The 257,011-nt window shown below is 33.7% G+C and overlaps 14 protein-coding genes across 19 annotated transcripts; 8 read left to right on the top strand and 6 right to left on the bottom strand.

Moving 5' to 3' along the window:
- The first annotated feature begins 14,823 nt into the window (after positions 1-14,823).
- LOC129803128 (monocarboxylate transporter 7-like) lies at positions 14,824-26,667 on the top strand. Its single transcript, XM_055849479.1, has 7 exons — positions 14,824-15,111; positions 23,291-23,789; positions 23,856-24,100; positions 24,168-24,775; positions 24,844-25,163; positions 25,227-25,352; positions 25,936-26,667. The coding sequence occupies exons 2-7, from the start codon at positions 23,315-23,317 to the stop codon at positions 26,091-26,093; spliced, it is 1,932 nt and encodes a 643-aa protein (XP_055705454.1). The 5' UTR covers positions 14,824-15,111; positions 23,291-23,314; the 3' UTR covers positions 26,094-26,667.
- A 4,428-nt stretch (positions 26,668-31,095) lies between these two features.
- On the top strand, positions 31,096-46,785 carry LOC129803127 (major facilitator superfamily domain-containing protein 6). Its single transcript, XM_055849478.1, has 9 exons — positions 31,096-31,389; positions 31,570-31,752; positions 41,802-42,151; positions 42,217-42,701; positions 42,758-43,126; positions 45,126-45,751; positions 45,809-45,855; positions 46,329-46,432; positions 46,504-46,785. The coding sequence occupies exons 3-9, from the start codon at positions 41,866-41,868 to the stop codon at positions 46,684-46,686; spliced, it is 2,100 nt and encodes a 699-aa protein (XP_055705453.1). The 5' UTR covers positions 31,096-31,389; positions 31,570-31,752; positions 41,802-41,865; the 3' UTR covers positions 46,687-46,785.
- A 4,302-nt stretch (positions 46,786-51,087) lies between these two features.
- LOC129803093 (histone deacetylase complex subunit SAP130) lies at positions 51,088-65,263 on the bottom strand. Of its 2 annotated transcripts, XM_055849432.1 has the most exons (7): positions 65,002-65,263; positions 64,809-64,915; positions 64,636-64,743; positions 64,412-64,564; positions 56,840-57,837; positions 55,322-56,767; positions 51,088-51,445 (listed from the first exon to the last, which is right to left on the bottom strand). In XM_055849432.1, the coding sequence occupies exons 1-7, from the start codon at positions 65,127-65,129 to the stop codon at positions 51,191-51,193; spliced, it is 3,195 nt and encodes a 1,064-aa protein (XP_055705407.1). In that variant the 5' UTR covers positions 65,130-65,263; the 3' UTR covers positions 51,088-51,190. The 2 variants fall into 2 exon arrangements, with proteins under 2 accessions (XP_055705407.1, XP_055705406.1); XM_055849431.1 differs by having other exon boundaries at positions 55,322-57,837.
- Positions 65,264-65,294: 31 nt separating this feature from the next.
- On the top strand, positions 65,295-78,078 carry LOC129803092 (uncharacterized). The gene is made up of 5 exons (XM_055849429.1): positions 65,295-65,528; positions 65,812-68,316; positions 68,385-68,469; positions 72,936-74,274; positions 77,433-78,078. Exons 1-5 carry the CDS (start codon positions 65,414-65,416, stop codon positions 77,589-77,591), a joined length of 4,203 nt encoding a protein of 1,400 aa, XP_055705404.1. The 5' UTR covers positions 65,295-65,413; the 3' UTR covers positions 77,592-78,078.
- Positions 77,603-82,447, bottom strand: LOC129803125 (uncharacterized). Its single transcript, XM_055849476.1, has 3 exons — positions 82,161-82,447; positions 81,059-82,102; positions 77,603-77,986 (listed from the first exon to the last, which is right to left on the bottom strand). Exons 1-3 carry the CDS (start codon positions 82,353-82,355, stop codon positions 77,603-77,605), a joined length of 1,623 nt encoding a protein of 540 aa, XP_055705451.1. The 5' UTR covers positions 82,356-82,447.
- Positions 82,448-86,902: 4,455 nt separating this feature from the next.
- LOC129803108 (uncharacterized) lies at positions 86,903-183,444 on the top strand. Of its 2 annotated transcripts, none has more exons than XM_055849454.1 (6): positions 86,903-87,244; positions 98,341-98,577; positions 165,566-165,789; positions 176,739-176,883; positions 177,929-178,213; positions 180,746-183,444. In XM_055849454.1, exons 2-6 carry the CDS (start codon positions 98,445-98,447, stop codon positions 180,928-180,930), a joined length of 972 nt encoding a protein of 323 aa, XP_055705429.1. In that variant the 5' UTR covers positions 86,903-87,244; positions 98,341-98,444; the 3' UTR covers positions 180,931-183,444. The 2 variants fall into 2 exon arrangements, with proteins under 2 accessions (XP_055705429.1, XP_055705431.1); XM_055849456.1 differs by lacking the exon at positions 86,903-87,244 and adding an exon at positions 94,965-95,229.
- A 4,693-nt stretch (positions 183,445-188,137) lies between these two features.
- Positions 188,138-195,710, top strand: LOC129803109 (mitochondrial uncoupling protein Bmcp). Of its 3 annotated transcripts, none has more exons than XM_055849457.1 (3): positions 188,138-188,335; positions 188,401-189,224; positions 195,642-195,710. In XM_055849457.1, the coding sequence occupies exons 1-3, from the start codon at positions 188,269-188,271 to the stop codon at positions 195,693-195,695; spliced, it is 945 nt and encodes a 314-aa protein (XP_055705432.1). In that variant the 5' UTR covers positions 188,138-188,268; the 3' UTR covers positions 195,696-195,710. The 3 variants fall into 3 exon arrangements, with proteins under 3 accessions (XP_055705432.1, XP_055705434.1, XP_055705433.1); XM_055849459.1 differs by lacking the exon at positions 195,642-195,710 and adding an exon at positions 193,344-193,468 and having other exon boundaries at positions 188,139-188,335; XM_055849458.1 differs by lacking the exon at positions 195,642-195,710 and adding an exon at positions 193,315-193,468 and having other exon boundaries at positions 188,139-188,335.
- On the bottom strand, positions 193,477-208,222 carry LOC129803096 (coiled-coil and C2 domain-containing protein 1-like). Of its 2 annotated transcripts, none has more exons than XM_055849435.1 (5): positions 207,971-208,222; positions 206,984-207,826; positions 202,527-203,770; positions 194,003-194,138; positions 193,477-193,930 (listed from the first exon to the last, which is right to left on the bottom strand). In XM_055849435.1, the coding sequence occupies exons 1-5, from the start codon at positions 208,028-208,030 to the stop codon at positions 193,811-193,813; spliced, it is 2,403 nt and encodes an 800-aa protein (XP_055705410.1). In that variant the 5' UTR covers positions 208,031-208,222; the 3' UTR covers positions 193,477-193,810. The 2 variants fall into 2 exon arrangements, with proteins under 2 accessions (XP_055705410.1, XP_055705411.1); XM_055849436.1 differs by having other exon boundaries at positions 194,003-194,093; positions 207,971-208,159.
- On the bottom strand, positions 197,521-198,713 carry LOC129803114 (S-methyl-5'-thioadenosine phosphorylase). Its single transcript, XM_055849464.1, has one exon. The coding sequence runs from the start codon at positions 198,558-198,560 to the stop codon at positions 197,736-197,738; it is 825 nt and encodes a 274-aa protein (XP_055705439.1). The 5' UTR covers positions 198,561-198,713; the 3' UTR covers positions 197,521-197,735.
- On the top strand, positions 208,195-209,090 carry LOC129803120 (PRADC1-like protein). The gene is made up of 2 exons (XM_055849472.1): positions 208,195-208,391; positions 208,467-209,090. The coding sequence occupies exons 1-2, from the start codon at positions 208,307-208,309 to the stop codon at positions 209,018-209,020; spliced, it is 639 nt and encodes a 212-aa protein (XP_055705447.1). The 5' UTR covers positions 208,195-208,306; the 3' UTR covers positions 209,021-209,090.
- On the bottom strand, positions 209,056-210,844 carry LOC129800283 (alpha-L-iduronidase; the record flags this gene model as incomplete). The annotated part of the gene is made up of 2 exons (XM_055844561.1): positions 209,056-210,628; positions 210,690-210,844. Coding segments are annotated over 2 exons (1,728 nt in total), but the record flags the coding sequence as incomplete, so codon positions are not given.
- A 347-nt stretch (positions 210,845-211,191) lies between these two features.
- LOC129803122 (M-phase phosphoprotein 6) lies at positions 211,192-211,712 on the bottom strand. The gene has a single exon (XM_055849474.1). It carries the CDS (start codon positions 211,710-211,712, stop codon positions 211,248-211,250), a length of 465 nt encoding a protein of 154 aa, XP_055705449.1. The 3' UTR covers positions 211,192-211,247.
- A 16-nt stretch (positions 211,713-211,728) lies between these two features.
- Positions 211,729-213,041, top strand: LOC129803111 (proteasome subunit beta type-7). The gene is made up of 4 exons (XM_055849462.1): positions 211,729-212,023; positions 212,088-212,267; positions 212,326-212,473; positions 212,529-213,041. Exons 1-4 carry the CDS (start codon positions 211,962-211,964, stop codon positions 212,982-212,984), a joined length of 846 nt encoding a protein of 281 aa, XP_055705437.1. The 5' UTR covers positions 211,729-211,961; the 3' UTR covers positions 212,985-213,041.
- A 3,342-nt stretch (positions 213,042-216,383) lies between these two features.
- On the top strand, positions 216,384-248,045 carry LOC129803112 (phosphatase Herzog). Its single transcript, XM_055849463.1, has 5 exons — positions 216,384-216,712; positions 236,862-237,103; positions 241,464-241,645; positions 246,270-246,423; positions 246,526-248,045. Exons 1-5 carry the CDS (start codon positions 216,640-216,642, stop codon positions 246,697-246,699), a joined length of 825 nt encoding a protein of 274 aa, XP_055705438.1. The 5' UTR covers positions 216,384-216,639; the 3' UTR covers positions 246,700-248,045.
- The last annotated feature ends 8,966 nt before the right edge of the window (positions 248,046-257,011 follow it).

Raw genomic sequence — 257,011 nt, 5'->3', positions numbered from 1 at the left:
CATTTTAGACAAATGAACTCTTTAAATGTTAAAATTATGTTTCAGTTTATTCTTACATTTTATTTTATATCTTTTCCATTGAAATATGATTTACGAAAAAACACAGAATCTTAACTTAAATTACAAATTTAAACACTATTATGAGGTCGTAAAACTTCTCAATGAAATAAAAGAATCTTAAAAGTCACTTTTTTTATTAAATGCAATAAAATCCAAAAACTGGAAAGTAAAAGTGCTGAAACAATATGAAAGCTTTGCTTATATTATATACAAAATTATGAAAGAGTTTGGAGAAGAAATTTTTTAAATATTTATCTCGTTTATCTCTAAATGCCTTTTTTTCCTTTTCTATGAATAAAATTTCTAAAGAATTGTCTATAATTTTATTTAAAAAATAATTGAATTGAATTATTCCCATCTCAAAGCATTTTTTTTTAAACACTTATAAACCCCTCGTGTAGCGCTATCTTGAGTTTGATAGTTCGAAACAAGTTGAATTTCATACGTTACTCATTGTACAAACATCAATCATTGATACTTGGTTGGAGAAGATAGAAGGACGCGGACGTAACAAATAAATTGAGAAGAATTTTCAACAAGCCAGACAAAATAAATTACGCTAATATTAGTCCCAGAAATAGCCATATACTATCACGAGATTTAAAACAAACCACGCCAAAGCGACGCTTTTCTACTCAATGAACAGTATACTGATTGTCTCAGTGACACCAGCAAGAAAAGCATTTTATTTCAATTTTTTCTTCAATTTTCTTTTAGTAAAAATAAGATCAAAATAAGGTAAAATACCCTGTAGTCGGCCGGTTTCTCAACTCGGCCAGTGCGACTCTTTATTCAATTTACGATTTGTTATAATATGGTCTTACCGATTTAACATTATAAGGTGTGTATTGTATTATATATAACGTAAATCAGTGAAAATTTCATAGAAATTGACTATAAAACGTTAAAAAATTGGTTAAATAATTCAACTGGCTGAGTTGAGAAACCGGCCGACTTAGAGGGTACTTTACCTTATAAAGGATTTTCCTAGAGTGATATTTTACTGCTTATGCTTTATAAGCAGTTTTTAAATTCTGTGGAATAGTGAATACCTTTTTGGAGCCTATATGACAGTCCAGAATAAACTGCTTTACTGCAAAATTTTACAGGCCAAATATTTTCGAGGTTCAGCCTGGGTATATTTTAACCTTTAGGCTATCCTCGAAAACATTTAACCCGTGACTGTATATACGATCTTGTAAAGGAAATTTTTGTAAAGATCTTTTAATTCCTGATTCTAAACTCTCAGATGTGGTAGGGTAAAGTGGTACAAGTTGGACAGTGGTACAAGTTGGACAATGGTATAATTTGGACAGCGCTTTTTGTCTTGATAAATTTAGTACTTCATTTTTATTTGTATATTTTTAATGCTTTAGTTTCATAATTTGGTTCCTTGTGCTTCAAAACAAATTTTGTACTATATTTATCAAGAAAAAAGCCATGTCCAACTTGTACCGGCGAATTGTCCAACTTATAACACTAATTCCAAATTATACACTTTACCCTACTTTGTGATGGTCCTTTACTACCATTTTTTACGAAGTATATATCGCGGACTAGCCTGAGTTTATTTGGAGCTTAAGACTTTCTCGATCACACTATTTCAAATCTGCATTGAAATACATTAAGGTAAAATGCCCTCGAGTCGACCGGTTCCTCGACTCGACCGGTGAGTCAATTTTTGAATGTTTGATGGTCAATTTTTATGAAATTGTCACTGATTCGTATTTATTTATGGAATAATTGACCTATTAATGTTAGATCATACGCCAAATATTAGTGCAAATATAAATAAATTGAATAAATAACTCTACCGGTCGAATTGAGGAACCGGTCGACTTGAGGGTACTTTACCTTATATTTATTTTTATCGGAAATTATAGGGTATAATGGCCTAATTTTGAACAGAATTTAATTTTGAGGTTTTAACACTACTGTAGGGCAAATTTATTTTGGAAAGTCAGTCATTAAAAAAAAATTTTAAATTCAAATGCATTTTTTTAACAATAAAATTAGTGTGTTTTCGGAGAGGGAAACTCCGTCCGAATGCGGCAACACTGTTTGTGGAGTTTTCAGCCCAAGATCAAAATCTACCTCTTCTTCAGAGCTTTCGACACGCTCCGTGTCTTCCTCAGTGATCGAGTGTTGTCAGAGATCTGTGGGTTTCGTTGGGTAGGGGACGTTATGCATTGGTGGGAAGGTTCCAGGATGTTCACAAAAGATTTCAACGGATGCACCAGACACTCTTCGGTCATTCGGGGACAACTAGTTATCCCCGAGGTCATCAATAATCAGCAAATTTTTCAGCATTAAGGGTTAGCAAATTTATAATTTTATTTGTATTCTTAGAAGAGTATAAAATCGCCGTATCATCTGCGAAAAGAGAAACATGGCAATTCTTGAATATAAATGGTAAATCATGTACGAAAATGTTGAATAAGGTAGGACTTGAGGGTACTCCCTTGAGGAACATCTGCTGAAATCATTTGCTTAGACGATAGGGAATCTCGAACTTTAACTTGAAAAGAACGATCAATAAGAAAAGAATGGATAATTTTGATTAAATAAAAAGGAATTTTGAGTTTTCACATTTTATAGATCGGGCCCTCGTGCTATATGGTATCAAAACACTTTTCTGAATCGAATGACAACATCCCTGTAGACTTTTTATCTCGAAAAGACTTGGGAAATTGTATTTTTCACTCGAGTTAACTGGTGAACAGTGGAATGATTTGGCCTAAATCCAAACTGCTGATTGGGAATAATATCTTTATGGCTCCGGCATACCTTTTAGAATAGGATAATTTCATAAAATCGAAATTCGCATCCTTTTCATTCTCACATGTTTTGTATATGTCTATCTCATTCTCTCGCACTCTTCTTCTTCTCTTAAACATCACTCCAAATTCAATTTAGCTCAATCAAATTTGGTACGAGAAAGAATGAGATAGTCATATGCAAAACATATGAAAAAGTAAGGGTTTCGAATTTCGACTTCATGAAAATTTCCTGATCTAAAAGGTGTGCCGGAGCCATTACTATCAAGAATTAGCTTGAGGCGATTTAGTAAGACTTTTTCAAAAAGTTTACCTAAAGAACTTAACAAACTGATTGGTCTATTACTAGTTAGATTTGAAAGATCCTCCCCAGGCTTTGGGATAGGAACAATCCGATGGAACAAAATGCATTTGAATCCCTCCTTCTCCACCAAAACTATGTTTTTTAGTTTATTTCGAAAACGATTTCTAGATTTTTTTCATTTTCGAATATTTTTTAAACAGTTGAAAATTGTGCTCTCCTTTTTCTGTTTTTGTGGTTTATCTGAAACAGTGAAAAAAACCTAAAGTTGAAAAATAGGTTCTGTTCAAAATTACCCTAATGTACCCTATGTGTGCGATGTTATGCTTATGTTGTCGTATTAACAGATGAACGTCCATGTTATTATCAATTGCAAGAAAGTTTTATTTTTGTTGCGACTACAAGAAGTAGTCTCTGTATAAAAACTAGTAATTATGTTCATAGTTGCTAAAAATCTTATACCATTTAATTTCAATGGCTGCGCAAAATATTTTCAGTGTATTTTTGTGAATGACATCTAATGATCGGCGCGGTCGTGAGAATATGCAAAGTCCTAAGTATTCCACTCAAAAAAAAAAACCCCAGATATTCATACCTTTGTGTCTCACGCCAAAATCATCTATTTGGACACTTTGGGCTGCAAAAAAAGCTCTTTCTTTTTCAAGAGCAAGAACAGTCTAATTGAGCTCAATTGGTTCTATAGATTTTTCGGCTAAGGTCGTATGATGAAACATCAAAGAGTGGTGTCGTGAGAATTTTTGGCGCCAAAACTCCATATTTTCTCTGCAATCGGGTTGTTCCAGTGAACAATTTGACCCGCCTGAATAGTGGGGGTTAAGTATTTGAACAAGAAATCCGCATGTTTGTGACGCCAACAGTCAACAACTATCGCTTTCGTTGGAATCTTGTTGTATGCTCTGTATTTGGCACATTGCACTTGCTGATTGTTTTCAACTTCTCCTTGTTTGATTTTCTTTTGGGAAAAATTATGCATTCTGCAGAAATTTACCAAGGGGCAGCAATTTCACATGGAGTAAATCAAAGAAATTAGTCAAAAATCATATTTGTTTGAGGAGCATTATCGCCAAAAGAGGGAAGTTCAAGGACAATATTTGTGTGACAATCTCGGGGGAAAGCAAAAAAAAAAATCAATTTGTGTTGTTGACCCCTTGAGGGTGCCTCTTAATCTTCCTCTCCTTGAGATGGCGAGTAGCTCTAAATCTTTCACATGAAAACGCCTTGATAACTGTTGTGTAATCTCGAAAAAATTGAGGAGGAAAAAAAGAGATATACAAATATCAGGTCAAATGCAGAGACTGAGGGTTATCTGGAGGCATAAATACTCTTCCAGAGCTTGCGATTAAGTTTGCTTCATTGATGCCCTCGTTGGCGCCTTTTTTTTCAACATCCTCTCTCCCAAGTATTTTACCCCCCTCGATGGCTCAAGAAGCCCTCTCAATTGGTCCAATGTCTATTTCTGCGTTGTCTTGAAAGTCATCAACTTCTTTAGAAGTAGAATTGTCTCTAATTAAGCTCCAATTCAGCGAGAATGGCAAAATGGTTGTGTCTTATATCGCTTCTTCATTGAATTAATCACATATCGCGGGCTTTTTCGTATCCAGACACACGCTCTCCATTGTCTTCCTCATTGCGATAAATCACCATGAGAGTGAAAATGGCGCAGAAAATCAATTTTAATTCCACGCCAAATAGTAACGAGAGGAACCTTGTGTACATTTCATAGCATTGGATCTATGCGAAAATAAGATCTTTTGTAACATACAGTGATCTTGGAGTTTGGTTTTTACTATGCAAGGCTTTGCATTTCTTTTGAAAAAAAACAAATTGCGAAAAAAGTACTCTAAATTTTATTGAGGACATACTTTTTATTAATAATTGTGTAGTAGTTTTTTTATATAGAGAATTTTCTCAGTTAAATAAACTGAAAGATTTTTTCACACTGTTAATTTAAACTGAAAACTCTAATAATCTTCTTTATGATCCTCTGAGTTGTCTTCCACTGTACATTACTCATATAAAACTGTTTGGTTAGTAAAAACCTTATATCTTTACAAAAATGGATTTAATTTATTATAATTAATAGATAGATAGATAGATAGATAGATATTTATTCATCAGCAATGCTTATAAGGAACATTACAAGTACATTGTAATTATTAGCGGACACCGCCGTCTTAGCATTGATAACCAACCTCAGGAGTGAAAACGGTGGAAAATTCCATCACAGGTTGTATATGCCAATCATCCATAGGATGTATAATTTCATACAGTATTTATTTCAAATTTACAATGAATTATGTTAAAAAAAAGAATAAAAAACAGTTAATACTGCTCTGTATGATAGTGCCCTAACAAGCATTGTAAGAGGAAAATGGCTAGCTCTGACTGAGCTGTGAGCCATTGATTGGGACATCAGCCCCAAAGTGGACAAAAGGTCACACTTACAATAAAAAAAGTATATGTGTATATTTAAGAATAAGGCTATTTATAATTAAAATTATTCAATTTCTACATCAAAAGAGGGTTAATCCAAAACAATGCGAAAAAAACCAAAACCTGAATGGAAAAATCACTATTTTTACTTGTTTCCTTACTTGCTAAATTTTACTGTTTTAGTCTTCATTTGAACAGTTTCAAAGTAAAATAATGTTCCTATATCTGGTATATTTGGATTATCGAAATGGAGCTAAAGGAATATACATAGAAAAAATATTTTGTAAAATTGAATTTTCACTAGGGACTAACTAAGGGACTAACTAAGAAGTTCGTAAAAGTTTGAACTTTTTCCACAAACATTGTTTGTAAGATGATCATTTGACGAGCATTTTTGTGCTTCTACAAACATTTTGTCCGTGTATGTTCGTAAACATACAACAAATGTTCGTTAAATTTTATCATTTGTTCGTAAATTTTTGTTTGTTTGGCAAAACTTAACGAATAAATCCCCAAATTTTACGGAGATTTTTTGTGAGTTTTCGATCATTTAATAACAAATGTTTGTAAAAGTACAAAAAATGCTCCTCAAGTGATCATGCGAAATGTTTGTGAAAAAGAGTACAAACTTTTACAAACTTGTTTGTGGGTTATAGGATTTACAAGCATTTCGTAAGTCCCCAATAGAAATTATTATTAATTAATTATTTATATTCCGAAAATATGTTTTATTTTTCATGTTGGAGAGGGCGGGAATGTTTGGAACACTCATGTTAACGAAATATTTTATATCCTATTGAGAATTGAGCTGAACTAAATATAATAAACAAGAGATGTAGGGGAATGCTTTCATATTTCACGCACACACTCTGACTTCGAACATTTAATATTTTTCCCATACACTCAGTCCCGGCATTAAGTCCTTCGGGATTATGCACCTGACGGAAATATGCACATAGAATTATGCAAGTTTGCCTACCCTTGGGAATCAATTCATGAACTCATTTTTGAAATACGCGCGAGACATTTGAAAACATTTTGCTACTTTTTTAGAATAAAACTTTAATTTCTTTCATTAAGGTAATTTTTTTTTTAATATTCTAACCATTTATTGAAGAACTCTGGCCAAAAAGTACTGTTTGTTAATCCATTTCTATTAAACAATTGAATCTTTTTGTTTGAACTATTTATACTCCGCGTGAAATTCGTTCTACGCCCGATTTATTCAAAAGAAAGTCCCTGCGGTTATGCAAATTTTCGCGATGCATAATGCCATTTCGCGCGTTTTTTTCGGTCCCGAAAATGTGCATAATCTCGGGACTGAGTGTATTCTTTCAATGAATCTGACCAACTTTTTTTTTTAGAAAATGTGTGACTTAAGGCTATACCTATTAAAATACAATTGCCATAAGTTCAGATTCATTAACCCTTTAACGACGAGGCAGTTTTCGCTGACCGAAAATCAGCAATAAAAGTGAAACCGATAAACAAAATTTGTAAAAGGTTTTACATCTAACCCTAGAGAACATTCAACAGAGTCTGATTTGGTGTATTTTTTTATCTCTATGAGCGATAGGGACAAAAATAGCCTAAAAATTTAAGTAATTTTTCTGACGATACCAGTGACTGTTAATTTTCACTCTAATGAAAAATATTATGTTTGGGTATTGTAGTTTCTTTTTCCAAAACGGTTTGACTTAAAAATAAATTAGAAGTATAAAAAATAATTAAATAAAATTTCAATATGAGAATTTAAAAATTCATCATTTTTGAGCTTAAAAGTTTACTAGCAAATAGCTGAAGACTTGCAAAAAATATCCTAGATTCCTTCAACCTTCTACTTTATGATTACGTACTAACATAAAGAAGAAATAACTTTAGTTAGTCAGGAAAAATTATTTTTTTATGGGACACCGGTGTTCCAATCGTCCTTAAAGGGTTAAAAGAATATGGGAAAAATATGAAATGTTTGAAGATAGAGTGTGTGCGAGGCTTGAAAACCTTCCCCTATTCTGAGTTTAAAAAATTGTTCTTTTGAAAAACAAATTATAGAAGGTTGATGTGTCTCCAGTATGATGCAAGTAAGTTTTACTCCTATTCGCTTACGATAAACCTTTTGTTGTACTCAATCAAAAAGTGATAAATGATTGTGCTATTTCATTGGTATTTTTTTAACTGAGAAAATGGATTTTACAAAAGAAAATAATAAAAATAATTACGCTGGCACAATATCCCATAGGAAATAAGCCTTCTTTAAAATAAGATTTTTAGACATTAATTAATGTATTATAAATGTCGGATAATATATAGGTCAAAGAGGTCAAAGATGATATATTTTGTAAGAAATATATATCAAAAAGAGAAATAGGGTTATAATATCGATATTTTTTCCACGCACAATAACCATTTAGGGAGATAAATGAAAGCTATTTTGTGTTATGTTATGTGCTGGACACACTTACGATTTAAGCTGATAGACGGTTTAACATAATTTATTATAATGACTTGACTAAATTCTCGGCTTAAGCCGAGAGATGGATTATAGTCAGAAACTGATGGAAATGTAATCTAATCATTATTTTGATTATAATTACGTCAAGCCGTCTCTCGGCTTAAGTCGTAAGTGTGTCCTGTCGGTCCTGTCCCTTACAATTTTTAAGTTCCGGCCTTTTTCAATTTAATTTTGAAGTAATTTTTGTGCTTGAAATATTTTATTTGAGGTTACCCTAGAAAATAAAGTGTTCTTTTTGAAATTCTGTATAATTTTAAACATTTTTTTGAAATATTCTTTTTTAACATTTAAGTTTTTTAGAAAACTTTAAGATTCCCACAAAAAAACACTCTTAAAAAATTATCTACACATGCTATAAAATTTTATTCTTGTCGAAAGGTCAAAATTGGGGGGTCGTCTAGTGATAAGTAGACAGAGCAGAGTTTATCGTATAAGGGGGACAGAAAGAAACCGAATACCGAAGTGAAAAATAGCTTGAGGAAAATTACAGTGAAATTTAAGAAAAATCTGAAGTCACATCTTCCACGCGTCTGACCCTGACTTTGTCCAAAGGTTTTGGGGTGAAAGAGTCATCAGCTGAATCAGTTATTTCTAATTTAGGAATAGATTATATTGATATTATTGCGAGAAAATAATCTTAAACACATGGTTGTTTTCGCAAACAATCGATTACAACACGATTGAAATGATAAACAACAAAATATTATCATTGAAATGGTAATTAATGCAAAAAATAGCATAGAATGACAAGAACAATTTTCATTTTGATTAATTGACTCAGCATCTCCTTGGATCATTGGCAAATATTTCGCATCAATTTACTATACAACTTTGAGGTTGATTTTAAATGATCTAAAAATTTTATTGTATATACAATATTATAGAGAAAAATCCACACTATCCCAAGGCGAGAAATATACGAATATCTTACGTGGTAATTTGCAGGAAATTTCATAAATCATGTTTTACAGGTAATACAGTAAAGTGCTTCTAATTCAATCATTAGTGAAATGTTGCAGAGTTTTCGTTAACACGCTCAAAATGAATGTAGTCGGATCACCAGCTGAACAAGCTACACCACTCTTTAATAGAACAACATCAATGAAGGTCAAAAAAGCTCACGAGTGCGCATTGAAGTTTCTGTTGGTGCTTTTTCCGCTCTCTTTGACTGTTGAATTAATTCAAGTTCAAGTTGATAGACACGATTTTTAGTTTTGCCCAACGGCCACCGGAAATTCTTCTTTGATGGACAATCTAATGAAAATATGGGCGTAGAAAATTTCCATGAAAGTCTCTCTTGAATGGTGAAAGATCGAGCCCCTCTGCACTGACACTCGTCGCCAGAAATAAGACAATTTTGAGTTTATTTTTCTCTGAAAGCGTAGGCGGATGGCAGTCAATCAATTTTTGGCAACTAGTGAGGCATCTTTGGAGGGTTTCACACATTTGAAGAAAAACTAGAAAAGTCAATTGGCATCTTAAGATGCGGAAGATTTTGCCTTCAGTCGCACAATTAGCTGAAAAATCTTGGTGCTGACGTCAATTTGCGTCGTGGCCATCCAATTTAACCATAGTCTCCTCCAATTGGTCAGACATTCGGGGGCTTGTCACACTCGCAAGCTTCTCTTTTTCTGGCAAATTTTTGTGCGTTTTGAACATCTCCATCAATTGGAAACGCAAATTGATCGGTTCTCCTCAATGAATCCAAGGACAGCCAGTTCAAGCATGACTGAAAATCGTGATATTTGAATTTCTGACAAAATGCTTCTATGACGTTGTCAATTTGAAAACAGATATGACAGCTGTCAAATAAAGAAGATCATAAATGTCCCTGATTAATTTGTTTTTACATTATACTTTATAGTAAAAGCCAAATTGTATCCAATGAACAGCAATAACAGTACTTTTGCACGAATAATTAACTTTTTATTGCAAAACTTTGATGATCTTGAAAGTTTTCTAAAACAAAAACTTACAATTCTAATCATTCAAAATAAGCGTGCCTCTCCAACGGCTAATTAGAAAAGAAAAAAAAATTTATTGATGTTTACAACCGTGGAAACAAATAAAACATAAAACAATTCTCTCGAGAATATGAATGAGAAATTCAAGGATATTTTTTTTTCTGAATAGCCATAAAAGACATTCGACCTGAAGAAAAGATCTCCAAAATGATCTTATTTTTTTTTTTTAGAATTTTCTCTAGTCTCATCGACGAAATGATTTGCATAGAAACATCAACATAAAAATCGAAAGTTGATTGCTGAGCTTCAAAATGTTGAAATCACCAAGAAAATATTTTTTTCCTCTCACTCTCTTGCTTAAGAATTTGGCGGCTTTTGATTGAGAAAAAAGGACAGAGAGAGGATGATTCTTGAAGGTCAGACAAGTGTCTTCCCAAAAAGTAATATTTATGAGACAGATCGATGATCAATTTATGCGAATTTTAGTCTCTGTGGCGACTTAGAGATTTTTAGAACGTGGTCATCACGCGATAACACGGTGACTCTCACCTGAATACCTTGCCAAAATCACATGAAATCGCAGATTTGTCTTGCATAATGTCATCATCTTTTGCCTCATCCTCAATGTTAATTTCCAGGTTAATTAACTTATTTTGAAATAAACTGCGTTTGTCATAAAATTTTCTTCACACGCGATATGTTTTTTTTCGGTTTAAGAAAAAACTGAAAGACATTCCTCTTAGATTTAAAGTTTTTGCTTACGATCTTTAAGATAATATGCTAAATGAATAAGAAATATCGAATTCTGGACTTCAAAGTCCCTATACCCTTTAGTTGACATGTCCAAGACTCAATTAGTTATTACTCTTTTTAGCTTTTATAATTTTTTTTTAATTCTTGATTTATTATTTGATATTAGTGATATCAAATAATAGTAATCTTGAATTAGCCCAAACCATTTTAAAAGGCATATTTCTTAACGGAATTAATCAAATTTGAAAATATTGAACAATAGGAATACAAAAGCTATTAAAATTTCCAATAAGAATTTATGAAGGAATATTTGATTGAAGTAAAATATTTAAAAAAAAAACTTATTGGTCCAAATCTTTATATTTGCTCCAAATTTTCCCAAATCCCACAATCCCATATAGTTTCCTTGATAACAAGTAGGTATCTTTATTTTATAAATTCAGACATAGATGAGATAAGAGGTACAGAAGGTCTCGGAATTAGGGGAAACTCATCATCATCATCATAACTCCTAGTAGTGTAGACGTAAATTTCAATTTTTACAACTACTCCGTGTTTACTACTGCCCCAGTTTCCCTTATGCAAATTTTCGGGACCGAAAATTCCTTTATGCATCCAGAAAATTTGTATATGGTAAATTTCCTAATTCAAAACCATTTTCAGACGCTTTAACTTTGACAGAAGATTCAACACATTAACTTCAATTTTTTCTGATGTGCTCCTTGACTCTTCTAGAATGTTACTGTTTAGTGAAAATTCTTTAGGTATAATTTAAAAACTTCTTAAATAAAAGAAAAATACGCGAGTGTAAAATGCTTCAATTGAAAACAAATTAATCCAAATGGAGACAAGGGAAATTTTCTAATTGGAGACAAACAGTGTAAGTGAAACCGCGACGAAAGGCTTCAAAAACCTTGTTGAGTTGCTCTTGAGTGCAGGATTTGTTCTTATTCCTGGTCTTTTCCCCTTTCCCATCTAAAACAATAAGAAAATCACTTAATTAATTTGGGCACTCAATGGGTCAAGTGCTAGAGCACTCGCTCTACAATGCAAGTGTCCCGGGTTCGAATCCCCTTTAAGTCACCAGGAATTTTCTGGCGCTAAAGGTGTTCGGATTGCATACAATGAGCTTCATTGCACTTGATTCCACTGGCATGGGACTGATAACCTCATCCCGTATAAGAAAAAATAATAATGCATGTCTAGAAATCCTTTTGCGGGAAGGCCCTGTTCCTTCATGGAATGTTGTGCCAGCATTCATTCATTCATTCATTTTCAACCGCTTATCCCTATTGGGGTCGCGGGCCCATGACATCCAATCTAGCAGCCCACGCCTGTCGGTCCTCCGCCACTTCAGGAAGATGTTCGAGTTCGATCCCGAGGCGTTCCAAGGCAAGATTCTGAATTTGATTCAGCCACCTTGTCCTAGGTCTGCCTCGAGGCCGAGGTCTCCTCACAATAGCTTGCATAGCTTTTCTGGGGAATCTTTCATGTTGTGCCAGCATTATTATTATTATTATTATTATTATTATTATTATTATTATTATTATTATTATTATTATTATTATTATTATTATTATTATTATTATTATTATTATTATTATTATATTTTATTAATTTTAGTAGAGAAAGATGATCATAAAAAAATTTATAAATATTTAAGATCATTTTTTGCTCTGCTATTAGTTAAAGAAATAGTAGAATTTTTTCTTTAAGGAAAAAAAAACGAAAAGCGCAATATTCTAAAGAAAAACTAAGTATTTGGAATCTGAGACGGAATGATAAACCTTCCGATGCTGTTGAAATCGGTAGTACCGATAGATCTATTACATTAAGCGAATGTCGACTGTTAATACATTGCTGGACCACTTATTGTGATATTCTTTGAAGACTGTGACTGTTGATAAATATATCTATATTGACTACAAAAAGTGCAGTCATCGTTTAAATTTTTCAGAATCAGCAGTTGATACCTTCGAAAATAAGTTATCAAGACACACCTGACTTCCTTTCCCTATAGAAATTTTGAGTTTTAAAAGTTAACCAAAAGCAAGCAGAAAGTACTTAATTAATTGCAATTACATATGAAATTTCATTCGGAATAACGCAATTTATCAACGTTTTGCGAAATTTACCTCCAAAAAGCTATACAAATAGTCCTAGATTATTTTTTCTTAAATAGGGAAAACTGGGGCACCACCAAACACTAATTTTTATTTCTAAACTACTTGGACTATCTCGACCATTTCTACAGTGGACAGCATCCTTATAATGCCTATAAATTTGTATTAGTCTTGTCCTCTGAATTTGTACATCCGACTAAAAAAATCGGAGTGTTTGGTGCTACCCCGTGTGTAGTGGTGCCCCAGTTTCCCCAAATTATTTTCGAAGTGAAAATAGCTCAGGATAGGATGGTGCACAAGGAAAATTAATGAAACTACGTACCACTGTTCTTCAATTCCGCGCATCTAATGGACCAATGCACTGGTCCTCGACGTTGATTAACATTATGTAGGGAGAGGTTAAATAGGAAAGATTATTAAGTAATATTCCACTTAGGGCCCAAATAGACCCAGGGTGATCTTTCATATTAAAGGCTGATTCTTTAATTTATATCCTGCAAAGGTTCAGATAAAGAGAATTTATGCAATCGACTTCTAATCGATGTTCCTAAGCCCTCAGTGTATGACAGTTTGGGATAAATATCGTCGGTTCCGAAGAAGACTATTGTAAGTCCAAAATGTAAACTTTACAGGAAAGAGGTTTGAAGTTTGACAGCTAAAATTTATTTTCATTAATTTCACTGCAATTTGTATACTTTCAGCTTTTGAAACTATTTTATCATACTTACGCATTGAATATCTTCTAGTTAACACTACTTTTAAATTAATTATAGCAAAATTGTGGGCAAAAAACTCAATAATTGGGCACGCTGATTTTAAGTTTTTTTCTTGTAACTTTTGCAGGAATATCTTAATCAACATAACATTTTGTAGGGATATAGATCTAAGGTTTCTGCATCCAATGATACCATCTTTTTATACTATTGTAAGTAGACTTACAATAGTCTTCTTCGGAACCGACGATATTTACTGTGAAATTTTACAAGCTAAAGATTCTCGAGGATCAGCTTAAGTTTAATATGAGAATATTTAGCCTGTAAAATCTAGCAGCAAGGTTTTATCCTAAACTTTCACACACTGAGGGCTTACGATTATTTATTAAAGACCCTTGTGTAATTTTTTTTAACTTAATTCTTTAATATACTAGAGGACCAACCTCAGTCTATTTAGGCCCTAAGTAATGTTATTTCTGTAAATATTTCATATTAATTCTATACTATTTTGAATTGCATAAAAGTTTATAAACGTATCTGAGAATTAAAAGACAATTATTTTCTTCTATAAACGATTTAGAGACAAAATAAAAAAGAAATCACTTGGTAATACAGAAAATTCTAAGTTCCATTTAACCCAAAAAAAACTAAAGTTGCATTTTTCCATTAAATTGGCTAAAATTGGTTAATTGACCATAATCAACTAAGGGTTTTTGACACAGAATAAAGAAGGAAGTGTATGGGAAACATGTGTCAGTTGAATAAAGTTCAAATTCAAGAAGGAGCAAATAAAAAAAAACTCCACACTTATTTCTTATTACAATTTTGTATTTGTTTTCTACTAGAATTTTCTGATCTTACCTGAATTTGCATTGTTGTAGCAATTCTTTGCACGTGTCTAAATTACAGCAACAAGAATGTATATAGCAAAAAATAAATAGATTCAAGAGAGACTTTCCTGTGACTCAACAACTCTCCACTATAGATAATCTCGCTCAGCTCAAAAGCTCCCGGAGCTTTGCAGAAAAAAAGGTTTGCGTGTCAAAAGTCGTAAATGGGTGATCTGTTTCGCGGGGAAACACGAGGGCATTAATAATGACATGTGATTTGCTGGCTTTAAGCTCTCTCTCTCAAGTGTATGTCTTTTTTTCTTGTCTTCATTCTATATCAGTAAACAACCACAAAGCTACCAGGCCACAAAGCTTGTATTGGAACCCCATTGAGTCAGTCACTCTCTGGACTCCTTCGTGTTCGCACGAGCTTCCAATTTTGCTCTTTGCTCGCGAGAAATATTAATATTCTTTTGAGAAATATCGTGAGGTGCTGTTTTAAGTTCTCTATCAGTGCTTTTTTTCTTGCTTAAATCCAACAAAAAAGTGTAAAGTGGAAATAGTGAAGGTTTTCAGTGGGTAAAAATCCCCAAGAAAAAGAAAACGATATTTGGCAGTGATCATGTACGTAGAAGTATTTTAAATTAATTTGCAAATACATTTATACGCACAAAGAATCCGTGGTATAGAATGAGTCCAAAGAAAGAAAACGTGAAAATTCAAATGATAAATGCAAATACTAAATATCAGAAAATAAACCAATCTATACTGGCTTAGCGATAGCAAGACAAAGGGCACAAACAGTTTTTTTTTCCTCGCCTTTATCTTGAGCAAATGATCATGCTGAATGATCTCTATTTGAAGAGGATCTTCAGTATAATCATAAAAATGCAGAGTGCCTGAATGATTGATGGTTTTGCGGATAAGATATGATTGCGTGGGAACTATCGGAGTTTTTTTTTCCAATGATCTTCAGTTAGATTTTCACAGCGATTTGTCGGCTAAAGTTTGCTGGAGAGAGCAATATAGAGTGTCCCAAGAGTGCCTAAATGAAATATTCTAGAGAGTGACTCAGGGCTTATAATGCCACTACACACTGATAAAGTAAATTGCTAATCAGCGATAATTGCATAAGTTCATGATCTCTTGTCAAGTTTTGCTAATTTTTTCATACTCATAATGCTGCAATTAGCCAATTGCAAGTGGCCCCTTGGCATCTAAACCTTACAAAAGGGTATTTGCAGTCAATCAACCATCAATTAACACTTCAATTTTTTAATTGATGTTTGTTTTTTGAAGTACGCCTCGTGCTCACTAATAAGCTCGGCAATTTATATTGATCTCCAGGCGATAGATTTGATCCAGTTTTTCATAATTATTCTCAATTGATCTGCAGGCATTTTGCTAATTTACATGCAATTTTAGGACGCTAATTGAGACATTTGCATATTGTTCATGGTTAAGTTCACTTTTCATTTCATCGGGCAATCAGCTGAGTAAATAATGTGAAATATTGAATATAATTTATAAGGTGTATTGAGATGAGTGATGGATTTTTGATCTTACAAAAAGCCATTAACAATCAAATTATAAAAAAATATCCCATAAAATTCGTTATATTCAAATTTTTAAAAATCTGAGCAAAATGTCAAACCTATAAATTTGACAGTTGTTTAAAATTTAAAAAGCGGTTTCTAATCCTCCAAATTTGATCTATAAGCAAGGTTATTGTAATAAGCAAAAAGTGCACATGCTCCACACACGCTTTCATTTCCTAAACACCCAGAAAATTGCCAACAATAAAAAAATGGTGTCATAAAAAGTCAAGATCACGAATGTTTATCTTTTTTTCCATTCGATAAAAAAGCATGTTTGTAGATAAACTAATGTGTAAAAGAATATTAATTTTTGGAGGCTCGTCTCTTGCTGTCTTATTAAATTTTCCTCTATTCTGTGTTCTTCTTGGCTACTCAGCAAGAAAAAAGAGATTTAATAATTCCAATTGAATATTCATACGATCATCAGAATATCTCAATATACAACACGAGAAGATATCAATGTAAGAAAAAAATAATAACAATATGATTATGGAACAACATGCGTATTTGATATTTAATCCCAAAGGCATTTGTCTTCTTATCTCGTCGCTCATTTGTTCTATTTTAAAATATTTCTCTGTCGTGTTGTGAAAAATAGAGAGACACGAGATCACAATGGAAGTGATTGTTGGAAAATGCGATGCACTGAGAGAAAATAGTCATGAGAAAATAATGTCTTATCTGTTTGCCATTTAACTGATGACGTGCGGTTTTCGTTAATCTTTCGTTATATTATTTGCCATTCATACTTTGACTCTTTCATTACGTTCGTACGGAATGTATAAATAAACATATTGGTTTTGCTTTTTTATTAAATAAAGTGTCAATAATGTTTCACGACAAGGGGTGTATTGAACTTAATGACCATCTTAATCTTAGTTTTCGTAAAATCACGTCTTTACGGTCAATCATAACGTTTTATGATCCTCACTATCATTTACTAAGTTTAAAATAGAAAACTTAGAAAATGATTTTTTTAAGAATCAATATAAAAGTAAGAGCTAAGTTAAGCCTGGATCAGCTTATTGTGTGATTCTTAACCTGAGCCAATTGGGATGTCATCGAATTCAATTTGGAACTAAACTTAGAAGACATTTTGGAAATATATCGGATTTGAATAGATTGGAAGAAAATTGATTGAATGAAATAAAGGCTAAAATAATTTAACTAGAGAGCTTGCGGCTATTTTCGATTATTTATAAAGTTTCAGTCCGATCGGGTTATATAGTTTTGTGAGGATTATAGTAGATGAGATTATTCAACATCTCACCTTATAATTTTTTGTGAAGTTTTAATTATATTAAACTTTTAATTAAATTTTTATAGAGTGTAAGGTATTTTTCCCATGTTCCTTAATGAATCTGACCTATTTCTTCAGGAAATGTGTAACAAAGTAGAGTGAAAGGAACACCTATTGACACCTTACTCTGTATCATTTGGAATACAAAATTTGAACGTTTATCTTTATCGGAAAACGTAGATTAATAAGAAAATGTCATTTACTTACATTTTATGAAATACATTAAATAAATTTCCACATTTTGAGAAAAGTGCCAATAGTGGTTCCCTGTCGAAAATGAGTTCCTTTGACCCTATTATGGTAAAAATATGAAGTGTTCGAAGCCTGAATTCCTTGTCCTTTAAGAGATTTTTGATATTTTAAGTCTTATAAATGAAGGTATTTGTGCGAAAAATAATTAAAGAACGTTATTGATATCTTAAACTTTCCATATAAAATTTTGTACTCTGTGGTTTAATGTTTTGAAGAGAATTTGTTAGTTTTGAATTTCTTTGCAATTTCAAATAATGTGATAAGCGGCGTGATACAATCGCCTTTGTAAATTGTGACTGAATCGGATTGAAAAGATTATCCAAGTTGAAGACTAATCGCTGAAATATAAATATATAGTGAATATTTCCATAATGGCTCCGGTACACCTTTTAGGTCAGGAAAATTTCATAAAGTCAGAATTCACATTCCTTTCTTTCTTACACGTTTTGCATATGTCTGTCTCATTCTTTCGCACTCCAAATTCGATTGAGCTAAATCGAATTTGGAGCGGTGTTTAAAAGAAGAAGAAGAAGAGTGCGAAAGAATGATTAAAATCCCTAAAATGGAGTGACTATATATTTGTGTTCAGCAGATCTGAATTATTATGGTTCCGGCACACCATTTAGATCAGGAAAATTTCATGAAGTCGAAATTCAGACCCACTTTTTCTCAAACGCTTTGCATATGTATATTTCGTTCTTTCAAACTTCAAATTCAATTGAGTTAAATTTAAGGTGATAGTTAAAAGAAGAAGAGCGCGAAAGAATGAGATAAACATATGCAAAATGCGTGAGAAAAAAAGGGATTTGAATTTTGATTTCATGAAATTTTCTTGATCTAAATGTGTGCCGGAGCCATAATAATTTAGATCTGCTGAGCACAAATATATTGTCCATTTTACGGGTTTTTAACCGTTTTAGCATTATCCGAATGTTCTTTCGAATCGTATCCAGTTCACCATTTCTGTCATTGCTAAACTATCAAAGTGATTTATGATAACTTCGTAACATTTAGTGGACGTAAAATTTCTGTTGCCGCATTATTGAATTTAGGATCGTATAATCTGAACTGACGGTTTTGTTTTAAAAAACGTTTGCTCTTTTTAGACCATTGCATATCTAGCAAAGGGATGTCACGATTTTTTAATCAAAAATTTCTTAGCTCGGGAATAATTCTGACCTTTTAAAAAAGTATCCTGCATTTGGACATCCTTATAGTTTGTAATCATCCACAAGAATCATATTTTTATAAATTCAAAATAGTTCAAAACAACTGTTTTTCCCGGGTTTTTTTTTGAGTATCTAGAGTCCCAAGGAATCCGAAGAGTTAAACATCGTGACTTATCTTACGGACTTATGCCCTTATAGATATTCAATAAAATTTTCTTTGTTTTCTCTGAGTGATTATACCTCGTGAGAAAAATTGACAACGAAATGTTAAAAAAAATGCGCCACAATTTATCAATCATTGCGTATGGTGTGAAAGAAAATTGACGAATTTTAAAAATATAAATGAACAACCTTGTGGGAAAGTCAGCAAAAAAATGTAGACCCCTCAGATATTTCTAATCTCTAGCAACTTCTATGTCAAATACTTGAAAAAAAATGAAATTTCTTATCATAAAAATTGTGGGGGATTAAGCTTCCAAAGATTGATAAAAAAAGTACTGAAAATGATTATTTTACAATACTCCCACACTCTGTGTGTAAATTTTCATATAAATTATCAGTGACACCGATTGAAAAGTGCAAAAGTTACTCCGAAGTATCTTGTTGACTTTATCAAGTCAACAACTTGCTTGAGAATTTGTCAAAAATAAAATACTATATGTTGCTAATACATGCTAATTAGGCATAGTTTGAGACATCAAACCGGTATTCTCATTGCAACAATTCTTAACCGAGTTTACTTTTTTTTTCAATCACTCTGGAAATGCCCATGGATTGAACCAATGGGATTTTCCCCTGGGGCAAACACCGCGAATACTTTGAATCATCCTCACAAGTATTTCGAAGAAATAACCTTCAATTAATCAGTAAATATTTTTGTTTATACCTCGTTGAGACATTTTTAGAAAAAAACCCACCCTGACTGGAATGCATTTAAAATTGGCGCATTCCAAAGTGTTTATCCCCCAGGGGTCAGTGAAAATCAATTTGCGATTTATTGCCCAATAAATGGGTATTATTTTTTTTTGAGGAACTATATTAGTAAAATAAACAGTAAACACGGAATTACTCGGTTGACTAATCTCCCATTTCAAGGTTTTATGTCGCATTTAAGTTAGAAACAGCGAAATTTCGATGATTTGCTGCCTATCTTAGTAAGATTATGAGATTCATCTCACAGATAAACCATAGGATTAAATCTAACTTCCAGTTAGATAAGTTGTTGCAAAGCTAGAGTTACACGGAAATAAATTTAAAATGCAATCTAATGGACAACGTACAAAGATTTCTGATTAAATATATTTCCAAAAAAATAAAAAATAAAATGACATAAAATAATTGTAATTCAGCTAAAAACAAAATAGAAAAGATTTAAAAAATAATTTGCGATTAGTAAAATACTACATTTTGTTCAGTAATCACTGATTGATTACTGATTTTCTGATGATTCTGGTGATTTCTGATGATTGATCAGAAATCACTTTAAATGACTCATATGCCAAGATATTTCCAAGAATATTTCATTATTGTCATGCATTAAAATTTTCGATTTTGAATTTGATTTTATTTCTGATGAAATGCAGAACCTAATTCTAAAATTGTGATTGTTCGAAACATTCTTGTTTTTTTTTTGTATTTCTGAGCTATTTATATTTAAGGATGGAATTCTACCAATTGTATTTCTCAATTTCCAAAAGATTTAAGGAAAAGTTTACCAATTTTGAATTGCGAATGTCTTACTGATATATTGTCATGATTTTCTCTATAATTAATTGGCAAAAGATTAGTGAGAATTATGGTGCACTAATGATGGTATTCCAATGAAAAATGCACAAGCTTTTTAAACAATTTACTGTTCTCAAGTGCCTCTGCATTATCGACTTTTTTTGTGTTGGTACCTGTCCCAACTGTTTTCTTCAGCCCTCGTCCTGTTCTAAAACCACCAAAAAGTCGTATCAGAAACAAAGAAAAGTCTATTATGTAGAAACATTTCAGAACAACAGTAAGGTCAGGGGTATGACGTTTCCTATGTTTCCCATATGTTTCTAGCGTGCCGAAAAATTTTTGGAGTTTATTCGGTGTTTTCTGTCATTGTGGAATGAATTAGCAAAAAATACAAATACAAAATAAAAGCCAATTTAATATGGAATGGGCTACTGAAAACCCCAAATTGGCAACCTACGTACTTTCGGAGATATCGCGTGAAATGTGTACGAAAACAGAAAAAAATTTACACTAAAACTGGTTGCATTTTTCAGAGCAAATGTCACCCCCGTGAGTAAAGTACTAAAAAACATGTTCATTTTTAACTAGAATAGCATAATGGTGCTGTTCCAATGAAAAATTAAAAGGGGAATTCTTTCTCCTGAACATTCTAAAGTGCTTCTGCATTATCGACTTTTTTTGTGTTGGTTTCTGTCTCGACTGTTTTCCCCATTCTCGTCGTGTACCGAAACTACCTTAAAGTCATAACAGGAACCAATACAGAGAAAAGTCGCTTATGTAGAAGCATTTTAAATAGTAAATTGTTAAAAAAAACATGTCCATTTTTTCATTGGAATAGAAACATTACTGGAGTATCATCATTACTCGCGGCGTGTTCCAAAAGCACAAATAGTCATGACAGAAACCAACACAAGAGAAGCCGATTATATAGAAGCACTTATGTTGGTTATCTTATTATGAAGATTTCCCATTTTCATTTTCCATTGAAATGGCACCATTAATTCTCCTTTCTCTTTTACATTTTTCCTGATCTTACAAAATTTGTAAAATCGACATTTTTTCACAAAATGCGGATTGACTGGAAAATAGAACCCAGGAATATTAAGTTGGTCAGGCTGCTTGTGATAAAATAACTTAATAATGTTTCCCTATCATGAGGGGAATTCTGTAATGCTCTGGCAATGCTATAAGACAAATTGGGTTCGAATCTTAGGAGATACTTTTCAAAAATGCGATTCTGTAGCCGTGACATTGCCATTTCAGCTCATATGGCATTGTCAGAAGTCACATATTTGAGATTTCTAGCAATTCAAATGACAATGAATTTTGTTAAACAATCCAACCAAGACGTACTGTATTTTCATAAATTCATCAAGTAAAAGGGATTTCATTAAAATTCAATGAGTTGCATTTTCGAACTCATATGATATGACAAAAAAAGCTCGAATCGCATTGTCAGGTTTCGAACTCACGCGTGACAATGCCACGAAAATTACAGAATTCCCCTACAGGATATATACCTAACTAACCCTAGTTAAGAGCTTTTAAGCAACTTTCATAAAAAACTGGATTATCATTTGAACTTGACACTCAATTTTGCGTTTATCTTTCATGTGAAAAACTGAAATGGGAAAAACTTGCTTTAGATTGAATATAAAAATACTTTTAACACCTCTCTCTTTACATTCCAATGCAATTTATTATCGTAAAATAGGAATATTACATTCCTTATGTGTGGAATTTCTATATAGAGAACCTCGCACGTGACCACGGTTTCCAATTTGTTTTCCTTGGCATAGTCGAGCCCCCAAGAATTGTGGTTTTAACACAAAAAAACAGTGATTTTTTATGCCTTCTAGGAGTTGAGAATGTCCAAAAAATTGCCTTATCAGTGAATCTGCATTGCTATCGTGGGTTTTTATCAAGAAAAGGTCGATCAATCACTGAAATGAGATCCTCACGGGCTTTTGAGAAAAAAAGACACGTGCTTTGCCTTTTGTAGAATGATAAGAATACCTGTGTAAATTAAGAGTTGGACACTCTTATCACGAGAATTTGGCGGTCACCAATGAAAGTGTTAATTTTTACGCTAAATACGTGGAATTTCGCAAGCATGTTCAAAAGCTCACTGCCCAGGCAAGACTTTGCTCTGCAATAAATGACAAAAAATCCAGTTGAAGCTAGATTCCTTACGAAAATGACTATGCGATAAGAATCAATTGTATACCTCTTGTACCAATATTTTAGAAGAATATTTTACATGCCGTTCATATCACTTGTTGCGCAACTAATCCACGAGAAGCGTGAAGAAAAAAATTGTTTGAACCGTGTCAGGCAAGAGATGATCTTGAACTTATTTGCGTATGCCAATCATTGGGAAAAGTGTATTTGTAAAACGTTGAAAAAATGGAGGAAAAACTCACACTTTGCAAGTGATTGAGATAATGGGAACTACTTGTTGATCAATCTGTTGACAAATCAATAAAATTATACCAATACGCCACTTTTTCCCCCTTTGCATGGTATTTTTCTCATTTAGAAAATTGCTTGTTTGTTAATATTTTACATAAATTGATAAATATCAACCTCATACGACCTAATCAATTAAAATAGTTGCATATTTTCCTCCTTGGGAAAGCTTACTGAGAGCTTTTGAAACATGTTTCATTGATGTTTCATGTCCCTTGAGCAGATATATAATAATTTAAATTTTTAGTGGATATACAGAATATATTCTAGAACTTTTTATCCATTAAAAGATCTATAGGGATACCTGAAGCCCAATGCCACCACAGAACACACTAGAGCTGGCAGAGAATGGCGCCAATGATGCCCAGAAGGAGACCAATGGGGCTTATGTATCCAATGGCAAGGAACTCGTAAAGGCACCCAGTGAGGATGTCCAGGAAGTGGCCACAGTTCCTGTGGTTGTTCCACCGGACGGTGGCTGGGGCTGGGTAGTGATGATGGCTTCCTTTTGCTGCAACATCATCGTTGATGGTATTATCTTCAGTGCTGGAAGTCTCCTGAAGCCTGTCAAGGAGGAATTTGAAGTAAGTGATGCAGAAGTGGCTCTTGTGACATCCCTTCTTAGTGGGTTCTACCTCATGGTGGGCCCCTTTGTCAGTGCACTGGCCAATCGATGGGGCTTCAGGCCAGTCACAATGATGGGAGCTGTAATTGCTGCTATAGGATTCAGTACATCTTACTTTGCGTCCAACATTGTCTTCCTCTACGTAACTTATGGTATCATAGGAGGTGAGAGGTTTTTTTTTCTTAGACCAGCTCTCAGTGAAAGTTTATTGGTGCATTGTGTGATTTCAGGGATTGGCTTTGGCCTCATTTATATGCCATCTGTAATCACCGTGGGCTACTATTTCGAGAGATGGCGCGCCCTGGCCACTGGACTTTCCCTCTGTGGCTCGGGTATTGGTACATTCATCTTTGCTCCGCTCACTGCTTACCTCATCACCTCGCAGAGCTGGAGGATCACTCTTGTCATCCAAGGGGCTATTATTTTGCTATGTGCTCTCTTTGCCATCTGCTTCCGGCCCATCAAACCAATTCAGGTGAATTTTCTTCTTCAAATTCTGCTATTGGAAAAAGTTCTGAAGTTTGAATGAATTATCTTGTTAGGTTCCTATTGACCAAGTAGCTGCATCTGAGAAGGAGAAACTCCAGCAGGATGCTCTGGAGAAACGTCTTGGTGACTCTGTGCACAGTAGTGCTCAGAACACCTGGATGGGCTCCAATCGCAACACCAACTATCCCACAGCTTCAGAAGTATTCCGTGGTAGTGGACAGGATCTCAATGGTTCCACCAAGCGCTCCTCAGAAGACAGAGAGACGCAGGCTCCATTAATGCCTGCAGCTCTGGAGTTACGTCCAGTGGGAGAGACAGACGAGGCTGATGAAAATGGAGCTCTTCTGGAGGGAGAGACACGGCCGGTAATTGTTCCAGCTAGACGTCATACGGTATCTGAGAGGGAGTCTAGTCGACCAGGAAGCAGGAGAGTATCTACAACTGATAACCCTAGGCCATTGTACAGAGATGACATCTTCTTTAGTGGTTCTGTGACGAGATTGCCACAGTATCAATCACAAACTTCCCTTGGCTATCACATGTCGGTGACAAGGCTTCCCACACAACAGGATGTACGTGAAGAGAAGGAGATGTCTTGCAGATTGTGCCCACAGATGGTCAAGCGAACACTCGCGACAATGCTGGACATTTCTCTGCTTAAGTGAGTAACTAAAAGATCCAATTTGTCTTTGGGATTCTAAATAAGCGATTCCTTGGGTAATCTTCCAGGTCTCCGACATTCTTGCTCCTGGCCCTAAGTGGTTTTCTTACCATGATGGGCTTCTTCATCCCCTTCATGTATATTGTCGCTCGAGCTGTGGCTCGAGGGATGGACCAGCAAGTAGCTGTCTTCGTGCTTTCCTCAATCGGCATTTCAAATACCGTTGCTAGGATTGGATGTGGCCTTATCAGTTCAATTAAAGGTGTCAGTTCTCTCCATGTGAACAATATTGCCATCATCCTGGGAGGTGTTGGGACAATTGTCAGTGGATATTCAATGAGTGAAGCCTTCCAGTTCACTTATGCTGCCGTCTTTGGAATTGCAATTGGTAAGATTAAATTCTTGAAAATTTCCTAATTTCAATGAAATTAAAACTTTGTTTTTCTCGTAGCCTGCTTCTCTGCTCTGCGTTCGATTATTGTGGTGGATTTTCTGGGCTTGGAAAAACTAACAAATGCCTTTGGAATTCTGATGCTCTTCCAGGGAATTGCAGCTGCCATTGGATCTCCAATTGCCGGTAAGTCCTATTGTTACCAAGTAATCTTTTTGTCATGATGACGCCATTAGGTACTTAAAAATTTCCCAATCATTTGAGATAATCTCTCACGTTTGCTACCCTTGGTGCTTCCTCTTGTTCAACTACACTCCAATGTTTTACAACATGTTTACACGAATTTTCCTATCTCGCGGTGTATTTGATAATCCAAAAAATTCCTCAATTGCTACCATTCTTCACAATAACGGTTGTCTACCTGTTTTATTGTAGGGCTTTATCTATGGAAAACAATAGACTTGATAGTTCCCATCAATTTCTTTTTTCGGTGGACAGCAAACATGTGCTTAAAGTGCCAAGATTAAGAAATTGTTAATTGGATCAGCAATTGTCGTAACTTACTCTTTACATCTAAATCAGAAGGATTAAGTTGAGTATTATTGCTGATTTGGCGATCGAGTGAGTTACGACAATTGGTTATCCAAGCAACAGAATGGAATTTGAGGGCTTTCTGAAATACGATAAAGCTCTTTAAAATACTTAATTTATGAAGTAGAATTAAGTATATAAATTGCTGATAATTGCAAGAAAAACATATTATTTGCAGGAGCATTTATGGGTCTGACTCAGAGTCACGATGCCGCCTTCTGGCTATCTGGAGGTTTAATGACCCTCTCAGCTTTGATTATTGTACCCCTGAACTACATCAAGCGCTGGGAGGATGCCCGAAATGAAGCCAAATCCTCATCAAAGCCTTCAGCATAGAGAGATAAATGTGAAAGCGATGATTTTTCCATCGAGCCAACAAGAATTTAGCCACTATTCTGTGATATCAGCATGAAAATTTATCAAAATGGATTTGTTGATATTTTCAAGAGATATTTGAGAGAAAAGAGCACCATATTACTATTAAAGAAAAATAATGTTTAAAACTTATTCTAGAATATTTTGTAAATATCTTTAGAATTTTCATTTTTTGTATCTCTGTGTGTAAATTAATTGAAGACACGATGTTAGAATTTACTGTAAAGACTTTGTAGTGAAATGTGCCTTAATTTTATATAAAAAAAATAGAAAAGAAAAAAAATATTCTATATATTTTCTTGTGGATATTTTCCAAAATAGGCATTTAAAAAGAGGAAAGATTTCCTAAAGCCATTAATTTTCATTGGTGTAGTAAAATTGCTGAATTAGGTGTAAATATCAAGATAGAATTTTACGTAATTTAACTGAATCCCGTGAAATATGCATACTCGTAATAGTTGATATTTTTAGACGAGGCAGAGAATTTTTGTTAATCAACATAGTTCAATAAACTTTGTTAGACCAATTAGTAAAATTAAATGTGTTTGATTTTCCAAAAAATGTACAGCTTTTGCAATTCCGAAAGGTGGGAGAAATCGCTGAGACTTATTTCGGATCAGAGGTAAAGATAAGTCTTTTCCTTTCGCAAAAAAAACTTAAGAAAAGCATAAGTAATAGGTCTTGGCTTGGGTAATTTTTCATGATTTTTGTGCTTGGATTCATAAAGAAAACAATAAGTTATCTTAAGAAAAAAAATCGGAAAAATAATTTTTTTTAATATATTTAGTTATATTGTGAAGATCACGTTGCTTGATACGATTCTTTATCTCAAAAGTTCAGCTTAGAAACAAATTTGCAGGTTTTCAGAGAAGCTTCCACTCTGCGGTTGCCTAAAAAATCTCAGCTACCATAAGCTTCTCTGCGCTAATCATATTTTTTTCATTTGTAATCTTTTTTGGAATTACTCAAACAGTTGTAAACTCCAATGAGTCTCATTCATTTAGGTCTCAAGGGGTTAAACGGATTCTTGCTCTAGAAAAGATTTACTAGAGCTTAAATAAATATTAAAAAAAAAAGAATCCCAATTTATTTTTTAAAGCAAAACTTGATGTGAAACCAAAAATTTGGGGATAAAATGGCCAAAGTTTTCAATTTTGTTTTGTTTTTAACCCTTTATTTAAGGACAAGAAATTCAAAAATTGGAGGCAGAGAAAATCACTTTTTCTGATTTCTTAGAGAAAAATATAACTTTAAAAGACCGTAGGATTTTTTTTTTAAGACGTCGGTGTCCCTAATTGTCCTTTAAGGGTTAATACTGCGATTAATATTGAGAAATAATACAAAAAATGCCAATAAAAATTATTATTAGGGTAAGTGTGCCAAATTCCGGCCAGCTTGCAATTCCGGCCACTTTTTTGTTCCACGAATTTCCATGAATTTTTAGTTTTTGCATACACTAGAGCTTATACAATTAAAAAAATAACAAAAAAATGTCGCTTCGACGAGCAAGATGATATGAAAAAGACATTGAAAGAATTCTGGAAGGGAAAGGAACTATGAGAATGAAGGTGGCCGAAATAGGCCACCAATGCTATGTCTACATTTTTATTCATTTTAAAATGTATTAAGAATGATTTTAGAGAAAGTAAAGATGATAAACTGTCTGCAAGGTTCCAAGCAACACTCCTTATAAAAGAGTAACATAAATATTCAATTTTTATTAAAAATATTATATTTCAAACTTGAGACCTTGTCGCTTGCATGCAACTATGCTGAAATTTCAATTCAATTCAATTCAATTCAAATTTATTTCAATCAACTGTTTGCGGCTGCCGACCGACTTCACAACCGGTCTCCCCAGGTAAACGGCAGAAACCCTGGTTCACTGACCGTATAAGCCATAGAGATATATACATATTAAATTCAATAGATCAAGAAACAAAGCTTTAGTGAAGTGACCGCGACTAATCTCACTTAGTTTAGGAAGGGAAATCGGAGACAGGTCCACAAATTTGGCACACTTACCCTATTATTATTGCTCATCTGCTGACAGAAAAATAATATTTTGTTTTTACTTTTATTTTAAATATCTTTGATAAGTTATGCCGATAATCGTATTATAGAGATAGCTGAATTTGAAACATTTTAGAATCAAAAGTTTAGGAAAGATATTCTTGAGAAGTCTTTATTTTATATGTTAAAGTAATTATATAAAACAAATCATTTGGTATACTAAAACCAAAATAGAGAAAACATGTTTTTTTTTCTTTTTTTTTTAGCTTTTCAGTTCATGTAACCCCTTAAATCTCTCATCCCTTTGTGTTTCTGATACCCAAAAGAAAACAATTTTTTGAGCTACATATTTATAATTATAAAAAAAAAAAAACGGTTTTCGTGGATAATCGTAAAATAGAAGAACATTTAAATCGATGATAATTTTTTCAAGGATCTTGCTAAAAATTACAACACTTTTTAAAAATTTTTCTTTGACAAGTAGATTTTTTGAGCTTTAACAGAATCTGTCCTAATTCATTAAAATTTTCAAGTTCTTTTAATTTATAATTTTTATTAAATACCACCATATACCAGATATAAAAAAAAGAAAATAGAAAAGCTAAATCCCAAAAAGTCAAAATCCCGAGTTGGTCAAAATTCCGAAAAACCAAAATCAGGAAAAGCCAAAATTACGAAACCACAATCACCAAAAATTTAAAATCCCAAAAGGAATGAAATTATACGGAGAAAATTTTAGAAAATTGTAGGAGAAATTTTTTTCTAGGAATAGCTGTAATACTTTGAAGAATTCAAAGTTTTGGCTTTCAGGACTTTGAACGTTTTTTTTAACGTGATTTTAACGTGACAAAAAGAAATTCTAGGCTGTTCGGACCTACCTATACCCACTTCATTCTCCCTCTGAAGTGAATTTCATTGGGTCCATATAGTATGTATATTTTATAGAATTAAACAAAATGTTCAAAGACAAATTTATAAAATTTATTACTTAAAAATAGAAAAAAAAACACAAAATTCTTTTCAGTTTTGTACTCCAACAAAAGATATGAAAGAAGATATCTATATAAGACGAAAAGATATAAGGAAAATATGTATTATTTAGAAGTTAATAAGAAAGTTAATAAGACTAAAATTTGCACATAGGGGGTAGTGAGGAACCTTTGAATTGGGAAAACTTTGAAATTGAGCTTTGTCTCCTATTTTTAAATGAAACTGGACCTTGTTATGATATAATTTAGCTCAAAAAAATAATTGCGAAGCAAAGTATAACGAAATAAAAAAAAATTAAAAAAAATAGGAGAAAAAGCCGAATTTCAAAGCTGCTCTAATTCAAAAGTGCCCCATTTTCCCATAAATTGGATTTGAAAGGAAAGGATTACAGCTCCTACATCTACATCAAGTTTATAAATAATGTATTCACGGTGTCATTACACTTGTTAAATAAAATTTTAATGCGTTTCCCATTAATTGTCACTCATGAACGTTCAAATGTGTGATTTATGTTTTTGAATAACCTAATGATAAAATATTTTGTGTATTTATTGATAAAAAGCTTACTTGGTTCGATAAATTGGTTTACATTGACTTTAAGAATTATTGCGATATCATTATTAATGAGAAAACATTATTTATTATGACCAGCGCACAATAACTTTTGTTTGTAAACATGTTTTCAAGGTTTCCCATGAGAATGAGCGAGATGACTAGATCTAGATCTCACTCATTCTCATTGAAATAGCAAAACCATGTTTACTAAACAAAAGTTATTGTGCGTTGGGCATTAAACCACCTTTTGCAAACCATCCAAACATTTTCAAATATATTCAAAGATACAAATCAAACATTTGAATGTTCATTACCTACAATTAATGTGAATCGTTCTAAAATTTTAATGAGCAAGTGGGATACGAGGGTTATACTACTAGCATAACTGTACCAAAATCCGGCCAGCTTGCAATTTCGACTACTCCTCTTGTTCCTAAGATTTCCGTGAATTTTTAATTTTTGCATTCTCTAGAGATTATACAATACTAAAAATATAAAAAATGTCGCTTCGCCGAACTAGATGATGTGTAAAAGACTTTGGAAGGATTCCGGAAGGTCAAACAACAATGAGAACCAGTGGCCGAAATATTACCCAAAGCTATGTTTGTATTTTTATTTATTTTAAAATGTATTAAGAATGATTTTAGAGAAAACAAAGAGGATAGAACGTCTACAAGGTTCCAAGCAACACTTCTTAAAAAGAAGTAATGACAAATTTAAGTTGTAATAAAAACATTACATTTTAAACTTAAGACTTTGGAGTTTGCATGCAATTATGTCGAAATTTAGTACAGTTGCCCTAATCTTTTATTTTACAAAAATTAGAGAATTGTAAAGGTGAAAATTTGGTAAACCTAATTTACATAATCTAAGGTTAATCCTAGGGAATATTTAGCTTGTAAAATTTGGCAGTAAAGATTTATCCCAAATTGTCGTAGACTGAGGGCTTAGGACCATCGATTAGAGGTCCTTTGTATAAATTTTCTTTACCTAAAATTCTTTACTGCCTTTTACGAAGATCAATCTGAGTCTATTTGGGCTTTAAATCAGATTTAGATCTTGTAATCTCTTGGAGAGTTAAATCGCAGGGCATATACATGTAACTAAAAAAACGAATCAATAAAACTTTTGCTTTGAGAGAATTCGTTAATATATCTTCATATTAAATTTTCTTTCCAATAATTTAGAGTTAAGATTTAAAAGTTTTTTTACACAACACACAAAATAATTTTAATATTTCTGTAAATATTTAAATACAACATTCAATATCTTGCCATTGGTCAGCGATTTTATCTAAAGCTCCGAAGTGAATGAAAATTCAAAAAAGCAACCCCAAAAAGCTGAGGTGAAGAAAATTGGTGGTGAAGCACGCGCAGTTTCATCCTTACTTTTCCATAAATTCTATCGATTCTTTCTACATCTGTCACTCGCAATTGTGGTGCCGTTGACTAAACTTGCGATTTTGCCTCACATTCAATTACACAAAATCCACCTTAGGCTTTTTTGGTTCATTTTGGCTTTCTTAGAAAAGTGTTGGTGTTGCAAAAGTTTTTTGGACTTAAAGTACAGAAAAGCATTTGAAATTTCCCTAAAGATTTTCCTCAGGATATTTTCCTTCAGCTGTGATTTTTCTATTATTTTTTATTTAAATCAACTTCCTTTTCGCAAAAGAGCCATTTTTGTGTGTGAGTGAAAAGTGGTAAGTTTGCAGACTCCTTCAGAAATATTTGATGTAGAAAATTTTCTGTTTGCGTAACAGTCTCCATTTTTTTACTTTTAATCTTATATTTTATTAACCCTTTGATAAAGACAGTATTGCAAGGATACTGCACTATGTCTACGTTTTTATTCACATATTTACTATATGTCATCTCAAAAGTGATTTCTAGGAAAATTTACCTCTATACTACTCAAGCACTGTTTGAGTCAAAGGCGAGGATAAAAAGATTTCGGAACCAACTGAAAGCTGAAAGGACGACTTCTATGACCACACACTATTTCACGATGGATGCCTAAAAGCTTCCTCATCTTCCCATACAGAGACATATAGAGCTCAGCAAAAGTGAGTAAAGATATACCTATCAACTAGTTGGTATAGTTTCAACGCATGGGAATCTCAAAAAAGCACTCTGTAAATCTGAAAAGGATTTCTGCCATTGATTCTAAGTCAATATGAATAGTGGAATTACATGGAAAGTAATCAAGTTAATGCACATTTCTTATTTTTATTAAAAAAAAAGAACACAATTTTGAGAATTGTTTGAAGTGCGTAAAATAAGGACACATTGGGAGGAAATGTATCAATAGAGTTAGTGATGTTGTATTTGCAAAGGTCATCACCATTATCTGAATTCCAGTACGTTCGTTTTTAGGCTTTTAAATTTCTATATAAATTCTAATAGTTCCTTTTATATACGAAACATATGTATTCAGTTAGACAAAAATTCTGAAATTAACGAAAATGAAAATTGTTTTTCAATGGAACTAATGAAATCCTTACAAAAGCGACATCTCAAAACTTTAGATATTTTGTTTCATATGAATCGGAATACCCATCTATCATAAATTAAATAATAAATATTACCAAGGATAGTGAACTTGAATTTTGTAATTAATTGCAAGTTTGTCTGAAACTGATATTGTTCCATTAACAAAAGCCATATAAACTAATGTAATTTAATTGAAATTAACTTTCTGAGCATAGAGATTATATTAGTACTTCAAAAGTTTATCCCAAAACCAAGATTATTACAATTTAGTATAATATTGGAAATCATATTTTATAGAAGGAATTTACTTCAACTATTTACCTTATAACTTTACAAATTATCTGTTAACGAAACCTCTTTCATGGAAAATATCTTCAAAGATTCTACGTCAGAAAGGCACTTCATTCTTCTTTGAATGATTAGTTAATATTTAAAATTTCTCATCTTTTTAAGTCTGAGGTAAAATCGCTTTTAGAAACACTGTTAATATACTTTTTAAATGAAAGTTTTCTTTATTTGAAACTATTGATTTTTCGAATAAAATTTAGTTATTAAAAAATTAAAAACAAGTTTTAACTTATTTCTCTGAAGACTTTTTTCTTTGTATATGGTCTTTCCGTAATCTTTCTTAAATATTTTATTTTTATAACTGAAAGAGAAATCAAAATAATCCTGTTGGTTTCTTATTGTAATAATCGTTTCGGTCAGTCAACTATGTAAATTTATTCTTGGTAGTTTTTTATTGCATAAAATCTGAAAAAGAAACTACATAATCGATCGATTTATCGATATTTCGGTATTTCCACTCTAATACGGCCTTCAAACCTAAGGTTTATCCATATGGTTTAACTTCTCTAATTTTTGTAAGGAAAGAATTTTTAAAATTATAGTCTTAGAATTGGATACTAAGAACAAAACACAGTTGTTTAGAATTTCGAAGTATTCGGTAGAAGTGGGCTAAGACTCCAATTTTAAATCCATGTAAAGGTGATTCCTTGACATCATTTTTAGACATTTATGTTTTATAAGAAACATCGTCACAATCTAGGATGATTAACTAACGGATGAAGCATTTTACTTCACAAATGGTATATTTTTCTTAAATTCTTTATAATTTTTTTAAGCTTTTTTAGATGCCACAAAAATAAATATAACACGAAATGGAAGTCACATATACAGAGAATATATTTTTATTGAATTTAAAATTTTACTGGTGTTACAGATAGAAAATTTTTAGGAAAAAATCAAAAAAATGCGAATTTTACGTATTTTTCATAAAGGTTTTAGGAACTATTATCCTCGTACAATCATTATAAATTTTGTGCTAATAACATAACATTAGAGACTCTTTCATTTGGTAAAAGTTTTAAAATGATTGCATTTGGTTTTATACCAAAACTAAAAAACCACTTAAGAAAAAATATACCACATTTTTGTACGGAAAATGTATGAGAATGCTCTGCCCTGGTCACAATGCTTCATTGTCCAACCATATTTAGATTAAATTAAGATTATTATTATTTGTCTTTTTCGGAACCGCTGCAACAAATCTACTTGCATGGTCTAATATACATTATTCCTTCGTTCAACTTAACCTTTAACCCTTTAAGGACGATTGGAACACCGGTGTCCCATAATGAAAATAATTTTTCCTGACTACCTAAAGTTATTTTTTCCTTATGTCTGTACATAATTGTAAAGTAGAAGGTTGAAGGAATCTAGAATATTTTTTGCAAGTCTTTAGCTATTTGCTATGTAGTAAATATTTAAACTCAAAAATGGCGAATTTTTAAATTCTCAAAATCATAATTGATTTTATTTATTTTTTATACTTACAATTTTTTTAAGCAAAACATTTTTGGCACTAAAAACTACAATATTCATACGTAATATTTATCATTAAAGGTGTCTACACATTGGAGCTGATTTCATCAAGAATTATTTCAAGAATTTTTTAAAGAAAAATTCATATTTTTGAAGGAATTTTTGAAGAAAAATGCCTCCACATTGGGTTTTTTATTTTCCATCAAAAATTTTTTTGACAGATTGCCATCATTTCCAAGTCTCTACCTCTTCTGACTGTTTTTCACGAAAATTTGTTGTTTCACTACTGGAAAAAGTGAGAAAAGCGTTTAGTGAAGTTGCTTGGGATAGTATTTAGTGAATTTGTGAAGAAAATCTTCTAAATATGCAAGGGAATAGTGTTTTTCTGGAGATGTCGTTCCTGGTGGAATCCAGCCCAGCCTTTGAAGGAACATTTCCTGTGATTTTCCTCCAGAAATTGCCGGAAGTTAATCCATCTGTGTATTCTTGAGGTGTTCCACAGTACAGTGGCCTCGTACTCCATGGATTGCAAGATGGAGGGAAAGGAGAAAATTTACGGGCACTTTGGAATCTCTGCCTTGGTTACCAATCAAAACCAGAGCTAACCAGAGCCACCGAGGAGATCTCAATGCAAACGAGAGCTGTCCGGAGCTACCAGAAGCCATCACTTGAACCCCCAGAAGAACATCAGAATGATCTTTTATATCATTCACTTTCTCAACCACTAGGAACTCTGTGGGATTGCTTCCTTTCGAGAACATCAGAACTGGATAGCCACATGCCTTCAATTCCTCATGTCAATGGAACATGGAACCCAGTAAATAAATCAGTAGTGGAATTATTTTGGAACATCCATGGAATTTTCACAGGAATATTCTTCTATTATATTAATTTTAAAAAAACTACATTTTTTACATAATAGAGATCCTTTATGTAATTTTTTTTATTTATTAAGGGGTCCATCTGGAAGATGATTGCCCCGCCTTTATGTAATTTCTAATGATTATTTATTAAAAATTCCTACTTTTAATAACATAATGCAATGTAAAGGACTTTTAATTTAGAAGATTACGTGGATTTTTAAATATTTAGGTTTGCTTATTTTTAGTAGTAGAAAATATATCTGATGTGGGGATGTTATAATATAATACAAGCGGTTTAAAATAAATGAACTAAAAAAAATCTAGTATAATATCGACCACTCAGAATATAATCCGACTATCTCGATTTTTTGCAAAATTCGTTTTTTTCGCTTTTCGGATACTCCGTGAAACCCTCTACCTTCCCTGTGAATATTATACCTGAATATAAATTATTTCCAAATTTATAGCGCTTTTTCTAAAAAAGCAAAATCTCACTCATTTTTCAATTCAGTCAGGATAAGAGCCGCATAATTCGACCGTGTGACGTCATCATTTTGCATGTCAAAAGTATTCCGGCTGATTTCACGATAATAGATAAGCTATTATTTGGCTGCAAATATGTTTAGTTTTCAATTTGGTAATATCTAGTTAATAACCAGTATTGTTAATAATAATTAATAACTCTTCTATAAAATTAAAAAAATGGATCAAAAACTAAAAATTGGATATTGAATACGAAATAGGCGTAAAGTGCTAGTATTTTTTATATGGAGTTTGACAGCTGTAATGGACATTTGAATGGCTTATATTTTATAAAGATCAAAGAAAATTTCACGATTTAATCCAGAATATAAATTTTGCGAATATTGCAATTATTTATGAAATATTACTGATATCTTGATAGTTTTTTCAGGTTCTCTAGTATTGCAAGTGTTGCAAAACCTGGATAAAAGTAATAAAATGCTAATTTATTATGCATCAAACTTCTCTTTGGCGCGAGAGCTCATAACCTATTAACTTTTAAGGGGTTTTGTTGCTTGATAATTGGTTAGACATAATAATAAGAAATATGTGAAAAAGTGAAAATAATAAAAACTAAATAATATAAGACCTATAGGGGGTGTGGTTACCCGTCCTACTTCACTGAAACACTACTTCTTGTTTCGATAATTATATCTTTTTATTAATCAATTTTCACATGAAAGTTTTCTACATTTTCTTTCGGATAATTAGCCGTCATTCCACACTTCACTTCTTCTTCTTCTTCTTCTTCCCCTTCCAGTTCCCCATCCTAGACACACACCAACTGATTGACATTTTCCCATCACTACAGTTGCCACAGGGTAAATTCTGTAATTGCCGTGGAATTTTCACGCTTTGCGTTTGATACCTGTCAATGCCAATCGACATATCACATTTGTTCGATTCGAAAATTGAATGAATTGATTTTTTCACACTTTAAAACCCAAATTGACATTTTACTTTAATTTTAAGTGATAACACTAATGTATAGAGAATTTAATGACCTTTCGTTTAGTAGAAAAAAATAGTTGATAACTTTTTTATTATGTTAAAAATTGAAAAAAAAACTAAAAAATGGGCGTAAAATACCAAATTGGCGTAAAATGCTACCTTTTTATACGTAGTTGGCATCCGAAATGGACATTTTCTCTATTATGTAAAAAATGTAGTTTTTTTTAAAATTAATATAATAGAAGAATATTCCTGTGAAAATTCCATGGATGTTCCAAAATAATTCCACTACTGATTTATTTACTGGGTTCCATGTTCCATTGACATGAGGAATTGAAGGCATGTGGCTATCTAGTTCTGATGTTTTCGAAAGGAAGCAATCCCACAGAGTTCCTAGTGGTTGAGAAAGTGAATGATATAAAAGATCATTCTGATGTTCTTCTGGGGGTTCAAGTGATGGCTTCTGGTAGCTCCGGACAGCTCTCGTTTGCATTGAGATCTCCTCGGTGGCTCTGGTTAGCTCTGGTTTTGATTGGTAACCAAGGCAGAGATTCCAAAGTGCCCGTAAATTTTCTCCTTTCCCTCCATCTTGCAATCCATGGAGTACGAGGCCACTGTACTGTGGAACACCTCAAGAATACACAGATGGATTAACTTCCGGCAATTTCTGGAGGAAAATCACAGGAAATGTTCCTTCAAAGGCTGGGCTGGATTCCACCAGGAACGACATCTCCAGAAAAACACTATTCCCTTGCATATTTAGAAGATTTTCTTCACAAATTCACTAAATACTATCCCAAGCAACTTCACCAAACGCTTTTCTCACTTTTTCCAGCAGAAAATAACAAATTTTCGTGAAAAACAATCTTGAATCGTGATGGTTTCCTTCAAGAATTCTGTCAAGAATGACTTTGATGAATTTTATTCCAATGTGTAGCCGATAATTTCTTTCAAAAATTCTTGATTGAAATTTCCTTCAATTGGATATGATTTTTGAAGAAATTTGTCTACACATTAGACAAATTTTCTTCAAGAATCCATCTTTTTGTCAAAAATTCTCACCAATGTGTAGGCAATTTTCTTGAAGAACACTTCTTGAAGCTCATTTTTGATAGAAATTTCTTATAATGTGTAGACACCTTAAAGCGAAAAATATTATTCATTGGTATTGTCAGAAAAATTACTTAAATTTTTGGGCTATTTTTGTCCTTATCGTTCATAGAAGCACAAAATACACCGAATTAGACTCTGTTGGACTTTCCAAGGTTAGATGTAATACTTATCATTGATGTTTCTCAGTTTAATTTTTATTTTTGAGTCCGTAAAAAGTGTCTCGCCGTTAAAGGGTTAAAGCAGTGAACATTCTATATTCCGGTATCAATGTGCCAGAGTAGAAAGTACACACATATAGTACCGCTTTATATCACGGTAGACTTCCTCGGATTTGGATCAGTACGTGAATGTATATTTATATCGATTGAAATCTTCATGTCGAAATTCGTTTTTGCATCAACATTTTTTCATTCATTCACTACACGAATTTACTAAACAACTATATACACTAAATGTTAAACAGGAACCAAGGTTCTTCATTGTTCACTATGTTTTATTAAACGTGGTACAGAAAAACATGTGCCCTATATACGCCAATGAGCAAAATCATTTACGAACTTTACGATTAAGGCATGACTTTTGATACTATTCCGATAAAGAATGAACATGTTTTTAGCACTTTACTGACAGAATAGAACCAATATTCACATGTTTTACTAATAATAGGGGAGAGCCTGCATGTCTGAGACGCGGTGGATTATTCTTTGATTATTTAAATAAATGTCACAGTTATTTTAATAAAGTCTATGTAGTGAGTATAAGGGAAGAGCACCAGCGATCGGCAGTGTTCCTCGGATCGTCAAGTTATTGTCATATAATTGCACCAATTAAAATAAACTTTTAAAAATTATTAGCTACTTCTTACCATTTAATTCTTACAAGAATACAGTGCATTAGTGTAGATTTAATTTATAAAACCAATTTTCCGTGAGACACCTGATTAAATTCGTGACGATCCGAGGTACAGAGTACACATTAGCAATTACATCTATTTTTTATTAATTTATAATAAAATTTTAAAGTTCAAACGCACAGATATAGTTAAATGGATCACTAATATATCGATTAGCATACACAAAAATACCAAATAGTATTTTGAGGCTTATATTTTTAACTAAATATCGAGCATGTCTCTTAACATTCCGATCCTGGGTGCTTTTCCCTTACTAACTAAACAGTATAGAAAATTTCAAGATAATTATCTGAGTTTTGAAAATAATGCCTAAAGTTAAAACATAAAAAGGTGTCTCAAACATGACGGCTCTTCCTTATTCTGCTTTTCAGGTTTCGCAAACGTTTTTTTTATGTTTCTTGGGTTTTCGGATTTCGTGAAACATTTCTTAGTTCTCTCCCATTACGTAAGAAAACGTTAAATATTTCTTGATTTGTCTGGTTTCGTGAAACGTTTCGAGGATTTTACAGTTTCGTTAAAAGCTTCATAAATAAGTATAAAATGGTACAAGGTCTAAGTTCTTTAAAAAAATAATTTTCCGAACTAATTTTTGTCAAGTTTGAATTCATTTGAAAACTCGTGATACTTACAAAAATCCTAACTGGTTCTAATCGCTATTAATTCCGTAGTTAATATTTTATTTATTAAAAAATCAATCTGTTAGAATAACCTGCGAATTGTTCTTTGGGTTTTTTTTTAAATAAGCGATACGAAGTATTTTACACAAATTATAGAAACATTCTTTTTTAGTTTGAAATCAAAGAATTGAGAAATCTACGGTGCTATCACACTAGGATTTTTCATGTTTTAATTTTAAATTCAATTGAGCATTGGTATTTCTAATTACTTGATATTGCTCATAGCGGGGACACATTTTGCAAGAAATTTGCTCAATTTTAAATAGTGCCGCGAGATTTTCTATTGTAAATGACTCCGGAAAATGTGTGATAGTACATAAAATGTCTTATAAGTCACTTATCTGTTATGCAGAAGGATCCTCAAGGCCAGAAGAAAGGGTTGTAGGCAAGGGGTCTCATGAAGAGACTCTCATACAGTCTTGTTGAAAATCTATATGAAGTCATACAAACTGGAGATTTCTGGGCACAACAATTTCCTTCGAATGGCTTTGGAGGAACTTAGCAAATTACTCCCGATATTGAAGTTCCATTCCCGTACATGTTTATCACTAAACCACTGTACTTATTTTATTTTTTGGCCACAAATAATATTAATTAATTACAAGTAAATAAATTTAATAAGAACAATGTTCTTCAAAAGACTACTTGTTTAACTACAATAAATTTGAAATTAATGAACAATTTTAACCATGGGTCTCTCGACATTTCATTTTTCCATACGTTTTTGCATAGAGGCACTGAAGACTATTGGCAAGTTTTTTCCTAAAGAGAATAGACTTATTAGTCTGATATATTTCGAAATCGTGCATAAAAAGCCATCGAAAAATACATATTTCATAATGTTCGCCGAAATAATACAAGAACTATGAGCAAATTTGTTTAGGTCGCAGTGCAATATCTGCAAAATTTTTACAAGGAAAAGTGAAAAATAGCTTCACTTTTTATTAGGCTTGATGGGCCCCTGATTTTAACATTTTAATTTGCTGAATTCAAATTAATTTGAGCAACCACATTTATGATATTTTAACATATTTAACCCATTCAATGTACCAGAAATACTTGAGATAAAATATTCATATTTTGGGATTAGTTTCCTACAGATTAATAGATGAATTTTTTGAAAAGAAAAAAAAATTATCCATTATGGGGGTATTCAAACAGACGTCTTAACGGACACTGAATTTAAATTCTGTACATTAATTCATTACAAACTGTATTGATTTGGATAGAGTAACTATCCAAGAAAACACATTCTCAACCAGAATTCAAATCAGGAAAGAGGATGAAGGCCAATTTTAACAAATTTGACGAAATGTCGAATTTTCCGTCCGCCTTTTTGAGGAAAATTTTTGCATGACTTCACGAGAAACGAGAAAAGAACAACAAAATGTATTCCCATCTCTTTCAGGCTATTTTTTCCAAATAACTGAAGGACTAAAGTAACTAAAAGTCCATTCCCGACTTAAATTCGAATATCAATTGCCCTGGAATAAATCATCTAAAATAACTCAAATCGCGTATGATGTATAATACCATGGTAAGGAATGGGTTAAACAGGTTTTTGAGGACCAAGTAGTAGCTTATATTATTAAATAAATAAAGAGCTAACAATTTAATTGGTTTTAATGTAAAATAATGCACAGGAACGGTTCATCTGAAAATTAAATTGAATTTACAAATTGAAAAAATCCTAGTGTGATAGCATATTAGTTTTAACTCTTTTCGAACCGTAGGATATCCATTAATTGGGCTCCTGCAAAAAAATATCTTAGATTTGGACATACTTGTAAATTTGTAATAATCCACAAGCATTGAAGTGTTATCGATTCTAAAGAGTGCAAAAAATAATTTTCCCACTTAATTTTTTGTGCTTACAACTACCCTACATAAGTTTCCCCTACACAGAAAAAAATATTTTATAAGATTGTTCGTAAATGTTTGTGAAATCCTGTGGCAGACTTACGAAATGCTCGTGAATCGTATAACCCACAAACAAGTTCGTAAAATTTTGTACTTTTTTCACGAACATTGTTCGTTAAATGATCATTCGACGAACATTTTTTGTACTTTTACACACATTTGTTCGTAAATGTTCGTAAACACACAAAAAAAATGTTCGTAAAATTTTGTCATTTGTTCGTATTTGTTCGTAAATTTTTGCCAGACAAACAAAAATTTACGAACAAATGACAAAATTTTACGAACATTTTTTTGTGTGTTTACGAACATTTACGAACAAATGTTCGTAAAAGTACAAAAAATGTTCGTCAAATGATCATTTTAAGAACAATGTTTGTGAAAAAACTACAACATTTTACGAACTTGTTTGTGGGTTATACAATTCACGAGCATTTCGTAAGTCTACCATAGGATTTCACAAACATTTACGAACAATTTTACAAAATATTTTTTCTGTGCAGAATTTTCATATTTTTCTTTGGGTAAAGTCTCAAAATATATGAAAAACTTATACGGGCTTCAGACCTAAGGCTTAGCCATCTGGCTTAACTCCTCTAATTCCCTATCAGGCACGATTTTTTTAAGAAATTGTTGTTTAAAATTGGATATTAAGGGCAAATGATCCAATTGATTTTGACAAAATCATTAAAATTGCTTGTTATTTAGATTTTTGAGACCTTCGGGAACTGGGCTAAACCTCAAGTCTGAAGCCGACATTAGAATCAAATTCTTCAATTTTTTCTGAAAAATTATATCCATTTATTTCTAATAACAATAATTTGTACCTCAATGCCTTTCAGACATTCTGAGAATAATTGATAGGAGAGAGATTTTCCAAGTAGCTCTTAACGAGCCAGGTTCAAAATGCAGCAGCTGAACGATGGCTACGGTGATGACTATTCTGATGGATATGGGCAACAACGTCCACCGCCGGCTCACTATCAGTCAGCCAGACCAATGGTTGACCCTGAAGCCGAAGGCGAGGTTGATCCCAATCTATATCCACAGCCGAAAGAGTCCACGCATAAAATTCGTGGACGCTATGATATCATCGAGATGATCTGTGGTTCTGTAGATCAGGAACTACTTTTCGTTAAGACTTTTTACTTCTTCTTCTATGCTGCCTTTGGGTCCCTCTTTCCTCTGATGGGTAACTGATAAAACCTTCTCGACACCTAATGACCTTTTCTAAAAAAAAACAACTCTCCCAAATAGGCGTTTATTTCAAGCAGATGGGAATGAATCCTGGGCAGTGTGGCCTATTGATCGGTATTCGTCCTTTTGTGGAATTTCTATCAGCGCCATTTTGGGGCAGCTATGCAGATCGCTGCAAAAAAGGCAAGATTCTCCTGCTGGCTTCTCTCTCGTGTTGGATTCTGTTCACTCTTCCGCTGGGATTTATCCAGCCACCAGCCACCAGTTGCCTGGAAAGACGCAATGCCTCTGACTATGAGCTAAAAGTCCCACAGGTGCCACGTATTCTCAAGAGATCGATCACTGATAGTTCTGCCGATGAACTTGAGGAGAGTTTTGGGACATTTGCTAAATCTCAGCGATTTGAACGCATCACCCGATCCGTCAGACCTTATGCCGAAGCTGGGCAGTCCCCTCTAGATGTTCGCTATGCCTCGAACTACAATGCAAAGATTCATGGAAGCTGGGTCTCACCACTTTTCTCATCAATCGTTTACAGAACAGAGGTTGGTAGTTGAGCTTGCAATTGACTTCAATTGTACATTACATGATTTCTTTACAGGACATCCAAAAAGCTTTCTTTCTCCTGATCTTATTGGTTATCATCGGAGAGTTCTTTGCAGCTCCAGCTATTACACTCGCCGATTCTGCCGTTATTACAATCCTAGGCGAGGAATCAGATCTATACGGACGACAGAGAATGTTTGGATCACTGGGCTGGGGATTGGCGATGTTCTTTGTGGGAATTGCGCTTGATCATTCAACGGCCTTTCCTGATCATCCCTGTGGGCCCGAAAAGGAGGAAAAGAACTACACTATCTGTTTTGCAACCTTCTCAGTTCTTATGGGGGCTGCCCTCATTACGGCTACGCAAATTAACTTCAAGTACGACTATGAGGAGCCTTCTGCAACTGCAGAAGCTCCGAGTGATGTAAGTTTAATGGGAATTTAATTGAAGCGATTGACGGAGAAATTTACGAATGATACTATTTTTGCATGGCATTGAATAAACGAGCAGTAAAAAGTCAAATTTGGTCAGCAAAAAAATCGAAAAGATCAGTAAAAAATAAAAAAAATGGTCAGTAAAAAATAAAAAAGGGCAGTAAAAAGTTAACAAAAGGCCAGTAAAAAATTAAAAAGGACCAGTACTTTATTAAAAGCGGTCAGTTAAAAACGAAAAGTGGTCAGCAAAAAATGAAAAACGATCAGTAAAAAATAAAAAGTGATCAGTAAAAAATAAAACATGATCAGTAAAAAGTAAAAGATGATCAGTATAAAATTAAAGTGATCAGTAAAAAATAAAAAGTGGTCAGGAAAAAATTAAAAATGAGCAGTAAAAATATTCAATTTGGTCAGTAAAAAATTAAAAATGATTAGTAAGTTTTAAAACAGCAGTAAAAAATTAAAAATGAGCAGTAAAAAATAAAAAGTGGTCAGCAAAAAATTAAAAATGAACAGTAGGAATATTCGAGTAGATCAGTGAGAAATAAAAAGTGATCAGGAAAAAATTAAAAACTAGCAGTAGAAATATTCGAGATAATCAGTAAAAAATTAAAAAGTGATCAGCAAAGAATTAAAAATGAGCAGTAAAATATAAAAAAATGGTCAGTAAAAAATGCAAAGTGATCAGTGAAAAATAAAAATTGGGCAGCCAATTATTAAAAAAGAGCAATAAAAAAATAAAAAATGGTAAGCAAAAAATTAAAAGTGAGCCGTAGAAAATAAAAAGTGGTCAGTAAAAAATAAAAAAATGAGCAGTAAAAAATAAAATGTGATCAGTAAAAAATAGAAAGTGGTCAGAAAAAATGAAAAGTGGTCAGTAAAAAATAAAAAATGAGCAGTAAAAAATAAAATGTGATTAGTAAAAAATAGAAAGTGGTCAGAAAAAATAAAAAGTGGTCAGTAAAAAATAAAATATGATCAGTAGAAAATCAAAAGTGGTTAGTAGAAAATAAAAAGTGGTCAGTAAAATATCAAAAAATGAGCAGTAAAAACGAATGTATGTATGTATGTACAAGTCCTATTTAGTTTTTCGAAGTCAATCAAGATTCACTGAGGCTCTCAGAAGGGAATTTGTGTATAAATTTCCACCAAAAGGCTGAAAGCCACTTTGTTTTTATTTCATTATTGCTGACCGCTTTTAATTTTTCACTGACAAAATTTTATTTTCTAATGCTCATTTTTAATTTTTTACCGACCACTTCTTATTTTTTAATGATCACTCTTTATTTTTAACTGACCACTTTTAATTTTTTTAATGACCACTTATTATTTTTTACTTACCACTTTTAAGTTTTTACTCACCTTATTTAATTTTTTACTGCCCATTTTTAATTTTTTTACTGACCACATTTAATTTTTTACTGTTCACTTTTAATTTTTTACTGCTCAATTTTAATTTTTTACTGATTATCTCGAATATTTCTACTGCTCGTTTTCAATTTTTTTGCTGACCAATTTTTTGTTTTTTACTGACCAATTTTTGTTTTTTACTGACCAATTTTTATTTTTTACTGCTCATTTTTAATTTTTTGCTGACCACTTTTCATTTTTTACTGCTCATTTTTAATTTTTTACTGCTTTTTTAATTTTTTTTTTGCTGCTCATTTTTAATTTTTTGCTGATTAACTCGAATATTTTTACTGACCATATTTTCTTTTTACTGACCATTTTTATGTTTTTACTGATTACTTTTTAATTTTTTACTGAGAAACTCGAATACATCTACTGATCAATTCGAAGATTCTACTGACCAAATTTAACTTTTTACTGACCAAATTTAACTTTTAACTGACAAAATTTTACTTTTTACTGACAAAATTGAAAATTTTTACTGATTATTTCGAATTATTTGCTGATCAAATCTAATTTTTTGCTGATCATTTTTGACTTTTTACTGACCATTTACTTTTTTCCTTTTTGCATCCCAGGTGAAACCGAGCATTGAGGATGAGATGCAGAATCAATTGGCTGCTCAACTTCAGCTTCCTTCCCTAGCAGCGCCCCCTAAGAGTTCAGGACCTCTACCAGCCGACTTGGGAGCTCAGACAAAAGTTTTTGCCCAGACAACACGCGAGATGCCCGAATGGATGACTGTTTTGAAGCAATTTAAGAATCTCAAATGTGCCAGCTTTCTCTTCGTAGCATGGTTCATGGGATTCGGTATTGGGCTGATTTTCACGTTCCTGTTCTGGCATCTGCAGGATTATGGTGGTTCCCCGACTCTCTTCGGTGTGGCTTCAGTGATCAATCACATCAGTGAGATCTTTGCCTATTGCTTCAGTTGTCGCTTTATCGCTCAAATTGGACACGTAAAGGTGCTATGCCTGGGCTTGGTTGGGAACATTTTGCGCTTTCTGTACATCTCTTACCTCAAGAATCCCTGGTGGGTGTTGCCCTTTGAGTTCATGCAGGGAATCACACATGCTGCTGTATGGGCTGCCTGTTGCTCCTACATTGCACACAATACTCCCCAGCCACTTCGATCTTCTGCACAGGGTGTTCTTCAGGGACTGCATCATGGATTAGGACGCGGCTGTGGAGCTGTTATTGGAGGGTGAGTAATAGCCCATTGGGATGTTGAATCCTTCAATCTAAGACAATTTTCTTACAGGATCTTTGTGACTTATTTTGGAACTACGGCTACTTTCCGAGGCTATGGTAAGATTCCTCTGAAGTTTAACTGTGTTATCACACTTGCACATTAAAATTTTAATATGATTCACATTAATTGTCGCTGGTGAGAGTCCAAATGTGTAATTTGTGTGTTTGAATCATTTTATATTCAAAATTTGATCTATTTGTTGATAAAAAGGTAGACTTTGCCCGGAAAATTTGATATAAATTGATTTATAGCATTAATGCGAAAAATTAATGCGATTTTCTCTTTAATTTTTTAATGTGAAAAATATTTATGCTTTAGTTAAATTTGAACTTATTTTTTGCAGGCCAAGTCCACTTCTTTATCAATAAATAGAAAAACTCTAAATATTAAGTGACTCAAAGACACAAATAACATATTTGAACGCTCACAAGCGACAATTAATGTAAATCACATTAAAATTTTAATGTGCAAGTGTGATAACGCCGTAAAGATTGCAGAAAACTTAACAGTTTGCTTTTATATCTTTAAGGAATCTGCTGCATGTTCATCCTTGCTGCTTTTGTCTTCATCAACTTCTACCGTAAGGAACAGGGATTTGTCTCTGACATTCCCATGACTGAGGATCCTCGCCAGGTAAATCCCCAAGGGCCCTAAGGTAATTCCAAATGCCTAGTGATTCTAACTTGTTTTTGGATATATATTAGCTGGCCGAGGAAGCTGCCCATTTGGCCCCACATGGAGTACCCAGCAATCCTCTCCCACGTGCCCTGTCTAGCACTCGCCTCAACGAAGTTAATCCTAATGAAAATTATGGTTCCTCCTATCAATCTACTGGAGGCAACTTGGATATTCCCGGCGGTGCTCCTAGGAATCCCTTCCAGAATTAAACGGACATCCCATCAATCACCCCAAAAACTCGCATTATTTTTAACCACCAAACAGGCAGATTTCACTAATTGTTTTTTAGGGAAAAATAATATCCAAAATAATATTGGAAATATTATTAAAAAAAATATTATTGAATGATACATTGCAAGACAACTTCAGAACATTGAAGAATGTTTGTATTATTTGATTAACATTCTAAAAACAGCATAATTAATTGCATTAGTTGAATGCTCGAAGCACAAGCTCGAGAGCACGTTAAATCGACCAGAAGGAATTTGAAGAATATTTTATTTATTGAGACTTTTTTGTTCCATTTGTAGATATTTACAAAATAGGATAATAACATTTTAATGTTAGATATGAATTTATCTCAAGAGAATCTCAAGAGGTTGTTACATAATTCGGTTGTATTTTAATAACTTGCAATTGCTTATAAATGATAATAATATAACTTTTGTGTTATCAATCAGATTTGAAAGAAATGCAAGAGATAAGGATCATATTTTAGTCAGAAGGATTTTGCATTTCTGAAAATTAGAATGAACAGTTGATGAGATCATTAAGAATCTTGCCTAAAAGCGATTTTAGTGTCTATCCGTGCATCGTGTTTTATGCCTACACAGAAAAAAATATTTTGTAAAATTGTTCGTAAATGTTTGTGAAATCCTATGGAGGGCTTACGAAATGCTCGTGAATCGTATAACCCAAAAACAAGTTCGTAAAATTTTGTACTTTTTTCACAAACATTGTTCGTAAAATGATCATTTGACGAACATTTTTTGTACTTTTACGAACATTTGTTCATAAACACACAAAAAATGTTCGTAAAATTTTGTCATTTGTTCGTACATTTTTGCCAGATAAAACAAAAATTAAGAACAAATTACAAAATTTTGCGAAAATTTTTTTGTGTGTTTACGAACATTTACGAACAAATGTTTGTAAAAGTACAAAAAATGTTCGGCAAATGATCATTTTACGAACAATGTTTGTGAAAAAAGTACAAAATTTTACGAACTTGTTTTTGGGTTATAGGATTCACGAGCATTTCGTAAGTCCTCCATAGGATTTCACAAACATTTACGAACAATTTTACAAAATATTTTTTTCTGTGTAGAAAACAAACGGTGAGAGATAGCAAGTTTAGGTTTTTGTAAAATCCGGTCCACGATCGTGGTGAATAGAATACTACTTTTTTCTTAATTTTCTTCATTTTCTGCGTATTTGCCTTATTATGGGTCCAGATTGAAATGAATTATGATGATCTAAAATTATTAAGGGAATGGTTCGCACGTAGGGTAAGATAGGGTAATTTTGAATCATGTCTAATTTGGAACTATGAGATTTCCTGACAGTTCTAGATGGCAAAAGGAGAAAACAACGAAGAAGTGTGCTCGTCCAATGTACTTCTTCGTAGTTTTCTTTTTCTCTTTGACTAAAAGAAAAAATCACATTGTTTGAAGGCTCTCTGTGTGCAAACTACTCTAATAATACTTTTATAAGCAGATCAATTTAGAAGATTAAATAACCAATAAATTATAGGTCGATTGAAAGGTTCTGAGAGCGAACATTAAAGAAAACGATACATGATTCAAAAATAATATTAATCATCTACAATCTCCCTTAAGGCCCAAATAGACTCAGGCTGATCCTCGAGAATATTTAGCCTGTAAAATTCGGCAGTAGAGGATTAGGTTAAGGAATTCGTTCAGATTTCGAACTAGATAGAAGTCAATGGGATCTAAATTAGGTCAATACACTCAGTCCCGGGATTAAGCACATTTTCGGGACCGAAAAAAACGCGCGCAATGGCATTACGCATCGAGAAAATTTGCATATCCTCAGGGGCTTACTTTTGAATAAATCGGCCGTAGAACGAATTTCGCGCGGAGCAAAAGTAGTTCAAACAAAAAAATCAACTGTTTAATAGAAATGCATTAACAAACAGTACTTTTGGGCCAGAGTTTTTCAATAAATGGTTAGAATATTTAAAAAATTTACCTTAGTAAAACAAATTAAACTTTAATTCTGGAAAAGTAGCAAAATGTTTTCAAATTTCCCGCTTCGCAAAATAGTATACATTCAGGCATATTTCAAAAATGATTTCATAAATTGACTCCCAATGGTAGGCAAACTTGCATAATTCCGTCAGGTGCATAATCCCGAAGGATTTAATGCCGAGACTGAGTGTACAGTAGACTCTCTCAAATTCGGTTATTTGGCATTGAAATATCATCCGAAATACAGAGAAATTCGGGTGTGAAACTGTTTGAAATGCCATGATTTTTAGTTCATCTACATATTTTTATTTAATTTACATACATATTAATATTGAAATTCCACGAAAAAGTATTGAAAAATCACAACATAACTAAGAAAAACAACAATGGCAAATTTCTGCATATTTGTTTCAGTCTATAATCATAATCAAACTTGAAAAATGTCAACAACTTTTTTGGAACATAACTGCCGCTCGAATTACAAAGTAGCCCGAAAAAGTTAAAATAACATTCCGGAAATGTTAATTTTACCCTGCAGTATTGATCGGAAATCGGTGTAAATGTTATGCTTTTTAGGTGTATTAGGGGTTAAAGTTACCCTTTTCCATGTTAATTTTACCCTTACAAAAGGTGTAAGATTAACATAAAAAAATTTTGAAATATTTTTACGCCTAAAAAGCGTTAAAATTATGAGGAAAAAAAGTTAATCGAATCCCCTTTTTTTCTCAGTCGACTTAAGTCGATAGAGGGCTTAATGTAATTATAATTAAAATAATGGTTTCACTAAATTCCTATGAGTTTCTCATTAACTAAACAATTTCTCGGCATGAGCCGAAAGACGAATTACTCAAAAACTGATGGAAATGTAATCTAATCATTATTTTGATTATAATTACGTTAAGCCGTTTCTCGGTTTAAGTCGTAAATGTGACTAGGTCTAGGGCATTATATCAAAAAGCTTGATTTGCGTCCATCGCCAGCTTAGTGTTAGTAACCTCTGTAAAACGTTTGAAAAGCTCATGCACGGATATTAAGCAAATTGACAATGTAAAGAAATATTGCAATTAATGCTTCTACGCAAATACAACATGAATTATGGATCAACCTCAGTAATATGATTGAAAAAGATATTTTAAATGACGTCACAACTTTTAGTATGAGACCGGAGAGAGCTCTATTTTTTTGAGTCATTTTAAATAAATCTAGATTTAATTCACAAAGTGATGCAAGAGTGATTGATATAGTTATCTAATTCTTTAAGCTACGAATCATGAATATTGAAGTCTTAGCATTAAAATAATAGCTATTTTTTAGCAAATAAGAGCTATAGACAAACGCCCTCAAAAAAAAATTAACCTCTATCTCGATCTACGTAAAATAAATGCAATAATCTTTATTTGAATAAAAAAGAAGCTATCTGCTGTAAGCTTCAGTGAATGATGTAAAAAGCACAATTCTAAATGACAAACTGACTTGCAATAGACCATTTTTTGTCCAGTTACAGCAACGATTAACAATGAATTTTTTGAGAAAAAGTGCTTCAAAAGCCAACAACTAAATATTTTTGTCCACAATAAAACAACAAAAAAATAACTATCCATCCATTTGCTAGCCATAATGCTTTAAATTGCAGACAAAATATCAAAAAGAAATCGAAATAGAAAATTTTCCTCCATGTAATTCGTGATGACTTTCGAAATAAATTATCAGAAATATCCTTTTTCTCTCAAGAAAAAACCAAAGTTTTACCAAAAAAAACAAAGAAAACACTAAAGAGGGACACTTAAAATCACCACAAATCGCTTATCAGTATCATATCATATTGAATAGGAAGTAAAAAATATATATATTATATAGAATATTTGAATTATAAAATATACAAAAAAAAATATTGAAAATGTTATATTTATTGAAGAAAAAAAAATTATAAAATATTTATTAAACGATTTAGGTTTAACAAATTTATCTGAAAATATTTTTAAAAGAAGCGCTCTCAAAGAAACAGAAGTTTGCGCAAGAACTAAAAAAGAAAATATAAAAATCTCTGGAAACATTTAATAGGTAATATTAATATAAATAGGAAAAATATGACTAATGTAGTATACTAAAAAAGAAAAAAAAAAACATAGAAATACAAAAAAATAAATTTAAAAAAATGGAATGTATGAAATATCACTCTTGTTTTCACACTAATCTAACCTCCTAAAAAAAAAAGTATTTGTGTAACAGCTGAAAGAAAAACCTTAATCAACATGAAAAACTTATGGTAAAAAATCCCAATTGTTGTATAAATGTATATTGTAAAACTGTACAGCACCTTGAAGAAAATTTGAAGAAATAAATTGCACTATGAAATGTTACCAACTGTCTAAAATTTAGCAGCAAAGAAAACGCTTCATAAAAGATTCAATCATTTTATTTAGATGATAAAATCCTCTTTTTTTTCTTTAAATTTATAAGTAAAATGTGTACAATTTTATTTCACACATTTAAGAGTTTTCATTTAAGTTTTCTCCCTTTTCTTGAAGTTCCTCTTGGATGCACAGCGATGGATGATGTCTGAGACATGGGATTTGTGATCAAATATCTTCATTATCTGCCCTCGAGCCTCATTGACGCCATCTATGATCACTTTACTCCTTTGCATGTTTCCTTTTAGGAGATCATTAACACGATCAACGTCCGGACTCTGCTCATGAGCCTCCATCACTTGCAGCATCGACGACAATTTGTCGTACACTTGAGACTCCAACTCACACTGAAATCAATTACCAAAAAGGAAAAAGAAGCCTTGAGTCATGAGAAACTCTCTCACGGATCGTCTATAATACAGTTTTCAGACAAGAGGTTTAGCCCCGTTTCTGAAGGTCTCATAACCGTAAATAGCAACCGATTTTATTACTTTTTCAGAATCTAATAGATCACTTGTCCTTAATAATGCAATTCATTTTTTTCCAAAAAATCGTGATTGATAAGAATTTAGAGCAGTTAAAGTTAAACCATAAAGCTAAGTTTTAAGTCTGAAGCCCCGTATAACCGGAGATTCTTAAACTAAAGAATAAAAGATTTCCGACTTGTGAACTGTTTAATACTCTTTAAAGTCCAATTTAGCGAAGGGTTAAGTGGTTCACGACGGCATAATTTCGGTTTTGCGTGTTTTTCCTGTCTCCTGACCCATATAAAATTCAAACGGTAAGAGATATCGACTTCTGGTCTTCGATGACCCCTCCTAAAATTACATTTTCTCGAGACTAATCCATTTCTTTTCGTCCCTCCATCTTCATTCATTTGCTATCTTCCTGATATAGGGGAAATGCTTCTAATTTTGTCCAGTTTCTTATTTTGGACACTTTGAGGATAACATTGGACACTAAAAATAAATTGATTAAAATGATGGATTTTTATTCCAATATTTGATGAATAATGAATTCTATCTAAATATTTGTTCTTTTTGGAATATTTTAACACTAAATACGTTAAAATTTGAATATGATTTGAGTTGAAATTGCTTCGTTGAAAATTCAGTGTGAGCAATTGCTTACGAGAAATATGACAGAACTTCGTGGCTTACTTCAGTCTTATTTAGTTTTGGTGAAGTACTAACAAAGTTTGTTCGCTGTTTTTGAGTGATATTATTGAATATTGTGTTGATTCACGTTACTGATGATTTGTACATTTGACCTGAAGTGAGATTTGCCTTGTGAATTATATTTTTCGTGTGAAAAATGGGAAATTTTTTAAGACATTCACCAGTGAGGTGATGATTCTTATTTTGGACAGGTGTTTTTCTCACGAAATTTCGTGAAGTTTTAGCTTTTGTAATGACTAGGTTGGACAAATGCCTGGAGAAATAAAGGAGCATCATCTCTACGAAAGAGATGCAGTGAGAAATGCCTTGAAAGGCTCCCGGAAAGGGCAGGGAATGAGCGAATCCGCACGTACTTGGAGTACCGAAGTCAACTCACTTTAATGAATGATATGGAAAGTTTCTGGGCTTCTGTGACATTCTACGTTTCCCTTACATGAACAGGAAGAGGACTTGGTAAGATTGGTTCATAAAATGAAGAACAATGGGCATCCTGTTGAGGCGGATTATCTGTCCAAATTTACAGACAAGTTGTAAAAATTAATAACCAAGTTGTCCAAAATAAGAGTCAAATTCACCTCTACATATCAATTCATTTTTAAACGTATTAGAACTAATTTTAGTAAAAATGAGATGATAAATAGCTTGCCAAGTTTCTAAACAATCCTTCTGAAAAGAGAGTAACAAGAAAAGTCAATTAGTATTGAAAATATGGCACTTCAAACTTAGGATATCGATGCTTATATGCAGACTGTCCAAAATTATAAGCACTTCCCCTACATAAAAAATAAGGTTTATCTTCATCAATTAAATCGTTTTCTTGAATTACACTATGCAACACGATTTTTAGCACATGGATCTCACATAGTACGTTTGGTAGAGTCGACTCGCCTGATCAAGAATCTGTTCTTGGTTTTTCTCCTATACGTCATAATTTTATTTAATTAATTTTTTTTTTGTTTTTGCTGTTTTGTCTCAAATTATCAATTATTCCTCCGGTTCTAGTGTACAGAACTTTATAAATGAGCATCCGTTGGAAAGGTAAGTAGTTGTGCTTCAACTTGAAAATGATTTGATATTTTTTCAAAAAATCCTTAGGGGCGGAAAAACAAAATCAAACTGAAATTTCTGAAAAATGACCTAAGAAAGCAACCTTTGAAAAATCATATAAACTAAACTAAACTAAATATTAATGTACTCTCTTCAGTACACAATAGATTCCACTTAGGACTACATTTTTGCCGTAGAAGACATTCAGCTACGATACCTCTAAATGCCTTATTTTTTGATTTTCGTCATTTTCAAAACATATGAAATCTTGCAAATTTTTGCCAAAAAACTTATTTTCTCAACAAACTGATGATGATATCGACTTGGAAAAAGGTCTCGCTGTTTTTTTTGTGAAAATCCAAGTTTTATTAAAGAAAATTAGAAAATTATTTTTATTACTCCTAAACTATTTTAGACGATCTTTTGAGTAATTCATAAATGTGTTCAAATAAACGAAAAATCGGTTTAAAAAAGCAGAGTGGGAATAAATGAAATTCAGGGCAATTTTTTAAATAAATTAGCAAAAAAATAAAAGAAGAATCAGTAAGATATTCAGTATTCACTTCCGATCAGTAATTTGTCAGAAGTGCTAAGTGGAAAATATCCAAAATAGTAAAATTGATAAATTTCCTTCTCATTTCTTAAATAATAAATTCTAAGATTAGAATCGATGAAGCGTCGTTAGCCTTAAATTCAGAATGGGAAATCTTTAATTTTTGCACTATTATTTAACTTTCGGCTTTTTTCTTAGAATTCAGGGGTTGCATCTGCTTTTTTTTTTATAAATAGATGACAAAATGACCAGTAAAAATAATAGATCTTTAGAAAATAAAATTCTGATCAGTAGCAAATCAAAACCGTATTCATTACATTTTCAAATTCAAATTACATAGGGTAAGTGTGCCAAATTTCGGCTAGCTTCTAATTTCGGCCACTTTGAGTGTAATTTCGGCCATGCAAATAAATTAATTAAAATTATGTATGTTATCTTCGAATGGTCAATGAATTCATTTTGCTTTTAAATATTTATTCATTTTAGGATGTATTAACATAAAGACCGTTAAATTTTAGGTTTAATTTGAATTTAAATTGCGTTATAAAAACTCAGTGTGAAAAGTCTTAAAAAAATGTGACAGAATGTAAAAAAATGTAAAAATCGATTGTGTTTCTAGCAGTCTTGTGGTTTATGGTGAAGTACAAAAGGCTTTCCTTCGGTGTTTTTCATGAAAATTGATTAGTTTTCTTTAAAGATTGTTTCTGTTTATGTTAATAATGTTAATAATGAATCAATCTTTAAATTTCGGGTAAAATTTCGCAGCTGGATCCTGTATTTCGCGTAAAAAAGTATATACTTTGTGAGCGTCTATTCCGGCAACATCTTTTGCTTTCCTAAATTTCTTATTCATTTTGTTTTTTTTTTTAATTTCTGAGTTCTACAATGTCCAGAGAAAAAAAACCATCGCTTCTATGAAAATAATGATGTGGAAAAGGCATTGGAAGAGTTCAGGAAGGGCAAATTGCTACGGGAATCTGCGCGTAAATTTGAGATGCTACTCTTCAGGTCTTCAGGACAAATTACACGGAATTATATAAACGTATTAAACTAAATATTAAACTCGTTCCGTTTTGAAATCTTCTATCCGTTGCTTTACAAAAGGTGGTAAGAAAAAAGGTGGCCGGTATTTCACACAAAGTGGTCGGAATACTACCCAAAGCAATGTCCATATTTTTATTAATTTTTCAATATTTTAGGAAGTGATTTAAAGAAAACAAAGACGATAAACTAGTCTTCAAGATTTCACACAACCCTCCCGAAAAGGAAGTAACAAAATTTCAAACTTAGGACTTCGGTGCTTATATGCGACTATGCCGAAATTGGGCACACTTACCCTAATAAAAAAAGATTTTACAGATGAAATAAAATGAAATTATAATAATTAAAATCTATTGAAAAAATATGGCTGAAAAGTGAAAAAATAAATTAAAAATTCCACTCACCAGATCCTCCATTTGGGCGCTCAAATGATAAATTTTCCATCCATTGACTTTCTGCAGCACATGAGCTTGATTCGCCAAGTCCATCACCGATGGTCTCCTCTCCTCCCTTGGCTTCACATCCGAATACCGCTGGAAATGATTGTTGGCTGCTTTCCAGTTCTGCTTGTATGTTTCGAGCAGTGAGCACGTTCGTGGCTTCTTAATGGTCACTTCAGCCTGATTGTTGTTCTCCTTGTTGTTAACCTGAGTTTGTGGTGGTGCCTGCGGCGGTTTTGTCTGTTCCGCCGGCTGACTCGTGGTGGCTTCTAGTTGCTGCTTTCTTGGTTTTTTCCTCGGTGATGCCTCTGCAGCTGCTTCATTTGTATTGTTTTGCTGATTTACCGATCTACTGTCTACACTTGCAAATGCTGCACTCATTGTCGTATAGGCCAGCTCACTCTGAACTCTCAGGGCCATGGAAATCTCCTCGGGATCTGGCATCTGTTGCTGTTGCTGCTGTTCGAGTCCTGGACTCGATGTTGCACTAACAGTTGTCGAACCATCCGTTGACGGTGGTCTTGGTGATGCTGGTTGTTCTAGCATCTTCACCTCTTTTTCCTTTTCTGGCTCTCCAGCAACTGCTGCTGTCACTGATTTGTTGCCTCCCATTGACTGCAGAATGGGCACAAGATTCTTTACGCCCTTAGGCTGCAAACAGACTCCTTCGTTGTCCCTTTTGCGCAAAATGCTTGGCCTTGGGCTGGTAGATGGCGCTAGTTTAGCCGGCACGGGAATTATCATATGTTGCTGCTGCATACTAGATGGCGGTTGTGTCATTGTTATAATTTGATGCTGTGGCTGTCCTGGAGTTGAACTGTCTACTATTAGCTGTGGCTGGAATCTCACTGGCACCGTCTGAACACTTGTCACTTGACCACCAGCTCCAGAAGTCGATGGCACTAGTCCGTGAATCTGTCGATTGCCACCGACGACAGCAAAGGAGCCCCCTGCTGCCGAATAGCTGAGACTCGTTACAGTGCCGCTGCTGGAAGATGTCAGTGCTAACTGTACTCCAGTCACTGTACCGGGAACAGTAGCAGACGGAGTAACTCCGGCTGATGATGCTGGACGTTGGATGAAAACACTCGGTACCTCAGCCGAAGACACCTGCTGCTGTTGCTGCTGTTGCTGCGGCAGAACCTTTGCAATCGGTGGTACGGTCACCAATTGATTCACAGGAGTTCCACTGACTGATGCTGCACTAGAAACCCCAATTCCTGGTACACTTGTTCGTACCAATCCACCAGCCTGACTCGATACCACCTGCTGCACCGTTGGTCCCTGACCCTGTTGCCCGCCAGCTGCCAGAACATTGGATCCCGGACGCGTAGCAATGGCCAGTGGAACGACTGTTGGTCCTCCCGAATTGGGATTCTGCGTTGCAGTGAGAATTTGCTGTTGATTAACCTGGAAATTAGGTTTAAATCCTTCGAGCTCAGAGAAGAAAGCCTCGGATATTCTCTTGGTATCTCCACTCACCGCAACCAACTGATGAGCCTGTCCCGTAATAGCCCCCTGTTGATTTACACTAACAATCTGGGCTATTGACTGGTTTCCCTGATTAGTCTGACTGGTCAATGCCATTCCCCCGGACACTGTATGATGGCCACTTTGTGTACCACTAACTTGTGCCAGAGCCGGTGCTTGGGTACCCTGAGTCCCGGACTGAGGTGGCAATTTCCCCAATTGTGTAATTGTCAGAGATGGCTGTACTTTGCCCGTACCCAAACTCGTAGCTGCAGTACCTCGTTGAGTTCCCGTCGGTGTATTCATGATGACCGGATGCAGAGTCATGAGATTCCCCGTCAAACGACTGGCATTGATGACCTGGGCCGTTCCTCCAGTTGGTGGCTGTTGAACCTGAATTATTCTCGTGGCCGGAAGTGTTCCCGTGGCCGTCAATCCAGCTCCAGCGGCTGCCTGAGATGTTCTAGCCTGGACAGCAGTGGGAATCGTGGTGAGGACACTCGATGGCGCTAAAACTGGTACACTAGGTGCACGGATGCTGATATTGGCAGCACTCACCCTAACACCAATTCCAGCAGCTGACAGTCGAGCTGTATTGAGCTGTATGGGACGCACTTGTCGTGGACCACCCAATGAAGTGGCCACAGCCAGCCTCTGACCAGGAAACTGCTGCTGTGGATTGGAGACATTGCTGTAGACAAGAGTGGCAGTTTGCTGACGCGGAGCACACTGCACAGCTGCTAGGGTAGCGAAAATCTGCTGTTGCGAGGCACCAGAGACATTAACTGTCTGACTGGCACTCACGGACTGTCCGGAAGCATTTGGGGAAGCAGCCACTACATTGGCCGTGAGGGTATTGGTAGCAGTTGTACTGACGCTACTAGGGACGCTTCCAGGCGTCAACATTCGCGGTGGACGTGGAGGTTGGCTGATACTGGCACGAATCAGTTGAGCCGGCACCTGCACTTGCACAGCTCCCGTTCCGGACATCCACGTTGTGGCCCCTTGAACTGCAAACAACGATATATCCCCATGAGCAGTGTCATTAAAAACACAGACAATACCCTTCTTTAAACTTATGGGAGCTGTGTGTCTTTCATTAGCAAAGGGGAGCAATCCTCTTTACTCAAGATTAAACAAGTTAAACCCCATTAGGAAAGCCAGTGGTAAGCCCAGATAAGCTTATGGTAACTGAGATTCTTTACAGGTGACCTCGAAATGCGTGCAACTCGGGGTGCTTGCAACTCGGAATGCGTGAAAATTCGATTGTGAGTTGAATTTTGGGGGTAAAGAATCACGTCGAGCAAACGGTTCTCGGACACCGAAATGGATAAAATTGGCTCGACCCGATTTTTTACCCCCAAAATTCAACTCACAATCGAATTTTCACGCATTCCGAGGTCACCTTGACATTTTTGGTTATAGCTCGGGTCAGGGAACATCTAGGGAGGAGTGCGTTGGAAAAGTCTCGACCTCAGCTACAACATACTAAAATTTAAAGAAAAAGCATCGTCTAGTTTTCGAAATATTCGAAATCGATTAATCGAAAATCGATTTTTCGATTAATCGGACCTTCGATGAAATCGGAATAAATTGGAATGTTACAAGGGTTTGTTGCGGTGCGGTTTGGGATGCGCGAGGATGGGAAAGAAAGGAACTATATTGAAAGGGAGAGCAATTAGAATTGAACCAGTTAGGTGATAAGCTGATGAGTTAGCGGGATTGGGAGAGATTGAGCAGGAGGTATAAAAAGGGGAATTTTTGGTCAGGGGCCAGTTTAGTCTTTGCTGTCGTCTTCTGTAGAGTGAAAGTAATATTGTAATATTGTGATCTTGTGCGGTGAGAACGTGAAGTGGTGGTGTGCGTCTTTTTTTTCTATTTTTAGTGTTAATTATTCCTGGTGAGTCCTTTCCAGCTTGTGGAGAAGGAAGAAGAATATTTTCTCCCCCCCCTACTCGCGAAATTAGTGAGTAAAATTCTCTTTTGAGAAAAGTCACCCACGTGGTGCAACAAATTGGCGCCCAACAAGCTCATATTCTTCTTTTTTCTCCAATATTATGTTTTTTTTGTTTATAATCTGAGCACCACACATTATCCCACCGAGCCCACAAGACTTCATAAAAGTAGTTTTTTTTATAAACGCGAGTTTTTTTTAAGTTTTGCGCGAAAAGAAAATCTTGCATTCTATCAGCATGGAATTTTGGATATTAAAGAAAATACCCCATAGGGAAGTCCAATGGAAGCTAAAAGTACGCAGTTTGAATGAGCATTTTAGTGAAATCCAATCTCATGCTTAATTGCATAATTTCTTTAAAAAAAGGGATTATTTTGCAGCACATTAAGGGATATCTTGAAATTATTAGTAATGTGATTGTGAAAATTTTCCAAATAGTTGAAACGAGAGATTCCAAGACGATGATTTTTTTTTGTTGAGAGAGAATTTCATGTGATAAGAGGAGTTTATGAAGATTTTAATCGGTGATAAATGCTAAATATATGGAGTGATAATTTAAAATGATGAATTTGAACAGTTAGTGAGACAAGGGGAGTGATATAACCGTTTGAATATTCCATAAAGTGATAATGTGGTGTACATCAAATATACCAAATATGCTTGATTTGATATAATTGTGTTCTATTTCATGTAGTTTTTCGTTGAGGGTTTTCGTAGAATATTTTCAACTTCCTTTAGCATGTCACGATTTATTGATTAAAAATGTTGCAGGAATTTAATTTATTAAGATATTATATAATAATTTCTATATAGCTATTATTCGCATTTTTCAATTGATTGAAGCTATAACTTTTGAAGAGAGAATGCAAGATCTCCGTAAATCTATAAAGAGTGTTAAAATTCGTCTTAAAGATAGTCTTATGATTTCAAGGAGACGATACTATTTAAGAAAACGTCTAGTAAAATATCTGTAGGAGATATATGTTTTTAATGCACTTGTGGTCAAATCGCAGAGTAAGTAGGCGTACTTTGCTTTGTTAATAAGTACAATTATTCCTTTTTAAGAGATAGTTATAGTGTCTTGATAGCTAGGAAGGTAATAGATTAATGAATTTCACGCTAAAAATTAAAATGAGTTATGTTAAATAAATTCTATTTATTTTCAGAAATTCTTTTATTGTAAAATTTAATTATTGGGAATAAAATCTTGAGAAAGTGCATCTTCAATAATTTTTTTTTATTGTTTTTTTTTGCGATGAGGAAATATGGGTTGTTAATTGGTTAGATTAGAATAAATACATCCTTATGGTCATCTCATGCTCGCAAATTTTTAGACTGCGCCCAACATGCATCAGATTATTTTTTTCTCTTTGGAAAGCAAACAATTATTAAAGTAATAAATAACAATTAAAATATAAATAAATAAGTAAATCTATTAAAAGATTAAAGAAAGTATCACATTGATTATTACAGAAAATTTGGGTAATTTTTTTTTTTTTTGTGATTGATGATTTGCTTGGAGCTATATGCTGCACTGTTTACACTCAGGTGTTGTACAGCATTAGAATTGGTTAGGTTGGTTTCAGAATGGGACTCAAGCGAAAGCTGTTCTATTTTGAAATCTGTTTTTGATCCTATTTGGGTATGTTAGTAGAAGCTCAGTGAAAACTGTTCTGCTGTCATATAATTTTCTGTGTTTTAGTGGACCTTTAGCATATAGCTATTTCACTCTTGCACGGATTCTCTGGGTAGGAAGTCAGATAATTGAATTTCGTTTTTTTTGGTTAATATTTGGATGGTGCCTTTTATTTTTGCTTATACAAAAGATTTTTTACGGTGCTATTCCATTATTCCATATTTTTATCGAAATTCATATTCTTTTATTAATTTTCCTGAAGATTTCTGCTCCTAAGTAGCCACTAATTACTATTTTCTTTCCAATGGAGTAATATGTTTAGAGCAAGAAGGATAGTTTCTCCGGTGTAGGCAGCCACACTTTTTCTGGAGACTGCTAACTTCCGTTTGCACGATCCTTATAAATTCGTAATATTATTTCGTTGCGTTCTTGGGAGTGTCAGGCGGAAAAAATCCTATTGGGGTTTCTTCTCACTCTTCAAGTGCTTCTTTCCCCAATCATAAATTGTACAATGTTTGTGATCTGCTGAGACTTTCCAGTTCGCGTCGAATTCGCGTGGTTTGTCAGCATGATTATGCTCATTGTCGATAGAATTATAATGGTGCTGAGCCGGTGGACTGAATTTAGTTCTGAATATTATTATTTCCATTCATTTTAATTTCTTTTCTGCTTATTTTTCGTTTGTTTACGAAGAGTACATGTAAAACGCTTTTCTTTTTTTTTTAAGTTTTTTTTTCTTTTTTCAATTATGGGAGGTATGTTGCGGTGCGGTTTGGGATGCGCGAGGATGGGAAAGAAAGGAACTATATTGAAAGGGAGAGCAATTAGAATTGAACCAGTTAGGTGATAAGCTGATGAGTTAGCGGGATTGGGAGAGATTGAGCAGGAGGTATAAAAAGGGGAATTTTTGGTCAGGGGCCAGTTTAGTCTTTGCTGTCGTCTTCTGTAGAGTGAAAGTAATATTGTAATATTGTGATCTTGTGCGGTGAGAACGTGAAGTGGTGGTGTGCGTCTTTTTTTTCTATTTTTAGTGTTAATTATTCCTGGTGAGTCCTTTCCAGCTTGTGGAGAAGGAAGAAGAATATTTTCTCCCCCCCCTACTCGCGAAATTAGTGAGTAAAATTCTCTTTTGAGAAAAGTCACCCACGTGGTGCAACAGGTTGTAGTACTCTACGAGAGCTTTTCAAAAAACCAACATTTTTCAATTTCCGATAATTAGAAGCGGAGATATGACCATTTGAAAATTGAATTTTTGACCCCCTTTGGTTGGGGAGCAGGGCGTCGGAGGGGGTTAATTTTAGTATCGATCGAAAGCTCTTAGGCCCAGCCATGACACACTAAAATTTGAGCCCAATCGATGCCATAGGCGCTGAGTTATTGAAAAAACAAAATTTGGGTGTATTCCAATATGGCGGAAGGGGGGGGGGGGTGGGGGGGTGGATTTGACATCATCAACTTCTAGCGGCCCAATGACTTTAAACCTTTGTCGAAAACCGCTTGTCGATATCTCTTTCCGTTCTCTCTCCAGAAGTCGAAATGTAACGGACGGGACGGGACGTCCACGAAAATCAATTTTTAGCGCACATGATTTTCGTGATCTATGAGTGTCAAAACATGCAAATCCAAAATTTGGGCCCAATCTGACGAGGTCGGATTTCATCTGTGACCACAAAAAAAGTGAAACCATGTAGCACGAAAATTGCCAAAGATTTGGCGTTCTCCTTGTTTCGGTGACGGGTGACTGAGTGTGAGAGGGATACGATTTTATACTAGACGAGCTATTTTTTTTTTGGAACAAATTCGTTACTAATATTGGGTATCTTTTTGTTCCTCTTAGAAGGTACAATTTTATTCCAAAAATTTTCAATGTCCGTGAACGAGCTAAGTTTTGGAACAGATATGTGCCGAAATCTTTTACCGTGCACCTGGCCACTGCGAACCAATCTTCCATTCTTGTTACTTCCTCTTGGATAACTAACAAACGCGCTTCCTGCCTCGCTGCTGCATCCGCCATGTCATTGCCGACAACTCCTACATGCGAAGGAACCTTAGCAGTACCTATTTGTATGAAGTTTTGACAATCTGAAGAGTTGTATAGCATTTAACGCGATGTTCAAATCAAAATCAAAACGAGAGCTGACGATCTTGAAATTATTTCCTTGACCTTTTAGGAAGGTCGGAGGAGGTTACGTTTCTTTATTGATCAAATATACTGAAAGGGTTCAGTTATTGAGAGAAACCAGAAATAGGGATGTCTCAAAAAAGGTGGGAGGTATTTGGGGGATGGACCTGATATCATAAACTTCTAGCTACCTATCGATTTAACCTTTGCCGTAAACTGATAGTCTATATCTCTTTCCGTTTCCATTCTGGCAAAAGGAACGGTAACGGAAATCGACTTTTACTGGGTCATCATGGTCATCATATTTATGATCTATGAGCGTCAAAAACGCGTATATAAAAAGTCGAATTTCACCTCGGACTACAAAAGTTGAGATCGTAAAGAATGGGGTAAGTGTCCCAAATTCCGGCCAGCTTGCAATTTCGGCCACCTCTTTTGTTCCTCGAATTTCCATGCGCTTTTAGATTTTACATACTCTAAGAGATTATACAATGCAAAAGAATAACAAAAAATGTAGCTTCGACAAACGAGATGACGTGAAAAACAAATTGGAAGAATTCCCGAAGGGCAAGGAATTATGAGAATAAAGGTGGCCGAAATTGGGTACCAAAGTTAGGGTAAGTGTGCTAAATTTCGGCATACAGTAGACTCTCGCTAATTCGGCTCTTTTAAGATCGGGCTACTTTTTAATTCGGGCAGCGGTTACATTTGAAAAAAGTTTGTTGTCATTTTTCAAGTTTGATTATGATTAGCAAATAAATCAAATATGCTCAAATTTGGCATGTTTTGTCTTAGTTTTGATGTGATTTTGCATTATTGAGAGATTTTTATGCAATTTACGTTATATATGAGTGTGTAAACTCAATATCTATATGCACATGAATAAAAAATCGTTGCATTTCAAAAAGTTAGTCGCCCGAATTTCTGTCTAATTCGGCTGACATTTCGGTCCCATATGCCCGAATTTGAGGGAGACTACTGTACTTGCATGCATGCGTCAAATTCTCAAGTTTGAAATGTAATATTTTAAATACAAATTTATTTTTTTAAATTATTTCTTCCGAAAGAGTTTTGCTTGGAATATTGTAAAGAGTTTGCCGTCTTTATTTACTCTAAAATCATTCTTAATACATTTTAAAATGAATAAAAATATAGACATAGCTTTGGTGCCATATTTCGCCCACATTTATTCTCATAGTTCCTTGCCCTTTCAGAATTCTTTCAATGTCTTTTTCAGATCATCTTGCTCGTCGAAGCGACATTTTTTGTTAGTTTTTGCATTGTATAATCTCTAAAGTATGTAAAATCTAAAAGTTCATAGAAATTCGAGGAACAAAAAAGGTGGCCGGAATTGCAACCAGGCCGGAATTTGGCACACTTACCCTTATTTTTACATTTATTTTTATTAAGAATTATTTTAGAGTAAATAAAGACAGTAAACTCTTTACAAGGTTCCAAACAACACTCTTTCAGATGAAAGAATAAAAAAATTTATTTGTATTAAAAATATTACATTTCAAACTTGAGACTTTCCAACTATGCCGAAATTTGGCACAATTACCCTATCAGGTAAAAATCAATATCTTTTCATATCAGCATTTTAGAGCAGTTTTGGGATTATGAAAGAATCACAGGTAAAAGAAATTTTTTTTAGGAGAAAGATCAGATTGTGAGAAATCATAGTTGAGGGAATCAGCAGATTCCCTCAATGATCAGATTCCACCAACCTATTGAAAGCGGTGGTTTTAGTTTGGTATACATCATCATACTCTCTCTCTTTTCTGCCAGATGCAAGAATTGAACCCATGACCTCTTGAATCAGAAGTCAAGGACTTAAACCACTGAGCCACGAACCCACCATCCCTGACTTACCTGGAGAGATGACAGTTGCTGCCGGAGAGGGAGTCCTGGGTGGAGCAGAACTCCTAACAAAAGTAGAACTGATATTTGCAGCCGGTGGTGTTGGGGTTCGAGGATTTGGAGCAACAGCTCGAGTTACAGCCATGTTAGTTACAGTGGTGACTCCTGGAAGCACACCAAGAAGACAGAAACTTGAGTATAAGGTGATTTACAGCTTTCCGGAAAGGGTTACTTACCTCGTGGCACATACGTCGTGGGAGTTTGTGTTCGAGTCACTGTTATTGAAGTCTGGGAGAGACTTCTGGCGGGCAGGGCTGTGATTTGAGTCCTTCCGGACGTGTCAACTGGAATAGATATGGTAAATATTGGGCAAAGGGGTTTGAAAGCTTATTTTTAGAGGCATTTATACCTTGTTTTATCATTGCTTGGGGCATAAGATGAGTCTGTATAATCTGAGCCGTTCCGGAAGTCTGCACAGCCCCCGCGATGAGTCTCATCGGAGGTTGTCCAATGGTTCTACAATATCAAATTGGCATTTTTTAATTTATTTGGTGGGAATATTGAGGAAAGTTTGAGTTTGAGCCCTGTAAAATTGAACTCACCGAAAGGTTTGCTGTGTTTGTGGCTTTCCATCAGTAGCTGGTTTTACGAGGGCTACTTTGGGTGCCAAATCAATGGGGAAAGCGATGGTTTTCCCCACAGGGATCTTATCGCCCTCCTGACCACTCATATCCCCTTCACTTTTTTGCACTTTTCACACTTTTTCACACACTTTTTCACCACAGAAAGAACTACATTTGAGGAAAGAACAGTAATTTTCGCAATGGCGGCGCGTTGCCTACTTGACAAGTCGCTCAAATTTCCCCTTTTTTGCGCTCAGTCGACAGTGGCGCCATTTAGATAGATACGCAGCCCAAAAAGGCATTTTGTGTTTATAATTTTTTCCTGTGCGGCGTGAGAAGTGCAATTTTTCTTAAATAATTACCTTTTTCTGTGAGATTTTCCATTATAAAAATGAACAATGATCCCAGGGGTGAAAATGTTAAAGTTGTGTGTAGCATTAATCCGAATATTTTGAAGGAATTGGGTCTCGATGCACAGATTAAAAGCGCCCTTGAAAAGGCTACAAGTAAGTTTTTCCGTATTTTTTGCGTTTTTCCGGGGGAAAATTTCCAATTTTCCACCCTTACCGGCAATATTGAGTGGCTATTTGTCAATTGGAAGAGGGATTGGGGTCAGAAAATGTCCAGAAACTCTGACATTGTTTATATGCGTCTGGCCGTGGGTCAGGAGGGAGCGTGGTGGTCTGTTAACCTGAAAATCTCCGGTTCAATCCTCGGAATTGGAAATCTGATCCCTTGGATATTGAGTTCCCAAACTTGTTTTTTATCGGCTCTTTTTTTGTTCTGCAGAACAAAAGGCACTTCCACAGATTTCTGCAGCGTCAAAAAATGCAACATCAATTAAGCTAGAGCCTCCGGAAAGGGAATCTTTCTCGTCAAATAAGAAGATTCAGGTAATTAAACAGGAAACTGTTGATCCCAATCTTGCAACGGAAATCCTTCAGAGGTTGCCAAGGAGTGAGGCTATTAAGTACACTAGAATAATCGAAGCTAGGCAGAAAGTTCTGCAGGAACAGGATGTAGTGTTTTTGGATGATGTTGTGGTCCAGGGAATAGAGAATGAGCCGGAGAATTTCACAGGAAAAGGGCAGGAAGTTGTAGAGGAGCTCGAGGTGTATGAAGAGGGAAATACTGAGGCAAACATAGTGGAAGAATACATTATTGAAGACACAGAAGAAGCTGCAGAAGAAAGTCAGGAGTGTCCTGATATAATAGATCTGCAAGAAAGTGAGGAAATTGTCGAGGACAGTGGGGAAGTATTTGAAGAAATTCTCGAACTTCCTGAACAAGAAATTCAGGAAGTTGTTGTAGAATCAACAGTTTCAGCTGAAGATCCTGACAAGAGCCTGGTATCGGAATCCGAAGAGAGTTTCATTGGCTTTTCAGTGACAGAAAATCCTGAAGTTCCTGAACATCCCGAAACCGAACTTCAAAAAGATCCCGCGCTGAAAGATATTTCTTTAGAGGAGGAAACTGGACAGGAAGTTCCAAAAATCCGTAAGTTACGACTCAGAGCCCTGTCAGAGACAATAGCTACAGTGAGATCAAGAATTCATATCCATCGAGAAGTAGAGAATCTTGCCAAATTCCTTCCGAGGCGTCTGGAATCCTCCGAGGAGTCAGAATCGTCTCAGGGAACCTCAGAGAGTTCAGACGAAGAGTCTCCTGCAAATGACAGGATCAATTTCCTTTTGAAGTACCTGGACAAGGACAAACTAATTGATCATATCCTAGATTCAAAGAGGAAGTCCCTGAATAAGATAATGGAGGAAGATGTTGAAAGAAATGCAAGATCACCTTCAAGTTCTTCGGCGGAAGTTTCAGAACATGAAGAAAATATTGGATTTGAGGAGCATTTGCCATCGCCAGAGCCCCCGGAACATCAGCAAGAGACAATTGTTGAAGAACCAGAGCCTGAACCAGAATCAGAGGGCCAAAGAAATCCTGAAACTCGTGAAAGCTCACCGGATATTGTTAAAACTTTCATAATCACCGAGATTACGGAAGATCCTCCAGTTTACATTAAACAAGAGAAACCTGATAGGATTTCTGCAAAAGACCCTAGAAATTTTCCTCCGAACCCGAAAAAAGAGATTCAGAGAGAAGTTTTTGAAGAAAATCAAGATTCCGTGGTAGAGGAACCTAGAGGTCCTAGCCCGATCGAAGAGAACCTAGAGGATAGCTCAAATGTTCCTGAAGCTGCGCTGCCTGAAAGACAGCCTACTCAAGTAAAACTTGAAAAGAATATCGAGGAAATTCCAACTGAGGTACCTAGTACGGAACCTATCACAGAACCTACTGCAGAACCTACTGCAGAACCTAGAAGATCCACAAGATCCCGCGGAAGAATTAGTGTTGTAAATGAAGATTTCCTCTATGATTCCCCGCTGGAATACCGCAGAAATACTAGGAGATCTGCAAAGTTTCAGGAACCTAAAGAATTAGGTCCTCCTGCAAAAGATCCTGCGCAAAATGCAAAAGAAGTTGCATGTACAATCGAAAATCTGGCAGTTAGTGTTAAGCGGAAAGCAGAAGTGAAGCCCAATCAAGAAATTAAACGACAGAAAGTACCTATCACCGTAACATGTGGACGTTGTCAGAATTCCATGCCCATCAACACTTGGCAGAGGCATCTGCTCACGCACAATGGCGTAGCTTGGCAGGAGGGCAGAGAAATCCCAATTGACATGGAGAATGAGACTCTGAGAGCCAGATTAATTCAGACTTGCATAAAAAAGAATCGCCTGACACATGTGAGATGTGAAAAATGTGGAGATACCCGGAAATCCGGAGCTGGACTTGTGAGTCATGAGAGGACCTGTGGGAAATCCGCTGAGGATATCCAGGAAGTTCTAGTGAGCTGTGAGCATTGTTCGAAGAAAATCCTTCCCTGCAGTCTCAGAACTCATCAACTCAATCACTGTTCAGTACTCAAGAAGCTCCAGAATCCAGCTACAGCTGAACCAGAACCAGCTGATACCTCGCAACCGGAGACTGAATTCTCCACTAGTGGGAGGATTAAACGAAAGAGTACTCGGGTGGCAGAAATAAAATTCCGCAAAGATCTCAGTCCAGAGAATGACGATCCCTTTACTCAAAGTGACTCAGAGGCATCCTTAGGGGCGGAATCTTCGGATTCAGAAGGATCGAGTGGAGCAACGGAGAACAGTGAATTCCCAAGTGATTCCGAAGACAGGTCTCCCCGGAAAGGCCAGAAGAAGAAAAACCATCACAAAAAACGAAAACGAATTTCCAGTGTGAGGAGACGGATCTCAAGTGATATTAGCCAGAGATGTGAGTTTATTAAGAGATTTTTGATTTTTTCCGGATCACTAACATCAAATTTTACTTTCCTTCTTCAGTCATCTCCTCGGGATCGTGGGCTCAATGGAGGACGCTCAGCATAGAATCTATCTTGTCTTTCTACAAGGAGAACATCAACGAATTGTAAGTTATCTATTTGAACAATCTTTAATGATATGGGAGATCGGGATATCCAATAATTTGAGTAAAAACCTCTACCAAGTTGATTCATATTATTTCCCTTTATTTTTTTTTTTACTCGAGAAATGTTTTTTAAAAAACCGAAAACGCATCCAAGATACACCAGAAACATTTTTTAAAAATGCATTCAAGAAACACAAAAACACTTTAGAGAAGCACGAAACGTTTCTGAAACAGTGGAAACGCATCAAAGAAACAAAAAAATATTCCAAGAAATACGAAAACGTTTCTAGAAAAATGGGGAAACAAATCCAAGAAAAATAAGAAAAACGTTTCAAGAAATACTTAAATGTTTTGAAACGCGGAAATGGATCGAAGAAAACCGAAAACGTTTTTTACAAAAGTAAAGATATAGGGGAATGTAGGCATGATTCGCACAGAGTAAACCTTCAAACCATGCGGATTTTGTCTTTGTTTGCAAAGAGCTGACTTACTATTTCTCATCTCGTTTTATGAGCTTAAAAATGATCTATCTTATGACTAAGAAATGACAAACTTGCTCTTTGCAAATAAAGAGAAAATTTGCATTGTTTGAAGGTTCACTCTATGCGAACCATGCCAACATTCCCCTATCCAAGTAAACAAATAGAATAGAAATAAATAGAAACAATAAAAAACATTTCAAGAAACGCGAAGCGCATCTACGAAACAAGAAAACGTTTCAAGAAAAAAGGAAATGCTTCTCAAAAAGCAGAAATGTATTCAAGAAACAAAAAAAGCGTTTTAAGAAACACAAAATATTCTAGAAAAAAGGAAAAATGCACCCAAGAAACTAGGAAACATTTCAATTATAGGGGAAAATATTCTCCCTTCGAATAATGTGATTTTTTTTTATTTTTCCTAAGAGACTTTCTTTCTACTATATATTTATTAGCTTATTATCAGTTATTGATAATTTTGTCATAATTATGTGTTAGTCTCTTAGGAAACATAAAACAAATTCAGATTATTCGAAGGCATGAACGTTCGAAGGGAGAGTACTTTCCCGTACATAAATGTTTCCAGAAACATGGGAACACATTGAAGAAATACGGAATTACGGAAACGCATTGGAGAAACACAAACGCTTCTAAGGGCTCAGACTCAGGCTCAGACTGACTTAGGCTGATCCTAAAGAATATTCAGTCTGTATAATTTGGCAGTAAAGAATTAGGTAAAGGAAGGATACGTAAAAGATCTCTAATGTCTCTAATTGATGATCCTAAGGGCCTTAATAGACTCAGGCTGATCCTCCAGAATATTTATCTTATAAAATTGGACAGTAATTGATTAGATGAAGAAAATTTGTGCAAAGTATCTCTAATCGATGATCTTAAGCCTGCAGTGTAAGATCATTTGAAAAAAATATTTACTGCAAAATTTTACAGGCTAAATATTCTCGAGAATCAGCCTGTGTCTATTTGGGCCCTAAGACCTTAGTGTATTACCGGCTTCAGACCTAAGGCTTAGCTAAGGCTTAATAGCTCTAATTTCATATCAATCATGATTTTTTGGAAGAATTTAACTTAGGATTGGATTATTAAAGAAAAACGACCTATTAGAAGACTCTCAAAAAGCAATAAAATTGCTCGCTATTTACGATTTTGAGAGCTTCGGGAACTGGGCTAAACTTCTAGTCTGAATCTCTCTAGACTGCCAAATTTTACACGATAAATATTCTGGAGGATCAGCCCGTGTCTATTTGTGCCCTAAGAAAGTAAACGAAAACTCAAAAAATAAAGTAGCATCCAAGAAACAAAAAAAAAAGTTTGAAGAAACACAAAAACACATTGACGAAATATGAAAAAGTTTCTAGGAAATCAAATAACACATCTAAGAAACAAGAAAATGTTTCAAGAAACACGAGAACGTTATAGAAGGATAACCCCAAAAAAACGGTTGCACTTAACGTCCTTAACACTAAATTTATCGACCGTTTTTGGTCGTTTTTCGGTCAAATGACAAACCGCGTTAGGTTAGGATACTCAACAAATTTGTCTTGGGAAAGAGCACAAAATTAAAATTTGAACACTGAAAAATATATTACATGCATATATTAAGAAATTCATCAAATTTGATAGTCACATTGTACCGTTTAAACAAATGTTAATTTTACACCGGTCAATTTGACCGGGTTTTGGTAGGTTTAGTGTTAAAAACGTGGAAATACGTAGATGAAAAGTGAAAACGTTTCTAGAAGACCGGAAACGAATCGAATAAATACAAAATAGTTTTAAAGAAAAATGGAGTGGCAAAGTGTCCCAAGCTTTGGGAAGTGCTCGAACTTGTGACTTACATAGATGCTATCCCTCAAAAGTACTTTCGCATCATTTACCGTTTAACGGTCCTGAACCGATTTAGACCGATTTGTAAATCACCCGAAAGATCCCACAAAATAATTTTAAGAGTAGTAAAATTGTTTATCGGACAAAAATTACTTATGAGTTTATAACTGGTTGATTACCGGTTTAAAACCTCTTGGAACGGTATCAGTTTTGTCGGAAATTCAAAGACCTTTCCAATGAGCCCAAAATGACCCCATTCGCCCGATAAATGCGCTCTCTAGAGACTTTTGTAACCCTTGACCTTGAAAAACTCTTATTAGGAATTATTCAACGGGAAGGGGAGGGGTGTGAGAGAAATGAGGTGCAAGTTAACGATCCTTGGGTCGGCTTGTGGGGGGTCTTCCTTATGTCCCAAATCGCTATCTCTAACCGTTTGGCCTCTAGGGTTAGCGACAACCGGACGGACACACGGACAAATAACGTTACAAGATTTGTCAGAAATCGTCTGAAACGCGAAAATTTGTTGAGATAAGTGGTCTCCGGGGGGTATGAGGTGGAAATTTGGGGGAGGGGTGATCAAGGGATTACTGCTCTCTCCGTGGAGTTCGAGCAGTAAAAAGTGAAAATAGTTTGACAGACGCAGAATGCATTTAAAAATCATAGAAATATGTTAAAATCACAGAATTGGATTTATTATAATGCTAGATATAGGAGTGGTAAAAGAATACGAAAAATATAGAAAGTATGTTTGCGATTTAGTTTCAAAACAGGAATCACAGCTTCTCTTATGAGTTACCTCCGTTACTTTTCGCTTAGGGTAAATGCCCTAATTCAAAACCATTTCCAGTCGTTTGAACTTTGACAGAAGATTCAACACATTAAGTTTATTTTTTTCTGAAGAAAATTATATAAATTTGGTCCTTGACTCTTATAGAATGTTATTGTTTAGTGAAAACTTCTTAAATACAAGAAAAATACGCAAGTGTAAAATGCTTCTATTGGAAACAAATTAATCCAAATGGAGACAAGGGAAAGTTTCTAATTGGAGACAAACAGTGTAAGTGAAATCGCGACGACAGACTTCCAAAAACCTTGTTGAGTTGCTCTTGAGTGCAGGATTTGTTCTTATTCCTAGTCTTTTCTCTTTTCCCATCTAAAACAATAAGAAAATCTCTCCAAAAAATCATATTTCCGCGGTTTTCTATTGAAGCATTTGCAGACACTTCAGAAAAACCCTTTATGATCACGAAATAAGTAATTATTTTATTTGAAAACTTAACGTACCGTTAACAATATAGATTAATACTTAGGGTAAGTGTGCCAAATTGCGGAATAGTTGCATGCAAGCGCCAAAGTCTCAAGTTTGAAACGTAATATCTTTAATAAAAATTGATTTTTTTTATTTCTTCTACTTAAGGATTGTTGCTTAGAACCTTGTAGACAGTTTATCGTCCTTATTTACTCTAAAATCATTCTTAATACATTTTAAAATGAATAAAAATGTAGACAGCTTTGGTGCCATATTTCGGTCACCTTCATTCTCATAGTTCCCTGTCCTTCAGGAATTCTTCCAACGCCTTTTTCACGTCATCTCGTTTGTCGAAGCTACATTTTTGTTATTCTTTTGCATTGTATAATCTCTATAGAGTATGTAAAAACTAAAAATTCATGGAAATTCGAGGAACGAAAAAGGTGGCCGAAATTGCAAGCTGGCCGGAATTGTGCACACTTACTCTAATTTCACATAATTCTGTCAAAAATATGACACAAATGTAAGAAAAAAAACAAATAAAGAAGAATCAGCCTAATTGTGTTTTTCTTTAGAAAACATGGTTGATAGATGAAATATTCGATGGTGAAACGGTACACTTTTAATTTTTCTGAGAAATTTATAAATTAAAATTTGTGAATATTAATGGATTTTCGCTTTATTTGGAGCAAAATTAACTAAATAATGAAACTGAAATATAGGAAATATATATAAAAAATTTAATACCGCATTTATCATGGGAAAAAAAGTGATGTTTCCATTTGGAGTAGCGAAAAGTTTCCATTTGGAACAGATTTTAAATTAGCTTAATTTACCCTATGCACTTAATATTTATTTTGCAATTATAAATATATTCTTTTTTTCCAATGTTTCAGTCGTATTAATAACCATTCTACTGAGCCTCTCTTCCCGAATTGGATGCCCATTCAAGTGCCACTGGATGATAATGAAGAATTCCAGAGTTATCTACCAAAATCTGGAACTTCAATTTATTTTGATCAGCACAGAGTGAATCACTACAAAGTATCCTTTGGTGGAGCTTCCAGTGAGACTCTCTCGACTCTTGAGTGCTTCGAAGGAGTGTCAGACAGCAATAAGTCGACGATTTTCTACTGCGGAGCCCCTATACTGTCCCTTGATTGGCTTCTGGATCCCCCAGAGTCTCTGCATAGCGATGTCCTGGCGGTTTCTTGTGCTTCTAGCTTTCGCATTGACTATGACTACCATCATAAAACTGCGGAAAAGACAGTCATTCAGATCTGGAGTGTGGGAAGTTTAAGGGGGGAATCTAAGGTGGGAATTTGTTTTCTGTACGGCGTGGCTTATGATTGGGGTCCAGTGTTTTGTCTCAAGTTCTGCCCAAGTGGAGGATATTCGCCAATTGGTCGATTAGGACTTTTGGCTGTGTCATCGTGCAATGGAACTGTATCAATCTTTGCTCTGCCAATGCCACCAGTTTACAGAAAAGTTCTGATGTTGCCACCAGCTGTGATCCTAGAGACGAGACAAGAGGTCTTGGTGACAAAATTGGCGTGGTCAGAAATGAGGGGACATAGTTATTTGGCTGCAGGAGTTTCCACTGGAAGAGTTTATGTTTGGAAATTGGATGTAGATTCAAGATTACTGAAGCGACAGAGAGATAGTGTTGAGATTCTGTATCCCATTCATACGATTCATGGGCATGTCTATCCTGTGACCGTGGTGATATTTTCGAGGATAGAAGGACGAAATCTTTTGTTAACGGGAAGCATTGACAGAAAAGTCAGAATATTTGACTTGAATTCGGGATGCCAGGAAATTTATACACTCAATTACAAGAGTCAGATCACTTGCGGAGTCTGGCCGTTCAATTGGCCGATGTATATCTTTGGGATTGACAATAGCTACCAGTGGAATCGAACTGAAGTTGTGGCTAAACAGCCTTTCAATATCCCGTACGACGATACTGTTCTCATTGTCCATACCCAAGATATCACGGATCTCGACCTAAACAACTGGACAAATACTCTTCTCGTCGGAATGGAATCCGGGGATATTTGTGGCAATTTTCGGCGGTATTATTCACCGTTGGCAAAGAAAGCAGACCTCATGAGGCGAATTATTGGCTACACAGACTCCATAAATTTGTCTGAAAGGATTAAAATATGCAAAGATGAAGAATCTCTGAACAATTTGATCGGGAGCTGTGGTATTCTCTTCTGTGATCTTCAAAATGTGAGTACATACTTTTTTTTTTAATTTCATTGCTTTAAAACTTAACAGAATATCAAGAAAAGAATGTAGTAATAAAAATTGGGAAATTTAATTATTTTATGAACCCTATTAAAGGATATGGCAATGAAAAAAACACGTTTTTTTTCTAAAGATTTTTTAAACTATTGCTTATAATAATAATAATAAAAAAGGGATTGTGAAAAAGGGATAAAAGAAAACTTTACTAACTGTATAAGTAGCAGTAGGTCAGTGGATTAACGCGAGATGTCTAACGGAAATGCCCCGGGTTCAAATCTAGTTTTGCGCGTTTTAATTCTTTTTATTAAAGCTTTTTTAATCATAGTGATCATATTTTTCAATTAATTAAGCAGTATTTTACTTCTTATTAAATAATTATTTATTTATCTTTGATGTACTAGATTCTTTTTTGCCATTTTGTGTATTGCTCAGTTTAGAAATTTATTATTCAATTCACAATTTTACTTGAAAATTTCCAATCAGACGCTTCAATCATTTGTATCAGTCGGAACTCGAACTCACGGCTGTGACTATGGTGACAATCGCGTAATGTAAATTGAAAAAAATATATATAACTCTTGCTTATGCAAAATAAGTTAATCTTTGGTACAATCTTAAAGAGCACGATTGTCGAAGCAAATGTTCTGGATCAAGTCTCAGCTACGGTCTTCAATATTTTTGTTATTTAATTATTGTTTTTTTAATATACAAGATTTTTAGAAATCATTTAAATAAATATTAAATTTATAAGTACTATCATTAAATAACAGAAAAAAATGAAAACTGAAATGCGATAATTAATTAGATTTGAACTCGGAACATTTCCGCCAGAAATGTTCCGTTAAGGGAAATGCTGCGTTATGGCCTCTACTCTACACACTACAGAAACTTATGTCGATATTGAAGAGTTTTTCCTACATTAAAAAAAAATAAACGAGTCAAAATCTACTCGAATCGATGTTAAATTTCGATTAACTTAAATTTTAGAGTTAATTTTACTTCTATTTAGGTGTTATATTCAGAAGAGTTGTTTCAACTTTTTTGTTCTAAAATTTACATAACAAAATAGTGTAAATAAATCTTTTTATGAGTGAAAATAACTCGTTTTAAGAGTTAAAATAACTCGTACTAAGCCTTAAATAATTCTTTTTTAGAATAAAAAAACCTCTTTATCAAATTTCAAAATGGATAGATTTTGCAATTTTTTTTAGGGGAGACTGGGGCAAAAAGGCCTCGAGCGCTTCAAAAATTTGTAATTAGCGCAGTTTTATAGGAAATTAACCGCTCTACAACTTTGTGAAAGTAAATTTTCCTTTATTTTGTAAGGAAATACGTTTATCGAGCTGATTTATAAAAGGTACTTCTCAAAAATACTGGGGCAAATAGTACCAGACGAGGGGTATTATCATATTATGATTCGCTTCAATACGGGCTTCCGTAAATTTGAAAAAATACCTAGAGGACATATTTTCATAGAAAATTTATTCATCTACACCTTTGTAAAACACCGTTTTCTCTGAGAGAAAAGTGAGAAAACAAGAAGAGTGCTTTCCAAGCTATTTTAGAAAAAAAACACACAAAAGACTGTAAATCGTTTGACCAATGCAAACAACAAGCGGCGAGACATGATAATGACGTTTCTTTTCGCCGTGAGACATCAGAAATTGCTTCGCTTTTTTGTTACTTTTTGCTCTATACCTTTTGTTACTTTTTACCCCAAGTGGCCATTTTTAATAAAAGGATTTCTGGAGAAAAGAACTTTTGTGAAATTCTAAAATAGATAGTGGATTCGTATTCAAAATATCCAAATTATTTAGAAAATATTCACCAATGCATCAATTTTGGAAAATAAGTAGGTAATAATTGTTATCTTCTGCAAGGAAAATATTTCAAAAATAGGGCTAAAAATTTCGATATTTTTTATTTTCTAAATTCCTTGTTCGGATTCCAAGAAACTTACTACATTGAAGAAGATCTATGAAGGCTATCTTTAAAAAAAATTTGAGCCGGTATCTTTTTTACCTTGGAAGATTTTGAATTTTAAACTTTTCGATTTGTGACTTTTTGCCCCAGTCTCCCCTAATAAGAAAACAGGGGTGATATGATAACTTATTTTCGATACTATCGACTGTCGATTCTGAAAACTTTAAAGGATAGGGTGGAGTCTACACTTATGGATGTTATACACACTTATGGACAACGCAAAAATCTTATATTATAAAATTAAACAAATTTCAAAACATCAAAAAAATTGTTAATTACATCATAAACTAATAATTTTATAACTTGGCGAAATCTGTTTTACGTAAGAACATAAGATTTTTGCACGCTGTCCACAAGTGTATAACATCCATAAGTGTAGACTCCACCCTACCAGAACTTCCTGTAACTAATACAGATATTAATAAACAGTCACATCCTTTTAAGAATGTCACAATGAATGGCCCAGCAATGCGTAAATAGTCGACATTCACTTCATCTAACAGATATAGAAATATCGATACTATCGATTCGATAGTATCGAAAAGTTATCATTCCACCCCAGCTGTAGAGTTGAAATAACTATATGGCCGAGTTGAATTAACTCGAAGAATATCGATGTAATTGTTACTCTTTTTTGTTGTAAATTTTAGTATATAGAGTTAAAACTATTCTACATGCGAGTTGAATTAACTCGTCAGATATCGATGCAATTATTACTCTATTTCGATGTAAAATTTCATCTTGACTGAAGTATATGCTTAAATGTTTTCGTTTTAAAAATATACTTCAGTCAAGAAGATTTTCGTGTGACAAAGTTCATATTGAACATCAATTAGAATTATACCTAACAAAACATGAGGAACTTGAGATCATGAAATAAAGAATCTCAGCTAAAAATCATAATAAAGGAAATGGTATCATGAAAAAACATAAAATTGCAAAATCTATCCATTTTGAAATTTGATAAAGAGTTATTTACCGTAAAATATTGTTGCTATATGTTTCAATAGGGTTCACAAAATACTAAAATTTTCTTACTATTACTCTCATTTCTGTTCAAAAACTTGTCTTACTAATGCAATTCATAATCTACTCGTTGGTGTTGTGTGAGTCTTTATTTGTTAAAATGTAAAGGTAACGTATGGCTTTTCTGGCAGGATGTGGACTTGAAAGCAACAAAAGCCTTCAGAACTCGCCATATCGCTGAGTATCCACTCACGCGAATCAACAAAATCATTTTTAATCCCAACGAAAGTGTTCACATGTTCTACGCAATAGGCTATCAAGCAGGATTTGTTAGGATATGCAAGAGCTAGCTGGGTATTTCTTAGGCATTTTCTGCTGGAACTTCATCCTCTTTGTCATGACCGTCATTGGAGATTTTTTCATCACCATCGTGTTCCTCAATAGCTTCCTCCAGAGTGGCAATGTCTGAGACCTCTTGTCCATTCTGGACGGATGACGTATCCTCGTCCTTCTTCTTCTTTTTCTTCTTCTTCCCACGCTTACTCACTTCCACATGTTCCTCCTCAACTCCTTCCCCTTCCTCGCGATTTGTGTAGCCTTCTGGGAAGAAGAGCAAGCACTCTGCCTCTCCCTGTACGCAATTCTGACTGATGAAGCAGGGACCGAGAGATACGAGTTCCAGGACGGCATCTGTGTTAGCTTTGGTCACCTTCAGCACCAGCTTATCATTCACGGTACGTTTCACCTACAAGGATGAGATATCCTTGAATTTTCATTTAATTGTATAACCTTTGAATAGGAGACTGATGATTAAATAAGAATTGTTTCAATAAAAAATGGTATATGATTGAATTTCTTTGCTTTTATCGTTCTCCCGTCTATTTGTGATACTGCAAATAGGGAGCATGGTAAAAATACCAATATCCACATAAATTGAATATCCTTTGTATATGGAACTCTCTGTAAAAGAATGTATACACTTTTAAAAAAAAGTGGCAAAGCTTTCAGCTTTGCGAAATGCTCAAATGCGTGACTGATACTATACGAAAAGCAGAGCTTAGTATTATTTGATTTAGAGATCAATAAAGTTTTTTTTAGCGTGTAGCTTAAAGAGAAAAATTACGATCAAAATTTGTGCGAAATCTTGTAGAAATAATACAATTGAATATCTAACAAAACGGTTAACAACCTTACTTATTATCGATTCGCATTACGTTGTAACGGTTGAAAGTGATTAAGACTATCCGGTATTCCAAAACCTTTCTAACGAACCAGAACTTTCCCTATTCGGTTTAGAAATACGTTCTCTAGAGTCATTTTAATATTTTTGATTTTGAAAACTCGTTATGAGGAATGTTTTATTTTTTTTGTTTGGATAAATTAACGGCTTGTAAACCTCTGATACAAATTTTTATATCTTCGAAAAAGTACTAATGGAAGGTCCCCGAAGACCTTAAGTTGACAATCGTTTGGCTATAGAAACTTCGAGTTTAATTTAAAGTAAACCATTGGTCGTTCACTTAAAAAAAAATGTTGTGCTTCCCAATTGTATTCTGATTTAAAACACGCCTTAACCGATTCAAAATGAGGTAAATGTAATAAAATAAAATTTCCAATTCATATTGAAGTACGAGATCTTTACCAGTAATTTATCAATTGGAATCAAAAATTTATTGCGATTTATTGAAAAGCTAAAATTTTGAACGCCAAAATCCCAAAAAGATAAAATTCCGTAAAGTCAAAACCCCGAAAAGCCGAAATCCCGAAAGCCAAGATCTCGGACTCCAAAATCCTCATAGCCGAAATTCCGAAAAGTCAAAATCTCGAAAAGCCAAAATCCAGAAAAGCCAAAATCCAGAAAAACCAAGATCCCGATTGCCAAAATCCCGAAAGCTATAAAGTCGCGGAAAACCAAAATCCCGAAAGCCAAGATCCCGATTGCCAAAATCCCGAAAGCCAAGATCCCGATTGCCAAAATCCCGAAAAGCCAGAATCCAAAAAGCCAAGATCCTGGACTTCAAAATCCCGAAAACCTAAAATCCCGAAAGCCAAGATCCCGATTGCCAAAATCCCGAAAAGCCAGAATCCAAAAAGCCAAGATCCTGGACTTCAAAATCCCGAAAACCTAAAATCCCGAAAGCCAAAATCTCGAAAAGACAAAATCCAGAAAAGCCAAGATCCCGAATGCCAAAATCCCGAAAGCCAAAATCCCGAAAAGCCAAAATCCCGAAAAGCCAAGATCCCGAATGCCAAAATCCCGAAAGCTATAAAATCCCGAAAAGCTAAAATCCCGAAAGCCAATAACCCGGACTTCAAAATCCCGAAAAGCTAAAATCCCGAATTTCAAAATACCGAAAGCAAAATCCCGAATCTCAGAATCACGAAAAGCCAAAATTACGAACGCCAGAATCCCGAAATCCAAAATTCCGAAAAGCCAAAATCCCGAATGGGCCGAAATCCCGATTACCCAAAATGCTGAATGGACCAGAATCCTAAACACCAAAACCCTGAAAGAAAAAGATTTTTCGCTTCGCAGAATGTTATGCAAAATTTTTGTTCGAAATGATGTACGGAAAGTTATTCGACATCGGGTCGGTTTTGATAATATTTTTCCCCGTCCTTTTTTTATTTAAATTCTTGGTGGCAAATTCTTTTCTTTGATAGATACACTGTAATAAAAATATTGTATTTGAAAGAATTTAAATTCAGTAAACATTTATATTTGTGTGTTGGATAGCGTCTCATCGCGCCTTTCCTTAACAGATAATCTGTAAAAATTTTATTTCCAGTATTTCTTGAAATTGAATTTGAAATTTTTTGTAACACTGGACTCTCCGATTCGGTTGATTGGGACCAAATATGAACAGATAAAAACTCATGCCAGACGAATTTTTGTACTTTCGTATTTAACCGCCATCACCCGAATATCGGAGAGCTTTGTACACCTTCTTTTCAGGAGTGTTATTTGGAACCTTGTAGAGATAGATTCTCACTTTTTCTTCCTCTTAAATAAATTTGAACATTTATAAAACTAGACACATTGATTTGTGTGTAATATCGGACACAGTTTTTCGAAGTTTATTGTCCTTCCGAAATTTTTCCAAGATTTTCTGCAACTGGTAGCCAAGTAAAGGCTACCAGTTTTTGTTTCCCTGTCTTAAAAAACTCTAAAACAGAAATTAAGCTTTTTTGAGTTTTGAGATATATAACAAATGTCCGATATTGCAAGCTGTTCGAAATTTGGCACATTTGAATAAAAAAATTATAGCACAAGATACCATTAACCCTTTAACGACGAGACACTTTTTACCGACTGAAAATCAACAATAAAAATTAAACTGAGAAACATAATCAATGATAAGTCTTATCTAACCTTGGAAAGTCCAATAGAGTCTGATTCGGTATGTTTTTTGCTTCTATGAACGATAGGAACGAAAATAGCCTAAAAATTTATGTAATTTTTCTGACAATACCAATGAATAATATTTTGAGCTTTTGAAAAATATTACGTATGAGTATTGCAGTTTTTATTGCCAAAAGGGTTTTGCTTAAAAAAATTGGAAGTATAAAAAATAAATAAAACCAATTATGAATTTGAGAATTTAAAAATTCGCCATTATTGACCTTAAATATTTGCTACATATCAAATAGCTAGAGACTTGCTAAAAATATTCTAGATTCCTTCAACCTTCTACTTTACAATTATGTACAGACATAAGAAAAAAATAACTTTAGGTAGTCAGGAAAACTTATTTTCTTTATGGGACACCGGTGTGCCAATCGTCCTTAGAGGGTAAATAACATCAAATTGTTATACCTTTGCATAAGCGTCGTTAGTGTTCGCAATGAGTGTGGCTGCTTTAGGATCTCCTGACGTAAAGTATCCGTAAGCCAATACGGCGTCTTTGTGTTTTAGACATGCATCCATAATATCCTGTTTTTTGAAAGCGTCAAAAATAATAGCCAAATGGGGTGGATCTGGTACAGGATCAGATGGAAGGAAGAACTCTGTTAAATTGCGGAAAAACAAGTAGATCAGGGCAGCATTTGCGCGACGATTAATAGGCGTCCAGGCAGCAGGAATTATAACCTTAGTTAGTTCTTCAGTGTTGATTTCTCGGTTAGGTGATGGTGTCTTTCGCGGAGGATCTACTTCGGCTGTTGCAAGAACAGGAGACAATTGAATCTCTACCTCTTCACCAGCTTCATTTTGTGTAGTTACATACTGGGGTTCCGTGAGTGCAGCATGGACAAGTTGAAGGACCTCTTCAACAGGACGAGTTTCCTGTTCGGAAACTTTCCATGCTACTGCTTGAAGTTCTTTATCAAAGATTGCTTCTAGTACATCATCAGGTAGGGGGTTATCGCATTCAAAATGGAGTATTTCTAGCATTTCCGGTTGTAGCTTAACAATTCGTTTATCCTTGCAAGTCACACCAAAAGGATCAGCAGATTCTGAGATTCGACGAAAGGAATCTTTAGGGACTTGTGGCATCAGTAGCATAACTCCATGATCCCGTATGTTGGACATTATTTCACCTGTTACATTTACAATGAAGTCACGACGTTTCTTTTTTGTGGCTTCCTCTTCTGCTTTCGTGGCTTCTTCCTCAAGGCGATTCTTTTCCTCAACCCGTTCCTTTTCAGCTGGTGTTAGTTCTTCAAAATCATAAAAGGTCCTCTCGATTTCTCCTGCACGTTCACTCTTTTCAAGTTTTAGCTCTTCAGCAATCATTTTCATGAGTTTGGGTACATTGGCGCCAAACATCAGATTCACCACCTTTCGTTTTGATGCAAACAACCAAGTTGGTTCACTTCTGTTGCGGAATCTCTTAAGCATTTCAATTTCATCAACTCTACACTGGGAATATTAACGATGTTTAGAACACTTTCAGGGATTTGAATTTTTTGCTACTTACAATAGCCAAATGAAGATCATCACCACCCAATTCGAGTTTTATCTTCTTAAGACTTCCAACCATACCGAGGCAAGGACCACACCAATCTGTATAGACATCTAAAACAAGAAGTCCTTCCCTCTCTAGAAACTTGTGGAGTTCATCGTCTGTGTTGACTTCCGTTTGAAGTTGCTGAACACCACCTTTTTTGGCCATTTTACCTCCCTTTTTATATAAGATAATTTCCAGGAAAATTCCTTTACACAATTTGTTATTCCGTTACTATGATACGAATTCCCGCCAAATGCGATTGTATTATCGGACTTGCTCTTTGATTTATTTTTCCATAGAATTTTACTAGAATATGGATTTAGGAAAATGTGCTTTGCTGCTTCAATAAGCATTTTTGCATTGTGAATTTTCTCTATAAGAAATCTTTGAGACAAATGATACCAAACCCTCCAAATACTCGCAGAGATGATAAGAATTGCCTATCATCTCAAGTTCTTCCACGCTGCTTGGGTTCTTTTTATCGACATGCTGCTGATAAGGTACTTTATGCCTTTTGTCTTCGACATTCACAATTTGGGCAAGTTTTAGTCCGCTCGTTATCAATCAGTTGTTGTCTCGAAAGTACCTGTTTGCTGTTTTAAGACCCAAGATGGTATTCGAGACACAATTGGTTAAGTTCGAACCTCCCTTTTTATCTATTTTAATTTTTTATTTAATTACTTTTTTTGTTCATTCATACGACAATTTGATATAGAATTGATAATGGAGTGACATTACCAGAGATTCCATAGAATTTTGGATAAAGATTTAGGTCAATTTTGGTGAAAGCTCTGTGAGAGATTTGTCAAGACGGACTATTATCGCTCTCACGACAATTTTCTTATCACGCACCAATTGAGATATTCAAGTGCATGGCATCTGCCACCAACAGGCCTCAACGATTTGTTGATTTTCCAATGTGATAGCGATATAGCAATACACAAAGTGCATTAAAGTGCAGCAAAATATAAATTGTTATCGCGTTTGAAATGGTCTCGGTGGCTAAAGTATCAGATTTAATTATGTATCATGTTAGTTTCGAGACCATTGCAAACCACTCTTGAACAACATTTTGCATGCAAATGTTCATAAAAATAAAAATATTCTTCAGCTGGAAAAAAATCACGCACTATCTTTTGTCAGAAGAAAAAAATTCAAAAAAACCCCTGCACGCAGGCAAAGTGCATTGCACATCTTTCCCTAGGAAAAAAACACTGAGAACAATTTTATTTATTTCGTCAAATTTCATATTGTTCGGATATGGTAAAAGCTGAGACACTCGAGTTAATTGGGGATTTCCGAGAGATGGCATGAAATAATTTATTCAGGATGTAAAAGGGACCTTTTCCGACTTTTCCACCCGCAACCGGGAAGCGTGGTGTAAAATTTGTACGAGTGTTGCTCTTCGCGTAAAATCGATTGAAACTCCATCCATCCTCTTGGATGGTAATGGTAGTGGCTAGTACATTACGAGGTGGTACAATGACAATCCCCTTCACATGCACCCTCGTGCAAACAGATTGACCTCAATTTCCGCGATATTGAAATTTTTTAATACGACGCCGACGATTCAAATTTTTTATAGTATAATTAAATCTAATATTTAAAAAAAAAATAAAAATAAAAATAATCGGAAAACCTTGTCAGGAGTTTTAAATTCCACGTGATATAATTAAATAAAAGAGGCGAATGTTAAGAAAATGACTTATTTATTGTATTTGAGAATTTTTGAGCAGTTGACGATTTAGAATTTTAGGTTGTACTTATTGTTTATTTAGGAGGGAGTATCATTTAGAAGGCCAAAACTTTGCTGTTTTTTGCCATTTTTTTTTGGGGAGAAGGAAACGACCTAGATTCTTGAAATTTTTGGTATATGTTTATACATGTTAAGAGTAGGGGAGACTGGGGCAAAAAGTCACAAAACGAAAATTTCAAAATTCAATATCTTCCAAGATAAAAGAGATAGCGGCCTAGAATTTTTTTTTCCATAGATGGCCTCCAGAGACCTTCTTTAAATTCGTAAGTTTCTTAGAATTCGAACAAGGAATTCAGAAAATAAAAAAATATTAACATTTTTAGCCCCATTTTTGAAATGTTTTCCTTACAACAGATATCAATTTTGACCTACTTATTTTCCAAAATTGATGCACTGGTAAATATTTTCTAAATGATTTGGATTCTTTGAATATGAAACCACTATCTATTTTAGAATTTTACAAAGATTCTTTTCTCCAGAAATCCTTTTATCAAAAATGGCCATTTGGGGTAAAAAGTAACAAAAGGTATGGAGCAAAAAGTAACAAAGATCGAAGCAATTTTGGCCGCCGCTTGTTGTTTGCCTCGCCGCTTTTTGTTTTCATTGGTCAAACGATTAGCAGTCTCTTGTGTGTTTTTTCTGAAATGGCTTGAAAAGCGTTTTTATCGGTCAGATAGAGAAAACTGTGTTTTAAAAAGGTGTAGAGGAATAAATTTCCTATGAAAATATGTCACCTAGCTATTGTTTTAAATTTACAAAAGCCCGTAATAAAGCAAATCAAAATGTGATAGTATCTTATGCCTGATACTATTTGCCGGAACCCTATTATTATGGCTTAATCTAATCTAATGTGGGCTAAATCTACCCTATTACGATTTATTGCGGCAAGGACAATCTTTTTTAAAGATTAAAAAGAAGATTTTTTTAAAGATCGATACAATTTTTCCGGTAGGAGAGGGTGGGATAGTTTACGCATGCATTACTCTCGTGAATAAACATATTTAACACTTGGAAGGACCCTAGTGGCAGCCGCTGCCAATTTAGTTTTCAATGTTATTTTTTATAGTGAAGAATATATCATTTCGCCTGGACGCCTGATTGAATGCGTGCAGAATTTATCTGTCCATTTTGTAAATTTTGTTAAGCGTTTGTATCCATTTTGTTAAGCGAAGTTAATAGAAAATAGTTAATAGTATTAACTATTGTTCATAAAGTAGAATTTTTCCTTTGAAAAATAAGAGAAAAATTAAAAATTCAAAGGCTGTCGTATTAAAAGGCACACCACTTTCCCTGACTCCATGATTCTGATAAAGATGAAAACATCGAATGGTTAAAAATCTTTAGATACAGTACCCAAAGAAATGAAATTTCTGGTTCAGACACCAGAAAAGAACTGACTAAAGCTCCGAATGTTAAAATGTAATCAAAAATATCAAAATATTATGTAAAATTCGATAAGTGGCAGCGGCTGCCACTTGGTCCTTCCGTGACACTTTTAGTTAGGGTTCTACGAAGTGTTAAGAATAAAAATAATTATTTACTAATAGCCAAAGAAATATAGGCCCCAGGAGAGATGAATTAACCATGATATGACCTAATAAATATATAGTTCGTTTTAAAACAAAGTCATTAAAAATTTATCGTAAGGACGCGTAGTATGAAAATGAAGTTAGTTGAAATGCACAAACTCTAAGGGCTCCGACAGACCTGAGGATTAGCCGAGAGTCGGCTTAGCGTAATTATATTCCAAATATTGATTAAACTACATTTCCATAAATTTCCACTATATAAGTCGTCTCTCGGCTTAAGTCGTAAGTGTATCTAGGCCTAGGGTATAAGGCTTTTAACCCACTCCTTACCATGGTATTATACATCATACGCAAACTGAGTGATTTTAGATGATTTATTCCAGGGCAATTGATATTCGAATTTCTGTCGGGAATGGATTTTTAGTTACTTTTAGTCCTTCAATTACTTGGAAAAATAGCCCGACAGAGCTTTTAAAAACATTTTGTTATTTTTTTCTTGCTTCGCGTGAAGTCATGCAAAAATTTTGCTCAAAATGGCGGACGGAATATTCGACATCCCGTCGAATTTGTTAAAATTGACCTTCATTTTCTTTCCTAATTTGAATTCGGGTTGCCAATGTGTTTCCATGGATAGTTCCTCTAAATCTAAATCAATAGATTTTGTAATGAATTAATGTACAGAATTCAAATTCAGTGACCGTTAAGACGCGTGTTTGAGGGCGACTCCCCGCGTCCCCATAATGCATAAAAAATTTTTCTTTTCAAAAAATTCATGTATTAATCTGTACGAATCTAATCCCAAAATATGAACATTCTATCTCAAGTATTTCTAATACATTGACTGAACGCGGTTAAGATTTCTGTCGTTTCCCTGATAAGACCTTTAATGAGTAAGTCGGCAGTAGACGTACTAAAGCACATTAGTAAATAAAAGTAAATATCATGCTAAATGTGTGCCAAATTTCCGATGTGATAAAATCAAGTAACTTTATTGGTTGTAGGTTCAGTGTTGTAAATATTAAACTCCAGTTAACTTGCAAAGTTTACGGTTTTTTAGGGATATTCTGTAGTGACGCCACATCGTGGGACGCAGGTGCTATGGCCGGCTTCCGAAGGATGAGTTTTTGTTGGGGAAAATATCCTGCTCATGCGCAGGAGTGTGTACCTTGCGAGAGTTTGATAGAGTTACCGTAGAAAATGAGCAACCGGAATGTGTGCGGGTGTGTGTGTGTGTTGTAAAACTCGCGCCAAAGCCTTCGTGAGTCAGATAGTGCAAGTAAGACAACAATGGGGGCAATACTTTTCCACAAGGATTTTCCTATAGGCTATCCTTGTCCTCCAGAGTGCAATAACTCCTTCGACCATTGACGCGCTCTACCGCCCCTTCGGCGAATCATCGGAAAATCACGCACACAAGTCTACAGAGTTGAGAAACGATCCGAACTCAAGTCACTGGACGTAGTCACAGAAAATATCATTAAAGTGCAGGACATATCGAAGCAATCGTGTGGAAAAATCAGTAAAAACCTAAGAGATTTTGTTAGTTTTTTACCGTTTTGTGACTATTTTATGTGCAGAAAATGGTTTTTTGAGTGAAAAAATTACAAATATTGCGGAAAATTATGTAGAAAAGACGGAAAATGAGTCGAGTTGAACGGTGGTGAAAAAGTGATAAAAAGTGTCTGTGTTCGTGAGGGGTGAAAACCGTAAAGAAAATCACCGGGAAATTCCTCCTTAAATCCACCACAAGGACCTTTTTCAGCATGCAAGTGGGTTCCTTTTCGCCATAGTTGTCACCCTTTTCCTCGACAAAATATTTTTATTTCTAGAAAATAATAAAAATATTTTTAATTTCCTAATATCCCCTGGGAACAGCGAAAAGTCCCAGTGTGGTTGAAGAAAAACACCAAGGGTGAAAAACTACTAAATTAAATTCAACATATATACGCATTGGAGAAGAACAGGGTGAAATATCGATTAGTTTTAGCTACAGAAAGAGTCTAACTTTAATTAAACAAAATGTGTATTCGCGGTTCTAGTTGTGTTTTCTATCCACAGACAGAACAAAAGGCCCTATCCTCCCTAGCAAATTATTCCTCAATGACTTTGGTGTTTTTCATGTTTTTCCTTCCGACACCTCAAACGGTATAGGTCTCTGTGACACCCTCTAGGTTCAAATGAAATTTCCGTTGCAACATAACTCAATGAGGGTTAAATTTGTTTAGTGTTGTTGCCTCTTCGTACCCTGCTTTACACCCTCCAATGTATGAGTGAGGTGAAGGGGTGGCGCGTGAGTGAAAATCGATTCGGCAATTTAATAGTTTAAGGCAATTTTCCTCTTTCAGTATACACCAGAATTATTTTCCGTCTGTTGATGCCTTTTTGGAAAGCAAATGTGTGGTCAGTTCTGTTGAAGCACGTTGCTACTTAATTGACCAATTAATTAGCTAGACATGGTGAATTTCCCAAAGGAGACAAATAGTCACGCTTAAAGTTCATAAGATAACTTTGAGAAAATAGATACATTCTTTCATGCATCGTATAGCTTAGACTTTTTTCCACTAAAATGTAATTATAGTTCCAAGTATTAATCTTGTTTCTTCCAAGATGAAAAACTAAATAAAAATAGTAATTTAATTTTAAGAAGATTCAAAATTAAGTGACTCAATCATCCTTAATAGTTTAAATTGGCTGTGAAGTAAATAAACATTAAAGAAGGTTAGCACAGTGAAAAAAAAACTTTGTGAATGCTCCCGCTTGTGAATTAATTGTTCTAACGTTTTAAAAAAATATTCTACAAATTATATTATTTTAAAATAATATAATATTACAATACAGTAAATATTAAAATTTTATCAATGAAAGTGAGAATAATTACCTGAATATTATATAAGCAGTGAAATAATCATGAAAAATGAAAACAATTAAAACTAAGCTTCATAGATTAAGTAACAATTCTAAAACAGACTCATAAAAGAAAATTATGATTTAACTCTTGAGGAATTTCTCAATATAGGGGAAACTGGAGTATCACCCAACACGGGGTAACAGTAAACATTGCGATTTTTTAATTAGATATTAGACTTCACAGGACGAGACCTGTATGAATTGCTCGTCCACTGAAGAAATGATCGTCGTAGACAAAATAGTTTAAAAATAAAAATTAGTGTTCGGTGCTACCCCACGTTCGGTGGTTTAATTTAATAATCTCAGTGCTTACAACTACCCTACATAAGTTTCCCCTACACAGAAAAAAATATTTCGTAAAATTGTTCTTAAATGTTTGTGAATTCCTGTTAAGGACTTACGAAATATTCGTAAATTGTATAACCCAAAAACAAGTTCGTAAAAGTTTGTACTTTTTCACAAACATTGTTCGTAAGATGATTAGTTGAAACGCATAGAACAAGAGTGGTCTCCTTTGTATGCATTTCCCTACTAAAACGATTCACTTTTGCTCTGAGCGTCTCCTTTGCCGAGCACTTTTTGTACTTTTACAAACATTTGTTCGTAAATGTTCGTAAGCACACAAAAAATGTTCGTGAAATTTAATCATTTTTCGTAAATTTTTGCCAGACAAACAAAACTATACACGAAAATGTTTGTAAAAGTACAAAAAATGCCTCGTCAAATTATCATCTTACGAACAATGTTTGTTAAAAATAACAAACTTTTACGAATTTGTTTGTGGGTTATACATGAGTTTGTGCGTTTCATGAGCGTTTCGTAAGTTACCAAAAGAAATTCACAAATATTTACGAACAATTTTAAAAAAATATTTTTTTCCATAGTTACAATTTAATAAGTTTTTTATTTTCATATGAAAATACTAATGATCCACGAATGTAAAATCTCGGGATTTTTTTTTTGAAAATTTTTGTTTTTTGTATACTTTACACTGCTTTGATCATGTTAACCAATTATTCAGTAAATAAACCTCTCTAGTATCCATGAATTCATATAGGAGAAAGTGGTCTGCCTTTGAATGCGGCAGCCTTTGAATGTTTTAATTTTTCTCTTATTTATCAAAGCAAAAATTTTATTTTGTGAACTACAGTTAATACTATTAAGTATTTTCTATTAATTTCGATTAACAAAATGGAATTTTAGCTTTGGGACATAAGAGAAAAATGGAAGCATTTAAAGGCTGCCGCGTTCAAAGACAGGCCACTTTCCCCTAGATTTCGTTCTCTCTCTAAAGCAGGGGACCATCAAGCGTAATAAAAAGTGAAGCTATTTCTCACTTTTCCTTGTAAAAATTTTGCAGATATTGCACCGCGCCTTAAACAAATTTGCTCGTAGTTCTTGTATTATTTCGGCGAGCATAATGAAATATGTATTTCTAGATAGCTTTTAATGCACGATTTCGAAATATCTTAGACTGATAAGTCAATTCTCTTTAGGAAAAAACTTGCCAATAGTCTTCAGTGCCTCTATGCAAAAACGTATGGAAAAATGAAATGTCGAGAGGCCCCTGCTCTAAAGGCTAATATCAAATTAAAAAATCGCGGTGTTTAGAGTCACTCCTGTTCAGTAGTACCTCAGTTTCTTAAAAAAAAAAAACAATAATCTTGTGCTCACAATAACTTTCACTTGCACAATCACTACAAATGCCCAAGTATAGTAAAGGCTCGTTCCGATGACGTAAATTACGTTAAAGTTTGATGTATTGACTTAGTCAATATATCATCGGTTTCATCGACTATTGTCGTATCTGCGTTTGTTTTGCATCAATATTTGGTGCAAGCTACAATACAAACGTCGCCTCTTGCATAAAATGTTGACGCACAAGAAATGCAGAGATACGACAACTGTTGATGCAATTGACAATATTTAAGGCCCTTGAAAGGCGTATGACTTTAAGTATGAAATTGTAAGCGGAATGTTTGGCAATATTATCGATCTTCTGATTATCAAAAGTTTTTAAGTATATATTTTCCCTAAAGAGATAACTTTGGTCGAAATGCAAAAAAAAAATCATTCCCATTGAGTTTATACGAAGTTTCGCAATATTTTTCTATAAATAAAACATTCGATGATTTTCTTTTGTTAATTTGTCCTCAAATTCATCTTGAACATTTGCTCTCTGCAATATTTGCCAATGAGTGTGTCATTTATAATATTTCACTGTATATGCTAGCAATGGTCACTTTTGATTTTTCCTTTTCATTGTACTAAAGCGTGTTTTAATAAATGGTCACCGTGACGTTATCGTTTCTACACTGAATTTATATACATTTTGATATCAAACTATAGTGACACTTTAATCATTCTGCCGACGTAAAGACGTTAAAATGACGTCTTCACGACTTTAAATGTTTTTTCTTTAATCATGCGATACCACTTGGGTAATGTATTTGTAATCTTGATCAAAATCAGTCTCAAAGGCTAGTATAAAATTTATGAGTGAACTTCCCGACCCTCTTCTATACAGTAAAATAAGTTAGGCATACTTTAAGCTGAGAAATTAGTATGTAACCCACTTGATAGAGTGATGAAGTGCGATGGAATTAAATAAAATTATCTCATTTAGACTTTGGTATCACATCAATTTCTAGAAAAGAGAGATTTTCTTCCATGGTCACGGATATTAAATGTTCAAAAGGCTCAGAAGTATTTGTTGAAGGAATGTGTTACTGGTCATACAAAATTTTTTTCCTCAGTGAGTATGTAGTTTTAGAGGTAGTATGGGGTCATGAAGGGTTGTATCGAATAAAAGAGACGTAAAATTGAGCGCTGTTGTGTGCGTGTGTGTTTTTTTGTTGTTGTAGAACTGTGGAAGGATTATCCAGCAAAAATTGAGAGATTTCGAATTCCATGTTCAGTTTCACCAGGAAAATGCCGCTCTTTTTTATGTACTTTTATAGATTCGATCAATAAATCACCCAGAGTAGCCCCTTTCCCAAGTTCCATCAGCCCACCACAATTTTCCACCCTCTGGTGAACCCTTTGGATTTTGGAGATTGCTTCACCTTATGCGGAAGGCAAATATAATCCATTGATGGCCCTTTCCCAAACACACAAGCTCGCACTCAACGGATATAGCGAGGCTAACAGGAAGAAAAAGGCATACGAACCCAATGGAAATGAATACAAATTTCCAAATCCCTCAATCGTGATCATTTCAGACTCGTGGCTTTTCTATCCTTGTGCCATTCCTTCGTCCCCATACCCCATACCACCCATCCCTAAAGGCAGATTTGACAAAATCTCAAAGAGATCTCAACTTTTATGTTAACCATCAGATTAACCATGATGAAGATTTCTCTGTATGGGAGAATGGAGGACAAGAGGAAGAAAAAAAACCTCAACGTTCTTCTATAATTCGAAACACTTCCTCCTCATACTCTTCTTAAAGGAAAAGCTCGCAGGAGCTGTCAAGAAAATATTTCTCAAGCTCAGTCAGATGGTTTATCTCTCTTATTGAATTCACAAGAATAATATTCAGGCAATCGCACTTTACTCTTCAGAAAGCATTTCATTCGAAAAATTAGAGACTTTTTACTGGAATTTCTTTCAGCGATGGTTTTTCATTCAATAACATTTAGCAAGTATCAAAAGCAAAAATAAATTATACTTAAACACTCAAGGAAAATATTTCCCTAATTTTTCTAATTAACAAATATATTCGGACCATTTGAACATTTAATATTAGCTAGAGCTTTATACTATTATTTGCTATTAACTTAAAGGGATATTTAATTAAGGGGTTACGTAAGTCAGGAAACCTAAAAATAGGAGGAAGTGGGGCACATTTGAATTGGGGTACCTTTGAAATTGGATTTTTTCTTATTTTTAAAAAGAATTGAGGTGTTTCATCATGTAATTTAGCTTCACAAATGATTCATGTGGCTAATATATCATAGTGAAGTTCAGTTCCATTTAAGAATAGGAGAAAAATGCCCAATTTTAAAGCTGTCCCAATTTAAAGGTGCCTCACTTCCTCCTACAGCATGTTTTCTCTATTTTTTTCAATATAATTAAAAAATAATTTATTGCAGACCTCAATTATATACAATACAGTAGACTCTCCGCTTATCAGTGCGAGCAGGATCAAAATTTCAAACGGATAAAAGAGATTGATACACATCAAAGTGTTTGAGATACAACAATTTTTTTGAAGGAAATTTGCGGAGTGAATCCTTATCTGACCAAATCGAATTTCTTTTACTTTGCTGCTACAAGTTTACCCAAAGTAGGTTCATATATGAAGTTAAAAACCAAATATTTTTTGGTAGCAAACGAATTAATATAATTCAAGTTATCTTAATCTGTTAAAAATGATTTGGAAAAATCATAGTAATTCTGAAATAAAAATTTTTACGTAGCTCTGCCAACTGACCGAACCAAACCCCATTTTATAACCTTGCTACGTCCCCAACAATTGGCCCTCCGACCACGGATTAGGATCAACGAATCTGCGTATTTGACGACGATGGTGAGGCGTAGTAAGAGAACGACAAAACGAGTACCTCCAAAGAGGTTTGGTTCCTGCGAAGATGATAGACATAAAAATAAACTCTATCAAATTTCAAAATGGATAGATTTTGCAATTTTATGTTTTTTTTTACTAAGAAAAAACCTAAAAAGTTAAAACAACTCTATGGCAGAGTTGAATTAACTCTACGAATATCGATGTAATTGTTACTCTTTTTCGTTGTAAATTTTAGTAAAGAGTTAAAACAACTCTTCATGCGAGTTGAATTAATTCGTTGGATATCGATGTAATTATTACTCTTTTTCGATGTAAAATTTTATCTCGACTGAAGTATAGGGGAAGTGCTTATAATTTTGGACAGTCTGCTTATAAGCATCGAAGTTCCAAGTTTGAAGTGCGACATTTTCTATACTAATTGACATTTCTTGTTACTCTTTTTTCAGAAGGGTTGTTTAGAAACTTGGCAAGCTATTTATCATCTCATTTTTACTAAAATTAGTTTTAATACGTTTACAAATGAATTGATATGTAGAGGTGAATTTGACTCTTATTTTGGACAACTTGGTTATTAATTTTTACAACTTGCCTGTAAATTTGGACAGCTAATCCGGCTCAACAGGATGCCCATTGTTCTTCATTTCATGAACCAATCTTACCAAGTCCTCTTCCTGGTCATGTAAGGGAAACGTGGAATGTCACAGAAGCCCGGAAACTTTCCATATCATTCATTAAAGTGAGTTGACTTCGATACTCCAAGTACGTGCAGATTCGCTCATTCCCTGACCTTTCCGGGAGCCTTTCAGGGCATTTCTCGCTACATCTCTTTCGTAGAGGTGATGCTCCTTTGTTTCTCCAGGCATTTGTCCAACCTAGTCATCACAAAAGCTAAAACTTCACGAAATTTCGTGAGAAAAACACCTGTCCAAAATAAGAGCCATCACCTCACTGGTGAATGTCTTAAAAAATTTCCCATTTTTCACACGAAAAATATAATTCACAAGGCAAATCTCACTTCAGGTCAAATGTACAAATCATCAGTAACGTGAATCAACACAATATTCAATAAATATTCAATAATATCACTCAAAAACAGCGAACAAACTTTGTTAGTACTTCACCAAAACTAAATAAGACTGAAGTAAGCCACGAAGTTCTGTCATAATTCTCGTAAGCAATTGCTCACACTGAATTTTCAACAAAGCAATTTCAACTCAAATCATATTCAAAATTTAACGTATTTAGTGTCAAAATCTTCCAAAAAGAACAAATATTTAGATAGAATTCATTTTTCATCAAATATTGGAATAAAAATCCATAATTTTAATCAATTTATTTTTAGTGTCCAATTTTACCCTCAAAGTTTCCAAATTTAGAAACTGTCCAAAATTATGAGCACTTACCCTATGCTTATGAAGATTTTCGTGTGACAAAGTTTATATAGAACATCAAATAGAAATATGCCTAACAGTGTTTCATGAAGACATTTGCGTGCATTATACGTGATATTTCGCTCGGAACATAGGGAACATGAGGTCAAGAAAATATTAAAAAAAAAGAAAATTATAAAATAAAAAAAACATTAAATTGCAAAACATATTCATTTTGGAATTTGAAAGAGTTATTTTAACTCTAAAAATGATTTTTTTTTACTCTTGAAACAAGTTATTTTAACTCTTAAAACGAGTTAATTTCAGTCTTAAAAAGAGTTATTCACACTATTTTGTCACGTAAATTTTAGGAAAAAAAAGTTAAAACAACTCTTCCAAATATTACACCTAAATAGAAGTAAAATCAACTCTAAAATATAGTTAATCGAAAATCACAACGAAAAAGAGTTAATTTAACATCGATTCGAGTAAGTTTTACTCGATTATTTTTCAGAGTGTACCATATACCGCAATTCGCGAGAATCCGATGTTATAATGTGAGAACCCATAATATTGCGTTACTAGAAATAAATCACGTGATAAGGAATGATGAAACTTATTCACGGAAAAATAACATAAAATATGCGATCATCTAATTTAAGAAAAAAAAATGATTAAAAATTTCCGCCTGTATTATCTGTACCTTGGAGGGAAGCGGGTATTCACGAAAAGAATCGACGTCATAAAAGTCACTAGAGATAACAAATTATTCTTAGTATTTCTGAGATAGATAACGAAAAATATGTTGAGAAATATACTAAAAACATGAGACAAATTTAGCAAAGACGTTTAGTTGTCCAGATAACTCATCCCATAGCACTGGTAGTTGGTGAAGTAAATCCACTCTATTTCTAATGTGTCCAATCTGTTCAATAATGCCTAGTGCCTAGTAGGTATTCAATAAAAAAAACTAGTTCTTTAACCAAAAGGTATCATAGACTTCAAAAAAATTTGGATTTACAATTACGAATTCAAAATTCAATTTTCAAAGTGCATTTACTTTAAGAACGGCTTGACGGTTTTCGAAGTTCGGCATCATTATTCTGGTCTACGCAACGAGCTCTATACATTAAAAAAGAGAAATACTATTTATTCAGTAATTTGTGATATAAGCTTAAAATAAAATGTCTCAAACCGGTTTATAACCGATTTTGCCGATTAAAAAAAAAAATGATAAAACCAGAAGTTTCACAATAGAAAGTTATTACGCTAAATAGTAATAGTATTATAGGGGAGACCGAGGTACTTTTAGCCAGCAAATGAAGTTTTTTTACGAGCATGATTTGTGAAAAAATGACAAGATTTGTCTAATGCTTTTATGTTTTATAAGTAGCATTAGGATATTGGCTGTATGAAACCATGTAGTTCAAAGCTCTTAAATCCTTGACTTTTTCTAAGGAGGATAATGAAAAAAGTATGACACATTGGTTACACGTACCCGGGCTGGGTAGATATAGCCACTTTTGGGGTACTAATTGCCACCAGTTTAGTGGTTGACTTAAAAACTTAAAAGAAAAGGCTCTAACAAACTTTTTAAAATAATTTTTGTAAATGAGTCAAAACTGATGCAAACGTCCTGAAAAAAATCTATTTCACAAATCGCACTGGATGACAATATTGCTAGAAATAACTTTTTCATCTAACAATTATCCATGTATTAGTAAAAAATCATCAATAGTTTTAACCCGCCACGGAAGAGTGGCTACATCTGCCCTGAGTGCTGTTTCAATGTTTATCATCTTATTTAAAAAGAGGAGAAAATTATCATTTAAGTGAAAAATATCTCTTAATTAAATTTATTAAACCAGAAACAAAGTAAAACTATGAGATTTTGACTAACAACGTAGAAAACCAAATGCTGGGCCAAAAACTGTAACATCAAAATTACAATTTTATACCCATTTTATAAAAATGCTTCTAAATTGTAGGATAACAGTATCAGACTTATAAATATTTGTGTGAATATTGGGAAGTGTACCCATTTTCATTGAAAAAATATTTTTCTCAGTAAACATTTTAAGGGAAACGAGAAAAATCCACTGTCTAATTCTACCCCTGGCTAATTGTACTCCGATGTCCCCTACATTTTTATAAATTGATTTTATAAATTTTTATAAATTACAAAACTTTCATTTTTCACACTTACAAAGACTACATTTTTCAATGAATTTTTCCGTTTGTTTGTCTATTTGCCAGCTCTAGAGGCCAAACGATTTGAGATAAAGGCTTGGGATCTTTGAAAGACCCTCCTATAAATCGACCCAAGGTCCATCATTACCTAAATTTTCCACACATCCCTCCTCTTTTTCTGAATGTTTTTTTTTTTCATTCCTATTAATGAATTTTCGAGGTCAAAGGATAAAGGAATCTAGAGAGCATATTTCTCCTCAAAGTAATGAAATCATAATTTCAGCTCGACAAAAAGATGTTGAATTCTTTGTCTGACTTCAATTGATTGTGAACTTGTAATGAAAGTATTATGAACCGATAACTATTTTTTATTCGAAATTCATTTTTTTGCTATTTTTGAAGATTTTTTCTGTGATTTTAAAATTGGTTCAGATTGGTTGATAAAATTGATAAACTTAAAGACAAATTGGTATGACTAAATCTATGCCAAATCCTCAAAATCGTAAAATTTACACTTTTCCTCATGAATTGAACCACTAAAGAATTTTTATCAATATAATTTTTATCAATATAATTTCGCGTCAATACGCGAAAGTGTTTTTGAGATAGTATCTAAGACACGAGTTTAAGTATTCTACAAAGCATGGGACAGAACGCTATGTCATTCTTTTCTAAATCGTAATGATTATGGTATTGACTTTTTAACATTAATAGATAGTTAAATGAAAAAAAAACATCCATTCAATGCAGATATATTATTTTATTATTTATTTATTTCGATGTACCGGGCTTTTTATTGCCATTTTGTACATTGTTCGGTTTACAAATGTTTTATTTGGTTTACAATGTTTCGTGAAAAATGTCCATTCAGACGATTCAATCATTTGCACCGGGCGGGACTCGAACTCACAACTGTGACAGTCGAGCCGGACGTCACACCGCCCAAGAGCCGCACGCTCTTACCAATTGCACCACGGTCCCCTTTGAAAATGCAGATATATTTTTTTATTCCGGAAAAGGTTTCAAATTCAATTCAATTTGAAGTTTATTTTACGTTTAATGTACTGAACACACTTAGGACTTAAGTCGAGAAACGGCTTAACGTAATTATATTCACAATAATGATTAAATGGCATTTCTATTAGTTTCTGATTAAGCCGTCTCTCGGCTTAAGTCGTAAGTATGTCTAGCACGTAAGGGTTTCTATGATTAAAGGCTAAATGTTATTAATTAATTAATTTTTAATTTTCACTTCTATTTTGTATACTTGATAATCCTGAAAATAGTATTAGTTGTTTATAATATTATTCATTGACTAAAATTGATTTTTTATATTTTTTGTATTTACATTTAAAAATAGTTTTCTTTTATTTAAAACATTCTAATATCCTGATATACATAACGATTCAATCAATCATAGAAAATTTAGTGAAATATAAAAAAATATGTATTGTACATATTCAAAGAGAGGGCCGATAATCCTTTTTTTATATTTTACGATACTTCAACTTAAAAAATTATATTCCATAAAATGTTTTAAAAATGTCCATATTTGCAATATCATATAATGAAAGTTTACTTTATCATATTGAGTTTGTGCAATTTACATTTATCAAATGAACCTATTCAATTGAATTTAATTACCGAAATGTAATTTTCATGAAAATCCGCTGTAAATACAACGTAACACTTTCCATGATACAATCCCTATAGGGGATACTGCAACCACGGGCATTGGGTTGATGGTTGCAGGATAATAGAGAAATTGAAATGGGGTTTGAATGGGTAGTTGTGTGTACTTATCGACTTATAGTGGATTCATGAGAAATCCAAAATATGAAATGAGTGATTGATATCCATTCATTTTCAGATGCTCTCATTGGAAAATCTGGACATTCATGGACATTTTAATTGAATCCTATTGCAAATGCAATGAAAGTTTAAGTACGGGAATCTCGAAGGAAAAGTCCAGCTATGAAGTGGTGGAGTCTAAAGCCACCAGATGGTGGGTTTCTTCGGCTGGTGTCTCTCCTGCTCACTGGACTCTTCATGCTGACCCTCGTTGCAGCAACTGGGGCCATGGAGAAGGAAAAAAGAAGCCAAATATGTAAGTGAAAACCTTTTATTTAAATCCTCCACTTAACTGTTACAGAACTAACAGTGCAACGAATACTTTTTTTTTCAATAATTCATCATGCAAAAATCAACAGGTGAATTTCTAAAAATGTATTTTTTCCCCATCGAGCGTGCATGATATTTGATGAGTTTTCGCTTGCAGAGTGATTGAGTAAAAAGTTTCAATATAATCCTGTTGACACCACGGAGCAGATTACAATGATTGTTGCACTCAAATATTGACATAGGTTTATTCTTGAAAATTAAACTGAACCGCGTTTCCAACACGACCAGTGAATGAGTAAAAAAAGTTGTTCACTTTTATTTGTTCTTCTTTATAGAGCAAAAGTTATTTTTTTCGTTTTTTTTTATAATTAACATTAGAGTATATAAACCATTTAATTTAATCATAGGATTTTCTAATAAAGTTACATTGAATTTAAAGTTCGTTAAAAGTTCGTTTATATATGTATTTTAAAAGTTGCAATGTTACTATAAGATCTGAATCACACTTGAGTGTCATTACTCCACCACTTTAAAAAAAATAAATAGAAAAGAATAATTTTAATAGGTAAAAATGAAAAATCAAAGAACTATAGGGTAAAGGCTCATAATTTTGCCCAGTCTGCTTATAAGCATCGATGTTCCAACTTTGAAGTGCGATATTTTCAATACTAATTGACTTTTTTTGTTACTCTCTTTTCAGAAGGGTTGTTTAGAAACTTCGCAAGGGTTTATTGTCTTTGATTTTATTAAAATTAGTTTTAATACGTTTAAAAATGAATTGATATGTAGAGATGAATTTGACTCTTATTTTGGACAATTTGGTTATTAATTTGGACAACTTGGCTGTAAATTTGGACAGCTAATTCACCGCAACAGGATGCCCATTATTCTTCATTTCATGAAATAATCTTACCAAGTCCTCTTCTTGTTTATGTAAGGGAAACGTAGAATGTCACAAGAAGCCCGGAAACTTTCCATATCATTCATTAAAGTGAGTTGACTTCGGTACTCAAAGTACGTGCGGATTCGCTTATTCCCTGGCCTTTCCGGGAGCCTTTCAAGGCATTTCTCGCTACATCTTTTTCTTAGAGATGATGCTCCTTTGTTTCTCCAGTCATTTGTCCAACCTAGTCATCACAAAAGCTAAAAACACGTGTCCAAAACAAGGAGTATCACCTCACTGGTAAATGTCTTAGAAAATTTCTTATTTTTTACACGAAAAATCTAATTCACAAGGCAAATCTCACTTCAGGTCAAATGTACAAATCACCACAAACATGAATCAACACAATATTCGATGAATATTCAATAATATCACTCCAAAAAAGCGAAGAAACATTGTTAGTACTTCACCACAGCTAAATAAGATTGAAGTAAACACAAAGTTCTGTCATATTTCTCGTAAACAATTGCTCACACTGAATTTTCAACAAAGCAATTTTAACTCAAATCATATTCAAAAATTAACGTATTTAGTGTTAAAATTTTCCAAAAAGAACAAATATTTAAATAGAATTCATTATTCATCAAATATTGGAATAAAAGTTCATCATTTTAATCAATTTATTTTTAGTGTCCAATTTTATAGTCAAAGTGTCCAAAATAAGAAACTGGACAAAATTATGAGCCTTTCCTCTATGCGTTAAAATTATACATGTTTAACCCATGAGGTAAATAATGTCCATGTAGATATTAAATATTTTTGATTAAAAAATAACAAGACTAAATTATTACTTAGGTAATATAACCTGTTTCCAATTTTCTTTTTGTAATTGAGGACTTTTCAAATTTATCCCATCATAATGCTATTTATTAAAATACGCGCATTCTTGTCCTTTTTAATATTTGGCCTTGAAATATTTTAGAAGGAATCATTCAAGGTTATTGGTGTGTTTTAAATGATTGCTTGAGAGACTACTAGAATGCTTAGCTATAGATGAAATAATTGTTCAAACATGTTCCGAAATAACTCAAAGATTGGGTAAATGGAAAAATTATGATTAATTCGTTTTATGAAGGATCCTATAGAGCGAAAGTCTAATTAGATTTCCTGATGTGCCGCGAACAAACTTTCATTTTTAAATTCAAAATTTTGACTTTAAGACTAGAAGGTTTTTGGAATAATTCTGTGGCATTTTCGATTCTTTGAAACTCAAGTAATAGGTTTTTATTATTAATTAGAAAATTTAAGATTACAATTTTCACATAAACGCATATTTATGTTTCCTCTTGAATAAATTATTTAGAGTTTTTCTGTGTTTATCGAGATTTTTTTTCTGAAAATAGCAATGAAGACGAGGTCAGAGAAGATGTAAGCGATATAGCAAGAAAAAACTCTGAGCCTCTCGAGTTTTCCACCTTCTTCAATAATGTTCCCACGCCTTTTGGCCGTTAGCACCGTTTCAACCATTGTAAATTGCAGCCCCAAAAGGAATTAATATGTGTTTTCCTAATTGCATTTGCATTTTGTGGGCCGCGAACACGCCATTTCTTCGATCTCGGCAAATGCTCGCTTTCCAAGCCTTTGCTGGCAAGTGGAGGTGAAAGTTTATGTCCAACGAAGTTTAGTATATAGTATCTCATATTATTCTTTTGTGTTTTCATATGAGAAAATTTAATAGGGAACTTAGGGTTTGGACAAGAGGGTCACATACAAATATACAATAAATGTATGTTTGAAAGAAAAAAGAATATTTGCTGATTTCACAAAGAAACACCATGTGAATCGCATAAACACACGTCTGGTCCCGAATAACACGACGGGGGTGTAGCAATTTATTTTATTTTACGATTCCCAGGCAGGGCGCCACGAATGAAGGCCCCCCTGGAGAAACACTTGTTCTATGCAAATTGTGTGATCAGGAGTCAGCATTATTTTATTTTTATTAAAATAAATTACTTTCTCGCCAGACACATAAGCACTTTCTCCTTGGCTATCGTAGGAGAAATAGGGACATCAGGAGATGGGATTAGGTTCGGTTCTCTTTTTTTTTGGTGGATGGAGGCGTGGGAGTCTACTTATTTGACTCAGCATTGGGTGTGCGATATTGCAGAGACATGTGGGAAGATGTCGAAGCGCACTGTGCTTAAATATTAGATGAATCCCCGTCGGGAGTTCGAGCTTTCTATCTTGTCTGTGGGTAGATGATAAAATACATCCTTTCATTTACAATATTTCACCATATGCACTGTTGTCTCCATTCCTTTTCTATCTGCCAACTTATTGAAATCCGCCAACGTTAGAGCCCAAATAGTCATGAGATCTCATGGATAGCTCAGTAAATATTCGATCAAAACTGAAAATAAAATCCGAAAAATGTAGGAAAAGTCTTACACTTTTAAGCCTTAAGACTACCATTTTCCATCTGCTAAAGTCCAGGTTTAAAGCACTCTTGACACGAAGTTTTCGATCAACCGATTTGGGGTGATTATGAAAATAATTGATATGAGAGGTCTCGGAACTCTAGATAGTTTCTGATTTCAATCGGATGTGAATTGATAATACATTTTTATTCCATATTTAATTGTATCAGGATTACATGTAATTAAATAATCCAGTACCTTTAAGTAATTTAGTCCTATCACCGTTAAATTACATGTTAATAAGCTTTAAGTAAATTTAGGGAAATTTTTAAGTGATATAAATCAGTGTTAATCGGTGGTGCTAATTAGGTTTTTAAAACGCATATTGATTCCTTGGCAAAATGTTTTACTTAGTTTATTCTTTATGGCTTTTTCTCCCGAAGTATAGGCTTAAATACTGATCTCTTTAAAAGGATTGAATTTATCGCTGCACGGGACTCTTTTGTTCCACTGAAGTGATACTTAAAACAGGATAATTTCACTTACAGAAAAATATGTGATTTAAAATGATCAGTAATTTTAGGTTCCTTTTATGTCTCCCGATCATATCTCTTGAAGAAACTTACAGACTTTCTGAGCTAGCTTAAAATGAAAATCTTTAAAAAATGGGTAAAAATATTATATGAAATTTATTTTAAAATTTATGAGATTTGTTTTATCTCAATAATAACCGTACATTGTAGAATATCAGTGTTAAAAGGACGATTTGTAGAGTAGGATTCAAGAAAGTTTTTCCTAGAACAACCAATATTCCTATCTCTTCACTTTTCTATAATTTTTTTAGGGAATCCTTAAATATGCTCATATGCGCCCTTATAAAAACGGTTCTTCTTGAAAAAAAGTCAGTCACTGAAGTTTATTAAGTTGCAAAACTAATCATTATCCAGATTTTTTAACTGAATTATTTATATATAGGGGGAAGTGGGACGCCTTTGAAAGTGGTGCACCTTTAAAATGGGGATTTTTCACCTATTTTTAAATAAAATTAAGCCTTATCGCGATATAAATTAGCTTCCCAAACAGATTGAGAAGCTAAATTACATTATGGTAGGGCTCAATTTCACTTAAACATTGGAGAAAATTCCCAATTTCAAAGATGCCCTACTTCCCCCTAAAAACAATATTAAAAAATTGGAAAAAGTCTCTTAAAATAAGAATATTTTTATCCTTGAACTTTTTTCAAAATTTTTCATTAAAAGGTCATTTAAGGGACCTATGATTTTCAGAGCCTATAATGATATTTTTTTTCAAGAAGATTATTTTAGTACAGGAGGGGCATTTTTAGGTATAAGCGGTATAATGCTTTTCAGGGATTTGAAGGTGGCTTTAAAAGGAAAATCTTAAAATTTTGAGAAAAAATGAAGAAATTGAATTTTCTACAAAATCTCCCTTTGACACTAAACATCCCCACAATGGTTATAAAGAATAAAATAAGTTTTATAAAATATTTATACCCATTTCTTAAGGATTTTTATCTCAAGCCAGATCAGAAAATGTGATGGACCATAAGTTTTTCCGCAGAAAATGTTCTGGAACTTGAAATTACCGGTCATTTAAAATTTAACAAGTAAAAAGTTTTCATTTTGTTGCATTTTGTTGTATGTAAGTGCTTTAAATAAAAATGTTTTATCGGGCCATGATTTTTCTGCCCTAAATAGACTCAGACCTGAGTCTTAAGAATTTAGCATGTTAAAATGTGGAAATATAGATTTTTCCGAATATATCATGCATTCAAAGCTTAGGATCCTTGATTAGTGGTCCTTTGCATAAATTTCCTTTACCTCACTCTTAGAAAAAATTAGTTCGTACAAGCTCATATGCAGTTATTAGAACTATAAAATATAGTAAATATAGACCCAACTATATATTTAGTTTGGGTAACTAAATGAAATAGTTGACCACAGTTAGTTAAAGTATCCTTTTCATTTAGTTATCACAACTAAATCAAAATAGTAATGGGTACTATAACATATTAGTTCCAATTACTAAATAAATGGGGTTGATACCCATCTTATTGGCTGTAATAACTATATCATACTAGTTGTGGTTACTATATAGCATTCATTGTGATGCATATTTCTTATTAGTTGCTTAAAATTCGAAAGAGCTTCAACGCATTACTAAAATAAAAACCACTCTTTACTATTGGAAAAGTAGTCATAACTTTATGAAAATATAGGCCCATCTATTTACATTGGTTGTGAGAACTAAAAGGAATTAGTGACCAATATTAGTTGGGATAATGATTTCATTTAATTAACACAAGCAAATATAATTGTATGAAAGCATTATGAAATAATTGCCGCAACTTATCCATGTAAATATTGTCTTATATTCTCACTACTAATAAATTTATTATGAGTATAATGTTTTAAGAATATAAGAACTATTTTAAATAGATTTGATAATAATCGCCTGAACAACTAATTTTCATTAGTAATCACGTCTAAACTTTTCTAAGAGTGCTTATTTACCTTTATTGCCAAAATTTGCAAGCTAAATATTCTCAGGAATAAGTCTGAGTCTATTTAAGACCTAGCTCCCTAATTTTATTTGTGCGCTATCACTTTTACCATACAAATTTTGAAGACTTTGTTGTTCTTATCAGTATATTGTTAAGGAAACATTCTCGAAATTTGATTTGACTGAAATCGATTTTCAGGTTTAACCGGTTAATAGCAAACCCAACTAATCAAGCCACCAGAGCATTTAAATTTTAAAGTGAAACTAATAAAAAAATAACAATCCTATTTTTTTATCAAGTGTTCATTTATCTGTGATCACGGGTAGGGCAGTAAAAACTATATTTAAAACCTTGTGAAGGGGTTTAATGAAAATCCAATTTGTTGGCTGAAATCAGCATATGTATACTATATGTGGGACACAAAAGCCACTGATTGAGGAAAAAAGTGAGCAAATTAGTGCGGGGGAGGAGGGTGCGAACTCAGCCAGAGTTTGCCGCCTTTTTTTATCCAACCAGGCACATAAAACCCTTCGTGCAGACATTCAACTCTGCCGAAGTGAAACACTCACAACCCTTATTTACGACGTCGGCACTTGTCAGATGCAATTCACATTCTGATAGGGTGGCTTTTGGAGGATGATGATGTGAGATGGAGAATATGAGATGGTTCAGGCTCCTCTGAACCCCCAAAAGAAGAGGGGTGTGAGCCAAATGGAGGATTTTTGTAATACACATTTTGGGTCTTTCGGCACGATTATCGCACTTTTTACGATGTGCCATTGTCTTTTTCTGTAACCAAGTGAACGTGGTCGGTAAAAAAAAATTAAATTTTAATTGTATCCCACTTTCCACGGGAGGCTTTTAGACCCTCTAATTCCTATCCCAGCCTGGACACCGCCCCTTCCTGTCGATCTTTCACTAGGACACAACCTCATACGTTTTTGCCCCAGTACATTCACATGAAAATAAATTGTTGGGACGTGCTCGAAAGATGAGTTATTCTTTTTTTTTTGTACTATCCCTCCATTTCTGAAAAGGCTTTTAGAAGCCTTTCACCGGCTTGCAGAACGCATATTGATGCCCACACATACTCTTTGTGACTTAGTGGGAAAGCAAATTGACTAACACGAAAATTTATAGCCATTGGGATCTCCAACCAAAGTGCAACAACAAAGTTATAGAATGTAGAATTTTAGCTCTCAAAACATATTTGAATAGAGCTTTTCAAACTGATGATGATCTATACATACACGTTTATTAACTCATTAAATACAGTTTGGAGTAGAGTATATTAGCTAAAGATTGTATTGGGGATTTAACAACATGTTAAAGGGGTTAATATTGTGTTTTGAGGTTTTGCTATACGTAACCCAATTTCCGTAAATATACTGAGCTTAATAAAGTATAATTAAGTACTGTAGTGTTAAATAACTTAACAGACTGTGTCACGATGCTTTTGTCCAAAACCATATTAATTCAATAGAAATTAGGGAGATTGGAACCAACGCTGAGACGGGAATGATAACGTATGTGATGTGGGAAAAAATAGTAAATTAGATTAAAATTAATTCAATTTAATTTAAAGAGGAATTCAACACAGTGTCAAATATGAAAGAAAATCGTTAAAGTAACTTTTTCTTAATTTTGCATTAAATTAGGGGGAAGTCGGGCACCTTTGAAAGTGGGGCGTCTTTGAATTTAGGATTTTTCTCCAATGTTTAAGCGGAACTGAGCCATATCATAATGTAATTTAGCTTCTCAATGTGCTTGTGCAGCTAACCCACTTTAAAGGTACCCCACTTCCCCTTACATTTATTTTAAATTTCTTTTAAAATTGAAACAATAAAAAACATCCCAGAATTATTAAAAGCATAAAAAAGGAAGTGTAAACATCACTCAGAAAATCTGCGCATCTACTTCGGACTTTGACCTGCAAATAAAAATAATGTCTATACATACAGTAACACAATTTTTATTTATTTATTTTTTTTTTTGTTGAAAAATACGTTGTTTCCAACATCCTGAATAACCTCGATGTTATTTAGCCTGTCTAAGAATGAAAGATGGTCCATTCATTATTTTCCTAAGCCTCATAAAAATCGTATCAAATTCAAACGTTTCAAAATTGTGCGGTACTACACAACAAGCACTGTTAGTTGAAATCAACATTTTCAGCATATTGCTAATAGGATCAGCAAAAAATACACAGTAAAAAATGTGTAAAATTTTACTACTATAATAGTGCAATCGACCATTTTAGTTGTTTAATTTAAAAATGTTTAAAAAATTCACAACATTTTGGTAATTTATTGTCACGTGATTGAAAATTACCACTATTATAGTTGAAAAATATTCAACAATGTTGTTTAATTTGAAAATGTGTAAAATTTTAACACTATAATAGTGTGAAATCGGATAAATTAATTATTTAATTGCGATCTGTGTAAAATTTCTCACTGTTATAATCATAAAAAGTTTTCAAAAATGTTTTGTGATTTAAAACTGTTTGACAAATTCTAAAAATTACCACTATTATAGTATGATTACAGTTTTTCACATTATTATATTGTGAAAAAATACACAACTTTATGGTATTTTTTGTCACATGATCAACACTTAACACTATTATAGTTTGATCATAATTTTTAACACTATTATAGTGTGAAGCCCTGTGTATTTCAACCAAATATGTTGAATTTTTATACAAAAGTTGTGTAAAACTTGTTGAATTTCCTTTTAAGACATATACTTCAGTCGAGATGCTTTTCATTGGGCAAAAGTCATATAGAACATCAAATATTTATATGCATAATAAGTATATCGTGAAGATCCGAGCATTAGGTGTAATCATTTCGCATTAGGAGCGATCCCGAGTACAGGAAAACCAATAAAAATATCTAAAAAGGCAAAAAAATCAAAATCTTCGAAATGAAAAAAAATTAACAATAAACAGAATTCAACAATTTTTGAATTTACACATAAAAATTCAACAATTCCAAATTCAACATCTTGAAATTCAACAACTTTAAATTAAACACTTTTTCCAAATTTAACACTATAATACTGATGTGAAAGATTACACACTATAATAGTGTTAATTTTTTTTTACTGTGTACGCTGACCGGTCAGTAGTTCTCGAACAAAAAGTGCTAACCAAATAATAAAAATGGCACTGCCTCGTGAGTGTCGTTTTGAGGTTAGCAGAATTCAGCTGAAAAATATGTTTTCAGCTGAATTGAAAATGATAGTTTGCCTTTGGTGGTCGCCGGGTACCTCAAAATCCTAAATGCGTATCAGTTAACAGTAAGAATTTGGCACAGGGCGGTTGAGATAAATCACTGAATCTTTATATACTCTGTTCTGATTCTCAATACGAAGTTTTAAATTTAATCATTAAATAACTGAATATTTCAGTCTGCAACTGAGAAATTAAAGTTTTACCTGTTTAACCGATTTTCGCCCTTTTCACAAAACTTTCCTCAGTCTCAGTTTTAAAACTGTAGGAAGAAGGGTTTAATAAAAAATGAAGTTTAAGAGTTTTTATACCAAAGACTTTCACAGTATCTCAGATAATTTGAAATATAACTTCAGCAATTGCACCATATTCGTTGGGTATTTTCCCTTAAATTTATCAATCATTACATATACGAGACATTGTTCCAGGATAATTATTAATAATGTTCAGAAGTTATGCAAAATATTTTTATCGTATTATAATACTGTCATCTTTAACGAGGAAAAGTTAAAGTAAACCAAATCAAATTCCAATCGTCTTTCAAGTTCTTACACTGAGAAAAAAAGGTGTGCGATAAACTTTTTTACTCATAACTTTAACACGTTTCATGTGTAAAAATATATCAACATTTTTTAATGTTAATTTTACACCTTTTTAGGGGTAGAAATAACATGAAAAAGGGTAGCGTTAACCCCTAATACACCTAAAAAGCATAATATTATACATATTTACAATGATTTATAAACTATTTAAATTTTTATAAACACTAAAACTTTCGAATGGATTGTTCTTAAACATCCCTAATTAAAATAAAATTCTCCACACAAAATATCTCACTTATTTTCCGGACCAGTTGACTTGCTTCTTATCTCGGTGAACTAGAGGAAAATATTGTCAACCGATTATATACCGCAAGTTATTGAAATGAGAAAACTTTGTGTACAATGATGTGGAGGATATTGAAATCATTTTCAATAAATTGGTTCATTTTCTTCCTTTTTTCTCTTGTACTTTGTACTCCTGGTAACGTTGGTAAACTATTTATCATCCTCAATATGTCACATGGATAGAAGTAGGATTGGAAGTGTCACAATGAAACGGAAATTCTTTCAATACAATTTTCATTTCGATTCGTATTTAATTTATGATTCCGTGAATTTCTCAGAGGAACAAGTTTTTCTTCTCATTGAACATTTATCCTTTGATTATAGCCATTCAAAGTAATTTTACGAGAAAGTAAAGAAAAACAATGAAGATTTATGTATTTTATGAAAAATTGTTTTCATCATACTAATTTGACACAATTCATATTAAATTGATTTGCCTTTGACTCAATATAAATTTCTTTGTGAGGCAAAAATTTTCATTTTAAGTTATAACAAAAAATTAATTAACAATTTATCAAAGTATTTGGCCTTTTAGGATGAGGGAATTCGCAAAATTAACAAAAATCAATTGAAACTGATAAAAGTAAATATTATATGCCGTCAAAGCAAAAACATACAACAGTAAATTGTAAAATATATTGCAAAATGAATTGCAATTCTGCAAATATTTACAATATTTGAGATATTTTTGTTGTTAATTAAATGAGCAAATATATTTAGTCATTCTTTAAACACATTAGTAAAATTTAATATACTACAAAAGAGCTGGCCAATGTAAAATATTGTAGGAAAACTGGAGTAGTGAACACTTTCATTCGAAATGCATTGCAGGGGTGGGTGACTTTACCTTCTGAGGATGACTCTGCTCCCTGCTGTAGGGAGAAAAGTCACACCCAGAGCCACGTACGTCTACGATTTTGTTGCGTGTTTTCAAGAAGATAGTGAATCCTTGATTGTCATCGAGGCTAATGAGGTTACTGGAAAATAATTTAGTTTTCTGGAAAATTTAAATCTAGACCTAGAGGAGGATTTTTTTCTCAATTTTTACATATTCTTCTTTATTTCTTATATAGGGGAAACTGGGGCGCCGCCGAACACGGCGATTTTTTATTTAGATCTTAAAACTTCAGAGGGTAAGATCTGTAAGGGATTCTCGTCCACTGAATAAATAATTGTCATAGAGTAAGTTGTTTAGAAATGAAAATCAGTGTTCAGTGCTGAAAAAAAAACACACACACAAGAGCTAATCGCTCTACTAATCGTTTGACCAATGCAAACAAAAAGCGGCGAGACGCGGAAATGACGTTTCTTCTCACAGTGAGACATCAGAAATTGCTTCGGTCTTTATTACTTTTTGCTCCATGACTTTTGTTACTTTTTACCCCAAGTGGTCATTTTTATTAAAAGAATTTCTGGAGAAAAGAATCTTTGTAAAATTCTAAAATAGATAGTGGCTTCATATTCAAAGAATCCAAATAATTTAGGAAATATTTACCAGTGCATCAATTTTGGAAAATAAGTAGGTCAAAATTGATATCTGTTGTAAGGAAAACATTTCAAAAATAGGGCTAAAAATTTCGATATTTCTTATTTTCTAAATTCCTTGTTTAAATTTTAACAAACTTACGACATTGAAGGAGACCTATGGAGGCTGTCTATGGAAAAAATTTTAAGCCGCTATCTCTTTTATTTTGGAAGATATTAAATTTTCAAATTTTCGATTTGTGATTTTTACCCCAGTCTCCCCTACTATTTACTTCATATCAAATGAAAAAAAACATTATATTCGTATAATTATCCCTATGCACTACTGCCCAAATTGCCCCTATTGATTTATTCTTAATGTATTTTATAAAAAAAAAATTAATCTTATTTTATTTTTCTTTTTTTTTTGCAAAAATACCACATATTGTAGAAGGGATATTGAAGGATATATACAATCAAAGGATTTTTTTAAGGGTAAGAATGTTTGGGTCTGAATAGGCACAGGAGTTCAATATTCAATAAATAAATTTAATTAAAGTATTCAATCAAGTTATAATACGAAGAAATATAATGTTGTAAATGTTAAGTGTAACAGAATTAAGATATCGGATAGCAAATAGTAACTTTTCTCATCCCACCCTAATCCGCACACTTTAATAAAAATCAACTCATATTTATATCCACCAGGTCTCTGATCCTGAGTTAAAGCTTCTCGGTAATCAATTTGCTGCTGTTCCTCGTTAAAACATCTCAAGAGCAGGAAACAATAGAATAGATATGAAATGCAAATGCAATTATTGTGGAAGAATACCACAACCCTTGAGAGAATATGGGGTGTGTTTCTCCTGTAGAGTTTTCCATCAATACTGACTTTGCTTCTTATGTGATTTAAGAGGGCAATTTTACCAGATGCGAAGGGATTTAATTTCCTACGATTTTAACATTGCTTTGGTTGTACGGATCCCAGACATTTTAATCTCATCTCTTAGCAAAATGATGAAATACTTCATAGGAAATTAGGTGAAGAATAATAGGGCGATATGTGTGTGAAAGAAGGCGTTGAGAGTTGAAGGATGGCATTCTTAGGGTGCAAAAATCTCATGGTATTTTCTCTTGTATTTCCCCTGGATAAGTGCAGCATAGCTATTTTAGTGAAGAAGTTTGAAGTAGAGAAAGGCCAGAAGCGGAACAAACAAAACTTGCAGTTGTCTACCATTCTCAAAGTTGCAGGTGTTTAGAACTTTTCACTTAACACATGAAAGCTTTATCAAGATTTTCTTAGAGAGAAAGGGCATCTTTTCTTTGAATTCATCCTCAAGCTCAAGAGAATTGCATATTTCTTGCTTGCCTGGTTATAAAGCAGCATCAGGAAATTCGCTTTTTCCAAGTTCCCAGACACACAAACAAAATAATTTCCTTTTAGTGTTGTCTCATTAAGGGTCTTATAGCCTTGTGATTATACATATTACAAGGAGAAAACGTATCGGAGTAAGATTACACATTATCTAACAGTAACAATTATCCAAGGGGGAGATATTAGGGTGAAAATGTGTACACCACTTCCAGACACTTCTACAATTTGTATGAAAGACCCCTTCGCACTTCCAGCATTTCGGAAGACTCCCAAAAATGCTACAATACTTCTAGCGCTTCTTGCACTCCCATGCACTTCTCATACTTAGGAATCAATAATTTATTTAATTATGAAAAATTTTATTAGGACAACGATATTTTAATACTATCTGTGTTTTACGACCAACAGAATTTCTTTCTATGGATTTTCTAAGACACTAATGGAGCTACTTTTGGAAGAGAAAGTCTCTAAAAAATATGTATTGTTGTTTCTAATTTATTGAAACTATCTTGGAGAGTCTTTCTGGTTTTGGACAGCTTTCAGGGAGTCTTCAAGATTGAAGCAAATGATAGTCTGAAGGATCCTGAAAGATTTTCTACAAGAAAGATTTTCTGCAACTTCTGAAATTTTGGCAGTGTTTATTGTTCGACGCATGATTTCGTATTGTCGCCTTGCAAGCTTATGGCCTTTCGTCCAAAATCGGACGTTTTTCATAAAAAAAAATAAGCGCATTGAATCTAATGAATTGATCACTGTGCTTATTTGATAGCAGTGGAGTAGCCCAAATAATTTCCCTGGAATTCCATAAAATTTGCATCAACACTGTCTGTTTTTCCCAAGACCTTTTCCGTTGTTGCTGTATTAGATCATTTCTCAACAACATCTGTCACAAATCGATCCAAAAATATTCTTTATCACAAAATATCAGGAGGAAAATCGCAACCGCTGGAAAGTATCTTGTACTGTGGATTTTACTCTTTCTTGTGCGCCGAGTTAGATTTACTCTTTGGAAGAAATTGTTGGTCTACTTCTAGTTGCATAGGACTATTAACAATACTAATTTGCCTATCGGACAAGGCTTCAGCTAAACGTTCTAACCTTGATATTGCAACACTTAACCGATCCACCAGATTGGCATAAAGTTTTTCGCAGTTGGCTATCGACTAATCTAGCCCTTAAACAACTCTTTTTCGCAATGTTAAGTTCGGATCAGTATGTATCGCAACCACCGAAATAAAAAAAAAGGGATTTCTCAATTTTTATATCATCTATACGAGCATTATTTCAGTATCTACTATCTCATCAAAATCGACAACCCAGCCAATCCCTTTCTCAATATTGGCTTCTAAAGACGGGGGCCATTAGGGAACCCATCTTGGTCTGCCCGTTTAACCTGGACTGGCCACAGGTCAGGGTGTACTTCGAACCTATCTTAGAGGCCGATAATCCCAAGACAATCTCTTTCATGTTTCCCTACAGTCTCCAAAGGTTTCAAGCCCGTTGTCCAGCGTAGCAGTAGTCTCACTACAATATCTGTTTAGGTTTCCCAGTCATTTCATTATCATTGCATCTCATTGTAAAATATCGACAAACTTTTTTTTTTAATTATACTGCCACTTGAATTAAAAATATGAGTTGAAAGTAGCATATAGTCTGCAAAATGCGAAGTTAGCCAGAGAAGACTTTATTTTTGGGTACTTCCACTTCCAAAGACTTCCAAGCACTTCATTTTCAGCTGTACACCACTTCCGACCCTAATATCTTCCCCTTGCAATTATCTATTTATAGTAATCCTACTTACGTTTGCTGTTTGAACAGTAATACACTCAATTCCTCAGTATTGCTATTTAATGCAAATTAAAAGGACAGATAATCCTAACCGGCTTATGTAGGTGAGATTCTTAACGTGAGCTAACTCGGAGTGCATGCAAATTCGATTTGATGCTGAAGTAGGGAGACGCCATTCAGTTATCTTGAATAAAATTCGTGGTGAAATTATACAAATTTTGTATTTAAACCAAAATATCAAGGATTTGGATGAACTGACAGAAAAGTGTTATATGGGTGAAATGTAGACCAGAATGTTCTCTATAATTTTTCCATAGAACATGATCTCATCGATTACTCAGAAGCCAAGATAATCGAGGTTTTTTGTTTCTTAACTCGTTTTTTATCCATCAGAGTGCCCCAAGTAGTCATTTGTTGAACTTCAACTATATCAAATAATTGTTGTCTTTTGTGGGACTTTCCATTTAAAACCCTATTTTAAGTGTCTTGGTGGAGTAGAGGCAGTCAAATTGGCATCTGAGTGATTTCAAAGCGTTATTATGGGAAAAATCAATTTTTTCACACTTAAACGGCAAAATCGGAGTGATAGCGTAGTCTGACCGGAAAATGATGTATGGACGAAATGTAGAGACAAATGTCCTCTACAATTATGTCGAAGCAATCATCAAAATCGGTTCAGCGACAGTCGAGATAATTGAGGTTATGTGATATTGAAATTCGTTTTTTGACTGTGGCGCCCCTGGTGTTGGTCCCACGAAGTTCAAATGTTCTAGAAAGTTGTAGTATTTGGTGAGATCTTTCGTTTAAGCCCTCATTCATCAAAATCGGTCACATAGAACCGGAGATATGATTTTTTAAATTTTGTGAACTTTGACCCCTTATATCTCCGGTTCTATTGAAACCACAGCGCGCATACGCACCATTTTGGAAACGTCCTAGACTGGACTACAACATACTAAAATTTCATTAACTTGCACAATGCCGTTTTTGAGAAAAGTGACTTTGAATTTCGATGAATTTTGACGCTATCACAGCGCCACCTGTAGTGACTTTTTGAACTTCCATCTGAAAGTGCTCATCGAGACGAAACCAAAAAGGTAAAATTTAGGTCGATATGTTAATTAGAACCGGAGATAGAGGCCGGTCAATGTTCGAACTTTGACCCCTTATAGCTCGGGTCAGGGGTTATGGATCGACTTAAGGTTTTTTTTTTGTTTGATAGGTATAATCAACGGCTACAACATACTAAAATTTTAGCCCGATTGCATAAGGAATTTTTGAGTTATTTAACTTTTAAGATTTAAAAATTTTCTTTTTGGTGTTCAGCCGGGTTCAGGCAAGTACAAACATACACTTTTGTTGTGCTCCTGAGAATTTTATATTTTTCTTACCGAAATTTGTTTTAAGCCAAACTTGGCTGATATTCTAGGGTACAGGGAGTTCACGGACACACACCGAGCGTGAAGAACCCTATTTCCCGTGAACTCTTTGTGCTAAAAACGCATTTTTTCATTATGCCTGAGAACGAGTGGCCGTTGACACTCAATGACGAACCTTCGCTGAAGACAACTGTCAATCGGATGGAGGAGGATGTTGACTCTGGGTCACAATGGCAACAAGCAACTGGGAAAAGACACCGATCCAGCCCTCTGAGAAAGGGTGAGAAGCCATCGAAACAGACTAAACTGGGTGATTACTGGTTAGGAGTACCCACAGCTAACAAATTTAATGACCTGGAGGTTGAAGAAACCTCCGGCAAGCCTCCAGATGGAGAATCTTTGACTGGCTCAAAAAGCTCTGAGCCAAGACCCCCACCCATATTTGTGTACAATGTGGAACAAATTCAACCGTTGACAACTCTTTTGAATGAAATCGCCCCAAATAAGTACACTGTTAAAATTCTTGGCAATTTTCAAGTGAAATTGCAGTTACAAACTATTGAAACATATAGATCTGTAATGAAGGCCCTTCAAGACAGAAATACAGAACTTCATTCTTATCAAGTAAAAGGAGAGCGAACATTCAGGGTTGTCCTTAGAAATTTGCACCACTCGACTGACCACGATGAGCTAAAAAAGGAGCTACTCGATAAGGGACACACGGCTGTAAATATTTTTAATGTGAAACACAGAGCTACCAAGCAACCCCTCTCTATGTTTTATGTCAACCTTGCACCTAAAGCAAACAATAAGGATATTTATAATATAACAAAACTGATGCATTGTGTGGTAAAGTTCGAAGCCCCAAACAGTAAAAGAGAAATCCCTCAATGTACTAGATGTCAGAGTTTTCTGCATACAAAAGCTTTCTGTAGGAAAACCCCTAGATGTGTTAAATGTCTTGCTAGTCATCTCACCAAAGATTGTGGCAGAACTGATAGAAATGACGCTGTAAGGTGTACAAATTGTGGGCAAAACCATCCAGCTAACTATAGGGGATGCCAAGTATATAAAGAACTACAAAAGAAGCTCCACTCTAGGCTCAGGCATAGAGGAAACCAAGATTCCAATAACTTGGAACCCACGCATATCACAAGGGGCTCTACTAGAACTCAAATCAGTTATGCTGATGCTGTGACCGGATCAGAAAGAGATCGGACGAATCTTAACACTGGACTCCCAAGAGTTTCTACATCTACGGACAATGTCTCTAGCGATATGCATGAGCTAAAAGAAATGATGAAGCAGCTGATGGGTCAAATGTCAACCATGTTAAATCTTTTAACAACTGTCGTGTCCAAGTTAAAGTAATGTTGATTGAAACTCTCAAAATTGCTTCTTGGAATGCCAACGGCTTGTGTAATCATACACAAGAAGTTAAAACTTTTCTGTCTCTTCATGATCTTGATGTGCTATTAGTTTCAGAAACACACTTTACCAGTAAAAGTTATTTTAAAGTTCCACATTACAATCTGTATTTTACGAATCACCCTAGTGGACGTGGTCATGGAGGAACGGCAATTTTAATCAGAAGCTCTATACGACATTTTGAAAATCAGAAATATGCTAAAGAAAATATTCAGGCCACCTCTGTGACAATAAACGACTACGCAGGAAGACTGACAGTGACCGCTGTCTATTGTCCCCCTAGACATAACAACAAGGCCGAGCACTATTCAGATCTCTTTGCTTCCCTTGGGAATAGATTCATATGCGGGGGTGACTTTAATGCTAAACACACCTGTTGGGGTTCTAGACTGATCACTGCTAAGGGACGGGAACTTCTCAATGTTATGAATGATATGTGTCTTCAACCGCAGTCTACTGGCGAACCTACGTATTGGCCCTCTGATAGGGCAAAGATTCCAGATGTCATAGACATTTTTGTCACCAGGGGTATTGACCAAAAGCGTTGTGTATTAAAGTCCTGTTTAGATATGTCATCTGACCACACACCCATTATATTGTCCATCCACTCCTCGGTTCAACAAAACACCCGGCCACCAGCTCTTTGTAGTTCTCGCACCAATTGGCAAACATTCAGAGATATACTAAATGAGAAGGTATCACTTGATGTGTCTTTGAAAAATGAAGCTGAGTTGGAGGATGCTGTGGAGCAATTCACTTGTGCTGTCCAGAGTGCGGCGTGGAATGCCACCCCGCAATTCTTCACTAAGGAGAGTAAAAACCTGCCTCCTATAAGTGTAAGAGAGAAAATAGCTCTGAAACGTAAGCTCAGAAGGCGATGGCAGAAAACCAGAAGTCCTGAAGACAAGCGGATATTAAACAAATGTACACAGGAACTTAAAGAGCTACTGAGGGAGATCAGAAATGACTCTTTCCAAAGGTATCTGTCAGATTTGTCTCCGTCGAAGGACACCGACTACAGTCTTTGGAAGGCAACCAGGGGATTCAAACGACCTCAACAATGTAATGCTCCCATTAGAGACCGCAATGGCGCTTGGGCTAGAAGCAATGCAGAAAAAGCTAAAGTTTTTAGTGAACATCTAACGGAGGTCTTTCAACCATGGGATATGACTCAAGATGATGCTTTTGTGGCCAAATTAGAGAATTCTCTCGACAATCCATTTCAAATGGAACTTCCGGTCTCAAACTTCAATATTTCTGAAATAATAGACGCTATCATTGAAATCAATCCTAAAAAGTCTCCTGGTTTTGACCTAATCACAGGAACAGTGCTTCGTGAGTTACCAGTCAGGTATATCTGTGGCTTAAATCGCCGGGACCATATCACTCCCCATAGAAATGTATTTATTGGCTGTGACCTTACTTCACACTTAAACTTAAGAGCTGTGCTCTTTCTATTTAATTTGTTAATATTTGGGTGTCCTCAGTACCTATCGAGTCTTCTGGTTAGGGGGGGCTCGGCCAGGGTTCGGGGACTCATAGTGCCTAAGGTCAGGAGTGACTGTCTTTACCGGTCATTATTTGTAAAGGGCGTAGTTATTTTTAACTCCGTTCCAAGTGATCTGCGTAGGTCTGCAGATGGCATCCGACGCTTTTTTCAGGCTGAATCTTAAGAGAACACTTATTGGATTTTTTTTTCTTATTTAATTTTCATTTACCTTTCTTATACTATTGTAAATTGTTCTTTTATTTTTCTTTTTCCTTTTTTTTTGCTGCTGTTTTTTAACTTGTTTTTCTTTTTTCTTTATCACAATTGTAAGAGGGATGAACCCTATTTTTGTGATTGAATAAATATTACTATTACTATTACTATTACTAAAAAAAAAGTATCAAATTTCTTCGTCTTTTGATGAACGCTATCCTGCGCCTGCAGTATGTGCCAAGGCAATTAAAGGTTGCCCAAGTGGTGATGTGCTTAAAGCCTGGGAAAAGGCCCGAGGAGTACACGTCCTATAGACCTATAAGTCTTTTGCCTGTATTGTCAAAATTGTTTGAAAAGCTGCTTCTCATAAGATTGATTCCGATCCTGGAGAATAAAGCCGTCATACCAAATCACCAATTTGGTTTTAGAAGCCAGCATTCTACAGTGCAGCAGGTGCATAGAGTCGTCAGTAAAATCAGTGACGCCTTAGAAAATAGGATGTACTGCTCGGCACTCTCATTGGATGTGAGTCAAGCTTTCGATCGGGTTTGGCACTTGGGACTGTTTTACAAACTGAGGTGTATCTTCCCGCATCAGTTGTATTTAATACTTAGATCGTACCTTGAGGACAGATTCTTTTTTGTAAGAGTTCAGGATGAAGCTACTAGTCTTGGGCAAATTTGCTCTGGAGTTCCGCAGGGTAGTGTGATTGGCCCAGTGTTGTTTTCTGTCTATACTTCTGATATGCCCGCGAGCAATGAGACTATGATTGCAACATATGCAGATGACACGATGCTTCTGGCATCGGATGTGTTGCCTGAGGTAGCTTCTGAGAAGCTTCAGAGGTGTGCTTCCGCGGTGGCGGATTGGATGCACATATGGAGGATAAAGATTAATGGGCTCAAGTCTGTGCATACAACATTTTCCACAAGAAGGGGTCATTGTCCCTCAGTAACCATAAACAATGAGGTTGTACCCTCAAATGACTCCATTAAATACCTGGGTTTCCACCTAGATAGACGCGTAACATGGAAGAAGCACTTGTGGACCAAAAGATTGCACCTAAGTGAGGTATTAAGGAAAATGTATTGGCTTATTGGCCGAAATTCACAACTTTCAATTGAGAGCAAGCTCTTGCTATACAAGACTATAATGAAGCCCAAGTGGCTCTATGGCATTCAGATTTGGGGTTCAGCAGCTCCATCAACAATTGATATTATACAGCGCTTCGAAAACAAGATGATGAGAATCATTGTCAACGCTCCATGGTACGTGCCCAATTCCGTGATTAGAGGGGATCTACAGCTGCCCACTGTCAGAGAGGAAATAGTACGCTACGTAATTAAGCATCGTGAGAAACTGTCAGAACATCCTAATACTTTGGCTACAAATTTGATTAAAGTTAGAGCCAGAAGGCGACTCAAAAGAGAAAGGATTTTAGATTTTGTTAATTTGTGAGATTTGTGTGTGAATCTAGTATTTAAGGGGACTTGCCACTGGGTAAGTGCCTCTCATGTCTTTTTCTGCATTGGTCATAAAAATTACTTATTGTATTAGAATACAGATTGTAATAATAAAGGAAAGTCCAGAAAAAAAAAAAAAAAAAAAATTTTCTTTTTAATAATAGCGCCCCTAGCGGTGGTTTTATGAACTTGCGATGTTAGAAGAGGAAGTGGCATTTCACGAGAGCTTTCCAAAAAGCCCTCATTTTTTAAATTCTGACAATTAGAACCGGAGTTATGGCCATTTTAAGAAATTTTTTTTGGACCCTTATAGCTCGGGTCAGGGGGGTCGGGGGACCTTAAGTTTGGTATTGATGGAAAGCTCTAAGGCCCAGCTATAACATACTAAAATTTGAGCCCGCTCGATGCCATAGGGCCGGAGCTATTGAGAAAACAAAAAAAGGGGGGTCTTCAAAATGGCGGAAGGAGGGGTGGGGGGTGGGGGGTCAATGCACCATGTTGCAATTTTCATACGATATTTAACCTTTGCCGAAAACCGCAAGTCGATATCTTTTTTAGTTTAGGAGCTATTAAGCTCCAAAGAGCGGCCGGACGGCCGGCCGGCCGGGAACGTAACTTAGCCCCCCATATATTCGTGATCAGGAAGTGGCGAAACACATTTTGGCCAAGTTTGAGCGCGATCGGAGGACATGAAATTTTGTTAGGATTATAGTAGGTGAGATTGTTAAGAATCTCACCTAATATTTTTATTGTATTTATTTTGATGTACCAGGCTTTTATTGTCATATTTTGGGTGGGACTCAAACTCACAAGTGTGATAGTCGAGTCAGGGGTCAACTCTCTTACAAATAGCACTACGGACCCTAGGTGCAAATTGAATAAATCTTTAAGTTTTAAATCCTTAAATTGAAAATAGACTTTTAAGGAAAAGTTGTAGAACTTTATACAGTTCACGAAAATATTAATGATCTAAGTCACGAATAAAATAATTGCTAGGCTCTGTTTTGTTTAGAAATATGCAAAAAATCGTATATTAATGAAACCCCACATTATTATTTATTTTGATGTACGTGAACCTATTTAGTCATTTTAGTCTTTAATTCTTCAGTTTACAATATTATTTTGAAAAATTTTCCTTTCAAAATACTTTTTCATACCGAGCTGGATTTGAACTTAAAACTATGAAAATCAAAGCTCATCAAACTTAAAAAGAATCAAAAAACATTCCTCAGAAAAGCTATATACAAGCCATTGTGACTAGGCGTCGACCTCGGAACAGACCTAGGACAAGGTGACTGAATCAAATTCAGGATTTTGCATGGGAGCGCTTTGGGATTGACCGTGACTACCTATTTGAAGTAGCGAAGAATCCACAGGCGTGTGCTATGCCTAATGGATGCCCTAAGCCCGCGATCACATTAAGGATAAGCGGTGGAAAATGATGATTCTGATGATGACATTTAGAAATCTTGTACCTGATCATAGATTTTGTACTACGCATATTTATCATAGGGGAGACTGGGGCACATGTAACCATTTTCGATGCATGCGAATTTGAGGTGATTTTCCAAGGACACCGTGATTTTTTGGAAAATATTTCTTAGCTCATGTTTTACCCTTGGGTATAGGCAATTCGTCGAGGGTAATGCGGATGCTGGAAAACAATTGAGTTTTCCATAAAAATAAAATTTGTGTCCCTGTGCATTTTTCTCTTTTCACAAAATACCTGGGGTAGAAGTAACCACTTTCTGGGAAGGAAGTAAACACCTTTTTTCCCACCCTTGAAATTAACTTTGCACCACTTTCGATTATTTTAATTACTTAAGAGATATATAAAGACTGTATATTTTTCAAAAAATCACGACACTTTTTACAAAGAATAATTAAAATAGCAAAAAAACTAAAAGCATGCATATCAAAGACATTTTTCAATGGATTTTCCCCATATTTTGACATCATGTGACTTTTTATTGAACACAGCGCCACCAATTTTTTTCGTAATCTATGAATTATAGATATTTTGCATGAAGGTCAATTTCCCGCTCTTTTACCTACTCATTTTGTGAAATTGAAATTGCCTGATTACATCTACCCCAAATGCTGTTTTCTGACCAATTATTAATTCTTTTGAAATAATGAGAATCTCAATTTCTCTAGTAAATGCATTAATATAATCCTAAAAGATGTAGGAAAGAACTGGTATTGCTACATTTCGATTATTTTACACAATTTTTAATTTCCAGGTGGAAATCCAAATGACCAAAATAATTGAAATATCAACATTTTCAGGAAAATGATTTTTATTTTTAAAGTATATTAGGATTTTATTGACCAATTTATCTGTGGACATACATCCCCATGGTATCTATGAATGCTTATGGGTTTTATCCTCTGGAGTCTTAAAATTAATGAAAAAAATCACAGTGTTTACAACTACCCCAGATTACTACTGCCCCAGTTCCCCCTATTTAAATTTAGTTTATTAAAGTGTTTTCTTCTTTTCAAATTCGTTTGTATTAAACGAATTCATAGGTATATACTTTATATAAACAAAAAATGATAATACCTGTAATACCTTTCACACTATCCTCTCCCAAGTCAAATAAGTTGTTGAGACTGCAAAGAACACTCTACATAAACAAATCATTATCGTTATCATACTCTGAAAGAGATAAATGTTAAGTTGAAAAAAATTTCAGTATTTTTACTACGAAATCTCCTTCTACTAACACAATTAAGGATAGAAAAATCGCGAATTTCCTGTAAGGCAACATCAAAAGATTATGTTGTCGAGAGTGGAAGAGCGGAAAAAGTGTATGCCCGGGAATCCATGGAAGAGATTCTTAGTGAAGGAGTTTTCGAGAATGACGCATTTGCAGATTTATCAGCGAGAAAAACTCGATGTGAGGGTGCAAAAAGCGATCTATGTTGGAAGTACATGAAAAAGTGTATCAAGGGTTGTTTGCGAGATGGTGGTATTAAAAAGAGATTACTATGTCCGGAAAAACGCATATAGTGGAAAGGCAACGTTAATGAGGTCTCGCTATACCAGAAGTGTTCCCGGCATGCGAAGTGAATACACAAAAACCAGTGATATTCACTTCCCGAAAAATAGGGGCGAATGGCATAGAGGGATGAATACGAGTTTGAAAGGAAATTTTTGAAATGAATGTGAAAAAAACACTGCACTTGTCACACTCTGACAAAGGATTTTTTTTTTAAGTTTCTTATATCATGACCCTTTTTCTCTAAAAGAGATTCCGCTGAAAAATCTTCTTCTTTTCCATGTTCTTCTTTTACTTCCTTTCGAATTGGAGACTTCTTGTGTGAAACTTTAACAAAACCCCTCATATTTCACTAATAAAATCCTCGCAATAAAAGATTTTACTTTCTTTATTAGTTCTTGCATTACCAAATGGAGAATTTTCCTTGTCATGGTATTGGGTTATAAATCAACTTAAATTCTGTTCTTCATCAATTCATTACCTACTCTCAAAAATGTTTATTTTGAAGAGGGTGAATGGGGAATTAGAGGTGGAAATGGGGACAATATCTCTGTGGGAGCATAACCGAAAATAAAAGTGGATATCTCTTATCGTTTGGCATCTAAATCTGGAACTATAAAACATCCTAAAGAAAATTAACAAATGCCGATACTTTACTAATTCATTACTGATTGGGACTGATGCGGTTATGATGGGAAAAGTAAGACCTTTCAAATAAATCTAATCTTTACTAAATCAATTGAGAAATAAACCCAGCGTGACTTTATTTTAACCCTTTAAGGACGATTGGAACACCGGTGTCCCATAAAGAATATAATTTTTCCTGACTACCAAAAATTACTCTTTTCTTCTGTTTGTATGTACACTAACGGCCAAAACATTAATATACACCCTTCGTAAGCTTAAATACACGTGATTTGGACCGGGAAAACGCTGTAATATCCAGTTCTATTGACTGAAATAGTTTTATATATAAACCTAAGAACAGTTTTAAACAAGATTTGAGAAAATACGTGAGCTACAAAATTTATAATTTGAGGATCAGTCAAAAATTAGCTTTTTGGAAAAAAATGCAAAAGTAGCCCCACATTCTAAAACTGATCTAATCTTTTAATAATCATTTAATATAAGCTAAATACTATTAGTAAATATTATTAAGAGTCAGAAAAACTGAAAATAATACCGAGGGAATATTTTTGGTACGAATTGTGGTCGGTTTCCGGTGTGATGTGTTCTGAAAGGGGTTTCTTCTTTGAATATTGAAATTTTCAGCCCAAATTCTACTTTTTCATATATTTTTTATTATTTTTCAAATTTCTTCTTATTATTGTTGCAATTTCATTTCTTTTACTTCATTATTTTATTTAAATAAACATGAATAAAATCATCAAATTTAGTTTTCCTCGAAGAATCCTCCTTTAACTTTGATAAGCGCCTCACAAATTCGGGGCATCCTGTTGATCAATTTCTACAAAATGTCTGAAGGAACTTTGCCCACACATCCTGAAGTGTTTCCACCAAGATTGGAACTGATGTCGCGCTTAATCTCGAACCTTGTGGTCGAGAAAATCCAAGAGAATTGCAATGAGGCTACAATCGGGTGATTGGCGTGGCTAATGCATTCGGTTTATTGGGCGTGGGTTTTTTTTTCAAGAGGATAACGGTCCCAAGCATTCCTCAAAGCTTTGTAGAGGTTTCCTTCTTCAGAAAGAGACACACAGGGTCCTAAACTACATGCATTAGCCACCCCAATCACCCAATTGTAACCACATCGAAATTTTCTGGAATTTTCTAGACCAGATGATTCGAGAGAAGGCGCCGACATCAGTTCTAATCTTGGTGGAAACACTTCAGGATGTGTGGGCAAAGTTTCTTCAGACATTTTGTAGAAATTGATCAACAGGATGCCTCGAATATGTGAGGCGCTTATCAAAGTTAAAGGAGGATTCTTCGAGGAAAACTAAATTTGATGATTTTATTCATGTTTATTTAAATAAAATAATGAAGTAAAAGAAATGAAATTGCAACAATAATAAGAAGAAATTTGAAAAATAATAAAAAATATATGAAAAAGTAGAATTTGGGCTGAAAATTTCAATATTCAAAGAAGAAACCCCTTTCAGAACACATCACACCGGAAACCGACCACAATCCGTACCAAAAATATTCCCTCGGTATTATTTTCAGTTTTTCAGACTCTTAATAATATTTACTAATAGTATTTAGCTTATATTAAATGATTATTAAAAGATTAGATCAGTTTTAGAATGTGGGGCTACTTTTGCATTTTTTTCCAAAAAGCTAATTTTTGACTGATCCTCAAATTATAAATTTTGTAGCTCATGTATTTTCTCAAATCTTGTTTAAGACTGTTCTTAAGTTTATATATGAAACTATTTCAGTCAATAGAACTGGATATTACAGCGTTTTCCCGGTCCAAATCACGTGTATTTAAGCTTACGAAGGGTGTATTTAATGTTTTGGCCGTTAGTGTAATTGCAAAGTAGAAGGTTAAAGGAATCAAGGATATTTTTTGCAAGCCTCCAGCTATTTGCTATATAGTAAATTTTTAAGCTAAAAAATGACGAATTTTTTAATTCTCATAATGAAAAATAATTTTAAATATTTTTTATACTTCCAATTTTTTTTAAGTAAAACTGTTTTGGGAAAAGAAACTTCAATACTCAAACATAATATTTTTTTGAAAATTATCATTCATTAGTATTGTCAGAAAAGGAGAATGGTCAAAAGTATATGGGCGCTGGTCCCGGAATCGCCACAAACGAGAGTAGGCGCATTTTGTAGGTACTGATATAAGATTAAAAAATTGCCGGAACCCAGGACGATAAACGCTGGGAGTCCTTGTAAAAAAGCGTTTATCCTTCCGAAATATCGCTGTTTTGACAACGAATTACTCAAGAACGACTCAAGCGATCTTGATGAAATTCGGTATAGGGTCAGTATATTACTTAAACTTTTTATTCATGCATACCACCCCCTCCCCCCACCCTCCATTCTGTTAGCCTCCATACAAAATGAGGCCATTTTATCCTATGACTTCTTTTTGAGTCATGTCTATCCATTGACATAGGTGCCGTTCGTGGCGATTCCGGGACCGGATTTAACCATTCTCCTTACTTAAATTTTTAGGCTATTTTTATCCCTATCGTTCATAGAGACAAAAAATACAGCAAATCAGATTCTGTTGGCTTTTCGAAGGCCAGATATAAGACATTTTACTGGTTTTGTTCATTGGTTTCATTTTTATTGCTGATTTTCGGTCCGCGAAAACTGTCTCGTCTTTAAAGGGTTAACCAACAAAGGCATCTGATATGTCAAATATCTGGTTAAATATATATGTATGAACGAAATACTATTTATTTTAACTACCTCCAAAATCTTTGCAAACTTATAATAAACTTGGTATCATAGGGGCTTGGAAGCGACTAAAGGAAATAAGGAACATTGTGTTTAGGAAATGTACTTATATGAGTGAGAAAATTATAATTCGAGATCTCTTACCAATTGTTGTCAATTATACAGATAGGAAAAACGATATATCTATCAAATCTCATAAATACATATACGAAAACTAAAATAATGACCTTTCAGGAGGTGGGCGGTAGAGATGTGGAAATATCGAAAAATCAATTATTTCCTTGCTCACATTACTGTTTCAATTAAGTTAATTTAACGTCAAGCAGCAAAAATCAATTAAATTAGGAAAAAATAGACTGCCTCTTTTATTTTTTCATGAAAAAATAGTAGTATATCAAATTCTTTCATTCGAAAGAGTTTACAGTTTATTAATAAATCCAGACAAATTGCCATTTTTTTCTATATTAATTATTCTCAATTAAAAGACAAATATAATTGAAATATACGTGTACTATAGTGATTTCCAAAACAGTCGACATTTTTTCAGTAATCCGACTTAATTTGGTGTGTGTTGCAATTGTCAGTCACTTTGTAGCGAAATATTCTGTTTCAAATTAGTTCTCTTTCAATTGGAATAATTGATTTAATAGCTTGAAAATAGAGCTGATAGAATTTTCAACTTATTTACACAATTGTATAACATTGCGCGAAAGCAAAAAAACAGTAGGGGAGACTGGGGCAAAAAGTCACAAATCGAAAATTTCAAAATTCAATATTTTCCAAGATAAATAAGATAGCGGCTTAAAATTTTTACCACAAATAGCTTCCATAAACATTCTTCGATGTTGTATGTTTCTTAGAATTCGAACAAGGAATTTAGAAAATAAAAAATATCGAAATTTTTAGCCATATTTTTAAAATATTTTCCTTGCAGAATATATCAATTATTACTTACTTATTATTCAAAATTTATGCACTGATGATTATTTCCTAAATGACTTGGATTCTTTGAATACGAAGCCGCTATCTATTTTAGAATTTTACAAAGATTCTTCTCTCAAGGAATATTTTTATTAAAAACGACCGCTTGGGGTAAAAAGTAACAAAAGGTATGAAGCAAAAAGAAAGAAAAACCGAAACAATTTATGATGTCTCACGGCAAAAAAACGTCAATGCCATGTGTCGCCGCTTGTTGTTTGCGTTGGTCAAACGATTTGCAGTCTCTTGTGTGTTTTTTTTTCTAAAATAGCTTGAAAATCGTTTTTATCGTTCAGTTAGAAAAAATGGTGTTCTACAAAAATGTAGAGAAATAAATTTCCTATATAAATATGTCACCTAGCTATTTTTTTTAAATTTATGAAAGCCCGTAACAAAGCGAATCAAAATAGGATAATACCCAATGCCTGGTACTATTTGCCCCAGCATTTTTGAGAATGGTCACAAAATTACCCTTTAGAAAACGGCTCGATAAACGTATTTCCTTACAAAATAAAGGAAAATTACTTTCACAAAGTTGTAGAGCGGTAAATTTCCTAGAAAACTGCGCTAATTAGAAATTTCTGGGGCGTTCGAGTATTTTGTAAAAACATAAAATATCCATTTTGTGACTTTTTGCCCCAGTCTCCCCTAGCGTTCGATAAAGTAAAAGTAGGAAAAAAATTTCCGGCATGGCTTAGTGAGGGTAAAGGGTGAGCTTTTTTGTGGAGTTTCCAAAATGCTAAAGAAAGACCCAACCCCTTCTAAATGGTATATTCTAATACATTTTAGGCATTTTGGGGATTCGATCCCATCTTTACCATCTCTTTCATGACTATCGAGGGAGCTTCCTCGATGAGCCTGAAAGTGCCTCTCAGATAAATATCTTCGGGTTGCAATGAAATTATTAAGAATCGATTCCATCATTTTCGTAATGTCAAAGAAATAATATGGTGTTTCTACAACATATAAAACCCTTTCAACGAAAATTCAATCATCGCAAATTTTTTAATGTAGTATATCTGTTGTTTATAATGAAATGAAGTATGATACGCGGAGGATAAAAGGTTGATGTTTAGTTGGTTTATATTCAGGATAAACGCTAACCGATTTCGTTCGATTCATAAATAATTGAACAGATTTCCCAAAAAAGTTTATGAGTAATTAAATTGAATTTCGGATAAAAATTAGTTATCGGTTCATTGATGATTGGAACTGCTTTAGCCTTGTTGGAGAATGCCAGACCTTTCCAATTAACCCAAAAATCATCTCATAAACTTATAAAAAATATTCTCTTAGAGGTTTTGTAACCATTGACCTTGACAATCAGTATTAGGAATGATTCAACTGTATTTTCGTATATAAACGAAATATTCGCCTAGACAATCTCTAAAACAATTTCAAAAATGCGTAAATCGTAAGAAACGTTTTCGGGCGATCTCAAGAAGTTTGGCTTTAGAGGGATAGCAGGGGAATGTAAAAAAAAATAAAGATCTGAAGTCGCTATCTTTAACCGTTTGACCTCTACAGATATATACGACATGACTAACAAAATAGTGTCGTCATAATTTTTCAGAAATCGTCTAATTCGTCAAGTTTCGTTGAACCAACTGCTCCTCGAGGGTGGAAGGTGATAATTGAAGGGGGGGTCAAAAAAATCGAGGGAATATATTATATACAATATACTGCTATCTCGATAGAGTTCTGGCAAGAATAAATATTCATGATAAAAATGGAATTATTTTTCATATTTCCATATTTCATATGGAAATAAAATTTGCATGAGAAATAAAATTGTTTGCTGAGTTTTTTTTTCATTATTCAATAAATCTTAAGGCTAAATTCAATCCAAATCCACAATTTTGCATTGAATTTATCCTCGGAATCTATTGAGTGCTGTGTTATACTTACAATTGTGAATATTATATTTTGTGTAAGAAAAATTCCGAGAATTTAACTTGCTTCTATTTTTATTTTAGTCGTTATAGAAGTTTATATTACACATTAACTTTTGTACACTAAGAAATTGTAAAAGAGCTACAAGCAGAATTCAGGTACAGGTAGACAAAGAGTAATTCATTTACTTGTTTCACTAGCAAGTGTTTCTTTTTTTTATTTCGAAAATATGGAAAACTTTAGGGTGTTTCTGGGATTTCGGAAAATTTACCTAAGCTTTTCGTATTTCCTTTCCAAAGTTTTTCTGAATATAACTAAAAATTTAGCAATTGCCTGTTGCTTAAGGGAGATTTGAATTAGGAGCCCAAAAGTTAGCTGTTTTCGCATTTTTATTTAGAGAAAAAGGAAACAGCCAAGCTTAATAAATTTTTTTTGTATATGATTATACCAGAAGTGGTTAAGTGTTTTTCATGAGAGTTAAGCCAAGAAAAACAAGAAAAATCATCAAACAGGACATTTTTTAATGATTTAAAAAAATATGTACAGTGTCGGCCAAAAGTTTCTTGACAAATCTTAACCAATTTCAAAACAAAAATTAATATCTTTCATTTCATACACTGACTGAGAGAAATCCGAAAAAGTTAAAATAACATTCCGGAAATGTTAATTTTACCCTGCAGTATTGATCCGAAATCGGTGTAAATATTACCCTTTTTAGGTGTATTGGGGGTTAAAGTTAACCTTTTTCTTGTTGATTTTACCCTTAAAAAGGTGCAAAATTAACATTAAAAAATGTTGATATATTTTTACACCTAAAAAGTGTTAAACTTATGAGGGAAAAAAGTTAATTGCACCCTCTTTTTTTCTCAGTGTAGCAAAAATAATTGTTTTCCAAAAGTTGATCATTTTTCATCGGCCAAAAGTTTCTTGACACATTTGGAAAAGTAACTCAAAATGGTCATATATTTGCAACTAAGTTCTTTTAATCCAGTTATATTTTGAAGTTATCTCATTTGAGACACAAATGGTGGGTTTCCACATTTCTAAAATTTGCAAAGGATAGTTTATGCCAGAGGCGTGCAAGAACAGTTGAAACCGAATAAACGTTAAATGAAACATGAACGTCAATGGTCAAAACGCTACCAGGAACAAACTTATTTTGACGTTTATTCGGTTTTAACGGTTCTTGCACACTTCTGATTTATGCATATAAAAACATTGTACTTGCTTACCCATAAAATCCTTGGAGTCACCGCTTTTCAAATTTCAATTTAATTTTTGTAACGATACGATCCACTTGGTCCTTAAGCAACAATTTACTCTGAATTTTTGGGGCCATTAGCAGAGATAATTATAATTCGGTTATCAATCTTTTAATTCGAAACACTGGGTCTGCCAGCAGCGTTTTTAAATTTCCCGACAATTCAACAAAATTGTGACCTTTAAGGACAAGAATGTCTAAAATCGAAAAAATCACTTTTTCTGACTTTTTGGAGCAAAACATACCTTTAGAAGGCAGTAGGAAAAATTTCATTTTTGGGTCACCGGTGACCCAATCGTCCTTAAAGGGTTAAAGCTTTGGATGTTGGTCCAGTCCCTTGGAAATCTGATCAGCTCTCCTTTGCTTTCGTCTCTGTATCTCCGAAAATAGTTCAAATTGGCTTCTGAAATTTGTGTGGCAAGTTCTTTGATAGTTTATCTAATGACTTAAGCAATAAAAAAATGAATCAATTTTTTGATTTCGTAATTCAGACTTCCCGCTTAAGCATCCACTAGATTCAAAATAAGAAATTGGCAATCATACTTTGATTTTTTAATATAAAATGTTAATTTAAAGCAATACAAGACTCTTCGGTATTAAATCAACGAATACAATTATAAATTAGTATTTTCTGTGTAGGTTAGCTAATGTTTTTGAAAATCATCTGCATTCTGAAGAGTCTCTTAATTTGCCAATTAATTGGCAAAATGAATTGATGTGAAGCGTCAATTATAGTGATTTTTTATTTGTAACATCCTTCTAAAGTTTTCAATGAATGCTCAAATATGAAGATCCTCTTCACATGAGTATAATTTGCAGACATTCTATACCTAAAGCAGGAGGTTTGATAGCTTGCTTGAATATTGGGAATTTAGTTCAGAAATTTCAACACATAGTGCATGTGCCAAAGGGAAACTTGAAAATGGGTGGTAAGGTTGGTTGAATTTGAACTAGGTTTGCTGTATCAGGAGTAAGGAATCTATGGCAAGGCAGAGTATATTGTGTGGGAGGTGCGCCAGATTCTCCATCCGGATAAGAGAGTTAAATTTATTGCTTCGAATTTCACTCGTGTGTGTTCAAATGTGACTCTAAATTCTATGGTATTTCATAATTTCCTCCACTTTTCCTTCAAAAAAATCAGTGAGGAGTAAAGAACTTTTATCAATATAAGAATTCTTTTCGCCCAAAAATTGTAAATTATCGTTTGTACGAGAATTTAGTCTACTGGTAGGGGGAGGTGGGGTTATTTTGAGCTAGGGCTATATATTTGATATACGTTTTTTCACATATATTTAAAGGAAGCTAGGTCTTACAATTATTTCATTTAGTTCCACAATTGTTTTGCTAAGCTAAATTACATTACGTGAAAGCGCAGTTTCTTTAGAAATATCCAGAAAATAAAATCGAATAGTAGGAAATGGGGCACCTTTGAAATTAGGATTTTTCACCTATTTTTAAATTAAATTGAGCCTTATCGTGCGATAATTTAGGTGCACTAACAGATTGAGATATCTAAATTTTTCTTATAAGTAGCAATTAATAGAGTTAGTAACACGTTAATATAATTCTTTAAAAGAATCATAATAAACCTATCCTTTGTCATTTTTCTATGTTATTCAAGACACTATTTTAGTATGATGTATAAATCAATCTTAAATTTCCAACACTCTGTTAATTTTGAAACTCCATGGACAATTTTTCAATTTTATGATTGGTCGCTATGTTGGTTCACAAATCTGTTATTCAGTGATGGAATCACAACTCTCTTCAAGTTAAAACAAGCATATCAATATCTTTTTGCATTTATGCAGTTCAATTTATATTTTTCTTGCAAAAGGAAATTTTTGCAGAGAAATACCGTCATCTATACGAGTTTTCTGATTCTTTGTGTGTTGCATGATTTTCTTTTTCGTTGAAAGCAATCAAACGCAGATATTCAACAAAGAGAATCAAAGAGAAGTAATAGATGGATTTTTTCTCAAAGGACACAAATTTTCAAAATGGAATACAGCAGTAAAGCCAATGAATGACTGCAGTATAGGAGTAGGGATATTCTCATGAACTAGATTCTAAAGATAAGACCATAAGCTCAACTTGAAACTTTTATACGCTTGATTGTTTTTCTAAGTTTGCCCACAAATTTATTTCTTTTGTTGGTGCATCATGTATAAGCAACTTTATCGAGAATTTTCATATTTGAATAATGATTCAGTAAAATCTACAGTTTCCGATCAAACAAGTAGGGGGAGGCTTTGAACTTTCGCACACAAAAATGATGTTCAAGTTCAGTGATTTTTTCTGACTACCATGCAAACCGTATCGATTCTCCAACTATGCCAAAAAAGTCTCTTACTTATAGGGTTCATAATTCCACCTCAGATAATCCCAGGAAATCCTCAGATTTTCCTATAAAGGAAAATGAAAATTTAATGGCGATTTGTGCGAAAGTTCAATCAAGTTTCCATCTTCGCACACATCTAAGCACACTTAATTTGATAAGAATTTTCACTTAATTTGAATTTTCATATTATTTCAAAGAAAAATTGTTTAATTTCTTCGAGTGTAATAAGATAAAAGAAGTGAACAAATAAAAAAAAAGATTTTTAATATTAATTAGCGCCTCAACACTAGTAAGTTTCCTTTTTCATAAATTTTGTATAAAAGATTTTTATAGTGCATCTTCTTCCTACTAAATTGTTTTTAAAAATTCATATTTTTGAAAGTCAGCATTTATTAATTCTTGCTTTAAAACCTATATCTTTTTGAATTAAAAGCACAATTTGAGAACTAGTTTGAAACGAATTCTCTAGAAACTTCGTCATTATGGTCAGTTCTTTGAATTTAGTGAAAAATCTCTTGGCAAAGTAGATTTTCATCATTTCCTCACCATTGAATCTACTGGATTATTGCAAAAGTTTTCTCTGTTGTCTTTTTCAACTCCTCACTGTTTGTTTGTGCAATATATTTCCTGTCTCGAAACTCTGGTTGGATATGTTATAGATATACGAGTAATATGTATATATTTTACAAACACATATGTTCCATCGAAAACCGTAAGAGAATTCCTCATAAATTATATAGAAGGAAGAATTAAATTTTCTTCATTTCCGCTTGAGTAGAGACTTCCGACTTCCGCAAATCCGCGAACTTTCACCAGAGTGAAGGAAAGTTTTCTTTTTTTTTTGGTATTGGAATGTGTTCATGGGGAAAAATAGAAGGCATTCAATGTGTTCCATTAATATTTAATACTTGAATTCTCTCTTCAATGGTGTGTTAAACTTCTACTTTTGAATTTTCAGAGTCATTAATAAAGTATTTATAGTTGGGTTCACACAATATAACTTTAGTGCTTAAGAGATATAATCAAAGCATAATTCTGGAAAAAAAATACCACAAAAATTTAACAAATCATTGTGAAGAGAGAGGACTGCAATGATTAAAAATTGGAAGTCTCTGTTTCTCTTCTTTATGTATTAATGTCTAATGCCCAACGCACAATAACTTTTGTTTTGTAAACATCTTTTTGACATTTTACTGAGAGTGAATGAAATTTAGATCCAGTCATCTCACCCTCTCTCATAGAAATTTTGAAAACATGTTTACAAAACAAAAGTTATTGTGAGCTAGACATAATGACTAGCGCACAATAACTTTTGTTTGTAAACATGTTTTCTAAATTTTCCATGAGAATGAGCGAAATGACTAGATCTATGTTTCATTCACTCTCATTGAAATGTCAAAAACATGTTTACTAAACAAAAGTTATTGTGCGTTGGGCATAATTCTATAATAAATACCGTAAAGAATATGAGTAAACAACTATTTAGTTTAGTATGATGGAGCTCAGTGAGCACAGTAATAACGTTTGAGTATTTTTGTGAAAATGTCGTTTATTAATCATTAAAAGTTAGTCGTCTGAAAATAACAATTAAAATTATGCTGGAACAAAAAATAATAATGACCGAAAAGCTCGGATAGAAATAGTGTAATTGCTCTTTCTCCTATAATAAAATAATGTGAAACTCAATATCATTTTCAAGCAATGCTAAGGAGAATTTCAATTGAAAATCATTCTTGAGGAAGTGCAATATTTCTCTAAGCTTCTTTCGTTGGGCCATGTCAGAGATTTGCAACCAGACATAGTTCACTTCATTCACAGATTTCCTTTCTATATAGAAAAATTATTTAACCAGAAAATATTGCTTCAACATTATGAACCATAAGTATATTTTCCTCTTGGAAAGCTTTTCTATTTTAGGGATATAAAAACAAAACATTAAGAAAAAAACTTCTTAGTTTTTGCAAATTAAATTAAAGTTGATTTTTTTGTTACTTCCTTCCCAGGAGTGTTGTTTACATTGAACCTGGGAAAGCAGTATTTCGTCTATGTTTTCTCTAAAATTGCGCTTAATGCGTTTAAAATTGAATAACAATAGACACGAATTTTATTGTAATTTTGGACACATTGCTTGTAATTCGGGACATATAGCTTGTAATTTAGGGCACATAATTCTTGGCAATGGGTCTCCCATTCTCGACCATTTCAAACACCCAATTTATCAAGTCTTCCTTCTGTTTATAAAAAGAACCATAAGATGTCCTAAAGAACTCTCAGAAACTTTCCAAATAATTTATTGAAGAGAATTTACTTCAGCATTTCTAATACGTGCAGATTCATGTACTTCCTTACTCTGCAAGTTTGTCGTAGAGGGAATGCTTCTGTGTTTTTCAGGGATTTATACAACTTAGTCATAAGGAAAATTTAAAATTTATAGAATTTCGAGAAGAAAAACAACTGTCCAAAATAAGAAGCATTATCTCACTACATTGGCGAACCTCAAACAAAATTATCAAGTTATTACACGAAGAGTGTAATTCACAAAGCAAGTTTTACTTCAGGTTTTGTGAACAAATCACTGTTAACCTAAGAAAATTTACAAGTGCTTTCCCATGGCTAAATAAGATTGCAATCATTGCTAGTAAAGCTTAGGGTTAAAGAGAATATGGTGTTGTACCGTAGATGCGCGTTTTACCTGCTTTTCGTAAGCTGTTCCTTAATTCTAGGCACTTAAGGATAGTTCAGAGACCATAAAGGAATTTAAGGATGATCTAAACCTAAAGATAACCCTTAGGTGCTAGAATTAAAGAAAAGCTAATTAAAAGTAGGGGTGCAAAGTCACCCCCTGAGTGCAAAGTCACCCGCATCTATGGTACAGTACTACTCATGATTGAATTCCTAGTTACAGGGAAATGCCTCCAGGCTTCGCACACACTCTGGTTTCGAACACTTCATATTTTTCCCATCCTTTAATGAATCTGACCTATCTATAGCAATATATTATAATGACTAATCTTAAGTCATACATTTCAATTCATTAAAGGAATATGGCAACGGGAAAGTCTTTGAGGCTTCGCACATACTCAGCCTTCAAACACTTCATATTTTCCCGTGTTCTTTTAATGAAACTGACCTAAGTTTTTCAAGAAATGTGTGACCTAACCTAATACAATGGTGAAAATAAGTACATTGCGACTCCGATAGAGTCAACACATTGATTTTTCTGTTTCTGCAATATTCCAAGTTAATAATCGTTCTAGTTACAATTTCAGTCGTTAAAATATGTCTCAAATTCCTACTCAACAGAAGTAGTTTAAAAGTTTGATATATAACCTAGAATTTTTGTATGCTCTTTAAAGGTGTTTCAGATTTAGGGGTTAACTCTATCGGAGTCGTACTGTATATAATTCCACCCTATTATCCTTGAAGAAACAGAACAAAAACAGAAGTCTCGAAAAAAATTTATGCGTAGACCATAACGTCCTTTCATGCCAACATAAAAAAAAATTGACATTTTGATTATTTATTCTAAGTATTTTTAGAATTATAATAGAATTTTGTTTTTTAGGCTGGAAATAAATATAATACCACTCTATAAATTTAGCGCAAGGGTACTTATTTTGACTAATTTAAGGTTAATATCCTTTAATGATTTTATTTTTTAACTATAATTAATAAATTAAGTTCTATTTTTATAGAGTTTAACATTATTTTTTTGCTGAAAAGCAAATGTTTGACGAACAAAGATAAAGGAAAAATTAAAGTCTTGATGGCGATGGATTTTAAGAACTAAGAAAAATGACTAGATCCTATCAGATAATTGTCAAATTTATCAATATATCCACCATATGCCGCTTAAAGTAGTCCAAGAGCCAAAAGTCTTCTGTTGTTAGAGGCCAAAAATACTTTTTGCCTCTAACAGTGTTACTTTTTTGTGAGAAAAAGTTCTCTTCCGCCGAAATTTGATTGTAAAATTATGCTTGCTGTTTAGTCTGGTTATCTACTGATGATAAAATTCATTGAAGGAATAGGAGAATATTGGCATGGTTCGCACAGAGTGAACTTTCAAACAACGCAAATTTTCTCTTTGTTTGCAAAGAGGTAGTTCGTCATTTCTTAGCCATAAGATAGATCATTATTAAGCTCATGAAACGACATGAGAAATGGTAGGCTCATTGCAAACAAAGAAAAAAATAACTTCGTTTGAAGGTTCACTCTGTGCGAACCATGCCTACATTCCCCTATGGAAAAAAATATGAAGTGTTTGAAGTCAAAGTGTATGCGAAGCCTGAAAGCTTTCCCCTAACTAGAAATACGCACATTTGAATAGTCAGTATTCATCAGTTTTGTATTTGTACCACTTGTAAATTTAATGCCCAGGATTAAAAAGCCTAAATAATGGTTTTCATTTATTTTTTAACCTCTGGATGAAAATAAAAGAATTGCGATTTAATCAAATTGCTTGATATAAATCTAATTGGATTGAATATATACCCCAATAAGCAAAGCTTGGCCAAATCGTCGAAATCAAATCGAAATCTCTGAGTCTGTCGAGCGTATTTTGACAATATTTTGTCAAATTTTCGAATTGGTCAGAAAATGCTCTTTGGGACATTTGTTATAAAAATCAAAACTATGTTTATTCACAAATGTCAGTAGTGTATAGTAAAGAGAGGTAATCCGGATACTTTTCATAGAGTGCGACTTTAATGCTTGTTTTTGGACTGATGAAATATTTTTTTCCCCATTCCAAATCAATAGAATTATTCTTTGTTTAATTTAGAATCATAATAGAAATAGAATTTTAGCAATAATATTGATGAAAATTAATAAAATTACGATAATATTAATATATGCGCAAGAATGTTACTGCGACGCTTTTATGTAACTCCGTTGAATTCGATCAAACTCGGATGCTCATTTTAAGGAAAAGTTTAATGCATAAAAATGAGAAGATATTATTTCAAAAACATTTTTTTAGAGTTTTATTCCATCAATTCATTTCATTAATTTATTATTTAATTATATATATTTTTATTTATTTTAAGATTGCACTCAATTCTTTGATTTTTCTCGGTTTTCTTGGCTGACTTCCTTCCACGTTTTTTCTTTTCAGCTTCAATTGGCATTTGAGCCTTTTCCTTTACCATGTTTTTCTCCTTTAGTTTTATCTCCTTTTCTTCTGCCCTTATTTTTTTGTTCCTCTCTCTGGTCAACTTCCGTTCAGCAATTTCTTTCTTTTTTTGTAAATCCTGCCTCAATTTTTCCTCCTGTTCCGCGATAATTTCCTCGGAAGATACAATATACTGGTGTTTGACATTGCTGGCTTTGACCCTCTTCTTCTGACGACGTTTTGGAATTTCTCCTGGCCAGAAATAGCATTGTTTTAGTGTGTCGAAGATCGGTTGAGTCTCAGAAGTTGCAGAGAGTTGGTTTCCAGGGATGACTGGATCATTTGAAGGATTATTGTCGGTGGCCTGATCGTGCTGGTTATTGATAATGGACTCCTCTGAATGTTGGAAAACAATTTTCGGGAAATAAAGACCAGCATAGAAAAGTGGCCCATCCATCCAGCCACTCTGTGGTGACGTTCCCATTTTCCATCCTTCTGCGTTGTGAATGGCAATTTTTGGAGTAATGTCAGTTTTATGAACAGCCATTGGAGGAGCAAGTTCGCCAGTAGCTGACACCCTGAGGAGTACTGTGATACATTGCTTCGGTCCTGAATTTTTAAGAGATGGAACTACACGTGAACCTCTCCTGGACAGGACATTTCCATCTTCCGGTGTCAAAAAGAAGGCACTTTCGTCGCAATTAAAAACACGGTCTGGTGAAATGCTCAGAAGGTTGTGTTCTGTGAAATATTTAAGACAATTCTGAAACCATTCCGTGAGGTCTTCAGCAGTAACAGTAGCTCTTTCCAATGAGAAGGATTTTGGCTTGCGCATGCTGAGCTCTGGATGACGCTTAAGAAAATTCCTGAACCAAACGTCTCCGGGTCTTCCAGCTGTAAAATGGTTTGGAATTTTGTAGACCTCACAGATGAGTTTAACGCTGTCCAGAACTTGTTCCTTCCCGATGGGATGCCAGCCATCCGCACATCCCAGGATCCGTTTGACAAGTTCTTTTTCCTGTTCTTTTGAAAGAATTGTTGGCCTGCCATTGGGGCACTCCTCTGGGTATTTGCCGGTCAATTTGTTGTGCAGTGTTGTTCTTGGGACATTAAATGTTTTGGATGCATATGCTATGGTAGAACCATCTCGTACACACTGCAAGGCATTCCTAATACCTTCCTTAGAGTCGGGCTTGTCCTTATAGGTCTTTTCTTTTGTTCCCTTTGGCATCTGAAACAGAAAAAGAGTCCTGAACAATGCAAATTCTGAACCAAAACATTGACTTTCACCGCATCCGACATGCATCGAAATGTAAACATTCACAAAAATCACTTATTTCTGTATGAATTATTTATATTATCAATAAACTCTTACTCACCTTGTAGATCAATAACTACACTAACTTTTATTAATAATTTTGATTGCAAAGAATGTTTTATTATATAGAAAAAACACTAAACTTTTTCCAGCGACGAGCTGTCAACAGCAAAATTTTCTCAGAAATTAAATTTTTAGTACACAACCCAGCTGACCCGAGCTTAAAAAATATTTCTTTTACCCACTTATTAAACCGATAAAAATATAATTTTTGGTTTTTCTTAAAGTAGAATAGTTATAATATGATACTTCAGTAATTAATTACAGAAATAAAAATATAAATTATATTTTAAGTGGATGTATCGGAGTTAAATCGGTCGCGGCATCCGAGTTTTGCAATCGTCGGAGTTACATGGCCTTACTATAGTTGTTTTTTACTCCATCCCATATTTTGAGGCATGAGAATCAATATTGTGTACAGCAATAATGAATATTGTCGGTGAGGAGAGATGTGAAGAAAAAGGAAGAGAGTGTTGATTGATGGTTTTCCTCCGTCTGGCTTGCGGGAGATCCTCAAGCTACTATAGAGAAAAAGTGATGAAGGCAGAGAAAATGGCAAAAAGTTTTTTTTTTCTTTTTTCATTTTGGGTATTATAGTGGTTTGGCAGAGAAATGACATCAATTGTGGTCTATATGAAAATTATTAGCCCAAAAAATTGTCGAATATGAGTTTCACCACAGAACTTTCTATTTATTATTATATTTTATTTCTTGTGCAGTGAATTTATGTTAATTTAATGCATTTTATGTGTATCTATAACAAACAAAATAAACTGGAAACATATGCAAGTAATTTACATAATGGATTTTTATTTTCAATTATTTTTTTATAGCGCACAAAAATTTCACTCTATTTAATATTTTCGATTAAAATTCAGGAATTGGTAATTTATTGGTTGATTTCTGGTTTTTGAGATGTTAAAAGTTATTGAGAATTTGAAATCCTTTTACGTGAATCTGATTTTGTTCAAACAATAAAATTAAAAAGGGGTGGCAAAACGTCCTAGGCTTTGCGAAATGCTCGAACTCGTGACTTAAATGCTATACCTCAAAAGTACTTTCGCATCATTTACCGTTTACCGGTACACAACCGATTTAGATCAATGCATAAATCACTCAATGGATTCCACAAAATAGTATAAAGAATAATAAAAAATATATTCGAACAAAAATTACTTATCGGTAAATAAATGGTTTATTACCGGTTCACAACCGATTTGAACCAATTAATAAATTACTTAAAATATTTCCCAAAATACACCTCAGAGGTAATTTAATTGAATTTCGTATAAAAATTATTTATCGGTCATGAACCGGTTCATTACCGATCTCTTGATAAATGCGCTCTATAGGGACTTTTTAACCTTTGACCTTGAAAAACCGTTATCAGGAATGATTCAACCGATTCAACGGTATTTTCGTATAAGGACGAAATGTCCGCCTAGGTAATCTCTAAAACATATCCAAAAATGAAAAAAATCGCACTACGCGTTTTCAACGTTTTTGAGCAATCGCAAAAAAAACATGGTTTTGGAGGGGTAGGGGAGGGGTGGGGTAAATCAGGAGCATGTTGACGATCCTTGGATTGACTTATGGGGGGTTCCCCCGAGGGTCCTAAGTCTCTATCTCTAACCGTTTGGCCTCTAGAGCTGGCGACAGTCGGACGGACAGACGGACAAACAGCGTGACGACATTTCTCAGAAATCGTATGAAACGTGAAGATTTGTTGACAAAAGTGGTCTTCGGGGGGTGGATGGTGGAAATTTTGGGGGGTGAAAAAATCGAGGGATCATACTGCTCTCTCCGTGGAGTTCGAGCATTAAAATTAAGCTCATTTTCGATTGTAATGTATATACATGCTTTCTGACCTCTAGACTAGAGGAAGGCTTTCAGGCTTTGTATACTCTGGCTTCGAACACTTGATTTTTTTTTCTCCATATTTCTTTAATGAATCTGACCTATATTTTCCAGGAAATGTGGGGCTTAAGATTTGCTATTAAACTATGCCATAGATAGGTCAGATTCATTAAAGGGATATGTCAGTCTAGGAGAGACCGGAGCAGATTTAGCCACGTATGATATTATATAGTGGTATCTTATAGTTTGCCTGCGAAGGAATATTGAGAAAACCACTCTTTATTCTAAATATATACTTCCCTTCCTATTCATTGAAATATTTATCAGCCTCATATAAACATTTTTTGTATGAATTATGCGCAATGAAATATTTCATTTGGTGGTTAATTCTACCCCGGTCTCCCCTAGTGCATTGTGAGAAATTGTAATGGTAAACCCATGCGTCCACCGTCGGTCGTCTCAGTGCTGATTCCAACCTTCAAGACCAAAACGGTGGAAATGTCCCTTACTAATTGTATTTTTGTTGTAAAAAGAGAGCAAGATTCCAGGCTAATCAACTGAAGTTGTAACCCACTTTCTTTGTTTCACATCATAAATTAATTGATTATCCTAAAAACAACTTTTTTTTTAATATGCATACGTGAAAGAGTTCCACCCTTCTCTATCTCAAAATAAATATTATATTTCAGTCCCTTTAAGTTAAAAAAAATTATTAAGTACATAATTGTGGACATATTTAGATATTTTATGCAATTCGGATTTTATCTATTGTACAAAATGTGATAATTTCATACAATTAATCAAATTTACTCATCATTTCATCGACTTTTATCTTGTCTTTTGCATAACAACATTTCTTATAAAATTGCTAGACAATCAAGAGTAAAAATAGCCGTGATTACCGTCTGTGCTATTATTTATCAAAATACGCATCAACGCTGTTCTTTATGGGTAAATCAACAAAAAAAAACATCTAGAACTTCAAGAAGTACACTCTTCTACATAATTTTATCAACGCACTAAATTACACATTCTTTTTTACCTTTTGCGTTCATTATGATAACGTGGAGAAAAGAAACACGAGACTTGGAAGGTACTGACAATATCTAATGCATACAGGCTTTTATATATAATTTTCTAAACGAGACACCTTCTGTACAAATACTTTAATGTATAAAAGTTTTCCTTCACATAGTTCAATATTTGCAAAGCTTAAAATACATTTACAAATAATTTTATTAAAAATTAACTGGCAGATAGATTCTTCAGAAAACATTTCTATCTTTTTTATTATTAAAGATAAAATTTAAATCATAAATATGTACTCTTATATGCGCATTTAAAATATCATCATCTATTTATAAAATTTACCAACTAAATTTTAAATAAGTGCTATTTTCGGAGTTCTCATTTATGTTAATCCTAAATGCAAGTATCTCTCAAGTTTTGAGGAAGATGGGAGAGTAATCCATATTACAGACGACAGATTTTCCGCAAAGACACAACTTCTGACCAACTCCATGGGAAAAGTAAAGTTGGTAATTTGAGGCATGGAAAATTATTATATTCTCCCTGTTGGAAATTTTCTATGAGATGCAAAATTGAAATAACTTTTAGCAAAATTGCCCAAAGCTTGGCTCTGTGATGATGTGAAAGAGAAATTTTAAGCTCCTGCAGTCACAATACTATACCCATGGGATTTTTCAAGAAAATAAGAAGAAGGGGAAAGGAAAAGGTTTCTGAGCATGGACTGAGGGCTGATTTTCATTCATACCATCTGTAGAAAAGTAACTTCATTTCAATGCGGGCGAAAGTTTCCTATTTTTCATAACAATTAGCTTCTTCGTATTTTTTTCAATGATTCTCTTCCTTTTACTTCCATCTTTAGCATCTTCAGCTACCCATTCGAGCATTTTTCACTTACTTTTTGCATTACTAAATAATTCATGATTTGACATTTTTATCGGTCTGTGCTGGTGAGATTTAATTGGTGGGATATTCAGTTGAAAGAAAAGTTCAAGAGTTGCCATCCTGATTTGTCGATGTGGAAAATTTATCTCTCGGTACCCTTTTTTCTCCAAGATATTGCTTAAGGGTGGGTGAGTTCTAATGGGCGTTATGGACACAGGGATACGAAGTGGCCAAGTATAAACCACTTCGCGGGACGCTCTAATTTTAAGCGACTTTGTGTACCAGAAAACTATATGTAAACTTCATTTTTTCTTTAATGAATGCATAAAGTTATCTATAACTTGTCTACACTGAGAAAAAAACGGGGGTGCGATTAACTTTTTTTCGTCATAACTTTAACACTTTTCGGGTTTAAAAATATATCAACATTTTTTATGTTAATTTTACACCTTTTGAGGGTAAAATCAACATGAAGAAAGGGTAACTTTAACCCATAATACACCTAGAAAGGGTCATATTTACACCGATTTCGTATCAATACTGCAGGGTAAAATTAATATTTCCGGAATGTTATTTTGACTTTTTCGGATTTCTCTCAGTGTATGGCCTATGTATAATTTTAACATTTTGCAACATTTTTTTTTTCAATTTAATTCATTTTGATGTGTAACCGATCTATAACGGTTTTAAACCAATTTGTTGAATAAATTAAAATCCACTAAATATGGTGCTGTGACATAGATTTATGATAAAATATAAATTATATTCAATTGGAATAGAATAGCCGTCTGAAACCGTTTGCAGATATTCTTGAGTTAACGATTCGAGGTTATTCAGGTGCACAGTAAAAAAATTTCAGGTATTTTACCATGATTTTTATTGTAAATTTTACATAAACATGTAATCGTGTGTACTGATACACATTTGTGTAATTTGTACACATTTCGTCTGAAAACTGTGTAATTTGTACACATTTTGTCTGAAAACTGTGTAATTTTACACGAAAGATGTAAGAAAATGTACATAACTGTGTAATAATTCCCAGTTGCGTTTACACAATTTCCCAGTGCACAAAATTTAAATTATACATTTTTAGATTATGCGCTTTGCTGAAATACATATTTGAGTAATCTTACAAGAATAATCGTGGTAAAAAAGCAAACCAACGATTATCCTTGTAATCTTTTTTTTACTGTGTGTGTGAATGATATATTTATTTTCACAAAGACAGTATTACATTACGTGAGATTGAATCTCACCCAATGAAACAAATCGCGAGATGTATTTTCGAGATGCTAAAAGATTAAATGTCAAAGTGAAGGTCACATTTATCATGTGAAGGTCGACGTATGAAAATGTCCTACAACTCGCCATGCCTAGCTATTTGACCTCTAGCTCCAGGACCAATCAAATGAAGGTCCTCAGACAGTGACATACATAATTCTTCAAAAATTGTCAGAACAAAAAATTATATTCAGAAATAACTTTCTCAGAAGTGGGGATTGAATTTCATGGTATTGATAAAATAGAAGATTTATATTTCTCTCTCTCTGTAGAGTTCGAGCAGTAAAAAGTGTGGTGTCTGTGGTAATAGAGATCCAGAAGGAGTATCAGTTATATAAAAGCAGCAATATAACCTGTAATACTTATAATGAAAGTTGCCTCTATTTATATCCATCAAGCACACACCATCATCAACACAAGAAAATTAATTATAGCAACTTTTGCCAGGCGACTGATCCTTATGGTGTGTGTCACATCTCGGGCCTCCCACTGAGGGTTTGGTGTCTCCCTTTCTGGCATTTAATTAAAATGTTAATGACGAAATTGATTTCATCACACACTCACACGTCGCTCTTCCGTCCATCAAAGGTGACGAGCTCTCATACTGGCATTTTTTCACTTAATTTTATTTACATGTCTGTAGGTCCTTATTAAGTTGTTGGTGCGATTTTTTTTGACAATTCAGCCTTGGGATTATAAGTATATTAATGGTATGAAAAATTACGATTTCACTTGAGGAATTTCTTAATTTCCCAGTCTTTCAGGATACTTCAAGGTATAAAATCACGACCAAACTAATATAAACTAATTGAAGCATATTCGTTACTGTTATCATTCGACAAATTTAATGTAAAATGACAAATGTAACTGTCGCCCGTGTTAAAAAGTAGCCTGATCTTAAGAAAAGTCTATACTGTACAATAATTCCTATGTAAAAAAATAATTTTACAAATAGTGTCACTAGTCTCGAAGTTCTTAATCCCAAAATGCTCTGTACACGACAATGACCTTGAATTATTCCTTTTAACGATTCCCAATGACAAAAGTTTACACTTTTTATCATTTGCTGAATATATTTTCTGACCTTCCTCACATTATTTTCACTTTCAAATGCGAATTAATTTAATTTTTACAGCGCCATACAATATAAATAAAAAGAATAATTTGTAGAGTTTTGAGAGAAAACTTAAATATTTTGAGGAGAAACAAGTTCTTTTAGTCCAATCTCTTATTCTTAAAAAACGTCACTTATCACAATCATACTTGAAATTTCTGTGGATTTGTCTCAGATTTTTCATAAATAGGACATAGGGGAAACTCGGGCACCACCAAACACGCGGTAGCACCAAACACTGCAATTTTTTAATCAGATATTCGACTTCTGAGGACAAGACCTATACACATTTATAGGCACTATAGGGATGCTTGTTCATTGAAGAAATGGTTGAGATAGTCCAAGTAGTTTAGAAATAAAAGTTAGTGTTTGGTGCTACCCCGTGTTTGGTGGTGCCTCAGTTTCCCCTATTGCACAGATTGATTCTAAAACATTTTTTAGCATAAAAGAAATTATTTTTTTGTGCCTAATTATCATTTTATGAGTTATGTGCAGCAAATACTATGCAAAAATGCTATTCTTTTACTAATATTTTTTTAGAAAACTTCAGAAACGTCACTTATACAACAAAAACGGGTACACATTTTTTTTTCTAAATAAAACCGGGTTCTGAGAGTGCACAAAAATCTCTATCTTATTCTGTAACTTCAAAATGTCACTCAAATCTCAAATCGAAAACTCTTCAAAATGTCACTATAATCTTCGTAGTGCGACATATATTTTGTATTAATTAATCTCTTATTGTGTAGCAATTGTAACTTTAATAGATGACTCCGTCCGGCACACTTTTGGATTAGGAAAATTTCTTGGAATCAAAATTCACATTATTTTTGTCTTCTGGTTTTGGTACACTTTGTAGATCAGAAAAATTGAATGAAGTCGAAATTCGCATCCCTTTCTTTCTTGAAGGATTTGCATAAGTCTGTCTCACTCTTTCGCACTCTTCTTCTTCTTTTAAACATCACTCCAATTTAGCTCAATCGAAATTGAAGTGCGATAGAATGAGATAGACATATGCAAAGCGTGTGAGGAAGAAAGACATGTGAATTTTGATTTCATGAAATTTTCCTGATCTAAAAGGTGTGACGGAGTTATTAAAGTTTTGCACATGACTGTCTCATCTATTAACATTCTTCCACTTCTTCTTTTAAACATCAGAACAAATTCAACATTAGTTCAATCCAATTCTGAGTACGCAAAACATATGCAAAACTTTTGAAACAGAAAGAAATGCCATTCTGCTTTCATGAAATTTTACCAATCTAAAAGGTGTATGGAGGCACAAGCTCTCAAAAATTCTTACGTATTAATTGTTTCAATGAAAAGTTTGTTTTGCAATTCAACTTGTGGGATAAGCAATTTTGTGTTTCATCAAAGTTCTTTTGCACTTTGGTATTCACTCACTTTTTGCAAATCCATCGATAACAATCTCAGGAAAACTATATCTGTGGTTCTCAAAAATGTATTTTGAAAAAGCTTTATCACAAAAAAACAAAACAACTTTTAGCACATCTCAGTAGCCAGAGGGTCTCGCGAGAATATGAATGGAGTGCATCGGAAGAACAAAGATAAAATGTGTTTAAATTAACATCTATATCCGAGAACGTCGGATGGGAAACAAAACTCTAATGGAAAATTTGTCGCCAAGAGCAAGTTACCGCATCCGCCCATTTCGAATGCTCACCTCATGCTTTCTGCAAAATGTCCAGAAGTTATTTTGGTGACAAATTAATTTTGCACAGCGAGAGTCCTATACTGCTTTTCTGCAATTTCAATAATTTAAACGAAAAAGTAATAATAGTAGCTGCAAAATTGCAAAATATCTCTATATATTATCTCTTATAATACATAACAATGACTTAAGCGGTGGACTGTTGGAAAAGTCAAGCTTCGGTGTCTTTTATTCTACGATGAATTGTATCAAATACAGCCTTATTTTAAGATTACTCTAAGTTTTTAGAAGAAAATTTAAAAATAGATTTCACGGCTTTTATGCCAAATGCCCAGCGCACAATAACTTTTGTTTGTAAACATGTTTTCAAAATTTCTTATGAGAGTGAGGGATAGCACTAGATTTTGATCTTTTTCATTCTCACTTAAATGTCAAAAAACATGTTTACAAAACAAAAGCTATTGTGCGTTGGGCATAACCCACAATAACTTTTGTTTGTAAACATGTTTTCAAAATATCCTATGAGAGTGAGCGAGATAACTAGATCTAGATCTCGCTCACTCTCATTGAAATGTCAAAAACATGTTTACAAAACAAAAGTTATTGTGTATTGTTCTTAACAAAATAAATATCCTAAGCAAAATTCGTTTGTTATGCAAATGTTTTTCGTCTGCAATACATTATAAAAAAATATTTCATCCATTTATGATCTGTCAAGAAATTTTATTATTGTAAAATAAGTCCTATTAATTAACTTTTTAGCTGAATTGTGGCATATTAACACTCAGCAGTCAGAGCATGGAAGTTTCATCAAATAAACATTATGAGAATTAATGAAAGTAATTAAAATGTATGATCTGTCGTAATTCATTTTGAAATTCACTCAATAAAATATTAATTTTTTTTCTAACTATGAAATACTATAATGCTTCAACGGTAGATGACTTGAAGCGGTCAAATTGAAAACCATTATCTATTTTCATTTCCATCGTAACGTGACGTAATTTCCGGACATGCAAATTAACCTGAATCTCAAGTGAAGCTTCCAATTTGACGAGTTAGGGATGAAAATGCAATTGAACCATTTGGCATCTTCTACCTGACATGCACAATGGTTTAATTATCTATGGAAAATTCTTCATTTCCTCCACTCTAATGACTTCATTATTTCGCCAAAAGTATATTTTTCATTTTGGCGGAGGCATCCTCTCAAAAGGCGGAAATGACGAGGAGAAAATCCCGACAATGAAAATAATTCTCAAGTCAATTTCTCCGGGTATTCTTCAATTTTCAACTAATTACAGCTACGTCTTTTCACATTTCCACACAAAATGCGAATAAAATTGCTCCAAGAATGAACATAGAGGATGATGTGGGGTGGTGAAAAAAGCCTGAGAAAACTAATTATTGTATATGGCTCTCGTGAGCCATTACCCAAATACTTTAAGTACCTTTACTAACCCATTGAAACCGCAGAAAATGAGAAAGAAATATTTTTATTAATGGCCTATCTGAAATACAATTTTCAGTACTCTTTCGTTTTAGTTTTAGATGGAACCTGCAAAAATATATATATAAACCGGACTACAAAATGTTGCGCATAAATTTATAAAGCTAAATCAATTTAATACTTAATTTAGCCATTGGGTTAACATTCATAATATAATTTTCTGCACAGTGATTGTTACGAAATTTCATGCCCTTTAATTGGATTTGAATTTTATTGTAGTATTTCTCGCAATTTAACAATATGTGATGGCCAAAAAGCTAAAAACTTTACAGGATGTTTGTCTTTTAGAGAGATTTACTTGATATATTTGGTGCTTGCAAAACCCAGTGATAAGCCCAGATAATCCTATAATAGCTGAGATTTTTTCAGATTACCTTGGTGTAGATAATTCTGAGAAATATTTCTTTTTCACTTTATTAAAGTGGCAAAGAAGAAAATATCGTGGAAAGTTAACCTAGATATCCCAAGCCCGTGACTCCATTAAGAACAAGTGGTTGAGAAAGAATTAATGAATTAATTTCAGACGTCGATCCTGTAACTTAAATCAAAAAAATATGAAAAGTCATTTTTTTTAATACAGGGCAATCAGAAGTTCCAGGATTAACATTTTCAAGATCGAAGAACACAAACGAATTTCAATTCTCAATATAGTTGCATCGATGCTGCCAAAGTCCAAAAAACTCTTGAAAAAACTAAAATCCCTAACGCCAAATTTCCGAAAGTTGTAGCATTTTGTAAGGTCTTTCATTTGAGCCCTCACTCATCAAAATCGGTCAAATAGACTCGGAGAAATGGCGTTTTGAATTTCGTGATCTCCGTGAATATCTCCGGTTCTATTGTAACCACAGCGAACCCACGCCACTTTTTGTAAACCTCATAAACTAGACTATAAAGCGGACTTCAGACTAGAGGTTTAGCCCAATTCTAGAGGTCTCAAAATCCTAAATAGCGAGTAATTTTATTACTTTTTAAGAGTCTAATAGGTCATTTATCCTTAAAAATCCAATTCTAAGTAAAATTTTTCAAAAAATATTGTAATTGATAATAAATTCGAGCAATAAAGCCATATAGCTAAGCCTTAAGTCTGAATCCGGTATAACACTCTAAAATTTGATTAACTTTTACAAAGGAGTTTTTGAGAAAAATGAGTTTGAATTTTGATGAATTTTAACGCTATCGCAGAGCCACCTGTGGTGACTTTTTGAACTTCAATCTGAAAGTGCTCATCGAGACGAAACCAAAAACCCAAAATTTAGGTCAAAATGTTAATTAGAACCGGAGATAGAGGCCGATCAATTTTCGAACTTTGACCCTTTACAGCTTGGGTCAGGGGTTATCGATCGACTTAAGTATTGTTTTTGCTTGATAGGTATAATGTGCGGCTACAACATACTAAAATTTCAGCCCGATGCAGAAAGAAATTTTTGAATTATTTAACTTAGAAAATTAAAAAATCTTTTTTAATATAATAGCGCCCCAACCGGTTGTTTTATGAACTTGCGATGTTAGAAGGGGAAGTGACATTTCACGAGAGCTTTCCAAAACGCCCTCACTCTTCAGAGTTATGGCCATTTAAAGATTTTTTTGACCCTTACAGTTCGGGTCAGGGGGGGACAGGGGACCTTTAGTTTGGTACTGATCGAAAGCTCTAAGGCCCAGCTATAACATACTAAAATTTAAGCCCGATCGTTGCCATAGGGGCAGAGCCACTGAGAAAACAAAACAGGGGTTATTCAAAATGGCAGAAGGAGGGGTAGGGGGTGGGTGATCAATGCACCAAGTTGCAATTTTCACCCGATAACCTTTGCCGAAAACCGCAAGTCGATATCGTTTTTAGTTCGGGAGCTACTAAGCTCCAAAGAGCGGCCGGACGGATGGATGGACGGACGGGAACGGTTTTTAGCTATCCATATATAGTCATTCGAGGAGAGTTGGAACAGTAGTGGGAGAGATGGACCACTTCGCCTCCTGCCTACACCCTACGCATGATCTCCACCTCATTTGGTCTATTTGTGCCCTTCAACATTCTAATGAAAACCCCCAAAAAAAAAATTGAAAATTGAAATTGAATTTTTTGGATGTCTGAAAAATGGCCAAAAATTTTTATTTCGCCATAAGAAGACGTGTATTTGGGGTTGAGGAGAGATGGAACTTAATAGTTTTGGCAACACTTCCGGTGTGAATTTTGGTCAATGTTCTTCAAAATCTTTTCAAGTAAATCTTAGAAATTATTTTCCCTAAATTTCTGGGAAGACTGACTTGATACACTCAGCGAAATTGCCATCGAAGTATATGAGCCACATATTCCACAAAATAAATCATTTATATTGAAAAAATAAAATAAACTCCAATAAATTCAATGAAATAGTGTTCATGTCTAAAATCACTTCCCTCCTATTCTAAATTAATAAAGTAAACTATAAATATTTTGCTAAAATTAGCCACTTTTATTAATAAATATTGCACTTATTTCAATATTTGAAAAGAAGTGTGAATTTTAATTACCTTCAATAAATTAAAATAACTTTTATTGTCAATGTTAAACATTGAGTTCTTAGTTTAAATACACCATACATAATACCATTTTGAAAGAGTCCCTAAATTGCTTGGGTATGTATGAACTTCTAGATAATTCCTAGTGAATCCTTGCATGAGGATTGTGGGTTGGCTCCATTAAATGTTATTCTAAGACTTTGTCTGAATCCTTCGAGAGTATCTGACTAAGAGGATTTCATAAAATATTGACTTTGACGGTTGGTGGAGTAATTTCCCTATAAAGGAATATCACATAAAATTATTATGAATCTGGCGGATATGTCAAATTTTATTACAAGTTATTAACAATTATTTACCATACGGCAGTAGCAATAAGGGATGACCGAGTGCGTAAGGGAGTGGGAAAATATTAAAAGAATAATTAAGATGATAAATTGAGGGTCATGAATTGTGTGGAGGGAATTGTCTCGAGGCTTAGTGAGATCATTTTTCATGGTTTTCCTCTTTTTGAGGGTGGAAGGTGATAGGATGGCATTTTGCCTGTCAATAGAGTTACACCATTTAATCATTTTTTTTGCCACTCTTGCTACCAATGAAGTGTTCTGGAGACACTTCTCTGGCTTTCCACTTTTTAGTGGAAACCACGGAGAGTTTTCTCTTTCTATGCAAAAGAAAAACATTTAAATTGCTTTATTTAACTTTAAAGTACGACTGAGCAAAAATTAAATTACTTTTAGATTTATATCATGAATTAGAGTTTAATCAAAAGATTAAATTGCTGAAGTGCTTCATATGCAAATGTACTATGTGTTAATGATTCTTTCCTCTGACGTGACAAATATTCTTGCTCGAAGCTCTATTTTTATATTCCTTAGTGAACATCATGAATACAAATAACTACCCCTAAAATGAGTGGAAAACATTACCCAATGTCTCCAATATGGTAGAAGTGTCCCGTGTAACATCTGCTGGAGATTTGCTTCTCTTTTTTCCCATTCACTTCCTCCTCATCAGATGCATCAAATTTTTCTCCAGCAAATAGCACAAGAAGAGGAAGCACTATGATGGAAAAATCGAAAATCGATTTTCACCCTTACAACTCGTTCTCTGAACAGAAAATGAGAATTGAGAAACTTAATTTCTCACAAGCTCATTTGCAAGAGCATCTCGCTTGGAAATTGTTTTCTAACTTTCCCCCGGAAAAGCATCATCCTTGATTTCCTTTGGACGGATAATTAGATGAGAAGAAATACACGGTATATAGAGAGTGTGGAAATAGCTCTCGATATCATATTGAAAAGAGAAGTTGAACCAATAGAGTAGTGTTGAGTATTTCCATCTTGCTAAACTTTTTCACGACTCATTTGCTATGAATTAAAATTGTATAATGAAGTTATCTAAGTGTTATGTTTTTTTTTTCTTGGATTTTTAATTTGATATCCTAAAAATTGATTTCTCTCTATAAAATCATCCATATGTAATACAGCCCCAACTTCCCCTAATATTCCAACACAACAAAGTTTTATTAGGTGCACAAGAACTTTACTCTGTTTTTTACTTTTCATAGAACTTTTGGTCTCCCGCTGCAAGCCAAAGTTTCCAATTTAGAATGTATGTGAGAGTTCCGAAACTCATCTTATAGTAGATCTTCGATAGAATTCAGTATTGCTCATTTAAATCTCAGAGTCTCTTGTGTGAAAAACTGAAGTTAGATAAATTCTAAGCTACAGTACAAAAAATATGTAGCGAAAGTAGTTGCTCTTGAAATTGTTCTGAAAACGGTATCAGACTATCTCACAAGGAAACCACCGCTACCTATAGTCAGTCTTTTTTAGTCAGGCTACTTTTAGAGCTTCGAACGGTCAACCTAATACTTAACTTATTTATAGGTAGGACTATATGCAGGGCCGTAGCGCTAGGGGGGCATGGGGCAATGCCCTATACCTTAAAAATTCCAATGCCCTACCTTAAAAACCAGAAACTAAGATAATGTTCTAAGTGAAATGTTCGTAGTATGAAATGGTAGAGAAGAAATTAATCTTCTATTAAATGGCATGTAATCGATAAGTGATCGATTGAAGTGCTTAATGCAATTGGTTAAAGTCGTATGAAAAGTCAAACGATAATTTTGTGAAAAATTTAAATATTTTCTCAAACATCTTTAAAAAAATAAAATAGAAATTTATCTATCAATTTGGCATTGTTATTAATGAGTTGAAATTGCAATTATTTGATGATTAATTAAATGAAATAATATTTTTCAATTATTCTGAGCAAAATGAGCGTAAAGATTCTTGCAAATCTTATATAAAAAAAACTCAATATATTTCCTTTTCTCATTTACGCATTTGCAAGATAGTTAAGGGGTTACATTGATCAAGAAGACTGTAAAAATATAATAATTTCTCAATTTTTTTCAGCAAATTAAAATTCAAATTTGGTTTTTTGAAAATTCCTTCGTTCAATTTAACTCATCGCGTAATAGGAAATATTTGGTTTTTGGTTTCTAGATGAACGAATTTCGAGAAATCTTGTCCACCGAAAAGTATGTTTTTTTCGAAAATGTCTCCAAAAATCAAGTTCCACAGGATACATTTTTAAATGAAAATTTCAGGAAATATAATTTGAATATTGTACTTTTATATGCGTAAGAGCTTGAATTAATTATATTTTTTATTATGCTGAAGAGAAATCAGAACAAAATCTGATGTTCTTTGTCAATTTTGACCCACGTGACCACTTAAATATATGTATCGACGAATTAGAATAATATATTTTATTTTTAAAATTTGTCTTTTTGATTTTTTTTGTTTTACCTCATTCACTTACATTCAAGTGAAGTGAGACGGAAATCGACTAACCAAAATAGATCAATCAAAAATGTTGATGGCCCTACCTTTAACGACTGATGCCCTACCTTAAATTCAACCCTAGCTACGGCCCTGACTACATGCATAGAGCAAGGCTTACGTCTCTCCATCGTTAACGGGAGTAACATTGGCTTCTTGACTTTTTCCACTCCGGTTCCTGACTTCATAGCTTTTATACATCATCCGATAAAATGACTGGGCTCATTCATTTTCCTTGATTTGAAACCCCAATGTTGAATATTCAGTAGTGTTGCGTCAATTCATAGTTTATTCTAATCCGGAATTCTCTCACAGTATCATATCTTATGACCCCGAGAATCAGAGGAAGTATCTGCCTTTCAAAGAACATTAGGTTAAGAGCAAGTTAGAGGCGCCACCACAAAACGGTATAAAGGTCATCAGACAAGAGGTTTAAACCTAATTCACGAACGTTTACAACTTCTAAACTACCAGAAGAACTGAATTCATGTGGGCTTAGGAATTAATTGATTTTATTTAACCATTCTAAGGGCCTTGACAGACATGAGGATTAGCCGAGAGACGGCTTAGCGTAATTATATTCAAAATAATGATTAAACTTCTTTTCCATCATTTTCCACTAAGTCGTCTCTTGACTTAAGTCGCAAGTGTGTCTAGGGCATAAGTTACAATCTTCCCAATAACAAATTTTTCATTTGTTCTGAAATTGTGACTGTGTTTGTTTTATGAAATGTTGACGCTAACTCTCTGTTACGGGTTATTTTAAACTCTCAATGGAACAAACTTCCATTTCTGGCTCGATATCCTTACCCTCGATGGCAATTTTCATTCTAAAAGACTGAACCATTGTAAACTGAGATGAAACTTTAATATATCTGTCTATCTATCTATAATACGGGCTTCAGACCTAAGGCCTGTCAATATGGCTTAAGTATTATATTTTTTATCAGTCAAGATATTTTGGAAAATTTAACTTAGGATTGGATTTTTAAGGATGAATGGCCTAATAGATTCTGAAAAAGCAATAAAAATGGTTGCCATTAAGGATATTGAGACCTTCAGGAACTGGGCTAAAGCTCTAGTCTTAAGACCACTTAAGCGAAGATGGGATGTCTTGGAACACGCCAGCCTTCAAATGTTGCAATTTCTGTTCTTTTTTTTTATACCAAATGAAGATTTTTATGATCTGTTATATAGTTCTCCATTAGCCTTGTGTGTTGGTCACAACTACTGCTTAAGCCAAGAGACGACTTAACGTAATTATAGTCAAAATAATGATTAGACTACATTCCCAATTCCCATCAATATCCTATTAAACCGTACACAGAGAAAAAATACCCTAGAATCAATACTTTATTGGGATACTTTTGGTATTAAAAGGACATCAATACGTTGTAGTATTAAATTCTATGGTATTTTGGGATTAAATTCAAGAAAATCTCTGTCATTGATTTAACACCATAAATTCATTAATTTTCAATCGCAATGAGTATTGATTTTATCCTATTTTGGTATTGATTCCATCCCATTCTGGCATTGATTCTATCCCACTCTAGTATTGATTTTATTCCATTATGGTATTATTCTATCCCAATCTGGTATTAATTCTATACCACTCTGGTAGTGATTTTTATCCCATTTTGGTATTGATTCTATCCCATTTTGGTATTGATTCTATCCCACTCTGGTATTGATTTTAGGGTATTTCGGTATTGATTTTATCCCATTTTAGTATTGATTAAAAAATATTCTTTAGAATCAATACCTCGCTAGTATTGATTATAGGTTATTGTGGAATTAATTTTATCCCATTTTGGTATTGATTTTAGGGTGTTTTTATCCCATTTTCCCCATCACACATTATTGGGAGCAATTTTCGTAAAAGATTTTTTTTTAAAGAAATTGCCTATGTCACTGTAGGCAGATGTCTAAATTTCTGTTTAAAGTCAATTTTTGAACAAAATTGCTCCCAATGTGTAGAGGCAATAAGCCTGTCTGTCTACGGCATTGCAATTGCTCCAAAAAAGAGAGAGTCTAGCCTTCATCACAAAAATCGAAAATAAGCTCTTAAATCCAATTTAATTGATGTTCCATAATAATTCATAAGATTTTTAATAATTCACTATACGGATATTGTGAACAGAATTGTGAGAAAGAAATTTTTTCGGGATTCTGAAAATTGTATTTTGAATCAGAAGAGACTACTTTTGTGGCTGGCAAAATATTTACAAATATCATCCACTGCCAGCTTTCCAATCATATATCTGATTTGTGGAAAAACAAATGAAAACGTGCTCGAAAATTCATCGTGCCTTTTCGATCATGAGAAAATTTTTAAGTAAAAGTGCTTGCCACTGACATTTAGATTGTTTCAAATGAATTGAAATTCTGAATATTGCAAACATTTGTAAGCTTCATGGTGAATGAAATGCTCTTCAACAGAGTGCTCGGAATAGTAAATGTTGGGCCTTTCGCAACCATCAGAAAAATACTCTTGTACGTGAATGGAAACAATGGGAAAATACTTAAGTGGAAAATATAAATAGCAGGAAAGTGTTTGGAATACTTGAGAAAATGCACTTCTTGTGTACAACAATGCTTTTTCTCCATTCTACCAGCTTGACTCGGTTTTCATCCCGAGACAGGCTCTTTTCTGTCAAAGATTGTACCCTTATTCAAACTGTCACTGTTGGTGGCCGGAATTCTAGACATGAAACGGGTATTTTATTGCTCGAACTTTACAAAAAAAAAGCGGTAGGGTAAAATAGACTTATTAAGAACCTCTTGGGAATGGGATTTTTTTCAAAACTCCTAATGGGAATACAGAATTTCTCCTTAATAAACACGGTATTAATTTTTTTATCCTTGCACTCCAGATTAATCGAAAATCCATTTATATTGATAAGTTTTATTAACAAAATTCTGATTTGGAGTAGGTTCTGAATTAGGCTATTCACTCTATTATTCGCTTTTTTCAAATCGTCAATGGTTATTTATTATTAATCGTGTCGAGGCCTAAAAAAATTAAATATGTCTTATCCAAAAACGGACCACGTCGATGGCAAGCGGACTTGCCATCATAAAATCCCCTTAAACGTCACCGGTACGGAACTTAAACGGTAAAAGATATCAACGTCCGGTCTTCGATAACCCCCATAAAAATATTATGTCCAGACGTTATTTTTCTCTTCCTCTCATTTTCCCTCCTCTCCATAAAGCCATGTTTTTTACTTATTTTAAAAGCGGCTCAAACCGTTTCCTTTATTTTTGTATACGTTTTTGCAATAATGCAGACAATTCATGATAAGCTCTATATCATGAGATAGATCTTTTTTACTTAGCTTCATCATAAATCAATCTTTTGGAATGTCGGACAAAGAATTGTATTCTAATCCATAAGGTCCTTAAGTGTATCCTAAATTGCGATCTTCGTATCAATAACAACTATTACAACGGGTACAACGCATGAGATAAGAATCCCAATAAAAACTGTTTTTAGAAACTATTAAACCTTATCCTTGAAAATGCGATATTAAGAGTGGTTCAAGGGCATTGTAGTATATGGACATTATAGGGTAGAGGGAACATTTCTTTATCAGGGAACACTTGTTGTCAATTTCGTCAAAATATTGAAATTTATTAAATGTATTTAATAAAACAAGTATTGATATGTCGTTTTTCAATTAATCATCTTTTCCTATAACGATAAGTGTCCAAACATCATATCCCAAATGGTACAAAATAGGGTGTCAAGATAATGACACGAGTTATTGAAATGCCAATAGGTGTACTCGGTGTACCTTCAACCATACAAACAAATTATTCATAAATTGATTTAAATCGGTTTCAAATAAATTTAAGAATTAGTAACAACAGCGCAGAAATATTATAATTTAATTTTAAGATAAAATAATCGGTTTGTACCGGTTCATTCCAGTTGTAGGAAATATTACAGTAGAACCCCGTTATAGTCCACAATTTATCGACCGTTGATTTCAAAACACTGATTTTAAGTTGTCATAATTATTTTAATATTTTTGGCAAACTTTATTGAAAAGTTATGATAATTGTGATCCATAATTAAGAGAACGAGGACAAGTACCACAATCGAAAAGAAAGTGGAAGCCGCGTCGAGCAATTTCAATACTAAAATTCGTTGATAATTTTAAAAAATGACATGGACTATAGTGCGACCCAAGTGTCAAATCTGGAACCAAATATGGCCTATAGCGAGGCTCTACTGTACGTAAATCTAGAGGAGGGCGGGTTAGACGAATAATTAGGAAGCTGAGGTCTTTTTAACAGTAATTTGGCGAACTTTTATGAACTGTATCCAAGCTGACTAAAGCATAAATAAAATAGTATTATTTATTACTTCTTTTTTCACAAATCATTTGATTCCAAGTGTTTTTCGCAAGAAATCGGTTTGCTACACTGTTTCCTTCAATTCTTACTTTTTTTGAAAATTTATTAAAGTTTGAAAGTTCAATTGTTATCGTGGCAGAACACAAGTAAATAACAAAAAATAATCTTTTTTCATTAATTATATGTGTGGTGTGTTTTGCTTCCTTAACTTAGCACACATAAAGGGAATGGTCCGAGAAATTTCTCTTTGAAAGTCCAGTTTAGCCTTTTCTCATGAATTAAAAGTCGATGGGAATGTTCTCCCCCAAAAACTCGTAGAGACAAGTGGTAGATAATGGGGTTGCACCGCAACTTTGAGCCGAAGGGATGAGTGTTTGTTTTCTAGAGACGACAAACTCTACGAGAAGAAAGTCTGCTGTGATGGAGTGAAGAGGATCCTCGAGGCTTCAAGCCACATAATACCACACACCGGATGCCATCGTCGGGAATCAAAGGAGAGATGCCATTTGGAGTGGGATTCCATCCAGAAGCCGCACCCTTTCGTTGTAGACACAAGGGGAATGAAAACCACATAAAATGGATTGCACAGAAACTCTTCAGATAGTCCTCACCTCCTCATACAGCTTATCAAAATGTCTCTGAAATTAAAAATGTCTCGCGTGAGGCAGCAAAGAGGAATTCATTGAACTTACCTTATGACTCGAGGTATCATTTAGCTTTAGCACAATAATGCAATTACTCCTTGTTATTGGTATTGATTGAAAATCAATTGTAGCTGTTATAAATAGATAAAATACCAGGAATTGCAGACATAATTCTAAATTGCTTTAAGGGCTGGCCAAGTCAGTGCAACTTAAATTTTTAAACACTAGGGGAGACTGGGGCAAAAAGTCACAAAACGGATATTTTATTTTTTTACAAGCTACACGAGCGCTTCAAAAATTTCTAATTAGCGCAGTTTTATAGGAAATTTACCGCTCTACAACTTTGTGAAAGTAATTTTCCTCTATTTTATAAGGAAATACGTTTATCGAGCCAATTTCTAATGGCCTCTACAAATGGGGAGCAATTTTTGTCAAAAATTGCTTTTTTGAAGGAAATTCCCTGCAGCGTTGTAAGGGGAAACGTCAAATTTCTGTCAAAAACGCAATTTTTGACGAAAATTGCTCCCAATGTGTAGACACCTTAAAAGGTAATTTTGTGACTATTTTCAAAAATGCTGGGGCAAATAGTATCAGACATTGGGTATTATCATATTTTGATTCGCTTCATTACAGGCTTCCGTAAATTTGAAAAAATACCTAGTGGATATATTTTCATAGCAAATTTATTCATCTACAACTTTGTAAAACACCGTTTTCTCTGCGAGAAAAGTGAGAAAACGAGAAAAGCGCTTTTCAAGCTATTTTAGAAAAAACACACAAAAGACTGCAAATCGTTTGACCAATGCAAACAACAAGCGGCGAGACATGATAATGACGTTTCTTTTCGCCGTGAGACATCATAAATTGCTTCGCTCTTTTGTTACTTTTTGCTCTATACCTTTTGTTACTTTTTACCCCAAGTGGCCATTTTTAATAAAAGGATTTCTGGAGAAAAGAACTTTTGTGAAATTCTAAACTAGATAGCGGATTCGTATTCAAAAAATCTAAATTATTTAGAAAATATTCACCAGTGCATCAATTTTGGAAAATAAGTAGGTAATAATTGATATCTTCTGCAAGGAAAATATTTCAAAAATAGGGCTAAAAATTCGATATTTTTTTATTTTCTAAATTCCTTGTTCGAATTCTAAGAAACTTTCGACATTGAAGAATGTCTATGGAGGCTATCTATAGAAAAAAATTTGAGGCGCTATCTTTTTTACCTTGGAAGATATTGAATTTTAATTTTTCGATTTGTGACTTTTTGCCCCAGTCTCCCCTAACAATTGTAAAATGTCTCAAATCATCGACCCAATCGCGTAAAACCTCAACTTTAAAATTCAAATAACCCAGAAGCATCAAAAGGTAAAGCTTTTTTAAAAAATTAATAACATTTTATTAAGTTTCTTCATTTGGTTGGTTTGGAAATACTTAAATTTCCCTATGATTATCCCATCTAAAAAGTAAAAATCTGTTTTTGGTGAAAGATTTTGCACTAGGAGTGGAATGCTGAACATTGTGCAGATACCCAGAATTGTCTCACCATATCCACATTGAAGGGCGACAGATCAATGATGAATTGCCTGGAGGAGTGCTCTCGCCATAATTTCCGCATAAATCCATCGAAAAACGCACCCAAACCATTTCTCGTCGTAGAATACCAGACATCGCGTCGAGCCAATATAATTTCCTATTAAAATTCCTCACAGACATATCACGCCTCTCCTTTTTTGCCATCCTAACGATTATTTATCGATTTGGATTCATTCCCAGTTTTGCGATTGCTCATGTTACCTACCCATCCCCCTTGACTTTTCCTCCCTCTTGACCTTTTTCTCTGTCTTTCGCATGTCTCACTGTGGATGGCGGGGGAAACCTCAAATGTGTCCATTAGTGGAAACTTTTATGTCTTCCCAACGATTTAGACACAGACATGGAATTTATTCTGAATTTTATCGCACCAGACATGAGGAATTTCCTTCTCGACTCTGCCTTTTTTTCCCGGAAAATCCTTTTGCTATTCATAAAGTTTTAGTAGGATTTTCTTTTTTTCATATTTTTTTATACACATATCTTTTTCTATAGTTACAAATATTTTCACTGAATTTCTGAGAATTATTTTCTTACAAAGAATGTCTTAACACGGAACTACATAATGTATTTATAGATTAAAAACTTATTTTAATTATACCTTTTATTCTGTTCCAAAATCATTTGCTTTCCCTCAAGTATTTATTTGATGTTTTTCAATGTTCTTAGTATCATCAAAGGTTTTCAGAAAAATTAGGTATTAACTAGAAATACTCTTCAAATACCCCCAAATTAAATTTACTGTGATTTCTGACGAATACAACACAATGTAGCTAAATTATCTGGAATTTAGTAATAGATTGTAATATGTATGATTCTTGCAACAGTTCCGAGTAGTTAAGCATATTGGTTTTTTGCAGAATGAAAGTGAATCAAAGAAAATTAGTTTTACTACCCTTCGTACAAATAGGCGCTAATAGACGGAACAGCATGCAAATATTGCCTTTACTCATTGTTGCTAGGCCAAAATTGTGTGATTTATTGACCTCGTGGAAATTGCACGGTACCTCATGATACGGCATGGAGCATTTCTGACTCTCTTTGATGTTTATTGATGTTGCTGAATGACAAAGCTTGTTTCGCAAACCCATCCCAAAATGTACGGCTACCATGTATCCACCCATACTCGTATCACCTAGAGTTTGCAGCATTTTGTGCGCTTATTAGCATTGAAATGCTGTCGATTATATCGAGAAAATAAATTGACTCTTGTCGCAACTTTCGCCGAGGTCAAGCACGTCAATGAAAGTCATACCGACAGTCCTAGAAGACCAATTTGATTTATTTGTCGAAGGTTTCAAAATCAAAATGTTCCTGAAATTTGTCACAAACAGCACTGAAAATAATTATATTGGAGTTCATTGATGATTGACAAAAGCTCTCTTTGAAAAGTTCCTGTAAATTTCCTTCCTCTCCCCCCATTTTGAAATTTCTCTGTTCATTCAAAAAAATCCTAATGCCACATGAGTTCATTGTACAGTGAAAAAGATCTAACATAGAGCCATAATGTGTAGTTTTTCATATGTTCCAGTTTCAGACATTTTTTTACTACTTCACCGTTTTCATCGGTTTTTTTTGCGTTTACGATGAGACTCGTTATTGACAAGTTCTTGGTGTTCCTGTGAAGAGCCTGTACCACTTATAAATATTTTTTGTTCAAAATAGATTTGCGAAATGCCACAAATAACAGTTCTAGTGGGTTGGTGCGTTTCATTTTTTCACACATAATTTAATAGAGATTCAGTTTAAACATATAGGAACATGTCTAACAATATTTAAATATACAAAAGACTAATTAAAAATCCAAGAGGGATGATCTTACCAACGTATTAGGGGTATGTCTACCAAGATATCAAAGAAACAGAAAATGGAATGTTACCTTCTTTTTGAACAAACCTTGTAGGATCGAAGAAACACCTATCGGCTCTTTAAGAACTCATATTATGACATATTGGCGCCCTATTGGCTCCTTATTGGCACCCTATTATGTTGTGTCCAAGCGCCTGGAAAGTTGGCCTTTTTATATGGAGCTATTTGAAGCCAATTCCTAAATTGATCTCGGACTCAGCTCACAGTGCTCCAAGGAAAAAAATTATTTAAACAAAAATTTAGTATATTTATCCCTCCGTACGGAAAGCTATCTTATAATACGGAAAAACTTCTCACTTTTTAAATATTTAGCATAACGATCACGAGTGCAGAAAAAATCCCATACGCATTTGTATGTGAAAGTAAGAAATTGGCTTCAACTTTGAAGGTCACTTGCCGCGGACTAGGTTGTGTCCATTTGGGATATGAAATTTGATCATGTATCCTTATAGAAAAGTGAAAGCAAAGATTATTAAAAAACATTACTTGCATTTAGTAAGATACATAAATGAAATTTCAATATTTTAACGAAATTGCCAATGAAGTGTTCCCTGACGGACAGGTGTTCTTTCGATCCTATATGAAAAAATCGTTGAATTATCCTTAAATATAGGTTTTTCAAAGTCAAAGCTTAAAAATACTTTAGAAAGCGCATTTCTCAACCGAATGATATCCGGATTGAGATCGTTGGAAAGGTCTTAAAATTTGTGATAAATCTGAACTGATTACAGTCGGTTATGAACCGTTAATGAAGCGGTTATGAAACGATGATAAAGTAGTAGTTTTTATCTGAAATTCATTTACATTACTCATAAGCTATTTTGGGTGCTCTTTTGAGTGTATGAATTGGATCAAATCGGTTGTGAACCAGTAAACAGTACATAATACCGAGGTACTTTTGAGGTACAACATCGAAATCACGTGTTTGAACATTTAGCATAGCATTTTTACACTCACTCTAAATCAAACTATAATTGTGGTTTTAGCTTAGATTCTTTTTTTCTTTTTGTTGAAAATATTAATTTCATTATTATACTACAGTGGATAATTTAACTTAATTTGCAATTAATTATTCATTTGCAATTCTTATTTAATTTGTTGAAAGTTTTAATTTCATGATTATAAATAGTGCAAAATCAAACATAATTTGCAATTAAATAATTAAAATATCCGATTTCACACTTTTATAGTATGGAAATTTTACACATTTTTTCATTGTGTTTTTTACCACAAGTATAAAATGTAAAACATGATATATATTGACATTCAAGTCGTTCAAAAAGAGAAAAGTAATACAAAGCTTGAGCTCAATTTTTGTTTTCTCAAATTTCTGTTAAAGCTTTTAGATTGATAGATAGAATGATAGATATAGATAAAAAATTAGATAGATAGATATAGATAAATTTATTCATCAACAATGCTTTCGAAGTACAGTTTCGTTTTAATGAAAACCCGTGCAGTTTTCAGCATCTATACCGCCGTCTTAGCGTTTTTGTCATTAAATTGTAAAATTTGTAATTCCATTATTGTAAAATCAATTTTCTTTTAAGATTACACGAGAGTGAGGAAGCATTTAGCTCCGGAGGCTGGTCAATAATGTTGAGACTTAAAATTGGAGCACTTTTAAAATAGGGTTTTTTCTTCTATTTTTTTTTTAACTGAGCATTGTCATACTGTAATTTAGCTTTACAATTGGTTTGTGAATCTGAATTATATCGTGGTAAGGTCCAGTTCCATTTAAAAAAAAAAATAGGAGAAGAAGCCCTATTTTAAAGGTGCTTCAATTCAAATAAGCCCCCGTTACAAGATGCTCCACTTCCTTTAAATTAATTTGAATAAAATTATTATTAAATTATTATTATTATTATTAAATGTGTCTCTCAAAAAAACATTTAGCTCGCATCAAAATTTATCATTTTTTTTCTATAAGAAAGCTTCTAAAATGGAAAACAATAGGGGAAACTGGGGCAACACCAAACACGGGGTACCACCAAACACTGCGATTTTTTAATCGGATATTGGATATCAGAGGATAAGACCTATAGTAATTTATAGGCACTATCGGGATGCTTGTCTAATGAAGGAATGGTTGAGATAGTCCAAGTAGTTTAGAAATAAAAATTAGTGTTTGGTGCTACCCCATGTTTGGTGGTATCCCAGTTTCCCCTATTTGGTTCATAACCAAGTGTAACCGGTTCAGACTTGTCAGGAATTCCAAAAAATAATGCCATTCGGTTCAGAAATAAACTCTCTGGACACTTTTAACCTTTGACCTTGAAAAACCGGTATTAGGAATGATTGAACGGTATTTTCTCAAAAACATATCAAAAAATGAAGAAAAAAAATTCGCACGACGCGTTTTAGAGGAACCCCAAAAGACTATAAAATAAATAAATATATAAATAATAGAAGTATATAATAAAAGGGGTAAATAAAGGGCATGTTAATGGTGCCAGGATCAACTTATGGGGCGGGTTTCTCCGAAGGTTCCAAGCCTCTATCTCTAACCGTTTGGTCTCTAGGCGTGATAACGGCCGGACCGACAAACAGCGTGACGTCAAACAACTCGAAACTTCAGATTTCTACACAAATTGGCATTTACACAAATTTCACCAAAAATTGCCTTTAAAAAAATAACGTTACTGGTTACAATGATAGGGGAAATTTTCTTTATAAAAGGAGCATTTAAAAAAAATCTCATCGTCTGCAGAGGCCTTTAAGGGGTAAGGAAAGGAGTTCAAGCAGTCAGAGATCTATAATTCTACGTAATTTATTTTGATTGAACATAACAGAAAAATTGGTTGTATAATTCGCTAGATTTCTTATTCAACATTTATTAACAATTTTTAACTTATTAACAATTTTTGGTTTCAATGAAACCGCAACATTTTTTTTTTTGAATACCTATAAGAATATAATGAATTCTATAATACATTATGAACACTAGAGTTATAAATTGAAACTCTCAGAGCAGAAGTGGACTGTTTTAATAGGGTAATGCATACAAATTTGTTTAGCTGTAGAGTTTAATTTTCTAAATATGAACGTTCAGAGCTAATTAGAAGCCTTTGTTAAATTTGATATTTATTTTCATGGTATTTTATTACAGTTTATATTCCTTTGACATTAACATGTATGCAAAACTATAAGAAAATGAGATACAGAGTGAAATCCAAGAAACAAAAAGTATTTTCGAATGTGATTAAAATATTCCATTATGTATTGCATTTCAAGAGAGCTTTTATGTAAATTTCCTGTTGGGTACGCTAGATTTTTCCCTAATTGAACTCTCAAAGACTTTCACAAGAGAAATTGAGCGGGAACAGTGAGAAAAGTTGAGGAAAAGCTGAGATATTTCTTGTGCAAAATTGGCATTATTGAGCACACAATTACTGTTTGCCCAGTGACACTCGATGCTTCAACAAGGCAAAAGAGGGCGGTTATTGATTTTTCACTGGAAATGTGCACCGGAAAAGCCAAACGCGAAAGTGGAGAAAATTCATGGAATAAATTCTATGATCTCTCTGTTTCACTTCAATTGCTGAATAATGAAGAACTAAACACCAAAATACCTCGACTGTAATTAATTAATTGGGTCAGAGTTCAAATATTGATTTCTTTCGCAACCTCTGCATACCAAATCAATTGCTACATTGCAAAATATAGATTTGTCTTGGATGATGGTGGATTATTAAACTACAATTAATTGCGGTATTTTGAGGTGTTTCCATGGTACTTTGTGAGAGGAAATTCAATGATATATTTGTGTGTTCTTTGTATGGTGATTAAGACATTAATTTTCCATTATGTAAAGCAATTCACCCTTATAAGTCTTCCTTTTCACTTTCAAATTCAACCTAACTGCATCTCAATTGAATCCAATTGCTGACAAATTCATTTATTTATTTTTTTTTTTTGCAGATCACATGTCATCATTGTGCAAAAACCACTACCTCCGCCAGGTGTACAGGAAAATCGACGGGGCTATGCTCTGGTCACAAAATGAACGAAATCTCGACTGTATCATCACATTTCAGACGGATTCAATCCTTCAAAGATTTATGCTGCGCTTCGATATGCTCCAGCTCGACTGCAATGATCACCTCTTTGTCTACGACAGTGCTCATGCTGTAGGAAACCACAAGGTAAATCTCCCAAAATTCTCTTTTATCTCTTTTATCTATTAAATTTCATTTTAAGAATTAAAGAGCATTGGGTATTTCTATATATTTTTTCAAAATCTGGGAAAAATATACATAAAATGAATGCCGATGTAGTGATAAAAATCTCGACAAATCGGCACAATCCTTCCAAAAGATTGACAGATCGGCACGATAATTTGACAGATTGATATTCTCGATTCAACCGTAAGCTGTACTTTATCTATTCTTCCTTCGGTTAGAAATATATATACTCAATACTTCCTATCTAAACTAAAACATATTAACCTTCAATTAGACCAGGTTAATTTAAAATATTATTTATTTATTATGATGTACCGGGCTTTTTTTGCCATTTTGTACATTTTCAAGTTTACAAATTTTTATTCAGATTACATTGTGTATGAGAAATATGTCCATTCGGATGCTTCAATCATTTGCACCGGGAGGGACTCGAATTCACAACTGTGATAATCGAGCCGGGGGCAACACCACCCAAGAGCCAAACGCTCTTACCAATTGTACCACCGACCCCGTTCCTAAATTAAAATATATTTTGTGCAAACAAAAATTTTTGAAAGTTTGGTTTTTAAAATTCTGGAAAAGTCTTCAGACTGAAAGCGTGTTATACGTCCTTAACCATTGCATTGGCAAAACTGACAGTAAGACCACTAGACTGAAAAATTTTAACCTTATAATTATTTTTAAATGAAACACGGAGGGTTTTCAGTGTTCATGTTATTTGTTGCACTGCTGGCAGTAATAAAAATTCGACTAGTACGTACAATACACAGAATTTTGCTTTACACCAGTCTCATTGATAAACCGCCTTTTCAAACTTAAATATGTCAGTTTCTGTGAGATCCTCTACTAAAAGAAAACTTCAGAGGTAGGAACACTGGGGCAATAAATCGCAAAACGAAAATTTTAAAAATATTTATACCGCCTGTGTTCCGAAAAAAAAATCCTACGTATGGGGAAAATTTAGGGATTAACAAATGATTTGTAGAATTTTTATTATTGGTAAAACAAGTCAAATATGTTCATACATAAGGCATTTGCAGAACAGTAAACATTTATCCACTGAGAAAAAAAGAGGGTGCGATTAACTTTTTTTCCTCATAACTTTAACACTTTTTAGGTGTAAAAATATATCAACATTTTTTAATGTTAATTTTACACCTTTTTATTGGTAAAATTAATACGGAAATTGGTGAATTTAACCCCTAATATACCTAAAAAGCATAATATTTACACCGATTTCGGATCAATACTGTAGGGTAAAATAAACATTTCCGGAATGTTATTTTAACCTTTTCGGATTTCTCTCAGTGTCTTAACATAATCGTTATTCTTAATGATTTTATCCAAAAAAAACTAACAACTTTTCCCGGAAAAAAAAACTTTTTGTCAAACGTGTACAACTTTTTTTCAGAACGAAGGGAGTGTTAAATTTTTAAAATGTTTGATTTTTAAATTTTTTGTCCATGCCTCATTTTTTTACTATAGACTCCGTCAGATGTTTAAAATGTTGAAAATTTTACAGAATTCGAACAAGAAATATACGTGATAAATATTACTGAAATTTTGTATTATATTTATCAAATATTTACTTAATCATGACCAACTTATTTTCCTACATTTTTTTGGTAGCAAATATTTATAGAATAACTTGGGTTCACTGAACTTGAATCCGTTGTCTGCTTTTAAATTTTCTGAAGAATTTTCGTTAGGATTATTTTTTTTAATCAAAAATGATCATTCGGGGTAAAAAGTAACAGAAGTTATGAAGTAAAAAGTAGTGAAAACCTGTCTGTCTTTAAATGCAGCAGCATTTGAATATTTAAATTTTTGTCTTATTTCCCAAAGTAAAAATTCCATTTTATTAATCGAGTATAGTTTTTATATAGACTGGAATTTTTGCTTTGGGAAATAAGAGAAAAATTGAAATATTCAAATGCTGCTGCATTCAAAGGCAGACGACTTTTCCCTACTTTATCAGTCATTTAATCGGTTCAATAATCTATATCCATTTAACATATTTTTGTAAAAAATGTCATCCTCTACGACTTTATCTTACACCATGTCTTACATACACCAACAAAAAATTTGTTTCCAAAAAAGTTATTTTCTAAAAGCCGTGTCTTCAGCTTCCGGAAAATGTGTTTGAAATCATATTTGTGGTTAAAATATAGAAAATTTATCTTTCGAAAAGTTGTGGAAGATTAAATTTCCTATGAAAATATGTTAACTGGATATTTATTTCATTAACAAGAACTCGTAATAAAGCCAAAAGAGAATCTCAGCTAAAACCGAGTCAATATAACCCGATGCCAGTTTCTATTTTCCCTTGCATTTTGAGAATCTCCATAAAATCAACTTTTAGAAAATAGCTTGATATACTCATTTTCCTTCTACATAGATGAAAATGGTTTTAAACAAACTTGTAGAGTAATGAATTACTAATATACAGTGAGTGTCAATAGTTTGTTGCCTATTGGATGTTTGAGAAATCAAGTGAAAAAAATGATAGAAAAAAATACTTTTCCAAATTTTTCTTTTTGCAGATGAGTTCCTTGTAATCCGTAGATATTATTTATAGTTTTCAAAAAAAAATAATTAATTTTATTTCATATCAAAAATAATTGTTTTCCAAAAGTTGGTCATTTTTGAAAAATCAAAAGTTTGTTGCCTCATTAAAAAAACTAATTCAAAATGGTGAAAACGTGCAACCAACTTTATGTAAACCGGTTACATTTTGAGCTTATGTCATTTGATAGGCAAATGGTGGATTTGTACATTTTTAAGGCTGTCAATGTTAAATATATAGGTGTAAGAGTGATGATAAATAACAAGAAATAATCAGTTTTTTGATAATTCATAATTTAGGTTATAATGGCAAATTACAAAAAGTTGAAAGGTGGGATATTGTCCAGAGATATACTGCTGAAAGGAATCGGCGTCACTTAATTGCCAAATTTTATGGAAATTCATGAAAAGTTATACATAAAATGGTCAAATATTATAGTTATGAGGCACGAGTACATCTGAAAAACGCTACTGGTAGACTCAGGGTTTCGACCCAGAAAGTCGATAACCGCATTCTAGGTATCTCTGATAGTAACCCCATGATGTTTGCTTCAAAAATTCAGAGTCGGCTGGTTACAGAAGGCATACAGGCTTCAAAACCAACCGCAATTTAATGAAAGTGGTAAGAATAATTACTTGGTTTGCAGGTTTCCATTGGTAAACAAAACCAATCTGGTTAAAAGGTTGTAAATTCACTTGGAGCATGCTAAAAACGTAAAAATACAACCTCTTACGCAGTTTGGTTTTGCTTACCAATGGAATCTTGCGAGCCAAGTACCTATTCTTATATTTTCTTTCATTTTGAGTTTGATTTTCGAAGCATTTGAAGCCTGTATGCCTTCTGTAACCAGCCGACTCTGAATTTTTGAAGCAAACATCATGGGGTTACTATCAGAGATACCTAGAATGCGGTTATCGACTTTCTGAGTCGAAACCCTGGGTCTACCAGTAGCGTTTTTCAGATGTACTCGTGCCTCATAACTATAATATTTGACCATTTTATGTATAACTTTTCATGAATTTCCATAAAATTTGGCAATTAAGTGACGCCGATTCCTTCTAGCAGTATCTCTGGACAATATCCCACCTTTCAACTTTTTGTAATTTGCCATTATAACCTAAATTATGAATTATCAAAAAACTGATTATTTCTTGTTATTTATCATCACTCTTACACCTATATATTTAACATTGACAGCCTTAAAAATGTATACAAATCCACCATTTGCCTATCAAATGACATAAGCTCAAAATGTAACCGGTTTACATAAAGTTGGTTGCACGTTTTCACCATTTTGAATTAGTTTTTTTAATGAGGCAACAAACTTTTGATTTTTCAAAAATGACCAACTTTTGGAAAACAATTATTTTTGATATGAAATAAAATTAATTATTTTTTTTGAAAACTATAAATAATATCTACGGATTACAAGGAACTCATCTGCAAAAAGAAAAATTTGGAAAAGTATTCTTTTCTATCATTTTTTTCACTTGATTTCTCAAACATCCAATAGGCAACAAACTATTGACACTCACTGTAGGTATTTTCGGAATATAAATCTCTCGTTTTGTGACTTTCAGATTTTCTTACTGTATCATTTTTGAAAAAAATGCTTGAATTATACATAAGCTATGAATAAGGAGTCTGGAGATCTAAACTTCGTGCTTTAACCCCCAAAACTTATTAAAGATTAGCTGATGAAAATGAATGAATGTAGGGTAAATTAAGCTAATTCAAAACCTGCTCCAAATGGAAATTTTTCGCTACGCCAAATGGAAATGTCATTGTTTTCACGATAAATACAGTACTAAATTATTATATTTATAAATCTTCTATACCACAGTTTCATTATTTAGTTAATTTTGCTCCAAATAAAGCGAAAATCCATTCATATTCACAAATTTTAAGTTGTTAATTTCTCATACAAGTTAAAAGTGTACCTTTTCACTTTACTTTTTAGGGTTTTTCAGAAGTGTCTGCAAATGCTTCAATAGGAAACCCCGGAAATATGATTTTTTGGAGAGATTTTTTTATTATTTTAGATGGGAAAGGTGAAAATATCAGAAATAAGAACAAATCCTGCACTCAGGATCAAGCTTTTCGTTGCGGTTTCACTTACACTTTCTGTCTCCAATTAGAAAATTTCCCTTGTCTCTATTTGGATTAATTTGTTTCCAATAGAAGCATTTTACGCTCGCATATTTTTCTTGTATTTAAGAAGTTTTCAAATTATATCTAAAGAATTTTAACTAAACAGTAACATTCTAGAAGAGTTGAGGAGCAAATTTATTAAATGATCTTCAGAAAAAATTGAACTTAATGTGTTGAATCTTCTGTCAAAAGTTAAAGCATCTGGAAATGGTTTTGAATTAGGACATTTACCCTATAACGGTCTTCAGACTAGAGGTTTAACCCAGCATCAGAAGGTGTCAATATCTCAAAAAATAGCGAACAATTTTATTACTTTTTGAGAACCTAATGGGTCATATATCTTTAATAACTTTAAAATATAATCTAATCCTAAGTTAAATTTTTCCAAAAATCGTAATTGATAAGAAATTAGACTAGTTAAGCCATATGACTTAGGTCTAAAGCCCGTAGGGGAAAGCGCGCTACCTTCGGACGATTCAAGCCTCGGACAACTCTTTTTTTTCTATATTCTTAATGGATTTCTCCAGTAACTCTTTTCTCGTCATTTGAAGCATTGGAAAACTTAGTAAAATATAATATTATAATTTGCCAAATTAATTTAAAACACATTGATAAAAATGAATTGTTCGAAGCTTGAATCGTCCGAAGGTAGCGCGCTTTCCCCTATATGAATGGTGATATGAGTTTTCTTGAGGGATTTTCTCAATCTCCTAGAATATGTTTTAATTTACCCTGCTTTATCAATTAATTATTCCAAAATTTGATATTTTCGAAAATCATGCATGCATGAAACTACCTCATCCTCCCTTGTAATAAGAAAAATTCTGGAAAATTGAGGCATCTTTAGTGTATTTTTTTTTTGTGGCTTGTGGTTTTGTGAAGTCAAGGGTGCAAAATAGGAAGCATACCCGGGCCGGAAAGCGAAGGAAAGCTTTCGAAGAAGAGACTCATTTGTATTCAGGAGTCTCCACTTGAAATGATGTCATCATTGTCTCTGACTTTGTACCATCTACTCCACACTCTTCAGACGCACTGATGAGGGGTGAGAAGATAAAGAGTAGGATTGGTAGAGCTCTGTCTGCTCCTCATAAAAATGTCATCAAGTAGTGTACAATATGGTGTGCTTTACTGCATTACTTTTCTATATAACTCAACCCTCAAAGAGTTGGAGGGATTCTTTAAATTTAAAGGATAGGTTGATACGAAAGGTTTCATGAAAATTAAGAAATTATATCAGTAATATTGTAGGTTTATTGCAACAAATTCAGTTGGTTCAAAATTAAAATAAACATTGACATTAATCGCTTCAGTGTAAATATCAAAATTCCTTTCATTGAATATGATATACATATATAATTAAAGGTAAATTATACAGGATTAGTGGGTTGTATAATTTAATTAATTTTCCATGCATTTTGCCAGTCATGTCATTTACACACTAACTATTTTCATGCACTGTGATACTTTTGTCTAATAATAATTGACTGCCATACCACGCATCAGGCGCCTCCACTGGGGACCATGGAGGCACTTTCTGCAGAGAATGTAGAATGTAATGCTAATTTATCGCAAATATGTACAGTGAATTTATAATTATATGAATCTTCTGGTCAAATGAACTCTAAAAGATGCGAGAAAGCCATTTAGAGTAGAACTTTTCGTAAGAATAAGTAGAGGGAATGAAACTTTAAAATGAGGTACTCATTGAGAAGTTTTAGTAATGTTCAATATAAATTTTCTATAGTCATGGGAAATATAATATATGGACTAAATGTGAAAAGTATTAAAGGGAAAATTATGCTTTGAAGAATATGTCGTTTAACGTTAACGATTTTTCTGGTCATCGTATTGGGCAACCCCCTGGCAAGTAGGTCTTTTTATATTGAGCTATTTGAAGCCAATTCCTAAATTGATCTCGGACTCAGCTTACAGTGCTCTGAGGAAAACATTTATTTAAACAAAAATTTTGTATATTTATCCCTCCATACGGAAAGGTATCTTGTAATAGGGAAACACTTCTCAATTCTTAGATATTTAGCGTAACGGTTGCCAGTGCAATAAAAATCCCATAAAAATTTAAATCGAAGCATGAGAAAGTGGCTTCAAATTTTAGGCAACTTGCCAGGGGTTGGTATTGGGAATCCATTTCCAGCATTATATTATATTAAGATACTTGAGACGCTAATTAACACTAAAACTACCAAGACCCGGTCAAATTTACTGGTTTAAAAACTTTTTAAAATTAACACATATTTAAACACCGGTACAATGTACCTGTCAAACTTTATGAATTTCTTAAAATATTGTAATATATTTTTTAGTGTTTCAATTTTAATTTCTTCCTCTTTTCTTTCATTTGACTGAGCGCGATAGGAAAAACGACCAAAAACGGTCGGTAGGTTTAGTGTTAAGACCTCTACATACTGAGAGTATCTCTCATCAAAATTCCTGTTAATGAAGGAAATCGTCCAAACGTTAAAACTTTATTAGCTGTTTTAACATAATTTATGGTAGGGGAGACTGGGGCAAAAAATCACAAAACGGATATTTTATTTTTTTATAAGCTACCCTAGCGCCCCAGAAATTTCTAATTAGTGCAGTTTTATAGGAAATTTACTGCTCTACAACTTTGTGAAAGTCATTTTCCTCGAAAGTCATTGCTTCGGTCTTTGTTACTTTTTACTCTATATCTTTTGTTACTTTTTACCCCAAGTGGTCATTTTTAATAAAAGGATTTCTGGAGAAAAGAATCTTTATAAAATTCTAAAATAGATAGTGGTTTCGTATTCAAGAGTCCAAATCATTTAGGAAATATTTACCAGTGCATCAATTTTGGAAAATAAATAGGTCAAAATTGATATATGCTGTAAGGAAAACATTTTAAAAATAGGGCTAAAAATTTCAGTATTTTTTATTTTCTGAAATCCTTGTTCGAATTCTAAGAAACTTACGACTCTGAGGAAGGTTTATGGAGGCCATCTATGGAAAAAAATTTAAGCCGCTATCTCTTTTATCTTGGAAGATATTGAATTTTCAAATTTCCAATTTGTGATTTTTTGCCCCAGTCTCCCCTATTGAAATTTCAAACTTGGCGGCATTGATCTTCATCGGAAGTGAATTGGTCAAGTAATCGTAATTGATTTATTTTCGCGATTATCCCTTTTTATTTGTGCGTAAGCATATGCTATTATCAGTGTCCCAAGTCAAATAAAAAGTTATGACACATTTTACAAACATAATTAAGTAAAAAAGCTACTTGGAAAGCCCATGCCTCGCGCGTTAATAATTTCACAAAAAAAAAACTCTCTGAAATTTTGCTTGATTCAGGATATGCTTTATCATGTTTGAGCATAATTTGCAAATCTTTGAGAAAAACGCTATGACGATGGTATAAAATTATTGATAAGTCATTGGACCAAGTACACTAAAGTTAAGAAAGCTAGTTTAGAATTTAGAAGATTAAAATCATATATATTTGAAAACATGTTTTCATTTTACTCTTTAATTCGGAAACTTTTCAATCACCTGTACTTATGCCCTAGACACACTTATGACTTAAGCCGAGAGACGACTTAGTGGAAAATGATGGAAATGAAGTTTAACCACTATGTCGAGTATAATTACATTAAGCCGTCTCTCGGCTAATCCTCAGGTCTGTCAAGGCCCTTACTCTTTTTCATTCCCCTGTTCTTCAGATTTTCTCACAATAATTTGTTTAAGTACCGCTTTTAATTATGATATCCTTGTTGAGTGAATATTTATTATTCAGTGCTTTTATATCTAGTATAAACCCTAAAATTAATGAAGTATTACAACAATGAAGAATATATCGATTTTGCTGTTTGAGTGGATGTAGCGGAAAATACCTTAAAGCTTAACCAAAAGGGTTTTCAATATGTGCACACTTTGCACACAAAATTTCATAATTGCATTAATAATAATTTGTATGCTTTAGCGTGGAAATATAACCACGTTTAAATTTATTAGTGCATCCAATTTTCGTTATTGCCGTCAATTGAAATTTATTAGGTGGGGGAGTATGTTGCAGAGGAATATGAATACTATTCATTGTGCTTCAAAACAGTAAGAGTGCTACATATAAATTTTGATGGAAAATCACATTAATAGGTTCATAAAAAAAATAATAAATCGAAATTAAATATAATAAAATATTCGAGATTGAACTTTGGAAAATCGATATTGGTAAATCTATTGAATAATATTATTCTTAATCGTATCGAGTATTGTATTACAAGGTAATCATTTTTACAATGTCCATATCCCATGTTGCAAGAATCTGCTAAGTTCATTTTAGACCACCCAGGAGCGCCTTCGCCGCTGTGTGGATGTTTGTTCCATGCTCCCGGAGTTGTTGGGCTTAGGCGGTGCATTATATAACGTTATTAACATATGAAAATTGTCTAAATTAGACATTCAGATCTTTGCACCGGGCAGGACTCGAACTCACAACAGTAAAGGCCTTGACAGACCTTAGGATCAGCCGAGAGACGGCTTAGCGTAATTATATTAGAAATAATGGTCACACTACATTTCCATCATTTTCCACTAAATCGTCGCTTGGTTTAAGTCGTAAGTGTGTCTAGGGCAAAGTCGAGCCGGGGAATCGATCCGCCCAAGATAGGAATAGGCAAGACCGAGACGGTCTTGCCTATTGCGCCACTGAGTCCCCTATTGAATAGTAAAACCGGAGTTAAGGGGAAGTGGAGCACCTTTGAAATTCGGATTTTTCATCTATTTTTAAATAAAATTTAGCCTTATCGTAATATAATTTAGCTTCTCAATCTGTTTGTGCACCTAAATTATATCACGATAAGGCTCAATTTTATTTAAAAATAAGTGAAAAATCTCAATTTCAAAGGTGCCCCACTTCTCCCTATGTTCTTTTTAAATATATTTTTTGGTCATCCCAAATCTCGGTGTCAAAATTCAAAATGTCCAATCTTAGAAAAGTTTAGACATCATTACTAATGAAAATTAGTTAATCCGGTGATTATTATCAAATCTATTTAAAATAGTTCTTATAATCTTAAAACATTTTACTCGTAATAATTAGTAGTGAGAACATAAGGTAATATTTACGTGAATAAGTTGCGGCAATTAATTCATAATGGTTTCATATAATTATATTTGCTTGTGTTAATTAAATGAAATCGATATCCCAACTAATATTGGTCACTAATTCCTTTTAGTTCACACAACTAATGCAAATAAATGGGCCTATATTTTCATAAAGTTCTGACAACTTTTTCAATAGTAAAGAGTGGTTCTTTACTTATGTTTTGAAGCTTTTTCAAGCTATATAGTAACCACATCTCATATGATATAGTTAGTACAGCCAATAAGATGGGTATCAACCACATTTATTTAGTTATTGGAACTAATATGTTATAGTACCCGTTACTAATCTAATTTAGTTATGATAACTAAATGAAAAAGATACTGTAACTAATATTGGTCAACTATTTCATTTAGTTACCCTAGCTAAATATATGGATGAGTCTATGCTTACTATATTTTATTGTTTCCATAACTGTATATGAGGTACTTGGGTCTAAATTTTTCTAAGAGTGTATGTTCATCTTAAGTCTATAACTTTTAACTAAATAAGTTTTATGGCACCTACACATTAGAAAAAATTATGTCCATATTTGACAATTTTTTTCTACAAAAGCGTAGAGAAGTTGTTTCAATATGGACATAAATTTCCCTAGCGTGCAGAGGTCAGTTAGGCTTTAGAATAATAATATTCAAAAACATGAGTATACATATGTACATTTACATATACAGTATTGATCGTTAAAGATTTTTGTGTATTCAACTTTATTGTTTTATTATACTGATATATATTCTATAAACATCCTCTTTTGAACAAAGGAAGAGCGTTGTAGAGATATGATAATCCTCGGAAAGGAACTAATCTCAACATGTAATAGCCTTGTCATCCCTGTCATCATTCATATCAGAAATTCACATATCAATCTATGCGTTAATTGTAAATGCATCATATTGCAATTGCATTTGTTAGTTGACGTGTAATGAATTAAAAATTCAATTTAGACAGATTTGTAACCTTTTTAATGCTCATATTACGACCGAACATTTTTACTCTGACAATTTGACTGTAAAATTAGAATTAACATTTTGGATGACTTTTGTTATGCTTTTCTTGCAGGCTGATTTGACGTGTCGCAACACTAAACAGTCAGTTGGAGCAATTTTCACACGCACCAATTTCGTGACACTCAAGTATGTCACAGATAATTGGGGAACAGACACAAATGGTTTCAAATTGGTCATCACTGCCATCAAAGATCCAAGTGAGTTTAATGCACAATGGAAATTCTCTTTTTGATGAAATATCAAACTAATGTATTGGGGTTGACTTTGAAAATTGCTAGCTTTGTCAAAGCTATATGCTAGGCGTGCTACACAGAAAAAAAAATAATTCGTCAAATTCTTCGTAAATGTTTGTGAATTCCCACTAGGGACTAACACAATCCTCATAAATCGTACTGTGCGTACCATTACCATAAGGTCACTTTGTAGAACTCAAAATTTTTTTCTGTATTCGTTTTATTTAATTTTTTTCTGCAAAATACTTTGAATTAAATTAATTGACAATAGATTATTGTATTTATTTGACACTGCAACGGCTCTCCCATATTTCCATTGAAGAAATGCTGATTTTTATGGTTTTCCAGTGTATCAAAACCATAAGGTCACTTGTCAATAATCACATTTTCTTCTATATTATATTTTTTATTTAATTTTTTTTCCACAAAATACTTTGATTGGATCCTATATATGATAATTACTCACTAAAAAGTTTGTAAAAGTTTCTACTTTTTTCACAAACATTCTTTGTAACATAATAACTTGTTGAGCATTGTTTGTTCTTTTACAAACAATTACACAAACAAACAACAATTTACAACAAATTACAAAAAAGTTATCATGTGACGTACAATGTTAGTGAAAAAAGCACAAACTTTTACGAAATTTTTAGTAGGTCATACTGTTTACGAAGATTTTGCAAGTCCCCAGTTGGAATTGACAAACATTTACGAACAATTTTACGAAATATTTTTTGTGTTACATTATATTGATGGTCCAGTATGACATGGAACAGAATTTTCATTGCGAGATAAGCATTACCCCTTAAGGACATGTACAATTGTACATATACAGTAGTCTCTCGCTAATTCGGCTCGTTTGAGACTACTTTATTTATGTTTTGACTTAATGCTTTATTTCCAAAACTCAGAAAATTATCTTGAAGTTTTGTATAGCGCTCACTAATTACAGCACGGGATTACTTGTCAATTTAATTTGTAAGTTAATTAAAATTTTAAACTATTCTAGAACATTCCTGCAAAGACTTCCGATGCACTCTGAGAGAGTTCTGTATTCATCCTGATCTTGTGTGCGATGGTGTTAATAACTGTGCCGATGGATCAGATGAGACCGTTGGATCTCTGTGCCCAATCAGTGATCCCTACACAATCCTCGGTCTAGAACTGACATGGATCGTTCTGGTGGCCGTGAGTGGCTTGCTCGTGATCTGCGCCTGTTTCGTCGGTATTGCCATTTGCCTCTGCCGGCGTAACACTCGACCAGCCGGGAATCAATACGGCAACAGCGTGCAGTGTAAGTTCCCTTTTGCAGGATTTCAATTAAACAAATTCTCCAAAAATCAATATCCCTTGCTTCTGTATGTTTTCAAATACACCTTTTCCAGTGGAATTAATTAAACTCATAACGGAATGGTAAAAACAACACTATTGACATTATTCCTATCACTTAATTAAAGTTCTTTTAAGGGATTTATTTCCTGTGAAGTTGACTAACATGAATACTGGAGAATACTGAGTGCACAGTATTATTTAATAATACAAAACGGCAAAAATAGACATGTGTAAAGTCTGCTATATTTCAACAGTTTGTGTTTTAATTTTCTCAATTTTAATAAAAGTCAATTATCTGCACTAACTGGGATCTAAACTTTCAAAAGCTATGAAATTACGTGAACTAATGGCTGCAAAAACATCTCTCCTAACAATCAAATAAACTAATATTTAATATTATCAAAAGTACTACCTACGAAACTTTTGTAGTTCTAGCACTTAAAAGGTTTTAAAAAATGGAATTAAAATCTTTTTAATTATAGTTCTGTCTAGCAAGGACGTAGTCAGGATTTTAGTAAGAAGAAATATTTTTTCGAAGACTAGAAACAAGAGTTTTCTCAAAAAAATCACAAAAATCTTTATTTAACCAAATAAGTTTGCCTTTATTGAAAAATTAATAAAATCGTTTACTTTAGAAAAAATCTTCTTAGGAACTATTTTTCAATTTCAAAAAGGAAACCCTATTCCTTATTAATCTATTTTTGCACTGATACAAAAACGTTCTTACACCAAAAACACTACGGAATTTACCGGAATAATCAATAGAAATTCTATTTAAATCCTATTTATAATCCGATTTTGATAATTTTCGAAGTGGTTCAGGTAGCTGATAAACTTTTTCATTAGTTACTCAAACAGTGAATAATAGTTTTTTGTTTTGGTTTTAAGAAAAAGGAATCGAGAATATTTTGAATTTTTCTAACTTCCTTAAGTAAATTTCTACTTATACAAGCTGTCTGTTTAAAATTCACTATAAAATTGATTTCTACATAAGTTTTATACTCTTAAATGTAAAGACGAGAACACTTCTGCCAAATATTCTCTAAATCATTTTCAAATGGACTTTTCTTGAGGGTGAATTCCGATTAAGAAATTCTTTTATGTGTTTTAAAATTTAATTTAAACTCCTAAAATAATTCTGTGTATTTTTTACCTGTATGGACGATTTGGGACTTATGTAGCACATGACCTTTAAGAAGTTTTCCTGAAAATACCAATGAATGATAATTTTCATTCTTGTGACAATTATTATGCATAGTTATCGTAGTTTCTAGCGCCAAGAGTCTTTGCTTAAAAAAATAGATAGCAAAGAGCCCCTGCTTTGTGGAGTGCTCAAACGCACGAGAAAGAGCTAACTGTGTATTATCTTTTTGCATGGTTTTTGGGTAGGGGAGACTGGGGCAAAACTTGTCAAAACGCAAATTTAATTCTTTCACGAGCTTTGAGAAAACATAAATGTTTTATAATGAGCATATTCTTATTGGAAATTTACTGCTCTACAACATTGCAGAAGACTATTTTCCTCTATCTCGAAAGAAATGTGATTTTCGAATCATTTTCTAAAAGTCGATTTTGTAGAGATTTTCAAAATTGCTGGAGCAAATTTTGTCAGTCTTCGGATAATTTGTGACGTTTTACTCTCGCAAACGTTAAAAATATCAAATAGGCATATGTTTTTTAGGAAATTTATTCCTCTACAACTTTGTCGAAGATAATTTTTCTTTATCTTAACAAGAAATGTGCTTAAATTGAGCTAATCAGTATTGATATTTTCTGTAAGCCAAATATTCCAAAAATAGGGCTCAATTTCATTATTTTTTTATTTCACATTATCCTTCCTCGAACCCCTTGAAACTTTGTAAGAAGGTTTATAAAGGCTATCCATAATAAAAATTTCAAGCCTCAGTCTCTTTTATTTTAGAAAATAGTGAATATTGAAATTTTCATTTCGACAAATTTGCCCCAGTCTCCCTATTCATATGCTTATTCTTTGGGTACTCAGAGTCCCAAAAGAGACGAAAGAGTTTAAATTGACTTAAACTTAAAGCATCATAAATAATATGCATTCACATAAAAAAAATATTTAAAAAAACACTTATTTTTCTATCAATGCTCTATAAGTCAATTTAAACTATTTTTTCGGATCAAGTCAATCTTTCTAGTTTTAATGAGCAAGTCTGATAACATCGTAAGGGATAGGGTAGAGGACCTACTTGAAGTAGTCATGCTCCATTTGATACAACCCCCAAAAAAATATAGATCTTTGCAATATTAATAGGTTTGCGCTACTTTATTACTCCATAAGTTCTGTTACTTTTTACCCCGAGTGGTCATTTTTTGATTTAAAAAAAAAAGTAATATAGCGAAAATTCTTGTAAAAATTTAAAGACAGACAACAGATTCATGTTCAGTGAACCCAATCCATTCAATATTCGTCCTAAAGATCATTTTTAGTGATTTTATTTTATTTTAAATATTTTAATGTTTTTGGCAGTGCACCCGACGATCGAGTCCAATGGATCGTCAAAGTACATGCCAGGATCAACGTTGACCCGTGAGACAACATCGCTGCCGCCGTCGGGAAACTGGCGTCACCCTGCGGGACCATCAGGGTACCTCCGCATACAACTCAACTTGCTGATGGCCATAGTCCGTCCCATTTGCTGCCCGGCAAACTAAGGCAACTCGGCCAGCCCGATCTGTCGCAGTCGGCCGTCGTCTCGGCCGCCCAGAAGGACGAATGGTTCGTCTGAGGGCGACCTAGGACGCTCACTGGCCGGGCATGTGTCCAAATGAAGACTGTACGTAATGGTCATCACCGCGCAGGGTGTTCCGAGGGGGGTTTGTACCCTAATCCCTCATCATCATCAACATTTCATTCGCATGGAAGACTCTTATAAATCCGTGTCTCCCTTTGCCATGCCAATCTTCCTCCGAATTATAACACTTTACTCAATTGGCACGGAGTTTACTCATCCCCTTGTCTCATACAACAAAAAAAAACAACCAACATTCCGATGAAGGATGTTAGATGAATTTTAAACTAGAAAATTTCTTGGAGAGAATCTCTCGACCAATTTAAGAGGAAAATTATATGACTTTTACTAGAGAGAAAGACAAAATCTCTCCCATTTAGATGAAGAAAACAGATGAAAACTATAATTCAACATAGAAATAATGTATTGGAGTAATTTGTTGAAAGGTAGAAGAAGAATTTTAAAACGAAAATTTTAGGAGAAATAAAACATATCTCTGATGAAAGATGAAACAATAATTTTTTCCTATATACAAAAAATTTCAGGAGAAAATTGCCAATGAGGGGATTGCTGAGGGACACCTTTCAGGGAATTCTACCAAGTTTTCAGTGTATATATAGCAATTGATGCTATTAGACAAAAGTTTAGACTATCTTGAGAAGTTTTTTAGATTTTATTTGCAAGAACTTTTAATACCTTCAAAAACCTGATATTCTTCAAAAGGTTTTATTGCGATAGAAGAGTTGGATTTAATAAGATAGACTTCCTCACATACCTATGCTATCTATAACGAAAATTTCTTACAATAAAATTCTTAGAAAAAAATTCCTCAGCAGATTTTTTTTTAATTTTTTTTCTTAAACTGCAGCTATTTTCCTGTTCTTGGCAAATTTCTTCTGAAGAAGTTTTTTCTAACCTTTATACCCGCTTTCTATAAACTGAATCAATTTTTGACGTCTTGTTTTTTCATTCTTCACAACATTAAACAATAGTAAAATTGAAGTTAATTGAAATAATGAAAAGAAGTGGATGAGAAAGTTCGAATTTTTAAAAAGAAAAAAAATAAAAGACAAAATAAAGAAAAAATGAGCGAAAGAATTTGAGAAAAAAACAACCACGTTTGTTATGAATCATGCGATAAAACAAATATGCAAAGATATACTTGAAGAAGAAAAAAATATATATAAATAATAGTTAAGACATGATTTTTTATACAATTAACACCTAATTACAAATATTGTATTTATATATTAGAAAAGTCAAAGGAGAACATATTGAATTATTGAAATAAATTATAATGAAAATATTTAGAGTGGACAGCAAGATAAAAAAAATGATAAATAATAGAAAATATTTACTAATAGATTATTAATTAAGTAATATTGATAACAAAACAATTATTAATGGTGAAATGAAAGAAAACAACATAATTTTTCTCAAAAAAAAAGGAAATAGTTCTTTGTATATGTTATAGGAAAATTTAATGATAAATTATAGTGAATAATTCTCTTGGAGAAATCATCATTAAACGTATCAATTGAAACAGAAATCAATTGTAGATGTATAAAAGGAAAATACTATGGTCGACAATATGTAAAGAAATGATTTGAAAGAATTAAAACAAGAAGATAATCCAAAAAGATAACACACAGCAAAGAAAGCATTTCAATAGATTCCCGGATCTCGAGGAAAAAAAAATATAGGAAAGAAAAGAAGAATAAAGCGTGCAGTAGAAATTCACTAAAAAAAAAAATAAATGGATAGTCAATAAAAATTATTATTATTGTCTTTATAATGAAACTTTAGAATGGGAAAAAAAAACTCCAGAATTTTCCTCACAATTTTAAGAAAATTTGCATTAAAAAAATGACCGATGGAACAGTAAATGATTCTAGAACAAAAGACAATACCTTTCTTAATAAAAAACAATTTCTGTTCATCTTTTCTATGCAAAAAGAAAAACTCTTAGATGAAGGTTAAATCTTGTAAATTCATGCACAATTGTGTAAAGAAAAGAATTGTGATTATTTTCATAACAAATCACGACCATCATTTATCCGTAGAATCACATGATTTTTTTTTAAATCTCAAAAAAAAAAAAAACGCACAAAGCTCATTTTGGACACTTTATTCTAATTTGCGCATTTTGCTCTTTAACGGAAACCCAAGAAAAATACCATTTAGAACTGAAATTGTTAGTAAACCAAAAAGAAATCCTGTAAAATTCTAATAACACTATTACGTAGTGAAGACAACATGGAATAAATAATCTCATAAGAGACAAATCATGATACAGAAAAAAAGACATTATAATGTTAAGAATGAAGAAATAGTTAAAATTATCATATCTGGATGAAGATTACAGAAGAACTCTATGGCTTTTGCTTTATTGCTGGCATTTCTCCAATAAATGTGTGAGAGGAAGTGAGTGAAGAAAGATGTTTTTTTCTTTCCTTTTGTCAAGCTCCACCTTGAGGCCTTCAAGCGCTCAGGCTAGAGGAGAAAATTATTCCGAATAGCTGAGAATAATTCCCTGCTCTTCGAGTTGTTCCAGGAGCTTCCTAGTCTGCGGTGCAGATCCTGGTTGAGTTGTCCCCGGCATCCTTCAACAGCCTCTAATGGTTGTCTAAAAATCCTCAGGTATCAAGCAGAAATGCCACCTGTATGTCCTGAACATTTCTCCCGAAGAAACTTGTGGTCCATCACCTCAAGTTTCTGAGATATCTTAAGAAAAAGATCTTTAAGAAATTTTTCGAGATACTTGAAAAAAGTTGTTTATAATCAATAACTAGGGGCCTATCGACATTTCATTTTTCCATACGTTTTTGCATAGAGGCACTGAAAACTGTTGGCAAGTTTTTTCCTAAAGAGAATTGACTTATCAGTCTGATATATTTCGAAATCGTGCATTAAAAGCTATCTAAAAATACATTTTTCTTAATGCTCGCCGAAATAATACAAGATCTACGAGCAAATTTGTTTAAGTCGCGGTGCAATATCTGCAAAATTTTTACAAGGAAAAGTGAAAAATATCTTCAATTTTTATTAGGCTTGATGGGCCTCTGCAACGATGAGTTGCCTCTCGGGGACGGGCAGAAAAATCTGCGCGCAACTCGGCTATGGTAAGCCTCAATGCAGGATCTCTGCAGAAAATTCACAAGGAATCTCACCGAAAGCCGAATCTGATTGCACCTGGATGCAATTGGAGCTAGGCCGTTGATTATTTAAGCACGTAAGTGCCGCTGATCAAAAAGACCCTGGATGGTGAGAAAAAAACTGCAGTCATTAAGGCACTTGTTCTTTATAAGAGTAGTGCCGCTGTTACTCTGTTCCCGGTAATGCAACGTTGAATGCTGGCTTTAGTCTGATTTATTTAGAAGAATTTTAAAGCTTTTATACAAATTTTCAGGGGCATGACATTTCCTATGTTTCCCATATATTTCTAGCACACCGAAAAAACTTTTGAGTTTATTAGCTGTTTTCTGTCATTGTAGAATGAATTAGCAAATAATACAAACACAAAATAAAAGCCAATTTAATAACGAAGAGGCAACCGAAAACCCCAAATTTGCAACCTACGTAGTTTTGAAGATATCTCGTGAAATATGTACGAAAACAGGAAAAAATTTACACTAAAACTGGTCGCATTTTTCAGAGCTAATGTCACCCCCCTGCAAATTTTGATATCCCACTTCAAGCATTCAATATCAAAATATGACCCAAACCTAAATTTGCAATTTTAATAACACAATTTTCTTATTTACTAAAAATTTACTGACTGATTGCATGTTCTTGCATTGTGTGTTCTTAAACTATTGGTTATTTATCTTTGTTAAATGTGTTAAATATTGCCTTCACTGAGAGAAATCCGAAAAAGTTAAAATAACATTCCGGAAATGTTTATTTTACCCTGCAGTATTGATCCGAAATCGGTGTAAATATTACCCTTTTTAGGTGTGTTAGGGGTTAAAGTTACCATTTTTCATGTTAATTTTACTCTTAAAAAGGCGTAAAAATTACATTAAAAAATGTTGATATATTTTTGCACCTAAAAAGTGTTAAAATTATGAGGAAAAAAAGTTAATCGCACCCCCATTTTTTCTCAGGGTTAAAAAATATTTGCCTTGATATAATTTTTTTCTAGGTTTCATTCTAGAAATCCTTGAAATTTCTAATATTGATAATTTTAGACTTTTAGAGGTTTGTAGAAGCAAAATTGCACAAACTAATTTTGATACATTAAGGAAACTATCGGTCCTTAAAGGACGAGACTCTATTGTCCTATTAGTTAAGGACATAGAATATATATTGAGACTAGCCCATTCCTTTGGTCCTTATGGTAAGGAAAATAACATGCCCCATCCTTGGGCATTGCAATCACTCAGCAATACTTAACATTTTATTCTAATCAGTCTTTCAACGGATCCTATTAACATTCTGAAGGTTTTTTGCATTCTAAGTCTAAAGGACATGTCTGATGAAAGTTCCCTCAAACGATGTATCGGGATTCGTTGTAGATTTTGTTGGTAAAGTCCTTACACCATTAACATGTGCTTGAAGTGGGCTTTAATAATCATTGAACAATTTCTTTAATATCTTTGAATGCGGTGTATCCATGTTCATCTTTGAACACCAAGGTCTTCTAATGATCTCAAGTACAAAAAATATATCTACAAGTTCTATTAATTTTTCAAACAGGTAAACAGGTCTGCTACTCACTTAAATTCACTAAAGTGCCGATAATCCGATCATAAAAACTACTCGTCGTTGATTAGACAATTAAGCCTCACGGTAAAAATTTTGGACACTGACCAAAATATTGGAACAAGTTTTCCCTGGAACAAATTTTTTTGGAATCGATTTGCACCTAGAAAAGATTTTTTTTTGTTCCAAGAAGTTTTCTTTATGGTTTTGTTATGAAATGCAGTTACAATTTTGTTAGAGTTTTCTTTCGGAACCGTTTTGATACGGTGGAATGTCTACAAATTTGTGTTGATTACGTTTTATACAAATTTGTTCCTGAAATTTGGAACAGAATTTGTTGCACTCGGCTGTTTTGTTCCCACTGTCAGGAACAAATTGGTATATATTTTTTATAACAATATTATTCCTACATCTGTAACATATTTGTTCCAAAAATTTTCGGTGTACGTGGACGAGGTAATTTCTGGAATGAAATTGTAACTCATATGGGGAATCTTTTTGTTCCCATTGTCGGGAACAAATCCGTGCAAGTGATTTCGTCTTACAGTTAAGGCCTATACTTCAGTCGAGATGGATTTCGGTGGCGAAAGTTCATAAGGAACATCAAATAAAAATCAACTTAATAGTGTTTTATACAGACGCGTGCATGACGAAATCATATGCGAGTGCTGGCAGCAGGAGGGGAAGGGAATCTCGAATTAAAAAAGTGAAATCATGTAGCATGAAAATATTGCCACAGATTTGGCGTCGTCTTCGTTTCGATGACGGGTGACTGAGTGTGAGAGAAGAAGGGATACGATTTTATACTAGACGGACTATTTATTGGAACAAATTCGTTACTAATATTGGGTATCTTTTTGTTCCTCCTAAAAGGTACAAATTTGTTCCAAAAATTTTCGGGGTCCGGGACGAGCTACATTTTGGAACAAATTCGTTACTAATATTGGGTATCTTTTTGAATATCTTTTTAAATGGAGTTTAGCCATTTTATTTGGCTTCTCAGTCTGTTCATGCAACTAAATTGTAACACGATAAAGCTCAATTTTATTAAAAAAAAAAAAAGAAAGGTGAAAAGCTCCCAATTTAAGAGCTTCCCTACATTCAAAGGTTCCCCGCTTTTTTAGAAATCGGTTTATTAAAAATGCAATATTATACCATTATTGTAGATGTAGATTGTTGAGGCTTTCCGACTGCCGTTGGACAACTAGTCTCAAAAGAGCCATTTGTGTCACCCACTTCCCATAATTCGGTCATCCGTTTGCTCCAATTTATTACAAAATTCATTTTCCTTGATAAATGATATGATGTTCTTTACATTAAAAAGGCTTAAGTCATCCAAATCAATTCTTATACCTTTATTAGAAGTATTATAGGTTTTATTGAAGTTTTTTTTATAATTAATGTACTCGATTAACTCTACAACACGAACTGTAAAAAAAACGCACAATTTCTAGAATTTTTTTTTTTTTGAAAAATTGATTTTAATTTACATTACAACTTAACATATTTTTTTAAGTTGGTCTGCTGAAATAGCTCTACAATGAAACCTAAAATAAACATCGATCTTGAACGTGTTCAAGGTTAATCTTGAAACTTAAAAAAACTGATTTTACACATTTTTCCCATTTTTCAAAATATATCTCAAAAATAAGCGATAGTTTCCGGAAATTCGGCTTTTTAAGGGTCAAGGATGGTCCAAAGGAACGTCCTCTCTATGGATATTAAATCGATCTAGGCCGATTACAAAAGGTATGATTTATGTAAGAATCATCTTAAAAGCTGAGGATTTTTACAATTCCATAACTTAAGAATCTCTGTACACTATAAATATAAATGTTTATGAATTTTTATTATGCTGTTTTTCACAAACTGCAATTCGAAATTGCAATGTGCAATTCATCTACTCTAACTATCAGCAAGGAAATATCTCGTGACTTCACTAATGAAGTGATTGATGTGTTTAATTTATTTTCATGATAATGATGTCATCTTAATTTTTTACGACTTTGCAATTAAGGTATTTACGGATATATTAAATACCCCACTTAGTTTGCTTCCAGCATTAAACAAATTTTTTGCAAGCAATCTTTGGATTGGAGCAAATTATCAGTATTATGTTAGAACTATTCGTGTTGGTTTGGTATTATTTGTTGTTTTTCCAGTAGTTTTCCAATAACAAAATCGTCATCAGAAAACAACTTTAAGTGAAAGGGGAAAAGAAACTGCAGCTGTGGAAATTTTACTGATAATCCCGATGTCGTTTTTCGATGAATTTGTCGTAGAGATATTCAGTTGTATTTATTGGTTTTGCATTTTAATTTTATTGCATTTTTTATAAAAAAAAAAGATTTTGGCGCGTTTTTGAGTGGCAATTTCCCGCGAAAAATTACAATCCACTTTTCAGAGAAAGAGGGCACGCATATCGTTGACTTTGGCGTGACATTTTTGCGTGTTTGTCCGGTGTTGTTTTTTTTCTTGGCGGGTTTTTTCATGGAAAATCCACCTTGAAGGACCTTCATCTGCCCTTAGAGACAATTAAGAGGCTCTCACTTGTGATATGGACAGCAGAGAGTGGCTAAATCCATTTGTCTTTGGTGGAATTGCATCAATAACAGCTGAATTTGGTAAGGACATAACCTCAAAGTTTGGGAATTGCATCAGCCACAGGTATTTTTTAATTGATTTGCAGGAACTTTCCCCATCGACACTGCAAAGACACGCCTTCAGATCCAGGGGCAGAAGCTCGATGGTCAGTTTACGCGGCTCAAATACCGCGGGATGACGGATGCTTTTGTCAAAATAACCCGCGAGGAAGGAATGCGTGCACTGTACTCAGGGATCTGGCCAGCTGTCCTCAGACAAGCCACATATGGGACAATTAAATTTGGCACTTACTATTCCTTGAAGAAGCACCTGAGTCGGCATGGAATACTGCAAGATAGCACTGGGAAGGAGAGAGTTTGGGCAAATGTAGCCTGTGCTGTGTCCGCAGGAGCAATCTCTAGTGCCATTGCCAATCCTACAGATGTCCTGAAGGTGAGAATGCAAGTAGATGGTAGAGGATCTGGTAAGCAGAGCCTTTTCGCGTGCTTCCGAGAAATCTACGTGCGAGAGGGCATTCGTGGTCTCTGGCGAGGTGTTTGTCCAACAGCTCAGCGAGCCATTGTCATTGCTGCAGTCGAACTGCCCGTATACGATGGCTGCAAGAGTACCTTGATTCCCTACCTTGGAGACACATCCGCCAATCATCTCCTATCCAGTTTCATCGCAAGTCTGGGCAGTGCTGTAGCCTCGACACCGCTAGACGTCATCCGGACGCGTCTGATGAACCAGAAACGGATCACAGTAGCCCTCGAGGGACTCCCAGCCAAAATCTACACCAGCAGCCTCGACTGTGCTCTTCAGACCGTCCGCACCGAAGGGCCGCTGGCACTGTACAAAGGCTTCGTGCCCACACTGGTGCGCATGGGGCCCTGGAACATCATCTTCTTTGTCACGTACGAACGACTGAAGGTACTGTAATCTACTCGAATTTATGGAGGAATATTGTGATACAATCCCTGAGGAGTATGATGTTTAAACTTTTGGGCGGGGCTTCCGGAAGCTCAGCGCAATCTAGAGAATTTTTTATTTATTCTAGTTGAATTTTTCCTCGTCAATGGACTTTCTTAAGAGTTTTTGCAGATTTTCTCGTGAGACTGGTATTTCGGCTCATTTATTTTTAAACGAAAACGAAGTTTCTAGTGCGAAATTTTGAGAATTTTTAATGACCTTTGCGAAAGGAATTTGGATATCTTTGCAGTCCGCAAATGATGATTTATCGAATCAAAAAAGTGTTTGAAGATTTTATTATTTTTAACAAAAAATGTACTTAAAGTACTAAGCATTAATTCACATGCAATTAAATATTTGGTCTCGTAAAGTATTTTTGTTTATTTAAGTACTCTGATTGGCTGGAGCTTTGATAGCTTTGAGCTTTAGCCAATCAGAAAAGCTTTAGGCTTTTAAAGCTTTTGGAATATAGGGGAGACTGGAGCAAAAAGTCACAAAACGGATATTTTATTTTTTTTACAAGCTACTCGAGCGCCTCAGAAATTTCTAATTAGCGCAGTTTTAAAGGAAATTTACCGCTCTACAACTTTGTGAAAGTAGTTTTGCTCTATTTTGTAATGGCACTGGTACACCTTTTCAATTGAGTGAAATTCAATCGATTGAAATTTTATATCTTAAGGTGTCTACACATTGGGAGCAATTTTCGTCAAAAATAGCGTTTTTGACAGAAATTTGACGTTTCCACCTACAACTCTGCAGGGAATTTCCTTCAAAAAAGCAATTTTTGACAAAAATTGCTCCCAATGTGTAGAGACCATTAAGGTGTCTACACATTATGACAAATTTCTGTCGAAAATGAGCTTCAAGAAGTGTGCATCAAAAAATTTGCCTACACATTGGTATGAATTTTTGACAAAAAGATGGGTTTTTGAAGAAAATTTGTCTAATGTGTAGGCAATTTCTTTCAAAAATCATATCCAATTCAAAGTAATTTCCATCAAAAATTTTTGAAGGAAATTACCTACACATTGGAACTAAATTCATCAAAGTCATTTTTGACAGAATTCTTGAAGGAAACCATTACAATTCAAGAATGTTTCTCATGAAAATTTGTTGTTTTCTGATGAAAATGGTGAGAAAGGCGTTTGGTGAAGTTCCTTGGGATAGTATTTAGCAAATTTGTATGGCAAATTTTCCAAAAATGCAAAAGAAGAGTGTTTTTTTGGAGATGTTGTTCCTAGTGGAATCCGATTTGAAGGAACATTTCCTATAATTTTTCTCTAGAAATTTCCACAAGTTATTGCATTAGTGTACGAAGCCACTGTACTGTACTGAAGAACACCTCAGGAATACACAGTTGCAATGATTTCCGTCAATATCTAGAGAAAAATCAGAGGAAATGTTCCTTCAAAGGCTGGGTTGGGTTCCACCGGGAACGACATTTCCAGAAAAACACTCTTCCTTCGCATTTTTGGGAAATTTTCCACATAAATTCACTAAATACTATCCCAAGGAACTTCCACAAACATTTTTCTCGTTTTTTTTCAACAGAGAAATAACAAATTTTCATGAAAAGCAATTATAAGAGCAAAAGACTTGAGAATGATAGAAGACAAGAAATAGTAGACAAGAATTTTTGATGGAAAATAAACCCAAATGTGGAGGCATTTTTCTTCTAAAATTCCTTCAAAAATAGGAATTTTTCTCTCATGGCCTCTACACATTGGAAACGTCAAATTTCTGTCAAAAACGCAATTTTTGATGAAAATTGCTCCCGATGTGTAGACGCCTTCAAGAGATCTTGAAATAATTTTTGATGAAATCAGCTCCAATGTGTAGACACCTTTACTCTTTCAAATTGAAATCAAATATAGCTGTCTCTTTCTGTCAAATTAAAATTAAAATTGAATTTAAAAATGAAATTGATATTTCAATTTTCATTTGGCATGAAGGGACAAACATATCTTATCTTATATCAGTTTGAAAGAGTAAGAGGTAAAATTTCAATCGATTGAATTTCACTTAATTGAAAAGATGTGCCAGCGCCATAAGGAAATACGTTTGTCGAGCCAATTTCTAAAAGGTAATTTTGTGACTATTCTCAAAAATACTGGGGCAAATAGTACCAGACATTGGGTATTATCATATTTTGATTCGCTTCATTACGGGCTTCCGTAAATTTAAAAAAAATATCTAGAGGACATATTTTCATAGAGAATTTATTCATCTACACATTTGTAAAACATCGTTTTCTCTGCGAGAAAAGTGAGAAAACGAGTAAAGCGCTTTACAAGCTATTTTAGAAAAAAAAACACACAAAAGACTGCAAATCGATTGACCAATGCAAACAACAAGCGGCAAGACATGGTAATGACGTTTCTTTTCGCCGTGAGAAATCAGAAATTGCTTCGCTTTTTGTTACTTTTTGCTCTATACCTTTCGTTACTTTTTACCCCAAGTGGCCATTTTTAATAAAAGGATTTCTGGAGAAAACAACTTTTGTGAAATTCTAAAATAGATAGCGGATTCGTGTATCCAGTGCATCAATTTTGGAAAATAACTATGTAATAATTGATATCTCTTATAAGGAAAATATTTCAAAAATAGGGCTAAAAATTTCGATATTTTTTATTTTCTAAATTCCTTGTTAGAATTCTAAGAAACTTACGACATTGAAGAAAGTCTATGGAGGCTATCTATAGAAAAAAATTTAACCGCTATCTTTTTACCTTGGAAGATATTGAATTTTGAATTTTTCGATTTGTGACTTTTTGCCCCAGTCTCCCCTAGCCTATCAGAAAACGCAATTCGACTAAAATATTCAAACGCCACTGAATATTTTGGTTCAATTGCATTCTCTGATTGTCCAGATTCGAAAAGCTCTACAAGCGTCAGCCAATCAGAAAAGGCAATTGGACTAAAATATTCCATGGCATTAAATATTTTTAGTCAAATTGTATTTTCTGATTGGATAGAGCTTAAAAGCTTTCGAAGCTCCAGCCAATCAAAAATTGCAATCTGGGCTAAGTGACATTGAATATTTCAATCTAATTGCGTTTAATTGCTTCTTCTGATTGGATAGAGCTTTTAAAGCTTTTAAGATCTAGCCAATCAGAAAATGTAGTTGGACTAAAATATTCAATTACATGAAATATTTTAGTCCAATTGCATTATCTGATTGTGTGGATCTTTTAACGCTTCTATGATCTAGCCCTAGCCAATCATAAAATACAATTAATGTAAAATATTTGATGCCATTGAATATTTTAGTTTAAATGCATTCTCTGATTGCCTAGATTCTAAAAGCTCCAGCAAAAAAAAATCAATTGGGCTAAGTATTCAAGGACAATTAATATTTCAATCCAATTACATTCTCTAATTGGCTAGGACTTTTACAGCTTTTAGAATCCAGCTTATCAGAGAATTCAATTAAAATAAAATATTTAAGGACATTGAATATTTTCGTCCAATCGCGTTCTGTAATTGGCTGAATTTTTAAAGCTTTTAAGATCTAGAGCCAATCAGAGAATGCAATTCGACTAAAATTTTTAATGCTATAAAATATTTTAGTTGAATTACGTCTTCTGATTGGTTGGAGCTTTTAAAGCTTTTGATTTTTTTAGGGAATCCAAATTATTTAACATATTGAATGGCATTAAATATTTAATTATTCATTTTTTTAATATTTTAATTCAATGAATTAGTCAATTCAAAGGAGTTTTGAAAGCTTTCAAGCTCTAGACAATCAGAAATTGCAATTTGGCTAACATCTTTAATGTTGTAGAATATTTCAAATTTTCTGGAGCTTTTAAAGCTTTTAGGATCTAGCCAATCAGAGAACGCAAATGTTCCGCGAATATTCCAGTTCAATTGCCTTCTCTGATTGGCTAGAGCTCGAAAGCATTCAAAGCTCCAGCCAATAAGAAGAAGCTACGAATTTAAAATACTTTAAGTAATTAAATATTTAATTGTTTATGAATAACTCATAGCAATATTTTAAATCTGCAAAAACCCTTGAGTTCCATTTCCTTCCTATTTTTTGTGTCCTTAGATAGGTATTTTTTTATTTATTTCCTAAAGCTCATAAAAGAAATGTAAAAAAAAACCAAGGCAAAGTGTAAAAAGAGAAAAAAATTAGATAGAAAGAAGCAAAGGAAGAGTAAGATTGAAAAAAAAAAAACAATTGGAAGATCTCATAATTTAGACCACCAAATAATTTGTGTATTAATTTATTGATTTAATTCTCTTCCATCTCTATCGCCCAACAAAATTGCTTTATCACAAATCTTTTATTTGTTTTTTTTCTTTATCTTTCTGAGGCATTTAAAATTATGGAGAGAGAACAACAAAAATACAGGCATACATCCAAAGAAAAAATACCTTTTTCACTCTCATTTTCTGGGACAATCTCAAAGCTTTCACAGTATTTTACACAACTTCTGTTTTCTTTTTTTGTTTACTCTGTTAATAACAGAAACTGTTTTATGAAAAGGTCAGAGTAAAAATATAATTATAGAAAAAAACGTAATAAATAAGTTTTTTCACTTTTATGTGTCAATTACGAGCCACTTCTCGTCGATTTTCTTAACTTCCTTCGTGAGAATTGGATTTCGGATACGAATGTGAACCTCTAGTTTTCCACCAGCTTTTTTCCTGCCATCCATCAACTTTATCCGGCATTCAAAAACATTTCTTTAGAATAAAATTTGAAAGAACAAAAAAAACAATAAAGTGCTTACCTCGAAGGAGTCATGAATCTCACAGGAAGTCTCCAAAGGCTGAAGTTTAACATTGACAGTCCCAATTAACTGATCCGACCGGAAGAAACCACTGAAACAACAAAGAGGCAAACAGTGACAACCCGCCCAGCAGCATCTGTCCATAGGATTTTCATTTCAGCGCGTTTCCGAATGGAAAATTGAACAAAAGCCGGACGGATTGAGCAAAATTTTGTATGTTAGAGTTTTAGAATACAACAAAATTAAAAAAAAAAACACAAAATCACAAGCTCTACTAAATTAGGAAAAAAATAGTTTACAGCCAATTATTTTTTTTTAGTTCAATTCAATAAATCAGCTCAGTGCGGAAAATCTCAAGGAATAGCTTTTCAGTTAATTTTTAATTTCTTAACTGACGAAATTTTTAAGAAAATATTTATATGATATTGTACATATGTTTATTCAATTGATCAGAAAGATATGGAAAAATCACTACAATTGCTTGTAGTTTAGAAATTGTGTAGCTTTTTTAGCGCTTGTAAATGCTTATTTACAAATTGTACACAACACTGAGAAAAAAAGAGGATGCGATTAACTTTTTTTCCTCGTAACTTTAACACTTTTTAGATGTAAAAATATATCAACATTTTTTAATGTTACTTTTACACCTTTTTAAGGGTAAAATTAACATGAAAAAGGGTAACTTTAACCCCTAATACACCTAAAAAGCATAATATTTACACCGATGTCGGATCAATACTGCAAGGTAAAATAAACATTTCCACACTGAGAGAAATCCGAAAAAGTTAAAATAACATTCCGGAAATATTAATTTTACCCTGCATTATTAATCCGAAACTGTGTAAATATTACCCTTTTTAGGTGTATTAGGGTTTAAATTAACCCTTGTTCATGTTAATTTTACCCTTTAAAAGGTGTAAAATTAACATTAAAAAATGTTAAAGTGTTAAAGTTACGAGGAAAAAAAGTCAATCACACCCTCTTTTTTTTTCTCAGTGCAGAATGTTATTTTAACTTTTTCGAATTTCTCTCAGTGAAGGAAAAGATAATGTAGTAGACAGCCAGGTTAATTTTGTCCATACATAACCATCCATAACCTAAAAAATCGCCATCTTCAATTTTGAAAGATCAAAGATTAACCACTCTAGAGGTTTATTTTCCAACCGATTTGCTTAAATTTGGATTATTTGGAAAGGTCTTGAAATTCGCAAGCTGACAGCATCGGTTTCAATCAATAATGAATAGGTAATATACCCGTAAATTACTTATCTTTTTTAAATGTTTTTTTTTTTTATTTTGTCCGTAAACTTGTTAACCAACTACACGGTGAAAACTTTCGGCCACTGACCGAAATATTGGAATAAATTTACTTTGGAACAAATATTTTCCAAACAAAATTGTATCTGAAGAAGACATTTTAATCCCAATACATACAAATTTGTCCCTAATAGATACAAATTTATCCCAAAAATTTGGGTGTCCGTAGACGAGCTAATTTTCGAAAAAATATGTACCGAAATTTTTTACCGTGTAGAGGCCAAACGGTAAGAGATATAAGCTTCAGGTCTTCGGGGGACCTTCACATAAGTCAACCCAAAGACCAAATCTCAAGAAATATATTTTTGGTTTTCTCGACCAGACGGTTCGAGAGAAGGCGCTGACATCAGTTCCAATCTTGGTGGAAGCACTTTAGGATATGTGGGCAGAGTTCCTTCTGACATTTTGTAGAAATTGATCAACGGGATGCCTCGAATATGTGAGACGCTTATCAAAGTTAAAGGAGGATTCTTCGAAGAAAACTAAATTTGATGATTTTATTCAGGTTTTTTAAATAAAATAATGAAGTAAAAGAAATGAAATTGCAACAATAATAAGAAGCAATTTGAAAAATAATAAAAAATATATGAAAAAGTAGAATTTGGGCTGGAAATTTTAATATTCAAAGAAGAAACCCCTTTCAGAACACATCACACCGGAAACCGACCACAATCCGTACCAAAAATATTCCCTCGGCATTATTTTCAGTTTTTCTGATTCTTAATAATATTTACCAATAGTATTTAGCTTATATTAAATGATAATTAAAAGATTAGATCAGTTTTGAAATGTGGGGCTGCTTTTGCATTTTTGTCCAGAAAGCTCATTTTTGAATGAACCTCAAATTATAAATTTTTTAGCCCATATATTTTCTCATATTTTGTTTAAAACTGTTCTTAGGTTTATGAAACTATTTCAGTCAATAGAACTGGATATTACAGCGTTTTCCCGGTCCAAAGGTGTATTTAAACTTACGAAGGGTATTTAATGTTTTGAACGTCGTTAGTGTAAATATCAAAGGGCACTCAGTGGGCCAAGTAGTAGAGCACTCGCTCTATAATGCAAGTGTCCCGGGTTCAAATCCCCTTTAGGTCACCAGGAATTTTTCTGGCGTTATCCCTTTAAGGACGAAACACTTTTTACTGACTAAAAATCTACGATAAAAATGAAACAGATAAACCAAACTTGTAAAATGTCTTACATCTAACCTTGGAAAGTCCAACAGAGTCTGATTCGGTGTATTTTTCACCTCTATGAGCAATAGGGACAAAAATAACCCAAAAATGTAAGTATTTTTCTGCCTATACCAATGAATAATAATTTTCGATCTATTGATAAATATTACGAAGTATAAAAAATAAATAAAATCAATTATGAATTTGACAATTTGGCGCTATCACACTAGGATTTTTCACAATGTAATTTTAAATTGAATTCAGCAAATTGAGCATTAAAATTGCGAGGACCACTTGAAATTTTTCACAGCGAGGACACATTTTTGCGAGAAAAGAAAAGATTGCGGTCCAGAAAATGGATCCAAGAAAGATCTGCCCAAGGATTCATTGAAAAAAATGTATGATGATATTGCGACTGGTGCTTTTTTTTAACACAACAATTTTCTTCGTATGGCTACTGAAGAATTTGATTAACTACTTCACATAGTTGGACCTCATTTGCAGAAAGAAACAACGAAAAAGAGGATGCCTATATCGCCTAAGTCCAATAAAATTGGAATAATTGAGCAATTTTAACATTTTAATTTGCTAAATTGAAATTAACTTGAGCAACCACGTTTATGCTATTTTAGCATATTTAAACATATTTTGGTGGGCCAAGTTTTAGTTTATATCAATAAATAGGCAAAAATCTATCAATTCAAATGATGTTTAATGCAAAATAACGCGTAGGAACAATTCATCTGAAAATTAAATTGAATTTACAAATTGAAAAAATCCTAGTGTAATAGCACGGTAAAAAATCGTCATTTTTGAACTAAAAAATAATAGCAAAAAATATTCTAGCTAGAGTTCTACGTAAACTGCTCCATCCTTCCCTATTTTTATTTCAAGCAGTTAGAAAGTAACTATCTTTACAATTTTAGTAATCTCTTGTCCAAGACGAAAAAAAGTAATCCTAAGTTTTCTAAATGACAAGAAATTAAAACTGAGCTTATCCTTCTGATTCCGAATAACGAAAAAATATTTTCTGCATTTTGTATTTTATTTAATTATTTCACAAAAATATAGCTTAAAATTACTATGGGAAAATTTTTCTTTGAAAGAAAAAAAAATAAACAAAAATATAGATTGTAGAATACAAGTAGTGGCACTTTATTGCCTCATTGAACAATCTTATCATTTTTTCTGCTGATAGGGCAATCCAATGACTCTCAGCTTCCTGACTAAGCCCCTCTACTCTACATCATGTTGGATTTGACAAGTTCTCGTGCTGCTTGCACAGTCTCCGTCCAATCTTGTTCAGCAATCTTGGCCACAGCATCAATGAGGAGGTTTTTCACCTTCCAAACGTTCTCCTGGAAGGTTTTCAAGACTTCTCCAGTTGACACGCACTCACTATCCTTCCAGCAATCGTAATCTGTCACCATGGCAACTGTAGCATACAAAAGACCTGCCTCCTTGGCCAGACAAACCTCCGGAACTTGAGTCATGCCCACCAAAGTTCCTCCCCAGGATCTGAACATTTCACTTTCGGCCCTGCTTGAGAATCTTGGGCCCTCAATGGTCACGACTGTTCCTCTCTCATGGACAGACACTCCCAGAGCTTTTGCTGTCTCAATGAGTACTTGACGGGTACGCTCGCAGAAAGCTGGATGCATGGGCACATGACAAACACGTTCGGGATGCCCTTCTTTCCCATCATAAAATGTCGTTTCACGTTTTGTTGTCCTATCGATAAATCCATCCAGGATGACAATGTCTCCACGCTTAACTTCCTCTCTCAAGGATCCCGTGGCCGATGTCACAACCAGATGAGTACATCCCAACATCTTCATAGCCCAGACATTTGCTCTGTAGTTAACATTGGTGGGATTGATATTGTGTTTCCTTCCATGACGAGCCAACAGGACGCAATCCACCCCCCGAATTTTGCCCTCAATCAGAGCATCCGAAGGTGAGCCAAAAGGCGTTGTCATGAATTTCTCCACGCGATTCTCCAACAAATCTGGATCATCCAACCCGGATCCTCCAATAATACCAATTTTCACAGGAACCTTTGACATTTTAGCACGTTGTTCTTGTAAAACACGCTCAAAAAAATCTAGAATAATCTCCCGGACTACCTTAAAGCTACCACGAGTAATAGAGCACTGATTATTCAGCAAATTATTTAGGTAATCCCACCGGCAGAAATTCTTTCCAAAGATGTCATTCACTTATGTAGAAAAAGTCACAGCTATTGTATTTAGACAAAAAAAAAATCCGGATGTTATTGTTTAGAAGAAGGTTATCAAACAGACTCTCTAAAAAGGTCGAGCAGATAACGTATGCATAACTTTAGAAATATTTTTTTAAGGATAAATTATATTAGGGGAAGCAGAAGCATGGTTCCTTTTAAAAATTTAAAAAAAAACTTTAGAGCACACCCTTAATGTCGAGTTCAGATCAAAGAAGATAAACGTCCATCTTAGGTATTTAAGAGAATAAAATTCTCCCATTTCCGCTCATGATATTTATATATTATTCTAGAAACGAGTGCTAAGTGGGTTTTACAGAGCAAAATGAGTTCTGCATAAACCCCTTCTAAACAAAATATTTTGGGAGTTTAACTCCACAATAACCTGACTACAGTAACTAGTTTACAAGCGACTAGTCTTTTTTCTAATTAGTATTAGAATATGAAGTGTCTGTAGTTCAAACTTTTTGTGATCCTCCCAGAATCATGCAAAATATTTGTAAGCTGACTACTAATAAGATCTTTTGGATACGAAATATTCCTTCTACCTATAAATTTCTTTTTAACGACCTAAAAACCCTAAGACATTTAAAAAAAATGGTCAGTTTTATCGAAATTGTCTTGCTCGACCCAGAATCAATTTTAATTTAAAAGAATAAAATGTAATACAAGTGGTCTCGATATCACGACTTTTATATTAATTTTAACAATGAATATTCAAGAAATAAGTTCTGAAATAAATTAGACATTAAAAAAGGTTTTTACGATTATAACATCCCCGACTACACATCGGCAGCTGCATTCCCTACTATTCTAAGTCGACTTAGACTTATATTACTCCGAGTGGTATGTTGTTTTACTGGGACCAAGATTTACAACTATGGTCAAAATATGGTGGTCATTCGCCGTCCGAGAAAAATTACACGGACAGCATTCATAAATGTGCACACTTCAAATGACTCTCCTGAAAAGTTTTCATTACAGTAGACTCTCTCTCAATTGGGCATTTGGGGCAAAATGTCATCCGGTTTATCGATTAATTTGGGCATCAAAGCCTTTGTAAATTACGATAAAATAGGAAGAACTACAGCGAATTTGAGCAAATTAACTTCATAATTAAACCCGAAAATTGTCAATAAAATTTTTCGCCCTACTACTGTACTGAGATAGTCTAATATGAAACGGAGCCGTCATATAAGATCTTAATTAGAATTTTCACTCTCTCTCTATCTCGCTTAAGGTGTTATATCTAGTTGGACGCTCAAAATCAACAAGTTTTTTTGTGACTTTCCTAATGAACCAATCAATATGAAATTTTCATGGGTTATTAATTACATATGTCTTGAGGAATAAAAATATATTTTTATATTTATTTTGAGTACAAAATGGCGGCGTAGCGGACTGAGGGTCGATTTCTTTAAGCGATACTCATTTAATAGAACTCAAGTAACTTTTATCAGATTGATTTAAAATTTTCCAGGCACCTGACTTACTCCTACGAGTTCTACTGCTAGACGCTGTTGAAAATGCAGTTTCGAAAAGAACGCGTTTAAAATTGGGCGATTACATAAAAGAACATGTGTGTTTTCATTCAGAATTTCAATAAATCGTAATTTTTGAGCACTTGAAAATACTTTTCTAGAATATCATCATATCCTCCATCATTATTAACATGTTTCTGCTTCATTTCTTAATGAAAAGGCTTATTTATCGAATTTCTAACAACAGAATAACAAGTATTTAAATAACTTTACTTCCTGCATACAAAGAACAACAGCTAAAATTAAATGTTTTGCAGTAAAAGTAATTTTATTAGAAGTACAATATTAAAAAAAAAATTGAACTTAAATCTTGGGTGTTTTTTTGGATTAATTAGATTTCAATATTTAATGACTCCGGCACAATCTTTTAGATCAGAAAAATTTTATGAAGTTGAAATTCGAATCCCTTTCTTTCTCACATGTTTTGCATATGACTATCTTATTCTTTCGCATACCAAGTTCGATTAAGCTAAATTGAATTTGGAGTGATGTTTAAAAGAAAAGAAGTACGAAAGAATAAGATAGATATATCGTCGGTTGCCCCAGCAACTGTGCTAACTGCATTTGCTTTGTGTCAGCATTCGTTGTAAGCAACGCATCGCTGCGCGGCGTTTGCAATGACTGCAGACACAAAGTATAGATGCAGTTAGCACAGTTCCTGAGGCAACCGACAATATATGCAAAGCATGTGATAAAGAAAGGGATTCGAATTTCGACTACATGAAATTTTCCTGATCTAAAAGATGTGCCGGAGCCGCCGGAGCTATAACTTTTCAGTTAGGGTAACCTAACTCGACCAGGTTCCTCGATTCGACCGTTAGTGGGTCAATTTTTGAGTGTTTGATGGTCAATATCGTCAATTTCTCTAAATTTGTCACTGGTTCGTATTATTCATGTAATAATTGACCTATTAATGCAGACCTGTGCTCGTTAAAAGTCGTATAATATCGGAAATTTTGTGTTGATAATTTTAATGGAAATTACAGATAGCCATACTGATAACACTAATCCCGCTCATTCACGGTGCCATGATAAATATTTTTGCGCCAAAAAGACATAACAGAAATAAAAACTCATATAGAAAGAAATTGTCTTCTTGATATCTTTGTCGGAAGACGGATAGCTGTTCACAACACATCCTTTTACTTGAATCTTTCAGAAATACAAAGAAATTAAATGCAAATATCACTTCAAATGGAAAGTTCTGAAATCGCGCGCAATTCAACTGTGAGAGAGAGATAGAGACACAAATAACTCACTTGGCAAACGTCTGGAGGCGCTGTGGTTGCAAAAAATCTCTATAAATGCCACAAAATATTTTCTTCTCTATTTCATCCTTATTAGCAGGTTGTGTCCCTTCTTATGATATGTACTTTTGCAGTCCTTATTAATCAAAAATAGTGTTGTACAAAAGGGTTTTTCTCAAACCTATCCTGAATTTTGCGACAGATCAAAAGAATATGAGTCTTCCAGCTCCAAATTTCATCCCAATATTTTTATTGTAATATCGACAATTATTCACAATTAACTCAAATAACTGTATTCAACTAAATTATTAAAAGCATTTTCTTGTGAAAATGACTTAACTCTAAGGAATTAAACAATTTTCACATTAAAAAACCTCTCATTTTCTCTACGTGAATTTTCGCGGCATTTCTAAGAATGCCAACATCAGGCACCACCAAATTCTCTTCGGCTTTTCTTTTAGCTCAGGCCTGTATTAATGTTATATTATACGCAAAATATTATAGCAAATATAAATAAATTGAATAAATAAATCTATCGGTCGAGACGAGGAACCGGTCGAGCGAGGGCAATTTATCATATATTGCAAAAAGTTTTATAGCAGTTTTTTTTTACAAAACTAAGATCATGGAATTATTCGCAGAATAATTTTGCATTACTGTAATTCTAAGAACAATTTTTGCAAAATTCTTTTTAAATAAATTTAAGAATTTCACCAATTCTACTATGTTAAAATCAAAATAACATGGTTAGGTCAATATGTGAATCACAAAATCTCAAAAGCATTTAAAGTCTAATTTAAAAGTCAATTTTTGAGGTTATACAAGCATGCGGACTAGAAATTATTTCTGCTATACCCCACAAGAGGGCTTTGGAAAAGGCGGGAAATCGTGATTCAGGAAGTTCAGGGAAAAACTTTCCTTGAGATTCGCCAAAAAAAAGGACTAAATAAATGGAAAAAACTACGGGACATCATGCAGGAAAACAATATGAAGAAAAGTACTTACCGATCAGCATAGACTTCCAGCTTTAGAGAGTGCCTTTTGAAGACCCTCTGGCATTGCTTGTTGCTCCTGACCATTTCCATCTTGAACTTGTAGTCGTAGTCAGGATTGTCGGTGTTTTTTACCAGCTGCGTCTTGCTCTTTGTATGATCATCCTGAGGATATGGGAATTCCAGCTTGACATAGGTGTCCACATCTTTGGGATTGGGCACATTGTAGTTGATACCCCGTACAACAGTGATCTCAACTTCATTGTCCGTGAGATCTGTGTTGCACATGACAATGTTGAAGCTGCGCTGCTCATAGTGGAACTTGGGTAGTTCAAGTTGCTTCCGATGCGCCAGACGCACCACATCCAGATCCTTCTGCACGGTCAGGGCGAGATTCTCAAATCTATTTGTTCCAGCTACATCTCCCATATTCTTATGATGTTCCCGCGTTACTCGGCACATGGACAGCTGATGCTGCAATTGCTCCTCCAGGCGCTTGAAGATGTCACCCACTTCTGAATCCTGACAATCGGACTCTGTGACAAAGGCAAATGAATCCTCCAGTGCAGCACGTTGTCCAGGAGGTATGGGCAGTGTTGCCATGTCCACAGGAAATCCACCTCTGGCTGTATCTATGAGATTCTCAAAACCCTTGAAAATCTTGAGATACTCCTTGGCCTGCTCAATTTCTCCTGCCTTCTTGGCCGATATGGCAGCATCCTTGAACTCCTTCTGGCGCCTCAGCAATTCCGCCACCTGTTTATCCATCACCGAAGTATTCATCAAATTCCCACTGACCCGTGTTGATTGCTGCTTCCTCAGCGGTGGCTTGGGTCGAGGTGCAGGCTTTGTCACTTCCTCAGCCTTCTCCTCGGCCTTCGGAACCGCTGCTGGTGGCGCTGGTGCCGCTCCCGCATTCACTGGAATAGGACCAAATCCCGGCGGCGTCGGAAGCTCATCGAACGGCACAGGTTTTCCAGCTCGATGGAGCTTCATTGCATCTTCATACTGCTTCACAATTCGCCCAAAACGACGTGCTTTGCTGGAATTTCCCTCATCCTTGGCTGCCTGCTCGACTGACTTGTACTTCTCCAATCGCTGCCGCAGTGCCTCTTCCACAGTCTCAGCCACAATCAGAGACTCCTCTGGGGCTGCTGCATCTGGTTTATTCTGAGTTTCTGCCTCTTCACGCTTAGGAGACTCCTTTGGTGCCTCTTGCGGCGCTTCCTGTGTGGCTGAATCCAGCATGGCAGGATCCTTTTAAGCAAAAAGAGACAGATAATCCTAACCGGCTTATTGTAGGTCAGATTCTTAATGTGAGCTAACTCGAAATATAGTATATTAATAGTTATATTAAATCAAATTCGTGAAATTATACAAATTTTGTATTTAAACCAAAATATCAAGGATTTAGATGGACTGGCAGAAGAGATATTATGGATGAAATGTAGACTAGAATGTTCTCCATAATTTTGCCGTAGGGTGGAGTAACCACTTATCGCCATGTTTAGGAATTTGTAATTTAATTATAACTTTTTCACTTTTATTACAAGATTATTCAAATTTGCCATAAATTTACTTAGATGTATTAGCGTGCTGATTATCTCTTTCGCGTCTATAGGGTAATGTCATGACTCGGGGTCGGGTATTTACATTAATTGAAATCTATCTGTTCGTGCACGACATCATAATAGAAGGATGTAAGATTCTTGGCTCATTTTCTCAATACTCCTGTTAGATTTCAATTAATGTAAATAGCCAAAAAGAAACTTTTTTCCCCGGGTCATATATGACCCTAAAGACGCGAAAGAGTTATACCTCTCAAACAAAAAAATACTTAAGTCGATCCATAACCCCTGACCCGAGCTATAAGGGGTCATATTTCGGAAATAGACCGGCCTCTATCTCCGGTTCTAATTAACATAGCGACCTAAATTTTACCTTTTTGGTTTCGTCTCGATGAGCACTTTCAGATGGAAGTTCAAAAATTCACCACAGGTGGCGCTGCGATACCGTCAAAATTCATCAAAATTCAAACTAATTTTTCTCAAAAACGGCATTGTGCAAGTTAATCAAATTTTAGAATGTTGTAGTCCAGTCTAGGACGTTTCCAAAAAGGGGCGTAAGTGCGGTGTGGTTATAATAGAACCGGAGATATGAGGGGTCAAAGTTCACGAAATTAAAAGAAAATCGTATCTCCGGTTCTATTGGACCGACTTTGATGAGTGAGGGCTCAAATGAAAGGTCTCACAAAATTCAACAACTCTCTAGAAAATTTGAACTTCGTGTGATCAATACCAGGGGCGCCACAGTCGAAAAACCAATTTCAATATCATATAACCTCAATTATCTCGACACGTGCTTAACCGATTTTGATGATTACTTTGACATAATTATAGAGGACATTTGTGTCTATATTTCGTCCATACATCATTTTTCGATCAGATAATGCGATCTGTCCGATTTTGTCGTTTAAGTGTGAAAAAAATGGACTTTTCCCATAATAATGCTTTGAAACCAGATGCCAATTTGACTGCTTCTACTCGACCAAGACACTTAAAATAGGGTTTTAAATAAAAAGTCTCACAAAACACAACAATTCTTTGATATAGTTGAAGTTCAACAAATGACTACTTGGGGCGCTCTGGTCGAAAAAACGAGTTCAGAAACAAACAACCTCGATTATCTCGGCTTCTGACTAATCGATGAAATGAAGTTCTAGTGTGTAATCACCACTTTTCGTCAGTGCCCCATTTTTCGCCACTTATATTCAAATTGCTATTTTTCGCAATTTGTGAAATAAATGAGCCGCAAAGTTACTTGTATTTTTACTACTGCTACGTATAGAGTCGAAAAAGAGTAATAATTCGTTTTGAATTTACGATTTTGAGCATTTTTTAGAGCAATATTTTAAGCAAGTGCATCGAATCCAATATTTCTTATCCAATATACTAAGTGTCATAAAATTTTCATCAAGCAAAAAATACCTTTTTGGATAAATAATTTGTCTATTGAATATTTAATTACACTTGTGGAATACATAAAATTTGTCTTTAGTTAATTAATATTTCATTTTATATTATTTTTATATAAAAATGAGGCATGGCGAAAAGTGATTATCTTCTGGAATTGATTTTACCACCTGTCGCCATCTCATTTCAAAAGGCGACGCTAACTTCACTTCGTACATTCTCGGAATTTGCATTGTTTACTTTCTGCAATAGACCTATACAGTGTATACAGTAGACACTCGCTGATTCGGCTCCTTTAAGATCGGACTACTTTTTATTCCAAGCTGCAGTTAAATTTGAAAAGAGTTTGTTGGCATTTTTGAAGTTCGATTGGGATTATCGAATGAACAAATATGCTCAAATTGGCCATGTTTTGTCTCCGTTGTGATGTGATTTTGCATTATTAAGTGACTTTCATAAAACTTACAATTAATATGAGCATGTAAATTTAATATGAGTACGCAGGTAAACAAAAAATCTTTGCAATTCAAAAAATTTCATGCCCGGATTTCTCTCTAATTCGGGTGACATTTCGGTCCCAAATGTCCGAATTTGATAGAGTCTACTGTAATTTGATTTCTCAAATGAAAGTGAAGGAAAAACGTCTAAAGGGTCTAAAGTAAATTAAAATTAAGGTGATCATGAGGAAAAAGAAATGCTGAATGGGCTGAATGTATTCTTTTTATAACATACATTGCCTAAAATAATTGAGTTTGGACCTTTTCAAATGGGTGGCGAGAAGTGGTTACAAAACTGGCGAAAAGTGGCGACGAAGTGGTTATTTTTGCATTGTTTATAAAAATCAGTTTTTAAAGTAGTCCAGCGTTAAATTCTAGGATAATTGTTTTCACGAATCTAGAGCTAAGCAGCTACACATACTAAAATTTCATGCATGAAAAAAATAAATAAAATTTCCCGATGCATGAAGGAATTTTTGAGCTATTAACTTAGAAAATTGAAAAATCTTCTTTTTAAAAATAGCGCCCTTAGCGGTTGTTTTATGAACTTACGATGTTAGAAGGCAAGTGGCATTTCACGAGAGCTTTCCAAAAAGCCCTTACTTTTTAAATTCTGACAATTACAACCGGAGTTATGGCCATTTTAAGAAATTTTTTTGGACCCTTATAGCTCGGGTCAGGGTAGTTAAGGGACCTTAAGTTTGATATTGGTCGAAAGCTCTAAGGCCCAGCTATAACATACTAAAACTTGAGAACAATCGATGCCATAGGAGCGCAGCTATTGAGAAATAAAAAAGGGTGGTATTCAAACGGACGGATGGACGGGAACGATTTTTAGCCACCCATATATTCGTGATCAGAAAGTGTCTCAAAACACGTTTTGGCAAAGTTTGAGCTCGATCGGACGACATGAAATTTTGTTAGGATTATAGTAGGTGAGATTGTTAAGAATCTCACCTAATTGAGTTTCCCTGCAAAACGACAAAAAAAAGAACACTTACCAGTTCCCAAGGATGCGGTGGCATCTCATTGAGATCAACTTCCTGCCCATCCTCAACAGCCTTAATCACCACATCGAACTGCTTGATGATCCTCACGAGTTTCAGGGCAGTAGCTGTATCTCCATTTTTCTTTGCAGCCAAAGCAGCGGTTTTGTATTCATTCTTTCGCTCATTCAGCGCATCCATGGCTGATTTGTTTTTGGTGTCTTCTGGAGCTGGAGCGTATGCTGGAGGGGACACTGGAGGAGCTGGAGCAGCTCTGGAGGGAGTTACTGGAGCAGTTTCTGGCTCCTCCGTTGAACTTTTTAGAGGTTTTATGCTGACTTCTGGAGGAATGTCCTCCATAGGAATAGTTTTCCCAGCATTGGCGGATTTCTGAAGATCCTTGAGGGTCTTTAGACCTCTGGCAAATCTTCTGGCTTTTCCAGATTCCCCAGCATCCTTTGCATTCTTCTCTGCAATTGTGTACATCTCAATTCGTTGCTTTATGATCTCCTGCACATTGACAGAGCTCGATGTAGGCTCGAAGACTTCCTCTGTTGGCTCTGGTGCCTCGGGAACGAAAGAATCTCCCGTCAGCTCTCCCAATTCACTCAGAAGATTGGGATCGTTTTCATCGTCACTGTCTACATCTGTGTCGACATCCTTGAGGCTTTCAGCCACCATTGCATCCAGGTCTCCGAGAGGCACTTGGGCAGGTGTTCTCGACTTTGTCTTCAGCTTCTTTTTGCCCCCGCCACCTGTTATTGCCGCCAATTCAGCTTCGAGGTCACTGTCACCACTCAGTGCAGCATTATCATTGCCTCCCATCGTCAAATCATCAGGAATATCAAATAGGCCATACTGAAAGACAAACCGAAAGTGCCTCCCGTTAGTCATTTAGTAAAAAATAGTAGAAAAACAAAGCTAGCCAGAGATTTGAGAAAGTTCCTGGAGAATGAGTCATCGCATGAGAAATTTTCTGCGACTTCTTTTTTTGCACCTTACCTGAGACAGATCTCGCCGTTCTTTGCCTTGAGCCCCACTTGGCTTCTTCTTACTGAACATTTTTCATAAGTTTTACTTCACTTTTAAATTTATTTTCCGTCTTTTTAGCGAGATTTTCACAAAAATAGGAAATTCACACTTGTTTTTAAATAACTCACAAAACTGTCACTGACTGCCCTGAAGTTTGCTGAGATTGCTTTTCAAAATTAACGACAAAGTGTATAACAGTGTAGAAAAGTGTAGAAGAGCCGCTGAGAATAAACACTGACGTGTTTTTATTGGAGGGTGGAAAATGTTGAAATTCAATGAGAAAAAGTGTTTAATTTGCTAGCAATAATGGTTATTGATGTTCAATTGATATTGATTTTGCTTTTTGCACTAATACTTTTGGCATGTGATATTAATTTCGCCAATTGTGGAGGTAAAATATTATCACATAACCTCACTTTGAATGACTATTGAGATTTTGGGGCGCTCCCTTGTCTTTTTTGCTCAGGAAACCTCCACATGCTGGAAAGCATAACAACACAGGATATTATAGCGGGTGATGTATTCTTCGAAGTGCTGGATCCTGAAGAATTGGAGTATACATATAGATTGAGGCCAGCAAAAGATTTTGGGGCGCCATTCAATGCAAGTTTTCGCTTTCCACGAATTGCACTTGTTCCTGCCGTGCCTTTCGATGCATGTTCCTCCAGTGGCATTCGCAATGGGGATGATTTGATGGGAAATGTAGCTCTGGTGGAACGTGGAGATTGTTCTTTTCTCAGTAAAACTATCAATGTTGAACGTCATGGGGCCCTGGCGGTAATCATCACGGAATCTAGTGCTTCGGAAGGTGGAGAGGATGAGTATTATATTGAAATGGTGCACGACAACACGGGTAGGGAGTCAAACATTCCGGCAGGCTTTCTCATTGGCATCAATGGACGTATCATTGTGCAGACATTGAAGAAACTACGACGAAACTATGCCATCATCAATATCCCAGTTAATCTGACTTTTACACCTCCCCACGAGATAAATCATCCGCCCTGGCTTGGCTGGTGATTGAAAAAACTAGTCAATAATGGTATTTTGTGGACTCAACGAGCAAATAGAGAGGCACTTTTGACAATAACTGGCTTTGAGAACTTCCCTCGTCGACCCAGAATATCCACTGAACGAACTTTGTAAATTCCGGAAACACCCGAAGGACGCCAGAAGTCGAATGAAAGGTCAGGTACGTGCCATCCTTGAGTGATTTCCTTCCACAATCCACGGCGATTTTTTGCTTTGAAGAAGACCTGGTAATTCTTCAAGCATCGGGAAGGTAGGTAATTGTCATTCCAGAGAATTGTTATCCTCTCCCTTGAAAGAATATTGAACCTGAGATTCTCAACCTTTTGAGGGGGATTTTTCAAGGATTCCTCACAGAATCTTAAAGATATGACAAATGGCGAGGATATCTTGAAGATTCTTGAGAATTCTGAACTGTTCAGGAATTCTGGTGAGACTAAAACCTTCTGGGTTTGAATTCTTCTCATCCCCTGGAGGATCCTTTGACCAGGATAAGGAGGAGAGGAGTTTTTCTTCCAGTATCTAGCGGGATTTGTCCTTTTTTGATCTAGAATCTCAACAAATGCTGTGACATTCTTCCCAGGAGGAAGTTTAATTGTAAATTTGAAGGATTTCTCAGGAAGATTTCTCGTTGACACCGCAAGGATATTTCCAAAAAACCCAGAATCCTGGCTCACTGTGGAAATATAAGAAATATTTTGCCGCCTTTCCATGGACAGAAATTTATTTCCGAGATTTGCTAGCAATCCCAGAGCTCCTAAAACCGGCTTCTTGATGAATTCTGAATAAATGGGACGACTGTTGTTCATCCTGAAGTGAGCCAGGAGGGTTCTTTGGGAAAATTCATAAGGATGATAGCTTAGAAAAGCGTTATCATGGCTAATGGTCTCGAGATTCTTGAGAACGCCTCTTATTTTAGCATCCCAATGGAGAAAAACAGTCTCCACGAGCTTTGCTGCATACCTCACGTCAGAGTTCATAGGCAAGGGATGTGACCAGCCAGATTTTAAATCAGCTTCATTGTTAGACACTTCCATTTGAGCAATCCAGGGGAATTCTTTAGTCAAATTCCTAATTAATTCAATTCCGCCTCTCAAAATCTCCTTAGACTCTCCTTGACCCTTCCTGTGATAGGTCAGGATGTCGATTGGGCAGGTATTCGTACAATATTCTAGGATTCCGTAGCAAAACTGATGGAGTTCTCTTTTGTGAAACAGTCCCGCTGGACCTCGAAGTTTGAACTTAAATCCTGGAACATTTTCTGCAATTTCAGCTAATCCACTCCTGATGGAAGTCACATAGTCTATGAATTCAGCCTTGGTAAGATTGAGGATATTGTAATTATGCAGATCAGGTTCATTCCAAGTCTCAAAACGGAATTTATTAACGTATTTCAAGCCGAATCTCTTGATAAAATGATTCGCCGCTTCAAAAGCGGTTTCCCGCCATACGGCTTTCTTTTCCACTGAACTTTTGTTGGAAAATATTCCTCCAGGATTTCCCATGAACTCTATATGCGGAATGAGGTGATTTCCATGCAAGATGCTAAGATACTTGTCCAGGTTTTGAAATAAAAATGCCTGAGACTTCTCTGAAGACCTGAAACAATATTCGCTTTGATAAATCTGAAAAAAGATGATTTTAAAGAATTAATTTTTACTTTATGTCAATTAACTGGAGAATCCAGTGAGTCCGGACATGAGAAATCCCAGAATTGGGTACAGAAGCAATTAATTCCAGATTCTGCCTGACACTGGGAGACAAGAGGAAATTTGAAGATTGATTTATTGGGGCCGGAGGGCAAAAACCCGTGCCGAAATGTCAGCCGAATTAGACAGAAATGGTCCAAAAGCATTTGATAATCATATAGTAGATCATATATCATAATCAAACTTGAACTGCTGCCCGAATTAAAAAGGTAATTTTAGGATATTTTTTGCTTGGAGATTATTTCTTAAATTTTCAAAAAACTTGTTCAAACTTGATAGGAACTACATCTGATAGATTAACTGTGATCAATTCTACAGCGTAAATTGGACAGAAAATCACTAAAAAGCAAAAGATCTTTGATCTTGCCGCCATATTATTTTTTAGGTTAGGGTTGACACTTAGGAGCATTGCTCCGGAAATCTGCGACTCCTGCGACTTAAATAAATTTTCTACATCTTATCATCATTTATTAATATTATATATAAATGGTCTGCCTATAATTCACAATTCATGAATATTCCTTCTTGAATTTGGGATTTTTTTGATAGGGCTTCTGAATTTTCCCATCCTTTGCCCTTCCATGAGACTTCCGTTCCTGTGCTGCGTATTTATTGCTAAGGGTTTTCTGGAACTTTGTGTACTGAAGGGCCATTTTATCATCGGTAACGTCCTTGATCATTTCTTTTTCCTGCTCCAAATTTGCATTGATCTTTCCAGCTTGTTCTTTTAACAACAATCTCTCCAGTTCAGGATTCATTCCACCAAAACTGAATCTCCCAATCAGGAGATCTTCACATGGTACATAGCTAGGTTCTACGATGAGATTTGATCCAGTCAGCATCTTTTTGGTGATTTCACTGGAGTACATTGAGCAGCTTTGTTCAGATTCTTCAGCCTTTAGCACTTTATCTCTGGTCTTCTTCATAAATTTCATCTCCAAGATTGTTTTGGAGAGTCTCGCTTTTCCGGACATGATGACGATAAAATTAAATTACCTATTGTTTAGTGTAAATGGTGTAAATTAATAATTTTAAAGAACTTTTCAATGTTGAAAAACAATGCTCACGAGAAAATATAAACAAATTTTTAGGTTATATGTGTCAGGCCGTCAAACTGTTATACAAAATTTTTGTGCAGTGTAATATTGACTTTAGCGTTGGTGATTTCATTCTCCGCAAAAATATAGTTTTTCAGCGGTTTTTCCATATTTTCCTGCATTAAAATGACTACTGATATAGCCAGAGATATTCCCCAGAGTGGATTTGCCTTTGATAATTGTCGCAGGTAGGTTTAGTCAGAATGTTTTGCAAAAGTGCATAGTCACCTAACCTCACAAATCTGGGAACAGGAACAACTTCCTCCTGCAAAAAGGATATGCGGCTCCCAAGGCAGTCAAAACAGGTACTACGATTGTGGGAATTATCTACAAGGATGGGGTGATATTGGGAGCTGATACCAGAGCCACTGAAGGGCCAATTGTGGCAGACAAAAATTGCGAGAAAATTCATTTTCTGGCCAAGAATATTTAGTAAGTTTTTCACGGGAAAAATGCCCGGAAGTGATCTAAATGAGATGTATTTCTGTAGTTGCTGTGGTGCAGGAACAGCTGCAGATACTGAGATGACTACGAAGAGTATTGCATCTCAGCTGGAGCTTCATCGTCTTCAGACTGGAAGAGTTGTTCCTGTTGTGGCAGCTAGTTCTATGCTGAAGCAGATGCTTTTCCGCTATCAGGTAGATTTTTCTCTAGTTTTATTGTCCAGCAAAATAAAATTGTCTATTTTTAAAGGGATACATTAGCGCTGCTTTGGTTCTGGGAGGCGTAGACAATACAGGACCCCATATTTACTGCATCTATCCACATGGATCTACAGACAAGCTTCCCTATGCAACAATGGGCTCTGGAAGTCTTGCTGCTATGTCAGTGTTTGAGTCTCGCTGGCGTCCGGATATGTCTGAGGAGGAGGGAAAGAAACTCGTGAGGGATGCAATTGCAGCGGGTGTTTTCAATGATTTGGGCTCGGGATCCAATATTGATCTCTGTGTCATCCGTAAGGGCAACACTGAGTTCCTGCGCACCTACGAGGAGGCCAATGAGAAGGGGCAGCGTACCATGACCTACAAGGCTCCACCGGGAACTACTAAGGTAATCAAGGAGAAACTCTATAAGCTGGATGTCAGTGAGTCAGTGAGGATTACAGCAGGTCCATCCTCTGAGGGAGTAACTCCAATGGATACTGCTTAAAAATAATTTTTCCTCTGGATTTCAAGATTTTTTAAAAATAAATTTTTCGAAACATTCTTTTCACTGCTTTCAAACTTTTTTTTTTTATTTTCTGTGATAGATAAATGGAACGAGGATACACAAAGAAGTCTTATTAAGATAAAATTCCTTAAAATCTCATATCGACGGCTCAGAATATAAAACGAATAAGTCGCAAATGGCCAACATTACAGGAGAGCAATTTTATGCTGAAATTTTACATGCTCAGCATAGGATTTTTAAGATTTGAAACCCCTATAAACTTTGAGAACAATTAACTTTCCGATGTTATATTAATAGGGAAGGTTTAATTTTCAAAATTCAGTGAAATTTCAATTATTTTTAATAAAAGTTAAACGGAAAAGTGGAAATTGTCCTTTTCAAGGAATTTAATACTCAATGTTGATCAACAGTAAAAAATCAAAATTTTAAAGAATTGCATTTTGATTAAGATTGTTTTAAAAACATGCACAGCTTAAGCATGAAATAGTTTAGATTGTGCTGAAAACATGCACAGAGGCAGCGGTTGGACTTCATAAAACAGATGGTAATCGTCGAGGTAATCGTCAAAACAGGTACAGCCGCGCACAGCTCATGAATGAAATGGTTAAAATTGAGCATAGTCCTGTATTGAATTGAAACAAAATTGAATCTAAATTTTTAACTGTTTTCTTAATCTTAACCTATTCAGTCAATGTACTAGAAATACTTGAGATAAAATGTTCATATTTTGCAATTATATTCTTACTGATTAATATGTAGATGATTTCTTTGAAAAGACAAAATTTTTACCTATTATGGGGGCTCGAGGAGCCCCTATCAAACACACGTCTTAACGGTCACTGAATTTAAATTCTGTTCATTAATTCATGACAAACTGTATTGCTTTAGATTTAGATAGAGTAACTATCCAAGAAAACAAATTGGCAACTAGAATTCAAATCAAGAAAGAGGAAAGACGCCAATTTTAACAAATTCGTCGGGATGTCGAATTTTCCGATCGCCATTTTGAGCAAAAATTTCGCATGACCTTCCGCAAAGCGAGAAAAGAACAACAAAATGTATTTCCATATCTGTCGCACGATTTTTTCCAAGAAATTCAGGGACTAAATTAACTAAAAACCCATTCCCGACAGCAATTCGTATAACAATTGCTCACAGAAATAAATCATCTAAAATTACTCAATTTGCGTATGATGTATAATACCATGGTAAGGAATGGGTTAATCGTTTTATGTTTAAGAGCTGTGCGCGATTTATGCTTGACCTATGCAGATTTCATGCACATAATCTGAGAAGTACGAGTTTTATACACAATCTGAACCATCTTATACTTCAGCTATGCGTATTTTCAGCACAATTTTAATTTAATATTTTGAAGTGTTTTTTTTTATTTCAACGCGAAATCTTGAAAAAAATATAAGGACAAAATGCTTTTTTAGAGCTTTATGGGCGCCAAGAAAGCCTTTAGAACAATTGTACGCCCTAGAAAGTCAGGGAATTAAAAAAGCTTTTTCTTCAACGCGAAATTTTGATAGATAAGGACAAAATGCATTTTAGGAGCAAGAACAAGAGGAGCGCCCTAGAAAGTCTCGTGAAGAAATTAAAAGTTTTTTATTTATTTCAACGCGAAATTTTGAAGAATTATAACGACAAAATGTATTTTAAGAACTAGAAAGGCGCCCCAGAAAGACGACTCAGAGTCTATTTTATTAAAATCTTTTTTACTTAAACATGGCACCCCCCCCCCCCTTAGGTACGCTACTGAACGTTAGGCCTCTTGTTCTGATCGTCTCATTTGAGATCTGAGAACTAAACAGTATTTGCTGCTAAACACAATTTTGCTGCTTGAACTCAAAAAGAGAGCTGTATAAATGAGTTTCTTTTTAATTCGCTACCGGGCTAGAGGGCAGACCGTAACAACTTTCGGCTTTCGTAAGTTTAGAAACGTTTTTATCCTTTTCCATATTTTTAAAATTTTTCTCTAAATGGCTCCAACCATTCTTAATTTTTGGATATTTTTGCGAGACCCAAAAATTCGCCATTTTGAATTTTTAAAAGCCAAAGTTCTACCACGCTCTGGAGTGCCTGTTTCTCGACCGATTTGCTTGAAATTAGATATTTTAGAAAGGTCTTGAAATTTCCAATCCAGCGACATCGGTCCAATCGGCTATGAATCACTAATGTACTTGTAAATTATATACTTACTTGAGCTAGAAGGGAAACCGTAGGAGATATCAACTACCGATCTTGCTGGATCCTCTCTAGAAAGCATTTTTTTTTTTTTCAGGAAAGCGTTTTTTTTTCAGGAAATGTTTCGGACTAGCTATAAAAATATATTGCCGCTAGGTCAGATATATAAAAAGAATATGGGAAAAATATGAAATGTTCGAAGCGGCAAAGCATAAAAGCCTCCCAAGAAGAAAGAAAAAACAATTTATTAGTCCTTTTTTAATAAGATTATTGAAGGGGATAAAAATGCTGAATAAAAGAAAAATTATCAATGTTACGTCTGCTAGGAAGCCACGCCTACTCCAAAGCCACACCTACTTGAAAGATACGTCCCTTTTTCGTACAAAGGTGGACGAGAAAAAACAACCTAAGCATTTCCCTTTTCTACCAATATTGATTATAAATTCTGAGCAAATATTTAGGAGTAGGGGGAAGTGGGGCACCTTTGAAGTTGGGATTTTTCACCTATTTTTGAATGAAATTGAGCTTTATCATGATATAATTTAAGTGCACAGGCTGCACAAGCAGAGCTTTAATATGACTCAGTTTTCCTCTTAAAATAATTAGGAGAAAGATCCCAATTTAAAAGTTGCCCTACTTCTCCCTATCACGCCCAATTTTAGCTGATTTTCATCCACAATTCAAAGAGTATATTGGAAATCCATCCATTTAAATTCTAAACAATAAGGATGAAAGAAAGCAATATAAAAATGATAAAAATCAAGTGTTCAATCGATTTATTACACATTTTCTTACTGCTTTTACATATAGTGATCTCTTTCAAAGATCTGAAGAATTAATCCAGATTGAACTAATTTATTTGTACTCCCAATTTTAAAGGAAATTGTAAATTTTATTTGTTAAAAATTTAAAATTTTGTAAAAAAGTGGTTTCTCATAAAAATAATTTTGAAAAATGCTATGGGAAAATTATTTAAAAAAAATTTTAACAAAATTTCAGATATCCGTTTTCATTTTTTTTTTGCAGAGCAGTTGTTTTATCGGTTTCATCCGTTTTGTCGAACTCTCGATAAAGTTCTCTAAAAAGAATAAAGAGGAACCATTATAAACGGTTAATATAATTTAAACCATAATGGTGCGAAGTTGTCTGTAAGAAATGTACAGAGTGAAGATAGCAGGCATAGCTAAAAGTCGCCAGTCCACTGACAATCACGCAAAGGAGAAGAAGATTTTTCCATTTAGGTGTGTGATGAGATCACGGAATAAAATCCTCAAAATCGTCAATGAAAATTGCAATAGTCGCTGGTAGAGTGCTTATTTCCAGTGTTGAAGTGTTACTAAAGTGCGGGGGTGCAAGTGTGAAACTCCCGGAGTGCACATAGAATTGCTGGAAAGGAGAGACGACAGAGGTGCGAGATTGCGAGGAAACTGCCAAATGCGCTTCAATGGACGCAGCGGCTATAATTACGCAAGTGTCCCGCGAAGATGAGCAATTGAATGCATATCCCGTCGACAAAGGTAATTCAGCGGGAATGGGGATTATGGGAAACAGATGGGCCTCCTCTGGGTTTCAATCGTCGCGCCCCCAAATCACACAAAAACAACCAAAATGCTCGTGAGTGTGTTTGTGGTTTTGCCTTCTTGCTCACTTCACCACAAGACGCACCAATACATACTCAGGGGCCCCCAATTTCTTCGTGGATGAGAGAGCAAGAAGGGGAGATTGAGAGTTATTTTGGTCACTGAGACGCACACCAGGAGAATCGCATTTTTTCCACCAACATGCTCACCGTATCGATGGGAACAAGTGTGTGACGTCTATATTTGTGCACCCCGTGCAGCAACCAAGAGGTGGGCCCCTTTCGGTGGAAATTCCACGGAGAAACAGAGTGTCGCTCCCACAAATGGCTGCTATCTACTCACACAAACACCCCGCCAAGAAAGCTCCTCTCGCGAGATCGTCACACAAACACATTCACAGTGCACCTGTTTTGGCTCTTGAGGGCCCCCTCTTGCTCTCGACTCATTTGGGGATTTCCCACAGGAAATCCTCCAGGCGAGATTCCTCAATGACGCTGCTTCGTGTGGCAAGAACCTTTGGAAACATCCATCAGGGCAGGTCTCGCTCAAAATTAGTTCTAGTGGTATATTTATCCGACTCAGCTGATATTCTGATATGCATTGCTATTGGTCCTATTGGTCTTCTATTCATAGAATTTCTTTTCATAATTTGACAAAATCGTTAATGGTCTTTTACACATAAATTCTGAAATAAAACTTTCAGTTTTAAATTAACCTTAAGCCTCAAATAAACAAAGGCTGATCCTCAAGAATATTAAGCTCGGTAAATTTTGCGATAAAGAATCAACCCAAATTATCATACACAGAGGGCAGGATTAGGGATTGATTAGAGGCTCTGGTTTTTTGCACAAATTTCTTTTACCTGATAATTTTTCTCAAATTTTACTATGGCTAGAAATTCTCAAGGATCAGGATGATTCTGTTCGGGGCTTTTGGCTGATTCTTCTTTGATAAAGATTGTATTTAATAAAGCATAAAATTTTTTAAAGATTTATTCCAAAACACAAAAATATCATTGAATCTTGAAAAAAACTTGAAGTTGTTCTTATCAATTTCGATAGCTTTAGGCTTTATTTCTCTTCAAAATGTGTCCATAATATTCTTTTAAAAATCTTTAATTTTAAAGTATTTCATTTTATTTTGTTTACGTCTTTAACCCTTTAATGACGAGACAGTTTTCGCTGACCGAAAATCACCAATAAAAGTGAAACCGATGAACAAAACTTGTCAAACATTTTGTTTGTAAACATTTTTTCAAAATTTCCTGTGAGAATGAGCGAGATAACTAGATCTAGATCTCACTCACTCTCATTGAAATGCCAAAAACATGTTTACAAAACAAAAGTTATTGTGCGCTTCGGAAAGCCAAAAGAGTCTAATTTGGTGTTTGAACGATCTGGACAAAAATAGCTAAAAATGTTTAATAATTTTTCTGACGATACCAATAACTGATAATGTTCATTCTAATGAAAAATATTATGTTTGAGTATTGTAGTTTCTTTTCCCAAAGCGGTTTTGCTTAAAGAAAAACTGGAAAGAGAAAAAATAATTAAAATTAATTTTCTATATGAGAATTTAAAAATTCGTTATTTTTTAGGTTAAAAATTTACTATACAGCAAATAGCTGGAGCTTCAACCTTCTACTTTACAATTATGTACAAACATAAGAAAAAATAACTAGGTGGTCAGGGAAAATTATTTTTTTTATGGTACACTGGTGTTCCTTAAAGTGAGTAAATAGATACATAAATGTAGAGCTTCTTTAAAATTACTGAGATTACTTTAATTTTAAAGCTATTCGTCATAAGGGCAGGCTTTCAGGTCTCGCACATATTCTGATGGCTTCCAACACTTCATTTTTTTATACTCCTTTATTAAATATGACCCAGAGGGGTGACATTAACTCTGAAAAATGCGACCGGTTTTAGTGTAATTTTTTGCCTGTTTTTGTACACATTACACGAGATATCTCCAAAACTACGTAGGTTGCCAATTTAGGGTTTTCGGTTGCCTCTTCGTTATTAAATTGGCTTTTATTTTGTATTAGTATTTTTTATTAGTTCATTCTACAATGATAGAAAACAGCTAATAAACTGAAATATTTTTTCGGCTCATTAGAAACATATGGGAAACATAGAAAATGTCATGCTCCTGATATGACCCATCTATGGCAATATATTTTAATAGTTAGTCTTAAGTCACACATTTCCTAAAAAATAGGTCAGATTTATGAAAGGAATTTGGGAAAAGTATGAAGGACTTTGAAAAATTCTGATATTACTAGGCTAAACCTCTAGTCTGAAGATCATTTTAAGGAAAAGCAGCATCAGCCTTTAATTTAGGAAAAGAAATCTCTAATTTTGACTTGAAATATTAAACTCAAATCCTTAAGCTTTATCTCAATACTTAGAGGATTATTACAGAAAATTAGGCAGTTATGGAGCAGTATGAAATAATTATTCAAAATCCTATAATTAATAAATATTTTGGAGTATTAGAATATCATCAGTTATTGTCTAATTTTTAATTTCTACAGAACAGTAATACCATTAAAGAAAAACTCTAAATAAGATTTTTTTCTTTGAAAGAAAATGATAAGTGTTTGTAAGAAATTCAATCTTTAAGGATGATTAAGGTCCATTAGGTCATCATCAGTGACTCATACAGAATTTAATTTAGCTGAGATTTTCTTATTCATTTTCCCTTTAGAACCAATCCAAGAAATATACCCAAGAGTAGGTAGAGTAGTCCGTGCTTTAACCCTTTCGCAAATATACCACTACACGTCCTACGCAAACTTGGATAAGGTAAGTGAAGTATGTATCGATCACGAAGATTGGATCGTTATCCTAAAATAAAATTAAAAATTATTTTTTGCAACATGTGCTCTATTCGTAACTATTTCAATATATAAAATAATTTTATTTTAAGATGACGATCGAACTTTTATGGTCGATACATGCTCCACTTACCATTAATTTATATCTACCCAATTGTTTCCGGAAAGGGATTTTCTGTTACTGTAGTTCTTCAGTGACATGCAGAAATTATCACAACAAAGTCATAAATACAATATGTTACACATTTCTCTCCTCGCGGAAAGTTCTATAAAGTTTGTTCATGGAATTACGCTCGGAAAGTTTAACATCGCGTCAATTTTAGTAATATTTTCCTTCATTCTCTTTCATGATTTAAATTTTGGGTGACAAAATCTTTTCTTAGATAGTTACACTATTATACATAAATGTATATTGGGCATATTCTATCTGAAATATTGCCAGTATTGATTGACACTGAACTTTAGGTACACCTCTTTCTTTTTCCCTTTTGAAATCTATCCTGGTTATACATATATTCGATTAGGAGTGATCGGGCCATACTTAAGTAGTCAGCAAATTAATTTTTACATTGCGTTTAATTTGTTAAAATATATGTTTCTTTTAGGTTGATAAATATTTCAATGAATAGCAAGGGAGGTGTTTACTTCAAATAAATAGTGATTTTCTGAATATTCCTTCTAAGCCAAACTGCAATATACCACTGTTTAATTCAATTCGTGGCTAATTATGCCCCGGTCTTTTCTACTCAACTTCAGAACGAGCAACCTTCTTGTCCTTTTTGTCTAAAATCTTTCACTTTGATTCTTGATCAACTTAGGGTGAAATGAACACTTATTGATACTTAAGAATTTATCATATGTCATACTTATTGACACTTTCACATCGAACAGACTGGGATTTTTTACATGGTCATTGCTTTTTTACTCCTTCATTGCTTTTTTACACGTGGAAAAAATATCCAAAAAATTGAGTCATCAAACTAATTTTTGCATCAATTTGATCTTTTTCCGTTCTCTGAGACAATATTCTGTAAAAAGAAAATTATATTTTAGTAAAATTAGCCAAATTTAAATACCTTGAACAAAAAGCAAAAAGCAATTGCCCGGTCAATTGCTTTTCCTTGACAATTCCATATCACATAGTCCGTTAACATTCTCTGTTTAAATTCACTGTTCGAAATTTCATCGACCACCATCGAAATCAGCTGATGCCAGAAAAAATCAAAACAAAGGCAATTTTATTCATAAAACTCTTGTGAAAACTTTTGAAATGTATTTAAAATGAGTCTAGGCATTAGTAAAATTAAAGTTTAGTATAAAATACATGTGAATAATGTGAATAATGTGTTTTGAACAACTTAAAATATTTCCCGCCTTGGACATTTTACTTACACTGGATGGCGCTGTTCTCAGTGAGTTTTCTAATCGAAAACAATGAAGGTGTCATATTCACTTCTCCATTGCTTCTTTGAAAATCGATTAAAAGAGCAATGGCCCAGTCTGTTCGATGCTTTTCAGTACCGATTTAGGATATGAAATTTGAATATATCATACATTACAGAAAAATAAGCATAATATTAGGGGAAGGTTTTGCACCTTCGTATTGTTGCAGCTTCGTAAAAGTTGATTTTTTTCCAAGTTACTAAATGAATTTCATCCATGGACATATAATCTAAAAGCTAGTTCTACATCTCACATTTCCTGACAAACTTGGAAACCTAGGCCTTTTTTCTGGGTCCAAGAGGCAAGAATAAAAAATGGGCCTAAAATCGTAATTCTGATGTGAAATATTTTATGCATTTTTGCACACTGTAAGTGTCTTTTCGAAAAAGCAACTAATCCAAGTTATAGAGGGTTTATTCGAGTTAATATTTACCGTGAAAATCTTTTGCTTGAAGGGGGTCGTTTTTGAGGGTGGAGGAAAATTCATAAAAATTACCACCCTTGCAGCTCAGGAATATTGAATTTTGCAGATTCGTAAAAACATCTGTCAAAATTACTGACCACCGAATTTGAGAATTCCTCACTGTTTTGGGTCACACTGTTCACTCCTTATTTGTAGCAATATCTAGTCTTCTTTGAACTTAGAATTACGTTAAAAGATCCCAGTATAATCCATATTTACAAAAATTAAATACAGGTTTTATACTTCTAAAAATAGTTCCATTAGAATGCTTACAGCAGGTCAATTGTTAATCGTGTTTAGAGGCTTGTGGTAGAAAGATTACTCTAGTCCTCAGGATTATTCGTTAGCACTGATTTAGTTAGTTCCTATAAAAGACCTAAATACACATAGAGGTAGATATAGTTCGGTCAGTTTTGATTGATGAGAATTAATGAGAAGAAGGGGACAACAATCCCCGAAACGTCGTAAAGAGAAAAAAGGAATAAATCCTAACCAGGTCAAAACCCGTGTTTTAATACACATAGAGGTTCTTTCTTTGTTCCCATTATTTTTTTTTTATTTTGACGGTTGCATCGACAATTGTCGTATCTGCTTTTCTTCTGTATAAATATTTGATGTGAGACACGACGCGTAGGCAATTTGCTTCAATATGGACATAAATTTCTCTAGTGTGTAGGGACGGTAGGGGCCCTTGTAATCTACCTTGATCTTGACCAATAGAGTAGGGCATTATTTACTTACTCAAATTATTAACAAGAATCCTAAGCATCCTAGCGAATAAAAATAAAAGACCTAAATTATAATAACTTGATTCAATGAGGAAACAGAATTATTTTTACAGTGTAAAAGAAATGCAAAATCTAATCTTGTCGCAGCTTTTTATCTATCCATCCAAGATTAAGTATTCTCGATAGCAAAAGCTTTCAATGGTCGTGACCGAGATTTATTCACAAGACAATCCAAATGACAAAAAAAAACGTTCAACCCATGTTACATAATTCTAATTTTCCTAATTTTAGGGTAATTTTCCACTTGTTTTATTTTTGATTTCAAATGATTTTTCTTTTTGATTCAGATAATATTTGAGACACTTTCTATTGGATAGAAAAAAAGCACAAGCATTATTGACTGATGAAAGATCAAAAGATATGCCACTGATGTAGTCGATGAGCGAATAATTTTCTCAATTCTCACCCGTGTTTGTCAACCTTGGAGACGATTGAATTGGTGTGTTTTTTGCTTCTAATGCTGCGTACAGTATTGGAATGTGGATGTGTGGGAAACGTGTGAAAATTTTCAGTCACAGCCATTCATGTTACTTGGTGGCTCCAATACAATTGCGCCAATTGTGTTTATTTTCAAACACGTACAGACCTCAATGAATTAGGCAATTTTGCTGAATTCCCTCCACAATAATTTCTCTTTCTCTCTCACTTTTTTGAGCCATCTGTGTCTCATTCCTTGATTTTACTAGCCATTCCGCTGAAATCGGGGGTGGAAAAGTGGATTTTCTTCAATTAAACACAATTAACAGATAACGGGTAAATTGGGAATATTTTTGTGTAAAATCCTTAGAACAAGTTAGAAATAATTTTTTCAGTATTTCTGAGTTATTCTGTCTTATCGAAATATGCTGGAGGAAATCTTTATTGCACGTGATTATAATTTTTATATGTCGTACTATTTTTTTTCTACATATATTTGAAGATGGTGGTCTCAAAATGTGTGACATTGCGTAAAGAATGCAAATAATGACAACAAAAGTCAATTTTACGAACAGTCTTGTGCTTAAAATGCTGAGGCACATATGTAAAGTCAATGAAGATAGAAGTATCAAAATGATTATCATGGTAATTGTTACAATGAAGGAATTTAGATTTTTCTTTTGGCCTGGACAAGCATATTTAAATATTTAAAACGTTTCTAAAAAAACAACCTTAGTCTGACTGTCATTAGACGTAGGGTAAGTTGGGGTAATATGGAATCATGTCTAATTTAGAACTTTGAAATTTCCCAACAGTTTTAGATAGTAAAAGGAAAATAACGAAGAAGTACTCTCGAATGTAAAGTCTTGTACTTCTTTGTGGTTTTCTTATTCTTTTTGACCATCTGAAACAGTGAGAAAATCTCAAAATTCCAAAATAGACATAATTCCGAATTACTCCATCCTACCCTATAGAGATCAAACAGTTGCAAATAGTGTATTGAGATTGTTGAAAGACCCCCTATAAATCGACTCAAGTATCATTAAGTTCCTTTTTCGTACCAAAATCACCTTATTTGTATATCCCGATTCGTGTGCGATCTTTTGTTCACTTTTAGATTTGATTTAGAACGCTTTATGAATATCAAACGTTAGTAATTTCTAGAAAACATATTTTCCGACAGACTGAGGTTAGACTGAATTCATTTGCATGCTCTAGAACCCCCTGACAAGTTTGAATCGGTTTCGTTTCGAGTGCTGTATAGGGGAAACTGGGGTAGAATTAGACATGGATAAAATTATACAGTGGGATGTTACAGTTTGCATTAGCAGGTATATTGAGGAAACCATTATTTTTTCAAAGTAAACACCTCCCTATTCCTTGAAATATTTATCAAAATAATTTATTGGCTAAACTTGCCCCGGTCCCCGTAACCTATAATTTTGGTTCTCAGTCCTATTTTACTACGCTTAAACCCCAAACAGATTAATCCTTAAATTAATAGGTCTTGTGCGTGGAAAAGTGGAATTTTTTATTTTTTATTTTCAGTGGCAGAGTCTTTGATTTAAATGTTGTTACTTTTCGATAGCTTTTGGGTTTTTAATTTATTCGAGAATTCCAGGGGGTTTAACTCTTTCGCGTCTTTAGGGTAATGTCATGACTCGGGGAAAAAAGTTTTTTTTGGGTATTTACATTAATTGAAATCTATCTGTTCGTGCACGACATCATAATAGAAGGATGTAAGATTCTTGGCTCATTTTCACAAGACTCCAGTTAGATTTCAATTAATGTAAATAGCCAAAAAGAAACTTTTTTCCCCGGGTCATATATGACCCTAAAGACGCGAAAGAGTTAAGGGCGACTGGGGTATGATTTTCAGGTGTAGTTTTTATTATAAATTAACTTGGTCATATTAGTCATATAATAAAGGGTTGAGTTTTTTTCTGATGGAATAAATATAAATTTTTCTAATATAAAACAAAATCAAAAAACTATGGCTACAGACACTTACAGTCTCCTTTAAGACTATGAACTTTTATCTACACATATTTCCTTCCCTTTCCTCTCTTTCTTCTGGATTCTTATAAAAATTTAATCTCTTACATTTCATTTAATTCCTCTCTATAAAATAACTTACTTTTTTTATTTTTTTATTCCTTTTTCACAAATTAAAACTCTTCACTCTTTTCACGCAACCCATGTGTCCATTATTGCAGTTGCAATAATCAACATAGAATCTATGAATATTAATTCTATCTTACTTGACAAGTGCCTTTGTTTACTAAATCAAATTTAAGAAATTCACTGAACAGGCCTTAATAATGTTTATCCCATGATTTTGCAGTAAAGGACTAGCCTTAATACTCATTCAACTGAGAGTTGAAGCAGTAATTCAAACTAAAGGGTTAGCCTAGTTCCGCAAAATCTGGATTTTCTAAACAGGAAGTAATTGTAGTAATTTTTCAAGACTTATGAAGTCAATTGCTTTAAATAATATACAATCCTAAGTCCGAATTTTGCCAAAAACCTTGTTTATTAAGAAATTACAGCAGTTTTAATCATACGGATACACCTGCGATCTGAAACCCATGTCAGACATTAGACATTTTCGCATAAATTTCCTGTTACCTGATTTTTTACCGCAAAATTTTACGGACAATATTCTTGAGGATCAACTTGAGTCTATTTGGGCCTTTATACTATAATTTAGCAATCTGATAGGCGACTGTAAGATTTGTCGATTCAAACTCGTTAGTACCATGTCTTCCACGCGAGTACTTCTGTAAAACTATTTATGTCCACAAGAGATAGGGTATTATTTTCGTAAAAATTGTCAATAAACAATAAATATGGTCAGTATAAAAATAAAATAAATCGTTTTGTTCCGGAGGTTGATTTACGGCGCTAAGATGGCGATTACGCCAAAGGGGATGGTTAATACCTCTATAACATCATTATTAGTACCACAGATAGTGTTTAGAGTCCTTTTCATTTATCTATAAATCAAATTGAGTGTAAAAAAAAGAATCCAAGCAATAATCCTGCCAGAATAAAAATACAGACCACAGGCAAAACTATAGGGGAAAGCGCGCTATCTTCGGACGACTAAAGCATTGAACAATTCATATTTTCAATGTGTTTTAAACGAATTTGGCCCACTATTAGGTTCTAACGAACAGCTTTTCGACAGGGAGCTCCTACACTGAGAGAAATCCGAAAAAGTTAAAATAACATTACGGAAATGTTAATTTTACCCTGCAGTATTGATCCAAAATCGGTGTAAATATTACCCTTTTTAGGTGTATTGGGGGTTAAAGGTACCCTTTTTCATGTTAATTTTACCCTTAAAAAGGTATAAAATTAACAATAAAAAATGTTGATATATTTTTACACCTAAAAAGTTTTGAAATTATGAGGAAAAAAAGTTAATCGCACCCTCTTTTTTTTAGGTGTGATTCCTTCATAATCACACCTATTGTGATACTCCGTTCTCAGTGTATTGACACTTTTGTTAAAATCTTGAAATTTATTTGAAGTATCTAATAAAATGTAAATAATATTACGTTTTTTTCCTTAGTCTACGTTTTCTGATAAGGATAGGTGTTAAAATTTCGTATTCCAAATGATACAGAGTGCGGTGTTAATAAGTCCTGGCACGACTTCTTAAAGTGTCAATAGATGTTCCTTTCACCCTATATTATTTTTTAATAGCTACTCCAAAGCCTTCCAGAAAAGAGCTATTGGTGAAATCCATAAGGAACATAACAAAAAATTGAGTTGTCCGAAGCTTAAGTGTTTCGAAGGTAGCGTCCTTTCCCCTAACTAAATATTTTTAGCAAATTAAACGTAATTAAAAAAAAAACTTAGATTGCTTCGTATTTTAGGCACGTTACCGTGCAATTTAACAAAATTTTTCCCACATAATTTGAATTTGTGTTTGTGTCTATAATAGATTCTATGAATGTTCTTGGGATGTCTTTTTTGTAGAGCACAAAGTATGTCTTGGTGGATTTATTAATAATAATACGATAGTCCCATTAAAGCTGAAAATACTTTTTCTAACACATAATGTAAAGAATCTTGAGATTATTTTAATCAAGATTTTCGCAGAAAGTTGGTGTTTATTTTTCATGCTATCTCTATATATTTGTTTAAGCTCATCATCATTCAATAAATAAATTGATATTTTCCATCGCACTTGAGTTCTGATTCATCCTTCCCTAGACTTTGAGTCTTTTTTTTCACTTTATTTGCATTTGCATTTCAGGATATAATTGGAAAATTATTCCAAAGTTCTGCAGAATTTCTGAGTATTATTTCTCTTTCAAATTAAATCAACAATTGACTTGGAAAATTGTCAATTGATTATTACGAGATATTTTCTGCAAAGCAAAACTCAATGTAACTGCATATGAAATCAATTCACGTGACAAATGTTGTAGGAAGAAATCCGCCCAAATGTGCTTAAGTTGTGTTTGCTGGATAAATATTGTAGATGTAGGTGGGTGGAAAATGAGGACAAACGGAGATGAAAGAATTTCCGACTTTTTCATTCACATTTGCAAAATACCTAAGGTGCTTTTATTTTCGCTATTTTTGATGCGTAATTGAAATTCCTGGGCTTTTATTCCCATTTTGTCTAGTCTAGTTTGGAAGAATATCCCTTTTTTCCCATATTCTTCCGTAAATTGACAAACATTTGTCACAATGACACATTTCACACGCATTTTTACAATTTCTTCCTTTTTGGGACTTTTTCTCCTCGTTTTTCACATCAATACTGTCAATTTACAGAGCTAAATATTTGTCTGAAAACTCCACACCATTAAAGCAGTTAATTTTTCATTCTCATCCTATATAGATTTTGTATTCCTTTTTAGACATTATTAAATGATAAAGCCCATAAATTAAACAATAAAATTTGCCTAATGATCACGGCTTATTAATTTAATAACTTTTATAGCTTTTACATAAATTGAGCACTTATTATGATTAATGATACTATCCGAATTTCGAAGCTTGAAGACGGTTATATTCTGTGAAAGAAAAGAACTATTACGTTTAGATCGATATTTTTAGTTTGCAATTATTGATGAGCATTCATATAGAATATCTCAGTAATTCTAAATTGCTCTTTAATTTACGTAATTTAGCTATGACAGCAGCGTTTTAAAAAAAAAATCACACAATTCTTAATAAATATTACTATTTTTTTTTAAATCTCGACCATAGTGCATTTTTATTATCTCACACGACTTATCAAAAAAAAAATAGGGTAAGTGTACCAAATTCCGGCCAGCTTGCAATTCCGGCCACCTTTTGTGTTCCTCAAATTTCCATGAATTTTTAGTTTTTACATACTCTAGAGATTATACAATGCAAAAAATAACAAAAATGTATCTTCGGCAAACGAGATGACGTGAAAAAGGCTTTGGGAGAATTCCTTCTCCTTTTATTTCTTCAATTTTCTTATATTATTTCCACCTAGGGCCACCGAGTATGACATAAGGTAATTGACAATTTTCGTAATAATTGCAATGAAAATGCGTAAATTAACGAAATACGGTGAGCATTTTACTGTCAATGTGATTCAGCCCTAAGCAAGATCTTTCGAATCACTATAAAAGTGCTTTCACCGATTGAAAAGACATTTAAGAGCTAAATCCTGATGTTCTTGAACTATTTTTCATTTTATGCTATTTAATTTGAATATTGTTTAGGAGGGCAACGCCCCCACTCACGTTACACATTTACTTGTAAAGATGATAAATTCTCGAATTTTAAGGAGAATATAAACATATAGGGGAAAGTACTCTCCCTTCGAACGTGCATGCTTTCGAATAATGTAAAATTTTCCTTTATTTTTTTCAAGGACACTTACACATTTCTATTTAATATTAGTTAGTTTATTTTATTAATTTATTGATAATTGTGTGTTAATCCCTTAGGAAAAATAAAAGAAAATTCACATTATTCGAAGGGAGAGTACTTTCTCTAAATCGTAGGGGGATGTAGGGCACCTTTGAAATTGGAATTTTTCACCTATTTTTAAATAAAATTAAGCCTTATCGTGATATAATTTAGCTGCACAAACAGATTGAGAAGCTAAATTATATCACGATAAGGCTCAATTTCATTTAAAAATAGGTGAAAATCCCAATTTCAAAGGTGCTCCACTTCCCCCTAAGCTTTAGCGGATTAATATTTCCATTGTTATATATTTTCTTAATAATTTGTATTTAACTAGTAAATGTAGCAAAGAGTAGGAGAGACTGGGGCAAAAAGTCACAAATTGAAAATTTGAAAATTCAATCTCTTCCAAGATAAAAGAGATAGCGACTTAAAATTTTTTCCATAGATGGCCTCCATAGACCTTCTTCAAAGTCGTAAGTTTCTTAGAATTCGAACAAGAATTTCAGAAAATAAAAAATATTGAAATTTGTAGCCCTATTTTTAAAATGTTTTCCTTACAGCAGATATCAATTTTGACCTACTTATTTTCCAAAATTGATGCACTAGTACATATTTCCTAAATGATTTGGACTCTTTGAATACGAAACCACTATCTATTTTAGAATTTCACAAAAGTTCTTTTCTCCAGAAATCCTTTTATTAAAAATGACCACTTGGGGTAAAAAGTAACAAAAGGTATGGAGCAAAAAGTAACAAAGACCGGAGCAATTTCTGATGTCTCATGGTGAGAAAAAACGTCATTTCCATGTTTCGCCGCTTTTTTTTGCATTTGTCAAACGATTAGCAGTCTCTTGTGTGTTTTTTCTATAAAATAGCTTGAAAAGCACTTTTCTCGTTCAGATAGAGAAAACTGTGTTTTAAAAAGGTGTAGAGTAATAAATTTTCTATAAAAATTGTCACCTAGCTATTTTTTTTTTAAATTTACGAAAGCCCGTAATAAAGTAAATCAAAATATGATAATATCCCATACCTGATACTATTTGCCCCAGCGTTTTTGATAATAATAATAATGCTGGCACAGCATTCCATGAAGGAACTAGGCCTTCCCGCAAGGGGATTTCTAGACATACATTATTATTTTTTCTTGTACGAGATGAGGTTGTCAGGCCCACGGCCGTGGAATCAAGTGCAGTGAAGCTCACTGGATGAAATCCGAACACCTTTAACGCCAGAAAAATTCCTGGTGACCTAAAGGGGATTCGAACCCGGGACACTTGCATTATAGAGCGAGTGCTCTACCACTTGACCCATTGAGTGCCCGTTTTTGAGAATTGTCACAAAATTACATTTTAAAAAACAGCACGATAAATGTATTTCCTTACAAAATAGAAGAAAATGACTTTCACAAAGTTGTAGAGCAGTAAATTTCCTATAAAACTGCACTAATTAGAAATTTCTGGGGCGCTAGGGTAGCTTGTAAAAAAATAAAAAAATCCGTTTTGTAACTTTTTGCCCCAGGTTCCCCTATCGTTTAGAATTTCTTAATTCTCTTCTTTGAATCCTCTGACCACAAAATTCTATAGGGGAAAGTGCTCATGACTAAATTTTTCCTATGTTTCTGAATAAATGCGACTCTGCAATATATTTTTAAAAAACAGGACACTTTCCCCTAGTTTTTAAAAAATGGTTGGGATGTGTCATATTTATTGAAAGACATTTGAAAAATTTAGTATTTGTAAAGCTTGGGATCGTGTAAAGCATGAGCACTTTCCCCTATTTATGAATTATTTGTTTATAAAGCTTCAATCTCCTAAAATCTCCTTTGTTATGTGTTTATTTTGACGTAGTATCTTTACAAATCCAATAAACTCCTCCGAGATCCGGTGGGAATACAATTTGACAGAGACTGTTGCTTCCGCGTAAGCATGAGTCTCACCAGCTGATCTGGTGAGCACGTGCAATCTTTTAAAGTAATGGGAATTCCCTGGGGGTGTTTTCTTGGACTGCTCTCAAGTATTATATTGGACATTTTATTGTGTCAATTTCTCACCACCTGTTCCCCACTTCCTCCTTCTGGCCAACTTCTGATGGAGCCACAATGGCGGAAAGTGACCAAGGTCAGGTGGCTTTTTCTCACTCTACCATTCAGTCTCGTACTTGTGTGATTGCGTAATTATTGAACATCAAACTGTATTATGAACTTGCTACTTGTTCTCCCAACTCGATGGTAATCTTTCCACTCTGTTTTGCAAAACAATTTTCTCAGGTTTTGTGTACATAGAAAAAAATGTTGTTTTAGACATATTTTTAGACAGTTAAATTAAAATGGTTATGTGAGAAATTTTATATACCTATATATTTAAAAAATATGCATTTGACGGTGAAGTTTGAATGGAAATTCTGAATAGCATAAATCATACATTTTTATGGGAAAAAAATCTCGTTTGACGACATTTTATGCATTCCAGTCTAACACTAAAATTCATATGATTCTGTCATGTATAGTCAGTCGTCAGTTTTATTCAATAAAATTTTAACTGGATTTAAAAAAAATATTCCAGTTAAAAATGTGATAGACATTGCGAATATGGAGGAAGAAAGATAATGCATTTAATTATTTATTATATCTATACGGGTGACTATCATGACGTGACATTTTAATTAAGTTTTGTAATCAATTGAATTAACACCATTTAGTGGGGTTTGATGCGATGGCTAGTTTAGATACCATTTTTGAGCTTCAATATAGTTATTTCTGGTGGATTTTGGGTGACAACGAGGTCACTTTTCCACCCTCAATATACCATTAAATGTTGCTTCATTGTAAATGCAACTTAGACCTCAATTGTCCTTTGACAGAAAATATTGTGGGTGTTTATAATATTTGCATTTGAGAGATTGTATATCTGTATTCGATGCTGCTAGTAATTGATTATGAATGTGATCTAAAAGAGCTTTTACCAGAGAAGATAAGAGCTTTTCCTAATTCAGCTTATTTTGTCCAATGTAAATTGATTTATTTTAGGAAATACATTTCTAAATAAAGCAAAACTTTTAGCCAAACGGTGACATTTTATGTTAATGGAGTTATTTTGAGAGGGGTGAAAGAAATACTGAATGATTTGGGGTGAGTCAGAGAAAATGTGCTGTTGAATAAGTTAAAAGAGGGATTTTCATGGCAGGGGGTGATCAATGTTAGTGAGTCACAAAGATATACATCCCTCAAGTGAATCATGTTTGCAAGGAGAGACCGAGATTAGCAGGTTAAAGTGTCTATTGGACCATTTTCCACACTGTTGAATAATTTTCCATACACCCCAGTGGTATCTCTCAATGTCGAGTGGGTGTTGGGATGGATTTTCCGGGGTGTAGCTAGGATATATATCCGTTACCATCCTGGTCAATTTTGATGAAATTTCCTCAATATTATTTTTGGGACATTTTCCCCAAATCGATATTAATCAATAATTTTCTGCACCTCTTTCTCTAATTTAACCCTCCAACAACATTTAGGTCACATTTCAAACGCTAATGCATGGCTTTGGTTGTTGGGTAATTGGATTTTTATTGTCTTCCACCGTGCCATCATGACACGAAATTTCTTGAATTTAATGTATCAATTTACAGAGGAAGTGCCTTTTACCAGCATCCTCAGCCACTTTTTTTTCGAGTTACTTTTCTGTTAGCTAAGGAAGGTGGGCGTGAACTAAAAATAAAAAGTGAGAGTCTGTTGGAAAGTTCTATATCTGAATATTGGTATATAGACAAGAGTGCTGGCTTTCTATGTTATCTCTCTGTTGTTGTCTGGGGGCCTTCTTTTTTTTTCCTATCTCAATTTAAAGTTATTCAAATATTCTGCAAACATTATACTTTCAGTTTGTACTTTATTTATTAAGTCTATTTAGTTCAAGCCAGAAAATTTCCTTATAGCTAATAAGTAAACTGGAAACAGATGTTTTTAATTAAAGCTATTATACATTTTGTAAAGTGCCTTTTCACAGAGACCAAAATGGCTCAGTTTATTGTAATTATGCGTGTAAAAATTGTATTATTGTTTAATTAAAGGATTTAATTTCAAATTTTAACAATATATTTATATAAATTATTAAAGTAAAATCACATTGAACGCTAAATCCTTTTACCGCGTAAAGGCTTCATCATTCTATCAAAAAGTTGTCCATTTTAACACAATGATTAAATGAATTTCTATTTATTAAGCTTTTTACATATTGTAAAATTGTAATTAAAAAATAATACTCCCTTCGTATCAAAAATAGTCGCAAAATTGGGCAAAATTTTTGTTCCAAAAAAAAAGTCTCATGTGGGAAAAAATAGCTTTAGGGACAATTAAGGTAATATGTTTTGTATACTACAAAAAGTAACTCTTCTACGAACTCTTGTCAATGTTCAAGGATAATATTGTGGTTTAGTCGCGATGATAAGTTGAGGAAAAAATGTCTTAAAAATTTCGTATTTTTTGCGTTTTATTTCCAATCTGATTTAGGTGTTAAATGGTGAATTTCGGATAGTAATGTTCGGAGGACTCCCTAATAAGTTAAATCTGAGATCACTTACATGATATTCATTTTACACAGACCTCTCCCTTTCTCTTATGAAAACAAATGCTTTTAATATATATTCAGAATGGTTTAACATTTAACATATATCTTCACTGAGAGAAATCTGAAAAAGTTAAAATAACATTCCGGAAATATTAATTTTACCCTGCATTATTGATCGAAAATCGGTGTAAGTATTACTTTTTTTTAGGTGTATTAGGGGTTAAAGGTACCCTTCTTCATGTTAATTTTACCCTTAAAAAGGTGTAAAATTAACATTAAAAAAATGTTGATATATATTTACACCTAAAAAGTCTTAAATTTCTGAGGAAAAAATGTTAATCGCACCCTTTTTTTCTCAGTGTTTTACTTTTGGATGTGTTTTATGGCGTCTACACAATAGAGAAATTTATGTCCATATTGAAGAGTTTTTCCTATACAAGCGTAGGGAATTTGCTGAATTTGGAATGAATTGTAGTGCATAAAGAGCTTAATGAAAAAAAAAATGCAAAAGGCCAACTTTAACACATGTTTTCCTTAAATTACCATTGCGGCTGCATCTCACTATTAGCACTGAAATAGAGGGTAATCATACATATTTACTAATAACAAAAATGTTTCCTGACACTATTCCTTAAACCCCAAACGTGCAACTCTTTTTCATACGGAGGTAGTATTATAAAATTAAATAATAAGTCAAAAATTATAAAGAACGGTGAAGATTTTTATTTTTGAAAATTAATTTCAATTATTTTCTTACCGAGGGTAACACGATAAAAATCAAATTTTATAGTGTTACAGTTTTCACACAGGTCTAGTTCAGTTTCCAATATTCTGAAAATTTTAAATAAGAATAAAATTTAATGTTTTTTTCAATATCGAATGGTTCATTTGCCGTAATATCCAATCTTAAATCAAAATTTTACAACAGATCTTTCCTAAGATAAGAAATTAGGAAGATCAAACTACGTGCTTAAACCTTATTTCTGAAGGTCTTTATAGCGATCGATTATCTATTAGTCTGAAAAAAATATATCAGTTAAAGATGAGTCGAAACTGCCACACACTGAGTGCTAAGGATCATCGATTAGAGGTCCTTTGTACGAATTTCTTTTACCTGATTTTCTTATATAAAATTTTACGAGCTAAACCTTTTTTAGGTTCAGCCTGAGTCTATTTGCGGCTTAAGCTTTTAATATTAATATTTGATTTTATTCGACTCTCTCGAGTGTTTCAAATGTAAAAAAACACTTAGAACCCAACGTTCCGAAATAGGTTCCAGTTCGTCTAACCGCTACCAGAGCTAAATGCTATACGGTTATATCATTTTCCCATAAATCAACATTCACATAATCATTTCATTATTTTTTTCTTCCTCAAAAACACTTTTTTTAATATTGAAAAACGTTTTATGTGATTGTTTCACTTTAAAGACGATTTAAGCGAACATTTAGGTCATATGCGGCAATAGCCTTGAATCGTTTCTTCTAGCAGATTTTGAAGGTCAAATCTTTAAAAGATTGTTCAGAGCGAAGTCCTCAACCTATTTGGACAATTAACCCATTAGATAATGTTCTAGAAATACTGGAGATAAAATGTCTATATATATTTTAAAAATTCTTCCCTACAAATTAAAGGAAGATTGTTGTGCAGAAAAAAGAAAATAAATCCAATAATAAATAAGTGGGTTGATACTATCTGACATCGTCTTAACGATCATTAAGTCAAAATTCTTTAAATTATAACAATAAAAACACTAGTGTAACTATCTAAGAAAAGAGTGTATCATCCAGAATTTAAATCCAAAAAAGAAAGAAAGGAAAAATTATCAAAATCGATGCAATGTAAAACTTTCCATACGTATCCTGATTTTCAAACTTTGCGTAATTTTCTACACAGAAAAAATATTTTATAAGATTGTTCATAAATGTTTGTGAAATCCTATGGAGGACTTACGAAATGCTCGTGAATAATATAACCCACAAACAAGTTCGCAAAATTTTGTACTTTTGACAAACATTGGTCGTAAAATGATCATTCGACGAACATTTTTTGAACTTTTACAAACATTTGTTCGTAAATGTTCGTAAACACACAAAAAAATGTTCGTAAAATTTTGTCATTTGTTCATAAATTTTTGTTTGGCAAAAAATTCACGAAAAAATGACAAAATTTTACGAATATTTTTTTTGTGTGTTTACGAACATTTACGAACAAATGTTTGTAAAAGTACAAAGAATGTTCGTCAAATGATCATTTTACGAACAATGTTTGTGAAAAAGTTGTAACATTTACGAACTTTTTTTTTGTGAAAAAAGTACAAAACTTTACGAACTTGTTTGTGGGTTATAAGATTCACGAGCATTTCATAACTCCCCCAAAGAAATTCACAAACATTTACGAACAATTTTGCAAAATTTTTTTTCTGTGTATGAAGCAATTAAAAAGCAATAAAATGCATTCCTACTTCCATCACGGAATATTACTCATGTTATTGAAAAACTTAAAGTAATTAAAAGTCCTTTTCCGGCAAAAATACGCATATAAATAGATCAGAAGTAAATTATCCAAAATCGAATAGTTTGCGCTAAGCTGTGATAGTCCCTTAAGCGGTCTTCAGACTAGAGGTTTAGCCCAGTTCCCGAAGGTCTGAGAATCCTAAATGGTAACCCACTTTATTTGTTTTTCAGAATCTATTGGGTCATTTGTCCTTAATAATCCAATCCTAAGTTAAATTTTCTAAAATATCTTGACAGATAAGAAATTACATCAGTTAAGCCATATGGCTAATCCTTAGGTCTGAAGCCCGTATTACAGGTTAAGGATTAATTTAAAAGGTTTTAGAATTGCAGATGTCTTTAAAAAAAAATTAGATTTTCAAAATTTTCCTAAATTGAATTTTCAACGCTTCGAGTTAGCTCACATTAGCAATCTTATCTACAATAAGTTGATTTGGTTGATTTAGACTTATCACGCTTACACTGACTTTTTTGGCTTTGCATATCTTGCGAGAACTTCTCAATGAACTTCTCTCTTGGAAGTTGATGTATTGAACAAACTATGAGATAACTTTCCCACAATCAAGTGGTGTTGTGTAGAAGTTTGTGCAGAAAAAAAAGAGAGAAGTACAAGCTGCTCCCCTGAGGAATTCAATTCACTATCAATGTCAGTGTGTGCTTAAATCGCTGTAACATTCAATTGAATGGCTAATTTTGGATGCGGTGTATGCTATAGTATGTGTCCCTCTTCATCTCCTGACGGAAGGCAATATGTATATGGGGAGAAATGGGCAGCAAATGAGGAGGAAAAAAAAGGGTGTACAAGAGAGAGAGAAGGTGAATGATGGCGACAAGGCGATTGATGGGTAAAAATAGCCCTCGATAAAAGCCGGGTTGTTCTTTTAGAAAATTGTTACAAGAGAAAGATGATGGCACAATCCGGAGTAAGAGAGTCACACAAAATCGAGATTCATAGACAAATTTTTGTCTCTTTTACCCTTTTCATCCCGATAAATTTCACAGAATTTAATGACATGTAATTTGGGTTAAGTGGAAGATGAGATGGGTACAATATAGAGAGAAGATTCTTCCGTCATGTTGGGTGACAAATTGTCCATTTCTATTGGCAATTTTCTAACAGGTACACAATAAATTTATCTTTACAGTGGAAAATGTCGATGACAGACTAAAGCCACCGAAGCGAGGATTCTTCCAGGCGATATTCTGTTGTTGGCGACGAGCACGGACGAAAAGCAACCAAAATGGGACACCGGTGGATGGATCAATTACGCCACCTCCACTTCAGGGACCCCAGAAGTATTTGTTGCCACCGGTTCGGCATTCGGATATGCACAAGAAGTGCATGGTTATAGATTTAGATGAGACCCTAGTGCATAGCAGTTTTAAGGTAAGTCCTTTCTTTTCGCATTTCCATAATGATTTATGTTACATTGTTATCATTATAACAAAGATTTTATTTTAACGAAAAATACCTTATAAAACACTCTGTGAAGTATAATTTGAATATAAAACCAATAACATTTCTAATTTTACCCCAGCTTATTATTATCTGAAAATTTAAAATTTTTCCCGGAAGATTGGCTTAAGCACAAATATTCCAAGAAAATTAATAGTAATCGAAAATGTAGGGCAATGGATATTTTTCTAGCGAGTTCCTAGAAAACCTGAAATCTTTTTAGTAAGCATATTATTTCGTTAAAGATCATTTTCCATGGAAGGCAAATGTGTTTTCCGGACGATGTGTTTTTGTGAAAATTCTCAAAAATTCTGAGGTAAATATTTGCAAGGAATGGAATAATTAGTGGCAATTAAGTTTACCTTAATTTAAAGCTCTCGTAAAAGAAAGGAGTTTTAAATTGACTTCTTTTTCACAACATATTTTGACAAGAAATCTACTTTTCACGTTATTTTCCAAAAGTAAAGTTTTATCAAAAAGAGTCTTGGTTTTTTTTTCTAATACAGAAAAGCGCACTCTTTCCCCGTACTATGTGACATGTAACTACGGGTTATTGTTTTTAATAAAATAATTTTTGGAAAGGACTCTCTTTGGGCAATCGTAAAACAAAAAATAAAATGAAAATTGCATTGGGAATTTATTTATTTGAAATGGAGCTGCAATACCGGAAAAACAAAAATTTGTGCTACGTATCGGGCTGGTAATATCTTAAGAATCAAAACATTTTTTTTGGCAGAGCAATAAGAAAAATTAAATACACAAATAACTTCAAAATTATTACATACTTGGTTATTTTTTTAATTTTTATTATTGATTGATTTATTTATCGACAATAGAAGATCTTAAAAATACAACTTTTAATTAGTTTAGAACCTCACGATGCTACCGCCAGTAGGGGAAAGTGCTCTCTCTTCGAACGTTCATGCCTTCGAATAATGTGAATTTCTTTTGTTTTTTGTAAGAAATTTACACTAAATTATCATGGTATTATCAACAATTGATGATAAGCCAATTATTATTTAATGGAAATATGTAAGTATCTTAGGGAAACTAAAAGAAAATTCACATTATTCGAAGGCATGAACGTTCGAAGGGAGAGTACTTTCCCCTAGTGGTGGTAAAGTCGAAAAAATATTTTTGACTTTGGTTTTTTGATTCGATTCTCGCAATTCCCATATTCAAATATTTCGAATATGATAAATTTTTTAGTAGTTTTGTAATAACACTCTAAATTTTTGAAATGCTGATAAATGTAAAACAATTATGAAATATGATATACACGAAATTTTGCGTATATTTAGCATTATTTGTTTGAAAAATATTTTGTTCCACTATTTAAAGTATGAAGCTGTAACATTAAATTCTGTAACAATTAAAACTTCAAAAGATCGAGCTGTTTATTATTGTAGCACATTAAAAAGACTTTTGTCTTTGATCAAATTCCACTCTGCACAATTTAGAGATTTTTTTTTTCTCTATTTTACACTCTCAAAGTCTTCCAAATTTCCATCCTACCAATCTCTTCACTGATTGTTAATAATAATCTCAAATGGTTTATAAATCCACATCCATTGTGACGAATATTCGAGTTGTGACGCACTCACGAAAAAAAAGAACTAATATCACTTACCACCTTATCAGCGCAAAAAACTGATTTCAATTGTTATTGTGTGGAAAATGAAGAGGCAACAGTTGCCCGCGAATATGAGATCATCGCGCGATGGCTGATGATTTTTCCTCCCAGTTTGTTTACAATTTCTGCGTAACTGCTTTGGCTGAGATGATTCAGTCCAGTGAACTTTCTTGGCGTGTCTTACGCTTTTTTCTCTCTCTCTGTCTGCCTTTTTCTGTGAGAATGGCCTAGTAGACAATCATTATGATGATTTAGAAGGGAAATGGGCAATTGAATGGGAGAGAGAGAAATTGTCTATTTGGAGGGCAAATCGTGCGTCAATCGTTTAATTAAATGCGATTACAAGAAGCCTTCTTCGAGGAAAAGAGTATCTTGCAGAAGCGCAAAATTCAATGGATAATTTAAAAATCGATATGGGGATTATACAGAGTCTATAAGTAAGTGAAATCCACTGCAATCGTATTTTCGAGTCACACATATCACATACACCGGAAGTCCAAAATGTGGAGAAAGAGAAAAGCATTTGTGTGACCAAAAGAGGATTGTGCAGGCACTCAATTGCTATTTTTGTTTAATTTATTGTAGTACAAAATTATCAAGGTGTTTTTGCGCCTGAAGCGACACTAGTAGTGCTTATGAAATTAACTTTTAATCTTCTAAAATGTTGCGCAAACTTGGGATTGAGGTTGCACTTCAATTAAAAATCGTTAATTTGTTTTGTACAACTAATTCTGGAACAATGTTAAAAAATCATATTTAAGTTATAATTGACTCAGATTCTTTGCAATCTTAGTTTTAGGAGGTAACGTAAGTGAAACAAAATTATTCAAAATCTTCTGGAAATTTATAGTAGTATGTTAGATTAGATTTTTCTGGATAACGCAGAAAAATAAGTAGGGGAATGTAGGCAGCCTTCGCACATTTTTTCGTGCTTCATATTCAGGACTTTTTTCTGACTACTAAACTGTAAAATAGGCAGTGAATTGCACTACACCAAAAAGTTCTCTGATCTTTTAGGTTTCTATGCATGCCTAGTTCACTATCACAGAATTGTTGGTTTTTCCTGGACAGGAAAATGAAAAAAATATGACGATTTGTGCGATTCTTGCCCCCGGGAGCAGCGTTCACACAATGGGGGTTTGGGTTCGTCATTGCTTTTTTTCTCGAAATAAATTTTATCTACAATTAAAAATTATTTTCCGATTGTTATACTGTACCCCCGTGAACCCGCGGAAACTATCACTGCACTAAAAGAAGATCTTTAAAACGCCTTTTTTCACATTTTCTGGAGCACTTTTTTCTTCCAAATGAATATCGAAAAATCGACTATGAACATGTTCACACGGTTCACACTGTCAATAACCATCGTCTCATGGAGATGGAAAGGAGACTATACGCCTGTCGAAGAGGAAATGACCACAAATGTCTCACTGTGGCTTATGAGGCTTTAGTGAGGTTATGATTTTCAAAAGCTGGAGTTGTCTGATGGATGTGCGAACGCTCACACATTCAGTGTTTGAAACCACACACAGTGTAGTACTTGCGAATTTTCCGCCACTGTGAAAATAATTTCCCTCCGATACAAAAAATTGTTACGTAAATATCATCGCAAGTATACTCTTCATCCACTGTGTAAGTGATTTTTTTTAGAAATGAGTTTAACATTGAGAAATCAAAGGAAATGTGCGCCATCAAAATTACCCATTTTGGGCCAATTTTCTATATGTGATCCTAGCACAGGAAAGAAGAGCTTGGCTGCCTATTTTTACAATGAAGATAAGGTTCATAAATACTTAAATTATGGCTAAGAAATGCGGAACCAACTCTTTGGAAATAAAGAGAAAATTCGCATCGTTCGAAAGTTCACACGTGCGAAACCTGCCTACATTCCCATATAGGGAAATCTTTCAGGCCTCGCATACACTCTGGCTTCGCACACTACACAGAAAAAAAATATTTAGTAAAAATGTTCGTAAATGTTTGTGAATTCCTCTGGGGTACTCCGAAATGCTCGTAAATCGTATAACCCACAAACAAGTTCGTAAAAGTTACTACTTTTTCACAAATGTTCGTAACATGATCATTTGTCGATCATTTTTTGTACTTTTACAAACATTTGTTCGTAAATGTTAGTAAACTCACAAAATATGTTCGTAAAATTTTGTCATTTATTCGTAAATGTTTGTAAAGTGTTCGTCAGGCAAACAACAATTTACGAACAAATAACAAAATTTTACGAACATTTTTGGTGTATTATACGATTTACGAGCATTTCGTAAGTCTCCAACAAGAATTCGCAAACATTTACAAACATTTGTACAAAATATTTTTTCTGTGTACGTATTTTACCCAATATTCCTTTAATGAATTAAATAAAATGATCATAATAAAAGTATTAAAAAACAAGAATTCTCTTTTATAGTCTGTAAAATGGATTAATTCGTAATTTAAGATTTATAGCGTATTACGATTTTAGGAATATCTTAATGCTTGTAAAATCTATTACCTTTTAAATCGTTAAATACGATTATAAAATCGTATGCCAAAATTAAGGAAGGATAAAAATGATTTTGAGTAGTAATTCAAGAATAAATTATAGCAATAATTTGCAAAAGATTTTTAATAAGATAATAAACAACTGTTTTTTTTCTATTGCAGCCTATCCCAAATGCAGATTTCATTGTTCCAGTGGAAATTGATGGGACAGTTCATCAAGTGTACGTACTCAAAAGGCCACATGTCGATGAGTTTCTCAAGAAAATGGGAGAACTCTATGAATGTGTCCTTTTTACGGCTTCGCTGGCGAAATATGCCGATCCCGTGGCTGATTTGCTGGACAAGTAAGTAACTAAGATATAAAAGTTCTCTTTTATTCTCTAAAATAAAATGAATTGATGTGAGAATAAATTAACCTTGAAACTGCCCTTTATAGCCACCACGTCATGGCAAATTGTCCAAAGTAGCGTTCAATGATGGACTAAAAATATCTTTAGAGTGGATATTATTTAGAGAATTTATTACTACTGTTACTTTTTTGCTGCATATTATTTGCATAAAAGGGTTATAAAAAGAATGACTGATAATGAACCATGTTTATAGTGACGCTGTGTACTTTTCATTTTTAGGGAATTCAAAAAAAAGTTACCCAATATTAATAAATTTTTCACTTTCCATTGACAATCCAAGTGAATTAATTTTTTGTTTTGATCTCAATTGATTTACCACGAAAGATGTAATAGTTTTTTTTTTCAATTGAAAGTAATTTTAACATCCTTAATTTAGTAGACGAAAAGTTATCTTGTATATGAGGTCATGATGAGCCTAACCTTTGCCGTGGGGTAAAAACTTAAAGAAAATGTTCGTGGTAAGTGGTAACTATATTTTATCATTTAACGAATAAAGTAATTTTCTGTGTTTTGCCTATTTGAAGTTTAAGGAAAAGATACCAAACCTCGAACGATTAGGAATATTATTTTCGAGTCTTAGAAAAGGGCTGTGACGATTTTTTATCAATAGATTTTTTGATTAAGACTCTTTTCAATCTTGCGGTAAGATCCGACGGAAGATTTTTCGCAAAATTCCGAAAATCTTACGGACGGAATACTTGGTGATGAAATACTACGATCATTTTATCATATTGCATAATTCGAAACTCCTTATTTTCGTAATTTTATTAAGGTCAGAATCACATTGACAGTAAAATGCTTACCGTATTTCGTTAATTTATGCATTCTCATTGCAATTCTTACGCAAATTCTCGATTACCGTATTACCTTATCTCAGAGTCGGTGGCACTATAAGAAAATTGAAGAAATAAAACGAAAATTCGATAAACGGTAAGCAAAAAAAAACTAAGAGAAATAATTCGTACAGTTTTTTTGCTCACCGTTTATCGAATTTTCGTTTTATTCCTTCAATCCCTTCAATTTTCTTATTATTTTCACCTAGTGCCACCGAGTATGATATAAGGTAATACGGTAATCGAGAATTTGCGTAAGAATTGCAATGAAAATGCGTAAATTAACGAAATACGTTGAGCATTTTACTGTCAATGTGATTCTGTCCTTAAACTAAGAAAAACTAGAAAAAAATCTTGAAATCACGTGGTTCAAAATTTTTGATGTTTGCTCAAGTGTATGGAAATTTACTCGGTAGTTCTTGGCTTTCGTCTCTGTATTTTCGAAAATACAATATTTTTTATCAGAAATAAATTTTCAAAAATCGTTTTTAATAAAAATAACGAAACCAAGAGGCTTCATAAATGTTTAAGAGTTGATCCTGGTTTCAAATTGCAAAAATGTGTTTTTCTTGATTTTTTCTTGTACTACTCAAAGTTGAAATCTATTGATGAATCTTGTATAGAGTTTTGATTTACATATCAAATTTTTCTTAAGAGTAAATACATAGATGCAGAAATTGTGATATTTAATTGTTGCGATGATGAAGAAAAATATTTGACAGATCGAGTTGCTCCGAAAAAATTAAATATTATCAAAATTTTTACTAGATATGAACTAAAATATTGAATAAAACTTACCATTTGTGTAACTTTTTAATTAATTAAAAAAATCAATGTTCATTCAAAAATTTTGTCGTGAAATAGTAAAACAATACGCTGTTTTACTTTACCGCTTAATAAATACTTCTTTGAATGGTTTTGAAAAAAAAATCGATCAGCCAAGAAACTATTTCTTAAGGTATCTACACTGGCAGTAGTTTACGTCAAAAATCGTTTTAAGAAATTGACAGTATTTCCTCCAGGAAGAAATGTATTACAAAAAAACTGTTAAGAGAACAGCTTTCGACGAAAATTGCTTCTTATGAACCCTAAACATTTCTTTCCTTAAAAAAAAATACGTTTTTGAAGGAAAGTGCCTGCAGTGCTGTAGATAGAAATGTAAAAATTCTGTCAAAAATGTGATTTTTGACGAAAATTGCTCCCAATAATGTGTAGAGGCCTTTACATTTAAAAGAAGTCTTTAATTAGAAGGCAAATTTGAAAAAGTTTTGTTTTGGATGTATTTTACAAAGGCGCTCTCGAATTCATAAACTTACAATTTTTATTGATATATTGCTTTGAAACTTAAAAAAATAGTATATTTTTAAATATGAATATATGAATAATGCCCAACGCACAATTACTTTTGTTTTGTAAACATGTTTTTGACATTCCAGTGAGAGTGAATGAAACCTAGATCTAGTCATCTCGTTCACTCTCATAAGAAATTTTGAAAACATGTTTACAAACAAAAGTTATTGTGCGTTGGACATAACAAATAACTAGTAATTTTTTCTTAATTTGTCATAAAAATGTGGTAATATTTTACCGAGTTTTGATTTTGCAGAAGAACAATGGGCAATTTTAGCAAATTTTGAAACAGAGATTGGTCTTCTCGGGGGGGGGGGGGGGCAGGGGCAGGTTAGGGGGGGGGGCAATGTACCCCTGCCCCTCCCCGTTGTTACGCCCCTGTATACGAGTATGATATACGAGTACTTCATCGATTCATTACCGATACAGCTGAGTTGGAAATTTGTAGACTTCGAAATTTCGAATTTTCGAAAATTCGAAATTTCGAATTTTCTGGTCATAGGTATGTGTATGAATTAAAAGTTTACCTGGGTCACCTCCAAAACCGATAGAAGCAAAAATCTCGAATGATTTAAATTCGTAAAAGGGACGAAATTACTTGGAGAATAATTTGTAGAATAATTTTCCAAAACACGGAAAATTTTTCTTTTCCTCCAGCAATCGCAGATGCAATCGTGGGTATTTTGGCTCTTTCGGGATTTTGACTGGGCCTGCTCCAAATCATATTCGAAAATAAAAGAAATCGTTGTAGCCCTTTTCAAAGTAAACCAAAAAAACTGGATTTGTAAAGGAAATACGGGATGGAGTAAAATAAGAAAAAAAAAACGTCTCTAGGGAATGTGTTTTTGACCGAAAATTTATATCTCTTAAGGCCTCTACACATTGGCAGCAATTTTCATCAAAAATTGCTTTCTTGAAGGAAATTACCTGCAATGCTATAGGCACAAACGTCAAAATTCTGTCAAAAATGCATTTTTTGACGAAAATTGCTTCCAATGTGTAGAGGCCATTACGGTATGACCCCTATACCGGTAGCAAGTTCAAGAAAACGGAATATTATATACTAGTCTTCCTTTGAGTTCGAGCTAAAAGAGTTTATTAATGAAATCAGATTTTACTCATAGAACTCTCAGTATATTTAAATATATTGTGCACTAATACAATGCATTAGACGCAAATTTTATTTCTGAAAGGTAAAGAATAGGGGAAATGCTTCTAATTTTGTCCAGTTTCTTATTTTGGACACTTTGAGGATAACATTGGACACTAAAAATAAATTGATTAAAATGATGGATTTTTATTCCAACATTTGATGAATAATGAATTCTATCTAAATATTTGTTCTTTTTGGAATATTTTAACACTAAATACGTTAAAATTTGAATATGATTTGAGTTGAAATTGCTTTGTTGAAAATTCAGTGTGAGCAATTGCTTACGAGAAATATGACAGAACTTCGTGTTTACTTAAGTCTTATTTAGTTTTGGTGAAGTACTAACAAAGTTTGTTCGCTGTTTTTGAGTGATATTATTGAATATTCATTGAATATTGTGTTGATTCACGTTACTGATGATTTGTACATTTGACCTGAAGTGAGATTTGCCTTGTGAATTATATTTTTCGTGTGAAAAATGGGAAATTTTTTAAGACATTCACCAGTGAGGTGATGATTCTTATTTTGGACAGGTGTTTTTCTCACGAAATTTCGTGAAGTTTTAGCTTTTGTGATGACTAGGTTGGACAAATGCCTGGAGAAATGAAGGAGCATCATCTCTACGAAAGAGATGCAGTGAGAAATGCCTTGAAAGGCTCCCGGAAAGGGCAGGGAATGAGCGAATCCGCACGTACTTGGAGTACCGAAGTCAACTCACTTTAATGAATGATATGGAAAGTTTCTGGGCGTCTTGTGACATTCCACGTTTCCCTTACATAACCAGGAAGAGGACTTGGTAAGATTGGTTCATAAAATGAAGAACAATGGGCATCCTGTTGAGGCGGATTATCTGTCCAAATTTACAGACAAGTTGTAAAAATTAATAACCAAGTTGTCCAAAATAAGAGTCAAATTCACCTCTACATATCAATTCATTTTTAAACGTATTAAAACTAATTTTAGTAAAAATGAGATGATAAATAGCTTGCCAAGTTTCTAAACAACCTTTCTGAAAAGAGAGTAACAAGAAAAGTCAATTAGTATTGAAAATATGGCACTTCAAACTTAGGATATCGATGCTTATATGCAGACTGTCCAAAATTATAAGCACTTCCCCTACTCTTTCTGACATCTTCCGCCAATGTTCTCACATTAGTTGCATTTTATTTTATTTTTTTTTTTTGGTAAAATAGAGATTTTAATGCATGTTTTTTATGCCTAGATGGAATGTTTTTCGTGCGAGACTCTTTAGAGAATCATGTGTCTACCATCGTGGTAATTATGTAAAAGACTTGAACAAGTTGGGGAGAGATTTGCAAAAGATTGTCATTGTCGATAATTCACCTGCAAGTTACATCTTCCACCCGGACAATGCGGTAAAGATCTTTTTTTTTGATAAATAATTTGAAGAAGAACTTTTAACGAGTGGTTAATTTGTGGTATATTTGTTTTTTTTTCTACTTGATTTGGGATTTCAGGTGCCAGTGAAATCCTGGTTTGATGACAACACGGATTCCGAATTGCTCGATTTGATACCTTTATTTGAGAAATTGAGCAAAGTGGAATCGGTTTATAGTGTTTTGTGCAATTCAAATCAGCCCATTTTGCAATCGGGAAGTCCGCCCAGCACAAATGACGTGAATAACACGTAACATTGGGAATACTATTTTATAAATATTTAAGGGACAGAAAAAAAATGATAAGAGAAAAAAAAGAACGAGACACATTTTTACAATTGTAAGGAAAAAAAATTAAAAGATTTTTTTTTTAGAAGACAATTTGAAAAGAGATTTGCGCCCTTAAAAAACAGTCCAGACACATTTTACCTTTTTTTTTGTTTTATCAATTTTTATCATTTTATATTTAAAAAAATATATATTTTAGAGAGAAACAGAAATTGTCCAGGGCGAAAAATTTAGTTTGTTTTCAAATTAAGAAAAAAAAAATTATGATTAGATTGTAGTGCTATTTTATGTAATGATTTAGAAAACAAAAAAACAAAATAATCAAAGGGAAAATTCTTCAAGAAGAATACAGTGAGTGATTGTGTTGTGATTGTGCGTGAGTGAATGTTGTGTAAAAAAACGTATTTAGAAGGATATTTTACAGAATGATTACGTAAATTTTGAAAGATGAATGAATGCATGAAAAAAAGTATAAAAATTTTAAAAAAAATTGTCAAATGGATGTTTTTTTTAGCAGAAAGAAAGACTGGATGTGAACGATGTATAATCTTTACTGTAATATTTTATTTCTGTATACAATATTTGAAATATAAAATGAAAATCGCGAGTATGTGAATGTGAGAGTGATAAAAAATCATTTTACCTGTAGATTTACAAAAAAAAAATAAAATCCAGTAAAACATAATTTATAAAAAAAAACCACACCAATTATTCTGTTTCTTTTTAAGATGATTGAACAGTTAATTTTGGACATAATTCATGTTTTATTTGGAATTATGCGCCGAAAAAAAAGCACGTTACTTGTTAACTCTTGAATTTATATTCTTTATATTAATCAACAATAATTTACCAACAAACCTCTCTGTTTAGCAAATTTTTATCAATAGACAAAAGAAAAAACAGTATTAATTACCGCGAGTCACATTAAAAACAATTATCATTGCACCCTCTTTTTTACATTTTGTTTCTTTCCACAAAACTTATCCAGAAAAAAAAACATAAGAGTAAATAAAATAGAAAAATACATCACCAATAGAAATATTTAAGAAAGAAAAAAAAAATCACGAGCAAAATGGACCACAAAAATATATTCAGATTAATGAAAAAAGAAACATAGAAAGTTTTATCAAAATAAACCCAACTGTATATTTGAAGAACAAGAAAATCACTTTAAAAAAAAGATTGAACTGAATTTGTATTTTTATACAATTTGAAAGAGGAATCACATTTGAAATCAATTTAGTATATAGATGTATTTTATATAGAAGAAAAAAAAAGAAGGTAGTTTTTCCAGAATAAATGTCCTTTTTGTGCCAATTTAAAAAATGCCTTGGATTGGTGTGTGGCTGAAGAAAGAAATGCAAGATAAAAAAAAATGAAGTTTTGCTCAATAGAAGTTATTAGTTTCTTTTAAAAAAAAGAGGTTAGTACTGAGAACTTCTTTCTCGTGCTAACCATATTTTACTAAATCAGCAAGTCAGTGCGGATGAATTTATTTAAAAAAATAAAAAAAAAATAACAATGATTTAAATACTTCCATATCCATTCAAAGAGGATACAATTTCAGGTAAAAATGAACGATATTTTTAATGTTCGTAAAAGATAAAAACAAAAAGTTACTTTCATATTGAAAGTTTCAATTTTTTTCAGAGTTTGTAAAATGTTGGAAATTTGGAAAAGGAGTATTGTCTTCCAGCATTTTTTAAATATTTTTTTTTTTTTTTTTTTTAATTATTATACTGGGATCTTCCCCTTTTTTTGTTTTGAGTAAAGGACTATAAAGTTCCCCAACCTATCTGTCATACATTAAAAGATATTTTACTTATGCGTTCAGTTCAGACGGGCTTTCCTCCTTGAATAAAATAAAGTTTAAAAATTTACATAATTTTAAACCTAAAATAACATATTTAGGTTAATTTAATAACAAGACGATTCTCTCAACTTGGGTGTAATTTGGGAATTGGCTATCACTCGTATTGATGGTCGCCTTTCAGTGTGCATAAACATAAAAATTCTTAGAATTACGAACCGAGTGAACTTCTGATTATACACACAATAAATAGTCCTAGGGGAATTCTGTAACAGTATGACAATATCATATGGCAAGTTTAAGATTTTCAAGTGGTAAATTCGGAAAAACTAATCGAATATCCGATTCGTATAAGCTAGATACATGGAGTCCTTTCTAGTGGCCATTAGATTCTCACTGGGCGTAGATTAGATTACAGTGGGGGCGGTTCCTCGCGGAACCGCTGCACCCAGGCCCCTCCTTTCGGGTCCATTATGCATCCCCAATTGAATTAATCCCGATTAAGAGCAAGATGGTCCAAGCCAGCGCGTTTTTCTGATGAACTCCATTAAACAGGGTGGCTTCAATCTTGATAGGTCTTCATCAGACCGCACCGCTTTACCTAGCAGCACTCGTCTGATGTTACATAAGCTGGGGCAGTCACACACATAGTGAATGACCGTCTCCTCAGTTTGATTGCATTCTCTGCACATTATGTTACATTGGACACCCATTCTATTCAGATGTCAGTGAATAGAGCGACCGCATCGGACTCAATTATCTCATCCGCGTGTTCAGCCCAATCAGTCCTCGTATGAAGTATTGCTTTAATTTATTTCTTGGGTAGTCTTTCCTTAATGTGAAAGTCATCCCTCATTAGAAGGTCTGGATGTCTAGCAACAGACTTATCGAGTATTCTCGTATGGCCTGCTGGGTGACAACCAACCTTCCAAGTTCCGGCTGAGCAAAACCCCAGAGCTGCCATGCTCGCTTACGAGAGCAGCAGTTGGCGCTGTCCTTTTGGCCCCTGTTATCGCAAGACAGGTCATTCTTTGAAGCCGTTGTAGTGCCCGCGCCGAATTTTTAAATTCGACTCTCGGTCACCATATCACAGCTCCGTAAGAAATACGATTTTCGGTGAAAGACTCCAAGTCTTGCCGAAAAGTCGTCGACAGCTGAAAAGAGATCTAGTGGCCGCATTAATTCGGTTTTCCAGATGTCCCTTCCAGGATAGTCTGGGATCAAGTAAAATACCAAGGTATTTAACTTCCTTGTGAAAGACTAGTTCCTGCCCAAATAGCTTGGGTGCTCTGAATCCTTCCAGTTTCGTTTTTCTCGTGCAAATGGTTAGTGCGGTCTTGCCAGGGTTAACTGACAGATCGCGTGCTTACTGGGTTTACTGTTATTCTGATCCCGAATCTATCAGGAAAATTTGTCATATGACATTGTCATATTGTTATACGTAATTTTCGAACTATGTACACCTTCAATTCTTCCTCGAAGTTACTTTCGCAATTCGATCTTTGAGGGCAAAGGAATTAAAATCATATTTTTTATTTTTTTATTTATCTTTATTTCAAACGAAACTAAGCATAATCCTGCTGAGACAGGTGAAGTATTAAAAGTAATACTCTAGGATTAGGATCTTAAACTTCACTATTTTTCTGGTTATTTTATTTATAGATAATAAAGATCAATGTTGAATTTCTACTATTACCCAAAGCCAAGCAGTGGTTCAAATCCATTAACTGACAAGTATTTCTGATTTCTCGGGTTTTGTGAAACGTTTTTTGGACAATTGACAAGGGTTTCTTAATATGGGGAATCCTTCTTGCCCAAAATTCACGACCAAAGGTCAAACACCGCTCTGAGAACCAAATAGTTTGATTTTTTGACTAGGTTTGGTCTTCACGGTCTTCACTAAGTAGTGCTAAATGGAGAAAAATTTATTTCAACTTCTCCACAAATTTAGATTTCATTATCACATAAATTACATGCATACATTGCTGTGGTTGACTAGAGGCTACAAATTATTTTTGATTTGTAAAATTAGACAGTTAAGAAGAAAATGTGAAAAAAAGAAAATATGAAAATTGTATTTCAGAAAATATTACAATTTCATAGGTTAGGAGAATGTGGAGCTACATTGAAAATGCAAATTTTTCACATATTTCTAAAGGAAACTCGACCTAGATATAAATTAATTTATAACAAACTGCAATGTCTTGTCTATCTGAATTACATTACGCTAAAGTCCAGAGGTGACATGATAACTTATTTTCGATACTATCGACTGTCGATTCTGAAAACTTTAAACGATAGCTGCACTTCGTGTAACTAATATAGATGTTTATCAACAGTCTTATTCTTTTAAGAATGTCACAGTGAGCCTAAAAATCTGTAAAAAGTCGACATTCAGTTAATCTAACAGATATAGATTTGTCGATACTGTATAGGGGATGGATCTTATAGGCGATTAGGTAGAGGACAAGGTTTAGAGGGAAAGAGTGGGTGCTGAAGAAGTTGGTTGTAGGATGATTCCAATGTTGCCAAGAAGATTCCGAGCTGTTCGCTCTACAGTGATTTTCTTAGTGATGGTGAGGTAGTTCCCAGTTGCCTTGATGACTGTTGTGTTTTGTAGCAGAACTTCCTCTCGATTACCATTACAGATGACGGCTACGTGTTCGCCCAAGCAGCAATGTTTTCTTAAAATAGTTTTATAGAATTCCCTAAGAAAGGCATTATAGAACCAAAAATCTATTTATTTACTTATAACGCTCTTGGTACCATCACTGAGATTACTATGAGTAAACTGGCGCACTCTTAAGGATCTTAAGAGCTGCTATGGGAATTTCACCAGAAAATTTTCACTTTAAGTCTTTTAAAAGTGCACTAAAAGACTTGTCTAATACTTGGTTCTATAAGGCAGCTATTTTGCTTCTTGGGCGGGTTCCTTTGAAATGCACATCCATGTGTTGTGCAGATACTATCGATTCGATAGTGTCGAAAAGTTATCATTCCACCCCAGAATTACTTAGAAATATGCGAAAAGATAACATTTTGAATGTAACCACACCAGGGGTACATTCAGTAAGGGGTACATTTAGGGTAATTTAGAATCATGTCAATTTTGGAATTTTGAGATTTTCCCACTTTTTCGGATGGTCAAAGAGAAAAGGAAAACCACGAAGAAGTACAAGACTTTACGTTTGAGAGTACTTCTTCATTGTTTTTGCCTTTTGCCATCTAAAACTGTTAGGAGATCTCACAGTTCCAAATTAGACATGATTCCAAATTACTTCATCTTAACCCATGCTAATTTCTGACCAAATTTCGAAAATACTCGGTTATAAATATTAGAATTTTCTATCGTCATTTTCAAAGTTTTCGAATTGTTAAATTATATAGTCCCTGCTTAGATTGGGAGACAGTTTCGGTTCTGGGTCAATAGACGGTAAATTTTGCCTTTCTCAATGGCTTTGTCACTTTTTACGGGCCTCTCAGACTAACCTGCTTAAGTCTTGGCGACTCTCTGTGAGTTCGCTCCAGAAACGTAGCATAGGTCGCTGTCATAAAGTCCGTCCTATCGGAGGCTTCTTGCGAGTTTTCGTAACAATCTTGCTTTTACGGGTAAGGGTTGTTAGCCCATCGTCCAACCCTCTCTAGAAAGACCAGATCCCTTGTTCGTTAGCCTCAGGTTCGTGACTACCCACTGGAGTTGGTTACCCAATCTTCTATCATTCACCTGAGTGTACCATGGTCTATCAGGCATGTAGCCCGCTTGAAGGTGGACGGAATTGAGGAAAAGAGGCTATGTGTATGTGTCGCATTACTCCCGTATGTGTCACTTCGTGGGCATTAAAAATAAACTGCCCAGCGATCACAGTTAGCAGAAAAAAACAGCGTTTTCAGCATATTTTTGCTGAGTCGATCAGCAAAAATATGCTGACACATTTAATAATCCTACTGACTTATGAAGTAGAGATCTTCGTGAGCAAGAGGAACAAAGTTACGTCTTATGCCTGAAAACAATCCGCATAAGGGAAAAACATAGATTTTTTAAAAGAACTTGGCACGTGTAATTATTTATTTAACAGTATATATATTTATTTATGTGCACTCTCGTCCTCTGATTGGCTGGAGCTTGAAAGCTTTCAAAGCTCCAGCCAATCAGGGTACACGATGACATTGAAATATTTTATGAACCTAAATAATGCAATGCAAAATTCTAACAATTGTTAACAATTTTTCCTTTTCTGAAATTGACAATAATATTGTATTTAAAACTCTGAACATTAAAAATTGTATAAAAAGTCGTCGTAAAGGTTACTCTTTAGACAAGATGGATATGGAAGTTTTTTTTACTCATTGTATACTTTTTCTTTCAATTAAATTAATATTAATTAATACGTAAGATTAAGTAATGTAATTTATATATAGTAATATATATATATTTCGTATAGAATATATTAAAATCTATGTAAGTCCATTTTATCGAAAGTGAGAAAGAGAGCAAAATCATAGAATGATTTATCCACACTATCTTTTTGTAATCTTATTTAGAGAATGGGTGGGTTTGTGCTGGAGTACCCGCGTTAATAAATTAAATAGAGAGGGGAAAGATTGTGAAGAGAATGTGTATTTGTACATAATAGGAAGACGAATCAAAAGGTAAAATGCGAAAGGGGAGTGCTTTTTTAAACAAGTTCTTTTGAAAACAAAGTAATATTCGATGCAAGTTATAATTTATATCACAAGCAATATTTGTTGTTGAAATGATAAAAGAAAATATTAAAAAAAAAATTATTTATTGTTAGAAATTTTGTGGAACAGACGAAGATAGCAGAGACTTGTTGTATGCCAATTCTCCCTCCAGCAGCAAAAAAAAAAAGAAAATCAATTCGGTGTAAATTAAATTGTCCAGAGTGTTCTATCTTATGACTTTTATGTTGGTAAAAAAACCATAACGTAAGAAGAAAAAAGAGGAATGTAAGAAAACTGCCAAAATTGCGGATAAAAGAATCATTTTGGTCTCTGAAATAGAATTAGTGTTGATTTGAAAGTTGAGTAAAAAAAGAGAGATATTCGCCCTCATTTTTTTGGTGACTTCTTAGTGTTTTTTTTTATATTTGCGAAAAGAAAAGACGTGCAATTCTATTATCAAATTCTCTTTGATAAACCGACAGAAATTTGAGCACCAAAGACAAGAAAGGTCACAGTGAGTAGTTAAAAGTGATTTGTTTTGTAAAGACAATTTTACTATATAAGAAATTTTTATAAAGCAGAAAACTAAGACAAGAGGAAACAAATGTCTTTGGAACAGCAATGAAATTTTCTTTTGACTTTGACGATGAACAAGAGACATTTTTGAAGAAAAGAATTTACAGTGGCTTGCTAAAGTTGTGGAACTAAATTATCGGAAAATTTATAAAAATTATTGATTTTTTAAAGGCGAAAGGATAATAGTCAAATCTGGTCCCGGTATCGCCCCAAACGAGAGTTAGGTGCATTTTGTAGGTACTGATATAAGATTAAAAAATTGCTGGAACCTACCAGGACGATAAACGCTGAGAATCGTTGTAAAAAAGCTTTTATCCTTTCGAAAAATCCCAGTTTTGACAACGAATTGAAGAACTGCTAAAGCGATCTTGATGAAATTCGGTAGGGTCAGTGTATGACATAAACTTTTCATTAATGAATACCACCGCCTCCCTCCACTCTCCATTCTGGTAACCCACACATAAAATGAGATCACTTTACCTTATGATTTCTTTCAGAGATGAGGTAGAAAGCTGAAATATGGCATGGGAACAAGGCTTAAAGAAGACTTTTTAGCTCTTAAAATTGTCCAAAAAAAATTATCTAAATTAATTAAAACATTCTCAGTCCACTGAGGAAGACCCATACCGAAGGGTCGAAAGCTTTGGAGAAAATTGAGTCTTTTTGGTTTTGAGAAGAAGACAAGAAAACAAGAAACTGAATTCGAAGATTACATTTCCATCAGTTTCTGATTAATCCGTTTCTCGGCTTAAGCCAAAAAACGGCTTAGTTAGTGGGAAACTGATGGGAATTTATTCAAATCATTGTTTTTATTATAATTACGTTAAACCCACGCCCCTGGCAAGTTGCCTGAAATTTGAAGCCACTTTCTCATACTTCGATTAAAATTTATATGGAAATTTTTTTGCACTTGCGACCGTTACACTAAATAACAAAAAAGTGAGAAGTTTTTCCGTATTATAAGATACCTTTCCGTATGGAGCCTTGTATGGAGCGATAAATACACTAAATTTTTGTTTAAATATTTTTTTCTTTGGAGCACTGTGAGCTGAGTCCATGATCAATTTAGAAATTGGCTTCAAATAGCTCCATATAAAAAAATTAACTTGCCACATGCTTGGTTAAGCCGCCTCTCGGCTTAAGTCGTAAGTCCTCTCGTTCAGTAACAACCTTTCCCGATTTGAGAGCACTCTCTGGTTGAGGTTTTATCTTTCCCAATTCGAAGGTATATCAGAGAGAACTTACCTAAAAACCTGTTGGAAAGTCGAACGTTTAAACCGACGAGTTACACAAAAGTGAGCAAGTTCATGAAAAGGACATTTATCTCAATAAAATTGCAATTCAAACGTTCTGCCATCCTGAAATTCCACAAAACTACACACAGAAAAAAAAATTTGTAAAATTGTTCGTAAATGTTTGTGAAATCCTATGGCAGACTTACGAAATGCTCGTGAATCGTATAACCCACAAATAAGTTCGTAAAATTTTGTACTTTTTTCACATTGTTCGTAAAATGATCATTTGATGAACATTTTTTTGTAAAATTTCTGACGAATTTTGTCCCAAGCCCAAATAAAATTCGTAGGAATATCTACAGATTTCTCGGCAGATTTTCTGCAGAGGTGTAGATATTTTCTGCAGAAATCTTAAAGATATCTGACAAAATTATTTGACGGGAAACGATATTTCCGAATGCAAATTTAAAGTGAGTTGCTTCGGCAAACGAAGTTTCAGTGGGCTAGCGTCCGCTCAAGGAAAAGGTCGTCTCTAAGTCGCTACGTATGAGAATTTATGGAGGGGTCAAACTCACTCTTTAGCTTTATAGGGAGAGCACATTATACTCACAACTTACCTCGTAATCCCGTCTCTTGCCATGGATTGATTTTTTCTGTTTTCTGGCTCTTGATACAATGATACTGGTCAATTTGACCAGTTATGTTTGGGATAGACATATAAAAATTTCAGTAGATTTAGTATTAATTCAAATAACATTCAAAATTTTACGAACTCAGCGTTAAAATCTTCTAAAAGGATTAAAATAGAATTCATTATTCATCAAATACTGTAATAAAAATTCATATTTTTAATCAATTTATTTTTAGTGTCCAATTTTACCCGCAAAGTGTCCAAATTTATAAACTGTCCAAAATTAAGAGCTCTTCCCCTAATCATGTAAGAAAAGGATTTGTTCACCAAAATTCAAATCAGGGAAGAGCATCAAGGAAAATATTACCAAAATCAACGCGATGTTAAACTTTTCATACGTAACTTCGTGCATAATAAGGGGTAACTCATATTGAGAAACTCTCGTCAATCGTTCGAAACTCGAGAAACCAGAAACACTAAAAAATAAAACATTTACAAAAAATATAATTCAGAAATAAGTGTCCACCGCCGTATTAGTGTTGATGAGCAATCTCCTGGGCAAATCGGTGAAAAAAACTGCTTTTCAGCTTGTACCAACCGTATTAACCAATAAATAAATAAATAATAAATACACTGAGAGAAATCAGAAAAAGTTAAAATAACATTCCGGAAATGTTAATTTTACCCTGTAGCATTGATCCGAAATCGGTGTAAATATTACCCTTTTTAGGTGTATTAGAGCTTAAAGTAACCCTTTTTCGTGTTAATTTTATCCTTAATAAGGTGTAAAATTAACATTAAAATATGTTGATATATTTTTACACCTAAAAAGTGTTAAAATTATGAGGAAAAAAAGTAATCGCACCCTCTTTTTCTCAGTGTAATAATACAATGTGAAAAAAAGAAAAAGTACGGGCCAAATAGTTATAATAATGCATAATCTTAAAGATGTTCTACTTTTGCAAGACACTGTAATTCCAAATAATCTTTTAATGGAATGCTTTTCCATGAAATCTCGTCTCATTTATGCAACAGACAACTTTTCCAGCAAGTCTTCATCAATGTACAGAATACATAAAAATAATTGACAGTATTTTTGATACAAAGTAAAAAAAAAGAAGAAAAAATTCCACCCTCACAAAAATAAGTAGAACAGAAATTGAGTGACAAAAGAAATGAAGTATATTTTAGAAGGAGAATGTGAGACATCGATGGCATTTTTTTTTAAAGCAAAAGAAAAAAATTAGCACTGTCTCTCAAAATGGGAAAAAAATATATTGTGAACTCCATCGATTTCACAATATGAACAACGTAGAATTTAGCAGAGTTTTCTTTTTTTTCTTT

The sequence above is a fragment of the Phlebotomus papatasi genome, chromosome 2, assembly GCF_024763615.1.
Source record: "Phlebotomus papatasi isolate M1 chromosome 2, Ppap_2.1, whole genome shotgun sequence".
Classification (NCBI taxonomy): domain Eukaryota; kingdom Metazoa; phylum Arthropoda; class Insecta; order Diptera; family Psychodidae; genus Phlebotomus; species Phlebotomus papatasi.
This window is presented reverse-complemented; position numbering and strand designations above follow the sequence as displayed.

Coding starts and splice junctions, on each gene's coding strand:
- LOC129803128 (XM_055849479.1), top strand. CDS start 23,315: ATGCCACCACAGAACACACTAGAGCTGGCAGAGAATGGCGCCAATGAT. Junction 23,790..23,855: donor AACTTATGGTATCATAGGAG/GTGAGAGGTTTT, acceptor GTGTGATTTCAG/GGATTGGCTTTGGCCTCATT. Junction 25,353..25,935: donor CATTGGATCTCCAATTGCCG/GTAAGTCCTATT, acceptor TATTATTTGCAG/GAGCATTTATGGGTCTGACT.
- LOC129803127 (XM_055849478.1), top strand. CDS start 41,866: ATGCAGCAGCTGAACGATGGCTACGGTGATGACTATTCTGATGGATAT. Junction 43,127..45,125: donor CTGCAGAAGCTCCGAGTGAT/GTAAGTTTAATG, acceptor TTTGCATCCCAG/GTGAAACCGAGCATTGAGGA. Junction 46,433..46,503: donor TGACTGAGGATCCTCGCCAG/GTAAATCCCCAA, acceptor GATATATATTAG/CTGGCCGAGGAAGCTGCCCA.
- LOC129803093 (XM_055849431.1), bottom strand. CDS start 65,129: ATGAGTGGTCAGGAGGGCGATAAGATCCCTGTGGGGAAAACCATCGCT. Junction 64,565..64,635: donor CACGACGTATGTGCCACGAG/GTAAGTAACCCT, acceptor GTGTGCTTCCAG/GAGTCACCACTGTAACTAAC. Junction 51,446..55,321: donor GCGCCCAAATGGAGGATCTG/GTGAGTGGAATT, acceptor AATTGATTTCAG/TGTGAGTTGGAGTCTCAAGT.
- LOC129803092 (XM_055849429.1), top strand. CDS start 65,414: ATGAACAATGATCCCAGGGGTGAAAATGTTAAAGTTGTGTGTAGCATT. Junction 68,470..72,935: donor AAGGAGAACATCAACGAATT/GTAAGTTATCTA, acceptor CCAATGTTTCAG/TCGTATTAATAACCATTCTA. Junction 74,275..77,432: donor TCTTCTGTGATCTTCAAAAT/GTGAGTACATAC, acceptor CTTTTCTGGCAG/GATGTGGACTTGAAAGCAAC.
- LOC129803125 (XM_055849476.1), bottom strand. CDS start 82,355: ATGGCCAAAAAAGGTGGTGTTCAGCAACTTCAAACGGAAGTCAACACA. Junction 82,103..82,160: donor ATGATCTTCATTTGGCTATT/GTAAGTAGCAAA, acceptor TAATATTCCCAG/TGTAGAGTTGATGAAATTGA. Junction 77,987..81,058: donor CTAACGACGCTTATGCAAAG/GTATAACAATTT, acceptor TCATCCTTGTAG/GTGAAACGTACCGTGAATGA.
- LOC129803108 (XM_055849454.1), top strand. CDS start 98,445: ATGAAGTGGTGGAGTCTAAAGCCACCAGATGGTGGGTTTCTTCGGCTG. Junction 98,578..165,565: donor GGAAAAAAGAAGCCAAATAT/GTAAGTGAAAAC, acceptor TTTTTTTTGCAG/ATCACATGTCATCATTGTGC. Junction 176,884..177,928: donor CACTGCCATCAAAGATCCAA/GTGAGTTTAATG, acceptor AAACTATTCTAG/AACATTCCTGCAAAGACTTC.
- LOC129803109 (XM_055849457.1), top strand. CDS start 188,269: ATGGACAGCAGAGAGTGGCTAAATCCATTTGTCTTTGGTGGAATTGCA. Junction 188,336..188,400: donor ATCAATAACAGCTGAATTTG/GTAAGGACATAA, acceptor ATTGATTTGCAG/GAACTTTCCCCATCGACACT. Junction 189,225..195,641: donor TCACGTACGAACGACTGAAG/GTACTGTAATCT, acceptor TTTCTCGACCAG/ACGGTTCGAGAGAAGGCGCT.
- LOC129803114 (XM_055849464.1), bottom strand. CDS start 198,560: ATGTCAAAGGTTCCTGTGAAAATTGGTATTATTGGAGGATCCGGGTTG.
- LOC129803096 (XM_055849435.1), bottom strand. CDS start 208,030: ATGTTCAGTAAGAAGAAGCCAAGTGGGGCTCAAGGCAAAGAACGGCGA. Junction 203,771..206,983: donor CACCGCATCCTTGGGAACTG/GTAAGTGTTCTT, acceptor TTTGCTTAAAAG/GATCCTGCCATGCTGGATTC. Junction 193,931..194,002: donor AGATTCATGACTCCTTCGAG/GTAAGCACTTTA, acceptor TGCCGGATAAAG/TTGATGGATGGCAGGAAAAA.
- LOC129803120 (XM_055849472.1), top strand. CDS start 208,307: ATGGTTATTGATGTTCAATTGATATTGATTTTGCTTTTTGCACTAATA. Junction 208,392..208,466: donor TAATTTCGCCAATTGTGGAG/GTAAAATATTAT, acceptor TTTTTTGCTCAG/GAAACCTCCACATGCTGGAA.
- LOC129803122 (XM_055849474.1), bottom strand. CDS start 211,712: ATGTCCGGAAAAGCGAGACTCTCCAAAACAATCTTGGAGATGAAATTT.
- LOC129803111 (XM_055849462.1), top strand. CDS start 211,962: ATGACTACTGATATAGCCAGAGATATTCCCCAGAGTGGATTTGCCTTT. Junction 212,024..212,087: donor GCCTTTGATAATTGTCGCAG/GTAGGTTTAGTC, acceptor ATCTGGGAACAG/GAACAACTTCCTCCTGCAAA. Junction 212,474..212,528: donor AGATGCTTTTCCGCTATCAG/GTAGATTTTTCT, acceptor CTATTTTTAAAG/GGATACATTAGCGCTGCTTT.
- LOC129803112 (XM_055849463.1), top strand. CDS start 216,640: ATGGACGCAGCGGCTATAATTACGCAAGTGTCCCGCGAAGATGAGCAA. Junction 216,713..236,861: donor TGCATATCCCGTCGACAAAG/GTAATTCAGCGG, acceptor TTATCTTTACAG/TGGAAAATGTCGATGACAGA. Junction 237,104..241,463: donor TAGTGCATAGCAGTTTTAAG/GTAAGTCCTTTC, acceptor TTTCTATTGCAG/CCTATCCCAAATGCAGATTT.